The sequence below is a fragment of the Nesoenas mayeri genome (assembly GCF_963082525.1).
Source record: "Nesoenas mayeri genome assembly, chromosome: 27".
Classification (NCBI taxonomy): domain Eukaryota; kingdom Metazoa; phylum Chordata; class Aves; order Columbiformes; family Columbidae; genus Nesoenas; species Nesoenas mayeri.
The window spans coordinates 3,284,525-3,561,047 of record NC_137555.1 but is presented as its reverse complement, the minus strand read 5'-3'; the positions used below and the strand labels follow the sequence as shown (position 1 = coordinate 3,561,047).

The window sequence follows — 276,523 nt, the reverse complement described above, 5'->3', positions numbered from 1 at the left end:
CGGCTGCTGATGTTGGTACGTCTTGTGTTTTCCTCTAAAAAAGGGGATGAGTGACTGTTATCTTGATTTAGTTGGGAGTTCTTGATGCTGGAGGAAGCTTTTTGGGGACGCCAGTCCACGTTTGCCCCTGAATTTGCTGTGACTCCTTTGGCCACCTTTGTTATTGTGCTGGGATGGGGTTAATAAACATGGTTCATGGGTGTGTTGTGTTGTTTGGGTCCTTTAAGCCAAGACCAAGTCTTGTAATTTGGATTTCCTGCCTTGCTTGGGCCACATAAAGCACAGATGGGGCTCTGGTTTGTTTTTTTCCTCAACTGCCCAAGGTGCAAAATATAGTTCTGGAGAAAATAAGCTATGAGGGGTAATAAATGGTTTAATTTTCTCTTGGATTCTGTGCTGCTGGAGCTGCCTTTGGAGCTGAGATTTTTAGACTAACATCCCCTTCTTACTGTGTCAAGACGGACCACAGGACATGTGGTTGCATCTTCATTGTAGGACACTCTGGTTGGGTTTCTTTGAGGGTCTCTGCTTTCAAATAGTCTTTCCCGGGTTGTTGGACCAATACTAAAGGTCCTTAGACCCGACTTGCAGGACTTGGGAAGGTCTCTCCAGCTTGGAAGGTGCCTGTTGTTACACAAAATGCACAATCCTTGGTGTATACCTATCAGAAATGAAACTGGGCAGCTTAAATCCGCACGGATTGAGGGAGTTACTCTCCTGTTGTGTACATGTGTTGCTCTGATGCAGGGGTTTTTGTTACTGTGCAGGAATCAGCAGTGAAACCATCCTCAGACCGGCTTCTATCACTGAAGAGGAGCTGCTGGATTTGATCAGCAGGCTCAATAATGATGCCAATGTGGATGGCCTGTTAGTGCAGCTTCCTCTGCCCGGTGAGTAGCCACATTTCCATCCATTTCATTTTGAAATAAAGCTTTTCATGGTTTTTGGGTGGCAGGAGGAGGGGCAGCAGGACAGGGTGACACAGAGGGTGACACCTTGACGTGATACAGCACAAAGGAGTTGGTGCAGCTGCCTAGACGAGTTCAGTTGAGGGGCACAAAAATCTATTCTTGTGTAGGGAGTATCAGCTTTCAGAGCCAGAGGCCTGAACTTGGTTGTGCCTAAAAATACCCTCTTGGCATTATTGACGCTCCTGTCCCAAAGTGGTTTCAGTTCCCTTCTCTGGGGAGCTGTTGGCCTTGAACTTGCGGGAAGTCTTGAGGAGCTTCAGGCTTCCAAACTACTTGAAAGGAGGTTGTAGTGAGGGGGTTTGGTCTCTGCTGCCAAGGAACAAGTGCCAAGATGAAGGGAAAGGGCCTCAAGTTGCGCCAGGGGAGGTTGAGGTTGGATGTGGGGAACAATTTCTTCCCCAAAGGGCTGTGGGGCATTGGAACAGGCTGCCCAGGGCAGTGCTGGAGTCACCATCCCTGGAGGGTTGGACAGATGGACACGAGGTTCTCAGGACAGGGGACAGTGCCAGGGGTGGGGGAACAGTTGGACTCAATGATCTTCGAAGGTCCCTTCCAACCAAAATGATTCTCTGATTCTAACTCTGAAGGGGCAGGTCAAGGCTTAGAGTGCAAAGCGCGTTTTCCGTCCAATCCCGGGGCTTAAAGCTTTTTGTTCTCTCCCAGAACACATTGACGAGCGCAAGATTTGCAACGCCGTGAGTCCGGACAAAGACGTCGACGGCTTTCACGTGATAAATGTGGGGCGCATGTGCCTTGACCAGTACTCCATGCTGCCCGCGACGCCGTGGGGCGTGTGGGAGATCATCAAAAGAACCGGTGAGCTGCCGCTGCCGCACTATTTGTATTTTGTGTGGTGTAACTCCAGCTTATGCGCCTTTTAAGACTCTGCCTTGTCCTCCGCAGGCATCCCGACGCTGGGGAAGAACGTGGTGGTGGCCGGGAGGTCCAAGAACGTGGGCATGCCCATCGCCATGCTGCTGCACACCGATGGCAGGCACGAGCGCCCCGGAGGTACGAGTTGGGTGGCCCTAGCGGGATGGAGCCCCCAGCTTGTCACATTGTCCCCTTCAGGCTCCTAAACGGGTCCCAAGAGCGCCTGAGGGACTCTGGCCCATCAAAGCTGAGGAGATAACTCTGCACATAGTCCTATAACATTTTTGGAGCCTTGTTTAGTGAGTCTTCGTCCTTTTTTATACCAGCTCCCTCCCTCAGATTTGGGCTGTTCCCTGGGGTTTGTCATCAGGCTCACATTAATTTAGCATATTTGGTGGTTATAATAAATACTACATGAATAATTCATGATAGGGTGCTACAATAAATTGCTGACACTTTAAGCTGTTTCTTTTTAATAGTTTTGTTAGTATTTATTGCAAAATCATCCATTAGAATGAATAGAGTTTGTCATGTTGTAGCATTGACTTAATTTCCATCAAGACTGAAACGTAACTGGGAGTGCTGTTAATCTGAGTAGCACTGGAGATTTGAGACCGTTGAGATCTGGCATTCATTGTTTTCTTTAACTTCTCTGCAGCATAAAATTGGATTTTGAGTCTGAAAATTGCTATTCCCTTTTAGGTAGCGTTTAGGCAGAGAGAGCTCTCATTTGAGAGCTGCTCATGAGCAAGAAATCTTACATACCATTGGTGCTTGTATCTCTGAATTTTTAGGCAGCATCCAGGTTCCACTGTATTTTGGAACTCTATTTAAAAGCTGCCACATTCAAATTGTTCCCAAGAAACACGCAGGAGGCTTTGAAGGCGAAGACTTGAAGTGGCTGCGTTTGGCTAGTACAGGTGAATTAAAGCTCTGTGTAACCGCTCCCGCAGGCGACGCCACCGTCACCATATCCCACCGCTACACTCCCAAGGAGCAGCTGAAGCAACACACGATTCGCGCCGATATTGTGGTGGCCGCAGCAGGTGAGACAATTGGTGCTGAGCACCTTGAAGCAGCTCTGGCAGCGCAGGAGAGTCCAGGGTTGTTTGAACAGTTAATCTCGTGATTAAGCCCAGGAGCCACATACTTGATCTTCTAGCAGAGCTGTTTTTGTAGCTCTGCCTTTGAAGTGTAAAATACCATCTGGCAGGAGGGCTTGGGATTGCCCTGAGCACCTGGGCAGATGAGAACAGCTACAGGCAGGCTCCATGTACAGACAGTTCTGTATTGATGTGGGGAGGAGAAAAAAAATAGCAAAATAACATTTGCTTACCTAGAGACACCCAAAATCCTGTGGGACAGCTGCAGGGCCAAGGAATCCCTTGGGGGTATGTTCTTTTCCAGGCTTGGAGGAGTTGAGCTGATTTTTGGGGTGTTTGTTTGGCAGCAGAAGCCAAGTGTGAGCCTGGGGGAAGGGAGGAGAGAAAATGAGGTGAGATCTGGCAGAACCAGACAAACACCCCACCCTGAAAGAGCATCACAAGCTGCTGCTCCCCCCGCTCACGCTGGGGGTTTCACAGCCTCGGGGAAGCTGCTTCCCCCTGACTTAGCGCAGGTGCAAAAAGTGTTGCTGAAACTGTGTGAAAACTAACCACAGCGCCAGACTTTAAAAGCCAAGCTTAATGTTTCAGCTTGGAGGGGATGCTCTGGTCCCAGCTCCTCTGCCAGATCTCTTTGTGGGGGTGGATTCCAGCTCTTGACACTGTTATTGGTAAAACAGCTCAAATTGCTGAGCTGAACATGAAGAAGCAGCGCTGGGTTGTGCAGCAAGGGGGAGATTGGTGTTTATGAGGTGGAAACATCATGTGGAGGGGGGAGCAGGGGCTGCTGGCACCACCGTGAGCGTGTGGTTCTTGTTTCTCATCGCAGGGATCCCCAACCTGATCACAGCCGACATGATCAAAGAAGGAGCTGCCGTTATCGACGTGGGGATAACGAGGGTGCAGGATCCTGTCACTTCCCAGTTGCGGCTGGTCGGGGACGTGGATTTTGAAGGTAGGGAGAGACTTTGTCTGGTTCCTTCAGGATTAAACATCTTGTGTGCTGAGAAAGGGAGAAGAAATTGCTCATTTGTGGGACTGAGTAGATGCAGAGCCCAAAGCTTGTGGTGTGCTTGGTGTATCCAACATTTTACCATGTGCATAGCTGCAGCCTTCCTGAAATATAGAATAATTTCATTTGGAAAAGACCTTTAAGATAAAGTCCAACCATAAACCTAACACTGCCAGTCCCCCACTAAACCATGCCCATATATATACATATATACAGACGTGTATATATACATCTGTACCATGCACATAAAGGCTCTTCAGACCCCACACTTTTCTTGGCACTGGGAGTTTTGTCCCAGAAAGGCGAACACTGCAAGGCAGGGGGGACTCACCTGAGTGCTTTGGGCACTTTGCATCTATTGCAATTTATCCCTCGCATTCCTACTTTTAAATAAAAACACGCAGAACTTGCCTTCTGGCCTTGCTGTTCACCACTCGATGGCAATGCTGCTGGATGGGCTGTTGTGATGGGCTGTGCACCTCTGGGGAACCACACTGGAAACACCTCCTGCGAGAGGGTGAATGGTCAAACTGTTAGTACTTGATTGTGGCTGCCCTCAAGAGTATGGGTGAAACCCACATCTGGCCTTGGATTGGTATTTCTGTGCTCTCTTAGACCATTTCTGTGCCCTAAATCCAGCTATTAGAACATTTCTGTCCTCTTAGTCCAGCTATTTGACCATTTCTGTGCTGTATTAGACCATTTGTGTGCTCTAAATCTAGCTATTAAATAACTTCTGTGCTCTAAATCCAGCTCATAGACCATTTCTGTGCTCTATATCCAGTTCTTAGACCACTTCCATGCCCTAAATCCAGCTCTATTAGACCATTTCTGTGCTCTATTAGACCATTTCTGTGCTCTATTAGACCATTTCTGTGCTCTAAATCCATCTCCTAGCCATTGCTTTTCACTTTCCCCCCAGCTTGGCCTCAGTTCCCTTGCTCAGCTGCTGGGACAGACAGACTACAATGGGCTCTGTCCTGCTAATGGGTGAAATCATCCCCATTGAGCAGCTCCTCTTCCTCAGCTGGCAACGGTGAAGGGATTTTAAACACCACCAGCCTGGTTACAGCTCCAGATGGAGCATTTGCTGCTCTTGCCACACGTTAAGCTCTGGTTTTCCTCCTGGCAGGGGTGAAGAAGAAAGCCAGCTACATCACACCGGTCCCGGGGGGCGTGGGGCCCATGACGGTGGCCATGCTGATGAAGAACACCATCATCGCCGCCAAGAAGCTGCTCAAACCCGAAGAGCTGCAAGCATTAACCGCTTAAACGGGGGGGGACTCTTCTCTAGCACTGAGTTCAACATTCCAAAACCGACTCCCAAACAGGCCGATAGAAAATGCAATATTTTTATTTATTCAAGTGGAATTTCCTAGCCAGAGGTCAGAGATATTTATTGGAAGCTCAAGTGGATAAACAGAGGTGTGAGCAGTTACACTCCTGGCCTACTCCTGCTAGTAAAACTGTTATATGTTTAAGCCAATTCTTGGGTGTGCGGCTCCCTGGGTGCTGTTAGCAACCCCATGGGAGTTCAAGTGCTGCTCAAGCAACAACCTCCTGGCTTCTGTTCCCACAACCTGCCCAGGTTTGATTTGTGCTGCAGTCTTCTACTCAACGCTGGATGTTTAGTTGGAGTTAAGCTCTTCTGTAGCAGTTCATACTTGAACAAAGCCATACATCTGTCCTCAGCCTGGCTGTGGCAGATCTGTTGTAACATATTATTCTAGTGTGCAGCTAATTTCTTTTTTTTTGCTATTTGGAGGATGATTTTTATTAAAAAGCCTTTTTTTTTCCTAACCAAAGAACAACAGCGTCTGGGCTGTTGGTGTTGATATGGGGCACGTTGGAGATTTCCTGGACTGTTCTGATAAGTGTGTGAGTACTAGTGAATAATCAAGTATGAGAAGGAGAAAAACAATCCTGCTTGTGTCCTAGAGTTATTTCTAAGCAAGTTTTTGTTCTTATTGCAGAAAAAGAGCTGTAGTTTATTAAAGCGCTTGTGCTGTGAGCTCCTTTTTGTCTGCAAAGAGCAGGGTTAGGTCTGGCTTTTCCCCTGAGTTCAGCTAAGCTACAACTGTCTCCCCAACTCAGCCTAGAAGGAACTGCTTCAGCTTCTTGACTCTATTTCCCACCTCCACCCCATCACAGCACAAACTTAGAGCTTGCAAATTAATGCATTAGAGGACTATTAATTATCTATTGAACATTAATCTTACCTGGGGTTGCGATGCCTTGGGCAGGATGGAAAAACCTCCACGCAGTGTTGGTTGTGTGAGGTGAGTCCTGGACTCCTTCATAATTCCCTGAAAAAACTGATCCCACCTTTTCTGGGAGCACTAAAAGGTGGTTGTGACACTCAAGGGCTGGTGCTGGAGGCACTAACCCCACATTTGTGCTCATAAAAACACTAAAGTGGGAAGAAAAGCTGAGGTTCAAGTGCACCAGAAACACACTAAGAGCTGAGACTCGTTGAAACCAGGTTTATTGGGTTGTTTCACCGATAAATACAAAATGGCTCGAGTGGGACTGGAATGGAGGTGGCAAATCTGAGATGCTCCACTGTTTGCAGATAGAAAAAGTATAAACCATGGGTGAACCTTGGACAAATTGAGTCAAAATGAGCTAAAGTGGATTCAGCTCCACTCGAGGAAACATCTACCAGAGTCCACAAAGCCTTTCTGGGGCAGGGGGGGTAGAGCTGATGTACCAGATCAAGCTAATTAACCTGTTTGATTAAAATCAGCAGCCTACCTGGACCACGCTGCAGCTACCGCAGAGGAGATCAGTACAAAATGCTACTAAACAGACACGACGCATTCAAGTTCTTAATGTTAACGTCAAGCTACGTGGCTCACGCTTGGGAGTAATACTGTTATTTAGCTCGCCACGTTTCCCCAGGAGCTGTACTTGAACCAGAAGAAAAAATAATTGCTATAAATAGGAAAAACCGCCTTCAAGTCTTTGTCGGACTCAACTATTTACAGAGAACTGGGGTCTGTCCCACGCGAAGGTTCAGACCGGTTGCAATATTGAACTGGTGTCCTGGAAAGCCCCGTGTGGTTGGTATAAATATCAGGGAGGGGAAGGGTTGGGGCTCTGTGAGGCTTGAAATAAAGAAAAATAAAATGATGCATCTAGCAAAAATGAGTCAAAGAAATAGATTTGAGAGGGTTGCTCCAGAGCAGCAGATCTGGGTCCCTCATGTGTCACCGTGGGCTCAGACCAGCATCCTTTTGCCAACACAAAGGCTGATGCACCATGCCCTTCACAAACCAAAGCTCCCTGAGAGCCGTGCTGTGCTTTTAGGGACCGGGAACACGCATCTTGTTCCACCTGAGCCACACAAACCTCCTCCTCACCCCAAAAATCCCCCCTCAGATCCATCCCCCCAGTGCGGTCCCCATCAGCCCAAACCCACTTCAACTTCTCCAGCCCAGCAGTGGCTCCGAGGCCAAAATCGCCAATTCTACCTTTTCAGCCCCGTTTTGCCCGGCAGAAAAGGGAGAAAATTCAACAAGTTGTGATGCTAAAAACTACCGGAGCAACAGCCCCCTGGGGCCACTGGTCTCCTCTGTTTCACATAGAAAAATAAGCTCAATTTATCTTTATATATATATATGAATATTTCAATATCTATATATATATATAAAGGGCGGGGGAAGGCTGCGCGGGACTATAGCGTGGTCTCACTGCCCATGTCCCGAGGGGGTTTGTCGGTGTCGGTGTCCTCGTAGTCCGACTCCATCTCTATCTTCACCTGGGGCACGGCGCAGATGGGGCTTCGGGAGTAGTTAAATGCGGGAGACGACGGGCACGAAATCTTCAGGTGAAGCGTAATACTGAGGAGGAGGAGGAGAGAGGGGAGTGAGCATCCAAACCTGGGTACCCGCATCCCAAAACCACCCCAGCAAAGGGCTCTGGATGATGCTACCGCCGGTAAAAATTCATAAAACCATGATATTTTGCATTTATTATGGACAAACTGCAGAATTAGCGGCTGCAGGTGGGGAATAATCCCAAGTTTTCAGGATTTACATAGACAACTCATCCTAAAATTTTTGGGGCTATCAACCCTCTCGGGGTATGTTGTCCCCGCAAAAGCCAGGACCAGCAAACAAAAGCACCCAAAATGCTGCGAAAATATACGGAAAGAATTCAGAAGTGTCCGAGGATGGTGGCAAAGGGTTCAAGGGAGTGATGCTCAGCTGGGAGCGTTGGTTTGTGACCCCGAAAATATGTCCCCGGGAAGGGGGAGTGTGGGCAGGGGGGAACCCGTTCGGTGCCGTTTACCTGCGATCCAGGTCTGAACCGTTCGGGGAGGAATCAGAACGCAAAGCTCCAGGTGGAGGACCTCTTTCCTGGGGGGACACGCAGGTGAGGAAGGAGCCTCCCCAAAAATCACCCACCCCCATTCCAACCTGCTACTGGGTCCAGCATCCTCCGGCCGGCGGGAGGAGGAGAAAAGCTCCCGCAAAACGCTGATTTTGGGGGTGATTAGAGCACGGAATCAACAAATTATGGCGTTAAAACCTGCTGGCAGCGCGATGCGACCTGGTGCCGAGCTGAAGTAAACTCACCCTGATTTATTCTGCTTTTCTATACATTTTGGTCAGGGCTGGTTTGGCACCAGCTCGTGTATGGTGCTTTGGATGGAAGGTTGAGCCAAATTGACACATCTCTTTGCGGCAGGGATAAAAAGCTCTGCACCCCTTACTTTTAGATGTGAAAAATCCTCTTATATATAGATATCTTTTAAAAATCAGCATCAGCTCAAGGGGGAGAGCCAAGAGCATCCTGGCTTCCCAGCCACCTGGAAAATGAATTTATTAGCAGCGCCGAGCGTGCTGCGTCCTTGAGAGATGCTTTAAATGTGGCAAATCCTCTGTGCTTCGGCAGGAGGGATCCGGGCTGCGGTTCTGAGCGGGGTTAGTGCCATCGCGGGGGGGTTAAGGAAGCAGGAGGGAATGCGAGAGGGGGGTCCTGGGCTCTTTACTTACGGCTGAGGCAATGGGGACCCCCGTTTTGGGGCTGCGTTGGCAGGGGCTCCATGGGGATCTTAATGACTGAGGGAGGTGGGAACTGGGGGAAGAAAGCGGGGAAATTCGGTGAAGGCGGCACCTCTGAAAACACCCGCAGCACCCAAAGGGACCCAAAACCTCCAGAGGTGGGTGTAAGAGGAGGAGGCTTTGCCTTCCTCTTCTCAACCCAGGGAAGGGTCTGCAGCCCTGATGTTTAATGATGCTTTGCCATCGCACGATGGGTGCTGTACCCTCCGCCGGGGGGATTTTGGCTTTTTTCCCTAAGGAATTCTGGTTTTGCCACAATTTTCCAGCTTTCAGGACACTCAGCGCATCCCCCAGAACCTCCGGCCAGCCCCTCAGTGTCACTTAAAGCCCCTTTATCAGCCTGTCCTATGTATGCAGTCAAACACCTCCAGGAATACAAAATCTTCATCCCAAACCCACCGACCTGGAGGTTTCGGTGGGAATTTCCCTCCCCGGTGGGTCTGGGATGTCCCCATCATCCCCACCCACCCCACACCCACCTCCTCGTCGCTGCTGCTGCCTCCTTTGTTGCCTTTTTTCTTCTTTTTCTTGTCATCCTCTTTCTTCTTCTCCTTCTCGGGGATGATGTTGTCAATCCAAGCCAGGTCGTGTTGGGAGAAGACAAAATCCAGGAGCCGCCTCACCAGAATCAGGGCTAAAATCTACGAGCGGGGAGACGCAAAAGTGGGATCTGCAAGAGCATCTCTCACCTCAAAACCTGGGGACCACCACGGGACCAAGCCAAAATGTCTTTAATTCCCAAAAATATCTAAACCAGGTTGGAATATCAGCCCGCGGGATGGATGGACTCACCATGACGGGGAAGATGATGGCGGCCACGGTGGATTTGAGGATCCAGAGCACGGCCAGGCAGATGATCTGCACCAGCGTGAAGAGGTGGATGCGGCGCAGCGGCACGTGCCGGAGGAAGACGTAGTCAGGTTGGTGCTTGGCTGGCATGAGGAAGAGTTTGCAGCGCTCCCAGAACTGCGGGGGGATGAAGGCCGGGGGTTAAATCGCGGCTCAGCCCCCAGGCTGCATTGATAAACCCTCTTTTAGTCCCCAAAATGGGGAATTTGGGGCTTTTTAAATGTTTCTCAGAGGGTTTGGAATAGCTGCTGGAAATATTGGATGCCTGCAAATTTTGGGGTGAAAATCCCCCTTTTGCCCTGGCGTAGGACCCCGTCACGGCCATTAAGGAGGAAGAGGAGGAGGAAGAGGAGCATGTACCTGGATGCCATTCAGCGACGCGACGCCCATGTACAGAAAGACACCGTACAGCACTGGCATGGGGATGTACTGCGGACACGGAAAGAACACAGCGCTTACCCTGAGGAAGGCAGCAGCTTCGAGGACCAAGATTTGGGGGAAAATCCAGCTTTTTCTTTGCAGATCCCCCAAACATCCACAGGATGGAAAAAGGAGAATGTTTTACCTTCAGGATGGGGGCCAGGAAGACGGAAATCCCCGTCAGCACGAAGACGATGATTCCTGTCACTCTTTGCTCCCTGCAATGGCGAGAGAAATGGGATAAGGCTGCGCTGGCCAAACACGCCACTGCTCCCGGATTCCGAGGACGAGCATGGCTGAGCCTTCCTCACCTGACCCCCAAGAACTGGGGCTGCTCCCCTGGGGCGCTGGTCTCCGTCTCCATCTTGAGGCTGTCGATGTGGGCGATGGAGATGACGGTGGCTGCCACGTACCAGGGCAGCCCCATGAAGGAGCAGACGGCCATGAGGATGCCCACCCAGAAGAGGTCCAGGTGGTAGCCCGCGGCTTTCTGCAACACAGCGCCCGGCAGGGGCGGGGGGACACGGCTCGTGAAGCTCTTGTGTTCGCCCCAGAGCTCTGCAAGGTGGGGATTCCCCTCCTGGTGTACCCCACGGTGCATCCTGCATCGCCACGGTGCACCCTGCATGGCCCTGATGCACCCCACGTTGCTACGCGGCACCCCACATTGCTATGGTGCACCCTAGATCACCCTGATGCATCGCACATTGCAATGGTGCACCCTAGATCACCCTGATGCATTGCACATTGCAATGGTGCACCCTGCATCACTACAGTGCACCCCACATCGCTATACTGCACCCCACATTGCTACACTGCACCCCGCATTGCTATGGTGCACCCTGCATCGCCCTGATGCACCCCACATTGCTGTGGTGCGCCCTATATCACCCTGATGCACCACACATTGTTATGGTGCACTCTGTATCACTATGGTGCACCCCACATTGTTATGGTGCACCCTGTATCACCCTGATGCACCCCACATTGCTATGGTGCACCCCACATCACCCTAAAGCACCCCACATTGCTATGGTGCAACCTGTATCACCGTGGTGCACCCCACATTGCTATAGTGCACCCGGCATCACTCTGAAGCGCCCTATACCACTGTGCTGCACCCCATATTGTTATGGCACACTCTGCATCACCCTGATGCACCCCACATTGCCATGGTGCCCCCTACATCACCCTGAAGCACCCTGCATAGCCAGGGTGCACCCCACATTGCCATGCTGCACCCCACACTTATACGGTGCACCCCGCACCCCCACAGTGCCCTGCATCACTCTGATACACCCCTCATTGCTGCGGTGCAGCCCATATTGCACTGATGCACCTCACGTTGCCATAGGGCACTCTGCATCACCCTGATGCACCTCACATTGCTATGGTGAACCCCACATCACCCTGATGCACCCCACATTGCACCCTGCATCACCCCACATCATTCCGAAGCACCCCATATTGTGCGAATGCACCCCACGTCACCATGGTGCACCCCACATTGCACCCTGCATCACTCTACATCATTCTGAAGCACCCCACAATGCCGCGCTGCACCCCACATCACCCTGGTGCACCCCACATCCCACACTGTGCACCCCCCACATCACCCCACCGCACCACCCTCCCTACAGCACTGGGTGATTTTAACACCCCAAAGACTTTGTCACCCCAAAATTACACCGAGTGGGGGACAATCCCAGCTCACCCGTAGCTTGTGCTCCTTCCTGTTGACGATGACGGCCGTGATCTGCTGGTCCATGAAGATGAGGATGGTGACGAGGAGGGCGGGCAGGGCGCTCGCCAGGTAAACCCACCATGGGTTCTTCCCAAAGGGAAACACGAACCACCCTCGGTCCACGCGGGTGGGCTGGGGGGGAAAAAGGGTTTGGATATGGGTCAGAGAGGGGGGAAAAAAGCCAAAAAGTGACATTCCCAAGCCCCAAGTCACCCTTGAACCCTCTGAGCATCATCCTGTATCCCATATCCATCCCCGAATCCCATTGGTACCCAAACCACCCTCAGAATCCACATTATCCTTGGATGCTCATTGGGACTCCCCACATTCCCCCTGGATGGGGGGAAGACAAATTTTTGGCAGGAATTTTATTGCCTTTATTTTTTACCTTAAAATCAGTAGGCACTTGGAGCTTTGGGGTGTTGAGTCCAAAAAGCACATCCAGCCCCACAAACATTAGTATGGACATAAAGATAGAGAAATCGCTAATAAGTTTACGCAGCTGCCAGGAGCAAGAGAGAAAAGAAAGAGAAAAAAAGAACGAAATAAAAGGAAAACAAAAAAGGAAGAAAAGTCACAGAATTAGAATAGTCCCCCAGAAAAGACAAAGTAGATTTTAAGAAGAACACTGCAAGAGCTGCGATTTTCCCCCAAAAAAACCGAAGAGGAGCTGTAAAGAGAAGAGATGGAGATGTGAGGGGTCCCCCCCGGTGCATCCGAACCTTGATGATGCTGGGGATGTGCAGTTTGGGGGTGTCCAGTCCGAAACAGGCGTCCACGGCGCAGAACAGGAGGATGGAGAAGACATTGGAAAAATCAGCAATGAAAGCCCTGACCTGGAGGCAAGACGAGGAAATGGGGGCGGAAGGGGTAATTAATGGGATGGAGAGGTTAATTAATGGGACGCAGAGGTTTGTTCCCGCTTCGGAATCATTCCCTGGGGATTTCCAGCTTGTGGATAACATGGGTATCACCCCAAAAATGTAGAGTTTTGACCCCATTTGCATCGCGAGGTGATGGGTTATTCAACATGCAAGAGGCTAAACCAGCGGCTAAAAGTTTGGGGAGGATTCTCCTCATTTCTCCCAATGCCCTAGAAATACAGATTTATTTTCCTGAAGCTCTTTGCACCCAGAAAAAAAAACAACAAGTCCCATTTTTCCTACTTTTTGGAAAAGAAAAGGGTAAAACCGGCGCTTTTCTTACCTTAGTAGGGAAATAGCGGCTGAATTTGAACTTTTTCAGGGTCAAGGTCATGGAGTAGGTCCCGAAGAAGAGGATGAAGGACATAAGGGCCAGGTCGGGCACGAATTTACAGGACTTCCCCACTAAGCTGCCGCCGTATTTGAGACATTCCTTCTTACTCAGCTGAGTCCAGTCCAGAGCTGTGAGGTTAATAGTATTGTACTGGGGAGAAAACCCCAAAAAAGAGCAAAATTAGGATTTTAAGCAATTGCGTTGTGCAAAGATGGGGTATTTCCTAGCACAACCAAGCAAAATTAGCATTTGGTGCAATCGCAGCATGCAAATATAGGGGTATTTCTTGGCCAAAATAAGCCAAATTTGAATGTTAAGGAATTGCAGCATGCAAGGAAAAAAGGGTATTTCCTGGCCAAATAAAGCAAAATGAGTATTTTAAGGAATTGCAGGGTGCAAGGAAAAGGGTATTTCCTGGTAAAAAAAGGCTAAATTAATACTGCAGTGTGCAGGGAAAGCGGTATTTCCTGGCTAAAACCAGCAAAATTCATATTTTAAGGAATTGCAGCGTGCAAAAACAAGGGTATTTTGCCAGAGCCGCTGCCTCCGGAAGCCCCATAACCACAGAAAAACCCTGGAACTGCTGTTAATTTGGGCAAAAAGTGGGGATATAGGGATGAGTGAAGCCACTTACCAGAGAAACATTAGTGGTGTTGGGCGCCACCGGAGCTGAAGCATCGAACAAGGTCGCGTTGGCTGCGGAAAAGGAGGTTGTTATTGAGGTTTTTGGCTCATCCGGAGCTTTCGGTAGTTAAAATCAGGTGGGTTTTACCCACAGAGACCAGGGCTCAGCCCGCGGAGCGGGATTTGGGGAGAAAACCTGCAATTTCTAACCCCGCAGCGACTTCTCCCTGATTAATCCCACGCGCCGGTGGAGAACGCGGCTTTTCCTTCGGCGGCTTCTCCCTGTGGGGCTGGGGGGGTTGGAGGTTTAGGAACATCCCAGCTCGGAAAATTTAGAGGGTTTTCCTTGGGAAGCCGGTCGAGCATCCCGACACCCGCGGCTTAAAACCACGGGGGGAAAAGACTGGAAAAAAGCAGCTTGTTATTTTTGGAAAGGCAGCACCCGATCGTCGCCAATTTGCTTTGTTTTTTGGCTTGTTTTGGTATTTAATAAATGATTTTAAGGGTGCTTTTACGTCTCACTGCAAAAATCAAATAAATGCTTTCTAGCCCCCGGCACCTTCTCCTCCGGCGCAAAAAGCGGCTCCGCGCGGCTCTTCGGGTGACGCAGCTTCGGGAGCACCCATGGGTGCCCCTAAATAGGGTCTGGGGGCTCTGCCCCCCCCTCTGCTCCATCCTCTTCGTGCGCCGAGTGGGAATTTCGGCCGCCCCATCCCCGGCGCTGAGGATTAATGCAGGAGAAGCGATCGCTGGGTTAGAAGCAGAGACCAAAACGGGGCTCCGGGAAACAGCGCTGGCAAACGCAGCATTAAAAACATCATTATAATTATTATTATCTTATTTTTCCTCCATAATTTTTCCAGAAACCAGCCTTATTTGTGATTTCTATGACTTAAAGGGTAACATACCACTGGTGGTATTTTAAGAGAAGACCCCTAAGGGCTCTACTTAAACCCTTTTAGCAGAAAGAATGGAAAATAAAATACATGGAAAAAAAAAGAACAACAAAACCCTCACGGGGGAAGAGTATCAAATATTAAAATAGTTTTTTAATATTTAGAAGGCGATACTCACTTGAGATTGTAATCAGCCCAAATTGATGTGTGCAGCAGAGACAAATATGGGACAAATCAGTTATAATAATCAAAAATCAGAACTAATTAAAAATATATTAAAAAAAAAAAGGATGTAGGGGGGAATAAACATAATTTCTCAATATCTAGAGGAATGGAAAATCCAACGCGGACACTTTGGGTGCCCAGGACAGTGAGGGATGGGGCTGGGTTGCCAAGAGGCTTTGTAAGGTTTTTGGGGTGCAAACGTCTCTTGGCCGCCCGGGGTTTGCTCAGAATAGGGACCTGGAAAAAGGGGACGCGTCCCTCAAGGCCAAAGGCTTTGCCTTTAGGTCACTCGGCGGGTGGTTGATACGGAGAAATCAAGGAAAAATACAAAATTAAACTCAATAAATGCAATTTCCATCGCGGCAGCTCAGGTCTCTTCTTGCAACGAAGGGGATACGTTGCGTGGCGGGTCGTGGATGCTTTTATTTCTGGGGAGAACTTCACCATCTTCACCATCACAGCTCTCTGCCCCCTCTGTCTGCAGCTGATACTCTTCAAAATTGAGACTTTTTAAATAAATTCAGCTCATCTGAGAGCAGGCGGTCGTTGGCATTAAACCCAAACTGAAGTTCTTCACTCCCGTCCAGGTGGACACGGGTGCACCTGAGCTGCATGATTCTGGACCAAGGATCATCTGGTGCATTCATCCAAGAGCAAAACCAGAGGAGTCATCAAAAGACCGTCTGCTCAGAGCCTGAAGGCCTCTCCTTTGTGAAAAGGAGTGAAAAAAGAGAAGAAAAAAACAGTCCAAGGAGGCTTGGACACCAACCAGGACATCCCAGGGTGTCCCCGACACCAGGGAAGAAAAAAACCCTCTGGTGTATTTTCTGGAGAATAAATTTCCACCAGCAACAGGCTGGAATTAATGATCTAAAATGTCTTTTTTTTTCTTCATATTTCCTTTGTTTTCCATCCATCTGGCTGCTCCAGGCTGCTTGAGGCTCTTGGCACCGTTCATCATGTCCCGACGAGCTCATCCATAGGGGACAAGGCTGCACTTCTCACCCAAAAACCACCCTTGGAGGAGGACGAGGTCTCTCCACCCTACGCTGCCTCCTTCCATGTCCTTGGCCAAAGATCCAGGGGGATTTATCCGGATCAGGACCCCCCAAATCCCCTTCATCATCCCCATCCGGCTCCGAAAAGATGCGTACTCACCTGGGTCGGGAGCGATGCACTCGCACTTGTACATGGTCACATAGTCCGGCTTGAAATCCGAATTGATGGGGTAGTACTTAAAGGCTCCGATCATCTTCTTGATGGCGTCGTAGATGAAGATGAAGCTGATGAGGGTGGAGAAGCCTTCCTCCGTGAAGCGGGTGATGTATTTTATAATGAAGCTGGCGTCGGTGGCCACCAGGATAAGGCACTGTAGGGCAGAGTGCAAGCCGATCCAGAGGCGGAACTCCATGTAGTCAATGCCATTGCCTCTGAAAGTGGAGACAAGGTGAGAGCGGCCTCGTGAGAGCACATCGTGGGCTGGAGAACAGCCCAGAAGAGTATCACAGAATCACATAATGTCAGGGGTTGGAAGAGACCTGGAAAGCTCATGCAGTGCAATCCCCCCATGGAGCAGGAACACCCAGATGAGGTTACACAGGAAGGTGTCCAGGCGGGTTGGAATGTCTGCACAGAAGGAGACTCCACAACCCCCCTGGGCAGCCTGGGCCAGGCTCTGCCACCCTCACCAGGAACAAGTTTCTTCTCAAATTTAAGTGGAACCTTTTGTGTTCCAGTTTGCACCCATTACCCCTTGTCCTATCACTGGCCGTCACCGAGAAGAGCCTGGCTCCATCCTCCTGACACTCCCCCTTTAGATATTTGTAAACATGGATAAGGTCACCCCTTGGTCTCCTCCAGGCTCAAGAGGCCCAGGTCCCTCAACCTTTCTTCACACGGGAGATGCTCCACTCCCTTCAGCATCTTTGTTACCCTGCGATGAGTTCTGGTACCCCCAGGGAGTAATTTTGTTTGGAAAAGACCTTTAAGGTCGAGTCCACCCGTTCCCCCACCCCTGGCACTGCCCCATGTCCTGAGAACCTCATGTCCGTCTGTCCAGCCCTCCAGGGATGGTGACTCCAGCACTGCCCTGGGCAGCCTGTTCCAATGCCCCACAGCCCTTTGGGGAAGAAATCATTCCTAAATCCGACCTCAACCTCCCCTGGCGCAACTTGGGGCCAGTTCCCCTCCTCGTGTTCTAGGTCTCTCAGCTGCTCCCATCGCACTTGTGCTCCAGCCCCTTCCCTTCTCTCCCGTACATCACCCAGCACCTACTTGCTGAAGTCGAAGAGCAGCTTCTCGAAGATGAGGATGGGGCCGGTGCTGCTGAGGATGATGAGCGGTTGCCCAGCGAAGAGGCAGAACATGGAGCCGGCCATGGCCGTGCCCAGGAAGCTCTCCATGACGCCCTGGGGATGGATCCAACCCAGCGTTATGGTGACACATCCCCACGGACACCCCGGATAGAATCACAGACTCATTTAGGTTGGAAAAGACCTTTAAAATCATCACGTCACACTGTAAACCTAATTCTGCCAAAATGGAAAGTTTCCCAGCATGATTAAATTTGTTGTCAGTTTGAGCTATTTTTCTCTTTTCATATTTGCTAAGAGACTAAAATAGTCACAGAAATAGTTTTTGTTTCTGTTTGTTTTAATATGAGGATTCTAAAACGTGTACGGAAATAAACTAATGAAAAATTCTTCTTTGAAAATGTAGTTGGCTATAAAATACTTGAACTAAAAATGACTGATTATGTCATTTTAATAATAAATTGTATTCCTTCTATAGAAATTAATCAGGTAGCTTATAGCAATTTTGCCTCTGCTTGGACCAGTAAAGGATGGTTGGGACAACGTCCCCTTGCTCCTGGCGCTTCCACTGTGGTGGGTTTTCCCATCCTACAAGTGTTCCAGGACTGCCAGTCCCATCTAGCAATTAATTTCTGTCCCCAGCGCTAAAGCTGGGCATGGCAAAGGGGTGTAAAATCCGTCCCATCCCTGCTTGCTGTCCCCAAGGACTCCACCTGGTAGTTGTCCGTAGCGTCCCCAAGCAAGCCCCCAAAGGTGATGGCGTTGGTGATGCAGCCCAGGTAGATGAAGAGGATGGCGGAGATGGACTGGATATGAAAAGCTTCATAGAAATCGCTGGGGAACCAGGGCAGCTTCCTCTTGATATCCAAATAGAGGCCACCGCAAAACCTGGGGACACACCACAAAAGGACCAGATAGAACCAGAGAAAGTTGGAAAAGCCCCTCGAGCCCAACCATAACCCACTCCTGGAACTGCCCCATGTCTTGAGAACCTCATGTCCGTCTGTCCAACCCTGCAGGGATGGTGACTCCAGCACTGCCCTGGGCAGCCTGTTCCAATGCCCCACAGCCCTTTGGGGAAAAAATTGTTCCCAGATCCAACCTCAACCTCCCCTGGCGCAACTTTTTGATTTGCTACCTTATGTCTTTCTGCCCTACCCCCGACTTATGTATTATTTGTTTTTAGGATAAAATTATTTGGTTTCAGGACCAGATACATGGGCCTTCCACCAAAACAGACACAGTGCCTGCGCCCAAAAGGATTTCACCCCCCTGAGCCCCAGGAGATCATGGGTGAACCAGCAGGAGATGCCAATGGGTGCTGAAGTCTCTTGGGTGGTGGGGTGTTTGCTCACCTGCCGGTCCACGCGAGTTCTTCCCCAATTTCATGAACTTCGGGCATCTCTCCATCCTCGCTGCCGCCTCCACCGCCCCCGGCACCTGCCCCACCGGCCGTGCCGTTCATCTGCCCGATCTCGTTCAACGAGAAAACCGATTTTCTGTGGGAAAAACACCGGCGTTGGCCACGGCATCTGCCTCAGCGAGCCTGTCCTGAGGCAGGGACCACGACCAAAGCCGTGGTGCAGCTTTCCACCTGCGCGAGAGCTTGGGTTTGGGGAGAATTTGGAAAGATCAAGAGCTGGATTTGCTAAACCCAGGGTGGTAATGCAGGTGTGGCAGAGTGGAAATGGCTCTGAGCTGGTTTCGGGGGAAAAACTGTGGAAGAAGCAGCATTTCTGGAAGATCTGCAGATTCTTTCTAAGGATGAAGAGCAGCAAAGCTGCTGTCCTGCTCCAGCACCTCCAAACCTGCCCCATGGCTCTCACCCACCTCTTCTCAGCCGAGGGCACTTTTTTGGGTGGTTCGATCCTAATGTTGGGGTCCCACTCGCCGGGCGGCAGGACAATGACTTCATCCAGGAACTCGTCGATGCCAGCGATCAGGTCTTCTCTGTCCCGGGCTTTGTAGGCAACGTCGCTGAAGAGCTGGAAGGAGAAGAGGTGTCAGCCAGGGAGCACACATGTGTCCTGTGTCATTATGGGATTTTCAGGCTCATTCGGTTGGGTGATGGGATGAAAATGGCTTCTTTTTTTCCCCCTCAGCTCTGAGCAAAGGGGTTCCCAGCATGGGTTGCGTCTGGGATCTACTCACATCATCCACCATGAGGGTTGCGATGGCTCTGCCGATCTCGTTGTAGGATTTGGCTTTTCCCGCGGGACCGAGGAGAATAAAGAGGAACCTGGGAAGGGAAAGACGCCGTGTCAGCATCCTCTGACCACCGGAATTCGTGTCCTGAGAGCGCTCGGTGCTTCGGGCCCCAAGGAATCGTGCTCACCTGGTGGGGACGGGCACCTCCGTCACCCCTCCCAGCATCGTCGCCTGGAGGAGCCGCACGAAAGCCACAAAGGGCTTCTCCAGGAATTCCACTTCTCCCACCAGCACGTTGGAGGCCTCTGCATCCTTGGGGATCTTCTTGATGAACTTGTTCTTCAGCTGTTGGAAAGACCAGGGTGGGGAAGGGAGTGGTTGCTGAAATTTGGCTTTTCCGCCTCTTTTACACACCCTGAATGCAGCCACAGCCTCAAACTCTTAATCTCTGGTGGTCTCAGGACTCCCAGAGGTAGGGATTCGAGAGCCATATTCAAGAATAAACCAGCAAGAATTTGTAAAGCTGAATGTCTTTGTTATTCAAACCCAGCATTAAGAACAAGATTGATTTGAAATCACACACTCAGGGCTCCCTAATACAATGTGCAACCGGGCAGTCTGCAAAAGGTGCTTTGCTGCACTGGGGTCTACGCAAGGAAAACCCCCATGAGCCAAAAAATAGGGATCCTGGAGCAAGCCAGGGAGTGTTTCTGCAATTCCCCCCAGACCCTCTATAATGCAAAAACACCACTCGGTGCTGTGCACAGGGGATGTTTTTGTGGCCCTTTTTTCCCCCCAATCTCATCCTCGGAGCAGCAATAAATAATGGAAGTAGGAGACCTCGGTTCATAGATTTATTCCCCGGGTCTCTTCTCCCCTGCAGCTCTTTCATTATTAGTCTGCAAGGGTTCAATACCGACCCGAGCAGGGTGTTATTATAATCTATACAACAGCATGAGGGGAGGCATGTGAGCCGGGCAGCGAGCTCTCCCCTTTCTAATCTTTTAAACCCAAATGGAAAAAAAGAAAGAAAAAATAATAATAAATCAACTCCTCCAATGCAGCTTGGACTAAGCAAGAGCAGGAGTTAATGGTGACCACTAAGCTTCAAGTAACACTTAAAAAGTCCCTTTGTAGTGGGTCTAATAGGGTGATTAAACCTAAATGCTTTGCATATTTTGGGATTAACCCTCCGCACCCCACCGCTGGAGGCTGATATTTGGGGTTCGTTAGCGTGGAGTTGATTTGCTTTATTGCGGCTCTGATTGAGGAAGGTGTCCTGGAGTATCGGGGCGTCCCTGTCACCTGAATTTCCATCCTTCGCTTCCCCCTAAATTCCATCACAGCACGTCAGCCCAGCAAGGACGTCCCTGGGGAAAGCCAATTTCTTATTCCGTACGAACCCACGATGTGTTTAATTTTCCCTCAGGTTTATGCTGAAATCATGGTACGAAGGGATGGAGGAACAAAACCTGCCTCTTTTTACAGAACCTGCCTCTATTTACAGGCTATTTTCTCAAGACTTGTATTCATGTTTGCAGACCCAGTCAAGCAAGGGCTCTTTTAGGATCCCTGCACTCCTACGAGCATCTTTCTAAAGATTTTAAGGAATATTTTCCTCCCCTCTATGGATCACAACCACATCAGCACTCTTGCAGGTCTGAAATTCTGCGTTCAGCTTGCAAACACAGGTATTATTTCTGGGACAGCTTCCTCATGAGTTAGCGGGGATCGATACATGTATTAATCTCCCTAATTAAGAATTTGCGCAGCTATTGATCACGCAGCCCCCGTCCCATCGTGTCGCAGATTCTCCTCACAGCATCGTGCCCATGTTTTCGGGGGCAATTACCTGGTCCGTGCTTGGAGTGTCCGAGATGTCGTTCATGCTCCGACTCTGCGCGTGACCTGACGGAGATAAGAGAGAGAAGGTGAGAAATCCACCCCGAATTTCAGCCCCGCGCAAAAGGAAAGGACTTCAGCGCAAAGAAATAAGAATTATTTCTTCTCACAAACAAGATGAAAAGCCAAAATTATGATGTTTTTCTGATGACTGTCACGCTGAGGTTACACAAACCACATCTCATCGACGGCTGTGGTGTGTGGGGGACTACGGTGGGTTCGTGGATTCCCTGACAGAGGGCATGGGAACAGAAATTAGCCTTGAAGATATTAAAGCCTACCCGTGAGAAAGATGGGAGTAAAGGAGTATCTGGAGATATTAAGGTGTACCCGTGAGAGAGAAGGGAGTAGAAGAGTAACATTGATGACAGCAAAATTAGCCAATGAGATGTTACTGCTGTAACTTGCAACCAATAGTGAAAAGATACATGAATTGGTAAAACTGTATAAAAATGCACTTGTGGCAATAAATGACATCTACTACTTTCATCCTGGAAGAACTTGGTCTATGTCATTTGTCGGTCTCAACCATGACAGCAGTGGGACCCATTGTGATTGCGATCACCTGCTCTCACTGCAATTTGGTTTTTTATTGTTTTTCCCTGATTTTAGGAGAGTTTTGGCCTATCGCCATCCCCGGCTTACGCAGGCGGCCGTAGCTGGCGCTCTGGCGCATCCGCAGGTCCTCGGTGGAGCGGTGGAAGGCGGCGCCGGCGGCCGGGCTCCGGACAGGGCTGCGCGCTGAGGGGAAATAAAGCATTAAAAGAGATGCAGGTACCCAGGGAACCTTTGAGTGATGCTGATGGCGAGATGCCGGGCTGAAAATCCACTACCCGCACACCCGTTTTTCATCTCAGATGTTTAAGCTGAATTACTTCGCCAGCAAGATTCCCCTTTTCCCCCAGGTGTTTTCTGTATTAAGCATCTCAAAAAAACTCCTGAATTCCCAAAACTGTGTTTTCCTTGGGGGAAAAAAACCCCATCTGGATCAGTTTTGTTGAGCTGCTCTGCAGCCACAGCATCTATGCCCTTTTTTTGTTATTAAACCTACTAAAAATAATGATGCAATTCCCACTGGGCATGTCCCTATTTTCAGTGTGCTGATGGTATTTATTCCAACATCATGGAGTTGCCATTGGAATAAGAAACGTGAGGGACCCTTTTGCTCCTGCCAGTGACTTTCTTGTCCTCGATGTCCCTATTTGCATATTCAAAGTGATGCCATCGTGTCAGCAAGGAAACAGAAACACGAAAGATGTCCCTATTTTCCACATCTACCAGGACTAACCGCAATGTTTCCAAATTGTCCTTTTTTGAGAGCTTCTGGGCAGAAATTAGCTCAAATATCGAGTTCACTGATACGGATGGTGGCTGCTTTGAAACATGGGGATGCCCATGGGGTGGGAATATTGCTCATTGATGGGCTCTCCCGTGTGCATTTGGAGCTTGGGCACTGCTGTTCTGGCTACCCGAGGAGCAGCCGAAGGCTGGCAAATCTCAGGCTCCACCAAATGACCTCCATTTAAAGCTAAGTAAATAATCTAGTGTGAAAACAAACAAATCCCCTTTTATAATGGCTCAAAAATAGGCAGGTTCAACCACGGAGCAGACTGGATTTGTCTGTGGGCTGCTCTGCCAGGAAACCCCTTGGCCAAGAGACTGCTGGTGTCCCTCACACAACCTTCTTGTCCATCGCGAATGGTTTGGGTTGAAGGGACCTTCAAAGATAATCTAGGCCATGAGTAGGGACATCTTCATCCAGCTCAGAGCCTGCTAAAAGCCCGTCCCCATCTTTCTTACTGGCCTCTTTTAAGTACTGAAATATAAAATGACTGTGTCCATCTCAGGAGGCATCTCCTTGGCTTCCAGCTCCCAATGACCCCTCACCCTTAAAGCCACCAGTGGCAGAAGCTTTTAGGATCTTTCTCAACGCAGTAAAAAACCCCAAATGGTTGAGTTTCCCCATTTCCTTCTCCTCAGACTTTCCTCCCCACAGGCTTGTTCACCAAAACTCACGGACGCAACCAGGCGCAGGTTGGACCCCAAGGACTCACTCGTGTTGGAGGAGACGGACTTGCCGATGTCAGCCAAGGACCGGTGGATTGGCTTCTTGGTTTGGTGCCGGTGCTTCCTGAGGAGCACGTAGCTTATCTTGTCCCGCAGCTCTGGCTTGAGCAGCCCGTCCTCAATCTGCTTCTCAATAACATCATCTGCAAGCACCCAACAAGAAAGACGCATGAGTTGTCCCACCACAAACCCAAAGAACTCAAGACAACATTTATTGAACTGAATCGATGGTTCTCAACTCCTGATTTTGTTTATTTCCATGCAAGTTGGTTTTTATTTGCACGCAGCAAGGAAATGTATTGAAATCAGTTCCCAGCACATGGGGAAAAATCCACCTGAAACCACCGATACCCACTCATACCTATGATTTGGGGCAAAGAGTAGCCGTCTAAGTCCAGGAGCACCGTTCCCGTCTGTAGACACGTCCGCAGCTCAAACAGGCTGTGCAAGGACAACGTGGACACATGGGGCTTGCTCCACCTCTCCCCACCTTCCTCCACCTTCTCTTCAAACTTGATCCACCTGCAAGGAGAACGGCAGCCGTGGGGACGGGCACGGAGAACGAGAAAAGGGCTTTTCCTGCGGTGTTTCCCTTCTGCAACATGAATTAATTCATCCTGCAAAGTTTTGGTTTGTTATTGAGGACGGGAATGGAGAAATCAAGGAATATCATTAGGCAAAGTTGCAAAACATCTCGGCTCCACCACGGAACTCAACCCTGAAGATTTTTACCATCTTCAAACGGCTCCTGTGAGATTTGGGAGGTTTGAACTTGCATTAACCAGGACCCACATGGGCCAACCGTTCACGCAGGAAAGCAAAAAATCAGGGCGTTGCAAACATAATTTTAATGCCTCAGGTTTCAACCTGGTTGCTTCACTCCCCTGGTGGGAGATGAGCGGGTTCGTGAGCCCTTGGAAATCAGCTCTTCCTCCTCCGTTCCTTAATTGTACAAACCAAAGACTTGAGAGCGAATGAACGGGGCCCAGCAGCTCTCGCCCAGACGTCCATTTGGGGCAGAAAGCTGCTTTTCCTTTGCTCCGTGGATTAGCCCTCGCAGGGCTTAACCTCGCAACTTTTAACTGGTACAACTGGGATTTGGGCACAGACGGAAAGGACGTAGGAGGTTTTTGGAAACAGCTGATGGCTCCCAAATGCTGTAGGAGAAGAGTGGGGAGAACACAGGATTGTATGTGCATTAAAACGCTACTGCAAAGAGAAAACCCCGTGTGTTCCTATTCAAAAAATGGTCTGTGCTTGGGACAAAACCCCAGAGCATCCAAAAAATACATTTGCCCCTTGTGCGCATCACTCCAAAGCTCCCCAACCTGATATTTTTGCAGAAACCCCTTCTCCATCCTTTCAAACATCGCTTTTATTGGGAGGCAATTCAAGCTTCCCGCCGTAGCGCCCATTCAGCCCCGGTGGTGCTCACCCAAAGCCGATTAGGTCTCTTTTCCTTTCTTTTTACCCCATTTTCCTGCCGAAAGTGGGTTATTAACATGCACACGGGTGAGCGTGCAGGACTCGGGGTGTGTTGCCAGCGTCCCGTGATGCTTTGGCCACAGCTGCAGCAAAACCCCGTCTCCCCGCTGCGATCGGCTTCTTTATCTCCATGTATTTCCATTTATTGGGGATTTAGGCACAGGTAATGCTGCTCCCAGCAAGAGCAGCGGCTCAAGCAAGAGTGGAAATCCGGGACTTGTGAAATCTCCATCCTCCCGGGGGGAATTTAGAAACCTCCATCTCAAGCCCTCCCTGGTGAAAATTCCAATGCAAATGGTGATTTTTTGACTTCCAAGCCTTTTTGGGAGTGGTAAATACATGCAAAATGGGTGGGGGAATAAAGAATTTTAGCAAAAGCATCTCTGCATTTGAGCAGGGCTGGGAGCCAGGAGGATGCTCCACGGTTTTCCAAATTTTGGGTGATGCCAAAAATCAGCCCAAGAGATGGGACGGTACCATCAGCAGCCCCGATTCCCTCCCCAAATCCCCCAAACCTTACACAGCTGAGGGTAGGAAGAGAAAATTCCACTTGGATTTGGGATTTTTCACCTTGGATAAACTCCTATTTCAATAAAGCGAACGCCACTTGCGACTCCTCTAATAGTTCTTATCAAAGATATAGTGGGTGGGGTATTATTCTTATTCTTATTCTTATTCTTATTCTTATTCTTATTCTTATTCTTATTCTTATTCTTATCCTTATTCTTATCCTTATTTCTTATTTCTCACTCTTTATTCTTATTCTTATTCTTATTCTTTATTCTTTATCCTTTATTCTTTATTCTTTACTCTTACTCTTGTTGCTTGAGGGGCAGGACTTTTGGCCTTGACAGCAAAAGCGTGGAGGTAAAACGACCTGGAAAAAATGTTCTTTATGTCACCTATTCTCATTTCCCAGCTCTTGGCTCTAATTCTCCAGTTTCCCAGCATGTTACCCCAATTTCTTCACCCTCCCAGCACTTCCTGAAGGGTTTTGCTCTCACGCTGCAAAAGCGAAAAGATGGGAAAAGATAAATTTACCTCCGTTCCTTCTCTTGCAGAAACAAAACACCCCCAAAACCTCATTTTTTCTGCATTTCCTTAATTCAGACGCGGCTTTCTTAATCCCATTAAAAGCGACGCTCATTCCCTGACCCTGTTTCACTCAGGGCGGGGGTTTACACGACACATTTTCACATTTTTACAGAATCACAGAACGTCAGGGGTTGGAAGGGACCTGGAAAGCTCATCCAGTGCAATCCCCCCATGGAGCAGGAACACCCAGATGAGGTTACACAGGAAGGTGTCCAGGCGGGTTGGAATGTCTGCACAGAAGGAGACTCCACAACCCCCCTGGGCAGCCTGGGCCAGGCTCTGACACCCTCACCCCAAACAAGTTTCTTCTCATATTTAAGTGGAACCTCTTGTGTTCCAGTTTGCACCCATTCCCCCTTGTCCTATCACTGGTTGTCACCGAGAAGAGCCTGGCTCCATCCTCCTGACACTGCCCCTTTAGATATCTGTAAACATTAATGAGTCCCCCCTCAGTGTCCTCTTGTCCAGCTCCAGAGCCCCAGCTCCCTCAGCCTTTCCTCACCCGGGAGATGCTCCACTCCCTTCAGCATCTTTGTTGCTCTGCGCTGGACTCTCTGCAGCAGTTCCCTGTCCTGCTGGAACTGAGGGGCCACAACTGGACACAAGATTCCAGGTGTGGTCTCCCCAGGGCAGAGCAGAGGGGCAGGAGAACCTCTCTGACCTACTGACCACCCCCTTCTAACCCACCCCAGGATGCCCAAAGCATCAACCCAAAGCATCTCCCCGATGCTCACCTGGCTGATTCTTTCCACTCCATCTCGTCGCCATCGTGCTGCAGCGTGTCCATCTCGGTGAACAACGTGGGGTTGGGAGGCTCATCGTCTTCTCCCAAGATGTAGCGGAGACGTTCGGCGGCCGGTGACACTGTTGGGAGGGGGAAAAGTAGAGATTTACCATTGGCTGGAGATGAGATGATCCCAATTCATTTCTATATGGAAAGCGTCCAGTGCTGAAAGAGGGATTTGGAGGGCTATTTAGGATCTTGGGGTTAAAAAAGGAGGTTTTGAGGAAAATGTTTAAGGTGATAGACATTAAAGGGTGGGGAAAACCTAATTAATCTTGTCCCAAAATCTCCATGCAGAGAGATATTGGTGGAAAGGTGCATTGCAGGAGGAGGGGAATATAGAGGAAATTAAGGATCACAGTCACTCCTATATATAAAATAGTCAAATTTCCCTCCCAGCAGCAGCGTGTGCCCCATTTCCATGGGGTTTCCCCCATTTTTCCCTACTACAGAGCCTGGTTTTGCCAGGTTGGAGCCGCCTGCCATCAGTAACCAAATCCTCACTGACTCCAGTATTGGGATGTGCGGGCACCCACAGACATTTTGCTGCTGCAACCCTGAAGGCAACGTGTATCATTCGAGGGGAATAATACACATTTACCATTTCTGCAAGAAAAAAAAGCAGTTTCTTGGCTGCGAAGATCCCTCCTGCTCCTTATGGTGTGACACAAAACCTGCCCACAAATTCCTGACCGATGCAAAAGGGGTTTTTCATCTTCGGTGCATTCCCCGCGACCACGGGAGGGTGACAGGTCTGCCCTCTCCTCTCAAAATAAGAAAAACAGGCTGGATTTGCTCTTAACCCTCTCATTCTTGGTGTGTTTTTCTAGCAAATCCTCATGATTTTGGTTGCAGGGAGGGATCAAACACCCAAGTATGAACTTGGATGTGGCAAAGATGGGGCTGCGCCCCGGATATTCAAACCAGAGGTTAAAATCAGCCCCGTGTCTCCATGGAAATGGTGTATTTTTAATCAATTTTTATTAAATTTAAGAATTTCTTAATGAAATCACGGGTCTTAGACCCTCACTTAATACAATTAATCCAGCCCAGAACATGTCTTAGAATCCTCCCGCACTCAAACCTGGCAATAAGAAAGTTGGGTAATACAGGACCCCAAAAAGCAGGTGATTAAATCTGTGTGTGAGAAATGAGAAAAATAACAAGAATATTGCCCTGTCCCCCCCACAAAGCAGCCAAAACCCAAGTCCTGAAAGAATAGGACGTCCCTTGCGCTCTAGGCTGAGCCTGCTTAACCGCTTAAGCCCTTTAAGCCCCAGCGCCAGGACTAAAGCGCCGTTGTCAAGTCCTCCTTCCACTTCCATAAGCTTCGTTATTATGATTATTAATATTCCTGTTAATTTTGGAGCTGGGCTACGTGCCTGGAAGGCTTCAGGCTCTTGAAGCTTAAGTGCTGTTCGCGTAAGAGGGGATGAAATGGGTGAGAAACCGGGAACCCGCCTCCACTCTCACGCTTTGCTCCACAGCCTCAAACTTAAAATGCCTAAAAACCCCCAAATTCACACTAAATGCAACGAGCCAGACGGCAGCAAAGGGAGTTTGCTGGAAATACCCCTCTTGGGTAGGACTTTCAGATGGATTTATAAAAAAAGGGGGATTTGTAATTTTGCAGGAGGGGTTTGCAAATCCTCAACTCAATCGTTGTTGCTCCCAACACTCAGTGATGTTTTTTGGTCCTGAAGATTTGATCAAGCACCTAAATTAACCCCAGGAAGCAGCAGGTACTCGCTTGAGAGGATTTAGCGTATAGCGGCGCCCAGGGTTTGGCACCTCCGGGGAACAGAAGAGTAAAACTGCAACGACACTGGCCAAAAACCACAAAGCCACCCTAAAATTAGCACCTATTTCTTGCAAGACAGGTGCCCCGAGTGGGTTTGTAGCTCCCTGAGGCAGGTTTTATGCTGAGAAAACACTCCTGGGCTGCGATTCCTGCTTTACAGCCACCGAACCTCCGCTGGGATTTCAGCCACGGTGGATCCGAATGGAGCGTAAACGCTACTGATAATATAGGATGATTTTACATACACAAAAACTTACATTTCTGTGGGTAATCGGACAGGACAGACCGGTTACACTGAGTTAAACCTCCTTTAATTCGAGGTGCACGGAGCCCGTTGCACCGCAGCTTTGATCCAGCAGTAAAACCTCGCCTAGAGATGCTCTTCCAAACTGCAAATCCCGCTCTGGCTTTAGATGCAATAAAAAAGGGGTCGGGGGAACGCGACGCTGCTTGGGTTTGCAGACTAAATCTTATTTAAGGCTCCAGCACATTAACCATCCACTGTCAGGGCCCTCTAGACATCAACAGCCTTTTCTGGGGGTTTTGGGGGTCAGGAAGGTCCCTTCCCCCCCAAAAAAAAGAGGAGATGGGGTGTACATCCCATAGGATTAGATGCTCCACTCCTGTTCAATAAACCCCCAGGTTTGCGAGACATTTCTCCTCCCAAAAATCCTATTTTCTGCCTCCCCGCTGCTGGGGAGCAGCAGAAGCTGATACAATCTCCCCTGTCCCCTTTATATTTTTGGGGTGAGTTTTAAAGCTCAGTGCCCTAAGCTCAGCCCAAGTTGTTTTTGCAAAGCAAAAGCAAAGCTGCAAAAAAATGGAGCCTTTTTTACCCACACCACAGACACCAAAGAGCGATGGAAATAATAACCTACCTGGAATAATTTCCATATTGTCCCCCATTTCTTCCCGGCTAAACCAAACCTTCGCTGCGCGGTAGAAAAAAAATCAACTCCCAAACTTCCTTTCTTTATCCACTCAGGCTTGTTAAACTCCCCAGGCTTAAGGAGCAGATTATAGGGAATATAAAGCACTTTCCTCTCCCTCGGGCTCTCATGACGGGAAGTTACCAAATCAAACGGGCCGCGTGGCGAGAGGTGAGCGTTTGGTGGCAGCGGGACGGAGCGAGAAAGGGGAGGGAAGGAGACGTGGGAGGACGGAAATCCAAGATTTAGGTTTATTTGGGGGTGAATTTCTCTTTCCCACTTGGCGTGAGGTGGGAAAAACCCCACCAAGTCATGGCGGAGAGGTTTGTTTGGGGAAAAACACCCACATGATGGAGTTTTCCTGGGGGAATGCGGAGTTTGGAATGGTTTTCCTGCATCAAATGACTTTGTCACATCAAAACCAGCGCAGTGTTACATTGTGGTGGTATTTACTGCAGAAAGGGGGGGGACAAGGTCCCACTCGCGCCACCACCAAAGGTACAAATGAGCTGCAAGCGAAGCCACCGCAAATAAAAACCTTCCCATGTTATAAAATAAAAGGAAAACCTTCCCCTCCATAGGGAAAAGCAAAGCAGAGCACCTGAGCTCTGCTGAGCCGCGACGTGGCAGCTCGACAGAAAACCGGATAATTTCTATAGGGGGAGTGAAGAAAAACCAAACAAACGCAAACCCTAAGAGATCGACAGCTGCTTTGCTGTGCAAAATGTTAATCCCCGCTAAGGAGATTTAACGAGACTGGGCAAAGCCTCGGGCAAAAGCCTCTGGGGAACAAGGTGTGATGCCCAGGGGTGTCTGCACCCTCGGGACCCCGCGGTACCTGGATTTGCTCGGTCGCCACCTCCCGAGGGCAAGGACATAATAAAAGAAATATTATAAATTAAAGAACAATCTCTTTTTAGCTCACCCATCACCTCGTCACCCTCAAATCCCACTTCGCACCCTGTGTCCAGCTCTCAGAGATGTCCACAGGGACAAATAAACCTGGGAAGCATCGGGAAAAGCCAAACGCAAACACCAGACCAAGCAATGCGGCTAAGCACATATGAGGCGATATAAGCCTGGCTTAAATGCCACAAAACTCCTCCCAGGACTCACTGGTCCTGCTGGCGTTGTCGTTGCCGCTCTCGTAGCAGCCGTGGCCGCCGTCGTCGGTGTCGGAGCGATCGTGGCGCTCGTAGTGCCGCTCGCTCTCGCTCGCCCGGTCCCGGCTGGACGCCGATCTTCGCCGACGCCGTTTCCGCCGGTAGCCCCGCGGCACCGGCACCCCAATGTAGATGGAGTGATAATCTAGAGGAGGGAGAAAAAACACTTTAGAGAGCAGATCTGGGTGTTTTTTGAAAAAAAATAAAAGCCAGGGAGATATTTGACTTATAGAATCATTGGAAGAGACCCTCAGGATCATTGAGTCCAACCATAACCCAACTCTAGGACTAACCCAAGTCCCTGAGAACCTTGTCTGAACACATTTTAAACCCCTCCAGGGATGGTGACTCCACCACTGCCCTGGGCAGCCTGTTCCAGTGCCCCACAGCCCTTTCCATGCTGAGCTTTTTCCTAATGTCCAATCCCATCAGGCTTAAAATACCCACAAGAGCACTTTGCATGTTTTACGCGGGATGTGCCGAGCCGAGCGCCCGGATACCCGACGCATCAGGCGACGCCTTTGGGGCATCCCCAAGGTTTCACTCACCTTCCTCATCGTCGTATCTCCTCCTGGAGCTGCTGAGCCCCCTCTCGCTCATCCCATCCTCATCCTCCAGCATGGTCCTGCCGCTCGCAGAGAGCTGGGCCAAAAGAGAGAGATTTTAAAGGGTGTTGGGGATGCAAACGGGCTCTTCACACACCCGCCGGGTGCTCCTCGCTATGAAAATCCATCACGCGTGGCCCTGGTGAAGGCACAAGGTATTTCCCAGGTGGGTGAGGACACAGTGGGAGTCGGGACATTCCCTGCGGATGCTCTGGGGACCCGGGCGAGCTCTTGGTTCACAAAATCTGGATAAATTTCACCCAGGTTACATCTCCGCTCTCCTATTCCTGCTGCTCAAAGGAAGGCGTAAGCGAAGCGTGAGAGATTATTACACAGGTTTGCTGATACAATTACAGACATAAGCTCAGTTAACAGAGGTTGCTCACTGGCAACAAACACCTGTTTAATTTTCAGGTGTGACCTACAGAGATAAAAGGGGTTTTGCAGACACACAGTTCATTTTCCCCCATCTCCTAAGCACAGATTTTCCACCCTACATACGCGACCGCTTCTAGGTACCTTCCTTCCAACCAGATGTTTTATTCCCCATAGGAGTTTCGTTGGATTTTGCCACGGATGCTAATTAATCGCTTAATTATCTGACCTCCAGTGATTGCCTTTCACACTTGACTTGGACAGGGGAACGGTTACTATTCGTGGCAGCCCGGTCGATGCTGCCCAAAGTCACTTTGAGAGCGGCGGCAGAGCCACCCTCGCCATGTCCACAGCAATATCCTCCCATTTTCCATCTATTTTAGGGAAAAAAAATCTCAATTCAAGCCAAATAAGTTAAAAATCTAAAGCTAACGGGGTATGAACACTCCAGGGCGGCTCTGCTTGTTTTGCCCAATTATTGACCCATTTTCCCCCAAGGCCAAGAGCATTTTTAGCCCAATAGCTCCAGCCTTAACCCTGTTGCTATTTGAAGAAAACTCTTGATTTAACCAATTTGGGATATTTTGTTTTGCCCACGTTAACCCAACACTTTTTACCCAGGTGCAAGAACCAATTTATTTTAGGGATAAACACCTCTGGATGGACAACAATGCCCTAAACCTGGGATAACAACAGTCACAAGCTTCCTGAAAATAACATCCTGGGGCTAATTCTGAGGATTTTAGGAAGCTGATGCTGGCAGGAAAAGCAGCAAAATGCCCAGCCAGCTGCAAAAATAACTCTTTTTGCCCTAAAAACAACCCGGTACCTTCACAAACCTCCCCAAAAGATTTCCCCACGAGCTTCAGTGCTGGGTTGGGGTCCCCAGGTGATGGATGGGGATACAAAACCCTCCAGCTGGGTCTATGTTGGGAAGAAATGTGACTTTTTTTGGCAATCTAGTGAGATTGCCTGAATAAACCCATCTAATAAATCCACTAATAAATGAAAGGTCCAGATTGATGGCGTCTGATTTATGAGAGTCGTATAGCCTGGGATTTTTTTCCTCTAATTTTTTTTATATAAAGCTTTTTCTCCCCAAAAATCCTCGCACGCAAACGCAAGCACGACGCAGACTAGAGCGGTTTGAAAGCACGACCGCAAGCACGCTAGAAATAAGGGGAGGAAAAGAAAAGCGTCGTTATCTTTGCCAATTAAACCCCACCAGCTCTCAGTTCCGCTATTTTACCGTTAATAAACTCACCTCGAGCTCCCCAAATAACGCTCAGGAACTGGAGGATGAGGCTACGGAGTAAAATCACGGGTGCCGGTGGGTGCGGAAGCCTTGAGATAAAGCTGCTCTCGCCACCATCGTATCGACGCCTAATGCCAAACGCTCCGTAGCTCCCAGGTTCAAATGTATTTTGGGCGACGCCAATTGACTTTGGGAGCAGAAAAGCATCACGGGATGCAATGAAACCTCCGGAGGGGACGGGATGTTCTCGGCAGCGCAGATCTGGTCTTGCGCAGTGACGGTTTCTGGATATCGGACCATCGGAAAATTCAAGTTGTGCGTCCCCAACTTGTGGGGTTGTGTTTTCTGGGGGGTTTTTTGAAGCATTTTTGGCTCGATCACGAGCGGTTTGGGAGGGAAACCACATTGATTTTTTTCCTTTGTGCAATATTATCTACATCTGATCATAAGGGATGGAAGAGAATTCTTTAGGGAGGCGCAGAGAAGCATCACCACGGGCAAAAAGGCTCCTAAAACCCCTGGTGACAATGGGATCAACCCCTGGGCCACCAAGCAGTTTGGGGGCGGATTTTGATGAGAGTTGCACACCTAATTATTTTAAAACGTCCACGTTTTCACTTGTAAGATGTCGAACATTTATCAATTTGATTTCCCAACGAGGAAGCTCCCGAGGTGTCGGCTCCTATTTAACGCCTGGCTTGCTCATCTGCGCTCAGCCTTTTAAAACAGGGGTATCGATAAATCCGCATCAAAGCGGCGCCCGGCACTTCGTCACAGCTGGTGTCATCGTTAAGAAAAATAATAACAAGGGCTGGGAAATCAAACTTTGCGCTTTGAGGTCATCGGGGATCGGGGCTTCTCGGTGGCGTGATCCGGAGCCTCAGCAGAAACAAAGCAGAACCTGCTTGATGCTTTGTCCCTATTCCATTTTCTTCCCGGTTTTATTAAATATGCTCATCCGTGTGTAGCAGGGTCAGGTCTAGAGTGAGGCAGCGATGCAAAATTTAGGGTGAATTAGGGAATATTATTGGCATCCCTTTTATTTCAAGTTACAAGCTACATTTATAAGCTTTTGCAAAGCACGCTTAGGATTTCACGCCCTTGCTTAAATCTACGTTTCCCGTTTTCCAGGCATTTGCAGACCCAATTTCCATGTGTCCTGGTTTTGTTATAAAACAAGTTTCTCTGGTAGTGAATTTGCCTGTTAGCTAAAGCTTCATATTAGCTGCATTTTCCTGGAGAACCAGATACATGTTTTGGTAACATAGCAATGGAATGAGAAGTTATTGATAAGCATGGATGGACATCTGGCGAGAGGGGCAACGAGAAACAGGTGACCAAGAAACCGACCAACTGTGTATAACATCCCATTCATGTGATACTTCATATAAAAGTGGGAGATCATGAAGATCTCGTCCCTTTTCGCTTCTCCTTTTCCTTTTTTCCCTTTTCCTTATGGCGACATTAGGAGAGGACCTTGCGAGTCGTCCCTGTGAACTGAGGCCTAGAGAGTAACTGAATCCAGCTCCGGTTGGCTGCAGAGTCCAGTCCAGGACTTTGGGTGCCGGTTCTGCAGTTGCTGAGACTTTCAAGATTGGTTTTGTATATTTTGTATTATTTTCTCTATTCTTATTAGTAGCATTAGTAAAACAGCTTCTCTCTGTCCTTCTTTCCCTCCCAATCGCCTCTTCTTAGTGGGAAGGGAGGAGAGGGAGGGGTAAAAGGGGGAGAGGAGGTTAACAATACATCTGCCAGGGTTTTATTGTCACCCCGCAATCTAAACCCTCGACACCATGGAAATAAGGGAGCTGAGTGCTCAATGTGATGCATGAATTGAGTTTGCCCCATCTCACATCACTCACCGTCTGTCAAAAACCAGAATTAATCCACAAAAATCCTGCATCCGACCCATTCCGCGGTGCAGTATCAGCCAGGAAAATGGTATAAAGGTGTTGGCGGCTCCTGTAATAAAGAGAAATAAAAAGAAAAATGAAGTTTCTTTCTCCAAATACGTGGAAATACAAAGAGGTTGAATTTATGGGCTTTGGTTTCTTAAAGTTTTACTAAACATCTCCTAGGGAAGAAAAGCAAAATCCATTAAGCCCATGAGCTGCCTTGTTATTCTATAAATAATTGTGCTCACCCCATTTCCCTGCACGTTTTACATTCTCCACTTGCAAAAAACAACCCCAAACCCACAACCCAATTTTGGCCAAAAAAAGTTCAATAACTCAACTCTTGTGTTTCACAGCTTTATTTTCAATGTGATTTCTGGAATAAAGAAGGTTCAAAAAGAGTTTTTTCAGGCCTGTGTTGCGGATTGCTTCTTGTTTAGTTAAAATATAAAGCTTGGGAATAGTCAGAAGAGGGAGACAGAGCCCAGCAGTCGCACACCAGCACTCACCCGCCTTCCCTTGCTTGGGCATCCGAATAAATGAACCAAAAAACCTTCATTAATAAAAAGTGCCACTAATAAACCCAGCGTTTCCTTGGCCGAGCTGTGCTGCAGACACATCGCTCTGTTGAAAAATAGATTTTTGGGGTTTTTTTTCTTTGCATTTCGCTTTTGAGACGATTCCTCTTGTTTGATGGATGCAGCGATTACAGCCGCCCTGGGGCACCCGCAGGATTTGGGTACATTTGGACAGAAAACAGGTCCCTGATCTACGCACTCGTCTCTGCGTTTGATTTACGGCTGCTGGGGGAGGCTTTGCCATCGGTATTTTATTGTTCAGGCAGCCCAGGGAGCTCTGCAGAAGGTTTCACTGTTGTTTTTTGGGGTTTTTTGAGAAAAACACATTAATATTTTTGCAATTCATCTTGCTTGAGGTTTCCCTGTGAGCCCGTTTCCCAATGCGGCTCGATTTATTGGTTGGATGCAACACACACTGGTTATTTAATTGATACATCCTGAGCGATGCGGGAGGGAATCGCTGCTTTGATCACCCCGTTGTAGTGCTAAAAATTAAGAATTATAAAGGGTCATTCCTTACGTGGTCATTAGAGATCGGTGTCCAGCAGAGGGGGGTTATCACCATCCCAGAGGCAGCGCGTTGCCAAAATAAACCCATCTTCTCTTCTAAAATCGCCGAGTTCTCCTTTTCCTTGCCTGAGGATAAAAACTGAAGCCACAGGTCACAGGGAAGAGCTGGAAAACTTCAGATATTGGGTTTTCCTTGTCCAAACAACCATCTTGCTGCAGGTTGTGCCTCCCTGGGGATTTTAACCCTGGAAAAGTTCTTTGGAAAAGCTCTGCAGAGCAATCTGCTCCGGTTTTTGCCTTTAGTTGTGATTTTCTGGGGGCTGGGCACATTTGGGGATCTACCATAAAATGACAATTTTTCAGGAGATCGGGCTAAATATAATTATAAAGATACCTCAAAGCGCAATGACAATGGTGCTACTTCCCTCCCCATGGTCTGACTGGCACGCAGCAAGCAGAAGCAACTTTGCAAAACACAACATAATTCACATTTATTCCGTAAAAAAACCCAAACTAAGAAGATGTACAAACACTTCAAAATGTCAAAATAGCACAAAAGAGCCCAGGGAGCTCATGTGCCCGCACAGTACGTTGTATTTTTCCTAACCCTTCCAGTGTCACTTTGCAGTTTCCCCCAAAGTACCTCCTGACCCTGAGAAGATAAATCATGTTATTTCCATGTTCGACGCCCTAAGAGATTCGCTCCAAGCTGCTTTTCGGTCCTTCTCACACTTTGCTGCGGTGGGCGGTCCCTTCCTCTTCATCCTCCTCATCGTCGGCGCTGACGGGGACGTAACCCCCTTCCCTGGGCAGGCACCAGCACCAGCCCGCGCCGCTCAGGTCCAGCGCCCCAAAACTCAAATCCCGCGTCTCCAGGATCCTGAAGTCGACGGCGTCCAGCTTGGCGTAGATCTCATTGAGCTTCTGCCAATACAGCCAAGCCATCACGAGGCCGATCGCCTGCAAAATAACGATTAAAAGCGTTATTGGTCACGTCATCCCGTCCCCAAGGGCTTTTCACAGCTGTGAGCTCAACTTCCAAATGTGGCTCCGAGAAAAGAGAGCGAGAATCAGTAAAAATTTGCCAAAGCAACAGGCTCGTTGCTAAACTCACTAATGCTCACGTCCGTCTGGTGATTTGTCACATCAGCCCGGACAGCGAGACGTGGATTAGTTGGGCATCACCACGAGCATCGTGAAGAGAGAGGCGGAGATCTGGGCTCTGCTAAAATTAGGGTATTGCTGCAAGCGCGGTGCCACGCGGGTTATCGCCCATCGCCCTGCTGCCCGTCGGGGAATTAAAAATAAGCTTTAAATCTTCAGCAGAACTAAAAAAAAAGGCATTTTCACCAGCAAAAGATGTCAAGCGCGTTGCTTTGATTTCAGCTGACGTCTCCTTCGCGGCGGCTACAACGATGAGGTGATAAAGGCATCGTCAGGAGCTACTCACAGACCAGGCGCTGATGAGGGATGTGGTGGCAATCAGAGCACTGGTGACAATCAGGGCGTTGGGATGATGATAATCAGAGCATTGGGACGGCGACAATCAGAACACTTTCAGCACAAGCTACATATTTTGTACTAACCCTTTACCCAGCTTGACTCTGATCCTTAAAAGTCAGGTTTATAAGCCCCAGATGCTTCGGGATATTGTGGCGTTGGCACCGGGATACAAACCGCAGCTTTATGGATATTTTCAATGCATGAGAGGGGATGGAGAAGGATGAGAGCATCTTGAGCCTTGGGGCTTTTCCTATCATTTCTGAGGCTCATAGTTAATGTTTTTTTTCTGTATATTCTTTCCTTGCAACAAAAAGTCAATAACTAACTCAGCTGCACCTGTACCATCCATCAGCTGGAACCTCCCGTGCTGTTGCGGCACATTGGTTTTAAAGCTGAAAAATACTATTAATCATTTCTCTAGGTCCTAATCGATCCATTAAGCGAAAGATATATGGGGGTAAGAGCAAAGGGTTGTAATGCACCTTAAATTAGGGACTATTTTATCCCAGAGTGGAAAGTGTTTGCTCAGCAGAGGCTGCAGGAAACAGAGGCAAAAACTCCATAGGGAAAAAGCAAATCAGATAAATTTGCTGAAAGCAAACGGGCAAACACAAATATCACCGGGTTTGTTAATTTGCTTTTTGGAGTTGAAGAAAGTCGCTGCCATCCCCACGAGCAGCCTGTGCCTCACACAGAACCTGCCCCAAACCAGCTTGATATTTATATTTCCTTCTCAAATTAACCCAGAGGTGGGTCCTGAGGGGACCCCCCAGATCAACAAGGCAGAAGGAGCAGAAAATCACGTCCCAACATGGAGAACCCTTCCCTGAACTCCTCAGTTGGGGCTTGTTCCCATCCCACCTTCCCGATTTCACCCACCGATCTGCAAAGAGCATCCCGCTCATTTGGTGTTCCAGCTAATTACTGATAATCGGACTAATCACCTAAAGAACAAATGAGGGAGCAGCGTGGTTACGGCCACTGGGGCTTTCCTGTTCGCGGGAATTACAGAAATGCTGGATTCGCGTCGTTAGGGAAAGATGACTATGGATGCTGAAAGAAAAATCAAGTTCTGGAAACATCTCAGCATCTCCTTTTGTTATAAAATGACCCAAAAATCAGGTTGTCTGACAGCCCCGGTAACTTCGGCGTCTGTATCTGCCCTCAGAATATTCCCTGCTGTGCTGCGGATCATTGAAGCATCTCAGCGGGCAGCTCCTTCCCCAGCACTTGGAAAACTATTTCATTCTGTATACGGAGACGCATTCATCTCTGATTCAACCTGCGCGAGACATGTTCGCTCCCTGAGAATGTGCACGATGCCAAAATAAGACTCAGTTGTGTTCGGCGGAGATGCAAAAAATAACAAAATCAAAGATTTTTTCACGGAAATGCCAAAGAATCACACAATCACAGAATGTCGGGGGTTGGAAGGGACCTGGAAAGCTCATCCAGTGCAATCCCCCCATGGAGCAGGAACACCCAGATGAGGTTACACAGGAAGGTGTCCAGGCAGGTTGGAATGTCTGCACAGAAGGAGACTCCACAACCCCCCTGGGCAGCCTGGGCCAGGCTCTGACACCCTCACCCCAAACAAGTTTCTTCTCAAATTTAAGTGGAACCTCCTGTGTTCCAGTTTGCACCCATTACCCCTTGTCCTATCACTGGTTGTCACCGAGAAGAGCCTGGCTCCATCCTCCTGACACTCCCCCTTTAGATATCTGTAACCATGAATGAGTCCCCCCTCAGTGTCCTCTTGTCCAGCTCCAGAGCCCCAGCTCCCTCAGCCTTTCCTCACCCGGGAGATGCTCCACTCCCTGCAGCATCTTTGTTGCCCTGCGCTGGACTCTCTGCAGCAGTTCCCTGTCCTGCTGGAACTGAGGGGCCACAGCTGGCCACAAGATTCCAGGTGTGGTCTCCCCAGGGCAGAGCAGAGGGGCAGGAGAACCTCTCTGACCTACTGACCACCCCCTTCTAACCCACCCCAGGTACCATTGGCTTCCTGGCCACAAGGGCCCAGTGCTGGCTCATGGCCAGTGGGGTCCTGCTTTCTTACCCCAAACCTGCCCCCTCTTTGGTCCCCAAAAGCTGGGATGCAGGAGGACAAGTGTGGTGGGATGATGCTGCGAGACGCCTCTGTCTTTCCATGAACATCAGAGTGTCCCCCCGATGCCCATCTCGATAAGAAGATTGTGCTAATCCATATTCAAGAGCAAAGCCTTGAAGTATTTAAAAGTTTTTAAATACTATTTAAACGCATGTCAAGCTTTAGCATTATTTGCTTCTATCAGGATGTCATCACTGGGCAGATTAAAATCCCGCTGGCTGAAAGGACCAAGAGCACCAAAGCCTTTGAAATGACAATTTTTCAGGTAATCTTGCTATTTTTTCCTCCCTAAATCAAAGGGGAATTCAGAACAGATTTGTGTTTACAATCAAGGGAATGCAAATAGATCTAATTCTGCAAAACCAGCTGGGTTCAGGGACATCGTCCCTCCTGCTCCTCATAATGCAGCATCCGCGTTAAATTGGGAATTTCTCGAATGGAATAAAATTACCCTGAGTCCTTCGCTCTCCTCTGAGTTATGAACCACCTTCCATTCCAGCTCGCCTCGAAATTTCCTCTTTCACTTAATGAAAACAGAACAAGCTGTCAGGAATATAGATGCATTCAATATCTGCAGCACCAAGGGCACCATGTTTTCCCGAAGAAAAGAGGCTCCTAACGCGATTGCTGATTTTACTGCAGCGTGATATGAAGGAAGGCGTTATTGCAGAGGAGCATGTTCACAAAACGTAACAAACCGGAGGCAAAATATACTTAAAAGCTGCTTTTCTCCCTGCTTTCCACCCCCTCGTGATGGTATCACCGGCGAGCAAGGGGGGAACTGCTTAGGAGTTACTACTTGTGCCCATTTAAAGTTAGAAAATTGCCTTTATTCTTATTTCTGGCTGGTGTTGAGGGTTCCGTTCTGCTGCTTTCTGAGCTGTTTGCCGTGGGATTGAACTGCACAGGGTTTACACGGGGGTATGAGATCATCCCGTAGCCATTTTTACAGCATGCAAGAGCAGTTGTGTGCAGCAAATAAATCCTTTGAGTACCGAGGGAATCGATAAAGCATCCAAGGGAAATCACAATACGTTTTTATCTATCCATATAAAGATATTTTTGCAATGATAGCAAAACAGCAATTGGACTATTTGGGTTGCATTTTGCTTTGCTACTGTAATTTGGTGGCCCCCAAAGCCCTGCAGATGATATTATTTGGGAATCAGCATGCAACGTTGCACCAGGAAAGAGATAACCTGTTGCTTTGTTGTTTTTTTAAAGCAGAATATCTAAATGTACAGCAAAATAAAAAGTGTCTGCTGCCATTTCCCACCTCTCCAGCTCCTCCCAGTAGCAGCTCGAAATAAACTGGTATTTTGCACTGAAGACCAACTGCAGCTCCAGAGCTTGATCTCCAGCTCTCCCTGGAAAAGCCCGGCTTAATCACAGAATCCCAGGATGTCAGGGGTTGGAAGGGACCTGGAAAGCTCATCCAGTGCAATCCCCCCATGGAGCAGGAACACCCAGATGAGGTTACACAGGAAGGTGTCCAGGTAGGTTGGAATGTCTGCACAGAAGGAGACTCCACAACCCCCCTGGGCAGCCTGGGCCAGGCTCTGCCACCCTCACCAGGAACAGGTTTCTTCTCAAATTTAAGTGGAACCTCCTGTGTTCCAGTTTGCACCCATTGCCCCTTGTCCTGTCACTGGTTGTCACCAGAAGAGCCTGGCTCCATCCTCCTGACACTCCCCCTTTAGATATCTGTAAACATGAATGAGTCCCCCCTCAGTCTCCTCTTGTCCAGCTCCAGAGCCCCAGCTCCCTCAGCCTTTCCTCACCCGGGAGATGCTCCACTCCCTTCAGCATCTTTGTTGCCCTGCGCTGGACTCTCTGCAGCAGTTCCCTGTCCTGCTGGAACTGAGGGGCCACAACTGGACACAAGATTCCAGGTGTGGTCTCCCCAGGGCAGAGCAGAGGGGCAGGAGAACCTCTCTGACCTACTGACCACCCCCTTCTAACCCACCCCAGGTCCCATTGGCTTCCTGGCCACAAGGGCACAGTGCTGGATCATGGATTAAGTCAGGCCCAAACCTACCACATTTAGGGTAAAGAGCTTCTACGTCTTCATTTTCAGACCAGGGATGTCTGTGAGAACCAGCCACGAATTCTCCCCATCAACCCACTCAAGCACCTACAGAAAATATATGTCTATCAGACAGAAAATAAAATATCAGCACTCCACAGCAAAAACTCGCGGGGATTTCACCTCAGACTCCCAGGGGCTGCACGATGCTTTTGAGCCACCCGGGAGGACAAGGAAATAAAACCCATTAATCACTCACAGCTTTTCAAACCATCACTTTATCAAATATTTCATCTGTTTTTCTCCCGTCCCTACCCCAGCAAAACCACGCGGGGACACGCGATCAGGCAAAGGCAATCTGATTAGTTTTTGGTTTAAGCCCCAATTATAAATGCTCATTCAATCCTAGAAGGCTCCCAGGGGTGTCTACAAGTCCCTGCTACTGGAAGCCCCTTGAGTTTTCTCTATATAAAAGCTCAAAAAGCAAATTAAACCCTCACTTAGTTAGTTCCTGAACCTGCGATTCCTTCTAGCCAATTTAGAACAGTGACACTAATTAGAGCCGGGTGCTGCGTCGTTATTAAGCTACAGGTGTTGGCCGTATATTTAATATGGGAATTTGGGCCTCTTTAATGCAACTAATGGTTATTTCCTTCTCTTCTAGCACTTGAGGAAGTTAAATACATACAATATATAAAAATATATCCAAGTATTTGGGGCTGCGCTCCAATTTCTGTGGTTCTGGTGCAGCGTAGAACCTTCTGCCAGACACAAACCATCTATTTCTGTCTCTCACGGAGCTGCTGTAACCTTTATTCCGAGGCCTTTTAGTGCTCAGCTCCATCCTTACCAAGCCCGGCTTTGCTCACTGTCTTGTAGCAGCTCCGCTTGTTTTTTTGCATTTAATGCTTTTGCATTAGGAACAGATCTCACCGGGGCTGATCTGGCGGAGATTTAATTGCAATATCCTCGTTGCTTGTTGATTGACGGCTCGTCTGGCAAAAGGAAACACGCTCGGAGTCAGGAATATTTTTGGAAGCAAAGAATTAAAGGGCTCAAATGTTCATTTTCACATGATTATATAAGAAAAAGGTCTGGGAAAAGCGATTTTCCCTTAGAGATGTGTCTATGCATGTGTGGATGTGACCGGCGGCTCGGTTTGGGGCCTTAGAGAGCACACAAAAGGAGCTCAGCTCCTTAAGTCGCATTTTCCTGGGCAAACAAACCTGCAACGCTCCGTTGGGTTTTTGCTTAAACAAAGGCAAAAATTGCAAGATGGAAAATAGCAACGAAACGATGCTCGAGAGCCTTCGCGGGGAACCATCAGCCCAACGAGGGTCTTGTGCAAGCAAAACTTTCTGCAAATAAAACCCCTTCTTGCAAAAGTCCCGTGCGCCCGGTTCCAAAGGCCTCTGCCCATTTGCGTGGCTGTAAAGTTGGATTCTGCTCAACGCAAGAGCTGAATCATTTCAAGCTTTCCCTGAGCTAATCAAGTAAAAGGCAAGTATTTAACTTTTATTGGCTTTTCTTGCCATAAATTGATATTTATAGAGCAGTCTCGGAGAGGTCGTGGACTGTAGATGGAAAAACCTTTTATTCTTTTCTACTACATTAAGTGCACGTCGGCTGCTGGAGAATAAACCACCTTCCAGCCCCTGGAGCAACGCGGGTATTAAAAAGGGAACAAAACACAAATTAATCTTGCAAGGAAAAGGGAAACTTTGGCAACACGAAGCTTTTTATGCAAGGAAACGTTTAACGCGACTGTCAGCGATAGATGAAAATGCCAACCCGCAAAATGCACCTTGCGCGTCTAATGTCGCGGGTTTGAGGATTGAAATAGTTGATTTTCGGGATTTATACTCTTAGGAGGGAACATCGACGTCTACAATGATGCCGTGTTACTTCAGCTGCTCCCAATGTAGAGCTTTGGAGATGAAATATTCATGTGAAATGGAGGCAGCAATAATTTACCGCAGAGCTGACAGATACTAACCCTTGAGAGTGACCTTTCCAAGACTTTTTTTCCTTTTAAATTGGACTTGTGCCGATTTCTGCTTCTTTAGGATGGAGACAAAGGGCTTGAAGAGCTTTTTTAGTACTTGTTTCTACCTGATTACAGCGGCTACACCTTCACTTTGCTCAAGAGGACAAAATCCCATTGGAAAATGGGATGAAATCCCATCTGCAAGGACACAGAGACGGAGAAATCGGAGATATTTTCCCTGAAGTCAATACAAAAGTTGCTGTGTGGGCACGGCAAAGGGGAAAGAGCAACACTTGAGGTTATTTGGCTTATTTTAACTATAAAACCATGATGTAACTCCTCGGATAATCTTCCTAGAGGCAGAGAAGGGAGGGATGCAGCCCGTATAAAACAAATTGATGTGCTTTGCTGCGCCTGCTGAAAGATCTGGGGTTGCTCCATAATTAAACACAACCGGTACGAGGCCACGACGTGAATTTGCCATTGAGTGCCAGCAACTAAATTAAAACGTCTTCTCGAGAGTGATAGGAAATGCATCACAGCTTGGCCTCGGTCGGCAGCTTGGCTGAGGAGAAGGGCGAGGAGATGGAATTATTACCGGAGAATGAAACATACGGGGGAAAAAAGAGAATTAAAAGGTACTCTGCAAAGGCAGGAAAATAATTGAGTCGGCGCGTTTACGCTTTGCTCTGAATGAAGTAAAGACAAATGAACACAATTGCTTCCCCGCTCCTAAAATGGCATTATGATTATTTTTTTTCCCCATTGCTTGATGGCTTATTGAAAAAAAAAGGCAGAGACGTTAATGATTTAAGAGCAACTGTAAAATGATAAGCTCCCTCTGCCTCGCACCGGTGGGGAAGGAGGTTGGTTGCCACGTGGGGATGTACCTGGGCAGGATTCTTCCCTGTCTCTTCACTTGTTAAATCAGTTTGAGACCCACCAGGATGCAGCGGATTTAGAGCTTTCCCCAAACGTGATCAGACAGACGACTGTAGACGTGAGGACGCAAAGCTGAGCAGCCCGTCCTGCGTGATGGCCAGACAAAATTTGATGGTTTCTCACATCTGAGCATGATGGAAAGAGAGAAATAATCAGCCGCTCACTGCAAACGCTGTAAAACAGCCCAAACTTTTGTTGCGTCCTTGTCTCTGCACTAGAGAGCCGGTTGCTCACCCCAGATCCAAGCACAAATAGAATCAGAGAATCATTTGGTTGGAAAAGCCCCTCCAGATCATCAAGTCCAACCATAACTCACCCCTGTCCCTGCCCCATGTCCTGAGAACCTCATGTCCGTCTGTCCAACCCTCCAGGGATGGTGACTCCAGCACTGCCCTGGGCAGCCTGTTCCAATGCCCCACAGCCCTTTGGGGAAGAAATTGTTCCCCACATCCAACCTCAACCTCCCCTGGTGCAACTTGAGGCCGTTTCCTCTGCTCCTGGGGAGCAGAGCCCGACTGCCCCTGCAGAGAGCAATAATAGAATCATAAATAATAGAACAATCTCAGGCACTTGGATGACAAACACCAGCTGAGCTCAAATCCTGACCTTTGAGCCCCCGAGCTGCTCATCATCATATCCAAGGCTGAAGTTTGATCCTAAGGAAAAACAAACAACACATTGAGGAAAACTGGGCAAAACCCAAAGCTGGACTCAGGACACAGACCACGGTCCCAACCTTCTCCCCAGAACCCTTCAAGTTTCCAACCGAGGTGGTTTGCAGCTCCAAGGAGAAGAACAAGTGCAGGACATGACAAATTGGGCCTAAGACGGGACAGGTTAATATGTTCACTCTTCCTAAAATTCAAAGAATTATCACCTCCCCATGTCAACAGTGCCAACTCTTTTCCCTTGGCTCAGCAATTGAGGGACAATATTCTCACTCATTCTGCTGGCAGATGCTGGGGACGAAGCTGTTTCTGGGCTGACAGCTCCTGGCAACGCAGACGGCCATTTAGAACCTAATTCCCTCCCAAACTTGCCAGAATCAAAACCGATTTATATTTAAAACCTGGAAAGCGTGAGCAGATGGGAAGAATGAGCTTCTTCATCTGAAGAGCGTTAACGGCACGCCGGAAAAATCACAATGCTCAAAAGCACTTGATATTCATCAAGGCTCAGCAACCCTCCTCGCCAGCACTGGTTTTGCTCCTCGTCCTTCCCAGCTAAGAGCATCACGTTGGGTTAATGGGTAACGCAACAGGCAGCTCCCGTAATGGGCTCTCGACACCCTGCGAGGCAGATGGAAGCGGTTGTGTCTCTTACGGCACCTTCTCACCCCTCTTTTGTGCCTGTTCCTGGTGGGAACACAGCAGAAAGGCTTTGGAAAAGCATCACAAACTGCTCCCCCGTTTTGGTTTTACATTTGGACCATCTGAGAGCTCAAAAGGAAAGTCCAGCCTTTGAAAAACCAGCTCAATGCACCACATATTACCCCAGCAGCTTCTGCTTTATTTGGCCACTATTTTCCCTTTCACTGCAAGCGGAAACACATCAAAAAATACATATAATTTCACTCCCGTTTAGATAAAACCCCATATCTGGAAAGCATCAGCACATGCCTCCAGCAGCAAACCCAGTGTTAGACCAAATGAGATAAAAAGAAGGCTCCTGTTTGCGAGTCTCAAAAGGAATTAAAAAACCCAATCAAATCAATCGTAAATCTCCGAAGTTTTGTGAAAAATGATGCTGGAAAGCTCTAAGGGAGATATTCAGCTCCAGTGCTGACTGTGTTGCAAAGGGGCAGCCCCAGCTGCAACCCAAAATTTCTCTCCGTATCGAGCATCTGTGATGGAGACTTTAATTACTTGTGCCAGAACATCACTTGGATCCTCAGGCATCATCAATTGGAAATGGATTTTATGAGGCAGAGCAAATCCTGCTAAGTTTAAGATTATGGTAGGTTTTTTTTAGTTAATATTTATGCTCTATTTGAAGAGAGCTGTAAAAACAAATATAAAAGGATTCGCCATGCTAACGCATGCATGACTTGCTTTTAGACGCTATTACTTGATCAATAATTAGATTTCAGGAGCGAGTTACGAGCCAGCCAGCACCACAGTCATAAACTTAATTCTGCTACGGAAACGCTCTGACTTTTCCGACGCAAGACACAGATCTCTAAGTGCAAATGGAAGGGGAAAACCATTAAAAATGAATTATTTTCCTCCTCCAGCGCAGCGAGAGATGCTGAGAGGGATCCGCCACGTACCTGTGGAAGCAGCAGGGAGCAAACGATGCCCAGAGTGGCCTCGAAGTTGTCTTTGAGCCACAGCCCCACGGCGTGGATGCAGCCACGCACGTGGATCACATCGAGCAGCTCCAGGCGCTGGAACAGAGCGGAGAGAAGTGTCACAGTTTTCATTGACATATTGGGTTTTTGGGGGAGATGTTATTTCTTGCGTTCGCACCTCCTTGCAAGTGGAGTTGCAAGAGAAGTGTTTGGGAATTGATTTGTTGGATTGGAGCTTTCCCTGGGTTTTTTAGCCAAGAAAACGTCGCTGGGAGCTACGGGCCATATGCACAGAGATACTGCGGCTCGGCTGCGACACAGCCCCGCGGTCACCCCCAAAAGCCTCAAAGCACCTTCTGTCCCACCCACGAGCCTCAAAACACAGCTCAGGACCAGAATTTCCTGGGTGTGATCTAGAAAAGCCACATCAAAGCCTGCAGGGACCACCCAGACTTGTCACAACACACTGAGATGCCAGCAAAAAGCAATACAAATGAATTTATATCCAGCTGCAGTAACAGCTGGCCTTGAGAGGGAAGAGTTTATCTGCAGATAACATGTTCATTTGAGGGGGTTTGGGGAAGGAGAAGCAAAATCTTGTGCGTACGAAGGAAACAGCCGACGTTACCTCTTTGTTGAGCGTCCGGTATCCACATAGGGTGTTAATGACCCCTCCAGTGACCTGCGGACAGAGAATTGGCAAATAGACTTAACTCAGAGGAAGCCGAAGGGTTTAAGGTGTAAGAAATAAGAATAAAAAGGAAAGAAAGAAAAGAGCCCACCCGGACATCTTGATTCAAACCTCACTTTGCTACCGCAGGCTCCTTTTTGCCCAAACGCGATGCTGAAACCACGCATGTCAGCAAAATATTGTGGTTTTTCAATTACTTTTTAAAAGAACCTTTTCTCTTTGGTTTATGCTGTTTCAGAGGACGCTCAGGTGCCCCCAAGGCTTTTGCAGTGATTTGAGCCAGGACCAGTTTCATGTCCTGTGAGCATCGAGCAAAACGTTCCCTTGATTTGCTCCTCATTTCATTCCATCCACCTTTTTTACACCTTTAGTCATGTCCCTGCTTGATAATACGCGGAATCAAATGTATTGGGCTCTCCAGAAATCAAGGGGGAATCTCCTCAAAGTATCCCAGCCCTTTGGGGAGAAACATGAGGATTTTAGACATTCCCAAAGCGTAGATCTTTGCTAACCAACAAAAACGTTTCAAGAGCTACTGCTAATGAGAGAAATTCAGGCCGAACGTTGTTATTCAGGACTTTTATAAAATAAAATAAACCAAAATCTAATTCCTTTGCTTCTGTCAGGATGGAATGCAGTACATTTTGGGTTATAAAACTGATTATTGCTCATCTTCCCCCAAAAAAAGCAAAGCCAGAGAGTAATGCCGGCACATCCTGGGAACTTTGCACCTCTTGGGATTGATCTTCTGATGGGTTTTTTGGGGTTTTTTGCCTTGTTTTATGGATCAAACAGCAGCTTCCACAACACCGTGTATTTCTAAAGGGGCCTTGTGCCCATAAAGTAATAACGTGCTGAAATGATGACGCTCTCAGAAAGATGTTTTTGATGAGCAGTAAAAGCTCCTGGCCAACAAAACAAAAACATCTTGTGCTTCGGAGGCACAGAGATGAAAAAGCGAGATGTTCACATTTAGGTGTCAATTATACTTTCCTGCAAGAAATGTGAAGCTCCAACCAGACTCCAGCATAAAGCTGCAGCTTGTTCCTCCTGTAATTGGCAGGGAAATTATTTCGGCGATACCCGACCAAGAGCTGCTGTACCTACCATGTTACTCACAGCGCTGCCGAAAATCCCATCGCTTCAAGACACTGTTTATGAACCGGACATTGTTAAGGAGATTAATTAGTCCCTGCGCATGTGAAACGTGGACATCGGCAGCAAAACACGTGTTGGCGTTGCTGAGATTTCAGCGAAATGGGAAATATTCAGTGTAACAGGAATTTGCAGCGTTCTTATGGTAAATGTTGTCACCTACAGCGGTGTAAAGGAAACTACATGACCAAGGATCTGTCTATTTGGTTTATGTTTTAAAATAAACCATTTTTCTTGTTAGCTTTCAGTTGTCCTTGCTTTTCAGACTTGCTTTTGTGAATATCGCTGGTGAAACACCATCATTTTCTATAGGGCTCATCGTTGGAATGCGTCTGACGGCACAAATTCATCACCATTCATTGCATTAAATAACCAAGAGTTTCTTGGTTGTCTCCAGTCATGTCCATCTGTTTGAATAATTCCCTTGTATTTGGGACAAGTGTGGAAGACAGAAAAGTTGAGGTTTTAGCCTTGATCAACTTTTGTCAAAGTCAAAGAAAAGAAGGTCAGAACTGAATTGAAATTTCTAACAGAAAACCAGAAGCCTTTATTCTTCCAGAATGCATTTTGATGCCTTCGGGGATCACAAAAGAGCCATTTAAAACCCACCGAGGGCACTTTTTATCCAACTAGCTGCTTTTTCTCCCCCAAAATCAGTGCCGAAAGCCAGCGGTGACACTTCACAAGCAGTTCGGAGCCGCTGTGGCTGCCCAGGAGGAAGCACAAGTGTCTTAAAAACATTTAGAAAAGCACCTAGAGATAAGAATCCAACCTCACACCCTCACGCTGGTGCATATTTGCCCATATTCCTTCTTCCTGGGGAGATTTTAAGGTCTATGACCTCGGAGATGAGACTCTTGAAACTATCCTAGGCATTTTTGGGGGACGTACGCTCTCATTAACACAACTCAGCCTGCCCTGGAAGATGGAACATAAAGTTCTTGGAGGCTTTTTTAACAGAAAAAGTCTTTTAGGTGTTTTTAATGACAAGTTGAAAACATCTTGCAACCAACCTCCTAATCCACGTTTCACGCTCCTTCCTTCAGCCAAGCTCGCTCCTATCGGCATCTTTTATTCTTTCCACAATATTACAGTTTCAAATGATATCTTCCAGCGTTTCTCTACCTAAATCTCAAAGGGTTTCTAAGAGAAAATGATGCTTCGCTCTCCTTCTTTCATCCACGGAGCCACAAGAAGAACACAAGAAGGGTTTCTTGCCAGTATTATAACTGATTGATATAATAAAAAGGTTATTAAGGGCAGAGAGACCATCGTGTTCACCTCTACCCAATGCAGAAATGCTCACACATGTGCCCGGGCAATCCCTGGTTGTTCCTCCAGCCGCACAGCCAACGCAAGATCTTCTATTCAGCCCTCGAGTAACGTATTTTGGTGGAAAAAGGGTTTTCGGTGGGACCTGCATGTCGCTAAGACCCAACCAGCTATGTCCAGAGCATCACACACAGGTACCTTCTTCATCCTGAGGTACTTTCCCACCTTCTCAGTCCACAAGGAAAACCCCCACGACAACTTGGCAATATCAGCAAATAGCTACAAACAGAGACGTGCTGGAGCTTGCACTAAATGCAGTTACAAGGGGTTTGCTCTTTTGTTTAAACTAAATTTGTATTAGTTTGTTTTATGTCGCAGGCAGCAGCACCCTCCCAAGGGAACTGGCTCTCCTAATCCGTTTCATGTACTATCAATATCACATCAGGATGATTTCTTAAGCAAAAGGGTCATGCCGTGCCAAAAATCACGTCTCTGAAGAACAAGGCTACATCTATTTACCTCATTACTGCTCTCCGCAAGAACGGGTTTCATTTCTCAGGGAGATTTAGATGCGTTTGGTGAGGTCTCACATCCCATAAAACCGCACTGGCTGTCACAACCATATTCGTGGGCTTTAACTCTTGAAAAGAATGTCAAGGATTTACTGTGGACTTTCCCTCTTGTCCTTCACTAGAGCATCCTCCAGATCCAGCTCTATGCAAAAAGTTGCCTTATTTCTTACCTTATTATATTAATCATCTGTGATTCTTGTATCTCCAGTACCGCCTGATGCACTTTTGTTTGCCAAATCGTCACCCAAAACCATGGGGAGTGTAAAAATACTAGAAAAAGCTCTTGACTCTCTCCAGCACATCCTCACTCATAACACAAGAGGACAACACATGAATTTCTAATTCCATCTTCAGGAGCTTTAAGATTCTTAATCAACACCCTGATTAGAGATGACAATTATTTTTGCGGCTGATTTGCAAGTCAGACTTCCATGATAATATAAAACACTGCAGATTTCCCTCTTTTTCCATTAAAAATCCACCAGCAATACCAGACTGATGAGGCCACACTGATGCTCTGGACCCCAAGGAGGTTTTGCTCCCAGGATTATGCTTAACAAACCCTTTTTAGCAGCGTTTACAGCATTTTTGGTGCAGCAACCAGGGATATTTGGGCTTTTTTTTCCCCTACCTTGGCCCAGCTTGTGGTGTTTTATCCACAGTGTGTGTCAGGTTGATTGAGATGAGGTGGATAGTTGTATTAAACAAGACAGTGTCAGAGTGCTTAGCTCAGTCTCAGCAGAATATTTCACATGTTAGGTGGAAAAACAGGAATTTGGCAGCTCTAACAACTCCTTGTCATGATACAAACATAATTAATAGCGCAGAGCTTTGGTATTTATTCAACGTTAAAAATACTAAACTATAGCGTAGCCCGTATATATGTGTATATATTCCCCCTCAGTTCAGGAAAGAGATTGAAGTGCTGGAGCGGGTCCAGAGAAGAGCAACAAGACTGGGGAAGGGACTGGAACACAAGCCCTATGGGGAGAGGCTGAGGGAGCTGGGCTTGTTTAGTCTGGAGAAGAGGAGGCTCAGAGCTGAGCTCAGCACTCTCTAGAACTACCTGAAGGGCAGTTCTGGCCAGGTGGGGATTGGGCTCTTCTCCCAGGCATCAGCAATAGGACAAGGGGCCATGGGCTTCAACTCTGCCAGGGGAAATTTAGGCTGGAGATTAGAAAGCAATTCTGTGCAGAGAGAGTGGTCAGGCATTGGAATGGCTGCCCAGGGAGGTGCTGGACTCAGTGGCCCTGGAGGTTTTTAAACTGAAATTGGACATGGCACTTAGTGCCATGATCTAGTAAACGGACTGGAGTTGGACCAAGGGTTGGACTTGATGATCTCTGAGGTCTTTTCCAACCCAGTCAATTCTGTGATTCTCTATGTATATATATTAGTTTCCTTAGTGTCTCACTTTGCAGGATGGCGACGCAGCATCCAAGAAACCCTATAGCGCAGAAATACGCAATAATAACCACGCACAAGAGGAGGTTTTGCTGAAATATTGAGTGAAATAAAGGCACTTTTTGTGGTTTGCTTGCCTTACCTTCCTGACGCAGCAGGTGTAGGGCACCCCGCACGCCAGCGGCCCGCTGCCGTTGCACCAGTGGTACTGGTTCACCGCCCAGTCCCGGTATTCATCGCCACCACAGCAAGAAAACTGCAAAAAGAAGCAGCAAAGACAATGAGATGAGCAGCTGAACCAACCTCGACACGTCCAGCTCCCCTCCAGCCTTGTCCTGAATCTCTTTAAAACACCAGCGCCGAGAACCCCGATTATTTTCTGCTTTCCACGACCCTAAAGAGAAGCTGAAGACACCACGTTAAAAAAGAAAAACAGGTGTTTAACCCCGTTTCGCCCCATTTTCGAGGCATGCGGCAGCAATGGATGCGCGCACATGTGTATCGGAGGCATCATTGCTTTCACGAGCCCGGGGAAGATGAGGCTCATTCAGGCTGCATTGATTTAATTACAGGTGATTAATCCATCCCGTTTGCAAGAGGCGGCTCTTCCTGCACCTCAAATTAATGTATTTCTTGGCTCTTGGTTCATCGGTGCCGTTCGACAAGATGCTAATAAGGCAGTGCAGTCTAAGAGGGATTTTTCTTCCCGTCAAGTTAAATTAGAGATCAAATGCTACAGCTACAAAGGAGAAAAAAACCTGCTTTTTTTCCCCCTTCTTTTCGCACAATGGGAAGAAAAAAATGTGTAATGAAAGTCATTTTCTGTTCTCAGCAGAACAAAAGTGGGCTTATTATATACCGACTCATCCCTTCTCTTGGTAAACAAGATTGAATCTTTATGTTTTTCACCCAGAAAGAAAAGCCCAAAGTGGGCAGGGGTGTTTGTGCTTGGGAAGACATAAAAAACCAGCTTTTCCCCTTTTTTTTAAGCACCGCACCTTCGAGAGGTGGTTTTGGGGAGAGGTTTAACCCCATGAGCATCTCTCACAGGTTTACAACCCACAGATTTACAACTATTTGCTAACTTCCTACCTTGAATTCCTCTATTGCTTTTAATCCTACCCCAGCAGTGAGGGGGAGCAAAAGTTGCCCAGAAATAGGAGAAAACCAGCCAAAGGGGTGTTGGTTGTTGCTACCGACTGGATATTCTCATGCTGCAAAGAAGTTTTCCATTTGCTTTTACAACCGTGCAAGAATTGGTACAAAATCCTTATAATGAGGGTTACTCACTGCCGGGAAGCCTCACTGGAGTGTTCTCTGCGGTTTAGCTCAAACTAATGTTGTGTCTGGACTTATTTCTCATAAGCTGAGACAGATTTCAGTGTAGGTTTTAATTTCACACGGGCTCCCAGGGCTCAGAGAAACATAACAAGCAGAAATACCAAAGAGAGCCCATGGAAAGAGGTCATATCCAAAGAGCTCTTGGTGTTGAGAACCGTCACCTGCAAGATGTGGGCTCATTACAGCTAAAACCATCGCCCCCGAAGCGACACGGTGCTGAAAACTGCCTTTCATCTTCGCCAAGAAGAAAGGAGAAGGTTTGCAAGCAAACCAAGCTCCCTCCCAGCCTTCCTTTGAGTTTGGAGCTACTCGGGTTTGAGCAGGAACCGCAGCTCTTTGAAATTCAAATCCTCCGCTTGGCAAAGCGGGTTGAACTTTCCTCTTCCACCTGCGCTCAGCAAATCATTAAAATAGATCCAGCGACTCAGTGGCTTGGGGCAAATCTGGGTTTTTCAGTCCTCGGTGGCTCCGGCCTCGTGTCCTGCAAAGGGCAGGAGTTCAGCAAAGCTGAGCAATAAAAACATATAAGTATTATTTTCTTTAGGGCAATTTCCTTCCATTTCTACTTGCTCACAGGCAGCCAGAGCAAATAGGTGTTGACAGGTAAAACCACGTAATTTGCACCCCTAGGTAATGTAAAATATGACACTTCGGACCGTAATTACTTGCTATTTTTACTGCGTGATCCTGGTTTAAGGGCGTGAAGGCAGTTGGCTGCAGTTTAAAGCAGGACTTGAGAAAGGGTTTAAGCAAAATTCAAATCCTAAGGGGCGTAGTGTGGTTTGGTCTGACCTAAATAAGCCACGTACCAGTTAGACGAGGTTTTTGATGGGGAAAATGGCAAGAAAAACCACTAATGATGACAGGCTGCTCTGAGCTTGTGCTTTATCAAAAACAAAGCAGGTCTGAGTGCAATCCATCCCAAGTTCTCATCATTCCAAAGTGAATCAGGCTGCTCAGGTCTCCAAAAAACCCAATTTCCCTTCTCTCCAAAGCTCCTGCACTCAAGACAAAGCGACTCTGCATTTCCAGTGCTGCCTTTGCTGCTGTTCTTGGTTTGGAAATTGGACGCGACTATAAAATCTCAGACCAATGAGCTGCATGTTCTTACAAAGCTTGAGATCAAATGTGCAGATGTTAAAGACTTGACAACGCTATAAATGGCCACAATTTCTTTTAGTACAGCGAGAAACTTTGAGATTATCATCTCCCCCTGAAAACTTTTAATAAGAAGCCAAGTGAAGAAGTAGACAGGGAAAAATGTCCTAAAAACAGGGTGAGATTATATGATAAGCCCCTGATCTTTGCTTGTTTGCAGATAGAGAAACATTTCCCGCAAATACATCTGATTTTCTGGAGATTTGTGGTTGTGATTGTGACCTCCTCGTTGGGGATGGATCCAGCATCCATTTATCATTCACACACACAGGTCTGAATTACAGCGTTGTCTTAGAGAGGTTGGGGTAAAACATCCTGATCTTTCTCAGAATCCGTCGTGTGTTGAGACCTTGCGAGGGCTCCCGGGCTTATTAATGCGCTCAGCTTAGTAACGATGACTCCAAGAGTCAAAACCAGGTATTTAAGCCAAGAAAGGGGAGCGTGGAGGGCACCACCGGCCTTAAATTCCAGCTACATCAAAGAAGGAGCTTCAGAGTCTCCTTTTCTTCAAAGGGAGAGATAAGATTCATGTATTTATGACGCTCCAATCCATGATGAAAAGAGAAACGAGGCTGAGGTGAGAACATTCAAAGTTCATCGGAGAGCAGCTCTGCTCTCCAAAAACAACCCAGATGTGAAATCACTGCGATTTCTCTCCTAAACCTCAAGTTTTGGGTTTTTTTTTCCACTTTTTAATTCAACAAATGCTTCGAGCCAATTACAATAACACAAATAACAGATAAACCAAAGAACCTCACTCAAAACACGAACAAACCTCCATCCCCCAAGCTCCCAGGAATGACTTCTCACCACTGCTGGAAAACCAAATGATAGATTAGAACCAAACAAGCTTTTCCAGACCAGCCACACACTTAATGATGTGGAAAATAACTTCAAATCCCCACTTTATTTGGCTTTTCCATGTACTTAGGGGGCGCATTGTTGCTTTGCTGAAGGGCAGAGGGACAAAGGGAAACTCATCTCGCCAGGGCTCAATGGCAGGAATTAGGAGAGTGTTTTAATTTAATTTAATATTTAGCACCTTAAACAAGCTATGTGGTGTATAATATACAAAGCAGTGTATCAAAAATTTGGTTAAAAAAGTTGCGAGGACGGTTTTATCGACCTGCAGGTTGGTTCAAGGACAGAGGACGGATCCTGCCAAGCCCTGGCAGGCTCTGAGCGTTAGATACGGCACAAAATATTCAACCACGCACCTAAAATAATTAAAGCAGGTTATGCCAAGGCTCATATTGGACTGGACGTAGCTCTTGCCAGTCCCAGGAGCAGCTTATCTACAATTTTCCTGTCGAGTTAAGGGCTTGGCCATCGACTGATGACACCTCAAGTGAAGGGACTTACCTAAGGGTCTTTGCAGCCCTGAAGAAGCTTTAACATGTTATTTTATTTCACCTGTGCAGGTTGGGGTAGTTATCAAAAGGTTTCCAGGCTTTAGGCACCTGTTTCCCATCAAGACTGGGAAATATAAATATTTCACGCCATGGTTTGGAGCAGAAAATGCGATTTGCAGAAAAACTCACGGCAAATTCCTGCTTGGAGAGCAGCACAACGCGAAACTGAGCAAAACGAGCAGGGCAAAGCAAGAAACATCGGGATATTCAAGATAGATCAAGAAAGGCATCCTAGGGATGGGGATAAACTCTGAAAATATGGGGAAAAGTAAAGCTGTTGTTTCAATGAGGCACAACGTTGTTCCCCAATACCACCACCCCCCCAAAACCGAACCTTTTCTTGTACAAAATCCAAGATGTTCTTGAAGTCCAGGTCATCGTAATAGTGTCTGATGCCCTCTTGGATGTTGGAGTGGAAAACGGCATTCATCTGGGGATGGGAAAAAAGATAAATCAGAGCTTCGACATGGAAAAGGCACCAGGAAAATATCGCAAAACATGAAGATTTTGTCATAGTGTTACCAGCTGTTACAAGAGTAAGAATCTAACCCGCATACCGGCACAAACCTATTTCTTAGGGCAAAATTCATTACTTTTGAGCTCCCAGCTGTTTCTTGCACGTACAAGCAGACTCATGCACCTTTAGCCACCCAATTTTTCCCACATGCTGTGCATTAAATTTAATTATTAGTATGACTTCTTCAAAAGCTCCCTCCAGCTCTCCAATATCGTGATTTTAACCCCTGGCAGGGGGGTTTCTGCTGCATTAGGAGGTGAAATATTCTGTGTTGCCAATACTGCGTGATTTATCAGCGGGATGAACCACAAACTGGAGCTGAGACCTCATCAGAGCCCCCAGTCACTCCTAATCCCAACAAATCACCCGGCAATTCCATCCTGACCCAAAAAGGGGACGGAGCGGCCCGGCTGGGGCTGCTCCCTCAGCTGTATCTCTGAGGACACTTTGACACTTTGCATTAAACACTAATTGAATTGAAAATGTATTTTACAGGCGCCTGGGAAGGTTATTAAGCGAGCGGAGGCTCAAAATGTCCTATGCAGAGCACGGCGCGGGTTTGCAGCTTCACTCCTGACAAACTGCCAGGGAGAAATATTAATGAAGGAAAAAGGAACTTTTTTCTGAGTTAGAAGCAGGGGGAAGGGGGGAAGAAAATGTTATTTTTCATAGTTCGCTCTGACATGAAAATTAGAGGTTGGGTAAACGGGGAGAAGAACGCGAAAGAAAGAGAAATGAAGGCGCGTCAGAGCGGCAAACAAAGGCTGCACCAGCGAGGGGGGTTGGAAAACCTCAAGGAATCGCTCGCGTGGAAGTTTATTTGAACGTTCATTCCCAGTTTGCCCAGCGCTAAGACCAACATGATGGGCAGCACTTGAATTTGACCCTTTTCTGCTTGTTTTCCCCCAGATCTTGTTGCCACCTGAGAAGATGCCGGCCTGGAGGCAGCCACTGGAGTTAAATCCTGATTTTAAGGGGGGAGATAAATGTCGTGGTGTTAAATCATTACATTCTGGTTATGAGACCTCTCCACTCCCTTCCCTTCAAAGACGCCAAACCCGTTATCTCTGATAACCTCCAAAAATCCATTTGCATATCAATAGAGCCTATTCTAATATTCAGTAGCTTCGAGGCCACTAAATTCGTTCCTCCTTCTTGCTTATTTAATACAAAATCCAATTAAATATGTTTTTAGCAAGTTTCATAAACAACCATTGTTCAAAATGCAGATTTGTGCCTCCAAACAATTTCAGGTCAAGTGGATTCACTGCTTGTCGGATCTCTCTTTTCTTTCTCCCTCATTGTTTGATTTTTAATTAGGTTTTGATGTCGCCCATTAAATTGAAATAAAGGGACAATTTAGGCATTAATGGTTTCTACTCATCTCCACGGTGCACTGTGTTTTTTGGAGATCGGAGGGTTTCGGAGATGGATGGAGTTGGTTGCAGCATCCAAAAGATGGTTTTGAGGCTCACCAAGCACATAACCCCAACCCCAACCTGGTTTTTGGGCTCACTGAACACATATCCCCAACCTCAACCTGGTTTTGGGGCTCACTGAGCACAGAACTCCAACCTCAACCTGTTTATGGGGCTCACCAAGCACATAATTCCAACCCCAACCTGTTTTGAGGTTCACTGAGCACACAACTCCAACCCAAACCTGATTTTAGGCCTCACTGAACATAGAACTCCAACCTGGTTTTGGGGCTCACCGAGCACAAAACTCCTACTTCAACCTGTTTATGGGGCTCACCGAGCACAAAACTCCAACCCAAACCTGATTTCGGGCCTCACTGAACATAGAACTCCAACCCCAACCTGTTTTCGGGGCTCACCGAGCACAAAACTCCAACCCCAAGGGGTCTGAAATGATCTCGCTGTTTTGCGTAGAGGGGAATCGATTTTTCGAAGGCGTAAGCAGGTATTTCAGACGCTGTTCTCCTGCCTTGTGCATTCATCAAGCCAGCAGAGATTGAGATTAGCTATTTAATCGTTTGATCGATCGCAAGGGTAAGATTAAATTGGAAACGGCAGGTTTCTTCAGCAGGGGAGGGAGGCCAGAAAGCACATTGTTGGCAGCATTTACCATCTCACCGGCTCAGCTATAACTCAAACCTGCCCTTGCAAATGCAAGCCAGCAGTTAACGTAATTGAGGCAAGGAGTTTAATGAGTCCTCAAGAATCAAAAGAAAAATACAATACAGCATGGTTTTGGCTGAGATTCTGCACGGGGAGATGCAGCAGGAGCTCTGGGGGGTGCTGGAGATCTGTCGTGGCTTTAGAGCATGATGGGCAGCACCAAAAGAGCAAGAACAATGAAAATCTGCTGTTTTCTGGCCTTATGCTAAGAGATACTTGCGGAGTTTTGTCCCCGATGACACGCGGGGCTGTGGTTTGTCCCCACGTGGCATCCAAAGGCTCCTGGTTGCACCCACCTTGTTTTCAAAGATGATTTCGATGAATATCAGCAGCAGCTCCGTGAGGAAGATCACCAGAAGGACCCAGAAGAACTGAAAAGAGAAAGGAAAGGATTAACTCCTGCTCCAAATCGGGCTGTGTCACCTGTCAATGAGGGAGACCTGGAAACCTGGAGCTGCTTTCAAACACTGAGAAATGAAATAATTCCATTCTGAGCTCCTCACGGAGCTGCAAACCTCTTCCAAAGGTCTCAGCCCTAAAAGCAAAAGCAGTTTGGTCCCTTGCAGAAAGGAAGGAAAGATGGATTGGAAAGAGAAACCAGATGCAATCTGGCAAAATTCTGCATGGGGAAAGAGGTTAAAAGGATGCAGGGGGTGCAAACGTTATCCCTGGGTGGGTACGGGTGTTCAGTATCTCTCTGCAATGGGCACTTGGTTGAACATTGACGTTTCCAAGCTGAGCGTCCAACGGAGGATCATCCATCCCCCAGAGTACAGACAAGAACTCACGTCTATGCCAGAATCGACTGTGGCAACAAATTTAGGCTGGAAATCCAAGTCCTGAGGGAGCAAATGACTTAAACAAGAAGCTTTGATGCTCTTGCAGGCAAAACCCATTGCTCTCCTGATGCTTTGGTCGCCAAGACGTCCCATCGGGCATCACGTCCAACGTTGCAGAGGATGGAGAGCAAAGCTCAGCTCAGCTCACATGTCCCCAAAGCTCCATCCATCAGCGACTTGGGAGATTCACCAGCAAAAGGAAGGTGGAAAATTACCATGGTAACCAGCTAAAAATCCAAAAGCATGTTAAAAAAAACGGGGGAGAGAGAGAATTTACGACTGCGATATTCCCTTGGACCATGGGTTTAGTAGAGCAGCCTGTTTGCAAAGGCAGGTAGCGCTGGGACCTGCATGCCCAGAAATTATTTCCCCCCCAAAAAAAGCACCGTTGCAGCAAAAACACCATTCATGCCCCAAAGTGTTGGGGTTTTTAGTCACCCACCAATTACCTTTGCACTGGGGTTCTTCGTTAAGAACCTGGTACGTGGTCCTGCTGGAGAAGCAGCGTCGTGCTCAACACCAGCTAAATCAGCTCAGAATGGGCTGGGTATAATTAGGCAGGGAATCCCATAATTAAGAAATACAATTAACGAAGCACCTGTTATCTGGTAGGCAGAGATGATCCGCAAAACGCTGCATGCATTTAAGCTGATAGAAAACAGGGCTGCTTTGGGAGAAGCCCAAGGAGGAGCAGTGTGAGGTTTTACAAAGCCAGGCCTAGACCTTGCAACGCTGCGGCGAAAAAGAGAAATTCAATTGTGGAAAGATTTTTGTTATTCAGCCTTAGTTAAAACCCAAGGATGTAAAAAATAAGCGTTTTGTTTGCTGTTTGCTGGGGAAAAGTACGATTTTTTTGTCAATTGTGCTGTGAGCAGAGAGAAAAGAGCGTGACCTGAGCCCAAGCGGGGACCAGCGCTGTGGTTGTGCACCAAAAAAAACCACCTAAAAATCAGCATGATGCTTCTTGCCAAATCAATGAGGCTCCTCTGAAAGCACCAACCCTGCAGCTCTTCCCAGAAACTGAGGATTTTACCCCAAAAGACTCACCGTGCAGGTTGCCGGGTGGATTTTCTGCTTTTCCTGACCATTACGCATCACGCATCAATTTTATCCACCACTCCATTTCCTTCTTTCTGGCTTAATTTGTGCCGTATGGCTTGTCGAGATCTAACAGACAAGGATTATGCGATACAACCCAGCTTGCTCCTTGCTTATTGAAATCAAGGTTGATATTTAATATCCAGGTTTGATATCAGATTTATAAACGAAGGCGGGTGCATCGTGCAAAGACCACGGGATGTTCATCATATGTGGTTGTTAGAGAAATAACTGAATGCGGCTTGAAATGAGGGTCACAGGTAGCAAAATGCACCGTTTCCAAGAGAACAAGCCCAAAAATGAGCTGAGTCCATGGGCTTTATTAATGAGGGGAAAAAGCCAGAATTAATTAGGAAGAAAGACACAGCAGGTGCTGATTGCAACTCCTTGCAGGAGGGAAACTCCAACTCAGCCCAGCTCCCCCGGACGCTGTATAATATGTAACATAACCTTAAAAAAAACCACAATTTCCCTTACAATTTATAGAGGATTTGCAAGAAAAGCAACTGCAAACCTGGGTCTCCAGCGCAGGTCGTGCAAGTGTATAGTTTGAGCAAAAAGCAGCTTTTCTTCCCCCAAATAAGGGCCGAATGGAGCAGGAAAACCCTCACCGGCTGCACGGGCACAGCAGAAAGTGGCAATTCTTGTTTTGTGTTCACTTGGATTGTTGTAATGCACGTTTAGGGGTGAAACTGCTGGCAATACTCCCGATCGTCCCTTTTAACTAATGGATTGCAGCCTGTTTGCCAGAGCATTCTGCATTCACACAAATAACCCCCCAATATTTTCTTTTCATCCATTTCTACAGCTCCAGTGAAGCAGCCGAATCAGCTTCATTGAAGCCAATGCAGACAAAGGGTTTGGACCTACGAATATAAAAGCTGCGACTTGTCATCAATCTGAATTTCCCTGCTCCCAAGGTGAAAAGAAACTCGTGTGATTTAATTTCTGCCCTTAAAAGGATGAATTCCCCCCATTTTGCACATGCGGGAGTTCATAGGTACCCGGGTCTTGCTGTATCTTTGTGCATCTGGAGCGGGAACTGCTCATTCCCTCTTGATAAATGGGAACAGATTGAACATACGATCAAAACATCTTTTACTTGACATGGGAAACCACTAAATCACCCGCCTGCTGCACTTCACGTGAGCACAGGAACACTAAGCCGGTCGCTTTTGTCCTCTAATTGAAACTTTTCGGTAACGCTTCTAAAAGAACCGTTTCTTCCTAACGCCACGTTGGAGGTTCCTCCCACGCCCAGTGGCCTTTTCTAAGGGTTTGATTTGCTCCTGAAAGTGAAAACTCAAAGAATTGTTTATTCCCACTTACAAACAGCTTTTGTAGTTGCTTTGAAGCAATAAAAACACCCCAACAAAATGTGTCAGGAATGTTTCCTACGCAGATTAAACGAGGACAACAAAGCCCAGATGAAGAGGCTTTGCAGAGCATCTTCTCCTTGAGTGATAACCCAGGATGCTGTTTTATTCATACAAATAGTGCTATTTTATTCATGCAAATAATGCTGTTTAATTTTAGGGGGCACACAACACAGCCCCCTGCTCATCCACCCAACATGGGGCTCGTAACGACCCCTCTTTGGGTTACTCGCCTGCATTTGCCAAGACTTAAATCAAAATACACGTCTCCTTTCTGCTTCAGGAACTAAATAACCAAAAACTCTGGTTTTAATCCCCAAAAAAGCCAGAAAAACCCCCAAAACCAAAGAAACAGGAGCCCTGGGCACACGGCGTAGTCCATTTCCCCAACCCAGATACTGGTGCTGCCACCACCATGTCCCACAGATCCCGACCAAATTTGCTCCCCAGAGTCATCAAAACCCCATTTTTTGCCTATTTTTGACTTTTATAGCCTGCGGTTGGGTGCATTTTTGGCTGTTATTAACCCTTCTGTGGCTACAGCCCCACTACCCTCCACTCCCAGCTCAAGACGAGGACAGATGCTGCAGCTAAAACAGGCTCATGTTCCCCAAAACCCCCCCAAAATGAAGTTTTTATGCACAGGGATGGATGTCGCCTCTTAATCCCACCCCCCATCTATTTCCATGAGTGACGGCTCCCTTCAAATCTGATTTATTTCAGAATTTGAGGGCCCAACAATCCCATTTCACCTCTTTTCAAAGATCTCGGTACCTGCTGCTTTCCCCTCAATCAGGAAAATTATTCCAGCGGCGCAATGGGCTCAATCCTTTAACGAGTGATTCATTGGAAACTCCTAACGCAGATTAAACCACTTGGATGATCTTAAGATCATGTCAGGCTTTGCAAAATCCTCTCCTGAGCTTTACTCAGGGGCTCATCAGCTTCTCTTCATCGTGCATCAACGTTGAGAGACGCTGGGGAATCAAAATGTAGCATGAGATACAACTTTTATCTATCAAAACTTCACATTAAGAAGGTAAATCACTCCAGAGATGATTTTTGGAAGGATTTTGTAGCATCAGCCCTTTCTTGGGTTTTCCAGAAGCTGTGAAGCTCCATTAATTCAGAGCAAGGGGGGTTGTTATTATTGCAACAATTAATTTAGTGATGATATTAAAAAATAAAGGGGTGAGGACCAAGAAATGCAACATGCCCGGAGTTTGCTGGCGACGCTCAACGTTTAAGGCTCGGAAAGAACAAAACATGCTTTTTCTTACTCACAAAACCTTCCCAAACTGCTCCTGGAAAGAGAGTGAATGGGGACGCCATGAGAAATTACACATGGAAGTGCCAATAATTAGCGTGGTAAGAAAAATGTCATTAATTCCCCAGGGCTCCAGCCCCATTTTCTCCATCAAAGCCAAACCTGGGCTGAGCAAAACTGTTTAAAGGCCATTGCGGTGATTAAAACCTCAGCCAAGAGGTGAACAACTCTTAACGGAGGAGATCAGACACAATTCCTACATTGTCTCTTATTATAAAATAATCATAATTAAAAAGGGTCGGAACGCACAGATTTAAAGGAGAACAAATGAGATGTGGAGGGCTGGGTAAAATGTGCCCCATGAGGTTTTTTCTCACTGTGTTTTGGGGGGATTTGGGTGTTGGGGGGATTTTGCATTTATCCACCTCCCCCCTGTGCGGCTAAACAGAAAAAACCCCAGAAAATGGCATTTTTGCAATCAGAGAGTGCTATATAATCAGCAGGCTTAGGAAGAAACAATTAAATATATGCAGATCGCTGAGTAAAACTCTGCAGGAAGGAGTTGCTTCCATCTTATTTTTAATCTTCTATTTGTGTGCTAATTTACTTTTTGGAGAGTTAAAGTGGCGCCATCGAAACCTGTTGATATTGGAATATTCAGCGTGAATTTACCCCAAGATCCTCCAGCCGCCGCGGTTGCCACGTTCAGGGGGTCACATTCAGCTTTTCCCGAGCCCTTAGGTTTGGAAATTTGCTTCTTTGCTGCAAATATCCAAGGTATTATTTCATTTTGCTGATCTGGATACCCCGTGCAAATCCTCTGCTCTCACCCAAGTGCTTTTGAAACACCACAAAACCACAATGAATTCACCCAAATCAAATATCCAAGTGGTTTAAGCGCCCACTAAGCATCAACTGTTTCAAACTATTTCACCCAATTGTTCCGAACGCAGAAGAAAAATAAGGAGAAGGTGCTACTTATAGGTTTTTTCACCTTAAAACTGATTTTAAGTGGGTAATAAACTAGCGCTGGGGATGTGGCACAGGGGTGGTTTATGTAATTGAGGTTTTCGGCGTAATTTTTGCCCTTTTCTCCACACAATGGCAAAATAAAACCCAGCTGCTTGGACCAGTTCAGCCCTCCAAGTGCTCCTTCTTCTGATTGCTTTTATTCTGGGTCCCCAAGCTTCAAATCACTGGAATCGTTGATTCTCTCCGAGAGGGGAGTTTATCTTCCCAATTCTCCATCGGCACAATAGCTCAGTGATTGCCAACCCATTTCCCCACCGTTCCCCTCTTCAAACCTGATATAGCTGCGATTTTCCAGCGTTTCAGTGCTCGATTGTCATGGGCAATCAGGGGCTGGAGAGGGAGGGGGAGGTTTAATTTAAGCCCGGCTCAGGGAGTTGCGTTGCGGGTCGAGCTTGAGCGTAAAAGAGCAAATAAAATCAATGGTAAAGGTGGTGGTGGTCGCAGGAGTTTGCTTTGCACGCCTTGCTGGTGCTATTTGGAAATAGATATAGATATGTAGAATATAGATATAAATATACATTTCTATATTTAGAAGTATTTTTATGTATATTTATATTGATTATATATATTTATATATATGTACATAAAAACAACCTGCAAAAGGCCAAAAGAGCTCCAGCAACAGCTGATCTCTCACTGTCACAACCCAAATTGGTGACAAATTTTGGCAGGAAAGGAAGAGCCTAAAACACCAAATAGAAAACTGGGAAAGTCGGATTTCTTGGTGCACCCAGTCCCTTATTTCTCTTCCATTCTGCATCAAATCAAACCGACTCTATCAAAACCAGCTCTGAAAATTCAGGGATTTACTGACTTTTTGGAAGGTGAAACATCCATGGGATGAACACGCGGGTCCCAAACCCCCAGGCAGGGGATGTTTAGGAAGATATGACACATTTTGAGCAAAAACAGCTCTAAAAGAGCCACAAAGTGGAGCCAGTTTGGGTAGATTCAACCGCAAAACCCGGCTGCTTGTCCCACTGCATTTCCAGATCCTAAACCAAACCATCCCAGCTCCTCCAGCCTCTAACCCAGCAATAAATATTGATTTTTATCATCTATTCACTAAATTACCCCTAAAAGCAAAGCCAAGACATCTCCATCAAACTATCCACAGTTCTTCAAGCTTTGCAAATGTCAATGGCGACAGAAGAAACTCTCAACCCATCTATGAACTACAAGTCTCAGTAACACCAATTACATCCGCCAGCAGCTAAAATCCCCAGGTTTTACCTGAAATTTGTCTAATAAACTCAATAATTGCAAGCAGGCATTGCGTTTATTGAATAAACTTTGCTCGGGTTATTAGAGAGGTCGTTAAAGACTCAATAATCTGGTTTACGCTCAGTAAGAGTCATGTGGTTGTGCACGACAATCACAGGTAACGACCAGAGAGAATAAGACTGAGAAGGAAAAGATTAAAACCCGAATTTGTGGTACCTTGCAGGGGGGATATTGGAATAATACGTCATATAGGAGGTGGGTGGTTTTCCTAAGAGAAATGTTGATTTTTCTCCAGGGGGTTAAAGAAAATAAAAACCCATCTGTTCAGCACTAAGTGACGGAGATAAATGAGGATTTAAGAAGCACCTACATCCACCGCATCTCAAGGAAAAACAAAACAAAGGTATCTAACGCCAAGCGCTGCCTGATGAATTATTGTAGGGATCGAAATGTTTTCTCTTAAACAGGGAGGAATTGATTGCCTGCTCTCCAGATTAATAAGCCATATTTTGAGATGAAAAGACAAGTCAGTTTTTGTTAGGGATTTGAATTTCAGGGTGTTTGTGCTCATTGTTAACTTGGGATCCCTGAAAATGCGTGTGCAGGTGTTGGAGCAGCTGCAGCACATCTGCACGCATTGATTTGCCATCAATATATGAATTTTTGGGGCTCACTGATCCCTCCTCTGTGGTCCCTGCGCCACCAAATTCTCCCTCAAGGTGAATGAAGCACAAAACCCACTAAAGCAAAACATATTTTCAAGAGTTTTCCCAGGAAAATTCAGCAGAAAACAGGCGTGAAACAACTTCTACAACCAAAAGTAACCCCTACTGTCCCACATCCCAAGGGGCTTCTACACCAGAGAGGACATCCCGCTGTGAAATTCCCCTAAAATTCCTTACAAGTGTCCACTTTGGGGTGATGGGTTGAAATTCTAATGCGTTTCACAGCCAATTCCAACATAAAACCAACAGAGAATTCACAATATGGCCCCGAGCCAGAGGTGGATGCACAAAGCCAGCTCGTGGTTCAGGCTCTTCGGGATGCTCTTTAAATCCATTTATTCATCTTCTAGGAGCTTGCAACGCTGCTAAAAAAATCCTATAAAGAAAATATCTGACAAGAAAAGGCAACATTATGGTTTTTGCCTCCACGCAGACCACAAACACCTTCTGTATTTGTGCAAACATCTTTACTTATCTCGGCGTTTCCAAACGGTCGCACTCTCCTCCTCGTGCTGTTCCCCATCAAGGTGAATATATCTATGGGGGGAACAGTGTTTCAGGTCGAAAACTGGGAATTGGGCCGGATCCACTATTAGAAAGCAGATAATTAATGCGGTATAAGTCAATTGTGCTGCTCAGCCAACAAAAGGCGGGTGATGAGCCTCAAGTAACCCTAAAAACCAATGTATTTCGACGCACAAGACGAACATCCCATTCTTATATCCTACCCAAAAAGGGATGCAAGTGTTATCGACCGGCTTTATTTATTCCCCGTGGCAGGCGTGAAGCTGTTTGCATCCACGGGGAGGAAAAGCCGACACAAACAAGCAGGATTATTTCTTTGTCTCAGCCGTGCCTGTTGTAGAATTGATTCGTCCGACAACCTGTGAAATGCAGTTAATGAGCTTGGGTTCCTGTCGCCCCGGGTTGCTTCACCGATGAGATTTTCTATCCTCTGATGTGTCAATTTTCCACTTCTGAATTCAGTCTGAGTTGCGGAAGCGGCGTATTAACTGTGATTCACGAGTATTAGCACAGAAAGAAAAATATTAGCAGAAATTTGAAGTATTTATCCTTCTTTGGAATAAGCCTTGATCGAATTAACACAATAGTAAATAGTTTGAAAAGCGGAGAAATTATAGAAATGAAATATCCTCCACAAGCAACATCACTATGGTTTTGGCAGGAAATATTTTCTAGGCTTAGATGGTAAAGAAATATGATGCTTTGATGGACAGGAAAAGAGGGTTGTATGTTTGAGGTATAACCGAGTCCAGGTGAATGCGCACTGGTTGAATTAGGCATCCAAAGAGCAAGAAAAAAGCCTGTTGATAGGCAATTAATTAAAAGATAATTTTTAAGCTATTTCAACACCACAAATATCACTTGGAGGGGACGTTTCTGGCCACTCAGGGAGAGCATCCTCCAAAGGGCTGGGGTGCGGGGGCAGCTCTCGAATGGAGCTCAGCTTCGACCCCAGCAACGCTTGAAAGTGCAACGCAAACACCCACCAGACGTATGGAAAAGCCACTAAAATTGCATCTGCAGAAGCAAAGACAATATTGGTTTTCTGATCTGGGCTCCCCTCTGGATTAATCGGAAATGCAAACGCTGAGCAATTTTTAAAAGCAATACTGTGATTTTTTAAAAGCACTAGCTACCCGGAGTGTTTGATTTTAATAAACCCATCAACCTGAAGCAGCGGGAGAGGAAGGCGCTATGCAAACCGTTGGCATGCGAGGCACGTGCGTGTCGCCGGGGAGGCTCCGCGGACCAGCGCGGATTATTCATCCGAAAGCATCTTCTTCACCGACGGAGCATCAGACGCAGCCGAAAAGCTGACAGAGCCGTCATGGAGCTCGTTGATTGACATTTGCCCTGGCTGAGCAGGATGGAAGAGCTTTGTCCCCATCTGAATGCAGGGAATGGCTCAAAATTGAGCTTATCCAACCTTGCAGCCTCCTGCTGGAGGCCGAGCTGTCACCCCAGAGCAGGGCAATGAGCAACGAACCCAAAAAACCCCTGGAAAGCAGATTAGGAGAGAAAAGCTTTGCCCTCATGTCCAGGATCTTGGCCACTTTGCACTTCAAAGGTAAATTTTCCCTCTAAGAACCCCCTTGCAAAAGGAAATGATGTTCTTTTCTATTGGCATTGCCAGGGCTAAAATGAACTTAACTGTGGAGACTTTGCTCCACAAGAGGTGGGAACTCAGCCCCAAAAATACCTCCCGTGTAAGCCTTGGTGGTGACTTGTTAAGATGCATTAATTTTGCCCCCTGACGTCACCGAGATCCATAGAACCATAGAAACATTTCAGTTGGAAGAGATCCTTAGGATCATCGAGTCCAACCATAACCCAACTCTAGCACTAACCCACGTCCCTGAGAACCTCATGTCCGTCTGTCCAACCCTCCAGGGCTGGTGACTCCAGCACTGCCCTGGGCAGCCTGTTCCAATGCCCCACAGCCCTTTGGGGAAGAAATTGTTCCTAAATCCAACCTCAACCTCCCCTGGCGCAACTTGAGGCCGTTTCCTCTGCTCCTGGCGCTTGTTCCTGGGGAGCAGAGCCCGACCCCCCTGGCTCCAAGCTCCTTTCAGGCAGTTCAGAGATCAGAAGGTCTCCCCTCAGCTCCTGTTCTCCAGCTGAACCCCCAGGTCCCTCAGCCGCTCCCATCACACTTGTGCTCCAGCCCCTCACCAGCTCCGTTCCCTTCTCTCAACTCGCTCCAGCACCTCAAGGGCTTTCATGAGGTGATCCCGCCACCCCTGGTGCCGCCATTTTGAGCCCTGAGGTGATTTTGGTGCTGCCATTTTGAGCCCTGAGCTGAGGGGCCCAGAACTGCCCCCAGGATTCGAGGTTTCTCCTCCCCAGGTCCCAGCACAGGGACGGTCGTTGCCCTGGGCCTGCTGGCCACACAGCGCTGGTACCAGCCAGGATGCTGGTGGCCTCTTGGCCACCTGGGCACACGCTGGCTCATGTTCAGCCGCTGTCACCAACACCCCCAGGGCCTTTTCCAGCCGCTCTTCCCCAGCTGCAGCGTTCATGGGGTTGTTGTGACCCAAGAGTAGGACCCGGCACTTGGCCTGTTGAACCTCAGACAATTGGCCTCGGCCCATCGATTCAGCCGGGCCAGATCCCTCTGTGGAGCCGCCTGCCCTCAGCAGATCAACACTCCACCCAACCCAGTGTCACCTGTGAAATTACTGAGGGTGCACTTGATCCCCTTGTCCAGACTGTTGATAAAGAGATTAAACAGAACCGGCCCCAATACTGAGCCCTGGGGACACCACTCATGTCCGGCCGCCAATTGGATTTGGCTCCGTTCACCACAACTCTTTGTGTCCAGCCCTCCATTCATCACAGATACACCAAACCACGAGCTGTAGCTTCTCCAGGAGAGCGCTGCGAGATACGGTGTCAAAGGCTTTACTGAAGTCCACACAACATCCACAGCCTTTCATTCATCTACAAAAGTTGGGTCACCTTGTCATAGAAGGAGATCAGGTGGCATCCCGAGGGCTGTCCGGAGAGCGCGGTCCCGGCCTTACCGTCTTGAGCAGCGTGCGGTTGTCCCTGAGGCTCCCCACCATGCCCACGAAGGAGACGCCGAACATGGTGAAACCCAGCAGGAGGAGGATGATGGCCGGGGCGAGGAAGATCCCTTCCAAGGTTTTGTGCTTTTGCCTCTCTGCTTCGGCGTAAATCCCCACGCACAGGATCACGAGGCCGAGGATCTGCAAGGGAAGCGCGAGACGGGATTAGGACGCCAACAGGGAGAAAAGCTGAGGTGCCGAGGGAGAGGTGGAGATGGAAATGTCTCAAATAGCCGCGGAAAACCCACCTAAACGGCGCCATCAGCGCTCAGCACGTCCCCTTTGCTCAAGGTTGAGTGAGAGATGGATAATTGCAAGGATCGGTGTAGCTGAACAGCTTTAAGCCAGGTTTTACTAGGCTTTTGTACTTTCACCCCTGTCTCTATCTTTACGTTCCACCTGGATGCTCAGCTTGGTCCTTGCTGTGGGTTTGACAGACCCAGAGGCCGATTGTCATTGACACCAGGACCCCCTGAGACAGCGCGATCCCCAAAATTGCTCATTTCACCCCAACATTTTTATACTGAGCTCAAGCACCGACTTGCACCCAAACCTCGCTCACTCTCCCTTTGCACACCAGCACCAACAATTAAAAACCAAACTAACAGCACCGTTATGAAGCGTTTTTGATCCCTGGATGAAAAGCACCATAAAGAAAAGCACCAGATTATTTATGACAACGTTTCCCCGCTGTCCCCCCTTCCAATGAAACAGCTCTAATTAAACAAGAGAGCCTAACAATGCCGGGATAAAGCCAGGCTTCAAAAAGCACCTTTTGCTCCTGGCCACAGATACCCGCACTCTAAACGCCAACATCTCCAAAAAAGATGAAAACCTCATTTTTTGGGCTCCTTGTCCATTACTTTCTCCTTTCCAAAAAGCTTCATTGTTCCTAATGAGTTTGTTGTGCTCATTCATGCCGACAATTAGAATGTCCCAAGCTGGAAAGGACCCACAAGGATCATCAAGTCCAAATTCAATCCTTATTTTCTTGCTTTTTTGGGAGGTGATTTCTTCCTTCGCTTTTTTGGGAGTTGAATTTTTCTCTCCTATTCCACTGGGCGCTATTTCTGGTGCATTTTAGTAGTTCGTTAACGTCCATCAATCACTGTCCACTTCCAGGCTCCATCTCATCTATCAAAGAACTGAAATCTCTCTGAAAATGAAATTGAGACTCGTGATGTTTTACAGACGTTTTAGTTATTTGAAACTAAACAGGCCTGTTTCTGATAACGGACTTTTAATCACGGTTTCATTTTTCGACTCTATTTTAAGCGTCAGGCTGGTGGGTTGGGATTTGGTTTGACTTCATGTTTATCTCTCAGGTGGTGTCCCGGGAAATACACTTGGATGTGAAGGCGGGGGGTAGATATTAACGCACATCACGCTAATCCTTGCAGCCTGCCAATCAGAACCACTTTCTTAATTAATTAATCCATCTGAGATACGAGAGAGGGAAGAGGAAAGTGCACGGAATGAACCTGGGAGAAACACCAAGAAGAGTTTTCAGGATGGACACGTGCGTTGCTTAAAAAGAGCTTTTATATGGCTGAAAGCATCAGCGAAACAGCAACCCAAGCCACGCCACGCAGCTTTTTTGGGGCTTCACGGCTTAGAAAAAGCCGCGTGTTTTGCTCAAGTGACTCAAATTAGTCCTTGGGATTAACAAGTCAACACTGAGCTGATCCCACCTGAATTTCTTGGCTCTCTCCTTGTTTAGTTCTAGTTGAAAAGGTCACCCGGCCCATTGCAAGCTGCTTTGCTACAGGTTGGTGCTGCAGGTGGGGCCTGGTGGCTAAAAAGCACCTTTTGATTGAAAAAAATAATAGAAAAGAGTTGTTGCTACTCAGCTTAAAGCATAAAAAAGCATCTTGCAAAGCAACACGCACCTTGTGGAAGGGATTTACTGGCACATCTCCCACATTGCGAAGGAAACTCGCTGGGATATAAGGAGTTTTGGAAGGACGAGCAGGGAGCGATGCTGCTGCAGGAAGGGATCTGGATGGAAAAGAGCCAGGGAGAAAGAGCAGAATTCCCTGAAAAGCGGCGTTTTTGTGAGAAAAATGATGGATTTGGAGCAAACCAAAGTATGTGTCAGGACCTGTGCAGCACCCAGCAAAACCGCAAGGCAAATAAATGTTTATTTCATCAAAAACCTGATTGTCCTGTCCCCCTTCAGCCGCAGACGAGCACTGAACGCTGTAGGAAAAGTTTGCGTCACCCTTCGCCAAGTCTGGCTGCTCCAGGTTCCATCACCGGGTTTCTCTGGGAGTTGTTTGTGCCGTAAGAATTCAATCAACATGGATATTTTCAATTCCTGGCATCACAACCCTTTTCTACCACCCACACTCGAGGACGTGGTAAAGCACATAATGAAGTTTGCTGGTAAATCATCTGTAGTTATGTATTAATTGCCCCGTGATCACCATAATACAGTGAACACCAGGACAGAGAGCAGCCGGTAATTACAGCTGCTCTGCAATGTGTTTAAGAGAAAAATGTGCACTTACCCTCTAAAGAGATGATCATTATCTCGTTTCTATATGATAATAACATGCGATCAAAGCGTCACCACAGGGAAAACCAAAGGGGTGGCTGTGACTCCACCAGACCCTGCGCCGAAGGCGTCCGGCATCAATTCTCCTTCAATAAGCTGGGAAGAAATCGCCTTTGGGTTTTAATTTTTGATTTTAATGCATCTTGGAGTTTGTAGGAGCTGAGTGGGCAGTGGATAGAGGGTAATGAGCAGCCATTGGGATGTCCAACCACTGTTTCCATCCCAAAAACAACCCCTGTGACTCGCTCTCCTCCCTCCGATACTCCTGGACAGATAAAATCATAAAGCTGAATTTCTCAGTTGCTCTGATCGACCCTTCCCCACCTTTGCAGCCCATTTCTAAAGCTGTTTCACTTCAACTTCGTATCGTCTTACAACAGAGATGCTGGTTTTCCTCTGCAGAAATTCCTCAATCTAATGGAAAGAAAGAGCTGGGAGGGAGTTGGGGACCTGGGATGGGGAAGAGCTAAAGGTGGAAATCACTAATCATAATATTATTTAGAGACCTGGAGGTCAAGAAGTGTGATGAAAGGCACTTATTGAACGGAAATTAATACAATGCATAGTTGTGGCAATGCTGGCAGGGTTTTTGGGGTACCAAATGGGTGGTTTGTGTCTCTGATGCTCATCGTCGCTTCTCCATCCTTGCATGGTTTAGTTTTGGCACAGAAGCAGCTACGATAGGAGACGTGCACGCTCCTACCAGCGCTAAAAAGAGACATGCACAGTCCTACCCTGTCCTAAAAATCCCATTTAACACCGAAGAGACGCCACATTCTGCTCGGCCAAGAACCAAAAGACCAAAGGAAAGAGGTTCCACGAACCCACGGGGACGTTCACCCAAATTCAGGCATGGCAGATACGGCTCGTTACGGGTTGAATGGCGTTAATTAGATGAGCCAAAGCGAGGCTTGAATTCCTCCTAGAACACCAAAAAGTCACAATGACAGTGGCTTCAAACCATGACAGTCACATTTATGTGAGTCTGGGAGGAGCAGAGTGAACGGGGCATCACCGCATCCTCCATCCAAGATCCATCTGCCTTCATATGAGCAGACAGGGCACCCCTGTTCCTCCTCAGGAGGTTTTATTGTAACGTGCAGGTGAGAAATCTCAATATAAAAAGTCCTGAATGCTCTTAATGATTCAAAGAATCACAGGATTAATTCATTCCATTACAGGAAAGGATCTAGAAGCACCAGATCCAGTTTTCTGCCGGCTGGGACAACTAAAAGCCCACGATCCATCTCACCCCAAACATCCTCAATCCTTCACGGTCAACCAACTCACGTTGTATTCCACCCAATTTTCACCCATGGGCTTAAATTTTCGAAGCCTTCACGCAACGCAAGAAGTTCCTAAACAATCATTTTTCTTTTAATCGAGCGTGTTTGGCAAAACGAGGCCCCGGTCACGTCTGCTTAACGAGGCTTTGAACGGTTCGGCAGCCCCGGTGAATTAATACGGCGACAAGTGCAAATGAGCCAGAAGTAGGTCAGCCCCGCGGCCTCTTAAAGGCGTCGGGGAAACCTCGAAACAAGCAAAACTCGGCTCTTTAGAGAAATCAAAACCACCTGGACGGGTTTTCCCAAAGATTAACTTTGTGAATAAAAACATCACGCTGTCCTTACCCAAAAAACTCAAACTGCAGCCACAAATGGGGTAAGAAATGCAGAGATTTTGGTCTCGCTGGTCACCCCACTCGGGATCCTGTCACAAGAAAACCAGTAAGATATTCAACAAAAAGACCCTTTTTTCTTATTCTTATTCGTGCCCTGGGGCAGGCACAAGTCATTTGGCACAGTGAGACAACGGGTTTCACCGCTGCCCTCCCAATGAGCTCATTCATTTGTAAAACAAAATAAATAAGGAAATAAAAAGTGTTTTCAAGCGCTGCTTGTTACCCTGTTTATCATTCACAGCCTGCCTGGGAACCCAAGCAGATAGTTCTGCAATTACACCGGCACAATGAGATCCACATACCGATACGCACGCCCCGCACACGGGGCAGAGAGGATTATTCAAACCTCAAAATGAAATATCTGTAAATACGGACTGGATTATGCATGACGAACCCCAGGAAGATGCTAAATTCGTATCTTGAGGATGCACAGACCCTAAAGGAACAGAGAATTTCTTGCTCCCCTGCTCCAACACGTGCTCCAGGTACTGGGGAAGCTTCGCACTGACCGATGGTTCGAAACTGCTTGAAAACAAGTTGTATTTTTGACTTTTAATATAAGCAATGTGGCTGAAATACCCACCACTCCGTGTCTGCTTTCATGCCTTGTCCTTATTGAATGATGTAAAGACAATGGACAAGATGAGCAAGGGGGAATCCGGCCTGTAACATCACCCCATGGATGCTTGCACGGTGAAAATGTGAAATTTCAACATTTATGCTCCAAATACCTCAAAACACGACTCGTTGGCACAAGAGATTTGCGAGAGAAGCTCTGGGGAAGGGTAACCACAGGGGGGTGGCTCTTAAATCCACCAAAAACACCGTTTCCCCTAAAATTACCCCCTTTTGGAGCCGGTTAACACCAAGCACAGGGGTTACGCAGCACGGGGGTTTTAACACAAGGATTTGACGCTTTGGGAGGGGAAATCTGGACATTGAAAAGGAAAATGCAGCCCCCAGGGGTGAGGGGAAGCAGCAGGAAGGACGGAAAAGCGAGCGGAGCACCTACCGAGAAGAGGGTGGCGTAGGTGGACAGAGCGAATTTGATGCTGTAGTAGTAAAGGTGGGAATTTCGGCACTCAGAGCCTTGAGGCATCGTTGTCGCTCCGGCCGGGGAGGCGAAAAAGCATCGACATGCACACAGAGAAGCCTTGAACTTGAACTGTTCGCTCCAGCTTCCGCCTGGCAGGAGCAGAGAGCAGCCAGAGGGAAGCGGCGGCGGCGCCGTTAACCCTTTCTTGAGCTCAACGCTTGGTTTTGCTCTAAAAATCACGCCCAAAAATCAGCGCGCAGTTGGACCTCTAGCAAATTTTTAACAGCAAATGCGTTGTAATCGGGATCTCCCACCCTCGCTGGTGTGCTGAACGAGTTCATCGCAATCCTGTAGCCGTCCCAGGAGCTCCACGGCAGCAAAGGGTGAAGCGGCAGCTGCAAATCCAGCAGAAGTGCCCCCCGAGTAGTTGCTTGGAGAACGACGTCCAGATTTACCTGTTGTAACTTGCTACTGTGTGTAAAACCTTCCTTTGGACACCACCTTCAGCTGCCCAGCGCCTGCAGGAATAGAAGGAAAGAGAAATTATTAGAGCCGGGCTCGGTGGGGTTTAACGCTTCAAAGTAAAGGTGTGGGGAGGAGGAAACCGGCACCGGGAGAGCAAATGGCTCTGGGAAGTGTTGGTGTGGCTGTACAAAAGTAATATTAGAGAGTGGAAAAGTGGGGTTTAATAAAATGGACAATAAGAGGAGCTTGGGAAAGATGGTGTCTGAAGATGCAGAGAAGCGTCCAGCAAAGGGGAGCACCTAGAATAAGGAGCACCCAGCAAAAGGGGAGCACCCAGCAAAAGGGGAGCACCCAGCAAAAGGGGAGCACCCTGAAAAAAGAGAGCACCCTGAAAAAAGAGAGCACCCTGAAAAGGGGGAGCCCCCAGAAAAAGGGAGCTCCCAGAAAAAGGGGAGCACCCAGAAAAAAGGGGAGCACCCAGAAAAAAGGGGGAGAACCTAGAAAAAGGGGAGCACGCAAAAAAAGGGGAGCACCAGCAAAAGGGGAGCCCCAGCAATGAGGAGCACCCAGCAATGGGGAGCACCCATTAAAGGGGAGCCCCCAGACAAAAGGCAGCACCTAGCAATGGGGAGCACCCCTTAAAGGGGAGCATCCATTAAAGGGGAGCACCCATTAAAGGGGAGCCCCAGCAAAGGGGAGCACCCAGTAATGTGGAGCCCCAGTAAAGGGGAGCACCCAGGAAAAAGGCAGCACCCAGCAATGAGGAGCATCCATTAAAGGGGAGCATCCAGCAAACAGAAGCACCCAGCAATGGAGAACACCCAGTAATGGGGAGCCTCAGTAAAGGGGAGCATCTGGCAAAAAGGAGCACCCAGAAAAAAGGCAGCACCCAGCAATGGGGAGCACCCAGTAATGTGAAGCCCCAGTAAAGGGGAGCACCCGGCAAAAAGGAGCACCCAGAAAAAGGGAAAACCCAGCAATAGGGAGTACCCAGCAATGGGCAGCACCCAGAAAAAGGGGGAGCACCCATCACTTCTGCAGCTTGAGCCGCTGCAGACCGCAGCACCACATGTGAACTGGGCGTTATTTCCATTCCCCTTCAAACTCCCCTAATTCAGACACATTTGCAAAAGCAGCAGCAGGTCCTGCACCACAAATTCCCTGTTTTCCCCATGACACCCAAACCCCTTCACTACAAGTCCAGAAGTTTTCAATATTACTTTTCTCTTTTTCCAAAATGAATAAAATCTAATCGGTGCTTTCTGTTCTGCAAAAGAGACGATAAAGAATAAACGTCCTTCTGGCGGCGCAAACGCACACGGACGCTTTGCTGTTTGCATCTCGGAGACGAACAGACAGGAGCTGCCCTTAAATCACCCATTTATTTTTCCTGCCATCTCCCTAATGGATAAATAACACCGGACACGAGGGATAATCGGGCATCGCTTTTAAAAAGCTTAACGATGAATTGAATAAGTTTTGCAGTGCGAATTTAAATTTGAATTTTTCTCTATTTAACGATGCTCTCAGAGCGATGGGAACAACGTGGGGTTGATTCCTGAATATATTTCCCCCTCTGGCAATGCTGGTGGAGCTGGGGGAAGGTCGTAGAGTCATTTTGCACGTGGGGAACGAACCAGCCCTTAATTAGGGTTTTAATCATTAACGTGACCCCGGTTCTGGCAGCATCATGCGTAGACAATCATTAACCGCAGGAAGAAATGACTCAGGCAGTGTTTCATGCTCGGGACCAACAGGGTCGTTCAAATCACTCAATATCACCCAGCAGTCAAAATTTGGGGGGTTGCAGCCAAAATTTGGGGGTTTGCAGTCAAAATTTGGGGGTTGGCAGTCAAATTTTAGGAGTTCACAGCCAAAATTTGGGGGTTTGCAGTCAAAATTTGGGGGTTCGCAGCCAAATTTTAGGAGTTCGCAGCCAAAATTTGGGGGTTTGCAGTCAAAATTTGGAGGTTCACAGCCAAAATTTGGGGGTTTGCAGCCAAAATTTGGGGGTTTGCAGCCAAAATTTGGGGCATTGCAGGCAAATTTTAGGAGTTTGCAGCCAAAGTTTGGGAGTTCACAGCCAAAATTTGGGGCTTTGCAGCCATTTAAGGGGGTGATGCTGCTGCCGGAGGGGGATTTTCCACCTGCAGAGCACCATCAGGATGGGGATCCCCTTCCCAGCCCACAAATCACCCCAAGCTTTACAGGCAGAAAGTTTCCTGTGATAATCTAATACAATCCAATCCCAAAGCTGCAGGAAAACACGTTAAACCCTCTGAGGGAGCGAGCGCCTCAATAAAGATGTGACTTATTCCCCCGAGTGGGCAAGTAAATTAATTAGCGTTCCTGTAATAACAAAGCTCTGCCTTAGTTGATCCCTCTACCCCAAAATCTCCTGGGTTTGGCTCTTTTCTAAGCACTTGAGGCCCTGAAGCAGGAAACACAGGAATGCACTGAGTGCAGGTTAACAGCCAGCTCCAATTTCTCTACAGTAAATGCATATTATTTTTAATAATCCCTTGGTTGCTTCCTTAGATGTGTCAGTCACACCACAAGATATTTTCAGGCTGAGCAGGAAGAAATTTGGACTGTTGAGCTTATCGCTAGAAATAGTCGGAATCCCTTCAATGTCACCTTCCTGCACTGGCTCCACGGAGGGAAAAACCCCCCAAATTGCACTAATTTGCTATTTTTAAACTATTTTTGCAGCGTGGACAAGTGTAATTGGGCTGTTTGCTGGCAGCAGGTTCCCAATGCAGAGTGAGGAGGAGAGAAGCGTTCAGTCCCCATTCCACTTCCATTGGGTGTGCAGAGAGTCTGTGCCGGAAAATAGCGCAGGAGCAATGAAATCAGGCAAAACCCAATAAAAATAAAGCACTATCGATCCTATTGACAACAGGATTCAGGACAAGCCCTGAATCTTCCACACTTGTCGGATCGGGAGCACGTGGGGCTGCAAGACTCTTAAGCTTTACTCCTTCCCTTAACACTCAAATATCACCCAGATTGGAATTTCAGCCTCTAAATATTCAACTTTAAGATGTTTAATATTAATCTTTAAGATTTTTTTTTCCTCTTACACCCCAAAACACTTGCAGCAGCTGCTTTAGCAGCAGTTTCACTGCTCTGCTGAGCGATGCTCACTTGATGGACATAAATACAGACCCAGAGCAGCTGGGGAAATACGGACTAAATAACTTGCAGATAAAGCTTTGGAAATATTGACTATCCCAGGCAGAAATGCTGAACAGGAAACAAGTCGCTCAAGCAGCCTTTGCACCATTATCCCCCAGTGCAACCCAATACAAATCCATAGCATCCACACCAAGAGCTGTCTCCTCTATATGGGCTCTTTAATAATAATTTTAAAAGGTTTTATAAATCCCTGATTGTTGCACAAGCCAAGAGACATCAAATCCTGACAAACCTCTGGAAAGTGTGTGTTTAGTCATATTGCCCAATAATAAATCCCCTATTAGAAGAAAAGTGGGTTCTAGATAGAAAAAAAATACCACTTAGCGTTAAATAGCGGTTTATCTGGTGGGTAATACCAACAAAGGGTGAGTATTAATTGCCATTAATGACCAGCTGGATGAAAACTGCAGCTACTCAGATTAATTAGAGCTGCAAGTCATCTTCGTTAGCGCTAAATGAACCTCGCTGGAGAAAAAACAGGCGCTGAGTTCTGTAGTGTGTGTGTGTACAAGACATCTGGCATGACAAAAACCTCTTTTTTCCACCAAAAAAATAAGAATTAGCAGTAATTTTAGCATCCCTACCTAATCCTGAATGGGTGCTGGATCAGGTGGTCCAGCAGTTGTTTCCTTTACGATGATAGTGTAGAGTCTTGCATCTGGGCAGGAACAACCCCAGGGTCCAGTGTAAGTTGGGGAATGACCTATTAGAGAGCAGCGCAGGGGAAAGGGACCTGGGGGTCCTGGGGACAGCAGGGTGACCATGAGCCAGCACTGGGCCCTTGTGGCCAGGAAGCCAATGGGACCTGGGGTGGGTTAGAAGGGGGTGGTGAGTAGGTCAGAGAGGTTCTCCTGCCCCTCTGCTCTGCCCTGGGGAGACCACACCTGGAATCTTGTGTCCAGTTGTGGCCCCTCAGTTCCAGCAGGACAGGGAACTGCTGCAGAGAGTCCAGCGCAGGGCAACAAAGATGCTGAAGGGAGTGGAGCATCTCCCGGGTGAGGAAAGGCTGAGGGAGCTGGGGCTCTGGAGCTGGACAAGAGGACACTGAGGGGGGACTCATTCATGGTTACAGATATCTAAAGGGGGAGTGTCAGGAGGATGGAGCCAGGCTCTTCTGGTGACAACCAGTGATAGGACAAGGGGTAATGGGTTCAAACTGGAACACAAAAGGTTCCACTTAAATTTGAGAAGAAACTTGTTCCTGGTGAGGGTGGCAGAGCCTGGCCCAGGCTGCCCAGGGGGGTTGTGGAGTCTCCTTCTGTGCAGACATTCCAACCCGCCTGGACACCTTCCTGTGTAACCTCATCTGGGTGTTCCTGCTCCATGGGGGGATTGGTCTGGATGATCTTTCGAGGTCCCTTCCAATCCCTGACACTCTATGATTCTGTGATATTTTGCCTTAAATATATTTTTCCCAGTGCTGGTCTCAGCTTGAACTTATCGCACAAATGATTCAACCGCTGCAGGAAAATCAGCAACCACAGGGAGGAACCCGATGAATAAAGAAGAACCGTCACAAACGGAGGAAATAAAGGCAGTTTTGGCCGAGGACAGAGCGGCTCCGCCAGCCCAAAACACCAGCGCAGCACCAAGGGATCCGAACATCAATGCAACATCCGCTATATGCGCTTCTTCAGAAGTCAAAATTTAAGTGAAAAGCATTAAAAAAATGACTGTGCGTTTAGAAATCAACCCCCTCACGATCTCCATCCTCTGGCTGTTGCCGCCTCCCCTTCCATCCTTACCCATTCCCACAGCCTTTCCTGAGGTCAAAACCACAGAAATAATAATTAAGCTCTTTTTTATTTCTTGCCTTCAGGAGCTTTATCCAACCTGACAGTTGTCGGAGCTGCTCATGATACAATTATCTAATCAAGAGGATGCAAAGCCCACGGTCGCATCGAGATGCTGGTAGGTACCTTTGCCATCACCCCATCCCAACACACAAGGGAATTTTTACCTTTTTTCCCCCAGAACGGCAAATTTGCAGCTAAAAGCCGTTTTTCTTCCATCCACAAGCTTCCAGCAAAGACACGGTGGCGTTTCTTGGACTCGTTACAACCCTAAAAAGAACGAGATGGGAAATTCAGACTCACTTCGAGGTGTCTCCACGAGCGGGATCTCCAAGGACGGCGTCTCGGCGCTGCTTCCCATTGGATGCAATCCAAGCACCTTCTCTTTGGAAAGCAAAGCACATGAAAGCACAACCCGCCCGGAAACAACAGCGCTCGTCTGACAACACCCAAAATCTGGCAATTTCTCAAACTCCCTTCGGAAATGCTTTTAAGGAGGGAATCCCAGGGTTTAGTTGCGCCGCTTGACTATTTATAACCAGTGGTTTTTTTTGGCAGAGCCAAAAAATAGAGTTGCGCTGCAGGAAAGCATAATGGAGCCAGGAGTTTTCTCTGGGAATTCAGGGCCAGCAGCGAACAAACCCTCTTCATTTACAGCCAAAACCTTTCTGCTCATCTCAAGTGATAGTTGCGATGCTCAAACCACGCGGTGCAAACGCTGGATTGCGAAGAGTCAAGCTGAAAACCACTCAGGGAAGATGTGCATGAAGCTGGAGATTTGCACAGAGCCCAGATACCAAAATCCACCCTCCAAATTATCCCTAAATTCCCCTTTCCAGGAGATGACGCATCCTCCTGACAGCTCCGCGCTGTTTCCCACCATCACAGCGATGATCCACATGAAGTACATCCCCTAACGAGCTTTTAATTACTTGGAAACACACTATCTTCTTGCAAACACACAAATCAACGCCTAAAAAACGCCATGAGGAGGAAAGAAGAGAGGCGACCCCAGCAAGATGTATTTGGGTTTCAATTGCTTGGAGCGATCATCTAATTTAGCCGACTTCATTTCATTTGCGCCCAGGCTGGAGAGCAGGGCTGTTTGCGTTACGGATAATCTCCGCTCTTCATTTCGAGCGCTTCTGGCAGCCGTCGCTGGGTCGAAATAAAGCTCTCATTTAATAAATAAAAGGCCGACGCTCAGAAACGCGCGCGGGGTTCTCACCGTAACGAAGAGTTATAGCGAGCGGAATGCGGCTGTTCTTTTGGGGGCCAAACCGGAGAGTTTTTCCTTCTGTCGATACTCGAGGCAGGAGTTTGTGAGATTAAAATGCTGTCACCGGAGGGGATGAGTTTGCACCACGTTCTGCTTCTGCACCCGTTCAGTTTTCCTCCTCGCGTCTTGCTCCTTCTCTGCCTCCGCGAGGGGTTAAAGAAGCTACTCAGCAACCTTTTCTTAAATATTAAGAACAGGTTTGCTAAAGCTGTAGTAATTCCCCCCCAAAATCCCACATATTGCCCACCCCAAAATGCTCTTGGTGTTTGGTACAGGGAAGATATCAATAAATCCCACCCAGCCTGGGGTTGCGTTGCCACAGCTCTCGCTGCCGATACCACAGGACCCGAGATCTCTTTTTAAGTACAAAAATAAAGACGTTTTCAGCTTCTCTTTGGTCTCCAGTGTTGCTGCAGGTTGTGGCTGGTGATGCTTTGAGCTTTTCAAAAGGACCTGACACCTTCCTATCAAAAAAGCCCTCAAGAGAATAAAATAAATAGATTAAAAGCTTGTGGGAAGCAGAGATTTAACAGCTTCCTTCACCTCCAGCGAGAGCATCTGAACCTTTGGGCTCCTGTATTTTGTGGCTTTGGTTGAGAGGCTGTTTGTAGGAATAAAGGGTTTATTTCCACACCCCCCCAAGCTGTTTACATGTTGTTAAATTCATCACAGGTCCCCAAATTCCCATCTCAAGCTGCCCATGACTTGCAAGGGCTGTGGTGGAAAAGATAAAGGGTTTGCAAAGAAGCTGGAAGAGTGGCCAGCAAATCAATAAAACTTATCATTTTTGATTCTTTCTTTAATTCAACCAAGTTTTTCCTACAAAGAAGCCAGCTAGTTTGCCCCAAAAATTTGCCCCAGCAGCCTGACGTACCCAAACAAACCCCGTTTTAAACGGATTTATTCCTTCGGGCAGCTCATGCTTTTCCTAATACCCAGCCCAGAACTGCTCATGTTAAGCGCAGCTTAATCACGTGCCAAACACAACTTATTGTGCTTTAAATCCCCAAAACGCTGCACGTTTGGCGCTTTGTTATAACCTCCAAAAAAGCTTTTCTCAGCAGGCAGCGGCAATAACAGCAAAATCTTCACAAATGTGCCAAAACCGCATGATCCTCAACCATTTTTCAACCCAAATCTCCCCCAGCCATAGATATCGGGCACTTAATTGGCTATTGGGTTAAACTTTGTGCTCTGGAAGCATTTCCTACTGGTTCTCGATGCAAAATAGTGAATAATCGGGTCACGGAGACAACGGGCAAATGTTATAGAGCATCAGGAGCGGATTTGTTCCCTCCAGCTACTCAGCGCTGGTTTATACCTTTAATTAAATAGCGGTGAACGTTGGGATGAGCTGCTTTCCTTTTTTTCCTTAATTAATTCATTCGCTGCACCTTCTGCCCTCAGAGCATCACCTCGATTCCCTCCTGGCTTCCCATCAGTGATTTGGAGGAGAAATAAAAAGACAGAAACCCCCACCATTTAATTTCCAGTAGCAAAATTCCACTTGATTTTCCTCCTCCAGACGCATTCCTGCCCTGTGGTGGCTCCTCACCTTTTCATATCGCCAATTCAAGCACCAATTCCTCTCTTCCCATCAGCTGCTGTCACGAATTATTCCCCTTTCTCTTTGGCGCCGTATCACGAGCGTTTTCCTCCTCAAAACCATCGCTCACCTCTCATTCAATTTGGTCAATGCATCCCCGGCTGCGCTTATACAACCTCAACCGAATTTCAGGCTGGATTTATTTACAGTCATCAGCATAAACTGCATTTTGGGAGGAGGAAAAGGAGGAACGACCGCAGCAAAAATGGATGAAGCGCTTCTTTTGGAAGCAGCCGGAGAGCAAGGTGTGGTTTAGCTCATGCTAAGCACTTTGGGCAACTTTTCTTGACAATTTATCCCCTCAAATGTCAGCTGGAGAGGAGTGTTTTCCAATCCACATGGCCCTTTTGCTACGAACTCACTCCAAATTCATCTCAGCACCTCCAGCCTCGGCATCTTGGCAATTAGAAGCTCTGTAACACAAACCCACCCCAAACTCTGGTTCTTCTCCAGCTCCAGCATCTCTTTTGAGGCTGTTTAGCCCTAATTTCAGGACGTTATCCTTCCCACACATCCTCAGATCCTCTATTGCCTCCAGTGTACCCAACAAATGTCCCTTTCCCCACCACTCACCATAAAAAACCCATTTTATCTCCTAGAAGATTGTTTCGCAGCAGCTTAAATTATTTCCACCATGAAACAACAGCAAGAAATCCCAACCAGGAGCTAGAGACAAAATACACACAGGCAACGGATCTGCAGAGGAAAAAGGGCTTTTTGCAGTTATTTTGGGGGTAGAATAGCAGCCAATTAAACCACACACTAAAAAAAAAGAGCCATTAAAACAAGAGTCAGTGGTTTGCATGTGAAAAAGCTGCGTATTCCTCAGCTAAAAGCATCTCTTGCTGCTTTTATTTGCACAGCTCATCTCTCCGGCCCCCGGGGTTACAAGGTTGACGTTTTGTATGGAAATAACCTTCTCTCTCGAGTCCTCTAGCGAAAGCTGATCTGAATCTCACTTAATATCGCATCCTTGCAAAGAGGATGAATTTAGAGCTTCTGGGAATTGAAAATAGTTTAATTAGCTACTGCTTGGTTTAGGACCCAGCTCATTAATTCAATGACAGCGAGCAGAGCGGATTTTACCGGAGGAGGCCATGGTTGGTAACCACGAATATCATGAAGACGGTATCACCGCTGTCTTTTTTTACACGGCGAGCAAGAACTGGAGCTGTGAGAAGCGTTTGCCAAACAAATTCCTCTGCAACCGTCACCTGGATGGAGTTTTGCCGGGGCTCACCAGCCCCAGGCACGAAGTGTTAATCAACTTTACGAACCCGCTGATAAATTCACCCCATTTCCAAGAGTTGTCAGAGCCACTTGTGAGCCACAAGACTCACGCAGGACTATTTTTATTTAGTGTTTGCAAGGGTTTGCAAACTCAACTGACTCTTCGTGCAACTCTATGGTGTTGGGCTTGGCGCTGTCAACACTTCCAGGGAGGAAATAAAAAGCCTTTTTCTCCCCAGTTTTCCTCTTGCTGGTCTCTGGTTGAGCCCTTTATCCTTATGACCTACCTCAAAGCCTGATAGGCAGGTTTCCTGCTGAGACGTGACACTTTGGGCTTCTCCAGAGCTGGACACCATCAATCACATCATCCTTCAGCCCATCCACGTCTCAGCGGGTCCTTCAAAACCCCTTCAGCTGTTCAGATGCGACACTTAATTCTGGAGCAAGAAGCTGGAGGAGAAACTGCTGCGTTGCAGTTGAAGGTGGAAACCTGGCATGGAAACCTGAGTGGAGGGGGAGAAATAGGTGAGAAAAACCAGTTTATAGCTCGTCCAGAGCACCCACGGTTCTCAGCTTTTAGATACAAACCAAAGAGCGACCAGAACCCAACACCGCGGGCAAGTATCTAAGAGGAAGATGAGCACGAAGAGCCCGGAGACAGCATGGTCAGAAGCACCAAGTCTGATTTGATTTACAACCCAAGAAGATCTCACCCATAACTACAGGTCATTTCCTAGCAAAACCAAATCCATATTTCAAGTGCGACAATGCACAAATGGAACAAACTCAAATCTAGCAGCTCCCAGATTTTTGGGGGGGAGAAAGAGGAGGAAACGCGTCTCCCCTGGGGTTCAAACACACCTCCGAGCCAGGTCTTTGTTTTACCACCATCCACCCCAGCGAGGTCGGGAGCGTTGCTAAGACACCTGCGTCAGGCTCCAGCGATTTTGGGCTGAAGACGTGTCAAAGAGCAGCAGGAGGCTCTGAAAAAGGAGGGAGAAATCAAGGAACAAGCTGTCAGGGAGAAATACAACCTGTCTGGAGGTGTCCGGCACTTGGGGCGATGCAAACGCCAACTCCGCTTCTCAGCTTCATGAGAAATCGCTCTATTTGGGGCAAAAGATGCTGGAGGACTCCAGCATGCTGAGGCTCCAACTCCTCCATCCCTCGAACCTGCAAAAAGGATGTTTTTGACCCTATTAACTGTTTTTTCCCCTTGAGCAGCATCACCAAGAGGCAAAGGACGACCCTTCCCTTCTGATGCTTCCGATTCCTCTGCAGTGCATCAGTGAGTGACAAAACCATCGTTTCCAGAGCGAATTGTCCCTCCTTCTTGCTCTTCTCGCAGGAGGTCACGGCTGCTCCAGGCTCATCCCCATCCCAACCTGTTTCTCTGAAAATAAGACAGGGGTTGATATCAAGTTTTACTCCCAAAGATGCGTTAGGGCTCATTTGCAGGAGATGTCTTATTTCTCCATGAGCAACAACCTACATTATTCTTGAACAAAAAAGCAACATCTCTTCAAATATAGTCTTGTCATCACATACTGTCACACCTGTCCTGCTGCATTCTATCACCAATTAATTTTACTTCTATACATGTACAGCTGCCTGGAGATTATTTAAATTGACTTTTTTAATGAATTGTAACCAGGGCTTATTTTTGGAGTAGGGCTTATATTTGGAGTATCCTCAAAAATCATACTTGTACTTATATTCAGGGTAGGACTTATTTTCAGGGAAACAGGGTAGTGATGACTGTTGGGCAGCTCAGCTTAACAAAATAAGCCAGGATTTGTAAGGCAGGGCAGGTAGCAGCTGTTCCTGGGTCCGGACTAAATGCTTTCAGCCCTAAATCCTGCCCCAAAGTGCTGAAGCACCAGCTCTGAAGTTCAAAGCGGAGAGGAAAAAGCTTTTGAACTTCCACAAAGGCTTTTGAAGAGCACAAAGAGGGATTTACTCACCCACGCATGCAGCCAAAGCGTTTGCTTAGGTTGGGCATGCCAAGCCTAAAATAATAGTTAAGCCTAGTTTCAGGTTTCTTCCACCTGATGTGGAGTATAAAGAAAGCAAGTGAGGGGATGGAGAGGAACGAACCCTGCAATGAACCCCCTGAGGCATCTTCCAAGGAGGTGGGAAGCGAAATTGAAAAAGAAATTGCAGCAGGAACCACTTTGGGCCAAGTCAAGTGTTGCTGGTGAGAACCTGTGTTTAAAGTAAGCCACAAAATTAACACAAGCTGGATTAAATGAGCAAATAGTTCGGTACAACCAGGTGAGGGCTGCTCAGCCCAGTCAGGGGTATTTCAGCATTCACAGCAGGTGCAGTTAATAAATCAAAGCCATCACTAAAAATTCAGGCTGGTTTCTTCAGGAACCTGCTACCAGCCCCTCCTGCATCAGCATTTTCCTTCTCCTGCTGATCTTAGTGTCACATACACCACAGCAGCAAACACAACCCCATATTTCACTTTGTTAGTGGGGGTTTGCCTTATTTTTTTGGTATAATCCCAGTTATTTTCCCCTCTCGCACTCCAAGCAGCTTGTTGCCACTTCAGGCATTGGTTTCATTCTAAGGCAGGATTTTGAAATCTTGTCCTATATCAACCTGCGGTAGATCTCACCACATCTCCCTAAATTCACAACTCTCTCTGCTGGTCGTTTTCCCACCGCCACATCTATTAAGGTTGGGATTTTGGTGGTTATAAAGTCTTTAGCATCATTCATGGGGTTTTGCACATCACTACCTACAGCCTTGGGGTTCCAGAGCTGCAAGAACCCCCCAGCTTATCTCCCATATAGCTCAGAGCTTCTGCAGTCACACAAGGACCCTACTGCAAAAGGGATAGTGTAATGCAAGAGTTTTTAGGCACCTTTAAAATCACATATAGGTTTAAATCCATCCTCAAGAGCTCCCTTCATCTAGGAAGCACCAAACGTCTGTAGCAGCGAACCGCAAACACGTGGCCCTGCCTTATTCACCGGTTTTGGAGTCGCATTGGTGATTGTCACCATGTCACAGCTCTTGGTGGGGCAGGAGGTGACTTCCAGAGCGCACAATCAACCAAAACATCCTCAAAAAGCTCATTTCTAAGGAAAATATTTAACATGTGCCTTCTGCAAGGTCAGTGAACTTTAAAAAGTGCTTTGAAGGGCTTTGTAAAGATTTAATACCAGCCCTAAATGGAGGATCTTCACCACTCAGCACCTCTGCAGGGAACTAAATTCCATCTCATGCTGCTCACCCACCTCCTGCTAAAAAAAAAAACCAACAACAAACCATAAATCAAACTTACATTTAGCAAAGACACCCCAGTTTGGAGCCACACAACATCCATCCCCCTGCTTTTGAGTCTCCAAAGCACAAGGACACGCAGCACAAAGCCACCTGGGAGCCGGATTTAATTAACAAACCACCCCAACCTGCCAAACACCAACCACCTGCAAAACACAACCCCAAAGGAAAGCTCAGATACGCTCAGTTGAGCCCCCAGGCTGCACTTGCACATGCTTGTGCAGCCCGGCTTGCAATAGGCAGCTTGTTTCTGGGCTTTTAGACTCGGTGATTTCCAAATTAACCACAAGGAGCAGCTTTGCCGCTGCTCGGTGCCCTGGAAAATGGTTTGTGTGGCTCCTTGCTGTCTCTTCTGCTTGATGGATATGCCAGGGCAGATGTTCACTTCTGGCTCCAGCTGTTTTAGGAAAAGACATTATTGCCTTGCTGGCTACAAGTGCCATACCCCAAATTTAAAGCAGAGCTTGATCCACCTGTGCTTATTTTACCCAAAAGCCACAAAACCAGCTCCCCCAGCAGCTCACCATTTGCTCCCCAAAGGGATACTTGTTGTTCAGGAGCTGTGGCGTTTTCAGGAGGTGACAAACCTCGTACCCATCACCAGCTTTGTGAAACAGGTTCCAACCCCTGGGCCAGGGTGGGTGGAGGAGCCGAAACCTCCAAAGCTGCAAAACCCCCATTTCTGACATTTCCCCGAAGGACACAGCCAGTTTTCCTCCCAGGCGACGGCGCTTGCCGTGTGTTTGATGTTACGCCGGCCCTGGGGGCTCTGCTGGGAAACCTCCAGCGTCAGAGGTTCCATCCTTCCGAAAATACAACAGGAAAAGGCTCTGGCTGGCAGTTCCAAAGCCTTTCTCTGTGCTCTGGGAGGGCTGAGGATGGATATGAAGGCATTTGAGCATCCTCAGGGAAAGGAAGGAGGGGGTTTGTTGGAATAATCCATGTGTTCACGCTCAGAATAGCGCTGGCATCTTCAGGAACCCGCAAGCATTAATTAGTTGTCAAAAGCTCACAATAATCTGGTTGCACCGAGCAATAAATACATCTGTTCTCCCTCATGCAGGTTGCTATACTAGGATTGATTTTTTTTTTTGCCTAGTTAAAAGAAAACGTCCCCTTTGGGTGAAATGTCCCCCAAACCAGCAACCTGAACGTGCTGATACACACACGCCCTTTCCAGAGCCTGCGTCGCTCCAGACATCGGCTGCATTTCAATTCCTTGCACGGCAGCAGCACAAGGGAAAAAAAGAATAGAAAGAAAAAAAGAAATGCAGACAGTTCTTTTCAACAGGAGCAAAGGCGTTGCCGCCTTTTTCCTAATGGGGAAACTGAGGCAGGAGGTGGGATGCGCCCTTTCTGCAGCATCCTTGGGGTGATGCTACCAGCTTGGGGCAATTTAGGGATGGAGGGAACAGGAAAGCGTTTGCTGAGGTGGGAAAGGGTTTGCTGGGGTGAGAAAGGGTTTACTGGGGTGAGAAGGGATTTACTGGGGTGGGAAAGGGTTTACTGGGGTGGGAAAGGGTTTGCTAGGGTAGGAAAGGGTTTGCTGGGGTGGGAAAGGGTTTATTAGGGTGGGAAAGATTTTGCTAGGGTAGGAAAGGGTTTACTGGGGTGGGAAGGGGTTTGCTAGGGTAGGAAAGGATTTACTGGAGTGGGAAAGGGTTTGCTAGGGTGGGAAAGGGTTTGCTAGGGTAGGAAAGGGTTTACTGGGGTGGGAAAGGGTTTGCTAGGGTGGGAAAGGGTTTACTGGGGTGGGAAAGGGTTTATTAGTGTAGGAAAAGGTTTGCTAGGGTGGGAAAGGGTTTATTGGGGTGGGAAAGGGTTTATTGGGGTGGGAAAGGGTTTATTGGGGTGGGAAAGGGTTTATTGGGGTAGGAAAGGGTTTATTGGGGTAGGAAAGGGTTTACTGGGGTGGGAAAGGGTTTGCTAGGGTAGGAAAGGGTTTGCTGGGTGGGAAAGGGTTTGCTGGGGGGACGCTGCTACCTGCCAGGGTGTTCCTTTGTGGTTCACTCTTTGCCAAATTTATCACAAAGCCCCAAACCAGCCTGGGGAAGAGGGAGGGAATTGGAAATGCCCCCATCAGGAGCTTCCCCCCGCTCGCCCATCCTTCCTCCTGCATTTTTAAGCAATGCTGCCATCGAGCGGTCCAGGGTAAGGGCAGAGCCCTCAGCCACCGGCCCCGACCCCTCAGCGCTCCCTGGTTAAAATATATCTCCCCCTTCACCCAACCCAGCTTTAAAAAGCTCAGTCTCACTCCAACAACTGACCTGGCGGTGGGGTTTAAAGATTTCCAGCCTCTGAGGGCCCAGCATCCTCCCTTGGTGATGTTCGGCTGCGCAATTCAAACCCAAATTTGTCCAGGTTTTCAGGGAGCTGCAGCTTTACCCCCATCTCCTCTGCCAATCATTTGGGAGGCTGCGATTTGGGAGCATCCTTCAGCAAAGCGGAGGGACACGCTCAGCTTTCCGAGGCGATTTTCCTCTTCGTTGCACTGGAATTGCGTTTCCCGATGGAAAAGCAGCTCCTCCTGGCAGGCAGCAACACAGTCGGTGTTTTTTTGCCCAATAAAAACACCAGAGGAGTAAGTTAAAATCACCCCTATCTGGTGGATATTATCAGCCTGGACTGTGGGAAGGTGCTAAATCTCTGTTTGCGGTTTAATTAGACTCCAACAGCTTATTCACGTGAGAAAAAGACTCTTTGCGGGGAAGGTTTCGCCAGCCTAACGGGACCTGCTTTACAATTATCAGCATGTTTTAAACTCGCAGTGATTTTTTAGAGCACGTTTAACCCCGGCGCTTCCCTTAAAGGATGCAAGCACGGCAAGGTTTGGAGGGCAAAGGGGTTGGAAAAGGGGTGAGGAGGTGTGAAAATGGGGGGTGCAGGGAAACCTGGGGGTTCCACAAGCTGAGAGGAGCGGGATGGGGACGGAGGGGACCGGGGGGCGGACAGAGGGAGGGGACCGGGGGGGACAAGGGGAGGTCTCTCCATGCCGGCTCTGCCCATCGCTCGCTGGCGCCGCCCGAGCCGCTCATAAAAGCCCCGATCGTGCCTCACCCGCCGCAGCCGGGACCGCGGCACCGGCTGCGCCGCGAACCCGCTGCGGTGCCGAGCCGGGGGGACCCGCACCCCGAACTGGCTGCGCCCCGAACCGGGAGGGACCCACATCTCGAACCGGCTGCGCCCCGAACCGGGAGGGACCTGCATCTCGAACCGGCTGCGCCCTGAACCGGGAGGGACCCGCACCCCGAACCAGCTGCACCCCGAACCTGGAGGGACCTGCACCCCCAACAGGCTGCACCCCAAAACGGGAGGGATCTACATCCCACATCCCATTCCAGCTCTGAACTGGGAGGCACCTGCATCCCGAACCGGGAAGAATCTGCATCCCTCTTTGGTTCTGAACTGGGAGGAATTCACATCCTGAAACGACTGCACCTTGAACTGGGAAGGACCTGCATCCCGAACCGGTTGTGAACTGGTAGGGACCTGTATCCCGAACTGGGAGGGACCTGCATCCTGTATCCTGCTCCAGTGCTGAATCGAGAGGGATCTGCATCCTGCTCCAGTCCCGAACTGGGCAGGACCTGCATCCCAAACTGGCTTGTACCCTGAATCGGGAGGAATCTGAACCCCAAACCAGCCGTGAATCCCAGTCCAGCTGTAGCTGAACCAGCTGTGCACCCCAGTCCAGCTGTGCCCAAACCAGGAGGGACCTGTGTCCTGAGCCAGCTGTGAATCCCAGTCCAGCTGTGCCCAAATCGGGGGGGACCTGCACCCTTAACCAGCTATGGACCCCAAACCGGCTGTCCCCTGAACTGGGAGATACCTGCATCCCGAACCAACTGTGCACCCCAGTCCACCTGTGCCCAAAATAGGAGGGATCCGTACCATGAACCAGCCATACACCCCAAAATGACCACACCCCAAACCAGAGGGGTCCTGCACTCCAAACTGGCTGCACCCTGAACCAGAAGAGACATACGACCCAAACCAGCTGTTCCCCAAACTGGGAGGCACCTACACCCAAAACCAGCCACGCACCCCAAAAAGGCTGCCCAGGCTGGCCCCGCACCCTGAACTAGCCGTGCACCCCAAACTGGGAGCCACCTGCACCCTAAACCAGTCAAACACCCCCAAAAAGGCTGCACTCTGAAGTAGGAGGGATCCACACCCCAAGCCTCTTGCACCCTGATCCTGCTGCACCCCAAACCAGCAGAACCTGCGCCCCAAAACACTGGTGTGCTGGGCCTGGCTGCGTCGTGGGGCGATGGAGAACGTTCCGCCGCTGGAAGCGGAGCTGGAGCAGCAGTGGTTGCTCAACACCTCCCTCAACGAGTCCTTCTCGAACCAGTTCGTGCAGCCGCCGTGGCAGGTTGCCCTGTGGGCCGTTGCCTATGCCCTCATCGTGGTGGTGTCGGTGGTGGGGAACGTGGTGGTGATGTGGATCATCCTGGCTCACAAAAGGATGCGAACCGTCACTAACTACTTCTTGGTGAACCTGGCGTTTGCCGAAGCCTCCATGTCGGCTTTCAACACGGTGGTGAACTTCACCTACGCTGTCCACAACGAGTGGTACTATGGGCTGCTCTACTGCAAGTTTCACAACTTCTTCCCCATCGCCGCTGTCTTCGCCAGCATCTACTCCATGACAGCCATCGCCCTGGACAGGTGAGCTCTGAGCATCCAATCCCAAACCCTCCCTGGTACTTGGGGGCTGCGCTCAGCTCCATCTGCTCTCTGGTTATGGGAGAATGTTGCAATTAAAATAAAACTCATTTTGGTAAAAGCGGGGTAGAAAGAATCCCTCTCCCCTCCTTGCTTGCAGGTGGTTTGGGGAATGGTTTGTCTGCTCTGTAAAGGAGCTCAAGAAAACACTTTGTAACCCCCGTGTGCATCGGTAGTGTGTGCTGGGTGTGCGGCGTCACCATCCTCTCCCTTCCTTTCCCAACCTCCTTGTGGAAAACTTAGCACAAAATGGCATCATCTCATGCCGTAAAATACGTGCTTGCATTGGACGCACCTCCGCTGTGCTGCAGGATCGTTTCTTGTTGCTTGATCTGGGTTGGAAAGCATCTAAGGAGCCTTGGAGAGAAGGTTGGGCTTGGGGAAAACATCTCTCCTTGGCGGGTGGATGTTGTTCTGTGTCACCGTTCTCCCCCAAGCAAACCCACCTTGATTTTATCAGGCCCTTGGGAGAGCTGGGTGCCAGGAATTTCTCTTATTTAGCTGCAGCCAGCACAGCTTAGTTCCTTTTTATTGCCTGGTAGAACAAGATCCCACTTGCCTTTTGCCACGATCCAAAGTTCGGCCAGCGCTTGGTGCGATGGCACAGGGGACACTGCCCATGTCACCGCAGAGATGAGCCACAAAACATCCACGCACCCATCACCTCCACTGCGCAGCTCCCTCTTCTCTCCCCTCCAAGAAATCTTTTACTCCATGGCATTTTCACACTAGCGCCGGAGATAATCAAGGCTCTCGAGCCGCTTTGCAATTCCCCCTCGAGTAGCAGCGTTTGGAGCGCAACAGATTTTCCAGCGTAACATATTTCTCTAGCTCTGCAACACCTTTTTTTGGTCCTTTTTCCCAAGGAATAAAAGACATTTTGGCTGGGGATACACGTGCTGGGGGGGGGGAAGATTTGCATTGCCGTATGCCGGCACATTTGGAGCCGATGTCAAAGCGCCGCACAAACTGGCAGAGATATTTCCCTGTGAGAAATTATAGCGTTGTCACAACTCAGGCGCTGACAGCTCAGGAAACAGAGCCAGAAAGGGAGGATGCTCTGCCTTAAAAACAAGCTCAGGTTCTCGGTTCGCTCTGGAGCGGTTACAAGACCCTCTGCCCAAAATAAACCAGACATAGGCAACTTTTCATATCAGAGATAAGAAAAGAATTAAGGCAATAATAAATAAAAACAGGAATAGTACCAGCGTGGCTCTGTTCCTACCCCAGGAATGTCTTAAAGATGTTTGGGATCAGCCGGCAAAGCCTCTTTCAGGTTCTGATGATTTTGTTTTAGAGATGACTTTATTTTAACAGTTCGGGTTTTAGCCTTCACTCCACACCCTGGAATAACCACAAAAGCAAAGCTGGAACAGCCTGTGTAAAACAGGCAGCAAAGGGAGCCCAAGGCTGAATTTTAGGGGAGAAATTGGCATTTTCAGCTTTCTTCTTGCATCTGCAAACCCCATGACAGAGGTTTGGTTTTCCCATGGCTGCAAAACCTGTGTGTGCTCAAGAAATACCCCAAAAAAGCTGCAGCCTTGGTGTGCAAACACCTGCTGCATTTCTTAACCCCAAATTCCCAGCAAATTGGGAAATGGGGAAGGTGAAGGCAGCAAAGTCCATTCTATGCCACCTCAGGCGAGCAGCATGCAACATTATCTACAACATCCCTTGTTTTCCTGTGCCCCAGACCTGACAATAGGGACTTAAATACACAAAATGCAGGAACTTGTTCCAGGAACCTAAAAGGGAAGAATTTGTTCTGGCAAAGCAGCAAAATCCATGTGAGGACAAGCAAATACCTGAATTAGGAGCAGCAGAGCCAGGTAGGCTCAGGAAAATGAGTTATTCACAGGAAGGATGTATCTGAAATTAAACGCGACTGCAGAGCTGATTTTCATCAAAAAGCAGAAAAGCAGAATAGATTGTGCCTCGTGTTCGCAAACTGTATTAAACCATCTATCGGAGAGGTTGGATTCGGGGGCTCGGAGGAGCCTCATTCTGCAGATCACTCCCCTAAATCAATCCCGCTTTGTTCTCTACAAGCAATTTCCAGAACATCCTCGATGGAGGGTACGAAAGTGCCTTGGAAAGACCCGGCACAGCCATAAAAAGAGGCGTTGAGAGAAGTGGGGCCGTGGGTTTGATTCCCCCAGTGGCTTTTTTTGCAGGAGTCACTGTGGGTTTGTGCAAGAAGGAAAAAGCTTTTGCTTGAGCGCTCTTGCACCGGGATCTACTTTACCCTGGGCATAAGCAGTGAAGAAATAAGTTAATCCTATAAGGACTGTTATTCCAAAGCTGACAACAATAGCAGGAAATTCAGGAGTCCAGGCTGGCAGCTGGTACAGTCTGTGCAGGAAAAGCCGCGATGCTGCTGCTCAGCATCCTGCAAAAGTGGGGCCCAAATGGGTCGCTTTGGTGCTATAAAACTCACCATATCCACTGTTTTGGGGTATATGGGTGCCAGAGCATATCATATATCCCCTTCTGGCTTCAAACTCTCCTTGCGAATTAAATCACTTGATAGAGAGACAGAAAATCCTGGTTTTTTCCCAGTCTTCCAGGAAAAGTGAGAGCCCGGCAGTGCCCATGGTGAGTTTGAGCTAATTTGCAGCCACACTTAAAGAAAATGTTTTAAAAAGCCAAAATTCTGGACATCACTATGTTGCAATATCTACAACACATGGGATGGAGCATCGTTAGTTAAACTGTTGATGTTTTCTCACCCCTTGGGACCTGGATTAATTTCTGAGCATTGTCAGCAAAGATCTGATGGGGGAATGAGTTCGTGATGATGAATGATCAGGAACGCAGCCAAAGGTGAAGATCCTGGATTACTTGCAGAATCAGATCTCAAAATTCCAGTGAGCTAAGCCGAAAACACCACAGACAGAAAAAATTATGGTGAGAAGGGTGAGAGTCCTGTCACAAGACAAACTGTGCAGACTTGGGTTATTTAACACAAAGTGATTCCACTTTTTCTGCAAAGTGTCCTGCGCATTAAAACAGCTATAAAAATGACATATAGTGGCACTGACCTGCAGCTCCTACACCAATTCGCTGGGTTTACACATTAAAATACCCCCTCTCCGACCTCCACCAACGCAGGGCTGCGCAATCAAACCTTTATATCCCTTATATTCCCCTTTTTGATTTCCAAATGAGTTGGCAAATTATATGAGGTGTCTCAAGATTCATCAATTTGCCAGCAGGAGCTGCAGAAAACCCATCCAATCCGCCAACTTCCATTCACCACCGTGGCTCCGAAAATTGCGAAGCTGCAGCCGAGACCTGGTAATATCTCCCCAAGCCCATATTATTTGCAGCGGAAAAACTGGCTCAGAAAATTATTTACTGCTTGCAAGCTTGAACTCCCAGGTTGGACGAAACAGCTGAATATCAGGAATATATTCAGCAGCTCAGCGACCTCAGGCCTTCCCCAAGAGGTGATTACTGCAATAAGAAACCCTCCAGAGAGGACAAATTACAGCAGCACACAGACAGATTAATTAGTCATTTACACCCTAATATAGCACTAGGGTTGGGGTTTTTTTTTAAATCTTGACTTAACGGACTTCTGAGGTTTGCAGAGCAGGACTTTGCGCCCGGCAATGTGTAATCGTGGGGTGGAATTTGGAAGAGGAAAGAGCAAGAGGGAAGGGAAAAGAATCTGAGTTTAGAGCCAGCTTTTTGCATTCCTGAAAAATTCAGCATTGCCAAATAACAAAAAACCCTCCAAAGGTGCTGGATCCGCAGCACAGAGCTGGCTCAGAACATCCATTTCCCAGTTTGGGGGTGGCCAAGGGAACACCGTGGTGAGGCCTCGCTCATCAAGGCTGGTTTATGCCCCAGCTCCCAGCAATAGTCTCTGATCTGATGGGGATCACCCAGAATTAATCCCCTCCAATACCTACTAGATATTAACTCAGGCTGTCAAAAAATAAATTACATCTTTGCCCACACTTTTGGGGTGATTGTGGTGCTGACCTGCAGGCTGGGTGCTGGCACAAGCCATGAGAGGAGCATGAGGGCCTCTGGTGAGATATTCGCTTTATCCCGTAATTTTCTTAATTTATTCCTTCATTTCTTCTTAATTCCTTAACAGTCCAGCGGGAACCACTCATGTGCCAGGTCTCATGGGTCACCAGCCCTGTATTTAATGTTATTTTGTTTTCCAGCTACAAACCAGTGCCAGGACTAACTGGTTGATAAGGTCATATAGATGATGCCTCAAATAACACCCGCAGAGTCTTGCAGCGGCGCTGGGTTGTGCTTTGGGTTCTCCTCTCCCATCCCACCCCGGCGCTGCGGTTTTATCCCATTTCACCTGCATTTGGGCTTTTAAAACCCAGCGTGCCATGGTGTTTGCCATTCAGGGGAGTTTGCAAAGCTGTCGGCGCAACTCAGGTCGCTGTTCGGTGACGGTGACACGTCCCTTTCGATCACCATCAAGGGAAGTAGCACCCTGCTTTCAAAAAGAGAGATGCTGGTGAGAAACCTGCAGCCTTCTGCTTGACAAAGACACTTCACCAGGCGTTGAGCATCACTCGGGTCTCGCTGTACGTCCCGCAGGTTGGATGGGTGCTGGGGTTTATATCAAAGTGATAAATAGAAGGATGTTGCTGCTCGCAGCGGCTTCGTCCCCCACGTTATTTTGAGCACACGGGGCTCTCAACCATCGCTCAGATATGAGGGATTTGGGACCGGCATGATGAGGCCAAGCGTTGCTTTGCAAACCTGCTCGAGTGACGGTATTTTTGCACCCACATGGCTGCGATGTAGAAAGCAAAAAGGCAGGTTTTTCTCTGTGAAGAAGCTTTTTGGTTTTTACATAGGAAGGACCCAGAGCGGTGCTGGAGGTATCTGACCCACCTCAATCCGGCATCTGCTCCCATTTGGTTGCAAATTCCCCCAGGGCTGACTCTGCGCTCCCTGCTCAGGATGGGTAATTGTGCAAAATACCAAACGGCACCAATTCTGCAGCCTCTTTCTTACTCATCTCTTATCTATCACATCCTTATTACTTAATGAAGCAGATATGGAAACCCTGGCATGAAAAAAGCTTCATAAATTTTTGCTATTGTATTAATCTCATCTCCATGAGGGTGGAAACAATTGGGTAATGTTAGTGAGCCAGGCAGACTCCAGATCTCCAGACACAATTAATAAATGGCTCCGCTGCCTCAAATGCAATATCTATTTAATAACCGATAGGCTCGGAGCTACCCTGCTACAACATTGTACTTAAATACTATTGCATCGTCATGGTAACACCCCCCCAAACCGCAATAAAATATTAAAACAACAGCAAACGTCATCAAATGGCGCCTGGTGGAAAGTTGAGTGTTTTAGCGCCTAGATCATTAAATATGGGGGATTTAAAACATTAAACATGGTGGGAAAGGTGCAAAGAAAATGCAGCTGCAAGGACACAGGGTCTCTCCTGAGTTTGCAAACCGTAATGGTTTGTGCTTAAATGTGGCACTGCCATCGCTTTAGAGAGAAACTGCACGTAATTTTACTTCGAGGAACAGTATCATTAGGTCTGCGCAACTAAACACCTTCTGCGGGCAAATGGCCCTGTGAACAAAACCTTTCCCTAACGCAGGAAATCCGCTTGTAAATCGGCAACCCAGAGCCAATTCCCTATGAAAAATGAGGACTTGAGGCCCCGCGGTGGTTTGTCACCTGCTGCAGGATGCTCAGGCTCCTCTTCCTCACATCCCAGCAAACCCCAACAGCCTATTTTATCACAGATGGGGAAAACCACTACAAAACAAACAAACAACCTAATAGGACACAGAGAGGCACTTTGCAAGGAGAAATATGAGCTAATAAACTCATTAATAATAAACTCATTCGGTTATTTTCCCTGAGAAGCAAAGTCATGATTGACACATCGTTTTTCTTGCCTGATAAGACGTGATTGATGGAGGTTTTGCTGCTGCACCGAGCGCTGCCTTGCCTGGAGATCAAACCTACGTGGAGGGGAGAAAACAACCCAGGGGGTGCTTTTCTGCTTTGCATTCGGTTGTTCGGAATGAAGATTTTATTTTAGGGGAAACAAAACGCCACCATAGAAACACACCATGGGGAGTGGTTGGCTTAAAGATGAGCAGAATTGCAAGAAAACAAACTGGCTTTTGGGGACATGTGGTCTGGATGGAAAAAAAGACCTAAAAATTCAAAGACAGGAATATACACAAACCTATTGGGTAGAGAAACATGGGAAGTCTGATCAGTCTGCAATGAAAAGAGAATTATTTGAGAAAAATAAGGCAGCCACAACACCATATTCTCTGCTCTCCCCCCTCTCTCTGGTTTGATTTTGCATCAAACGTTCTTGCCAAGCAGAGGAAAAAAGGAAAAGAAAAAATAAAGGAAGCAGTTATTAAAATGTTACGACGATTTTCTGCTTAGCGATACAATTATTATATCATTATACAATATTTTAATTTGAAATAATGGTCTAATTATTTTCAGGATGTTTGTACATTTCCATCTATCTCCAGGTTTTCCTATGGTCTCTAATATCAGCTCAGACCCTTTTCATGACATTTTTTCTCTTCCCCATCCAAGCCCCTGTCTGGGAGAACTGTTAATATTCCCCTTTTTAACCTGACTTCTGGTTGAACTCAGAGCACCCCCAAATATTTCAGAGGTCGCTCAGGACCTACAGTTTGAAAAATGCTGCCAAAAAATAGGATTTGGGCACAGTTTTCCTTAAAGTGCCACTAGTTTGTTCCCTCCTGACCCCCTCCTTGCAACACCAGCACGGTCGGACGGATTTTCCCGTCTCTTTCCTTCCACGAAACGGAGTCGCAAACAAGTCGATGGTGGTTGGAAAGGCCTCTAGGTGACGTGCTTGGGGTTTAGTTCATCGTTACAACCATCATTTGGATGTTTTATCAACCACAATGGCTTCTATTGACGCAAAGTGCTTCACAGCGATGAGGAAATGCTTCAAAATGCAGCAGCAGAAATAAAGATGGAGATGCAAAAGCATTTCTGGTTCTTGCAACCAAGCGCTGGCTTTGCTTTCTCAGCCTCAGATGTTTCTCCAAGTGAATATTTCACCAGAAACAACCCAACTTTGGTGGAAATCCCTCACTTTCCACCCATTGAATGGTTGAGCTTGAACCATCAGGTTGAGCACCAGCAGCAAACTTGGGCACATTGCCTTTTTGCTGCTTGGGAGCAAAAACCCAGGGAAACCTGCTCGGAACCCCATAGTAAAACCCACCTGAACCTCATCCAGCTCTGCAAACAAGGGGCTGAGCCAACACCAGGCATTAGAGGATGAGGAAGAAGAAGGAGACAAGTCCTTGCAGGGTCCCATGAAGCCAATCACAAGCACAATGATGAAGAAATTAAAAATACTGATGCAGAAAGCATGAGACCTTGATGCACCCCCAGCACCGAAATCCATTGCCTTGGTTCTTTCTAACCAGCTTCAAGTACCAAATAGATTTAAGGGATAATTATCAGGTGGATTAGGGGGATTTTCAGCTGCAAAATTGAGAAGGTTTGGTGCCCAGGGGCAGAGGAAGAGATGACAGCAGTAAATCCCACGTATTATATTTATATATTAATCCCTATGTCTTTGTCCCCGCTATTGGTCACTCAAAAATGCAACACAGGCAGTATTTGCTGTCCAGGAAAAAATTAAAAGCAAAAACTGTCCATTCTCTGAAAGGACAAGGGATGAAGGGAGAAATCGAGGAGGCTGCAAAGGCCTCGGGCAACAACACACAGAGCGATGCGATGTTTCTCCTCTTCCCGAAGCTTGACGCGGAGCAGAGGGGAAATAAGATAAAACAATCGGTGACGTACTCACTTAATCCTTACAGCGCTGCTGGCTGCTGCCAGCTCTGCAAAACCAGATTTGCAGAGGGATAAATTCAATCGGCCTCATCGCCGCGGGAGCTTTCCTTGCGCATGACGAGTGATGTTCGGGGAAAAGAGCCCCGGAGCGGTGCAGATATCGGTGATATCACAGGTCACCCATCCCACGCTGGTGCAAAACTCTTCCTTTTGGTTCTCCCATAACACTGATCTACCAGAGAGAGGTGATTTTATAGAAGGTGCTGCTAAACAGGGCTGGATTTGTACAAGTCATTTTCTGCAGTTGTTGGTTGCATTAGTGAAGCTGTTTTTCAGCTATGAGAGTCTCAAGCAAGATTAAAATAAAGTAAATTCAAGTTACACGCTGCAAGAGAATTAGAGTATCAGCTGGGGAATCCTACAGAAAGGGATTATTTGATGCTGTTTGCTTGTGTGGACTAACTAGTCTATAGAGAAAAGAAGCATCAGCTCCAGATTCTTGAGAAGTTATTTCAGATAGAGCAGAGGCGTCAAACTCATTTTCACCGGGGGCCACATCAACCTCGTGGACTCGTGACATTCATACAGTCCTAAAATTACATCAGACCCATGTGGTGAAAAATCAGTTTGACACCCCTGAGATAAAATAACTCTTAATTTCAGTTACACTAATTCCCACTATGGGGGAAAAACTCCTCAGTGAATTGAAACGCTATGAAGACTTTATAAAATCGCTTCCTTCCTACCTGCTATTCTGCAGCAAAATTGCTGTCCTTTGTTCCTGTAGACACCTCAAATACCTTTAAAACCTGTTAGATAAGTATTTAAGATATAAATTGCTACATGCTACTGTATTAGCTTTGTAAAACCTTGATTCTATATCACTTTTGTTCAGGCTTCAAAGGGCTAAATAAGAATACGTGATTGGGGCCTAACATCGTTGAAGTTACTTTATTGAATACTCAAAGTTTGTGATTTCTATTAATAATCCACCTTCTTCTTGTATCTATTGTGTGCAATTAAATTAAATATTGTGTGCGATTAAATAAAAAGTAACTGGTCAGAGCACAAATCTGTATTTTCTGCTTAATCTCTTTTTGGAAGCATCTCGCTCTTTTATATTGAGATGCTGCATTAAAAGGGTGTCAAAAGTACAACCCCCGTGCGATGGAGACCTAAAAAAGGCCCAAAAGCTGCAACATCAGGACTTTCCAGCCTTAATTTCTCCTCTTCTCACCTCGCAGGTACATGGCGATCATCCACCCGTTGCAACCCCGGCTCTCGGCCACCGCCACCAAGGTTGTCATCGGTGTCATCTGGGTCCTGGCGTTCCTGCTGGCGTCCCCTCAGGGTTACTACTCGGTGACGGAGGAGCTGCCGGGCCGGCTGGTGTGTCTGGTGGAGTGGCCGGAGCACAGTGAGAACGTGTACGGAAAAACGTGAGTTCGGCTCTTTCAGCAGTGGGGACAATCACCGGATAGAAGGAAGAAATACATATATATAAAAAAAGGGAGCAGGGAAGGATGTGAACGGCTCAAAGCTCCTTGGGATGGGGAAATCCTCCTCCCCTAGTAAGGGTCAGTGTTACAGACTCAACGGTAAATAAAAATCTCCATCAGTATCATCTTGGGGCACATTAAGGTTAATTTAGGTGAGTTTAGTGCTGTTTGTGGCCCAAACGTCGCCCCACACTGTGCTCCCTACACTTCTTGGATGCTCATCTTGGAGCAAAACTCATGTAAAAACAGCTAAGATGCAATATTTTGGCCATGCGAATTGCCCCCAGGGTTTTATTTTTACACATGGGTTTTTGCAGCACCTTTCCTGCAACTCATACCTCTAACGGCTTCCAGGGACAAGAGTTATTCCTGTAAGAGGTAAATAGGGTTTTACTGGGGATATCTTGGCCAGGTAATAACAGAAAAACAAACAGTTTAGGATTTACCAAGTCCAAAAGCCCTAAAATTCACTTGACTGCTTAAAAACCAAGCTACAAAAAGAGGTTCTGTGGCATCAGCTCAGGCTGGGAGGGCTCAGCAGGAATCTCTTTCCTTCTCGTTAAGGTGCCGGCTAATTAAATCTGGCATTTCCAAAGGGTCCGGGCAACCCCGCTGGTCTGCCAGCCCAGCCATCCTCTGCTTTTTAAAGTCCATAAGTCATGCAGTGAGTTAAAGGTCATGAGTTAAAGGAAAAAAGAGGGAAAAATAAAAACGAAAAGGCATTTGTGATCTCCAGTCCTGTGGAGCAATGAATTAGCGCTGTGAAACGGTGCCGGAGCCAAAGCGGGGGACACACACGCACAAAAAGAGGTTTAAAACCAACCTGAGCTTGGCCAAAGTCTCTCTGCAAGAAAAACGAGATGAGTTTGCTGGACGGTATCATTTATCTTCTTATTTATTTGCATTGCAAAACAAAGATAGTAAGAACCAAGCTGGGGCTGGCTCAGCTGATCTCCAGAGGTGTTTTCCAACCTTAATTATTCTGGGTCACCGTGATAAACACAACCAGCATGACAAAATCCCACTGGCTTAGTGCATGCAGACGGGACAGTGATGATTTAAAGCCTGAGCATCTGCAGACAGATGAAGGCAGGAAAGCAGATATTAAACAGAAGGTTTTACGCAGCCAAACCCCAAATATTTGGCGTGGATTGAAAATAACTTGCAGCTCAGCAGCATCTCTCTAAAGCACATGAAACCCCTTGCACAGCGCAGAGCCTGAGATGTTACTTTACTGCCTCAAAATAACTTGGCAGGGACAGGTGTTTGAGCCGCTGTCAAACACCCTCCCTTGCACACGTGGCCTTGGGGTTATTTAAGAAAACTGGCCTGTTTGTAATGCCATGATGAAAAATAATAGGTTTTTTGGTTCATAGTGAAAATAGGGGATTTCTGCCAAAGTCAGGGAGTCCTTTCTCTCGGTAAATGGAATCTCTGGGAGATATCGGCCCATGGCGAGCATCTGAGCTTTGCAAAGCCAAAGAGATGGCAGCCCCAGTGTCACTGCCCATCACTCCTACAGGCTCCTCCACCCTCTACGAGACCCTAAACCCCACACTAAAGAGCTTTAAATTACAAACCCCAGGTTTCTCTACATGCTCTGATCCTGCAGTTCTCATGGATGGTTTCACACAGAGACAGGTTTTCAGTGCTCAGGGTCCAAGAAAAATGTCACGGGGCTCTTTGGAAATCCCTGTCCTTACCATGCCCAGGCGGCTCTGAAAATATGGGTCTGTGGTGGTTAAGTTATTGAACAGCCTCTCCAGGGCATCACTGCATCTCTCTCAGCTGTTTGCAGCTGGTTTAAGACCCTGCATTACATGGGAACCACAACGAAACCTTCATCAGGGAGCCACAGAGACGCCTCTTTAATTAGCAAAATAGAAAACAGCCCTACAAAATCCAGTTCAAATGCTATTAGCGCTGGGTGAAGAGGAGGCCAAATGAGATTGTGGGTCCAGAAGGAGGAGGAGATGGCGTGGCAGTGCGGGGCTGACCCTGTCGTTACGTTTTAGAGAGATTATTCAATCAAAGCACCCAGGAGGATGAGCAAATTCAAGAGCAGAGGGCGGCCAAGGGCCTGAACCGCCTTGAACAGATGCAGGACCTTGCACTCGAGCTGGGCACACACCCCAAAACCACAGGCAAAGACCCTAAAACTGTCGGGAGAGAATTAGCTCCGGATCCGGTGGCTTTACAAAGCAGCACCATGCAAGGCAGCGGCATTTCTGTTCCACTATCGCTCATCTTTCTGCAGGGGAAAGGTTTTTTTTACAAACAATGACCAGTAGGAAGGATCCTGCAAGGTCAAACAGTCCATCCCCATCCTGTTTGTTAGAAACAACATTATTTTTTCCCCTTTTAAACCAACTCCTATTTAACATAAATCATCTACTGAATGCACCGCAATCTCAGCAGCTATTACAACCTACTGACTTAATAAAACAGCCTCAAGCCTGAGCTAACAATTCCATCCAGACCCTTTCATTCCATCTTGGACTTATTTATACTTGTTATAAACAGACGCAAAGATCGTGGAAAACTGACCCAGATGCTGAATTCACTGAAAAGTTGTAATAAACCTTCACGGCAAAGGTTTAGACTGCAGTTTTTGGTTACGCCTTGTGCCACCTGAGCCCAGCTTAACTGCTGGTGGACCAGGATTTATGGAAACCGCATCCAAGACCCAGCGTTTGCCTCACAGGCAAAGCCTTTATTTCTTCAGCTTAATGCTCCCATCCTTTATATGTCAAAAACCCCACATTTTTCTCCTGCGGGGCTGCCAGACATAAGGTGTGATAAGAGGAAATATTTAGCTCCAGGATGATTTGGGGTGTAAATGGAGTAGAAGTGAGAGTAGAGCCACTTCAGGTCCTTGCCTTATGAAGGTAACAAAAATTCTTCACTGGTCTCTATCTCCCATCCCTGGAAGATGCCGGGGTGCCAAACACTGCAGCAGAGCCTTGGAAAAGACTGGGGTGAAAACGGGGAGTCCTGCCCAGCCTGAGCTCTGCAGGAATTGTGCCAAATTCACTTTGTCCTGGGAAGCACTTGGCATTCTAGCTCAAGCTTCTACCAAATCAGTAGAGGACACATTCAACAACCATCATTTTTTTCCAGGTATCACTTCTGCATGACCATCCTGATCTACTTCTTGCCGCTCCTGGTGATTGGATGTGCCTACACCGTAGTTGGCATCACCCTTTGGGCGAGCGAGATACCAGGTGACTCCTCTGACCGCTACCATGAGCAGGTCTCGGCCAAGCGGAAGGTAAGGAGTTCAGAGCATCATTCACACCCAACCCCAACTAACCACAGCCAAAAAAAACCACCTCGTTGAGGGGTAGAAACATGTCAGGACTTCTTGTGTGGTCATTGCTAATGGAGCAGAGTGTCCTCTATGAACATGCATGGTTTACACGAGGTGTTGACCAACTGTGATCGCTGCAGCCAAGGCTATCACTGACTGAGATATTAAAAAGCTGGTTTTCTTGGTTTGTGAGCAGCCAAGTCCACCCCTGCCTCATTCCTGGTTAGAACACCTATTTGTACAAGGAAGCCATCGTCTATGCATTCCCAAAATTTGATGGATGACACGTGGGCTGTATTGTTCTTCCAGCAAATGTCTGGGTAGTTGAAGTCATCTAGCAGAACTAGGTTCTAGGGACCCAAAGCTTGCTTAAGTGACTCAAATATCGCTTTGTCAGCCTTACTGCATTGGTTTGGAGATCAGTAGCAGACACCTACTGTAGAATTTCCCTTGGATCTAGACCCAGACACATTCTATAGGGCTTCCACAATCACTGTAGTTGGCTTCTATACATTCCAGATTCTCCTTAACATAAAGCACAACTCCTCCTCCTCTTCCCTGCCTGTCCTTACAAAACAGTTTATAACCATTTGCGATCCATGCGAGTTGTCCCACCATGTTTCAGTTATTCGTATGATATCATAACTTTCTGACTGTGCACAGAGCTCCAGTTCCTCCTGTTTGTGCCCCAGGCTGCGTGCACTGGTACACACACTTCGGGTGGTTGGTCTTCTGCTTTTCCTCTTGGGAGGCAGCTAAGGAACATTTGTCACCGCTCTGGTTGGCCTGGCTTATTCCCCAGTTGGTTGCAATGTCATGAGCGCTACTACTTTGATCCTTGCCCTCTGAGTCCTTCAGTTTAAAGCTCACCTCACCAAGACAGCCAGCCTGCTGCCTAAGATTCCCTTGCCTCTTCATGGTTGGAAAGGTCTCCAAGGCAGAAAGAGGTGGCCCCTTGTGAGATGTCCAACGGGTAGTTCTGCTTCCTCTCTCTTCTCCTCGCAGGTGGTGAAGATGATGATCATCGTGGTGTGCACATTCGCGCTGTGCTGGCTGCCCTACCACATCTACTTCACCCTGCAGTATTTCAACCCCGAGTGGTACCTGCAGAAGTTCATCCAGCAGGTCTACCTGGCCGTCATGTGGTTGGCCATGAGCTCCACCATGTACAACCCCATCATCTACTGCTGCCTCAATGACAGGTGGGGGGGCAGGTGACGCTCGGGAGCATCTTGGTGCAACATGGAGGGGAAGAGGGGAGAGATACAGATGGAGGAGAGTAGGGATGGAGAGTTTTTCCAGGATGATTCTGTCCCACCTTCTGCCAGGAGCTGCTTCCTGCAGATGCAGGGACAACACAATAAAATAAGTCTTTCCTAAAGCCTCTGTGGGTTTGAGGGCAGGCATCAAACAGTCCCAACTCCTCATTAGGATTTATCAGCTTTCTTTTCCTCTCCTTAGTGAAAAATACTGATTTTGTTGTTGCTTAGCAGCATCTTAGCTCTGTCTTCCCCCTTCTAGCAAGGTCCTTTTGCCACCTCCACGTCCCTCACTTCTGCCTTTCCCCTTCTCTTCCTTCCATCCCCACCCAGGTTTCGTGTGGGGTTCAAACACGCGTTTCGATGGTGCCCGTTCATCAGTGCCGGTGAGTACGAGGGCCTGGAAATGAAGTCGGCCAGATACCTGCAGACACAGAGCAGCATGTACAAGGTCAGCCGGATCGAGACCACCGTGTCCTCAGCGGTCGGCGCAGCCGAAGAAGAGCTGGAGGAGAGCAGTAAGGCCAAGCGTCTCTCTGTGGACATGACCTCCAACGGTTCCTCCCGCAGCGACTCCAAAACGGTCTCCGAAAGCTTCAGCTTCTACTCCAACACACTCACCTAAGCTCTGTCGACTGCTCACGAAGGTGCCACCATCCTCAGAAAGCTCCAGCGCTCATCCACTCAGTCTCATCACTCCAGTTTGTGATGTGCTGGCTTTTTTCCGTGCTGTTTTACCATCTCTCGCTGTGCCGCTCGCTCACCATCCTTGGGATTAGTTTCATGTGCTCCACAGTGGCTCGTGTCCCAACACAAGTGAGGTTTGGTTGGTCTCTGCCATGCTCACTGCCTGTTCAGCCCAGGATACGATGCAAAACTGGGACAGAGTTGCATTTCTCTCCTTAACTGTGAATACAACATTGGCAGGCGCTTCCCTGCTCTCTGCAAGGATCTCCCAGTCCATCCCACCTCCCAGGAAAATGAACCAGTCTTGCACTTCCCTCCTCCCACCTTTAATTCCATTTTACCTGTCGCTCTTGGTTGAACATCCAGAGGGATATCCAGTTCAAAAAAATCCAGAAAAATCGATGTTTTCAGCTTCAGGAGCTTCACCAGCCACTCAACACTTCAATTTCTGCCCAGTCCCAACTCATCCCCAGCATCCCAGCATCTCCGCACAATGGTTTTCTTGCTGCTGCTCCACAACCCAGCTCACCTAAAACCAGGATTTCTGAACTGAGCCAGACTTCGGTTGCCATTAATCAACCATCCATGGCAAAAGCGATCACTGTGATTTCCTAAACTGCCCAAGGTGATGTCTCTGCAATAGGTTTTGGAAGCCTGCGGAGGTCTGGAAAAGAGAATGACTGCACTGAAATGTTTTTCACAACCTGGAGATGTCTGGAGCTGTGCAGACAGGATTCCGTCAGAAAAAGTTCTGCTAGATTGCAAAGTTTGAAGGGAAAAAAGAATTTTGCAGACATTTTGAACTCAGAGGAAGGGTTGAAATTATTCACTTCCACTTTCTGGATTTTGTTTTAATCAGGGAAACTTTTTTCTTTTCAAACCTGCTGCCTTTTGCATAAAACATCACGTTTATTATATGTACATGGATATATCTACTATTTTTGTCCTGTTACAGTGGATAATATTCACTGGAGCTGTTCATCCCAAGGGCTTCGTTGGTCAGCAAATGTATGAACATACACTCAGAGGAGTGTAAATAAAATAAGAAGAGGGGAAACCTGGCTTGTTGGGAACAAACCTACAAGTTGGGGGGCACTTTGGGGGTGGTTTATCAATTGTTCCTTGCTGCTGGTCCCTTCTCTTCCCTTCTGGTGTAGAAATCAGACTCCTAAAATGGATTCACTGCAAGATACAAACGCTGGAGGGTTGCATGACAAGATTTACATAGAGCAAGGAAACAGCTCATTTTTTTAAAAGCAGCCAAACATCAGACCCTGCTGAGCACAAAACAGTTTCTGCAAATAAAACAGAGATGACTTTTGGAGCTTTTTGACTATTCAGCCTCCAAACTAGCTCTTGGAAGATCCAGAATACACTATTTTTTTCCTGCTTAAGCTTCCACTTCTCATCATTTTTGTTGCCTTAAGACATTTTCTCCCTTGGAAAAGGGGGAACACAACGAGCCTGCCTGGGGATTTGGGTTTGTACAAAATCACCAGCTCCAGGTGGCAATGGAAGGAATGGGCGATATCAAAGGGTTTATTTAACCCAAGGGTTGGACTAAGAAACTTGTCCCAACGACTCCGCAGGAGCTGTGCTGCCAATACACAAGAAGGTGCTACAAACCAGAGCCAAATTGATTCACTCCGAGCTGCCAAACCAAATTCAACATTAAAATGAAACTCCATGTCTCAAAATGGTCTAGAAAGCTGAATAAGGCAAGAAAAGATCTGCTCCACACACCCCACGCACAAGAGTTTGTGTCAGGTTGTGAGTCTAACAGAAGTCAGCATTAAGAAAATAAATATGTCTATGTGTGTGTATATATATATATAACCATGCTGCCTTTTTGTCCTCCGTGTTTTATGCCCTAAGGACATTGCGATTGTGAGACATGCAGAGAAAGTACAACTGTCTTCTTGCAAGCAATCATAGAATCATTTCAGTTGGAACAGACCCTCAGGATCACAGAGTCCAATGCTCAGATTGAACCATGGGATAAGCCCCAGGGCGTGCGCGGAGACCTCGATTCAAACCGACAATTTACAGCCTGAAATGTTTCTTGTGCATCTCATAGAGAGCCCTCTCCTGAAATAAAGTGAGGAAAATTCCCACCTGTTACAAATAGTAACAACCACAGCTGATGGGAACATGTCAAAGGATCATTGAACAGATGGAGACTGATGCAGAAAAACCAAAATATTCTGTGTAAACGGGCACAACACACCCAAACCTGCGTTTTCCTTCCCCTAATCCAAGTGACAAGTTATTTTATCACTGGAAGCTGGAACAGGGATGAGGCTTTTTCACATTTAAGATCTAGGCCAACCCCCAAGATGGGATGTTTGAGTCAGGTCCGTGTCCACCCACGACACGCATCGGGCAACACGAGCTGATGTCACCCCCCTAGGGACACACTGTGCATGCAAAACCCACAGAGAAGGTTTTCTTTTGAAGACTGAAAAGCCCCAAAACATGACATCCCTTACACAGCTTGGGGCTGGGACGTCTAACGAGGTGCTGAGTCCCATCTCCGCACTATTTCTAGTTCCCAGCTGTAAGACTGAGGTTTTTTCTGGTTTGTTAAGCCTGTTTGCAGACCTCTGCTTAGAAATTCAATTGCAAAGCGGGACGGTTTCTTTGTCTCTTTCCTGGCTCTCTGAAAAGCAAAAAATAGCATGTGGAGAGAATCCCTCGGCAGGTCCACACACATTCCTTCACTCAGATATTAATAACTCCCACCATCATTAAGGGAACTGCCTAAGCCTAATTACAACACACTCTAAGCCCAAATCATGAAGGGAGCTCGGAAACCCAAATCCCAGCCTGAAGCCACCTCAAAAAAAAACCCCAAAACAACAACAAAAAAACCCCAGAAGGCCAAGCAAAATTCTGCTTGCCAGAAAAACGAGGCAGCTTTGCAGATGTGGAAGTCAAAAGCAAAGCAGCCGGTACCAATTCCTACTGTCTGTAGTGCCTGGAACGGGATTGCTGACAGACACACAAAAGGCCGCCCGCCTGCTGCTTATCTTTATTGTTATTTTTATCTTGCTGCCCCAGCCAAGCGCACCAACGAGTATAGACGCAGAGTATCCGCTATTTACCGCATATTTCTGACAGGTTTTTATTTTTAGCTTTGCTGTGTCCCAGCCAGAACCGTCCTGCAGGATCACACAACCAAAGTGCCCAGCCCAAAAACTCCAAGTTAAAATAATAATTAAAAAAACCCACACAAACATCTCTCAGGCTTCAGGTATCTGTTAATAATCTACAGAACGCACCATCCTGCCTCAAAAAACCTGTCTCCAGCTGAATCATTAATCCAGCGGTTATAATGCAAAGTTTAACACACAAATAGGCTCTTTTTCCATGGCGTGTCTACCCAAAATACCATCTCTGCTGGCAACTAAACCGCACCCAGCAGTCAAACGCAGCAGTCACAGTATCTCAGAGAAGGGACGGTGAGTCCCAAGAGCAGCTGAGAGACGAATCTCGGGTGTCTCTGCCCTCAAACTTTCCATCCCAGACAAAAAGGCTCCAGATTCTGTGCAACACGATACAGTAGGGGCCATAAGTCTGGGTTTGGTATTCGGTGCGTGGGGCAGCTGGTGGGAGCTTTGTTCTTCCCATAGTAGCATGTCTGCAGAGGAAAAAAGTCCAACCCTCATCCCCCAAAATGGTCTCTCTGATTGACAGGTTTGTCTAAACGGATTTTCGGAAATAAATGTTTCTTTTGTGAGATCAGGCTGCAACTGGTTCATCACGAGAGGCGGCAACTGGTGGCTTGGTGAGGGTGGGAAAAGCAGTGAAAGGTGGCAAAGCTGAGGTGAAAAGAGGGATGAAAAGCAGTTGGTGGGTTTTAGGGGGACCTTTGGTGTGAGGGGTGTGCTCTGCAGTTTCACTATGACAGCAAAGAAAAGGACAATCCTCAAAATTTAGCCATCCGCATGTCACTGATTCCACAGCATGGGAAAGGCTCAAATCGCAAGACTTACCAGCCGCTTGTTTTCCAAGGCATCACCACCCTGTTAGGAGAGAAAACAGGAATATAAGGAGCAACCAACCATGTGTCACCACCCAGAGCAAAGCCCCCAACCCAGCCAGCCCTTGCAATCAGCTCCAGCCGGTTATAATTTGCAGTTTTTAATTAGAGGAGCACTGCTGAGGCACAGCTGATTGGCACCACTGCCAAAGGCCCTGTCCCATGTGTCTATTAAGCCCTTGTAATTTATTTTCATGGGTTATTTTATCATGCAAAAGGGAGGGAGGAATAAACAGCGTCACGCACTGTGCTGTGCTACATGCATCTGCTCCCAGCCCCGCTTCCCAAGAGCGGATCCCACCTTACAGCAGGATTCAGCACACCAAATCCAAACCAGAGCTCATTTTATTTATCAGCATCACTGTATCACCTTTCCCAGAAGGGTTTTTACCTGTTCCTAAAAGCACCCGCACACACACACTACATAAAAGTCATCAGAATGTGCTTTTTGGTTATAAAAAAATACTTGTGTCTTTTTCTAGCGGCTCTCAGCCATCGCGGCAAGTTTTGCAGACTTCAATGAATCCATCAATCTGATTATCTGCTACAGCAAAGACACAAGTTCAACTTCATTAACATTTATGGATTCCACGGTGTTTTGCATAAATGTTTGCTTAATACACAAGTCAAAAATATCCCCAGAAAATGAAAATTAAAGGTAGTTAATTGCTTGCAGCTATGCACCAGTGTGTAAACCGGGGTTTCCATAGCACCAAATGGTCTGGTAGATCCTTCAGACAAAGTTAGAGCTTAAAGAGAAACAACTTGAGTTTAAAACATAGGGAGTACAGTGGATTCTTCAGGTTCTTATTGGACTTTACAAGCTTGCCACTTCAATTTCTGGGCAGATTGCTGCAGATTTTGGTTTCCCAGCTGTGAACGGGGTGGAGAATTCGAGACACTTGACCATGGCCTGGTTGTTTAGACAAGCAATTAGTTTTTGTTACTGAACTAAACAAATCAGGCAGGAGCTAATGAAAGATCTGAGAAACTGCAGCAGCAATTCAAAAATCAACGCAATTCGATTGCAAGCGTGAAATGAGGATTAAGTGCAGTTTTCATTTTCTTGGTACCAAAAGGACTTTATTTCACATCGACGAGACACAAATACCTGAGGAAAGGGAGCGGGTGAGAGCGATGATGGCTTAAAAAAACCCCAAAAATACCCTGGTTACAGAAGACGAAGGTGTCAAGAAGAAATACAAGCCCTTCCTGCAGCCACAGTCATTCTGAAGAGCAACATTTCAGTCTGAGAAGAGCATTACCATGCAAAGCACCTCTAAAAACATTCTTCTTGTTATTGCCAAGCAGATTGCACCGTCCAGGTTGATTAATAAGGTTTAGGGGAGGTAATGAGAGCAATTTGCAACAGAGGTGAAAGGAGAAAGAGGGAAAAGGAGGGTTTTTCCAAACCACTCCACTTTCTGCTGAGATATTGCAAGAGCAGATAATATCTGTACTGAGGGATGCGGAGTTGATTATTACAAGCTGTTTGCTGTCCAAAAGCTTCTCTGATGCATGGCATAATCAAACGGCTGCGAATTTGCATTTAAATTGAGGAATTTTAGAAGCCACAAGCCAAAGAGGAACAGGCCTCTTTGGGTGACACTTGTGGCATCTCACAGTGGAAGATAAAAATTGTGTGCGACTTCAAACCACCCCCAAAGCCTGTCCTAAGTCTCTGAGAGACGTGATTGATATCCACGGCCGAACCGCGCCGCTAGGTGGGTTTGTGTTGAGATTTTTGTCTTTTTTTCAGCATTACAAACCTCTCCCCAAAACCCCCACAGCGTTCAACACCTGGATAGAAGCGGCAGGCACAACCCACAGTGGGATTTGATCAGCAGCACAAAATAAAGACATAAAACCAAGGAAAGAAGCACACTGGGCACATCTCCAGGGACTTGTGAGTCACTGGAGGGATGGAGCCAATGTCCTCCAGAGCAGCTCTGCTCTGAGATGCTCGCTCAGGATCTGGCAACAAAATCCTCCCTGTGAGGACTTGGCCGTGCTCTGTGCAAGCAGGGAAGCATGGGGATGCAAGTGCTCCTGCTCTGCAAACTGTCACCCTTTCCCCCCAGCACAGGGCACCCTCAAAGGCTTTAGCACCTCCAAAAACAACCATCTGGTTGGCATAAGGACTCAGGGTCCCACCGATTTCCCCCAGGATTGGGGGAATCACCGAGTTTGCCGTCAGAGATCCAGGTCCTATGTCCCCACTGTTAGCTCTGCCACCAGCCTCTCATTCACAAGCACCAACCTAGTTTAAAATAATCATTTCAAACTGCTAAAAGGCCTAAATTACACAATAAATTCAGCTGCATTAACAAGCCACTGACACAGCCAGACCATCCAGCATCTCTGCAGCAGGTTCCTGCAGTCAGAAATGATTGCCGGTGTAATTCTCGGGGGCTGGTGGTTGCGTCCAAACCAGCCTGCCCATTTTTCTTCCTTTCGCTTGTAAGGGAAAGTTGCCAAGAACAACATGAGCCAGTCGTGTGGCCACAGCCCAAAGCTGGGAAGAGGCACAGTCTCATCTTGCTGCTGCCGGGCCCAGCAGCTCAAGAGGATTTACAGCTCATCACACCCCTCATCTGCTTTCAAGCCCACAGCCTTATCCCAATCGCTCCATCGGGACCTTGAGGACTTTTCAAGCTGGAAGTGCCAGCCGCAGTGTGACTGTGCTACTGATGGCTGACACATCACTGTGTTTGAGGAGTTATTTTTATATTTGAGTTTGCAGCCATTACTGGGGTTGTGAAATCCCAGATTTTATAGCACCGGTGCTTCAGCTGGTGATAAAACACAAAAAATGAGAGCACAAAAGGTCCGACAGTCACTGCTTACCGCAGTGCCTACAAAGGGGGACATCCTGAGCTCTGAAGCCCCGAGGGATAGTCCTTTGCACACTGGCCTTCACCGGCGCCAGCACTCAGAGACGCACTCTCTAAAGGGATAAAAAGATCGAAACTATTTTAGTGCAGCCTTCGTTACAGCCCTTTCAGACGTAGTGCTGAGCCAGGGCACAGGAAGGCTGCACAGCAAACCCGCCTTCCTAGTAAGACCTTTGAGAAATCAAACCATTTACCTCTGCCGAGGTTTCAACCCCTTCTTCATGCCCCGAGGTATGAGCACGACCAGAAGTAGCTCTGCAACAATAACAAGGCTGAAAGCAGACAGCACACTCAAAAGGGCACGTCAGACTGCGAGGCTGACCCTGGGGTGAGCGTCTGCAAAAATAATCTGCACTACAAACCAAAAGCAAGCGCCTTCCTGGTCACTGTCAGCAGCTGAACTGGTATTAAATTGCCTTTTGTTACTGAGATGAGCTACAGTTGTTTGCATAAGAATAGCACCAGTGGGTTAATAAACGCTCCTGTGGCATCTGCCCCAGCACACGGAAATTACCAGATAATCTTTAGTTTATAGAGGGGTTCAACAAGAAGAGACGCTGTTTGTGTGGCATCCACAGCCCCAGCCACTATAGCAGGGTCCCCAGACACCTGCATGCACACGGAAGCACCCCAAACCCACACAGAAATCAAACTTCAGCAGCCCCATCACCACGGGTGGGCACCCACTGAGTTAAGCCAAGATCTGATGCTCGCAAGGGGGGCAGAGGTCCTGGCAACCCCAGAAGGCTACAAGTTCCACGCTACCCGGCTCTATTTTTAAGCCTCGCAGCCAGGGAAGATCCTTGTTGCTATGCTACCCGTGTTGTGGGTCCAGAGATATCAGCACATCCCACCTCGGGACCTGCCGAGCAGCTCAGCAGTTCCACAGACGCAACCAACAAGGTTTCAAGTCCATCACAACAGCTGCAGCAGTCAAACCGCTTCCCCCCCTTCCTACTCTTTTTTTCCTAAATGTCCCACCCCCCTCTAGCACTAGGAGACACCCCCCCCCCGTTGTGTTTGGCACCCCAAAATTCCCCACAGCCCCAGCATAGTGGAAAAGTACCAGCAGCAGTTGCTGCCTGGTGGGCGGAGAGCCTGATTTCCCTCTTAAATTATTTTTCTCAGCTCCCAAAGCAAACCTTAAATGAGCCTCCAGCATTCCCTCCAAGAGCAGGAGAATCCTCCAGTGAACACCCACCAGCAGGTCTGAGTTGTAAATCAAGTTTCCCAAAGTCCTGCCAGTGATTAATTAGTCCTGGAGCTGATCAACAGGGAGCAGCCATTCCTAAAAGTTCCTGTCACAGAGTGATACATTCTCTTAATTTCCAGTTAAATGCAGAGCGCAAATATTTCTGTCCACACCGGCATCACTAATGGCTGGGAATAATCAAATACTCCACACATTCCTATTGCCACGGCAGGAGTAATTTATTTGGACATTAAAAACCTTCATAGCTCCTTCAGCCTTTCATTTTGGATGTATAGCTGGAGATAATGATTTACAACAGCCATTAAAAGCTTAGTATAAGGCTTTTGCTCACAAGAATACACATCACCAAGCATAAGCTGGGTTTTACAGCTTTAGTCTGGCACAACCAGAGCAGATGAGGGAAGAGACCATACCCCAAGTTATTTGGGGAAAAAAGGAGCAAAATGACAAACCCCACACAAGTCTTGTGGCTTTTAGAAGCACCCTGGGCCTCTGGGGTGCTTGAGCTGCACTTAAGAGCAGAAACCAGTCTCCAGTTTCTTTTTTTTGCCATTTTTGGGGTGGCTGGAGTCAGAATGCAGAGGATGGCACAGCAATCTCTTGGCTGCTCTGCACGGGGAGCAGGCAGGACTCTGCCAGGGCTGCCTCAGCAGAGAACACGGCATCTTTCCAATTGAGGAATGCAGTTCAGATCAAACCACATATTATATTTTCCTCCTGCCCCATCCAGTGGTTGAGGCTGGAAAAGCAATTTGCAGTCGGGAAGAACTCAAGATATCAAACTGCAGCAATGTTGCAGCCCCCAGTACCTAAATCCCACAAGAATTATTTGGGCAACTGCTGCTTCACCCCCATCAGGGCAATGACGGCTAGGAAATACTGGCTGGAAAAGCTTCTCAACCAGGTAGTAGCACTACAAAAAAAGCTGCTCTTCCCTTCAGCTTTATTTTCCCCATCACTCAGCCTTGCCAGAAGCACATAGCTCAGCCCAAACTACTGTCCCTACTAAAGCAAAGAGTTATCTCCTCTGCCTGTAGCCCAGGCACCGTAATCAGGACTCCTCGAATCAGACACACCAGAACACAGCACTGCTGGGAAAATAGAAATTTGAGGAGAAACAGCTTTCCCCAGCAAACCTTCCCTGCTAGAAACCAAAGCCATACAGATAAGTGGCCACATCTGCTAAGGACCAGGGAAACGGGTAAAAAGATCAGATGAAAATATGAGGGAACCTTCTTGTTTTCATGGGGTGCTGCACACAAAAACAGGCTGCCCTGGGGCAGAGCAAGGGCAGAGAAGATTGCTTTTAGGATGCATTATTGGCTTCCCCACTGACCCATCTCTGCCTCCAGCACCACAGGGAAGGCAAAGAGCTGCAACCTGCTCCTACAGAGCACCTTCCTGGGAGTATCATTGAATCATTCCAGATGGAAAAGACCTTTAAGACCACTGAGTCCAAGCATTCCCACACCCCTGGCACTGCCCCATGTCCTGAGAACCTCATGTCCGTCTGTCCAGCTCTCCAGGGATGGTGACTCCAGCACTGCCCTGGGCAGCCTGTTCCAATGCCCCACAGCCCTTTGGAGAAATGCGGCTGTACTGGGTGGGATGGAGGGATCCAGGGCTGGAGGGACTAGGGATAACACCTGATCCTGAGACTAAACACCAAGAATCCTCCACCACCCCTCTGATGTACCAAAAAACCCACAGAGTGGCTTCTGAACACACCGAGGGTTCAGATAACACACCAAGAAACACCTGAAGGGCCACAGGGCGCATAGAAACGAACACAGAGAGCTCTGGGGAAGAACAAACAGTGTATAGAGGGGTTGGGGGAGCACCTGGAGCACCCTGGGGCCCTGCAGAGACAAGTGAAGGGCCAGGCACACGGCCCTGAGGGTACTTCCACACAGACACGGCCTCCGTTTGGGGGGGGAATCACAAGGACCCACAGACGGCGGAGAGCGGCTGAGGGGGGCGGGCAGTACCTCAGCGGGACAGCTCTGGCGGCTCTTCCTCCTCCGAGGCGGGCTTTGCCCGCGGTTAACCGCTGCAATAGTAGCCCGGGCACCCCCGGCGGTGCGTACCGCCCCTCAGGACGCAACCCTGAGGCACCGAGGGGAGAAAGCGGCCGGTCCCTGACAGGAACCGCGGGCAGAACAACCGCCCGCCCCGGGCCGACTGAGGGGACTCACCCCGCCCACTGCCGCGGCCGTTACGCATCGACGCATGCGCGCTGCTAGGGCGCGCGGCGATTCAAATGCGACGGGACGGGAAGGGGGAGGCGGAGTTCCGCGCGTCCCATTGGTCGCCGGGCGGCCGAGCCGCGCGGTGATTGGTGGATAAGGGAGGAGTGGGCGGGGCTGTGGCGCGCCCTGTGGGAGGTGAGGGATAGGCCCGCTCGCCGCCGTCGGGATGAGCGTCAGGACACCCCAGTGGGTCCCGGCCGCGTCCCCCGCCCCGCGGGCACTCGGCACCCCCGTGCTGGCAGACTGCCCCGGGAACGATGATGAACGGGAGAGGCTGCAGCGCCGGCGCTCTAAGGCCGCCGATCTGCGGCTCGGCAGCATCGACTCGCCTCAGGCTGTCGCGTCACCACTCACCAGGTACGGGTGGGCCCGGTGTGAGGGACTGTGAGGGATTATGGGGGATCCTGAGGGATTATGTGGGATCCTGAGGGACTATGAGGGGATGTGAAGGACTCTGTGGGATTATGAGGGATCCTGAGTGACTGTGAGGGGTTGTGAGGAGCTATGAGGGGATGTGGGGGATTGTGAGGGATTCTAAGGGGTTATGAGGGATCTTGAGGGACTATGAGGGATCACAAAGGGTTGTGATGGGGTACACAGTGGAGGAGGGTCCCCAAAGCAGCGTGTCCCTCCCAGGCAGGCGGAGGCATGGCAGCCGGCCCTCCCCCAGTGGACCAATACCCAGATCTCGGACCACTACAGCACCTGCCTCAAGCTCTCCACTGAGAACGTGAGTGGGGACAAACGTGGGGAGGGCTCCTGATCCTGGCCCCGCACACACTACTTACCCCAGCTGTGGTTGTAAGGCTGTGAGGGATTTTAAACTCCTTGAGCCATGGATACATGGTTGTTCTTCCTCTAAGCCCCCTGATCCAAGCCATGGCCAGATCTGGATTTCTGTTGCTGCCTTCCCAGTGGTAACAAAATAGTATGTGTCAGGAGCCGTATCATAGAGTCAGAGAATGGTTTGGGTTGAAGGGACATTCCCATCTCCCCCAGTGCCCCCCCTGCCATGAGCAGGGACATCTTCAGCAGCTCAGGTTGCTCAGAGCCCTGTCCAGCCTGGCCTGGGATGTCTCCAGAGATGGTTCATCCACCACTTCTCTGGCCAACCTGGGCCAGGCTCTCACCACCCTCAGAGGCAACATTTTTTTATATCCAGCCTGAATCTCTCCTTCTTTAAAACCAATCACCCCTTGTCCTATTGCAACAGGCCTCACTCAAAAGTTTGTCCCCATCTTTCTTATCAACCCCTTTTAAGTCCAGAAAGGTGCAATAAGGTCTCCCCAGAGCTTCTCTTCTCCAGGCTGAACACCCCAACTCTCTGAGCCTGTCCTCATAACAGAGGTGTATCCCCTAGGTCCTGTAAATATCCCTGTGGGATGAGGGTTCACACAGTTTTGACAGGTGTCATTTGCCAGAGGATCGGTTCTGACCTGTGTTTCATTTCAGAAAATCACCACGAAGAACGCCTTTGGCTTACACCTGATAGACTATATTAATCAAATCCTCAAACAAAGGAATGCTGAAGTGACCAATTTCAAGGTGAGTCTTTTACCTACCTGGTCACGTTGGTGCTTTGTTTCCAACTGGCATTTATCCTGAGGTTTTGTCAACAACAAACTTCAAATAATGCTGAAGGTAACTAAAAATATCTGGTAGAGGCATCACAGCCACTTTTTGCAGAAGCTTAGTGTTGAATCCCTTTGTACCACAGAAATTAAAGGCTGAATACTTTCAGTTATGGCCTTTCCAAAGAGCTTGTCTAAAAATAAGAATTGTGAGGCTTCTGAGGTAAATACTGGATGTTGTAACTAGTAACAAAACAAGGCTGGAAAAGAAAGGAAGAGAATGTGGCAAACTCAATGTGCTAAATTTGATCTTGGAGGGATCAGAATAAGAACTTGCCAGGGCAAAGACTCACTTTAATAGTTCACTGATGCGGGGAGGGAAAACTGGATTCTTAGATGAAAAAACATGTGAACATGGCCTCACAGTGGTTGATGAAACTGAGGAAGGGATGGGAATCAGTGCACAGGTTTTCAGTGAGGGGTCCTTCACCTTCTGGGGGGGTCTGCAATCAACTCTTCCACTTGACCTGTTTTGACTTTGTAATTTAGGAAAATAGTATAATACCAAGAGGAGGAACCCAAAAGGCAGCATGAAGGAAAGAGGCTCTTGGCAGATGCAAGTCTGCACTTTTCTGCTTCTCTAGTTGTTCACAATTTTGCTGGTAACACAGAGCATTCAAAAGTACAGTCTGCAGCTTGTCTTCTGCATTTGTGTCTTGTAGATGACACTTTTTACCTTTATAACTAAAAATGGTACCTTTTGTCGCTCCTGGCAGATGGCGGCTGGCACACTCGATGCCAGTGCGAAGATTTATGCCATGCGCGTGGACTGTGTCCACACAGACACCTACAAAGTGCTTGGAGGCTTGGGCAAGGACTCGGCCCCTACACAAAACACGGACAGCCCAGAGGAAGGTGTGCTAATTATTTATGTTCTGTTAAGCTGTTCTTCTACCTGCATGTAAGAGAAATGTTAGTGTACTTACATAGCAGTGGTGAATTTCAAAGCATTTTGTACATCTAGGAGGGTACCACTAACTTCATTTTTCAAGAGCTGGTGTGTGAGCCAACACAGGCAGGTCGCAGGAACAACCGCAAACCACAGATGCAGCACAAAGAGCAAATTTATTTTCATTGCCTCGCTAACCAGGGGATCTCTGAAAGAAAAGCACCAAAGCTTCCTGGGTAGAGGTCACACAAGCAGAGACACAGGCGCTGTTTAGTTCAGTCCTTGTTTAAAAGAACCACAAACCTCATTTTACCTGTATATTAGGGATTCACATGGGCACAGTTTAACGCACTGCTTTGATCTTCACCTAAAAGAATTTCAAGGAAGCTTGATAAGGCGCCTTTAAGACTTTCACAGGCTTGTCATCTAAACACAGAAGTTCTACTTGTGAAGCACACAAGACTAAGCAACTATTAGTGTGATATATGTGTTTTTCTACACCCCAGCTGCAGTCGCTCAAGTGTATTTTCAGTTCTTCTCCCTTATTCCCACACAGCTGGGAAATCCCAGATTACTTTGCCCGAGTCCTTGAGATCTAAGAACCTGAATCTGTTGCTCAGTCCTGTATTTGATTATTTCACCTGTCAGATTTGAAGGCAAACCAAAGGTGGCCTAAACTGAAGTATTAAGCATGAAGTGCCTCATGCTTTGCTGTCCTTTGCTTTGAAACACAAATGTGCTGCTAAGATAAAATAGAATGGATTAAAAAAAATGCAGCATCCAGCCAATGAAACATTGGTGGTTTATGCTAATAGATAACTGGGTAACTTCATGCCCACTGGGTTTCTTTTGTCATTTTGGTACCAAAAAAATTGAGCTACCCCTCCATACAGTATTCTAGGAAGTTTTCTAAGTGTAACTTGTTCTTCTTTTCCTTTTAGAGCACAGTCTGGCTCCTGAGGCTGTCAAGAAAGTGCAGACAAAGAAAAAACACTCATTCAAAACCATCGAGCAGAACTTGAATAACATCAATGTGTCAGAAGCCAATCGCAGATGTGAGGTGGGTGGAGGGGGGGCTGCTGTACCAGCTGCGTTCTGGTGGAGGAAAAGAAACATCGCCTCCTCTTTCTCATTTCTATTGTTTTCTTTATTGCACGTTCCTCTCTTGGGCTCTAACATTGACACGCACGTCTGTGAATTCTGCTATTGTAGCAAGATCGTTCCTAGTCACATATATTTGTTGTGAGGAAGCTGCAAGAGGCCTCTCCTCACTGAAAAAGATGCATGGGTTGTTTTCCCTTCGGATCTGTACTTGAAAATTTCCCACAGAGACCTGCTTCACCTCCTCCATCTACTCCATTCCTTGATTCTCCACTTGCTTCCTTATCTGTAGGTTGATCCCATGTTCCAGAAAACAGCCGCATCGTTTGATGAATGCAGCACAGCCGGCATTTTCCTCACGGGGCTGCGCACCCAAGGCTGCCACAGCAAGCTCCTCTTTGACTTACACATCGTCCCTCTCCCTTCTTCAGAAACGCCCACGCTGCCAAACTCTGATCCTGTGAATGTGACAGATTTAAAGCGTAAGTGCTGATAATCACTAAGCAAAGGGACCCATGCAGGCCTTTTGAACCTTTTCATCTCCCAAGTGTGCTCATTTTCGTCTCAGCCAGCTTTACCTGTGCTTTTGTTCACTGCTTGACTACCACTGCTCTGATCCTGATCAAGCTGAGACTTGTTGCTGGGAAAACAAGACCTTTGTAGGTTTTAGATCACTCTGTGTAGCTTAACCTCTGGGAGATACATCACACAGCAAATACGTGATCTGAGCTGTGCAGTAGTTGAGATTAGAGTGCTCCAGGTCAATGACTGACCTTCTGAGAGCATTTTGAGTCTGTGCCTCCTACCAGACCCTGCTGCTCTGACACGATTCCCAGCGTTATGCCCACCCTTGAGTTAGGGCAGCAACTGAACTCTTCCTTTCTGCAGAGAAATGAGCCCGACTGCTTTTGCAGCGAGCCCTGCACTGCCCTACGTGCAAGAAGGGCTGCCTACCTATGTGGCTTTAAGAATGATTTAATCCCTGGCACTTGTTTTAAGTGCTGGTTACTTAATCCTGTATCTAATATCTCTCCCTTGCTCTCCCTTACTTTAGCCCTGCTAGCACGGTGCGTTGAAAAACTCCCCATCTGCTCTTCGCTGGCTGGTTTCCAGTTTACAAAATGGGATGCTGAAACCCACGATGAGGTACGTTGAGTAGCTCTGTGCCAGGTGAGATATTTGAGCCGGATTCTGTGCTCACCTCCAAAGCAATCTCAAAGATATGCCAGGCTTTGGGCCATTGATACCCTGCAATTTCTTTTCCTGAGCGCTTTCTTCTCCTGCAGTCCGTGTCAGCCCTGTTGGATAAATTTAAGAAGAGCGACCTAGCATTCGATATAAATGCGGAGGTAGACAGCGATGTGGAAGACTGTGCTGCCCCACTGCCAGATGACGACTTCAGTTGCGACTCGCCCAGGAGCACAGGAGCAGACAAGGCTGGGGAATTCACAGGAAAACTCGCCTCCTTTGGAACAGTCTGCAACAGCAAGATGTAAGTAGTCACTGAAAATCGGTAGCTGGGCTTCGGTAGCAAGCGACAACTGGCAGCTCTCTGGGCAATCTTTAATTTGCTGTGTATATGTTTCCCATCTGGCTATAGCTGAATTTCTGCTCAAGTTTCAGGAATGTGTTACAGTAACATCTCTGCCCCCCAAGAGAAGCTTTTTGTGTCATCACATTTCCCCAAAATGAGCTTGTCTGCTTGCTCCACTGCCCAGTTTCCAGCCAAAGGATTTGCCTTTGGTAAATCCACCTCTGTTTTGGGCAGACTTCACACAAACAACACCCCCCGTACCATTCGCTGATTAAAAAGCAGGAGTCCTGGGATGATTTCACTGAGCAACGTGTGCTCTTTCCAGAACCGATGTGGTTTCTCTGGGAGATGGAGACATCCAGACCATGTGCCATCATCTCTCCATGAAACCGGGGGAATATTCGTACTTCAGCCCTCGAACTCTCTCCATGTGGGCTGGCCCAGAGCACTGGCGTTTCAAACCTCGACACAGACGTATGTATTTAGAGACGGCAGCTTGTATGCTACTGCCAGGTCCTGCTTACCTTTGGGGATGGGTGGCAACTGAGTCACAAAATAGGGACAGAGAGCAAGACAAGCCCATGTGGTTCTTTTCTAGCCCAATGAAAGCAGGACTGAGTTCCGACACCACGAAGGCTCTCGGTCACTTGTCGATCCTCTATTTTTTGGGTTTGTTTATGATGCTCAGAGCTGAGGGTGTCTCTCAATGCAGCAATAGGTGACACTAACACAGCTCTTCCTATCGTTTCCCACTTTCTGTGTAAAAACTGCAGATTAAGTTACACTTTCTGCTTCTATACAAAGCTACAGATCCCTTTAAACAGGAAACTGAGAACACCACCAATTGCTTTCCCATAACAAAAGGCAAAGTCCTTGTAGGTGACTTCTCTGTGTGGAGCAGATGCTCAAGTTGGGAGCGAGCTCGTTGTCCTTACCTGTCACCAAGCCCTGACAGTTTCCTTCCTTCCTGCAGCAGATGCTGACTCTGAAAAAGAGACCAAGAAAAGGAGTGCAAAGACAGCATTTGAAATAAACTTCGATGAGGATATTGACTTTGATGCGCATTTTCGTAGGACCAAGGTACATTTGGAGTTTCTGCTGCTTCCTGCTCTCTTTTGCTGTATCAGTCTGACTTGGAACTGTTGTTGGCAAATGGCTTATCTTATACTCCATGAAACCAGGTCTGTAAGCCCAGTTTTTTGGTGCAGAGCCTTCTGACTCCAGGTTGCGTTAAAAGTAAACAGTTTTGCCAACCTTGGGGTGGAGAATCAGGCTGGATTCTTCCTGGCTTGTGCCCTGACAGCCCAAAAGATGCTGCGGGTCCTGGGATGCTGTGCAGAAACCACCGGCTGCACTGACTGGACCGGTGTGGGTTTCCTCTTTGGAGACATCTCAGAACTTGTCCCCTTTCAGACAAAAATCTGTGTTCAAACCACTTATTTGCACATTAATCTTTCGAGTAGTGGATAGCTCGTGGGTAACGGCATTTCTTACCTTTCCCAGGCAGCGGTAACTCTTGCCAAATCCATTTTGGAAGGCCAGAATGTGAGGAGCACCACACTTCCCCCAGACTTTAACTATGACCCCAGCAACATGGTCCAGCTGTTCCTCAAACCTTCTGTTAAGGTAAGAAGGAGGAGGAAGAGCAGGCTGGGGATGGATGAAGGAACAAGGGGAGGCATTTAGTGTTGTTTTCCTTTCCTCACCCCTGGTTTTGTCTCCGTAGGTCTGCAGGACGTCTAAGCCGAACAACTTGACGGATTATGAAGAAGAGATCGGCGAGTACGATTACAACAACCCCAACGACACCTCCAATTTCTGCCCTGCGTTGCAGGTAACAGGAACAAGATTTCTTTCTATTGCCTGCATTTAATTGGAATAATTTAGGAAGAATCCATGTCCAGAATTAATTACTAGGGAGAAAGAACTGGCGCTGCAGATTACGACAAAGCTGTAGGAGCCTCTGCTCTGTCCCCTCACTAACGATACCAGCTAAGCTCTCTGCCTTTGATGTTTGCCAGCCAGTTTGCTGCAGAAACTCCATTCCAGCCTTTTCCATATCCCTGTGTCCTAAAACAGGACTAAATGCCATCGCAGTCATCTCTGCACAGTGAGATTTACTCCCAGTTGTTTCAGGTTCTTGTTGAAGCACGTTTCTTATAAAGCTTCAACTTTCCACCAGGCCAGAGCTGCCTTCCGTGTGTTTGTGACAAGTCTCAGCAGGAGAGCCCTTGTCTCTTATCTTTCTATGTGGAACAGTCTTCTGATATCCTGCGCTCTAGATCTCCCTTGGGTTTAGCCTTAGTCCAGCCTAAGAGGCTAAGTAAGAACTTGTTCCATTGGGAAGCTGGGCAGGTATCACCACCCCGCTGTGCTCTTGTTATCTCAGTGTGGGACATCTCTGGCCTCTCAAAAATGTCTCTGAGTGGCTTCACTGCTGGATCTCTTTTCCATCAGGCTGCAGACAGCGATGATGATCATGACCTCGTTGAATTCGTGGGCCAGGACGGGGTGTTCAACCTCACCGCCCACCTGGAGGGTCGAGAGACTGAGTTCAACAGGGTTGGCGATATCGACATCACGACGTACGGAGAGCTGAACCTCGTTGCTGAGCCGCAGAAGGTGAGGACACGTATTGTCACCAAGCTGCTCGCTGGGCAGGTCTGGAGCAAAACTTCAACACCTCAGGTGGTTCTGAGTCCTGAGACAGCAGTTTCCCTGGTGCAGGATCTCCTGGGTTTGCTGCTGGACACTTTATTCCCAGATGAACCCTTGTGTAAGAGGAAGGAATTAAAAATCAAAGGTTTAGCAGTCAGAGCTCACCATTATTCCCCAAGAGAACCATATTTGATTGTTCCTGTGGTTCTGATCGAAGATAATTCTGCTTCTGCTCGGTTACTCTCAGCTAAGCCTGGGCTCCTTTTCCTTAGGTCAATAAGATAGTGATTCCCTATGCAAAGACAGCCAAGAAAATGGACGTGAAGAGGTTGAAAACAGAGACGTGGAACCTCTTGACAGATGCACAGAAGACAGAAACAGTGACAGAGGTGAGTGCAGGGGAGCCAGATACCTCAATAGGCCTGAGATTAAGAGAACCCCCTGCAGGAAACCACGTTTAACTCCTGCAGAGATGGTCTTGGGCAGGTTTAGCAGCAATTCCTCTCTGGAAGTCTTGGTTTTTCTCTGAGTACTGGAGAGCAAAATCAGCCTCAGCAGTGTCTGTGTTTTTGCTAAACAGAAAGGAGATGCAGGGGAAGAGGAGACATCGGTGGTAGTGGGTGAGAAGACACTCAGCGGCCTCTCAAAGGATCTGCTTCACAGGTAGAGAGCCCCAAAAAAGAGGTTGGACTGAAGATGGGGACATTCCAGCTGAGCTGGGGGGCAAAAAAGAATAAATCTCTTCTCTTGCTCTCTGGGTTTGTGTGGGGGAGCTACAGCTTGTGTTCAGCTTGGCGAATGCTTTGCTAGTGGGAAGGGAGATGTAGAGAAAACCAGGTCCCTGAGGGAGAGCTGATCTGTGGGGACACGCTCCGTCCGTCGGGCTGCGGTAACCCCCTCCCATCTCTTGCGCAGGCTGCCGCTGGTGATGGCCAAAAACCTCTCTGTCCCCTTGGCCTTCCTCTGCCTCCTGCATTTGGCGAACGAGAAGGTGAGCACAGCGCATGGGGGAAATACACGGTGGGAGGCACTGGGTACAGGGCTGTTTTCTTCCAGGGAACACAAATCAGGCTGGTGCGCTGGGAACAGCAGCCTGGGGTTAAGCGCTCGCAGCATTTCCAGCCTAACTGCTGTCTGTCCTTCCTTGTCCGTGAGTCTGGCAGCAGAGGGGTGAGCGCTTCGTTGCTCGGTGTCGTTCTAAGTGCTGCGAGTGTTTCAGACTCCAAAGCAACAGCCGATGGGACAGTGACAGACAGGGCTGGGGTTGTTCTGAACCTTCATCATGTGGTTTTGTTGGGTTTTGTTGTTTGGTTGGTTGGGGTTTTGGGTTTATTTGTTTTTTGTGCCAGTTCGGTTTGGTTGAACTTACCTTTCCTTTTCTATTCCCAGAATCTGCAGCTGAAGAACACAGAGGACTTGTCTGATGTCCTGGTGAAACAAGGCAACTGAGCCAGTGCAGAGCAGCGCTTGGCTTCCCAGCTGACGGCCGCTCACTCCCGATTCTCATCAGTGGCAGCTTCATCTCCTCCCAGCACCGTTGCTGAGAAATCCCACCGGCCCCTGCACCTCTGGGAGACTTTTAAATCAAGGTGGTCCTACATAAACACAGCTGAACGGTTGCAGCTCTGCCATGTTCGATCCATCAGCTCTTTGCTGGGTCTGGAGATCCTCCGTATCACTGTGAACCGCCAGTGCCTGGGAGCAAAAGGCTCCTCAGTCTGTCTGACTCATTCCCAGTCCATGAACTGACTGTTACTTGTCTCTCCAGTTCCTCGTGTAGTCTTATTCTTTCCCTGAAATGATTTGGCTTTGTATACTGAGATTAAAGATAATAAAGTGCAAATTAGAGATAATAAATACTTCGGAGTTGGGACGTTGAGACAGAATAATAGAATCATTTTGGCTGGAAAAGACCTTTAAAATCAAGTCCATCCATAACCCAGCCCCGGCACTGCCCCATGTCCTGAGAACCTCATCCAACCTCAACCTCCCTTGGTGCAACTTGAGGCCGTTTCCTCTGCTCCTGGTGCTTGTTCCTGGGGAGCAGAGCCTGACCCCCCCTGGCTCCAAGCTCCTTTCAGGCAGTTGCAGAAGAAGAAAGTCTCCCCTCAGCTCCTGTTCTGTCTGAGGTGATGAGGTAGGACACCAGTGTTCCCAATGCAGCTCCAGCAGGGACTGAAGCGCTTGAGCTGAGCTCTGCTCTGCTGGAGCTGCTGGGCCACGGTGGTGGCTCAAGGCCCCCTGGGAGGCTGGTTCAGACCATTAGGATTAATTAGTGCCCTCGGGGCGCTGATGAGTTTGGTGAGAACAGCTCTGGGCAAGGTGGTGGGGCCTGGACCCGGCTCCAGTACTGGCTCCAGGCTGTCACCTTGTCCCCAAGGTGGGGCCCAAGCTGGGCAAAGGATGCAAAATGAGAGTTTTAAAGGTAAATAATCACAAACAGGGACTTAATTAACAAAGAAAGGATGTATTTCCTCGAGTTGCCATTCAGCTGAGGGGAGCTCCGTGCAGGAAGCTCCAGCAACCCCTCTGCATCCTCAGCTTTGAGACCGGTGGGGTGACACCCCCAAGGGTCCTCAGGGCTGGCAGGTCCTGCTTCACTCCACCCCTCCGGCACAGCGAGGGGTTTCGGACCCCCACACCACCCCCCGAGATCCGCATCATGTCCTGCCCGGCATCTCAGCATCCCCAGGGCAGCTGGTCATTGTGTCACCCTCAAGATCCTTCCATCCCACCTCCCAGCAGAGCCGTGGGACTGTCCCCAGGCAGCTGCCTGTCCCTTGTCCCCAGTCACCCCAGCGTGGTGTCAGGACGGGAGGTGGAAGAAGCGGCTGATCCTGTTTCTGCTGCGGGCGCCAGGCAGCCCTTCCCGCTGCTGCACCAACAGTGAGTTCCCCAGCTCCTCCTCCAGCATCTGGAGGAGAAAAGCATCGTGTCCCATGTCACAGGGGCTTGTTCCCCTCCATCGTGTCCTGTGAGATGGGCAGAGATGGGGGAGACTTTCTCACCTCCTTGCGTGCAGCCAGGCGTTGCTTCCACTGGCTGAGCTCCATGGCGTGCTCCTGCTCCAGCCGCCCCAGCTGCCTCCTCTCCTGCTCGGCCAAGAGGTTCATCTTCTCACTCTGGGACAGAAATGGGAAGGAAACAGAGAATCGTTTGGGTTGGAAAAGACCTTTCAGATCATTACCCCTGCCCCAGCACTGCCCCATTGTCCTGAGAACCTCATGTCCGTCTGTCCAGCCCTCCAGGGATGGTGACTCCAGCACTGCCCTGGGCAGCCTGTTCCAATGCCCCACAGCCCTTTGGGGAAGAAATTGTTCCCCACATCCAACCTCAACCTCCCCTGGCGCAACTTGAGGTCGTTTCCTCTGGGTCCTATTCTGGTTCCCTCAGCCGCTCCCATCACACTTGTGCTCCAGCCCCTTCCCCAGCTCCATTCCCTTCTCTCAACTCGCTCCAGCACCTCAAGGGCTTTCTTGGCATGAGAAGTGTTTGAGGAGGGGTCACAGGGGTGTGGAAACCCCTGGGGGGACAGTTTTGCAGCCATCCCTGTACCTGCATCTGCTCCAGCTCTGCCAGGCTCTCAGCCTGTTGCTGCTGCAGCTCCTGCATCTGCTGCATCTGCTGCTCCTGCTGCTGCTGCACCGCCTCTCGCTGCCGTCGCTCCTCGTGCTGCAGGAACTACGGTGGGGACAGCCCGTGTCACCCTCCCCTGCCCCAAAACCCAGAGCTTGCGGCATTTCGGGGACTTTGGGGAAGACAGGTCCTTGTACCTGCTTAGCCCTCTGCTTGGCCCCGCTGGCCTCCTGGCTCTTCAGGTTCTCCTTGAAGAGGGCCAGATGGGTTTTGGCATCGCAGCGTTGGCTTTTCAGCAGCTGGGCCCGCTCCTGCGCATGCTGGCTCCTCAGATCCTCCAGCAGCAACTGGTGGAAGCGCTTCATCCTCTCCATCTCCTGGGACAGGGGCAGGAGGGTGAGCCAGGACCCTACAGAGCCGGGGAACATCACCACCGGTTCCCATCTCACCTTCTCGTGGCGCTTGCGGAGCTGCTGCCGCTGCAGCGCGTGCTGCTCCTTCATCTGCTGCCCGAAGAGCTGGTACTTCTCCTGGAGGTGCCCCTGCTCCATGCTCCACACCACCGACTCACGGGCTGCCGGGCAAGACCGCAGTAGTGTCACCACCTCCCAAAACCCCCAACCCAGACCACGCTGCTCCCCTCCATCCTCCTCCTCCCAGCCCTCTGCACCTCTCCTGAGGCTGTGGATCTTGCTGCTGCACTCCCAGTCGATGGACATCATCTTCTTCTTGTGCTCCTGGACAACCCTCTGCAGGGCTGCGTTGAGTTCCTCCTGCTGCTGCTGCAGGAACCGCTGCTCCTGCGGTGAGCAATGGGGGGACTTCATCCCAAAAAACAACCAAGATGGTCCCCAAGCTCCTGGTGGCACCGGCGCTGCCCCAGCCCTCACCTCTCTCCCATTGCCCTTCAGCTCTTGCATCCTCCTCCCACTGTCCTTCTCCTGGAGCAACTTGAGGCGCTTGGCCTCATCCTGCAGCCTCGCCGTGTACTCCAGCTCCTGACGTTCCCTCAGCTGCCGGTAGCGCCGCTCCAAGCTCTCCACCTCCCGGTCGTAGAACTCCTTCTTGCTCTGCCACACAGGTATGGTTAACAGGGCTGCAGGGACTACAAGTGGCCACCAAAGCCACCAAACCCACCCAGACCCAGCATCTCAGTGGGACTCCAGCACCCCCTTGATCGCACATCGCTGTCCCGTGGTAACAGGGGACAATGTGCTGGTTACCATCATCTCCTGCTCGATGTGACGGAACATCAGCTCCCGCTGCTGGTGGAACTTCTGCTCCAGCTGGCTCTGGGCTCGCTGCTCCTCCTTCTGCAGCACCCGCAGCGCACGCAGCTCCTGGCGCCTGAGGGTTCGGGGAATCATAAAATCAGAGAATCAATTGGGTTGGAAAAGACACTTAGAGTAATTGAGTCCACCCATAACCCACCCTGGCACTGCCCCATGTCCTGAGAACCTCATGTCCGTCTGTCCAACCCTCCAGGGATGGTGACTCCAGCGCTGCCCTGGGCAGCCTGTTCCAATGCCCCACAGCCCTTTGGGGAAGAGATTGTTCCCCACATCCAACCTCAACCTCCCCTGGCACAACTTGAGGCCGTTTCCTCTGCTCCTGGCGCTTGTTCCTGGGGAGCAGAGCCCGACCCCCCTGGCTCCAAGCTCCTTTCAGGCAGTTCAGAGATCAGAAGGTCTCTCCTCAGCTCCTGTTCTCCAGCTGAACCCCCCAGGTCTCCAGCACCTTCTCCCCTTTGCCCCTGGTCCTCCTCAGCCAGAAATGGGTGGGAGAAGCCCAGTGGCCCCCCCAACACCATCACCACTCACCGAGCCGATCGCACCATCTCGTCCCTCGCCCCAGCCTTGCCGACGGTGCCGGCGGTTGTCACGCTCACCTCCTCCCCGTCCACCACAAACCTCCGCGTTTTCTTCACCGTCCTTTGGAGCGACGCAGGTTCCTGTGACCGGGAACAAACCGTTTGAGCTCAGATGGCCCAAAACGACCTAAACCCAACATGGGAGCCCATGCAATGGGGGAGCAGCTTCACATGGCCACGTCACCTGTGAACTTCTCACCTTCTGGGCTTCTCCAGCTGAGGGAAGAGGTTGTGCTGCTGCAGGAAAGGGGTTTGGACCTTCTACCTCTGCAGGGTTTTCCCCAGGGGACCGCTCCTCTCCTTGCTTTGCCGTGATGGATGGACCTGGTGTAGTCCCTACATCCCATGCTGCCCGCGCCTGGGAAGACATGCGGACAAGGCCACCAAAGTTCATGGTCTTTGTGGCCTTTGGATGTCCACCAAAGGTCTCCTGGGGCTCTGGTGCTGCTCCGTGACCATTCAAGCCACCCATCCCCTCTCCAGGTTCATCTCTTGGTGGTTCTTCAGGAGCTGGAGCAACCTGCACCCCATCTTCTCCAAGCTCTCCATTTCCAGCTCGTCCTTCCCAGCCATCCTCAGGAGCAGCCCTTGGCTGGTTGTCTCTGGGGCTGTTTTCCTCTTTCTCCCCCATTTCTTCTCCAACAAACCCTGCGATCTCCATGAAGGATGAATCCTCTGCTGGATTTTGGGCCTCCTCACTCACAGGTCCTTCTCCTGCAGGTTCTGCCTCTGGTTCCTCTCCATCCAACATTGGTTCTTCCAGGCTGGCTCCATCTTCCACTGGTTTACAGTCTCCAATCAAACACCCATTTACAACATCCCCTTCCAGTTTAACTTCTGCTAGCACCAGGGCTTCCTCAGGAGAAGTTTCCACCTCAGTTTCAACATCATCTTCATCTTCCTCGTCATTCCTCCCCACCTCCTGCTCAACCAGGTCCAGGACCTCAGCAATGGGCTCACACATGATGGAGTTTCTCTCCCCTTTGTTCCTCTCTCCATCCAGGGGCTCCTGCCATCCCTTGAGCACATCCAACCTCACCGCTACCTCCTCCATCACACTGGGCATCAGTGACCCCTCACCCACTGGCACCCTCTGCTCCATCATCTCAGTCTCTCCAGCACCCTCAGGTCCCACAGGTGCCCTCCCTGCTCCATCACCATCTTCCTCAAGGCCATCTCCATCTCCAGAGCCAACCTCAACCCTCAGGTCTAGCAATGACCGAGGAACCCGCTGCTGATGCTCTGTCAGCGACCTGAAGCTCTGGGTTTTGGTCCCCAAGGTCCACAGGTCCAGGGCTGCCACCAGCTGCCCCACGGCCAAGTCCCTGGTCACAGGTGTGGACAGGGCCAGTGAGCATAAAGTAGAGTCTCTGCTTGACTCAGTGTTGTCATCGCTTTTGGGGATCAAACCAGGGCTCAGTGGGACTGTAAGATGTCCCTCCATGGATGCTTTGGTCACCAGTGATGGGTTGGGATGTTGGCTTTTCTCCTGTGACTCCACCTTGGGTCCAACCTGGTCTGCCTTGGGTCCAACCTGCTCAACCTTCATTTCTTGCACTTCAGCAAGGTCTCCTGCCCTCTGTGGCCCCAAGGGGAGCTCGGTCACATCACAGGAGGTCCCCAGAAGGCTGGTCTCCTCCTCTTGACACCCTTGAACTTCTTCTGTTTCTGCTGGGGCTGATGTCCCTTGAGGAACATCCAGCTCCACGATCTCCAAGCCTCTCGGCTCTGCCTCACGCTGCTCCTTGGCTGGTTCTTGGGGCTTCAACTCCCCAAATAACGATCTGCGCCGCAGCAGCTTCAAGAACTCGGACGGACGCTTCACAGGGACCCTCATGGAGCCCACGGGCCCGGGCAAGGACTTTCTCATTTGCTTCAAGAAATCGGATGCTCTTTTGCTCCTGGGCTCTGCCACCACTTGGACATCAGATGGGACATCCAGCTCCTCAAGGACTCTCCCCACGGCATCTGGGGGCTGAAGATCCATGTGACCCCCTGGAGTTGGGGGGCAGGAGGACTCTCCATGCTCCTGCCTAGGCTGTGGGGTAGACAACATGGGAAGAGGTGAAGCTCAACGAGCTTATGGAAAGAGTTGGAGGGATCTTACACCCCAGCCAACCTCTCCTCACGCACCAAGGCCACCGGACCTTCCTCCTCATCCTCCTCCTCCAGCACATCAGCCCGGGCTTCAGCCACCAGCTCCCGGAGCGGCCGCTTGTCGGAGATGCCCACGACGAAGGGATGCTGGGTGGGAGGGATGGGGGTGAGCAGGGATGGCACGAGGGTGGTCCCACCACCCTTGGGCAGGTGACAATGGGTGCGACCCACCTGCAGGAGCTGGCTGGCCGACCACCGCGCCTCAGGGCTCTTCTCCAAGGATTTCCTCAGGAAGTCCTTGAAGTCCTCAGACCTGTGGGATGGTCCTTGTGAGCACACGGCGCCCGAAGCTCCTTGTCACCACCAGTGTGGACCCCACAGAGGTTGGGGTGATGCTAGGGACACCCAGACTCTGCTAGCACCTTGGCAGGAGGTCCCCACCATGGTTCTGCCCACCAGGGTCATCTTCTGGGCGCAAAGGTGGTGTGATGGGAACCTCATGGTGTCGCCTCCAGAGCTGGGCTTGGAGGAATCATGACTTAGGGTCCAAAAAGCCATCCTAGCTGCCCAGACATGGCTTCAAGCAGGAGCTGCCACATGGGACAACTTCTCCACCAACATCAGCTTTGGGATGATGTCTCCATGGGGACTCACCATCTCTTGGGGTGGCGCAGGGTGGGTGGTTGGGACTTGGCGATCCTCAGCAGCACCCGGAGGGGGTTCAGCTCATGGTAGGGGGGCTCCATCTCTGCCATCTCGATCAGTGTGATGCCCAGTGACCAGATGTCAGCTTTGTAGCCGTAGGGGTTCTCCTTGGACGTCTCGCACTGCACCACCTCCGGGGCCATCCTGTGCAGGGGGAGAGAATAACAGGACCACCCTGCCCTGGGCTGGGGGCTGCTGGTATGTCCCCATGAAACCAAACCCGGGTGCCACCCCCTCCAGAGACAACCCTATGTGGAAAAGAGCTGAGATTTGACCTCAGCTCTTCCAAAGCTGCCTCAGGAGGAGTTTGTACCCATCAGCACCCCATGTGTCATAGAATCACAGAAGCATTTTGGTTGGAAAAGTCCCTCAAGCTCATTGAGTCCAACTGTTACCCCCACCCCAGCACTGCCCCATGTCCTGAGAACCTCATGTCCGTCTGTCCGACCCTCCAGGGATGGTGACTCCAGCACTGCCCTGGGCAGCCTGTTCCAATGCCCCACAGCCCTTTGGGGAAGAAATTGTTCCCCACATCCAACCTCAACCTCCCCTGGCGCAACTTGAGGCCAGTTCCTCTTGTTCCTTGGGAGAAGAACCCAACGCTCATGCTACTGAGAAGCCCACCCTGGAGCTGGTGTTGGCTGGAGGAGGAAGGATCTGAATCCTTGAGATGCTCCTGGTGTTGAGGAGCCGGTTCGGAGCATCCGCAGGTGGAGCAGGACACCTGGGCTCCCCCAGCCCCCCAAAATCCCAGCACCCCCAGGGATTCCCGCCCCACACCTACCAGTACGGGGTACCAATGAAGGACACGCGGCGCTGGACCGTGCTGGAGTTTTTGGCCGAGACACCAAAATCAGCTGCAGAGTGGAAAGCGGCAGTTGAAGAGGATCCATGGAGGGGGTCAGAGCATCCCTGGGGTGTCACCCCAAGACTCACCCAGCTTGACGTCCCCATCCAGGGTGAGGAGGACGTTGCCGGCCTTGACGTCCCTGTGGATGATCCTGCGGCCATGCAGGTACTGCAGCGCCAGCAGCAGCTGCTTGCAAACCACCTGGATCTGCTCCTCCGTCAGCCCCTTCTCCAGCTCTGCCGGCAGCGCAAACGAACCCCGACCGCTAACGATGCTCCCGCCCCAGCACCCCAACCCATCCTCCCTCCTGGAGATGCCAGGATTCCTTTCCACGCTGTGAAATTTGGCAATCTCACCCCAAACCAGCGCAAAAAAAACCCCATTTATTTACCCAAAATTGCTGCATCCACGGCCCCTCCGGGACAAAACTCCACCAAGATCTGCAGGGAGATGTTTCCCACCCTGCTCTACAAACGTGTCGCCTCCAACCTGAGTCCCCCCCAGCCCCGAGATGCTGGTGGGACCCCAGTTTATGTCCAGGAAGTGGGGGGACCAGCACCCCCCAGCTCACCCAGAGCCGCCCGTCCCAGTAGAGCGCATCCAGCAGCTTGGTGATGTTGGGGTGGTCGCAACAAGCCAAGATCTCGATCTCCACCACATAATCCTCCAGCTCCTCCTCGCTGGGGGTGTTGATCACCTTGGCGGCCGCCAGCACCCCCGTCACCTTGTTCTGCGCCTGGGGGAGACATTTCGAGGGGCAAATCAGGGGGTACAAAAGGAGCATCCCAACAGTTTTTGGTGAGGAGGAAGCTTGGACCTGCCGCATCCCTCCTTGGGTGCTTGGTGCCACCGAGCCAAATGCCAAGGACAGACATGGGGACACCACTGTCACCAGGATGTGTGGCCAATGTGGTGGCCCCAGTGTGGCTGTGCCACCCGGTGCGTGTGTCCCAGGGCATCCCAAAACTCCCCATCAAGCTCCATCCTCCCATGGATGCGATACAGCCCTATAGGGGCTCAGTTACACCCCCCAAAGGACAATTTGGGGGTTCCACAGAGAAACGCCATCCAGTGAGTGATGCTGAGGCATCTGGTTGCCCCCAAAAAGGCCGGAGAGGGGCGAGGTGACGGTTTGGCCAGGACAAACCAAGCAGGACAGGGACCAGGACCACCAGGGCCACCGGCCCCGGAAGGCGGCTGCTGCCGCGGGGTGACAAACAGTGAATTGGGGTTTCCTGTCGTGCTCTGTGTCGCGGTTTCGGAGAAAAACATCCCCGGCTCAACCCCCGCGCTCCAACCGAGGGGCCAAAACCCGCCAACAAACGGGGTGTCCCCAGAGCCGCTGCTTGTCCCCATGTCAATGGTTGGAGATGGGCTGAGCCACCACTATGTGAGACCCCCACCATCCTCTGCGGGAAATTTGGGGCTGTTTAGAAGCTTTTTAGCTTTTTACATGACAGAAGCAAAACTAAACAAGTATAATAAAACATCTGCAAAACCCTCGGGGCACCGGCAGCATTTTGGGGTGTTTTCCTACCTTAAAGACCTTCCCGAAGGCGCCGTCCCCCAACTCGCCCAGCACCAGCCAGGTCTCCTCAGGGTCGACGTCCCTCTTGACGTGCTCGTACCACCTCGGCGGCCGCTTCTTCTTCTCCGACAAACCGAAGAGCCGCCGCAGAAAAGCCATGGGGCCACCTCCATGCGGGGCAAAAGGGGGCGGCCGGGGCTGAGCTCCTTCCCCCAGCGCCCTCGCAGCCTTCGCGGCTCTTCCTCCTCCTCCTCGCGGGCAGGAAGGGGCCGAGCGCCGCAGGATGTGCCGCGAGGTGGAGGTGCCGATGAGAAAATAGAATCACAGGATCGTTTTGCTTGGGGAAGACCCTCAAGATCATCGAGTCCACCCATAACCCACCCCCAGCACTGCCCCATGTCCTGAGAACCTCATGTCCGTCTGTCCGACCCTCCAGGGATGGTGACTCCAGCACTGTCCTGGGTTCCAACACCTGACAGCCCTTTGGGGACAAAATTAAGCCAAATTTCCAACCTCAACATCCCCTGGAGCAGCTCGACACCAATTCTTCTCATCCTAAAAGATGTTTCGCTCCTTGTCGCACCCTTGGGTGTCTCCAGGTGGGTTTGTGGTCACCTAAACATGCCACCCACACCCCTGCCAGAGCCCCAGGTGGGGTCTATATGGTCCCTGGGTCTATAAATGACCCCTATATAGTCCTTTATGGTGATGGATGTTTCTATAGGTGCCCAACCTATGAATTTCCACCCCACTATGCCCCCCACATCCAGCAGAAACAGACCCTATGGCTGACCTGAGTTTAAATAGGTCCCATAGGTGCTTGACACCCAGGTGGAGGTCACTAAGCCTCATTAGTGCCTCATTAATTAATTTTCCCCTGGAAAAAGCCTCATGGTCAGGCTGGTGTTCAGCTGTGTCACCCCCTGTGTTGTGGGGGTGTGAGATGTTGACACCCCGGTTTGCAGCCCGTTTGGATGGGGTATTTCAGAGCCCTGTATCCATCAGGTTCAAGAGCTCACCAGTTGGTAACTGGGTTTCAACTGGGGCCATGATGGGAATGTAGTAACAATTTTCGGTGCTCCAAACTATCGTCACTGTTACGGCAGCCAGGCTGCAATTATGCAAACAGAAAATACTCTAAAATCGTCCTTTTTTAACCACTTGTCTCAGCCCAGACTGATTCCCATAAAGAGATTTTAAACCAGTATTGCCACAAACCATATGTTGACCTAAAGAAAATGGGAAGAGCAACAGTCACCCCCAAAGCATCAGGAAATATTTAACATTCCAACTTGTTTTCATACGGACCAAAAAACATGCTAAAAAATTGAATATATTTAACTTTCCATTTGGTTATCGCTTTATTCAGCAGCAAACAATCATCGACACTTAAAAAGCCATTTTTATAAGTACCAAGGCCTTAGTTCTGCAACTGTTTTGTTTTCATAGAATGCTGTTTAATTGCATTGGGTTTTTTTGGGGTGCCATCAATGGGGGGCACCCAAACCGCCCCCCAGCACCTAAAAACATCCATCCTTGGTTACTCTGCTAAATCAAGGGGGGTTTAACCTCCTAAATAATAACCCCCCCATGCCGGTGTGTGCGCAGCATCTCTCAGCACACATGAGGCTGTTTTCATAGCGATCACACCGCTTAATCACGGGGTAATTAAATCCAGGGAGTTATTTTACAGCTTCATATTCATAATTTACAGACCAGAGCTGCGTCTTTGTACCTTTGAACCCAAAGAAGGAGGGTGCTGGCGATCCCCAAAACCCCAAATTCCCAACCCCCCCTGAGATAACGAACCCTCTTGCCGCAGTTTGTGCCCAAAGGGGGTGTCGGTGATGCTGGTGCCACTCATCCAGATTTGGCTCCGTCTTTACTTCTTTTCCTTTTCCATCATCTTCTTTTCCTTTTTCATCATCTTCTTTTCCTTTTCCATCATCTTCTTTTCCTTTTCCACCATCTTCTTTTCCTTTTCCATCATCTTCTTTACCTTTTCCATCATCTTCTTTACCTTTTCCATCATCTTCTTTTCCTTTTCCATCTTCTTTTCCTTTTTCATCTTCTTTTCCTTCTCATTTTTAGCAGAACCTGGTGCTTGGTTTTGCACCCTGGCTGAGCCCTGATACCTTTCATTGCACCGATGGCCACCGTCACCCCACCGACATCTTCCCCTTTCCCCCCAGCATCTCTTACATGAGATTAAATAATAACCCCCCCGTGCTGGGGAGAAGCTTCTCCTGCTGGAAAAAAGCCCTGAAATTCAATATATTTCCATCCAGAGCTGATGGTGAGTCCCTCAGCTACCGTGTGAAAGGGGAAACTGAGGCAGGACTCAGTTACCTCCCCCCCCAGCTTCAGACCCCCCCATTCTGCTCAAATAGAAACCAGAGTCAGGAATAGAAACCCAAGTGGTTGGGGGTTTTTTTGTTAGTTTCTTTTGCTGTTTTCATTAAATCATGTTATTATTAAGTTAAAGGCGGGTGCGTTCCTGGAATTAAAGGGTTAATGTCACCCCCTTTTCTAGCCCTGGGAGGGGGGACAGGAGCCAGATGTCCCCGCAATGTCCCCGCGCTGCTCCTGTCTCTGATTGTTGGCCAAAAATGACTCAATGGGGGATTTTTCTCTTGTTTTGGGGAGGCTCTTTCTTAAGGGGGGAGACTCTCAGGGGGCACCCATGGGTGCTCTCCAAGAGCGCCAATCCAGCCCCAACTGTCCCCCACTTATGGGTGGCCTTGGTCCCATGGGACTGGATGCTTAATGTGGGGACAATGGACAGTGTCCCCAGAAAGTGGTACCCAAGCGATGCTGGTGGCTCTGTCCCCATTTTGGGGGTGACCCCCAGCCCAGGGGACACTGGTCACTCTGTCCCAATTTTTGGGGTGATCCCCATCCCAGGAGACACCAGTGGCTCTGTCCCCATTTTGAGGGTGATGCCCAGTGGCTCTGTCCCCGGTTTGGGGGTGATGCCAGCCTAGGGTCACTGGTGGCTCCATCCCCATTTTTGGGGTGATCCCATCTCAGGGGACACTGGTCACTCTGTCCCTATTTTGGGGGTGATCCCATCCCAGGGGACACCGGTGGCTCTGTCCCCATTTTGGGGGTGATGTCTAGTGACTTTGTCCCTATTTTGGGGTGATCCCATCCCAGGGGACACCGGTGGCTCTGTCCCCATTTTGGGGGTGATGTCTAGTGACTCTGTCCCCATTTTGGGGGGGATATCTAGTGACTGTCCCCGTTTTGGGGGTGATCCCAGCCTAGGAGACATCAGTCATTCTGTCTCCATTTTGGGGTGATCCCATCCCATCCCAGGGGACACTGGTGGCTCTGTCCCCGTTTTGGGGTGATCCCATCCCAGGGGACACCGGTGGCTCCATCCCTCTTTGCTTTTCCTAGCAAAACCACCCTCTCAATGGAACCAGGATCACACCCCATGAGCATCACGGCCACCACAACCCACCCATGTCCCCAAACCCCCTGGGGACCAAGCGTCACCGTGGCCACATCCTCACCCAGGGGCTCAGGCTGGAAAGTCCGGCACAGTCATCCAGCACGGGGCTGAACCCCGAAAAGCGCGTCCGTTCCGGTAACGAACGAGTCAATGGTACCCGCAGACTCGCTCACACTCACACACGCACTTCCCAGAGTGGGGATGACTCATCCCCCCCCCCAGCCCGTCATCCCCCCGGTACCGTGACACCAGCAAAGCCTCGTCCTCCCATGAGCCGCCCGCCCGTCACCTCGGAGCCGGTGAGTACCGGGGGGTCCCTTGCGGGGGTCGTGTCACCCACCATGAGCCACGTGTCACCCCCTCTTTGCCACCCCCCCCATCCTGCCGAGCCGAGACCGGCCAAACTCAGCACATACCACGGCTGCAACGAACACACCGGGCGGTGGGAACCCCCAAAAGCGGGGAGAAAATTGGGGACCTACATCAATGGTGAACACCCCAAGCCTTCATCCCACCCCTCCCCGGTGCTGGGGGGTCCGTGCGCCCGGCGCTGGGTGATGTAAGGGGTTTATTTTCGCCGGGGAAGCGATGACTTCAACCCATTACTCACCCTCCGTCATGGCTTTGGCGCCGCTCCCGCGCTATTCCCGGCCCCGCGCTCCGGCCGCCGGCAGCACCGCGACGCCCATCGCCAGGAATTTGGGCCTAAACATCCCGATTTTGGCTTAATGGGGCAACTCCGTTAATGAGAACGAGCCCCGAAGAGGCACCGCGGGTCTGCGGTTGGTGGGAAGTTGCGGTGAGTGGGATGAGTTTGTCCGGTCTCAGCCCCTCCAGCCCGGCTTTCGCGCCACTAAAGCACCGTTAATTATTATTACAATAAACATGTAATTACAGCCCTGCTGTCACATTCAGCCACCCGAATTACCGGCACAAAGCTCCCTTGCTGCTGGGTTTAATGCGAGACAGGTTGAGTTGTTTAGTCCTGAATCAACCGCTTTTCACCCCAAAAGCCCCTGTTATCCCCGTTCCCCCCCCTCCGCTGGGTTTCCTGTATTTTCGTAGCGATACCAGAAAGGGAGGAAATCACGTCAGCGTCTTCGCTGTGCCGGGAACCAAACCCGAAATCACGGCTGGGGCACATGGGGGTGTGGACACGCGTGTTCTTCACATGTACGGGAGGGGTGAGGGACCTGGGGGTTCAGCTGGAGAACAGGAGCTGAGGGGAGACCTTCTGATCTCTGAACTGCCTGAAAGGAGCTTGGAGCCAGGGGGGTCGGGCTCTGCTCCCCAGGAACAAGCGCCAGGAGCAGAGGAAACGGCCTCAAGTTGCGCCAGGGGAGGTTGAGGTTGGATGTGGGGAACAATTTCTTCCCCAAAGGGCTGTGAGGCATTGGAACAGGCTGCCCAGGGCAGTGCTGGAGTCACCATCCCTGGAGGGTTGGACAGACGTGAACAAACGTGACCACGCGTGGACACGCGTGGACACGCGTGGACACGCGTGGACACACATGGACTACAACTCCCATTATCCCCTTATTATAGGGGGCGGGCAGCTCCGTTGTCCAATAAGCGCAGGAGGCGTGTCCGCGCCGCCCAATCACCGCTTCGGGGCGTGGCCACCACCCCACCGCCCGTCACATGGCGCGGCGGCCGCGGGTGAGCGGGACCGAGATTCTTTGGCTGGGGGGGGTGGAATTAGGGAATTGGGGTCCCCACCACCCCTTGCATCAGTTTCCACGTCTTGACACGGCTTGTTTTGCAAGGTTTTGCACTCAAAGTGGGCGGGGGGGCGGGAAAAGGGAGAATTTGGGGTGGCAAGGGGGGGGTGAACCCTAAATTTGCTTCTAAATTTGGGGGGGGGGGGCACCCAGGGAAGAGCTTTAGGCCACGGTGTCGCCCGCCAGGCACCGAAATCGGCCGAACGGCCGATTTCGGTGCCTGGCGGGCGACACCGTGGCCCAATTAATAATTGGGGGGGGGGGGCAACAATTTGGGGTGTCTCACACCCCCCTTTTTATCTTTTAACCTTGCAGGACCCCTCTTAAAATGAAAGACGACAACTCCCCCCCTATGGAGGACCCCCAAGAACCCCCCAGCGCCACCAAACCAGCTGTAAGTGCATTTAGGGGGACACTGAACCCCCATATTTTAATGGGGGGGGGGTGTGAACATTTATTTACCCATCTATGAAAGCAAAAAAAAGAGGAAGAAAAGGGTGAATTTCCCAGCATTGGGGAGGGGGGGGAAATACCCCAAATAGGGTATTTATGTAGAGAGAAGCTTTTAATTGATCTAATTAATATTTTTAGCTCAATGGAAAGCGGGGGGATGTTTTGTGGTGCTTATTCCCCCCCCGCGGCTTTTTTGCTTTATAAAAAGCCTCGAAATAGTTGAGCCGTGAAACAACCGCGTAAAAGAGAAAAGAATAGAAAGAATGTAGGGAAAATACAATAATAATATAATAATATAATAATAATAAAGCACTCGGGAGCCGAGCAGCTGCTTTGCCCAAAAATAGCAACAAGTTTTATAACTCCGGAAAATGTAGAACAAACAAACGAGAAGCGTTTTTAGGTGAGAAAGGCGGCGCAGCGGGGGGGGGATGAATTTCTGCTTTCCTGGAAGCCGTTTCCTCGCCTTCTCGCCCCGTTTCTGGCGCTTTGACCAACTTGGCCGGCGGCCCAGGGCTCCGCTAATGAAGCGGCGGCTCGTTAAGCGGCGCTGGGTTGCGATTGCAGCCCTGGTGTCTGTTGTGCCTCAGTTTCCCTTTGGGCTCCTCTTGGTGATGATGGGGTGTCAGGTCTGTCCACTGTGCCTCAGTTTCCCTTTGGGCTCCTCTTGGTGATGGGGTGTCAGGTCTGTCCACTGTGCCTCAGTTTCCCCTCAGGCTGTGCCTCAGTTTCCCCTGGGGCTCCTCTTGGTGATAATGGGGTGTCAGGTCCACCCACTGTGCCTCAGTTTCCCTTTGGGCTCCTCTTGGTGATGGGGTGTCCGGTCCACCCACTGTGCCTCAGTTTCCCCTGGGGGTCCACTTGGTGATAATGGGGTGTCAGGTCCACCCACTGTGCCTCAGTTTCCCTTTGGGCTCCTCTTGGTGATAATGGGGTGTCAGGTCCACCCACTGTGCCTCAGTTTCCCCTGTGGATCCTCTTGGTGATGGGGTGTCAGGTCTGTCCACTGTGCCTCAGTTTCCCTTTGGGGTCCTCTTGGTGATAATGGGGTGTCAGGTCTGTCCACTGTGCCTCAGTTTCCCCTGTAGCTCCTCTTGGTGATGATGGGGTGCCATGTCCTTCTGCTGTGCCTCAGTTTCCCCTTGGGCTCCTCTTGGTGATAATGGGGTGTCAGGTCTGTCCACTGTGCCTCAGTATCCCCTTGGGTTGTGCCTCAGTTTCCCCTGGGGCTCCTCTTGGTGATAATGGGGTGTCAGGTCTGTCCACTGTGCCTCAGTTTCCCCTGGGGCTCCTCTTGGTGATGATGGGGTGTCAGGTCCATCCACTGTGCCTCAGTTTCCCCTAGAGTTATGCCTCAGTTTCCCCTTGGGCTCCTCTTGGTGATGATGGGGTGTCAGGTCTGTCTACTGTGCCTCAGTTTCCCCTGGGATTCCTCTTGGTGATGATGGGGTGTTGAGCCCATCTGTTGTGCCTCAGTTTCCCCCGGGGCTCTTTTTGGTGATGATGGGGTGCCATGTCCTTCTGCTGTGCCTCAGTTTCCCTTTGGGCTCCTCTTGTTAAGGGGGTGTCAGGTCCATCTGCTCTGCCTCAGTTTCCCCCGGGTCTCTTTTTGGTGATGATGGGGTGTCAGGTCCATCTGCTGTGCCTCAGTTTCCCCTCGGGCTCCTCTCTTGCAGGACGATGGTTCCGAGCCGGACAAACCAGTGGCAGAAAACCCCCCCGGGGGTGAGAAAGAGGAGGAGGAAGCCTTCCTCGTCAGCCTCTACAAATTCATGAAGGAGCGACACACGCCCATCGAGAGGATCCCCCACCTCGGCTTCAAGCAGAGTACGTGGCACCCCCTCAAGGGACGCGGTGACACCCGTGTCCCCCCAGCCCCGTGTCCCCCAGACCCCGTGTCCCCCAGACCCCTATGTCCCCCTGACCCTCAGCATCTCTCTTCCCAGTAAATCTTTGGAAGATCTACAAGGCCGTGGAGAAATTAGGAGACTACGAGCTGGTAAGCGATGTCCCCTGGTGTCCCCTGGGTGTCCCCTGGGTGTCCCTGAGTCCCCGGGGGTCTCACCCCGTCCCCCGCAGGTGACGGGCCGCCGGCTCTGGAAGAACGTGTACGACGAGCTGGGCGGCAGCCGCGGCAGCACCAGCGCGGCCACCTGCACCCGCCGGCACTACGAGAGGTAGGGACGAGCCGGGGGTGCCGCTCCGTGCCTCAGTTTCCCTTCCCGGCACCGGTTCTCACCGTCCCCCCCATTGTCCCCTCACCTCAGGCTGCTCCTCCCGTACGTGCGGCATCTCAAGGGGGAGGAGGACAAACCTCTGCCCCCCAGCAAGCCCCGCAAGCAGTACAAGGTCTCCAAAGAGACGAGGAAGAAGAGCAGGAGGAGCAAGAAGGAGAAGGGCCGGGAGCAGGTGTGTGACCCCGCTGTCCCCCCTCTGCTTCGGGAGACCCCCCATGTATGTCTCCACCCATTGGGGTGGCCGGGGCAGAGCAAGGAGGGACCGACAAGGAGATTTGGGGGCTGGAAGATATGGGGAGGGGACCCATGAGGATGCAACACCCACCCCCCGACTCACCTTTTTGCAGGCGCCTCCGGAGAAGGTGACACCAGAGGTGACAGAGGACACAAGGGACACCCTGGAGCAAGGAGGGTGCTCCAGCCCGGCGCCTCTCACCCCAAGCCCCTCGGAGGGCGCTCCTGGCCCCAGCAGGACCCACAGCGAATCCTACAAGCGCCTTTTCTCCAGTTTCTACTCCAAAGGCGCCCACCCCATCATGTCACCGCTGGCCAAGAAGAAGCTGCTGGCGCAGGTCAGCGAGGCCGAGTCCCTGCACTGTCACAAACGTCACTGTCCCGAGCCCCCCCGGAGGAGCCCGGAGCCACCGGCAGCTCCAGATCCAGCTCCGAGCGCCGGGAGCGACGTGGGACCCATCACCGGCACGTCCCTGCGCGCCGAGGACCGGGATCCGGCGCCCACCGTGGTCACCGGCTGCTTCCACGCCTGCCGCAGCGAGGGGCTGCAGCCCGGCACCCGCCACCCCCTCTGGGGACACTTCTCCAGCTTGAGGGATTTTTTGGAGCCGCCTTCCACATTCTCGTTGCCATCCGAGGAGCCAGAGCAGCCCCAAGACCTGCGGAGCAAAGGGGGGCGGTCATGGAGCGGGGAGAACCGGCCAGCGGCCACTGTCACCGGCTGCTGGGTGGCACCTGGTGCCGGTTTTGTCCCCACGGCGCCCAGGGGCAAGCGGGGCCGGGAGGAGGAGACGGCGTTCGGCCCCGGGGGGAAGCTCCGCGCCATCTCCCCCTTGGTGGCGGAGGCTGATGGCAGCGACACAGGCGCTGGCTCGCCCAGGGTGGCCAAACCCAAGGCGGTGGTAGCTAGCCCTGGCTACGCCACGGTGCTGCCGCAAGCCCCGGACGGTTACAAGGGAGCGATGCTGCATTTCCCAGCCAGCTTCGGGAACCCCCTGGAGCACCTCAAAACGCACGGCGTGCCGGCGGCACCGTCCCTCTCCATCAGCCCCTTTGTCATCCCCGCTTTCCCCAGCCCGTTGGTGGCCACCGCGGAGCTGTGCCGGCCGCTGGCGACCGGCCCCGGGCGCTACCCGGTGTCCTATGAGAGCTCGTTGCGGCACCGGCTCTACTCAACCTGGCACAACCAACCCGCCTACAGCTCCCCGGCTTTTCACCGCCACACCAAGCTGTAGGTTCCGTCGCACCCCGGGTCGTTCCCTGCGCAGCCGGTGGGGACGCAGCGGTGGCCGAGCCACAGAGCATGTGCCGGAGCCGCTCACCGCTGCGGGGGACTGAGAGGTGACAGTCTGGACTGTGTCGTTTTTACTCTTTGAGCTGTTTGTATCCAACATTGTTACGCCAGTGACTTAACTACCGATATCACAAGGTTAATATATATATATTTTTTATATATATATATATATATACACACACACATAAAAAAATAGGAGCAAAGCGAGTTGTGGAGGTTTCTATTCTGAAGTGCCTGGAGCACCCAATCACCCCAGAACCTGTTTGGAAAGCGTGTAGGGTAATTTTGGTTGGAAAAGCCCCTCGAGCTCATTGAGACCAAGCATTCCCCCACCCCTGGCATTGCCCCACATCCTGAGAACCTCATGTCCGTCTGTCCAGCCCTCCAGGGCTGGTGACTCCAGCACTGCCCTGGGCAGCCTGTTCCGATGCCCCACAGCCCTTTGGGGAAGAAATTGTTCCCCACATCCAACCTCAACCTCCCCTGGTGCAACTTGAGGCCGTTTCCTCTGCTCCTGGCGCTTGTTCCTTGGGAAATCATCCCTTGACAACAGCTGCGCTGCAACTGCTTTTGGAAGGGATGCGTGCAATGAAAGTTGGTAAAGAATGACAAAGTTTTATTAAACAGCAACAAAACCAGAAAAACACGCCCTGGTTCGCTCCAGCCCCACACGGGGCTGCTCCTCTCCCACCCCACAGCCGAGCTCCGTCTCCCCAAAGCAAAGGGGGTCCCGGGGGGTCCCTACGGCTTCTGGCCCAGCGCGGTTCCCGCCGCGGCGATGACGGAGGAGCCACCCAGCGCTATGAGCGCGGTGCCGGCTCCCCCCGGCAGCACCGCCTGCGGCAGCAAGTGTCTGCTGGCCAGAGCTTCTCTGCTGTGGCCGCCGCTCCCCTCGTCCCCCGCGGGCAGGACCCTCCCCAGCGGCTCCGCCGTCCCCAGAGCGTGGCCGAGGGCCGGGACGCTCTTGCTCAGGCTGAGCTTGTCCCCAATGTGTCCCAGGGGCCCGTCGCCCTTCACCGTGGCCAACGCAGAGGTCAGGATGACGGTTTTGGAAGTGGTTTGAAGGACAGGTCCCACCTTGGAGTGCAGCAGGCTGCTGGCAGCGCTGGCCAAGGTGACGGCGCCGGTGGGAGAGCAGGAGGAGGAGGAGGAGGAAGGCTGGATGGCCGGCAGTTTGAGCGGGACCTCGCCCATCGCAGACTTGGTGAGCGCAGACAGCTTGGCGTCCGACATGACGTAGAGCGTCTTCATGGGGCTGCTGGCGGTCACTGCGGGGAAGGGGACAGCGTGGTTGGTGACATGGGGACACGCTGGCCACCCCAGGGTAGCAGCTGTCCCATTGCACTGACCCTGCGGAGCAGGACCCCAAAACAAACCCTGTCCCGTCCTGGGTAAGGAAAACACAACAGCCAAACTCAGGCAGCGTCAGCACCGCTCAGAGCCCCCGCTCTTCATTCCGGGGCTGGTCTCCTACCACAAAAAGTCCCCTCCTGGTGGGACAAGACGTGATAGATCTGCCTGAGCCAAGCGTGCTGCATCTTATAGAATCACAGGATCGTTTTGGTTGGGAAAGACCATCAAGTGCACCCATAACCCACCCCCGGCACTGCCCCATGTCCTGAGAACCTCATGTCCGTTTGTCCAACCCTCCGGGGATGGTGACTCCAGCACTGCCCTGGGCAGCCTGTTCCAATGCTCCACAGCCCTTTGGAGAAGAAATTGTTCCCACATCCAACCTCAACCTCCCCTGGCGCAACCTGAGGCCGTTTCCTCTGCTCCTGGCGCTTGTTCCTGGGGAGCAGAGCCCGACTCCCCTGGCTCCAAGCTCCTTTCGGGCAGTTCAGAGATCAGAAGGTCTCCCCTCAGCTCCTGTTCTCCAGCTGAACCCCCAGGTCCCTCAGCCGCTCCATCACACTTGTGCTCCAGCCCCTCACCAGATTCTTTATCTCACCCCATGCAACCTGCCCCAACCGCACCGAGCTCACGTTGCTCTCTGGGCCCGGCTCAAGCTCCTGCTCATCTCCAGCATCTCCAGCTCCATCCCACCAGCAGCGCTGGGGATGCTCAGATCCTCATTGTACTAAAAATCTCGAGGTTTTGTGAAATGAAGAGCTCTAAGGTTGTATCGCAGTGGTTACCCCATCCGAGTCAGCCTGCAGCAGCCACAGCCCAGAGAGCACCAAGAGGGAGAGGGAATTCACTGAGGTCTCAGCGCTGGGTTCAGATGCGCTCACGGGATGGGACGAAGCCTGGAAACGCACAGGTGGATCAAACAACTCTGGCCAGAGACACCCCAAGCGGGAGCAGCACAGGTCGCCCAACGCTGCAACCTGCTCCATCCCTGGGACGCATCGTGTCCCGCCACACAGGGACATCAAAGCACTCATCGGGGTGACATCGCACCACCAGTGCAGCACGGATCTCTCCGACACGAACAGCCGCGAGCTGACAACCGAGCGTCCAACCACCGACCCCATCCCGGGGATCGGGGAGGATGGAAGGGCAGCGACGCGGAGACACCTTGATGCTGTTAATACACCGGTAACGACCACTCCACCAAAACAAAATGCTGGAAAATGATTTCTGCTGACCCCCCAGCTCATCCTGCTGCTCCGGCGCAAACCCCCACGGGATGCAAAGCCGAACCGAACCTCCTATAACAAATAACAGAAGGAACGAGAACAAACACACAGCGGATGACTTCAACCAAAGCTTGTGCGCCTCCTGGGCGAGTCCTGGGGGGGGAAACGCAGATTTCGAGGGTCTGCAATGACGGGTTGGCTGGGTTTAGTGCCTGCGAGGAAACCTGACGGTGCGAGAAGACACAGACGCTGCGGAGCTGCTTTGTTTGATTTTTGGGAAACCGGGACAGCCCCACTGATCTTCATCCCCACAGTGTGGCCAAGGGCCAGCTCCCTGCGCACCACGGTGCTTGCCTGGAAATCGGCTGGATTGAGAGCAATAAAACCACCGGCTCGACGGGCAGCGGGCTGTTGGGTACCGGAGCCTTTGGGGATGCAATGGAGCACATCACTGCTTTATGTTTTTAAATAAAACTGGCTGGGTAGTCTCTGCAATATTTGTTTAGCTGTAATTGGATGGGTTTGTGCTCCCCAGGGTAAAGAAAATAAACGTGGGCAGCGTGCTTGGAGAACATCAGGGGACACTAAATATGAAGTGCAGATAATCCCGGGTTTGGGCTCGAGTTTAACACATCAGCTGCGCGGAGCCGAAACTCCTCGCGCAAAGAAACCACGGGGGATCAAAAATAAAAGATGGGCTTAAAAATAAGCAGGATTGAGGCAGCCGTTCCCCGGAGTGACCGCGCAGATGTCACCGGCAGCTCCGGTCCCCGCGCCCGCCACCGCCGTGCGCCTCACCTAAGGGTGCTGCGGCGGTCGGACGCGCCGGGGGGTCGGCGGGAGCCGTCTCTGCGCCGGCATGGGCTCTGCCGAGATCCGTCGGAGCCGGGGCCGGCAGGTTCCCAACCGCACCGTCCGGAGCCTGGAAGGGTTAAAGTAACGGAGAGCTGCTGGAAACGGAGCCGCGCTGGCGCTCGCCTGGAGAAAAAATCACAGCGCCTCTCCCTGCTGCTCCAAACCTCGCTGAGCGCTGGTCAGTACCAAAAACACAGGGAGAAAATCCGCAGAGATCTGTATTTTAAAGCGCGAGGGTGTTGAGAGCGGCACGACTCGTCGGCTTTTTTGTGGAGGGACGGGGATGGCGCCGTCCCCATCTGCGGCCGTCGGGAAAATCCGTTCCGCTCGTTTCCTCCGCAACAATAATGAAACGACAGCCCAGAGCTCAAGGGTGATTTGTACATCGTGCAAACCTGCTTGCAAGAGCGAGACAATAGTACCAGTAGCACCAATGAAAGCCCAGTGTAAACTGGGACACTCGTCCTCCGCGGCAGACGAGCTGCCCTTGTGCTTAACCAAGACGTACAAGCCCTTCTAATCAGAACCAGCTGGTTACACGGCACCAGTGTCCAACACTGGGAAAACTGGGGAGCTGGGATGTGTACCCTAAGGCAGAGTTTGGGTTGGGATGGGGTTAATTTTCTCCCCAGTAGCTGGTTTAGTGCTGAAAATGGGATTTGGAACGAGAATCATGTTGCTAATAGGCTGATGGTTTGGTCATTACCGAGCGATGTTTGTACCAAGTTGAGGACTTTCCAGCTGGGGGTGCACGAGGAGGACTGAGTGATTTTAAATGTCTTTTCCACCAAAATAACTCTGTGATTAACTGGCCCAAACTGGCCCAAGGGGTATTTCATTGAATATATAAACTGGGGGAACTGGTTGGTGAACACCCAACTGCTCAGGAACTGGCTGGGTATTGGTCGACAGGTGATTAATTGCACTGTGCATCACTGCTTTTATATATTCTTTATTTTTGTTATTATTTTTAGTATTATTATTTTCCCTTCCTATTCTATTAAACTCTCTGTGTCATAACCCATGAAGTTTACCCCTTTCTTTCCCTGATTCTCCGCCCATCCCCATGGGAAGCGAAGGGTAGCGCATGGTGCTGAGCTGCCCACCGGGTTAAACCACACCAGGATGGCAGCACCAAAATACCTGGAAATTCACCCATTTCAGGGCTTCTTCTAATGGATCTGGGGCAGCTTCACTTGCCTGCGCTCTGTCCAGGGATGTGAAATTGCGGAGAGGTCATCGCGCTCGCCCAGGAGCGCTTGGTCCTGGTTTCAACTGGGACAGAGTTAGTTTTCCTCGCTGTAGCTGCTGCGGTGCCGTGTTTTTGATTTGGAATGAGAATGATGTTGATAATACAGCGATGTTTTGGGTGTTGCTAAGGCAGGCGAGGACTTCTCAGCTTCTCAGCTGCGCCAGGTGCACAAGGAGCTGGGAGGGGATGCAGCTGACCGCAAGTGACCAAAGGGATATTCCAGACCATGATGTCATGCTCCATATATATGTTATGTATATATGTATGTTTTCCTGGAATGACTGAACACCTCCCTCCAACGGGAAGCAGTTAATCAATACTTCACTTACTAAATTGCCTTTATCTCGACCCATAACTACTGTCACTTTTGCGATTCTCTACCCTTCCCATTTTGGGGGAGTGAGCGAGTGGCTGCGTGGGGCTGAGGTTAAACCACGACAGCCTCACAGCCCTGACTGACGTAATTCATGCCCCAAAGCAACTTTTCCAGCTATAAACCAGACACCCACCTCTTCGGTCCCACTTCTGAGCCAATTTACTCCCTTTCCTTAAGTCTGAGCTCCTCTACCTGCTTTTCCACACCTTGCGCAGCAATTTGATGTTGCTCCGTTAACTATAATTAATATTTAAGCCCTCTGGGAGTGTAAAGGGTTAAGCTTTAGGAAAATAAAGGTGTTTACTTGTGGCTTGCTGGCTCTGGGCTGGAGTCGGAGATGGATCCTCACCCAAAGCAACTTTCAAACCACCGTGGAGCAGTTTATTGAAAAGAGAAGCGGAAACTTGCTTGTATTTTCACTTTAAAGCCACTCAAACACTCTTGCTGCTTCTCGCTCCGCTATTCACAGAAAGTATTTGCAAAGTCCCCAGGGAGATTCCTCAAGTTTTCCGCCTCCTGTTTAATGCCGGCGAGGGGAGGAAAAGAGTTACCCACTCAAATTGCATCTGCTACAGGCATTGCTCCAACCCCCAGAGTTTATGCAACAAATAAATTACATTAAATTACAGTACACAGACGCTGCGTGGGTTTCACGCTTCCCTACAGGCCCAGCAGAACCATCAGCCGGAATTTCAAAGGGAACCCGACCAACAGCAGTTCCGGCTGCTGCTGAAAACACGCGAGTTTAAGCCCTAAGAGCATTATCCCCAAAGCCTTTTGTCATTTTGCTCGTTTACAGGAAGGTTAGATTACGTAATCCGAGGTACACACGAGCTGACGTCGCGGGCTATAATTAGTTACAAAAACACGCGGCTCACTCCGTTTCCTGTAAAAACACAGCTTTCGGTTTGCTTTTGAAGCAACTCTCGAAGCCACGCAATTAAGCCCGACCTTGAAGACAAAAGCTCAGCGTTATGGGTCAAAGTCACAGCTCCATCGCCTTAAAAATAATAAACAGATTCATTAATTCCAGCGTGGAGCTGCAAAAAGTTTCATTACACTGCGGAATTATTGTTCTGCTGCAGGTTTAGGGACCTTTGGAGGTAACGAGGGACGCAAAGGGAAGCACGTGAGTTCTGCTGGTTTATTAAACAGCTTTTGAAGAGCACAAAAACTGACTCCAAGAATTTCAGAGTTACAAAGCTACTCACCCGCTGCATAGGTGGGATCTGCACTGTGTTTTTAAGCTCTACCTAAGCCGGCCTTAAGCTCGGCTCTGCCAATGCTTACGGGCTCTGTTGTAGAGTCAAGTGACTGCAAGAAACACAGATAAGTCACGGGAGGAAGGACGTGGGTGTTCTCAAATCTGAGCTTCAACCAGCAGCAAACCACGACTGCGTGGAAACTATCGGCAACAGGGAAGCTCTAAGGCGTAAATTAAGGGTTTAGCGATCCTGCTGTTCATCCTTAACCAACTTAATCATCCAAAGGCCTCACCTTTAGGAGAATGTATCCCTAAATATATCTCAGGGCTTCACACCACATCAAACAGCCTCTGCAGAGAGCAGCAAGGGGCAGAAGTGTGTTTCCTACCTCCACAATGCTACTCAAAACTTGAGCCAGCCCAGCAACAGGAACTAAACCCCAGAGCTTCATCTGCTACGGAGAGATTTCTCTGCCTCTCCTGAGCCAGCTCACCTGGCCGGGGCCTGCGGTAGTGCTATCGAAAGTAGGAAAATTAGGTGCAAGAGGAAAAGAAAACACAAACCCTGCCAATCTGGAGTGATTTCAGCGCCAGTTTGTTAATCCCCATTGGGATCTGGAGTTTGATCCCCACTGGATGCTCCACGCTCATCCAACTGCCCAAGCTGCAGTGTTTGTAATTATGGGAGCCTGTTGACTTGTTCTTTGAACTATTTTCTCCCTGAAAATGCCTCGAATCACTGCAGCCAGCACCTGTTGGACAGTTGTACCGCTCAGCACATGCTCGAGCAACCAGCTGCCTTTTTCCTGCCTCCTTCATCCCCAGGAAGACGAGCACAGGCACCTACATCCAGGAAAACATCTACAGGAGAGATGTGAGTGTCATACAGCTCAGAGCTGGGACCACAGGGAAGCCACCTGAGCTTGGGTCACCCTTGCTGATGACACATCGCAGCCACCGCTGACCAGCCAACCTTGCCACCCTCATGTTTATTAATCCAGCTCAAAATCGACAGCGGTTTAGGACAGAGCCCAAGGATACACCTGCAGTAAATTCACCCCTGCCTCCAGGGCACGGGGCTGAGAGGTCGATGTTACAGTACCCAAACACACTACGTTCACAACAAAATAAACCCTTTTCCACTTGGATCTCATCCCTTCAACCCAACGGCAGCAAGACTAATGCAGGAAGGCAGCCAGGATCCGCGAGACAGCACCTGGCACGTGTTGAGAGTCCAAATATAAGAGTTTTTCCTACTGTCAGTGATCCACCTCCAAAAGGAGACCTGTATCGAACAGATATGAGCTCAGAGCACACGCTCAGCCCTTCGTAAAATTGGTTTGAACAGCACGGCAGTCAGAAAGAGCAGAGGCAGACACTCCTCCCACCAAATCCTGTTACTGCCAAGAAATGCCGGAGCTTCAGGAACAACTCCCATGCTGGTATCAGCTTTCCAAGCTGAGCCAGAGGTTCCCTTGGTGCGGTACTGGTGTGAGATCGAGTAGAACCCACCCTGACACTAACAGACACAAAGATGACCCGGGTCGTCTTAACCAGCACAAAGCAACAAAGCTCATCACACCCAAGACATGACCAAGAACGCTTTTCCTACGACAGCTATATCCGCAATAGTTGGAAAAAGCTCAGAGGAGCAGCAGTGGATACTTTTTCTATAGAGATGATGCCAAAAATTACCTGCGGTGCCTGCGTCTGCATCGGCTGTTCCTCCGGCTGGGGCTGGACGGTCCCCATGGCCGCCTGGCTCAGTGTGGTGACACGGCTGGGCTGCCCACGCAGCGTCACAGTGATGGTCGTCGGGGCCTTCAAGCCTAGAAAACACACGAGCGAGACATCCCTGAGACACGAGGGCTGCGGAGGTCGCACTCACCAACCGGGAGCTGCACCAGAAGCCTCTTCCTGTTAAAGGAGGGTGCTCAGAAATCGGCTGCCCATAGCTACAGCTCAAACAGCAAAGGATTGGGAAGAGCAGCTGGAAACCTGCTCAGTGGAAAAGGACCTGAGGGTGTTGGTGACAGCGGCTGAACATGAGCCAGCGTGTGCCCAGGTGGCCAAGAGGCCACCAGCATCCTGGCTGGTACCAGCACTGTGTGGCCAGCAGGCCCAGGGCAGCGACTGTCCCTGTGCTGGGACCTGGGGAGGAAAAACCTTGAATCCTGGGGGTAGTTCTGGGCCCCTCACACCAAGAAAGATCTTGAGGTGCTGGAGCGAGTGGAGAGAAGGGAACGGAGCTGGTGAGGGGCTGGAGCACAAGGGTGATGGGAGCGGCTGAGGGACCTGGGGGGTTCAGCTGGAGAACAGGAGCTGAGGGGAGACCTTCTGATCTCTGAACTGCCTGAAAGGAGCTTGGAGCCAGGGGGGTCGGGCTCTGCTCCCCAGGAACAAGCGCCAGGAGCAGAGGAAACGGCCTCAAGTTGCGCCAGGGGAGGTTGAGGTTGGATTTAGGAACAATTTCTTCCCCAAAGGGCTGTGGGGCATTGGAACAGGCTGCCCAGGGCAGTGCTGGAGTCACCATCCCCGGAGGGTTGGACAGACAGACATGAGGTTCTCAGGACATGAGGCAGTGCCAGGGGTGGGTTATGGGTGGACTTGATGATCTTGAGTGTCTTTTCCAACCAAAATGATTCTATAAGCTTTGGAAACACTGTTTTTGGGGTGCTCCAGGAACCTGGATCACATTCCTGTCCCCCTCGTCGCTCACCTGCCGCCTGGTTGGAGATCTGGGCCAGGCCAGGCAGACTGCTGGCCAGCTTGGCCAGTCCCCCGTTCGTCAGCAGCTGGTGAATGGCCGTGGGCTTCCCGCTGGCCGAGGCTCCCAGAGACAAAGAGGTGGCAACTGGGATGGTGCGGACAATCGTGCCGGTGCCCGTGGTGATGGCGCTCAGGGTCTGGATGGGCGTGGGCGTCTTCACAGCTGAGGTCTGGAAGGAGAAGCAGAAGCACTAAGTAACTGGAGGGAAAGGGGATGCCGGGATGGCACAGCCCATTCCTCCCACAGAAAATAGAGGTTTTTAGAAATCAGAGCTTCCATAGTTCATTCTGGTGGCCACAAACAGGCCTAAAGGGAAGCAAATTTGTTGCTTCCAGTCTGCACATAATTCATTTCAACTTGAAAGCGCAACAGGGAGAAACTGTGACTCTCTTTCTAACAAAGCCACCAGTTCTGAATGAAGGCGCCTCAAACCGAAGGGATGGGAAGTGTTTCCTGGGAGAACACAGAACAAGGAGGAGAAAGATTGCTGATGCTCCCAGTCCATTCTCCAACTCCCATTTTCCAGGTGGCCACCTGGAACCAGCTTCCCACAGCCCTGTTTCCCAGACCTCAGCCCACCCACGAGAACCTTTAGCCCCTTTAGCCGCATCGTTTCAGCTGCATTTCACACCCGACATCCCCCGTCTCCTCCGCGTTACCTGCACGGGCGACCCGGCCGCAGCCGCGCCAGCCGGAAGGGCCGAGGACTTGGTCCCGATGTCCTGCAGGCTGAAGCTCAGCCCTTGCAGGAGGCTGCTGGCAGATGCCGCTCCTAAAAAAAGGAAAGAATAAAGAAATCAGGCTTGGAGAAATCACCAGTATGAAATTCCACTGGTGGGGGTGTCTGTAAAACTGGGCTTTTTCAAAGAGCAGCCTCCCCGCAGCCTGGGGATCCTCCCAGCTCCTCTGCACACACAGTGCAACATTTCACTGCTGCAGCCACAAACAGGGTTTGCTGCGAAACCCAGGAGGCGAGAGGTCGGCGTTGGTGTCTCAAGGCATCATTATATAGAAACGACATCATTAACAGATCACCTACTGCATCTTCAACCTCATTTGACCGCATCCCACTGGGTCTTTGCGACAGCAAACGCCGCCTGGGCCAAACCCAGAGCAGGGAATGCAAGAAAAAGGATCAACCAAGTGATTTTGGAGCTTTTACGCGCACAAGAGGGCCGTGGAGAGTGGCGGGGGTACCTTGGAGGGCGCTGGCCGGCTGGGCCTGCACACAGTGGGTGCCGCTGGCCACCAGCCTGCTCTGCAGGGCATGGAAGGCGCCGGGCGTCGTGCTGCTGGGGACGGCGGCAGACGGAGCGGGACTCGAGGAGGAGGTTTCTGCGGCCGAACTCAGCCTGAAAAAGCAAACGGGAGACTCCAGTTAGCAATAAACCGCACAGGGCAAGGTGAGGTGGTTTTGATAACAGGCTGTCGATTGCACTCCTGGAAAACGGGATGATGGAAGATAGGATGAGCTACGAAAATCCAAAGCAAGATGTTCCCCCATTCCCACCGCAGCGGGTAGAACAGGGAGCACCGTCCAGTTTTCGGCTGGGACGGAGTTAATTTCCTTCCTAGTAGCTGATGTTTTGGGTTTGGAATGAGAATTGTGGTGATAATAGGCTGATGTTTTGGTTGTTGCTAGGTGATGTTTGTACCAAGTCAAGGAGTTTTCAGGGAGGGGGCACAGCCAGGACACCGGGCCAAACCGGGTAAAAGGATATTCCAGACCATATGTTGTCACGCTCGGTATTTTGGGGGAAAAAAAGCAAGTGTGGGGATATTTGGAGTGATGATGTTTCTCTTCCCAAGTCACTGTTTTCCTGGCTATGAACACCCACCTGCGACGCAAAGGATGGAATTAATTCCTTTTTTGCTTTGCTTGTGTGTGGCTTTTGCTTTACCTACTAATCCCTCCTTATCTCAACCCACAAGTTTTCTCACTTTTGCAATTCTCTCCCCCATCTCAACAGGGGTGAGTGAGTGAGTGGCTACGTGGGGCTCAGCTGCCAGCCGGGGTTAAACCACGACTGGCTTCTATGGCAAAATCCACATTATATCCAAATTGGAAGTGATCTTATTAGCTGTGCGCACCTATCTAGGTAGCAATCCACCTTTCAGTGACACACTCCCCATTTAAAACCTCATTTCTATTGGAGAACAGCTCTTCTTCCTCTCCCCTTCCAGATCACAGTTTGCTTCTCCAAAGCTTAGTTTGAATTAAAAGGGAAAACAGCCACGTGAGATATCTACACCAGATTCATTCTTCAACAGAAAACCCAACTTTATGAAATATGGAGGCTTCTTTGCCCTATTTTTAGACAGAAAAATGCTTGACTGTTCAAAGGAAAGAAGGGAAGGATTAGACACAACGCTGAACTTCTAGCAAAGACACCACACTCATCAAAAGACAGAGATAAACCAACTGAAATTTGGGAAACCATCTAGAAATACAGCCCGACAGCCACAACACCTTTTACTTGTGCCCATTTCAGCCATTCTCAGACTCACCTGCTGGTTGGCAAATCGTTCTCAGGAGCCTAAAAGTCTCCTGTGCTTCAAAGAATTACAGTCATGAGCAAGATACCAGAAAGCTGCACAGGTGGAAATCACCCTGTTGTGGTGCAGCCTGCCAAAAAACCCTAAGATTTCATAAATCAAGCAAAATCGCACTCACTTGGGGGTGGCGAGCAGCCCCGACAGCTCCTTCGCGCCCGATACGGACTGGCTCACGGCCATGGGGACCGGCTTTCCAGCGACAACTGCAAAAGAAAGAAGACATCTCACTGTTTCTCCTCCTGTAGCATTCCCCCTCTCTCTCGTACGACCACCACGCTGCTTGTAAAGCATCTTCGGAAGGAAAATCCCGCTGCGGCCATAAAAACACAGGGCAGAATTGAGAATAAAAACCAGAAAGTTGCCGTTGTGGAAGGGTTCGGACACACAGGATTGAAGGAATCAGCTTAAAATCAACCTGTTAGCAGTGAAATCTCAGCCCCTTGTCACCAAACGCACATTTCTCTCCACTAGTCCCCTTCTGGTCCATCACAGATCAGTCGCCTCAAGCAATTATTATATTTTAGATCCGGCTGGTCGCTACGGATCAATTTTATCAGCGTTTTCTAGAGACATTTTACAAAATACACATGGATGCGAGGAGCGAAAATATTGGTTTATTGCGGCGTTTTGGGATACAAGTGGGTTTGTCTCGTGCGTTCCTCCTGCTCACACCCGGTACAAGGGAGTTCTTGGATTGGTTCGTGTTTGCTTCTGCAATTCATTTCCTTTCTGTGAAAAGAAGTAGAGTTTGCAAAATTAAAAATAAAAACATTTTGGAAAGTAGAGAACGTCAAAGCTGCCAGAAGATAAACCTTAAAAAAGAAGTGTATTTATTAGTTCATTTTCGCAGTTCAAAACAACTGTTAAATTAACCGAGAGATGCTTCCAAAGGAGAATAATTATTTCTGAGCTTTGAAAACCTCAGATTTCCCACCAGAATGGAGACGTTGACCTTTCAGTCCTGCACTGAATGGAGCAAACACTAATTACAAGTGACTGCTTTTACATTTCTAGGGCTCTGCTCTTGCAAATGCCAGCAGTGGTGACAACGCAACATCCTTCAGGTACAAGGGTGACAGCAGCCAAAGCTTCTGGCCTCCTTGCAGAGGGTCAAGGGGATGGAGACGGCGCACATCACCTCTTTTTGGGCCACAGGAACATCCGCAACACTCGTTTTCCCATCCGCAGAGTGGGGAGAGGAGCTGGAGTTTATTTATACGTGTATTAAGTGTGTATTGTGTGAGGCTTCAGCCCCGAAGGGTAAAATCAAAGCGGGGCGCTCGGCCGATTCGTGACGTCTGAACAGACCAAAGTCTTCCACAACTTCATTGTCGACCCCAAAGCAGGAGCATGTTCCAGGTGAGAGCTTTGTGCAGCAGAACCGGAGGTGCACACAACCTACTCCTGCATCCCGGCACCTCGGCGGAAGGCGGAACAGTCAAAATCGGCCTCGCGGTCTGTTGCTCGGAGTGCACGATCCCAACTGCTGCGGAAAACAGAGGCTCCTGCCAAGCTCCGACGTGTTGTCAGCCCAAGTCGCACCTTGAGCCTCCGTCTGCTTTCTGCAGCTAACTCCTCCAAAAATCGTTTAAAAATAATCAAAATAATAAAAATCACAGCTCCCTCCCCATGCCCCAGAGTGGGTCTGGGCTCAGCCACCACCCCGGTTTTGTTACGGGTTAAAAAGCAGCTACGCAATCGCAACTCACTTTCGGCCTGGGTGGTGAGGGCTGCTCCGGTCCCCACGCCCGCGGCGTCTCCGTGAGAGACAATGGTCACCTTGATTTTGGCTCGTTTGGAGGGTTTGGTGCACTGGGTCGGGCTGGGGGTCTGCTGCCTCTTCAGCTGCGCACGCACCTCATCTTTCTCAGCCCCGTCCGAGTGCTCTGAGGAGACTGGAACTAGGGGACACAGAAGGAGCTTTTTTGAAAACCCCGGCTCCCTCGGGGTTGGTGCTGCTCCGAGGTGCGGAGGGGACACGCATGCCCATGCACAGCTCACAGCTCCCTCCATGCCAGTCTTGCCCATGCACCAGGGACCCACGCTCCTCCTTTTTGCCATCCACGTGCCCTACGCTGCCGTCTTAAAGTCAGGACTGAGCTTAAACTACTCACACACCAAGCGAAGAAAACCAGATGTTTACAGTGATACCACATCTCCACTTTTCATCTCAACGATCAATCCTGGCATCAGACCTCTCCGGTATTCCTAATTTCCAGCTGAGGGTGCAGACTCGCAGCCGGTGCGGGATTAAAGCTCGGCTCACCTGCTCCTCCAACGCACCGGTAAAGGTGTTTGCACGGCTGTTGTTTGGCACGTCACAGCGGCTCTCCGTGCGCTAGACGGGAGTGCAGGGGTTTTAGAGGCGTCGAATGAAGCAGCCGAGAGCACAGAAGCTGCTGCAGCAAAGCCAAGCCCCCGCGCACCCCACGCTTCTGGGTTCTAGGGGAGAAAAACCACGAGCTGAAATTCCTCTTCTGCGCCAACAGCTCATTTTGCTGCCGCGTCCTTGACCCGCCACATCTGTTTGGTCCTGCCTAAAGCACAAGGTTGTTGGGGCAAGCTGAAAAAGCACAGAGGAGCCGTGACAAGTGGCCCAGGAACAAGACACAGTCAGGAGCTGCCGCAGCCGTTCTCTGCTCCTCCCCAACACCGGTATAGGGTTATCCAGCCCCAGTTGGAAACGCTGGGGGACTGGGTTGAAACGAGGGTGCAGATCTGCCTCCCGCCACCACCTGCAACAAGGGGAAAAGCCTTTTGCCCAAAGCTACAGAACCAACAAGAGCTTCTGAGGGAGATAACTCCTGCTTTGCAGATGCTCCAGGGCATCTACACTATGTATTCAACAGCCTAGAGGCCAAGATGTTATATAAAATCGATATAAAGATGTATTTGTGTGTATATATATGTATTTATATGCTCTCTGAGCTGCAGCTACAAGACAAAACCGCAGCCACATCCCTAAATGTCAGAAGGCGTTCCAGGGCTGCTCTGGTCCCCAAGACAAGTGACAATCTCACCGTCCCATGGCTCAAGCGTATTAATTTGTGACACTCGTGCAACGCTCCCGCGCTCCCACCCCCCTGCAAACATGAGCGGTCTGAGTCACCGTCCAGAGGGACCTCACCAGGCGTGCACAGACTGTGGGCACCAAAGCCATCCCCCCAAAAAAGTGTCCCCAGCCAAGCAGGACAGCGAAACGGCACATGCACAGGCAGCGGCGGTAGGTGCCCCTCAAAGCATCGACGAGCGGTGACCCAACGTCCCCCCGTGTCCCCACCGCAGGTCCCCTGGGGGCAAGGGCAGTGTGTTGGGGAGGAGCACCCCGCTCCCAAAAAACCAGCAATTGCTCCCCAAAAAAACAGCAAACGCTCCCAAAACACACCCTCCAGCTTCCTACCTCGCTGCTCAGATGGCTGAGCCAACGCGGTAATGAGGTCTTAATTAATTGGATTGTATGGAAAGGCAGCCCGGGGTGGTGGCAGCCTCTCCACATCTCCCTCTGGTTTGTCCTCCCAGGTGGGAGGACTCGGGATGGGCACAGGGCTCCGTGTGTGACCTCAGCGCACAGGGGAAGGCACAAAACAAGGCTCGAGAAATAAATAAACCTTGAAACGAGGCTCAAGAACGAAATAAACCTTTAAACCAACCAGCTCGGGCCAATACGTGCCTCAGGAGTTTGTCACTACGGTTGTGTATGTGTATTTTTGGACAATATCTCGTGTGTGTTCAGGGCAAGCAGGAAGAACATCTTAGGAGGCAGAACATAGCAAAATACAGCAACTTCTCTGCATCCAGCACTCGCCTCATTGAGTTAAAAGCACCGGCATTCATGTGCTGCACAGGGGGTTTTCACCCACATCAGTGCTCTCAGCACCCTGGGGTCACCCGATTGGAGAAGGGACACCGACAGCTCGCGTGACAACACCGCAGCCTGGGATTTCAACCTCTCTTCCTCCCCTGGTCGCAGCTCCACGCAGTCACTGCCACTTGAGATGCCAAAACGCATCGTTAGATCCACTGCGGATCTCGCCCCTCAATCCCTAAAGCTCAGAGCGCCGCACACACCGAGACACGAGAGACCAGAAGACTAAGAAATGCTCACCCCCAAGTGTCTGCTGGCCCAGACATCATCCCTGTCCCGCCGTGTCACCATCTGTCCCAAATCTCCCTCACCTCTCTGCTCTTCCCCAACTCTCTCCAGCCAAAAAGCGCTGCTCCACGTGTCTCCATCTGCCCCAAGTTGCTTGGCAGCCCCTTGTTCCTGCTCCCACCAACAGCTCCTTGGCTGCTCCATGTATTTGGGACACTCAAGCAAAACACACGTCCCCTTCTCAGCCCCAGCGCAGGAAAGGGTTAAACTCTTCATCACAAAAAGTCACCGTATTGTCTGCAAAGTTTTAGTCCCTCAGAGCAAACCTGCTGCCAGACAACGCAGCTCGAAGCGCAGTTATTTACCCACCGGGGCAAGGAAAGAGCTCAGGAAAAGTTAATGCTCTCGGCTCGCAAGTTTTAGCTTCAAATACAGCAATGAGAAAGCAAAAAACCAAAAAGCAGAGGGACCAGGGGACACGTTGGGTCACATCCCCAAACCAATGCAAGGGAAGAGGAAGACGGTGAAAGGAGGCAGAGACAGAGAGAAGGAGGGAGATGGAGAGAGAGACAGCGAGAAGTGAGGAGATACTCACCAAAGAGACATGAAGAGGTGCCAGGAGGAAGAGCTTTCCTCACCAGCATGTTTTGTTTCAGAAAAGCAGCGAACTGAGCTGAAATGAATCAGAGAGAATTACAGTATCACAGCCTGGCTCTGGGGACAGGGAGCTCCAGGGACGTCACCGCGACCCACGGACAAAGACCGCGGAGCAGGGAGATCCGGACACGACTCATCCAGCCACGGGGCACACGGAGACACAGTGATGTCCTCTCCATGGCACGTGTGACACTACAACACGCATCACCCCCGATTTCCCGGACAGCACGAGCCCTCTCCATCCCCATAGGCATCGGGAAAAGATCTGGGTTTGACTGCGAGAGGCACGGCCACAGTTTGACCGAGCACACGCACCAAAAAGCTTTGAGACATCAGCCAGCACGGCCCTGAACGGCAACGGCCACAAATTTGGCCAGAAGCCACGATGGAGCTGCGGTCCAGACAAAAACACGGCGGCCACGACACTCCCCACGCCACAGACCCTCCTCCTGCCTTCTAGAAACATCCTCCCTCAGCTACAACAACACAGGAATAGGTTTTAGTCCATGGTTTGAGAAATCAAGGGAGATGCAAACTTCAGCTTCCTTCTGGAGCCTACCGTGGACTTAAAGCAGGACTTAGGAGGGTGACACTGGTACACAAGACAACAATGAGCCCGTTTGGGTCTGTCTGGAGCAAAGAAAAGATTGAGAACTATCGCCTGGGTATATGCCAGGGGGATCATCACCAATAAAACCACTACCTGCATTCACAATCAGACTGAGGCTGCGCTGTAAGGTTTGTAATCAGCACCCAACAGAACAAAAAAAACCAAACCCCATAAAACACAATTCCGGCTGCTTTCTTATTCAGAGCACGTTTTCCACTGGTGTTTGACGGAAGATGACTTGGTAATTACCCAAACCCCACTGTTTTAGTCCCGATTCAATATCCCAAATCATCCTTAGTCTCCCTCCCAAGCAGCCTTCAAGGACAGGAGACATAAGTCAAGGGGGTCACACTTGAAAAAGAATCAGAGGACGGCTCTGTGGTGATTTGTTCAGCCAGAGCAAGTGAAAACACACCCCACTTTGACCAGAAAGCTGCAAAAAACCCCTATTTTTAACCTAATTTCAACCCTCCACAGGCTGCTGCCTTGGGATGACAAGACGGGGAACGGAGCTGTAGAGAAAGCTGCCACAGGGAGCTTGGAATTCAAGACAGGACTCAGAAGACAAACACCTAAACAGATAAGAACCAAAAAAAAATGGCTGCTGAGAGGGAAGAGGGTGGGAAAGGTCCAGGGCGTTACCTTGTGCCTGTTTGTGTGTCAGGACTGTGTCCGCCCTCTGCACCTGCCGCTTGAGCAGCTGCGTGGTGCCCATGGGGCTGGGCTTCTGGCCGGAGGACACTGCAGCCATTTTCGTCTTGGGGCTCGACGTGGGGCTGCTGGAGACGCTGGATAAGTCCTGCTCAAAGAGAGGGAACAGATCTTACCCCAAGAGGCAGGTGGAACCCTGAGTGCAGCAGCAGACAGGCAATAAAGCGTACATAGACTCACAGAGTCATTTTGGTTGGAAAAGATCTTTAAGATCATGGAGTCCACCCATAACCCAGCCCTGGCACTGCCCCATGTCCTGAGAACCTCATGTCCGTCTGTCCAACCCTCCAGGGATGGTGACTCCAGCACTGCCCTGGGCAGCCTGTTCCAATGCCCCACAGCCCTTTGGGGAAGAAATTGTTCCCACATCCAACCTCAACCTCCCCTGGCGCAACTTGAGGCCGTTTCCTCTGCTCCTGGCGCTTGTTCCTGGGGAGCAGAGCCCGACCCCCCTGGCTCCAAGCTCCTTTCAGGCAGTTCAGAGATCAGAAGGTCTCCCCTCAGCTCCTGTTCTCCAGCTGAACCCCCAGGTCCCTCAGCTGCTCCCCAGACTTGTTCTCCATTTCTGTCCATCTATTTCTGAAAGTCCGTTTGCTTCCCCACAAGCCATTAGTCCCTCACTACCCTCTCACCTTCTTCCAACACCAACCACATCTCTCACTACACATCTCAGCATTACAAAAGCATCTTCTCACACACCCTCACCCTTCCCCAACCCAAATTATCCCCCCACCTCAGATCCTGAGGGTGAAGCGGGCACTTTAGCTGCCGGCGAGGTGGGTCTGCTGGTTCTTTCGGGCAAGTCGAACGACAGATCCCTCCGGGTCGAGTCGCGCGGCTTCTTCTTCTTCTCCGCATCCAGGTCACGGGGATCGGAGCCCGAGTGGCTCTCTGCTCGGGTGAGGACTCCGGTCAAGAAATCAGCTATTTCATCCTAGGAAGGGTGAAACAAATAGGTAATTAAGTGGTGTGGAGGTGTCTAAACAACTCATCTTCACGGCTTGAAATGAAAAAAAGGACATATTCCCAAAGGGGCAAATAGTAAGGCTCTCTATGTTTAATATGCTGCAAAAAGAAACTCAAAAATGTTACAGAGAGATCTTGCTGATCCACTAAAGCTCATAATCCACTGATTTCTGACAAGCAGGGGAGAAACACGATGGTTTCTCCAATGTTCCCAAAAGTACCACTTGCATCCCCAGGTAGATGCACTGGAGAACTCAGAAAATGCTCTTTATTCACGGTGCAGTACCAGCAAGCTCACGTCTCTCCTCCCAAAAGGAGACTTCAAAATCTCCCTCATGAGATTGATCACCTTCAATCCAACCATTCCTGTCACCAAGATGTCTCAGAAGACTTTTTAATAAGTCTGAGGTATAAAAGGAAGATTTCTGCGGTTACCTGGATGCACCTGTCCACCATACTCTGGGTCAGGCCTTCTGTCTTCTTTTTGGCTTTGCTTATCCTATTAAAAAAGAAAAACAAAACCAGACGTAAGCCAACGTGCAGTTGGTTTTCCACCTTCCCACTCACAAGCTCATTCTGTAAAACGATTTCTGCGGCTACCAAATGTATAGCAGGAGAAAAAGCTCCGAAATTTACTGAAACCTTAAGAGCTTCTTGCTTCCTGCAAGGTTCTTCCAGCCTCCCTCACCCCAATTCTGTGCATGGCTTTCAATAATCTACGATTCCAGGGCCAGAAGGGGCATGAAGAAGCAAATACTTGCTCTAGTGTCGCACCACACTGGGAGAAACGATGCAGATTTATCACCGAAAAATCAACCCTCTATCCAACATACTCCATTTTGACTGACAAAGTTGACCTTGGAGCGTTTTTATGCAGTTCCCGTCTAGTTTCAGTATCAAATTTGGGGGTTATTTTTGCAAGTGGCACGCTCAGATCTTGCCCGGTGTTTCTGGGAAGCAAGTGTGGATCTCGCAGCCCGTTACCTGAGGTTGTCGTCTGCTCCTCCCACCACCACCATGCTGTTATCCGCTCGGATTTTCTCCCGGAAATCTTCCATGGCTTCGATGTTGCACTGGAGGGAATTCTGACCGATTACAAACAGGACGGGGGTCTTCATCTCCAGGAGGGGGTCATCAACATCCTGAAAAAGCACAAGGAACTGTAATTTGGAAGGACTTACCAAGGATGTAGAGTCTTTGGAGCCAAACATCTGTTTTAATCAGATGAGGATTTCCAAAAAGGCAAAGCAGGTGCCACAGGGGCAGAAAATACTTTGTGTGCAAGCCCAGTACGTGCCAACTGCATCGGGAAAGGACAGAAATATAAACTGTGCAGTTCGTTTCAACATCTAATGAGAAAGACTGAAAAAGCTGCTCAAGTGCATCATGCTGTTATTCATTAAGAGCCGAGACAGCTGCACTCCCCCTCGAAAACCCTATTTCACTGCTTTTTCCTCCTTCCAAGCTTTCACTGCACAAACCCAGACTATGGCTGAAGAAACACTGACAGTGAAGCTTCCTGGGGTGAGCCCTGCATGGAATTTACATCCTGGAGAAAACTCCGCTCGAGCGCCGCACTGAGCTCCAGCAAATGCCTTTTACGCCGATTTCCACCACACTCTGAATTAGCCACTTAATTAGCACAATTGTAATCATTCCCAACGCAGTCACACTCATAAAGAAGCAATTTGGGCTTCATCTACATCAACCCAAGTTGTCACCTCTGGTGCCAAGTGATACGGTGAATAGGTGACGCCAGGAACGAGCTGCAAAAGTGTCAGAGCAGAGAGGAGCAAATGCAGGACGTGGCATCAAGAATCCAACTGCCCTGTCTGCCAGGCACACATCCTCCAAATAAAAACCTCAAAAAAATCTTCCAATTATCACTAGATTTCCAAGCCAAATTTGATTTAAAAACCTAGGGAGGTTTTTTAAGCAGCACAGTTCTTTAAATGGTTCCGTGTCCCTTTGGTCCTTACCCCTCGGGGGCCATCGACGGTGAGCAGGGGGAATCCAAGGCACACAACTGCGGTGACGTACTCCAGCACCGAAACCTGGGTGGGAAAGCAACAATCAGCATCCAAGTGCATCGAGGGTGCAAAAGCTGCTCTGCCAGGCACAGAAATATGGGGTGTGACTTCAATCATTCAGCCCCTCAGGACAAGAAAGCCCTTGAGGTGCTGGAGCGAGGTCAGAGAAGGGAACGGAGCTGGGGAAGGGACTGGAGCACAAGTGTGATGGGAGCGGCTAAGGGAACCAGAATAGGAAGAGAAAAGGGCCTCAAGTTACGCCAGGGGAGGCTGAGGTTGGAAATTTGGGATAATTTCTTCCCCAAAGGGCTGTGGGGCATTGGAACAGGCTGCCCAGGGCAGTGCTGGAGTCACCATCCCTGGAGGGGTTGGACACGCATCAATATGAGGTTCTCAGGACATGGGGCAGTGCCGGGGTGGGGGAATGGGCAGACTCAATCTTAAAGGGCTTTTCCAACCAAAACAATTCTCTGATTCTACACCAAGTTCTGAAACAATCAAGAGAAAGCGGGCAGAATGCTTGGATCACAAAAGCAATACATGATATATACACTCAAAACTGACTTACGTGACAGGCCACCAAGGCACCCGTGTTCCATCCGATCAGGATGATCGGCTTGTGGGAGAAGTGGCTGTGAATCTACAGGAGAAAAACCAAAAAACACACAGATGGAGAAGAGGGACAGACAAAGGGACGACGCACTGGGGTGGCACAGGCGAGTGGTTTGAAGGGAGCTGCACAGACTCCCTGATACGCTTGTGGGTCTTTCTTACCTCAGCCACTTTGCTCCTCACCGCCCCGATCATGTGTTCCAGACACTGCAACACCCCCACCCCGCTGCCGTTGTTCAGCAGGTGGGTGGCGATGGGAATCACCTGCCATTTGAAAGGAAAGATCGATAAAGAATCCGTCACTGGGGACAACAGGTCCTGACAATGATGCGTATGGACTGGAACACAGTTTTTACATGAACTTGTGCTTCCCAACACCTTCTTTCCCCTGGGATTTACTCCTAGCTACTAAAACCAAGAGGAAATAGAGAATTCCCCACAGAAACAACCTCACGCAGCGTATCTAACACATTGGGACTGTACGAGCAGTTCCATAGCCAGGCAGAGGATAAGGTGACCTCTCTCCCCCAACACCTTCCTATGAGAAGACTTAATCCTCAATAACAGCAACAATACAATCTAAACTGCTGAAAACTGATGCTTTTGTCAACAAGAGATCCCAAATGCATCAGATTTGGGCAACTTCATCCCCTGTGCAGCATCTCAAATGCTAAACACTGCAGGTGACGGATGCCAGCCCCTGCTTTCTGCAGAATCACGTGTTTTCATACATCAACGGCTTATAAAAACAAGCTCAGCAGCTCTTCCATCCTTTCAAATCCAACCATACGAACCTTTCCCAAGCAGGAAAGCTGCGACTGCCAGAATCGGTGTCGTCGAGACGTGGGGAACATGGAGTTGGAGGGTCCGGAGGAAGCGATCAGGATGAGGGGGGAACCGGGCAATTTGCTCTATGAAGTTCAATAAAAAGACATGTAAAAGGACAGCAACTTCCCTGCCCAAAACCTCGCTGCTCAAAGCAGGAGGGATCCTACTCATTATTGATCACATTTTCCCCAGCCAAAGCTACCCCAGAATAATTCAGGGGGAAAAATATGTCCAACAGAAGGAACCTCCCTCACTGAGCAAGTCTAAAACAACACAGAGAGCCCAGGAAGCAAGACAGAGATGGAAAGAAGACGACGGCAGGATGGGAAGAATAAAACTGATGCGAGACCAGCTCCTGGCTCCCTACAAGAGGTACTTACTGGTTTATTATGGGACAGGACCCCCACTGCTGGGTCCCACGGCCTCTTCAGCAGCAGCGACAGAGCCTCGGCGCCCGCCGCCCCCGTCTTGGCCGTAGAGGAGAGCAGCATCCTGTCGATCAGCGTGGGGATCTGGAAACAGAGGCCAGAACGGGCTGAGAAAACACACACAGCCACTCCAGAGAAAAACTCCATCAGTTCCCTTTAACGAGCTTTATAATGAGAGAACATTTTAAGCGACAGCAAATTAATTCGCTGCTTTTATCACCTTTCCTTTCAGCGTTTGCAGAGCATCCAGGTAAGCAGCCAGCACCGGCAAACTGAGGGTTTCCACCAACGTCGTGTGAAGCCACTGGATCAGTTTGGTGTCCCAGTTGACGCTCGCCAGAGCTTGGCGGACCCTCCGAGCGCATTTATCCACCGCTATCCTCCTCAGGACGGGCTCGTTGCAAGCCTAAAAAGCAGGAAATTTAAAATAAATATGATTATGGGAGTAATCAAGTGTGTCACGGGCATCCCAAGCCACAGGCAAGTATCAGTTTGGGCAGCCCAAAGACCAAAACCCTCACAGGGAGGACAAAACCTTGCATCAAAGAAGCACAGAGTTCCTTTTTCTTAAGGCTACACAAACCTAGAAGCCAGGACTTTCATCTTAACTGAACCAGACTTTGCTAGGAAGGGCTGATAAAAACCACCCAGGCAGCAACTCTGCTGGGAAGTGAAACAGGGAGTGAAAGAGCTTACCCCTTCGTTAGCCAAACGAGCCAGGCGGTCAGACTGCAGCGCCTTGTGAATCTTATTAAACAGCTTGTTCTGCGCCATCGTCCAGCCCGTCCTGGTGGGAAAAGCCAAGAGGAAACATCAGTCGCTGTCACAAACACATTCAGGTCCTGCGAGCTGCTGCCCATTCCCAGGGCGGCCGCAGTGACTGCAGCCTCAAAAATCAACTTATGGTTACAGACAAAGCAAGTTTGGCTACCGAGGAATTAAGTTAGAGGACAGTTCAATAAAAAACACCAGGTTGTAAGTGTCACCAGAGTGTGTCGGTGAATTTCCAAGCATCAGAAAAGCAAGAGTAACAACAGAAGAAATAAACAAGGCCAAAATAATCACTCGTTTAGCACAGGTTATCGCTACATTTCTTGAACTGTCCAGAAAAACAAATTCCATTCCTTATAACCTCGAGATTATGAACTGGTTTAACTCAATTCCAAGGAGGGGTTTTAATTTACACAGGTCCTCATTTCTAATTTTTGACGTTGGATATTCGCTGAATTGAGGATGTGCGTGTAATTTACCAACTCGCTGTCGCAACCTCTTCTGAACACAAAAGCTGCACACAAAGAGGAAAGATTCAACAGCCCATCCAGCCTCTACCATCACACCCAGCGAGGAATTTGAACACTAAAATCCATTTGTTCTGAACATTATTCAGTTCAGGAACGTCACTGTGTCTCGAACCACAGTAAAAATAAACCCACACCATGCAATGATGGCTATTTAGCGCCCAAATTTCTCGTCTCTGGCCTCCCCGCGCTACCTGTTGACGTGTTCCTCCCAGTCGTCGGGTGGCGGGGGAGCGTCGGCGTCCGTGCGGGCGAACATCACGTGCCGCTCGCACTCATTCATCACGCTGCGCGCCTTCTGGTTGTCGTACAGCGGCACGGGCGTGGGCGTCACCGTCTCCACGTCGATGGGGACATCGGCTTCGCTGTCGGGGGAATGGCGGGTTAGGGAATCGCGCAGCGTGGGCTCTGCTGGGCGTTAAAATTAAAAGTCCACCAAGCGACACGACCGAGGGTTTTGTTATTACCGCTCTCGGCCTAAGGCCCTGAGCTGTGAACCTGAGCGCAGCCCCCACATCAGCCCCACAGGACCCCCACAGACCCCTCAGAACCCCTCCCAGACGGCACATAACCCCCCCCATAAGACCTCCTGTCCTGTTCCTCAGGCCCCGTCCCAAATCTACATAATCCCCCCAGACCCACAGGACCCCCTCCTGTCCCACACTCTCCCCTCAGAGGCCCCTCAGAATCCCCCCCACCCCATTCCACAGGCCCCCCAGGACACTCCACAGCTCCACATAAGCCCCATAGGCCCATCAGCCCCATAGGATCCCCCCTCCCCACCCATCAAGACCCCCTTCAGCCCCACATAAATCCTCCAACAGGCCCCACAAGAACCCCCACTGCTCCACAGGCCCCTCAAAACCACCCCTGCCCCACATCACCCCCACAGGCCCCTTCCCAGCCCCACAGAAAGCCCCTAACAGGCCCCACAGCCCCACAAGACACCTCCCCACTGCTCTACAGACCCCTCAAGACCCCCTAGCCCCATATAAGCCCCACAGAGAGGACGAATCCCCTATTCCACAGGCCCCTTCCCAGCCCCACGTAAAGCCCCCAACAGACCCCACATTACATCCCTTTGTTCCATAGGCCCCATAAGCCCCTTCCCAGCCCCATGTGAATCCCTCCACAGACCCATAGGCCCTCTCCTTGCTCCCCAGGCCCATAGGACCTCCCCCACCCCCACGACCCCCCATAGGACCCCCTCTGGTCCTCAGGTCCCTTCCCAGCCCCATGTAAATATCCCCCACAGGCCCATAGGACGCGCCCTCCTCCTCAGGCCCACAGGACCCCCCTATCAGGCCCACAGGACCCCCTCTGGTCCTCAGGTCCCTTCCCAGCCCCATGTAAATACCCCCCACCGGCCCATAGGACGCGCCCTCCTCCCCAGGCCCACAAGACCCCCCTATCAGGCCCACAGGATCCCCCCTGTTCCATAGGTCCCTTCCCAGCCCCATGTAAATACCCTCCACAGGCCCATAGGACCCCCCATCCCCACAACCCCCCATAGGATCCCCCCCCTGCTCCACAGGCCTCACAAGCCCCTTCCCAGCCCCATGTAAATAACCGCCACAGGCCCCCTCCCTGCTCCCCAGACCCATAGGACCCCCTCATCCCCACAACCCCCCATAGGATCCCCCCCTGCTCCACAGGCCCCACAAACCCCTTTCCAGCCCCATGTAAATAACCCCCACAGACCCACAGGCCCCCTCCCTGCTCCCCAGGCCCACAGGAACCCCCAGTCCCCAAAGGACCCCCATCCCCACAGGCCCCCTCCCTGCTCCCCAGGCCCATAGGACCCCCCCATCCCCACAACCCCCCATAGGATCCCCCCTTGCTCCACAGGCCCCACAAACCCCTTCTCAGCCCCATGTAAATAACCCCCACAGGCCCCCTCCCCGCTCCCCAGGCCCACAGGAACCCCCAGTCCCCACAACCCTCCCCCCAACAGGCCCACAGAACCCGCCCTGTTCCACAGGCCCCTTCCCAGCGCCATGTAAATCCCCTCACAGACTCACAGACCCCCTCCCTGCTCCCCAGCCCCACAGGACGCCCCCAGCCCCACCGGACCCCATCCCCACAGGCCCCCTCCCCGCTCACAGGGCGGGCCCGGGCTGCTGCCGCCGCGGGGTCAGGAACAGCAGGCGGGCGGGCCGGGCGGCGCTGGCGTCGGGGTGAGCGCTCCAGGGCTTGGCGTAGCTGTGGTCCAGGCACACCAGGTCCAGCTCCCGCTCGTGGGCCGACAGCTGCAGGAGCAGGGACGTGCCCATCCTGCGCGCCGACCACTGCAGCTCCCGGTCGCGATCGCGGTCGCGATGGTCGCGATCCCCCCCCCCGCGCTGCGACATGGCCCTAGCGCCGCCCGCCGCGCCTGCGCCGGACACGCCCCCTCCGCGCATGCGCGGCGGGCTGGGGGGAGGGAAAACGCGGAGGGTGGATTCTGAGGGGTGGAGCGAGGCGGGGCCAAAGCGCGGAGGGAGGAGTTTGGAGCGGAGTGTGTGGGCGGGGACACGGGAGATCCCAGGGTCACACAGAACAGGGACTGGAAGGGACCTGGAAAGCTCATCCAGTGCAATCCCCCCATGGAGCAGGAACACCCAGATGAGGTTACACAGGAAGGTGTCCAGGCGGGTTGGAATGTCTGCACAGAAGGAGACTCCACAACCCCCCTGGGCAGCCTGGGCCAGGCTCTGACACCCTCACTCCCAACAAGTTTCTTCTCATATTTAAGTGAAACCTCCTGTGTTCCAGTTTGCACCCATTACCCCTTGTCCTATCACTGGTTGTCACCAGAAGAGCCTGGCTCCATCCTCCTGACACTCCCCCTTTAGATATCTGTAACCATGAATGAGTCCCCCCTCAGTGTCTTCTTGTCCAGCTCCAGAGCCCCAGCTCCCTCAGCCTTTCCTCACCCGGGAGATGAGGGTGGGGCTGGGGGGACATGGGGACAGGCGGATGTGGGGACTCGGTGCTATAGGGGTACAGTGGCATGTGGACATGGAGACACACAGACATTGGGATATATGGGCATGGGGACATGGGGATGCAGTGACACAAGGACATGGGGACGCAGGGACACACAAATGTGGACGAAGCGACACGAGGACATGGGGACATAGGGACGCAAGGACGCGGGGGCATGGGGATATAGAGATGCACAGACATGGGGATATATGGACATGGGGACATGGGGACGCGGTGACATAAGGACATGGGGACAACCGGGACATAGAGATGCACAGACATGGGGATATATGGACATGAGGACATGGGGATGTGGTGATATGAGGACATGGGGACATGGGGATGTGGGGATACACGGACATGGGGACATAGAGATGCAGACATAGGGATATATGGACATGAGGACATGGGGATGCGGTGATGCAAGGACATGGGGACATGGGGATGTGGGGATACACGGACATGGGGACATAGAGATGCACAGACATGGGGATATATGGACATGGGAACACAGAGACACACGGACTTGAGTATGTGGGGACATGGGGACAGGCAGATATAGAGACTCTGTGTTATAGGGGCACATGGACCTAGGGATGTGGAGATGGACAGATATGGGGATATATGGACAGGGGGACATGGGGATGCAGTGACACAAGGACACGGGGACACATGGACGTGCGGATGTGGTGATGTGGGGACATGGGAACAGACAGATATGGGAGTATAGTGTGATGGGGACACATGGACACGGTGACGTGGGGACAACAGACATGGAGTTGCAGTGACATGGGGACAGGTGAATATGCAGACATAGGGACAGAGTGACTTGGGGGCACAGTGACGTGGACACAGGGACATGGGGACACAAGGACACACAGACATGGGGATGCAGTGATGGGGGGACGTGGGGATACATGGGCTTGGGGACGAGTGATGTGGGGGCATGGGGGCATGCAGACCTGGGGACATGGTAACATAGGGACATGGGGACACATGGTCAGGGGACACGCAGACATTGAGACAAACAGGTATGGGCACACAGAGATGTGGGGACACAGGGACATGGGTACCCAGTGACAGAGTGACACCTCCCAAGCCAAGCCAACAGCAGTGTCCCTGCCCTGTGCCCCCACAGTGCCATTCTGGAACCCTTCCCGGTGCCAGGGTGACAGCGCCTGAGTGACGCGGTGGCACAGGGTTGTGGCCATGCTGCGGCTCCTGGTGGCCAGTGCCCGCATCCCCGAGGCCACCGGCGCTGGGCCCGGCGTGCACGTGTCTGCCCGCTTCCGAGGTACCGCTGGGGACCGGGGGGACACCGCAGTCACCGTCCACGTGCGTGGGGGCAGTGCCAGTCATCCCCCTGCACCACCATGTCCCCACCCTGCCGTGCCACCACCCTCCGTCCCGTCCCCATCAGGTGTCCCCAGGAGCACCCGGGTGTTGCCGGAGGAGCGCAGCCCCACCTGGAACGAGGTGACGTGACCTCGGAGTGGCCCACGGTGGCATGGGGACACTCGTGTCACCCCACTGACCCCTTGTCACCACCAGACGCTGGCATGGCCACTGGGCACGTGTCCCCTGCGCCCCACGGACACCCTGACCCTGCGCCTGCGGCACTGGGGACAGCCAGTGCCCCAGGGGTGAGTAGCACCGTGGTGGGGGGTCTGTCCCCAGTGTCACCACCCTCACCATGTCCCCTTGTCCCTGCAGAGTCCTGGGTGCCGCCACAGTGTCACTGGAGCAGTTGGTGGCCAACCCGGGGCTGCCGCTGTCCCTCAGCCACATGCCACTGCTGGACCCTCAGGGACAGCCCACGGGGGTGAGCACCCCCCTGCAACGCAACAGCACCCTTGGGTGTCACTGGGCACAGCCTGAGGTGTCACCTGTCCCTTCGCAGTGCACCCTCACCCTCCGCTGCTCCTACACCCCCCACGGCACACCTGGGGACGTTGCGGTCCCCTTGCAAGGACAGGTGCCACCACGGGCAGCATCACCGGGGACATCCCAGCGCCACAACAAGCCACCGGCGAAGGGGAAAGAGGATTTCCAGGTATGGCACCCATGGGTGCGGTATCACCCAGGGGTGACGTCCCATCCGTGGTGGCCACCGTGTCACCGCCTGTCCCACAGGTGCGGGTGAGGGTCATCGAGGGCCACCAGCTCCAGGGCAACGACATCAAGCCGGTGGTGACAGTTCTCATCGGCCAGAAGCGCTTCAGGACCAGGATCCAGACAGGGAACAACCCCTACTACAACGAGGTGACACCGGGGAGGGGGCACGGGGACCCACCGGTGTCCCCTCACCCCACCCTCACCTCCTTTTGCCCATTTCTAGGTGTTTTGGCAAAATTTCCGCCGGACGCCTGCGCGGCTGGCAGCCGAGCTCATTGTCTTCCAGGTCGGGGGATTCGGTGGCACTGATGGGGACGGGGACAGCGGGGTGGCCGCTGACGCTGTGTCCCACGCTTGTCACAGGTGCTGGACTCCCGGGCCAGCCGTGCCAAAGCCATCATCGGCGTCTTCCAGGTGGGGACAGTGACTCGAGGACGCGGCGTCACAGCGCGGCTCGGCCACCCTCACCCCCTTTGCCCCCCGCAGCTGGACATCGGCACCATCTACCACGCCCCGGGTAGGCGAGAGGCTCGGGGTGACACTGCGGTGACACCACGGTGACATTGGGTGACGACGGGGTGACCCCTGGTGCCAGGACGCAGCTTGAGCTGGAAGTGGCTGAGCCTGCAGCACCCCCAGCACCCCGAAACCGGCTCCTGTGGGTACCTGCGCGTCAGCCTGGCCGTGCTCCGTGCCGGTGAGACGGCACCGGTGAGACCCCCACACACCTCTCCAGCACCCCAAAAACTATATGGGGGGGTCCCCCATTTTTATACAACCCCCCCAAGGAGGAGAAGGCACCGGCGGGGGACGAGGACGTGGAAGCCAACCTGCTGCGGCCATCGCCGTGTGTCGCCACACTGCAACTGCGTGTCTACCGCGCCGAGGACCTGCCGCAGGGTGGGACACCCCAAAACCTCCCCTTTTATTATTTTAGGGTGGGGGTAGATTTAGGGGACCCCCCCACTCACTTCTTGCCATCCCTGTTGCAGCGGAGCCACCTCGGTTACCAGTCGGCGGCAAGAGGGGCTTCGTAGCGGCGGCGGTGAGGGTGCGATTTGCCGGCAGGACGGTGGGTGCCGGGTAGATTATGGGGTGGGGGGCTCACATTTTGGGGTGGGGGGGTCATATTTTGGGGTGTCAAGGGGGAGCGCTCACAGCTCTGCCCATCGCAGCTCTGCACCCGGGTGATGCCCCCCGATGCCAACCCGGCGTGGAACGAGGTTTTCTTCTTCCCCCTGCGGGTGAGGTGCCCCCCAAAAATCCCACACCCCTTCCCCAAGGTGGGCGCACCCCCAAAATGTGGGGGGCACCCTCATTTCAACACCCCCTCTTTTCGTTCGCCTCTCCGCAGCTGCCCCCCATCTGCGATGAGATTCAGCTGGCCATCCTCAGCGGGTACATGGGGACCCCCCAAAAACGTTTTGGGAGGTTTTTGGGGACACCTCTATTTTTGGGGACCCCCCTATTTTTGGGGGAGACCCCCCTCCTTTCCATACCCCCCTAGGTCCCGCAGCAGCAAAGTCCTGGGCACCGCCACCCTCCGCCTCTCCCAAATCTCCTCTGCTGGTGCTGAGCTGGAGGGTGAGCAGGGGCCACCCTTGGGTGCGGGGGTCCCCAGCACCCAGACCCCCAACACCCACTGAACCCCCTTTTTCACCCACAGAGGGGACCCCCGGGTTCTTACCCTGCTTCGGACCCAGTTTCCTCCCCTTCTACGGTCCCCGCTCGGATCCTGCCAGGACACCCAGCACCGTGAGTGGGTGACAGAGGGGACAGCACCCATTTTTTCAGTGGGGACACCCCAAATCACCCCCCCACCCTTATGTCACAGGACACCGGGGTGGCTTATCGTGGCCGGGTGCTACTGGAGCTCAGCACCCACATGGGGACACCAGACGGGCGCCAGCGTGGTGCCATCGCCCCTGAGGACGTCACCCAGGTGCAGGTGACACAGCGCGATGCCACCCCCGTCATCTTTAATTCTTATTTCTAAGTACAACCCGGGAGTATCTTTTTGTCACAGCGTCACTTGCCCCGATGTCGCCGCTTCGGGCTCTGCGGCGTCTTTTATTCGGCCACCATGGTGCCACCCGGCCCCGAGCTCCTGCGCTTCGAGCTCAGCCTGGGCCACTATGGGGACACCAGCGATGTCACCTGCAAGCCCACAGCCTCCGTCACCCCGTACTGTTGTCCCCTCTTTGATGGTGAGTGGGATGTTGGGATGGGGACACAGTGGGTGACACCGCGCAGTGTCCCATGGGATGTTCTGGGTGCAGGGAACCGCTACCACTACTTGCCGTGGTACGGTGACAAGCCGGTGGCAGCTGTCACCTCGTCCTGGGAGGACGCCGGTGACCGATGGGACACCCTGAACCTCCTGCGGAGCTTGTGCCGGCGGCTGGTGAGCACCCATGGGTGACAGCAGGGTGGAGGTGACACCCCCCTGGTTGGGTTGGGACAGCTGGGGGGCTTTATTTTGCAGGGGGACAACGTGGCGGAGCTGAGGGACGCGCATGGGGACACCAGAGGGGACATCGGCAGGAGGATGCTGCGCCAGCTGGTGCAGGACTGCAGGTGGCAATGGGGGATTTTGGGGGGGAATGGGGGATTTTGGGGGAAAATGGGACAGTTGAGGTGAAATGGGGAATTTGGGGGGAACAAATGAGGAATTTGGGGGGTGGGAATGGGACAATTAGGGGGAACAAATGGGGAATTTGGAGGGATATGGGACAATTGGGGGCAATGGGGGATTTAGAGGGAAATGGGACAATTGGGGGCAATAGGGAATTTGGGGGGTGGGAATGGGACAATTGAGGGGAACAAACGGGGGATTTGGAGGGATATGTGACAATTGGGGGCAATGGGGAATTTGGGGGGGTGGGAATGGGACAATTGGGGGGAACAAATGGGGAATTTGGAGGGATATGGGACAATTGGGGGCAATGGGGAATTTGGGGGGTGAGAATGGGACAATTAGGGGGAACAAATGGGGAATTTGGAGGGATATGGGACAATTGGGGGCAATGGGGGATTTAGAGGGAAATGGGACAATTAGGGGCAATGGGGAATTTGGGGGGTGAAATGGGGAATTTGGGGGAAATGGGATAATTGGGGGAAATGGTTTTTTTGGGGGGGAATTGGGGATTTGAGGGGGAGAAATGGGGAATTTTTGGGGGGGAAATGGGACTTTTTGGGGGAATAGGGAATTTGTGGGGGGAAAAGGTGCATTTCTAGGGGGGAAAGAGGCATTTTGGGGGGAGAAATGGGGCTTTTTGGGGAGATAATGTGACATTTTGGGTGGAAAACTGAGCATTTTTTTTTTGAAAACGTAGCATTTTGGGTGAGAAACGGGGCATTTTGGAGGTGAAACAGGACATTTTGGGGCAGATAAATGCGGCGTTTTGTGGGGAAAGTGTGGCATTTGGGGGAGAAATGGGGCGGTTTTTGGGGAAATGGGGCATTTTTTGGGGAAAAGGGGCATTTTGGAGGGGAGATGGGGAAATCTGGGGGGAAAACAGAGCATTTTTTTTGGGAAAACGTAGCATTTTGGGTGAGAAACGGGGCATTTTGGAGGTGAAACAGGGCATTTTGGGGCAGATAAATGTGGCGTTTTTGGGGGAAAATGTGGCATTTTGGGGGAGCAAAGGGGCATTTTGGGGGGAAATAGGGCATTTTTTTGGGGAAAAGGGGCATTTTGGAGGGGAAATGGGGAAATCTGGGGGGAAAACAGAGCATTTTTTTGGGAAAATGTAGCATTTTGGGTGAGAAATGTGGCATTTTGGAGGGGAAACAGGGCATTTTGGGGTAGATAAATGCGGCGTTTTGTGGGGAAATTGTGGCATTCTGGGGGAGAAATGGGGCATTTTTTGGGGAAATGGGGCATTTTTTTGGGAAAAGGGGCATTTTGGAGGGGAAATGGGGGAATTTTGGGGGGTAAACAGGGTATTTTGGGGGGAAAACGTGGCGTTTTGTGGGGGTTGTTTGCAGGCAGGCGCTGGCGCGGCTGGCGGAGCAGCCGACCCCCACGGCGCTGGACGCCCACCTGCGCACCACGCGGCTGCACCTGCTGCGGCACATGGTGGCAACCGCGGCCGAGCCCCCGCGGGCCGGCTGGGACACCCTGCTGGACACGGCCCAGGGCTGGCTGAGCAGGGTGACAGCGCTGGCCGTGGAGGTGGGACATCCCTGGGACAAGTTACGTGGGGGACAGCACTCTGATTTGTGGCTGGGATGGGGTGACATGGGGGATATTGTGTGATGAGTTGTGGCTGGTCTCAGCACAATGAGGATGGGGTGACATGGGGGACATCGCTGTGATGAGTTGAGACCAGGATGGGGTAACATGGGGGACATTGCTGTGATGAGTTGTGGCCAGTCTCAGCCCGCTGGGAAGGAATGATATGGGGGACATAGTGTGACAAGTTGTGGCTGAGATGGGGTGAAATGAGGGACATCACTGATGAGTTGTTATCAGTCTCAGCCTGCTGGGAAGGGATGATATGGGGGACATAGTGTGACAAGTTGTGGTTGTGATGGGGTGACATGGGGGACATCGCTGGGATGAGTTTTGGCTGGGATGGGGTTACATCGGGGACATCACTGTGATAAGTTGTGGCTGGTCTTGGCCCAATGGGAAGGGATGATATGGGGGACATAGTGTGACAAGTTGTGTCTGGGATGGGGTGAAATGGGGGACATCACTGATGAGTTGTGATCGGTCTCAGCCTGCTGGGAAGGGGTCATATGGGGGACATTATGTGACAAGTTGTGGCCATGATGGGGTGACATGGGGGACATCACTGGGATGAGTTGTGGCTGGGATGGGGTTACATCGGGGACATCACTGTGATGAGTTGTGGCTGGTCTTGGCCCAATGGGAAGGGATGATATGGAGGACATAGTGTGACAAGTTGTGGCTGGGATGGGGTGACATGGGGTACATCGCTGTGATGAGTTGTTATCAGTCTCAGCCTGCCGGGAAGGGGTGATATGGGGGACATCGTGTGATGAGTTGTGGCCGGTCTCAGCTCAATCAGGATGGGGATACATAGGGGACATCGCTGCAATGAGTTGTGACCGGGATGGAGTAACATGGGGGACATCACTGTGATGAGTTGTGGCTGGTCTCAGCCCACTGGGAAGGGATGATATGGGGGACATAGTGTGACAAGTTGTGTCTGGGATGGGGTGAAATGGGGGACATCACTGATGAGTTGTGATCGGTCTCAGCCTGCTGGGAAGGGGTCATATGGGGGACATTATGTGACAAGTTGTGGCCGTGATGGGGTGACATGGGGGACATTGCTGGGATGAGTTGTGACCGGGATGGGGTTACATCGGGAACATCACTGTGATGAGTTGTGGCTGGTCTTGGCCCAATGGGAAGGGATGATATGGGGGACATAGTGTGACAAGTTGTGTCTGGGATGGGGTGACATGGGGTACATCGCTGTGATGAGTTGTGATCAGTCTCAGCCTGCTGGGATGGGGTGATATGGGGGACATTGTGTGACAAGTTGTGGACATGATGGGGTGACATGGGGGACATCACTGGGATGAGCTGTGGCTGGGATGTGATTACATGGGGGACATCCCTGGGATGAGTTGTGGCCAGTCTCAGCCCAACCAGGGTGGGGATACATGTGGGACATCCCTGGGATGAGTATGGCTGGGATTGGGTGACATGGGGGACATTGCTGGGATGAGTTGTGGCTGGGATGGGGTGACACGGGGGACACAGCTGGGATGAGTTGTGGCTGGGATGGGGTTACATCGGGGGCATCACTGTGATGAGTTGTGGCCGGTCTCAGCCCAACCAGGATGGGGATACATGGGGGACATTGCTGGGATTAGTTGTGGCTGGGATGGGGTGACATGGGGGACACAGCTGGGATGAGCTGTGGCCGGTCTCAGCCTGCCGGTCTCTCTCTCTCTCCCCACAGCCGCAGGCTGGTGTCCCTGATGTGCTGCTGTGGCTGCTGCGGGGGGACAGACGCGTGGCCTGTGCCCGTGTCCCCGCGACCGACATCATGTTCTCGCCGAGCGGCCCCGGCGCCTGCGGGAGGTTCTGCGGCCGCATCCAGACCCTCTTCCTGGTGGTGGGCACCCCATGTCCCCTCCCTGTCACCTCATTGTCCCCTCCATGTCCTTCCACATCCCTTTCACATCTCCTCATATCTCCTCCATATCCCATCCATGTCCCCTTTGTTTCCCCCCATATCCCCTCCATGTCCACTCTATATCTCCATGTCCCCTCTATGTCCCCTTTGTGACCCCTTATGTCTCCTCCATGTCCCCTCCAGATCTCTGTGTCCTCTACATGTCCCCTTTGTGTCCTCTCCACATCTCCACATGCCCTCTGTGTCCCCTCCATGTCCCCTAGACCTTCTCCTTATCTCCCCCATGTCCCCCCAATGTTCCCTCCATGTCACCTTTGTGTGTTCCCATGTCCCCCCCACATCTCCTCCATGACCCCTCTGTGTCCCTCCTAGACCTTTTCCACGTCTGCTCCATGTCCCCTTTGTGTCCCCTCTACATTTCCCTCACATCCCCTCCATGTCCCCTTTGTGTCCCCTCCATCTGCCTTCTGTGTCCCCTTTTATGTCTCTCCTAGACCTTCTCCATATCTGCTCCATGTCCCCTCCATGTCCCCCTTGTGTCCTCTCCACATCCCCTCTGTGTCCTTCTCTGTGTCCCCCCTAGACCTTCTCCACATCTCCGCCATGTCCCCTCTCTGTCCCCGCTGTGTCCCCACCACGCAGGGCTCCAGTGACATCCATGCCCAGCTCCGGCTCCGGCTCTGGCTGGGACGCGTGGCCAACAGCGATAACCTGTCCCGGCACCTCGAGGGGACCTTGCACGTCTATGCCGAGACGGTGCGCCCTTGGCCTGGGGGGTGACACCACCTCACAGTGTCCCCAAACCCCCCTCACCCCCCCGTGTCCCCTCCCAGTATGAAAACCAGACCAAGCTGCTGGGCAAGTGGGGTCCCCGGGGGCTGCTGGGGTGCCCCTGCTTCTCGGACAGCGCCGGCAAAGCGGGGCTCCCCCGCCACCGCATCCGTCCCCCCCGCGGCTGGCGCTGGGACGGGCCCTGGACCGTGGAGCCGCAGCGGCGGTGAGTCCCCCAGCACGGGTGGTGACACCCCGGGGGACGTCGGGGAGGGTGACACCGGTATTTTTGTCCCCAAGGCTGCTGCTGGACGCGGAGACCAACGTGGGCGAGGTGCTGGAGGAGGTGTACGAGAACGAGAGCCGCCAGCGCGGTGGCGAGTGGGGACCTGCCGCCGTGACCAACACTGACATCGTGAGCGGGCGGTGGCACTGGGGACACCGGCGGTGGGGTGACACAAGCACAGTGGGGCTCAGCGCTCACCTGCTTTTGCAGAGCGGCGCGGCGGTGCCACCCAAGGAAGAGGTGGCGTGTCCCCAAGGTTGGCACATCGCCCATGACTGGCACGTGGATGTGACGGGGAACGTGGACGAGGCGGGTGAGTGGGTGTCCCCACGCTGGGGTGAGTGGGTGGTGGAGGTGATGGTGACAAGAACAAGCGGGTGCCGCAGGGTGGGAGTACGGGACGAGCGCGGGTGCCGGCGCTGTCCCCCCGGCGTGGCACGCCACCGAGAAGACGTACCACACGCTGCGGCGCCGGCGCTGGCTGCGCACCCGCCGCAGGGATCCCAGCACGCAGGGACCCGAGCAGGACGTGGAGACCTTCCTACGGCTGGTCGGGACAGCGGGGACAGGGACGGGGCAGCGAGGAGGGGACATCAGCGCGGGCGTTGCAGGGATGGGGTGGCAGGGATGGGGACATCACGGTTGGGGTGGCAGGGACAGATGTGGCAAGGATGGAGTGGCAGGGATGGGAGTGGCATGACTGGGGTGATGGGGGTGGCAGAGATGGGGACATCAGGTATGGGGGTGACAGCGATGACAAGGATGGGGTGGCAGGGATGAGAACAATAGGATGGGGACGGCAGGGATGGGAACACCAGGGATGAAGGTGACAGGTAACAAGGATGGGGTGGCAGGGATGGAGTTGCAGGGACAGGGGTGACAAGGATGGGGTGGAAGGGATGGGAGTGACAGGATGGGGACAGCAGGGATGAACACATCAGGGATGGGGGTGGCATGACTGGGGTGACAGGGATGGGAGTGGCAGGGATGGGAGCGACAAGATACGGGTGACACAGATGGGGTGGCAGGGACAGTGGTGGGAGTGCCCTGGTCCATCCCCATGTGCCACCCCGTGCTGACCCCTGTGTCCCCACAGCACAGCCCCGAGGCGGCGGGGACCGAGGCCTGGGAATACGGGTCCCTCTGGGGCTCCCGCTTCCACCTGCAGCCGCGGCTGGGTGACGTGTGCCGGCGGCGCTGCTGGCACCGCGCCATGGTGCCGAGCCAGCCCGGGGCCAGGGCGGCCCTGTTCCTGCTGGAGGGGACCCCGGTGCGAGAGAACGAGGGGAACTGGGGCTGGGGATGGAGGGTGGGGTGCGGGGAGGGATGGGGGACAGAGGGATGGAGGGACAGAGGGACAGAGACTCTGCTCCCCAGGAACAAGCGCCAGGAGCAGAGGAAATGGCCTCAAGTTGCACCAGGGGAGGTTGAGGTTGGATGTGGGAACAATTTCTTCCCCAAAGGGCTGTGGGGCATTGGAACAGGCTGCCCAGGGCAGTGCTGGAGTCACCATCCCTGGAGGGCTGGACAGACGGACATGAGGTTCTCAGGACATGGGGCAGTGGCAGGGGTGGGGGAACGGGTGGACTCAATGAGCTCGAGGGGCTTTTCCAACCAAAATGATTCTGTGGGGGGACGGAGGGACGGATGGAGGGACAGAGAGATGCAGGGAAGGAGGGATGGAGAAATGGATGGATGGGTGGATGGATGGATGGATGGATGGATGGATGGATGAAGGGACAGAGGGATGAGGAGATGGATGTAGTGACGTGGAGACAGAGCGATGCTGGGGCAGTAGGACATGGCACGACAGCAGGACGCAGGGCCGGGGGACAGCAGGGCCAAGGGGACACCTCCCCACAACCTGCAGAGCAAAGAGGATGTGGCCGAGGACGACGAGACGCCCGCGGCCGAGTGTCCAGCGCGGGGCTCATCCCGGACCAGCCCCAAGCAGCCCATGCCCCTCATCCTCTGCACCTTCCAGCGTGAGCCCCGGGGACACGGCGGGGGGACACAGTGACAACCCAGCGGGGTCCCAGCCCCCCCGTCACCTCTTGTCACCCCCTGTCCCTCCCGCAGGACCCAACTTCTTCCAGCTGCGCTGCTACATCTTCCAGGCGCTGGAGCTGGCACCCCGTGCCACCAAAGCCACCGCAGGTGGAACAGCCCCCAAAAAGACCCCCAGACCCCCACCCCGGTGGGGAGCCTGAGGTGCTGAGAGTGTCCTTGTCCCCCAGACCCCGTCGCCCACGTCTCCTTCGTGCACGTCAGCCAGAGCACCCGGGTGCTGCCCGGCACCCTGGACCCGCTCTGGGACCAGACGCTGCTTTTCCAGCGGGTGCTGTTGTATGGGAACCCCCAGGGGGTCCAGGACGAGCCCCCCATGGTGGTGGTGGAGGTTTTCGACCAGGACGGAGGGGTATGGCACCCATGGTGGGGGGGAACCATGGGTGGGGGCAGCACCCATACCCAAGCAATGTGTTGCAGGGTGCTGGTGCTTTCCTGGGGAGGAGTGTGTGCGCCCCACAAGTTTGGCTGGACGTGGGGCAGCGGAAGCCCCCCCGGCTGCAGCGGTACCCACTGCGGGGGTCCGGGGGGTCGGACGGGGAGCTGCTGGTGGCCTTTGAGCTGCTGCACGACACCCAGGTGAGGGGCTGGGGGGGGACAGGGGGCACAGGGGATGATAGCCCATCTTCATCATCATCACCATCATCATCCTTGGCAGGATGGGGCCCTGGCACAAGTGACCCCCCCGCCATGGAGGGAGGGGGTTTTCAGTGTCCCCCAGGGCATCCGGCCACTCCTGCGGCTGGTGGCACTGGAGGTGAGACCGCAGTGGGGACAGGGACAGGGATGAAGAAGGGGATGGGATGGGGACAAGGACAGGGAGAGGGATGAGGACAGGAGTGGCTGGGAGCAAGGACGTGGACTGGAACAGGGATAAAGACAAGAGGGACAAGGTTGGGATGGGGAAAGGGATGGGACAGGGATGAAGGTGGGATGAGGACAAGGTCCCAGATGGAGAATGGAGGGGAACAGGCTGGGGACAGGGACAGTGATGAAGGTCCTGGGGAAGGGATGGGGACTGTACAGGGATGGGGAAAAGGATGAAACCAGGCTGGGGATGAGCTCAGGGATGGAGACAGGCCAGGGACAAGGAAAGGGATGACGATGGGGACAGACCCAAAGGGACAAACCCAAGATGAGGACGGGATGGAGCTGGAGATGGGGACAGGGATGGGGACAGTGACAGCCACCCCCAGCATCCCCCGGGTGCGCAGCCCACCCGCGGTGACCCCAGTGCACCCGGGGGGTGACAGCCACCGGTGTCCCCCAGGTGCTGGCGTGGGGGCTGCGGGGGCTGCGGGGCGGCGTGCGGGCGCCCAGCCTGGAGCTGCAGTGCGGGGGGCAGACCCTGCGGACCCCCCCCATCCTCAACCTGCCCACCAACCCCAACTTCCCCATCAACGCCTTCCTGCTGCCGCTGGTGAGGACGGGACGGGGGGCACCCCACCCATGGGTGCTGGCACCCTGGGGTGATGACTTGGCTCCCCTCCCGCCCCAGAATTTACCGGCAGAGGAGGAATATGTGCCCCCCATCTGGCTGCGGGTACTGGACACGCGAGAGTTTGGGTACCGGCCCGTGGTGGGACAGGCCTGCGTGCGGGGGTTGGGCCGGTATTACTGGCCACCCCCTGGGCAGGGAAAGCCTCCCCCTGGCCCCACAACCCCCTCATCTGGCTCTGGTAATGGCTCTGCCCAGCCCTGGTACCTGCTGCCCAGCCGTGTCACATCCCTGGCACCCCCTGTCCCATCCCTCTCCCACCTCTGGTACCTCCTGCCCCAACCCTGGTACCTCCTGCCCCAACCCTGGTACCTCCTGCCCCAACCCTGGCACCTCCTGTCCACCCCTGTCCCATCTCTGGTACCTCCTGCCCCAACCCTGGTACCTCCTGCCCCAACCCTGGCACCTCCTGTCCACTCCTGTCCCATCTCTGGTACCTCCTGCCCCAACCCTGGCACCTCCTGCCCCAACCCTGGTACCTCCTGTCCATCCCTGTCCCGTCTCTGGTACCTCCTGCCCCAACCCTGGTACCTCCTGCCCCATCCCTGGCACCTCCTGTCCATCCCTGTCCCACCTCTGGTACCTCCTGCCCCAACCCTGGTACCTCCTGTCCACCCCTGTCCCATCTCTGGTACCTCCTGCCCCAACCCTGGTACCTCCTGTCCACCCCTGTCCCATCTCTGGTACCTCCTGTCCCACCTCTGGTACCTCCTGCCCCAACCCTGGTACCTCCTGCCCCAACCCTGGCACCTCCTGTCCATCCCTGTCCCACCTCTGGTACCTCCTGCCCCAACCCTGGTACCTCCTGTCCACCCCTGTCCCATCTCTGGTACCTCCTGCCCCAACCCTGGTACCTCCTGCCCCAACCCTGGCACCTCCTGTCCATCCCTGTCCCACCTCTGGTACCTCCTGCCCCAACCCTGGTACCTCCTGTCCACCCCTGTCCCATCTCTGGTACCTCCTGCCCCAACCCTGGTACCTCCTGTCCACCCCTGTCCCATCTCTGGTACCTCCTGTCCCACCTCTGGTACCTCCTGCCCCAACCCTGGTACCTCCTGTCCACCCCTGTCCCATCTCTGGTACCTCCTGCCCCAACCCTGGTACCTCCTGCCCCAACCCTGGTACCTCCTGCTCCAACCCTGGCACCTCCTGTCCACCCCTGTCCCATCTCTGGTACCTCCTGCCCCAACCCTGGTACCTCCTGCCCCAACCCTGGCACCTCCTGTCCACTCCTGTCCCATCTCTGGTACCTCCTGCCCCAACCCTGGTACCTCCTGCCCCAACCCTGGTACCTCCTGTCCACCCCTGTCCCATCTCTGGTACCTCCTGCCCCAACCCTGGTACCTCCTGCCCCAACCCTGGTACCTCCTGCTCCAACCCTGGCACCTCCTGTCCACCCCTGTCCCATCTCTGGTACCTCCTGCCCCAACCCTGGTACCTCCTGCCCCAACCCTGGCACCTCCTGTCCACCCCTGTCCCACCTCTGGTACCTCCTGCCCCAACCCTGGCACCTCCTGCCCCAACCCTGGTACCTCCTGTCCATCCCTGTCCCGTCTCTGGTACCTCCTGCCCCAACCCTGGTACCTCCTGCCCCATCCCTGGCACCTCCTGTCCATCCCTGTCCCACCTCTGATACCTCCTGCCCCAACCCTGGTACCTCATGCCCCAACCCTGGCACCTCCTGTCCATCCCTGTCCCACCTCTGGTACCTCCTGCCCCAACCCTGGTACCTCCTGTCCACCCCTGTCCCATCTCTGGTACCTCCTGCCCCAACCCTGGTACCTCCTGTCCACCCCTGTCCCATCTCTGGTACCTCCTGTCCCACCTCTGGTACCTCCTGCCCCAACCCTGGTACCTCCTGCCCCAACCCTGGCACCTCCTGTCCACCCCTGTCCCATCTCTGATACCTCCTGCCCCAACCCTGGTACCTCCTGCCCCAACCCTGGCACCTCCTGTCCACTCCTATCCCATCTCTGGTACCTCCTGCCCCAACCCTGGTACCTCCTGCCCCAACCCTGGCACCTCCTGTCCATCCCTGTCCCACCTCTGGTACCTCCTGCCCCAACCCTGGTACCTCCTGTCCACCCCTGTCCCATCTCTGGTACCTCCTGCCCCAACCCTGGTACCTCCTGTCCACTCCTGTCCCATCTCTGGTACCTCCTGTCCCACCTCTGGTACCTCCTGCCCCAACCCTGGTACCTCCTGCCCCAACCCTGGCACCTCCTGTCCACCCCTGTCCCATCTCTGATACCTCCTGCCCCAACCCTGGTACCTCCTGCCCCAACCCTGGCACCTCCTGTCCACTCCTATCCCATCTCTGGTACCTCCTGCCCCAACCCTGGTACCTCCTGCCCCAACCCTGGCACCTCCTGTCCATCCCTGTCCCATCTCTGGTACCTCCTGCCCCAACCCTGGTACCTCCTGCCCCAACCCTGGCACCTCCTGTCCATCCCTGTCCCACCTCTGGTACCTCCTGCCCCAACCCTGGTACCTCCTGCCCCAACCCTGGCACCTCCTGTCCATCCCTGTCCCACCTCTGATACCTCCTGTCCCACCTCTGGTACCTCCTGCCCCAACCCTGGTACCTCCTGCCCCAACTCTGGTACCTCCTGTCCATCCCTGTCTCGTCTCTGGTACCTCCTGCCCCAACCCTGGTACCTCCTGTCCATCCCTTTCCCGTCTCTGGTACCTCCTGCCCCATCCCTGGTACCTCCTGTCCATCCCTGTCCCACCTCTGGTACCTCCTGCCCCATCCCTGGCACCTCCTGTCCATCCCTGACCCATCCCTGGCACCTCCTGCCCATCTCTGTTGCTTCTTGCCCCAACTCTGCCCATCCCTGGCACCCCTTGTCCATTTCTGGCACCCCCTGTCCCATCTCTGGTACCTCCTGCCCCATCCTTGGCACCTGCTGCCCATCCCTGTCCTATCCCTGACCCATCTCTGGTACCTCCTGCCCCATCCCTGGTACCTCCTGTCCATCCATGGTACCCCCTGTCCATTCCTGCCCCATCCCTGGCACCTCCTGCCCCATCCCTGGTACCTCCTGTCCATCCATGGTACCCCCTGTCCATTCCTGCCCCATCCCTGGCACCTCCTGCCCCATCCCTGGTACCTCCTGTCCATCCCTGGCACCCCCTGTCCATTCCTGCCCCATCCATGTACCCCCTGCCCATCCCTGCCCCCTCCAGGATGGTTTACGTGCCCTCTCCCCCGCAGCCGCTCTCTGGGGCAGGATACGTCAGGTGAGTCCCTCAGCACCCCACACCCCCTCAGCACCGCTGGGGTCCCCAGCCCAGTGCCTCAGTTTCCCCGAGCTGTCCCCTTTGTCCCTGCAGATGCTGCCCAGGATCGCTGCCGAGGGGGCTGGGGACAAGGTGGGCACAGCAACAGCGTCACCGGGGTCACCGGGAGCCACCTGTCCCCACCTCACCCTGCTCCCCACCAGGCTGCAGAGGAGGGGGAAGAGGAAGATGAGGATGAGGACGACTGGTGGAGCAAATTCTATGCGGCCATGGGGGACAAGGAGAAGAGGAGGACAGGCAGGGACAGACTGAAGGTCTGGGGACAGGGGACAGGGATGGGGACAAGCTCAGGGGTGGGACAGGGATGGAGATGGGGACAAGAATGAAACAAAATTGGTGCAGGGATGGTTGGGGACGAGGACACAGGAGGGGAGAGGGATTAAGGTGGGATAGGGATCAGGTCAGGGATGGGGATTGAGAGGGGACAGGAATGGGGACAGGGATGAAAATGGGCTGGGGACAAGGTCAGGGATGGAGACTGAGAGAGGAACAGGGACAGGGATGAAGAGGGGATGGGATGAGGACAGGGATGAAGGTGGGATGGGGACAGGGATGAGGATGAGACAGGGATGGGGATGAAGATGGGATGAGGACAGGGATGAAGATGCGATGGGGACAGGGATGAAGGTGAAATGGGGACATGGATGAAGATGGGATGGGGACAAGGCTGAAGAAGGGCAGAGGGACATGATGGGGAGAAGCACCAAGATGGGGTTGGGGACAGGGACAAAGGGCCACGGGGCCAAGGGCAGAACCCACTCCCCAGATCTACAGCTGCGAGCTGGAGGCGCTGCCCGAATTCGAGGGGCTGCAGGATTTCTGCCAGACCTTCCCCCTCTACGGGCCGGGGGGTCACCCCGCGGGGGGGGACGACCCCGTGGGTGAGTTCAAGGTGGGTGACACCCCCGAGGGGACACCCCAGCGCTGGGGGCGGACAGCCGGGGGTGCACGGCCGGGCGGCTCTCGCAGGGGCTTTTCCGCATCTACCCCCTGCCCGAGGACCCCGCCGCGTCCCCCCCGCCTCGACATTTCCAGCAGCTGCCCCCCAGCAAACCCCAAAAGTGCCTGGTGAGGGTCTACGTGGTCCGGGCCTTCGACCTGCCCCCCAAGGACAGAAACAGGCTGGTAAGGTCAGCCATGGGTGCTGGACAGGGTGACCCATCCCCCCTGCCGCATGTCACCCTGAGTGTCCCCCCCCGCTGGCAGTGTGACCCCTACGTGCGCGTCTCATTGGGGAAGAAGAAGCTGGGCCAGCGAGACCAGTACGTGCCCAACACGCTGGAGCCCGTTTTTGGCAGGTACGGCCAGGGCGGGTGGCCCGGTGGCATTGTCACCCATGGGTGGCACTGGGGAGGGGGGGGCCCATTCCCCATGTCAGCATGTCCCTGTGCCACCACGTCCCTGTGCCACTGGAACCCTGTGCCACCAGGTCCTCATGCCACCAGATGCCACACCAGCAGGTCCCCATGTCACCAAGTGCCTACACTATCAGCTCCCTATTCCCTGCACCAGAAGGTTCCTGAGCCTCCGTGTCCCCAATTCCTCTGCCACCATGTCCACTTGCCACCACATCTCCATACCCTGTGCTGCAGGTCCCTTGTGCCACCATGTCCCCACTCCCCATGTCACCAGATGCCCCATTCCCAACATCTGCAGGTCCCTGTGCCACCACATCCCCATTCCCCACACTAGTGGGTTCCCATGCCACCATGTCCTCGTGCCACCATGTCCTCGTGCCACCAAGTCCCCATGCCCACATGTCCCCACTCCCTGTGCCAGCGGGTGCCACCAGCGTGTCCCCGGGGCTGATGACACTCGCTGCCAGGCTGTTTGAGGTGACAGGGACCATCCCACTGGAGAAGGACCTGCGGGTGACACTGCTGGACTATGACGTGGTGCCACCGGACCAGGAGATTGGCACGACCACCATCGACCTGGAGAACCGCCTGCTGTCCCGCTACCGCGCCAACTGCGGGCTGGCGGCTCGCTACCGCACGTGGGTGTCACCAGGGCGGGGGACACTGTGGGGGCTTGGGGACATCAGGGTGCACAGGCCTGAGCACAGGAGCAGGCGTTGGAGTGGGCACGGGGTGGTGGGGACAGGGTGAGGGGGACAGGATGGGGACAGGATGGGGACAATGGGATGGGCACAGGGTGATGGGGACAAGATGGGAACAAGGATGGGGACAGAGAGATGGAGATGAGGGGGCTATAAGAGGGCTGGGACAGGGAGATGATGACAGCGACATGGGGACAGGATGGGCACAGGGATGGGGACATGGACACGGGCACAGAGAGATGGGGACGGGGGTACCTATGGGTGGGGATGGGGACAGAGACATGGAGACAGGGACATGGGGACAGGAGGGACACGGGGATGAGGACAGGGAGATGGAGACAGAGTGGGGACAGGGATGGGGACAGGAACATGGCCACAGAGAGATGGGGACGGGGGGGCACATGAGGGTGGGGACAGAGACCTGGGGACAAGAGAGAGCACAAGGAGATGAGGATGAGGTTGGCACGGGGATGAAGACCTGGTTATCGGTTTGGTACATGCAAGGGGCACAGGGGTGTGACAGACAGGGAGGGGACACCCAGGAGTGTCCCCAGCCCACCCACTGTCCCCACAGCACCGGCCCCGGGTGCTGGAGGGACCAACTCCCCCCCAGCCGCATCCTGGAGCATTTCGCCCACACCCGGGGGCTCCCGGCACCCGAGTTCAGCGCCGAGGGCACCACCGTCACCTTTGGGGACCAAACCGTCCTGCTCAGCCAGTTTGGTGGGTGGGGGTTCGGGTGGGGACATGGAGGGGCCCGATCCTGTCCCCTGGTGTGATGGCTGAGCCTTGCAGAGAGCGCACCCCCCGTGCACCAGCACCAAGGGCCCCCCCGTGAGCGCCTGGCCCTGCACATTCTCCGCCGTTGTCACCTTGTCCCCGAGCACCTGGAGACCCGCACCCTCTACAACAGCACCCAGCCTCAGATGGAACAGGTGGGGACGGGGACAGAGTGATGGGGACCTTGGGGTGATGGGGACACGGTCAGGGAGGGACCCCAGGGTGATGGGGACCTTGGGATATAGGGGGATGCCAGAGGACAATTGGGGATCTTGGGGTGACAGGGACCTTGGGGTGGTAGAGACCTTGAGATATAAGGGGATGCTGGGGACAATAGGGACCTTGGGGTGACATTGGCCTTGGGAATGGGTGATGGGGACCCCAAGGCAATAGGGACCTTGGGGTATAAGAGGATGCCAGGGGACAATGGGGACCTTGGGGTGACAGGGACCCTGGGGTGATGGGGACCTTGAGGTATAAGGGGATGCTGGGGACAATAGGGACCTTGGGGTATAAGGGGATGCCAGGGGACAACAGGGACCTTGGGGTGACATTGACCCTGGGGATAGGTGATGGGGACCCCAGGGTGACAAGGACCCCAGGGCAGGGAGGGATGCTGGGGGTAGAGGAAGAGATGGGGACCCCAGGGGTGATGGGGACACTCAGGGACAGGGGTGACAGCCCCACCCCCCCACGCAGGGCAAGGTGCAGATGTGGGTCGATGTCTTCCCCACCACCCTGGGGAGCCCCGGCCCCCCTGTCGACATCACCCCCCCCAAACCCCAGAGGTGAGCGCCCAGCTGGGCCCCGCGGGTGGGACGGGGACATCCCAGGGTGGCGAAGGTGACACATCCTTGTGTCCCTGTGAGGTACGAGCTGCGCTGCGTGGTCTGGAACACGCGGGACGTCGACATGGGGGACGTCAACCTGACCGGGCAGCAGATGAGTGACATCTACGTCATGGGGTGAGCCGAGGCCACCGCTATGTGTCCCCCACAAGGCGGAGGTGACAGCAGCCCTTGGGACAGGGTGACAGCAGCGTCCCCTCCCACAGGTGGCTGGACGGGCTGGAGGAGCAGCGGCAGAGGACAGACATCCATTACCGCTCGCTGCAGGGGGACGGGGCCTTCAACTGGCGTTTCGTCTTCTCCTTCCAGTGCCTGGCAGCCGAGGAGCTCTGCATCCTGCCCCACAAGGCGAGGGACACCGCGGGGTGCGGGTGTCAGGGTGGGGGGGACACAGGGGACAAAGGTGACACCCCCATTTTACCCCCAGGAGCATTTCTGGAGCCTGGACCCCACAGTGCAAAAGGTGCCCCCCAAGCTCATCCTCCAAGTGTGGGACAATGACAAGTTTTCGGCTGATGATTTTTTGGGTGAGACGCCGTCTCCCTGCCCTGTGTCCCCGCAGCAGCGTGGGGGACACCCACAGGTGACACCTACAAGGGACAGGGAGCACCCAGAGGTGACACAGAGCACCCATGGGTGACACCCTGCCTCGGCTTATCCCCGCAGGCGTCCTGGAGCTGGAGCTCTCCCGGCTGCCGCAGCCGGCCCGGCAACCCCAGAACTGCACCCCAAATCCGCAGGGGACCCCCCAAAGCCCCTGGCCCTGGCGGGGGACACGGGTCCCGTCTCATTTCTCCCTTTTCCGGCAAAAACGGGCCAGGGGGTGGTGGCCGTGCATGGTGCAGGACGGCAACAAGCAGCGCCTCTCGGTAAGGTGGCACTGGGACAGTTGGGGACAGCGGTGACGAGGTGGGGGGGACAGATCCTGCACCCCATTCCCACCCATCACCCCAAAAAAGGGCAAGCTGGAGCTGAGCCTGGAGCTGCTGACGGCAAAGGAGGCGGAAGAGCGGCCGGCGGGGAGAGGCCGCGATGAACCCAACATGTACCCCAAGCTCCAGCCGCCCATGTGAGTCCCCGCGGTGCTTGGGGGGTGACAGGAGGGGTGACACGGGGTGTCTGAGCCGGGTGTCACCTGCAGGCGGCCGGAGTGGTCGTTCCTGTGGCTGCAGGCGCCACTGCGCACCCTTCGCTACGGGCTCTGGCGGCAGCACCGTGGGCGCATCAGCCTGGTGCTGGCGCTGCTGCTGCTCCTCGTGCTGCTCCTCACCTTCATCTACTCCACGCCGGTGAGTGCTGGGGAGCACAGGCCCCCCCAAATCCCTCATCAGCACCTATGAGTCCCCCCCGAGCCTCCCTCTGTGCCTCCTCACAGGGATATTTGGCCATGAAGCTGGTGAACCCGCTGGAGAGCTGGCGCTTCGGCGGGGGATCGCGTCACGCAGCCGCTCGCCCCTCGGTGTCACCTCTAATAAAGTCACATCTGTAACGGTCGAAGCGTCACCCGCAGCAATCTGGGCTCATGGAGGGGACTGATAAAGGACTTGGGTGGTTTTGGGGAGCCCCACGGTGCTGGGACATGGCCCCTGACTCGCTGCAGTGTCAAAATGCTGCGTCCAGGGGGCCAGGCTCTGCTCCCCAGGAACAAGCGCCAGGAGCAGAGGAAACGGCCTCAAGTTGCGCCAGGGGAGGTTGAGGTTGGATTTAGGAACAATTCCTTCCCCAAAGGGCTGTGGGGCATTGGAACAGGCTGCCCAGGGCAGTGCTGGAGTCACCATCCCTGGAGGGTTGGACAGACAGACATGAGGCTCTCAGGACATGGAGCAGTGCCAGGGGTGGGTTATGGTTTGACTCAATTCTAAAGGTCTTTTCCAACCAAAATGAGTATGTGATTCAACAATTCAGGGGACCAGGCGGTGACAAGGGGCACAGCCGTGTCACACACACACACCAACGTTTATTCCAGGACACCAGTTACAGCTCCACGCGGAGGTGTGCGCCTGTTGCTCCTGGTTATCAGGCAAAAATAGAGGCAAAACACCAGAAAAAAAACCAACTCCTCTGCCACAACCACAATTGGGCACTTCAAGAAAAAGCTCCCACTGACCTGGTGACAACATCCTGCCAAAAACACCACCAGCCACGTGTGTCCCCATCCTGGGTAGCACTGGGGATCCCTCCCGGGTGCGAGCGTCCAGGAAAGCAGCGATGGAGGGTCCTGCCAACGATGGAGCGGCACATTTGCCATTTTAATGTCCCCAAAGCCACTAAGGCTCCCCCTGGGACAAAGTGACCTAAGATCTCCCCCTCCTGGGGTCCCTCTGTGCCGTGGGGTCCCCAGGGGTGAGAGAAACACCGAGAAATCATTGACCAAAGCAGTCCCTGAGGTAGGAATCAACTCCGACTCCCCGAAAGGCAGCAAGAGCTCTGGTTTTGCCGGGGAATTGTCCCTGTGGCCCCCCAACAAGGCTCAGCTCTTCACGGAGACCCTGGGATGCGGTGAGCACCGAGGGGAAAATGCTGCCAAAAGCCAGGAGGTGACACACAAATAGCAGCAGAGACGGGGAGAGGGGCCGAGCCCCCAGACACAGCAGCAAACGAGAATTACAACCGGGGAACTCGGCATCACACCCCAAAACGAGGAGGGGGCTGCAGCGAAAAACACCAAATCTCGGCAATTAGAGTTGCTGCGAGGGATTCACAGTACAGAGAAAAGCTGCCAGGTCTCCTGCATGATGGAAAACGGTGGGAACGGGATGAAGAGCTTGGAAAATCCCTCCTGGAAAGGCAATTTTTCAAGACGAGGGTCCTGGTGACGCTGCGAGGGGGGATGGAGGAGCCTGGTGAGGAACACAGGCGCTCGTTGGCGTCTCTCAGCCAGGATTTCACAGCTGAGGTGGTAAATTCTGCCCGGCAGGTCCGTCCCCGTGGTGCTGGGGACCCCCCACTCCTACTGGGAGCTCCAGAGCCCAGTAAGAAGCGGCAGCCGTCCCCACTGGGGGATTTTGGGGGGACACGAGTGTCCCTACCATGAGGGTGGGTCCATCTGGCCAGTCCGGGATGGGTGAGAGGTGGGATGTGGCTACCAAGGCCCAGCCACAGGCCACCACGTGGGGTTCCTGACTCAATAGAAGTGTTTCCGACTCTGCTCCTGCCACTTGTTGTAGACGATGACTCCGATGACGATGGCAAAAACGATGGCGACGAGGGAGAAGAAGACGATTAGGAAGAGAGCCAGGCCGCTCATGGGCTCCAGCGGCGCCTCCACTGGGAAAGAAAAGCCAGCCTGTAAACCCAGCACCCCAAAATCCAGCTGCGATTTGGTTTAACCACCCCACACAAACCCCCCTTTAGGCTCACGCCGCCCCAGGGTTTGGCTTCCCAAAGCTTTTTGTGCAGGGCTTAAGTTGTGAGACTTCAAATCACATAAGAATTGTAAAATTTGGGTTGGAAGAGATCGACGAAGCTCATCTGGGCCATGAGCAGGGACGTCTTCACCAGCTCAGGTTGCTCAGAGCCCCGTCCAGCCTGGCCTGGGATGTCTCCAGGGATGGGGCATCCACCACCTCTCTGGGTGACATGGGACAGGGTTTTATCACCCTGACACGTCTCAGGTTGGGAAATGACACAGTCGAGGTTCAAACCTCCAGCAGAGCAGCACAGCCCATTTTGGTCACGGCACGGGGGGAGATTCAGGCTGGACATGAGGAATAAGGTTCTTTTACAAGCTGGCAGCTCCTACTCACTTCCCGGCAGCTTTAGGTTGTCCACGACGGGCAGATAAACCTCCCTGTCCCGCTTCTCCTCCTCTGGCGTCCGCTCCACCGTCAGCTGGTAAAGCTTCAGCGAAATGATGTCGTGGTTGTCTGCAAGCAGAGGAGAAACGTGGCCTGAGGTGGCAGCGATAAATACGACTCTGACTGGGGGATTCGAGCACCGTGGGGTGGGTTTTTTACTCCCAAAGGGGAAAAACTCACCTCCAAAGGACAGAATCTATGCCCCAGCGCAGGGCCCTCTGCCAGCATGAACCATTAAGCTACTTAAACTAAAATGCACCCACCCAGAGCGGGAAATCATCTGACTCGAAACCAAGACGAGAGAGAAAAGGAACTTTTGTTGGAGGCAACAATGGGCCCAGACACGGGCCATCAATGCGCTTTTGTAGAGGCACAACTCGATTCGGGCTTAAAACCTGCCAAAAGTGGCACAGCGGGGTGGGATTAGGCCTCGTGGGACGTCGAGCAGCGCTGGGAGGGACACGTTACGCTTTAGCTCTCTGAAAAACCACATTTATGTCGGTCCATGTTGTCCCAGCATTTCCAGGAACATGGGGCTGGTCCCTCCTTTGATAAAAGGTGGGTGATGGCTCTTGGGCTATGAAATCCAGAGCAAAATACACCCGAGAATTTTGCAGAGTCGGGAAGCAGAAATGAGCACCCTGGCTTGGCTGTGACGCCTGCAGCATTTGCAATGACAGTTCTTTCCAGTGCTGCCCTCAGGGCTGACCCAGGCACCTCAGCTTGCAACAGGAGAATATAAGAGATTGTTTTTCAGTGCTCATTGTGTTTTTCCTCCTCCCAAGGCACATTTTTTGGAGACAGACCCTCCAGTTGAGCTGGTGCAGCCGTGTTGTTGAGAGAGGGTGGTGGAGGTTGGGTCAGGGAGATCAAGGGATGTGCTGCCTAAAAGTGATGGGGGAGCAATGTGCCCAGGCTGCACTTTTGGCTTCTCAGGAGATAAAAACAAGGCTCCCACTCACAGCTCAAGGGTGTTTAAAGCATGGAGAGGTCCTCAGGTGCTTCTGGAGCCCCAGCAGGCATCAAGCTGCACCTCCAGATGCTCAAAAATTGAATCATGGAATGATTTTGGTTGGAAAAGACCTTATAAATCGAGTCCAACTGTTACTGCAAGCCATGTCCCTGAGAACCTCATCTCTCTTCAACCCCTCCAGAGATGGTGACTCCAGCACTGCCCTGGGCAGCCTGTTCCAATGCCCCACAGCCCTTTGGGGAAGAAATTATCCCAAATTTCCAACCTCAACCTCCCCTGGCGCAACTTGAGGCCATTTCCTCTGCTCCTGGCGCTTGTTCCTGGGGAGCAGAGCCCGACCCCCCTGGCTCCAAGCTCCTTTCAGGCAGTTCAGAGATCAGAAGGTCTCCCCTCAGCTCCTGTTCTCCAGCTGAACCCCCCAGGTCCCTCAGCCGCTCCCCATTCATTTGCACAAGAAACACTTGGGAAACAAGCCCAGGGACACTGAGGTGATACCTGACAGGTCTCCAGTGACAGAAGAAGTCCCGAAGTAGTAGCCACGGGGCAAGCGCACGCCCGGCACATCGATGCAGTCTCTCCACTCGTGCTTCCCGTCGATATCGATCAAAACCTGTAGTAAAAGCAGCTTATTCAGCCCCAGCCGCAGCCACGCCACCCACCCTGCCGGGCAGGACTCACCGTCAGCCTCCTCTTCACATAGCGGATCACCAGGAAGGTGTCGTGGTTGAGGTTGCGCACCATGGCTGTGCAGCCCCCCAGCTCTGTCGGGCGCCCGTCCCGGTCGTGATCGTAGGTGAGGGAACCGTTGTTCACCATGGCTGAGATGTAGGGGAAGACGCGCTGCGAGGGGGGAAAAAAATGGGGGTGAGTTTCTCCTCTCGTCCCACCAGACACTGCGTGGCTCTATCGTGAACCCGGCGCATCTCAAGATCCTACAGACCCCAAATTCTTTTGCCCCCCTAAAATCTGCCTCAAGAAGAAAACAGCACGGTCCTGCTTCATCCCCCAGATACCTGGGCTGGAGGAGCGACTGTCTGTGCAGCCTCCTCCGGTTTGCACAGGGATTTTTGGGGTTTACACTGGGATTTCTGAGTGCACACTGGGGTTCTCTGAGCGCACACTGGGGTTTTTCTCAGCTCACACTGGGATTGTCTCAGCGCACAGTGGGATTTCTGGACCTCACACTGGGATTTCCAAGCTCATGCTGGGATTTCTGGAGAGCACACTGGAATTTCTGGAGCTGGGAGGAGGGAATTCCTCACCTGTGAGCTGAGGCGAAACCCAACAGCTCATGCGCGGGAAGGCAAGCAAGACCAAGTACCTGGTTTCCCGGGCTGTACCTCCTCTTCTGAGCCTGCCAGTCCGGGGTTATCGCAAAGCAAGAGAGAGCACAGAAGCGAAACGGTCACAGACCAGAGTTTAGTATTAACCTACAACTGGGAAACTTCCTCCCTGGAGAGCTCGGCATGTTAGCAGAGACGAAAGCAGAGCGGGGTTTAGGTGTTAGGTGCCAAAATCCAGTAAAATAGTGCTGGAAGACCACATCAAGCTTTGCCACATTTGGCATTTCTCCTTGTCATGCAGCATTTTGGTGACACTTGGGCCACAACTGCTCCCCAGGGACCCACAACTAACCCGTCCCTCTTCCCTTGAGAACAAGATGCTTCTTTTTGTCCTTTTACAGGCAAAGAAAAGCAGCTGTGAACCCTCAGCAAGCAGCTGATCAGCGTTTCTCCATCTCTTCCCTTCCTTGATGGTCAGCTACTGATTCTTTTTTTCAAATAAAACCCGTTGCGCGGCCCTTTGCCCCACAAAAGCAGAGCTAATCCCCCAGGAAGGTGGTGCCAGGCAGCTCGGAAAGGTTTTTACAAGCACAAAGTCCACCCCTGCGCCTTGGGGCTGCTCTGGGTGTTGGAACAAGAGCTGGTAGTTTACTCAGGGTTTGCTGTGCAGCAAGGCCGGGGCACATCCCAACCGCGCCTTTTTGTCCCTTTCCCCAGAGGCAAAGGGGATCCTGTGGGTCAGTGGGGTTAGCACCAAGATTTTGGGGTAAAATGGCCTATTTTTTAGGGGGAAGCTCAAATTAAGAATGGGGCCAGCTTTGGTTTGGAGTGATGAAAGTAATTCCAGCATCGGGGCACGAAGGGCGCAGTTTTAGCTGTCTCTGCACTTGCTTCTGCACAGAAACAAACACCAATAAACCCCAAATGACCAAGAGACGCGTCAGGGACACAAAGATCATTAAACAGGCACCTTTCAGGGAGGCAAAGTGCAGCCACAGTTGAGCCTCTGGCTGATGAGCTGCCACAAACAGCCCTGTGGTTTGGGCAGGCATCTCGGGTACCACTCTACTCAAGGTTTACAAAGACGATACTCATGGTAGAGCTTCACCTCGATCACTACTCACTGGCAGCCTCCAGAAAGAGCAAGAGCTCATGACACCAACGTGGTGCCACTGGTTAGTTTGCTCCTGCCCTGAAAGCTTTTTCTCTGAGTAAATTAGATTGGAAATTTGGGATAATTTCTTCCCCAAAGGGCTGTGGGGCATTGGAACAGGCTGCCCAGGGCAGTGCTGGAGTCAGAATCTCTGGAGGGGTTGGACAGACAGGGATGAGGTTCTCAGGACATGGGGCAGTGCCAGGGGTGGGTTATGGTTGGACCCCACGATCCTGAGCGTCTCTTCCAACCAAAGCAATTCTCTGATCCTGTTTTATGATTCCAGACCTGACCACAAAACCACCCAGCAGCTTTTCACGTCTCTGAACAGTTATTAAAACCAACTACGCAGAGCACGCTGGGGAAAGGCAGCGGAGACGAAGCAGAGCCATATTTTGTGATTAAAGAGCTCACAAAAAGGCAGCACTGCAACAATGAAGAGCCATAGCCTCAGTGCTGCCTGTGCCGCACTCCGCGGGCAGCTGGTGAGCAGCACGGGCCTGTTTGTCCTTCCCAGCTCACCTCCTGCTGCTTCTCCTCGTTGGGGTAGGTGTCCACGAACACTCCCAGGCCCAGGAAGTTATCCTTGCTCCCAAAAACAGGTCCTAGAAGGAAGGAGAAGCTCTGAATAAGGGTGGCAAAGGGTTTGTTACCCAAGGATTTGTGTTGTTCTCTCATTGAGCTCACAGACCCTTCAGGCAGGGAGCAAGAGGGGCAGATTAAATCCTCTGTCCCAAGCTGGCTGGGATCGAGTTTCCTCCACTAAGTGTATTTTTAAGGAGCCAACTCCTTAGTGGAATGGCCAAAAGCTGCCCAGTGGAAAAAGGCCCTGGGGGTGCTGGTGACAGCGGCTGAACATGAGCCAGCATGTGCCCAGGTGGCCAAGAGCCCACTGGGGAGGCCAAACCTCGAATCCTGGGGGCAGTTTTGGGCCCCTCATGCCAAAAAAAGCCCTTGAGGTGCTGGAGCGGGTTGAGAGAAAGGAACAGAGCTGGGGAAGGGGTTGGAGCACAATTTTACCCGGCTGCATGCGATCCTTAGTGTACCAGATGGCAAAACCATCCCCATTCAGGTTTTTCTTGCCTTGCCCATGGATTTTAAAATGCACCTGCATCTCCCAGTCTCGGAGGTAACACGGCTGCAAGAGAAGGAGCGAGGATGTGAAATTAGGGTGTACCAGACCTGGCTGGCCTATATTTTGCGTGCGAGCTACAATAATTAATCCCAAAGGACATCATTAAGCCAAGGGAATTGGTCATTACTCAAAGCTATAAAAAGCCAAAGAGCCAACTCTGGTCTCACACTATTCCGAAGCAACAGCAACTCCAGCAAAATAACTCACATCCAGGAAAAGAAGAGTAAAAAGAGCCCGAGGAGCAGCGCCAGCTTCTTAATTGCTTATAAGCCAATTATTTCTTGAGCTACCAACAAATTCCCTGTGCTAATGGGCACGTAACGTGACGAGCTCGTAACAGATTCACTCACGTGATGTGAAGCCGGCCGGTGGCTTTGCTTGGAAGCCACAATGTTTTGTGGAAGCTCTAAATCCCAGCAATAAAAAAATAAAATTTAAAAAAGGAAAAAAATAAACAACCCTCAGTATTTTATAACAATAAAAATTGAGTATTACAGATCTCACAGGGCGTTTTCCAAACCACTGCAGATTGGGCTGGATCGTGGGGCACAAAAACCACATGGATTTCAACCCCAAATTAAAATTCAACAGGAATTATCAAGGTATTAACGAGAAGTTCATTGTCTGCCAGGCAAAAGGCTCATGAGGGGCAGCGAAACGCCATAACAGGGCACAGCACCGCGTCCAAGTGCTGCCTCACCGACCCTGCTCTGAGATGTGGTCATGGCAAAGGGGGCAATGGGAGCCCCAAGAGAAACCCCAAACTGCTCAATCTGGCCCCCCAGATTCACGCGGGGAGGACTCAGCAATCGCAGGAATCACCACACCAAAGGCTGGGGGCTGAAGTGCCCCCCAGCTCCACTCAACCCCCCTACAGCCCACCCCAATTCCCCCCCACCCAGCCTTGGCCCAGACTTTCCAACCTCCCCAGCCCAAACCCCCCCTGTGTCCACACAACCCCTCAAATCGCCCCAAACCCCCCAGAAACCCCTCATTCCTACTGGCCCAGAACCCCATACTCCCCCCCCATTTAGCCCAGAGCTGTCCAGTTGCCTCCTACCCTCCTTCCCCAGGATCTCAAACCTCCTTCCCCAGGCCCCCCAGTCCCGCCCAAACACCCACACCCCAAATTCTCTCACTCATGACCCCCCCAAGACCCCAGATCAGCCTCAACCCCTCCCAAACTCACCCAAACCCCCAAAACCCCTCAGACTCGCTGGCCTGGACCCCCACAATCCCCCCCATAACCCAAACCTCTCCAGTTACCCCATCACCCCATCCCCAAACCCCCTTCCCCAAGACCTCAGGCTCCCCTCAGCCCTGCACCCCAAAATCCCAGGCAGAACCCCCCAAACCCCCAGATCAGCCTCAAATCCCCCCAAATCACCCCAATCCCCCCAGGAACCCCTCACACCCACTGCCCAAGACCCCCACACTCCCCTCCTATTTGGCCCAGAGCTGCCCAATCACCTTCCCCCAAACCCCCTTCCCCAAGACCCCAAACCCCCTTCCCCAAGACCCCAAACCCCCTTCCCCAAGACCCCAAACTCCCCTCCCCAAGACCCCAAACTCCCCTCCCCAAGACCCCAAACTCCCCTCCCCAAGACCCCAAACTCCCCTCCCCAGTCCCACCTATACACCCACACCTCAAACTCTCAGATCTCAAACTCAGGACCCCCCAAACCCCCTAACACCCCAAACTTAACCCGAATTCCCCAAACCCTCCCAACTCGATTTAGACCTGCTCCTCCCCCCACGTCTCCACGTCTCCGACCCCCCCCCAAACGCCCTCCCGGTGTCCCCCCCGATGACCCCGGGCTCACCACTCGGTTCCACACGGCTCCCTGCTTGCTCTGCAGGTCGGGGGTGAGCCGGATGTACTGGGTCATGACCATAGCGTTGCCCTGCAGGTCCCACAGCCCCGAGCTGGCCGAGCCCACACCTACGGCCCACACACACCGGTCGGAACCGGGCCGCCGGTACCCAGCACCGGGCACCACCCGCCGCCCCTCTCCCGGCCCCACTCACCCTGGTAGGGCTTGGAGAGTGAGTGCTCCCGCTTGAGATGCTCCTCCGTCTGCTCGGCCCGCGGGCCGCCCAGCCCCATGGCCACGGCCAGCAGCGCCAGCCCGGCCCGCCACCGGCCCGCCGCCATCTTCCCTCCAACGCCTGCGCCAAGGCCCGCCCCGCCCATTGGCTGCCCGCCCGGCATGCCGCATTCCGGTTGGTAGCAGGGCCTTGTCTGTCAACTGAGAGGCGGGGAGAGCGCGGGGCGTAACGGGTAACGTAGTTCCAGCTGCTTTAAAGGGTCCGCGGCGATATGTGGAGCGCAACGGATCCGCTGCACACGGAGTCCTGACCCCGGGTCCTAGTGCCCCCCGCCAGGTCCTACTGCCTCCCCCATCGCTTCTGCAACCCTCCCCAGGTCCTAGTGCCCCCCCAGGTCCTAGTGCATCTCCCGTAGGTCTCACAGTCCCAAGAACGTAGTGTATCCCCCAGGTCCTAGTGTACTTCTCAGTTCCTAGTGCCCCCTCCCCCGACACTTCTGCGACCCTCCTCAGATCCTAGTGCCCCCCGCAGGTCCTACTGTATCTCTTAGTGTCCCGATATCCTAGTGGACGCCCCCCCCTGCCCGGTCCTGTTGTACTCCTCAGGTCCCAGTGCCCCCCTCCGCTTCTGCGACACTCCCCGGTTCCTAGTACCCCTCGATCCCTCACTCATCCACCTTCCACAGGCGACACCAAACCAACACCCTCACCAAACCGACACCCCGTGCACCCCTCGCCCCACCCGCGTCCCCTTGAGGCGACACCGCGTCCTCACCCCGCTAGCACTTGCGGTCCCCACTCCATCACCACCACGCTGACGCGGTCCCTTTAAGGCCGCGCGGCTCGCGGCGGGGCGCGGCGCGTGACGTCCCTCCCGTGCCCCGGGGCGGGGTGGGCGTGTCCCGCCCGGTGACGTCGCCGCGAGCGCGGCGGCCGCGAGACACCAACATGGCGCCGGGCGGCGGGAGGCGGCGCGGCGGCCCCGGCGGGGCCCGGGGGGGCGGCGGCATCGCGGGGGTCCCGGCGGCTGCTCCCCCGTTCCTGCCGCCGCTGCTGCTGCTGCTGGCGCTGCCCCGCGGGGCGGTCGCGGCGGGGGACACGGTGATCCTGGGGATGCGGCTGGAGGAGAGCTCGAAACCGGCGCCGGGGGCTCCGGCCCGCGGGCCCATCCGTGTGACCGAGGGGAGCGAGGTGCTGCTGCGCCTCTACGGGCTGGGCCTGGGGCCGCACACCGGGCAGCACGTCGCCTTCGCCGAGCTCCGGCCCGCCGCCAACGCTTCGGTTCCCAACGGCACCTGCCCCGAGCGCTCCCAGGACCTGCTGGTGCAAACGGGCCTGGCCGAGGCCCGCGACACCTCGGCCCTGCTGTGGGTGCACGTCCAGCCCCTGCGCAAGGACGAGCGCGCCAAGACCTACGTGCTGTGCTCCCAGCGCCGGCCCGGCCAGCCCTGGTTGCCCCACGAAGGCGACGACGGGACGCTGGTGGTGTTGGAGGAGAAGAAGTGGCTGCTGCCCCTTTGGCTGCAGGTGATTCTCATCATCGGGTTGCTGGCGCTGTCGGGGATATTCAGCGGGCTCAACCTGGGCCTCATGGCGCTGGATCCCATGGAGCTGCGCATCGTGCAGAACTGCGGCACCGACAAGGAGAAGCGCTACGCCCGCAAGATCGAGCCCATCCGCCGCAAGGGGAATTATCTGCTGTGTTCGCTGCTGCTGGGCAACGTGCTGGTCAACACCACCCTCACCATTTTCCTCGACGACCTCATCGGCTCTGGGATCGGCGCCGTCGTGGCTTCGACCATCGGCATCGTGATCTTCGGGGAGATCGTGCCCCAGGCGCTGTGCTCCCGCCACGGCCTGGCCGTGGGGGCCAACACCATTGTGATCACCAAATTTTTTATGATGGTGACGTTCCCCCTCTCTTACCCCATCAGCAAACTCCTCGACTGCATCCTGGGCCAGGAGATCGGCACTGTCTACAACCGGGAGAAGCTGGTGGAGATGCTGAAGGTGACGGAACCCTACAACGACCTGGTGAGGGAAGAGCTCAACATGATCCAGGGAGCCCTGGAGCTCCGCACCAAGACGGTGGAGGACGTGATGACACCGCTGGAGAACTGCTTCATGATAAAGAGCGACGCCATCCTGGACTTCAACACCATGTCGGAGATCATGGAGAGCGGCTACACCCGCATCCCTGTCTACGAGGAGGACCGCTCCAACATCATGGACATCCTCTACGTCAAGGACCTGGCTTTTGTCGACCCCGACGACTGCACCCCCCTCAAAACCATCACCAAGTTCTACAACCACCCCGTCCACGTTGTTTTCCATGACACTAAGCTAGACGCCATGCTGGAGGAGTTCAAAAAGGGTGAGGGGACATTCAGGGGGTGCTGCTTCTGCTTCCCTGGGTGCTGCTGCTTCCCTGGGCTCTGCTCCTTCTTTCCTGGGTGCTGCTTCTTCCCCGGGTGCTGTTTTCCCCCACTCCGAGGATGCCAGAAGCAAAACTCTGCAGAGTTTTTGCTCCCTGGGGCTGCCTGGTGTCCCCACAGTTCAAGCAATCGTGAGCAGGAGGGGACTGGGAAGCTGGGGACACGTTGTTGGGCACCAAACCGGGGCAGTTGCCCGTCCCTGGGGTTTGTAACGGGAGCACCTCGGTGTTACGGGCGGAGGAGTAATCAGCGCCAGCCTCCAGAAACACTTCAGGAGTGTTTATTTGCTTCTTGTTTTTAATTATTGGCCCCGGAGGCTGGTGAATTGCTGCTGCAAAATTGTTTGTCTCCCTGGTTTGGGTTTGGTTCCCTCCTCAGGGCCCGTCCCGGCTGCGGGGATTGTTGTGGAACTGCCCTGATTAGCAAAAAGCCTTCCTGGCAAGTGTTTTTCCTCCGGTTCGTCTCGCGCCGGTTCCGGAGCCGCCGCAGGAGCGCGCGGCCGCCCCCATTCCCAAAAAACGGAGCCATGTTGCTGCCGGGGTTATCCCGGCTGCTGGCACCGGCTTTCCCTCCAACGAAGCCTTATTAACGGATTTAAAGCGCGTTCGTTCCGGTTACAAAGCCGCCCACGGCCTGTGTAGTGATTTATTTATCACTGGGTCAGGCCAGGTGATTCCTGGGCTGGTTTTGGGGTCCCTCTCCGAACCCCGTTGTTGCGGATGTGGCAGAGCCATGAGGCTCTGCCCTCATCCCACCCATCGGGACCCGTGTCGGAAGCGGGAGACGCACCCAAAAAGAGGATAAAAAGGGGAAAAAATTAACAGGCTGCGCTTGTGATTGTATTAATTGCAGCACTTGACAGCTGGACTGATTCTCTGAGGTGTTGCAGACGCTGGCCTGGGGTGACAGCTCCCGTGGGGACACCCAGCGCCTTGTCCCGACTGTCCCCTTCTCTCAATGTGAAGCTTTGAGTGGGGAATGACCCCACAGGGAGCTCCCAGCCCCTCTGCTGAGCTTAGGGGGTTGCTCACGCCCCTTGTTTGGGGACTCTGGTGGCAGAGGGGGTCTCGGCGCGGTGTGGGAGGTGTCACTGCCATGGCAATGCCGCAGCAGCCACGCCGTGCCCTTTGCTCTGGCAGGTCAGGCTCCCCAGGGTGTGTTTGTTTTGCCGCCGGCCGCTCCCCACCAAGAGCAGCTTTGGCGGCTTGGCCTGCAGAGGAACCTCTGTCTGAGTCACCGGGTTGGTGAAGGAGCCACCGCGCCCCACCGAGGGGTCATACGGGGGCGTGAGGCATTTTCACAGTGATTTTAGGGGTGTTTTGTTTCTTTACATGTGGCCTTTCTGCTGCGGGGTTGTCTGAATGGTGTGGGCTTGGAGCTGGAGCACAAGTGTGATGGGAGCGGCTGAGGGACCTGGGGGTTCAGCTGGAGAACAGGAGCTGAGGGGAGACCTTCTGATCTCTGAACTGCCTGAAAGGAGCTTGGAGCCAGGGGGGTTGGGCTCTGCTCCCCAGGAACAAGCGCCAGGAGCAGAGGAAACGGCCTCAAGTTGCGCCAGGGGAGGTTGAGGTTGGATGTGGGGAACAATTTCTTCCCCAAAGGGCTGTGGGGCATTGGAACAGGCTGCCCAGGGCAGTGCTGGAGTCACCGTCCCTGGAGGGCTGGACAGACGGACATGAGGTTCTCAAGACATGGGGCAGTGCCAGGGGTGGGTTAACATTTGGACTCGATCATCTTGAGTGGCTCTTCCAACCAAAACAATTCAATGACATGGCACAGGCTGCTCCGGGGACACATCCCATCTCCTGTGACCACCCCCAAGCCAAACCCACACCCCATGGTGACAAGGAGATGCCAAGGAGATGCCGTGAGCCTCGCAGGCGCCACTGTCACCGTCCTAATGACTGTCATTACACTGGGAATTAGCTCCCAGCCCAGGGACTTGTTTAGATTTTCACTGGTTTATTGTTTCCTGCTTGGGGAGGGAACGGCCGGTGACACATCCTGGGATGCGGGAACCCACCATTGAGGCTGGGAGTGCCCTGGGGGTGTCTCTCTTCATGCGTCTGTGTGTCTGTCCGCAGGGAAGTCCCACCTGGCCATTGTGCAGAAGGTGAACAACGAGGGGGAGGGTGATCCCTTCTACGAGGTGCTGGGGCTGGTGACGCTGGAGGACGTCATCGAGGAGATCATCAAATCAGAGATCCTGGACGAATCAGATAAATTCAGTAAGTCTGAGGTTCGGCCCCTCTTCCCCCACCCATGGGTGTTGCTGGGGGTCCTGCTTGTCCCCACTGACACCCCGTTCCCCCCAGTCGACAACAGCCACCAGAACCGAGTGGGCAACCAGAAGAAGAAACGGGACTTCTCGGCCTTCAAGGACCCTGTCATTGAGAAGAAGGTCAAGATCTCCCCGCAGCTGCTGCTGGCCGCTCACCGCTTCCTCTCCACAGGTGAGTTTTTTGAGGGGGATGCCCCCCGACAGCTCTGGGCAGCCCTCGGTGCTGGGATGTGTCCCCCCAGGGCTGGAGCTGCCTTTGCTGGGGACCTGGAGCTGGTTTTGGGGACTTTCCGCCCCAGGGAGATGACAACGTGGCCCAGCACCACCCCGAGGGATGGGGAGGGGACACAGTTATCAAGAGGGACAAGGACAGCGACTCTGACCCCTTGGCCCTTCTCCGTTTCAGAGGTGACGCTCTTCACCCCAAACTTCATCTCGGAGAAGATCCTGTTGCGGCTCCTCAAATATTCTGATGTCATCCAGGAGCTGAAGTTCGACGAGGAGAACAAGAAATCCCCGCGGCACTTCCTCTACTGCAAGAACAAAGCGGCCGACTACTTCATTCTCATCCTGCAGGTACTGGGGTGCAGGGGGGTCCCTCGGCCGCAATGTGGGGGTCTCACCCAGCCCAACTCCACGGGATTGGGTTTTCACGCCATTTCTCCCTCGCAGGGCAAGGTGGAGGTGGAGGCCGGCAAGGAATGTATGAAGTTTGAAGCGGGAGCATTCTCCTACTATGGGGTGATGGCACTCGGCCCCAATCCTGTGTCTGGTAAGCACCCCCCAATCGCTGGGGTGGGCAGAGCCTCCCCCCACCCCAATTTAGAGCTGCTTGTGGGCACAGGAGATGCTGGAGGTTCTGAGGTCCTGCTGGTGCCTCCTGGGCGCTGTTTGACCGGTGCTTGTCCTAGAATAGAATTGCAGAATTGTTTTGGTTGGAAAAGCCCCTTGAGCTCGTAGAGTCTACCCGTAACCCCCACCCCTGGCACTGCCCCATGTCCTGAGAAACTCATGTCCGTCTGTCCAGCCCTCCAGGGATGGTGACTCCAGCACTGCCCTGGGCAGCCTGTTCCAATGCCCCACAGCCCTTTGGGGAAGAAATTGTTCCTAAATCCAACCTCAACCTCCCCTGGCGCAATTTGAGGCTGGTTCCTCTGGTCCTATTCCGGTTCCCATCACACTTGTGCCCCAGCCCCTTCCTCAGCTCTGTTGCCTTCTCTCAACTTGCTCCAGCACCTCAAGATCTGGCAGCAGGTTGATGCTCCATGCCTGAGGCTGAAACCCCAATTTGGGCTGAAAATTCCCATCTTGGGCTGAAGATTCCAATTTTGGGCTCTCTCCCATCACCACCAGGCCAGACACTGACCCTCACAGCTCAGCTCAGCATTGGGGTGTCACCAGCACCCAAACGATGGGCAGAGGCACCCGCCACCCCCCGTCCTTCACCCAGAGGCTTCCCTTGACCTTGACCTCTGTGTCTGTGCTGTGTTGTCCGTCTGTCTGTCCCCAGCCTAGCCCTGGCGCCCATCTACAAATCCAAGGTGATTATTTTCCTGGGTGACAGGTAAATAGCGCAGCTGCGTGACATGCCAAACCCCGCTGTCACTGCAGTGACCCCCCTAGAGTGGGTGTCCCCCCATTAATGCAGCACCGGGTGTTTTGACCCCCATGCTGGGCTGGCTACTCATCCTCTTGGTGTCACCTGGCCCTGCTTACAGTGACATTAGGGTCCTCCACACCCCGTAACCCCCCTATTTCTGCCACCAGATGGTGGTGGCTGTCCCCATGCTGGCAAGGAGGTGACACTCTCCCCGCTGCTGCATGTGGTTCCTGTGTCACCCCCGCTTTCCGAGCACGTCACTGTGTCCCTGTAACCCCCACCGTGTCCCCAACCCCACAGAGGGCCATTGATCACCGGTTCAAGGAGCCACAGGGTCCCCGGGCTGTCCCGTGTCCCTGGAGCAGGGGGCTGGTGGCTCCATGGCCGTCCTCGGTGGCATTTTGGGAGCAAATCTTGGGGACGGCAGCGCTTGGCCCCAGCGCTGGGGTAGACGCGTGTCCCCTCGCTCCCTGTCACTGCTGGTGTCACTGGGGGCTCAGCAGAGCTACCAGGGCTCATCCCCTCATGGCGCAAGACCCTCCTTGGGGTTGAGTGTCCCCGATGTGACTAACTGTCCCTCCTGTCCCCGCAGAGACCCGCTCCCCATCCCACGTCAGCAGCCTGAACCGCTCGGCCTCCCTCAGCTACCACGAACGCTCCGATTCCGTCTCGTCCCCCGCCAGCGGCAGCAACAACCAGCTCAACGCTGGGACCGGTGCCCAGTATGTGGCCGATTTCAGCGTCCGTGCCCTCACCGACCTCCAGTTCGTCAAGGTGAGGGGGACGGGGACATCACACGGGGACGGGGACATCACCGGTAGGGCCTGTCACCGCTCCTCACCCCCCATTATTATTTTTCCCCGGCACAGATCACACGGCATGAATACCAGAACGGCCTGATGGCCTCTCGCATGGACAGTTGTCCCCAATCCCCCGACAGCAACGCCCCCAAACCAGACACCCCCGGTTTACCGGAGAAACCGGAACCTTCCGCCACCGCCGACGAGACCACCAGCCTCCTGAACGAGAGGAACTGCCTGGGCCGCCGGAGCAACCACAGCCCCCTGGAAAACTCCATCTGACCCCGGCCCCGCCGGCGCACGCCGGGACTGGACATCGCCTGCCCCCTTGATTATTTTGGGACCCTTTTCCCCCGGTAAGGAACCACCTCGGCGTCTCCTCGGTGTCACCGGAGAAGCCCCCGGTTGAGCCGGAGGGAGGTGTGATAGGAAAAACAGAGCCGGGATTTGCTGCTGCTTTTTTTTTTTCTTTCCTCCAGACTTGGCTTATTATTGTTTTTTTAATTAATTTAAACGGATGACCGGTGGAGACGGCGCAATTTCTCTGCCGGCCGCCCCCGCCGCCGGCGCCCGTTCAGCTCAGGGAGCTTCAGGCCTCGGACGCCGCTTCGAGAGCGGGGTGGCTGCGCCGTGGCCCCCCCTGGGACGGGCATCCCGGCCCCCTCAACGGTGTTTTTGGGGTGTGACGGTGACGTCTCGTCCTTCTCCTGGTGCGTGGGGGTGATGCCGTGGCCCCTCCCCGTGCCCGCTCCCCTTTCCCGCTGGCCCGGGGCACCGGGGGACGTGGCAGGTCTGAGGCCACGGGGATGGGCTTGGTGGCTCCGCGGTGGCTCCGGTGCAAAACGGTGGCTGAGAGGACACCCCCTGTTATCCTGGGAGGTCCCTAATCCGTCACCGTCGGTGTCATGGAGGACGGCAGGGATGGCCCCCCCACCCCAACGGTTCCGGTGCCTTCCCCCCCAGCACCGGTTGGGGCGTCTCAGGGTACCGGGAGGGGGGGATTGGTGACAGGGGGGGCGCAGGATCCGGCTTTTTGGGGTGACACAAAGCTAGTGACCAAAGTTGTACAGGCAGGAAGGGGCCAGCGCCATGTGTGTCCCCCCCAGCACAGGGGGACCCCAAAATCCCCCGGTGACCCCCTTGGGACAGGATGTGGGACCCCCGGTGAGCACCAGATGGATCCCCCTGGTCCCCAGAGCTTCATAGGAGGGGGTGGGAGAGACCCCCCCCCGCCTCAAAAAAAAAAGCACAAGTTCCCTGGGTGAACTCTGTAAGTTATTGGGAGAAGGTTAATTATTTTTATTAATCATGTGTCGACGATCAGGTCCTGGATCCTTCCGCGGGGAGATACTAGAGATAATAATAATAATAATAATGAATTATAATAATAAACCGAGACAAAAAAAAATCCCTTTTTTTATTAAATCTTCCTCTATGCAACCCCCACCCTGGGAATTCCTATTTATTTTTAGCATCAGGTTTGATTTGTATATTTGGGGGACGCCGGGCTCGGAGGGGGTGAGGGGGCCGGGTCTCCCCCCCCGGTTATGACCCCCAACCCCCTCCTCCTGCCGCCCCGCCTCGGTTGTGAAACCGACTGTGGAATTTTATTCGTTGGGTTTTAGGGGTTTTTTGCCAGTTGGGTAATAAAAATTCTATATCTGTACGTGGGTCTGCTCCATGTTTCGCGGCGGGTGGGTGCGGGGAACCGCGGAGGGTGCGTCTCGGCCACCGGCGCCGCTGTGCGACGCGGCTCCTTTAAATCCGTTCCCGATGTTGTTTACAGCGCGGCGGTGAGGCCCCGCCCCATGAGGTGTTAGCGGGTGGCGATTGGCTGCACTGCGTGAGGTGGGCCTGCCGGCGATTGGCCGCTAGGAGGAGCGTCGGCGGAGCGGCCGGCGATTGGCTGCGGGGCGGAGCGGCCGCCTAGAGGCGGGGCCACAGGGGGCGCAGCGGCCGCTGATTGGCTCCGCGGGAGGAAGGCGGGCGGGGCGCTGCGCTGCCGCCAGCGTCCCCTCAGTCGCCGCATCCTCCTCCGGTGACACCGGGGCGGCACCGGGGGCCTTGTCAGTGTGGATCCTCCGAGTCCTACCGGCACGTCTGTGGTGCTTCCAGGACGGGCTGAGGGGCAGCGGTGCCTGTACCGGTGCCGCTCGGGCTCCCTCCCGCCGGGCCCGGGCTGCGCGCCCTCTGTGGAGACGGAGATGGGGAAGGACGAAAATGGAACCTTCAGATACCACAGGTGAGAGCGGCCGGTAGCGCCGGACCCGCTCGGCCGATCTGTGGGGCTCAAAGGGAGATTCCCCCTGTGCTGGGCACTGGGGAGGCCGAACCGCGGATCCTGGGGGCAGTTTTGGGCCCCTCACACCAAGCAAGAGCCTGAGGTGCTGGAGCGAGTGGAAAGAAGGGAACGGAGCTGGTGAGGGGCTGGAGCACAAGTGTGATGGAGCGGCTGAGGGACCTGGGGGTTCAGCTGGAGAACAGGAGCTGAGGGGAGACCTTCTGATCTCTGAACTGCCTGAAAGGAGCTTGGAGCCAGGGGGGTCGGGCTCTGCTCCCCAGGAACAAGCGCCAGGAGCAGAGGAAACGGCCTCAAGTTGCGCCAGGGGAGGTTGAGGTTGGATGGGGGAACAATTTCTTCCCCAAAGGGCTGTGGGGCATTGGAACAGGCTGCCCAGGGCAGTGCTGGAGTCACCATCCCTGGAGGGCTGGACAGACGGACATGAGGTTCTCAGGACATGGGGCAGTGCCGGGGTGGGTTATGGTTGGACTCCATGATCTTAAAGATCTTTTCCAACCAAAATGATTCTGTGATTCTCTTTGGCAGGTTCCACCCATCCCCAACGTCTGCCTGGTGCCGCAGCTGCTCCTCACACTCCCCCAACTACTTTATCTTGGTGCCCTCATGGCCTCCAGGACCCCAAATCCAGTCGATTTGCCCAACACCATTGAACTGAAAATCATCCCCAGCAGCCAACTGCCTTCCTGAGCCACCACAACACCGCACCAGGTAGGGAGCCAGCTTGGCAGCGCAATGGCAACGGCTGCCCCAGTAGCCGTGCCCAACTGGGAAGCGCTGGGGGTTCTGTGGTGCTGGTGGAACTACCTGCATCTGCGGTTCCTCTCGGCAGCGAGCAGCGGATCCTGGGCCATCATACAGCCACTAATTCAGGGTGTCCCCTGCGCAGCTCCCTCCTCCCCACATGTACGTTGTGCATCTCTCTCTCATGCATCTTGCCACATTGCCCCATCTCAGGGTCTGATCGCCATCCCGGGCACCATGAACTCAGCCCTGCTATTTCCTCTGCCACAGGTGTCACCAAACCAACCCACTGGGACAGGCTGAAACCCTTTTGCCTACTCCTCGGTGTCCCCAGCTGCTTGCCGGGGTGGGAGCGGAAATTTGGCTCCCTCATTGTGACACTCCCCACCAGGACGGGTTGAACCCGGCGCAGGGGACAGAGAGGCAGAGACGCCGTTGGGTGCCAGGGGCTGTGTTTATCCATTGCAGATGTTGTCCATGGCACTGGGTGTCCCCGTCAGGTGTCCAGCAGGTCCCGCACCGCTGGGGTGGCCACGTCGCGGGGACACCGGCCCTTGGTGTCGCGGATGCCAGTCAGCGCCGGGCTGTGCTGCAGGAGCAGGGCACAGAGCTCCCGGTGGCCTTGCTCAGCGGCCTGTGGGTGACACATCTGTCATTGCCGGGGTGTGCAAATGCTGGCGCAAGGCCCAGGGGGGACATCCCGGCTGTGCCACCCACCTTGTGCAGGCTGGTGCGGCCGTCCCCATCGGTGGCCAGTGGGTCGGCGCCGTGGGCTAGCAACAGCTGGGCGATGGGCAGGTGGCCACAGTAGCTGGCGCGGTGCAAGGGGGTGGCACCACCTGGCGTGCGGGCATCACAGCGGGCACCGCGCTGCAGCAGCAGCCGGCAGACGCCCAGGTGGCCATTGCGGCTGGCGTAGTGCTGGGGGGTGACAAGGGGACACGGGTGTGGGTGGGGGGGGACACACAGGCACGGGGTCTGTCTGTCTGTCCCCTCTCCGTGCCCATGTACCAGTGCTGTGTACCCGGCCAGGTCGGGCTGGCTGGGCTCTCCCCGCCGCTCCAGCAGCTCCAGCACCCGGGGCTCGTCCCCGTCCCGCGCCGCCGCCCAGATCCCTACGGGCACCGGGAACGGGGAGGGAGGGAGGGTGGTGGTCAGGCAGGACCGGACCCGCAGCCCTGCCCGTACCCCAGCCCTTGGCGTCCCCCCAGCCCCCCAGCCCTGCTCCCGGGTTCCTCCCGACCCCGCTCGAAGTCCATCTCGGGCAGGCTCTGGTGGACGCTGGGCACCGCCAACCGCGACGGGCAGCAGGGAGCGGGCGGAGAACGGCGACCGGCCGCCATCGCCCCAGCCAGGAATGGACGAAGGGAGCCGGAAAGGGCCGAAGGGAGCCGAGGGGAGCCGGGAAGGGCCGAAGGGAGCCGAGAGAAGCCGGAAAGGGCCGAAGAGAGCCGAGGGGAGCCGGGAAGGGCCGAAGGGAGCCGAGAGAAGCCGGGAAGAGCCGAAGGGAGCCGAAGCGCCCCACGCCCCGAGCGCTAGGGTGCATGCGCGCTCTGGACCCCGCCAGGGGGCGCCCCCACCCCCCCCAAAACCAGCTATGTGGGGTCCCTGGGCTAGCCCCCAACTATGGGGACCCAGGGGTCACCCTCCTGCCATGGAGTGCCTAGAGATCACCTGTCACACTTATGGGGGGCTCAGGCATCCCCACCCCACAGCTGTGGGGTACCCGAGCCTCAGCCCTCCCACTATGGTGGGGGGGCAGCGCTCACCCCCTCTCCGGGGGCTCAGGGCCCCCCCGGCCCCGCTTCCCACGGCCCGGGCAGCTCCTGGCCCCGCTCCCAGGCTCCACCACCGGGACCCCGGGTGCTGCTTCCGCCCAGCTTCCCAGCAGGGCCTCCCCGAGGACCACCTCCCCCCCAGCGCCCCACACTGACCCCCGGCATCCGGGGGGGGGGGCACGGGAATGGGGCCAGGCCTCAGCAGCCTCAGGCCCCGAGGGGGGCTGCCAGGCCACCCCCGCCCTGGGAATGGCGCCGCGATGCCCTTTTATAGCCCCAAGCGCGGCCTTTTTCCATGAGCTCAGCGGCCGGGGGGGGCCCAGCACCCACCCCGCACCCCCCCATCCAGTACCGGACACAGCCCCTGCGGGCTTCACTTTTCATTTTGTTGTCTGTTTTTTTTTCTGTTTTACTCCTTTTTATTATTAATATAAAAATACTCATGTATTTACAGCAAATAAATATATTTTGGTAACAAATAAATTACACTGGGGGGGGGTTATACAAAAGGGGTGGCGTGCAGGGAGGTGGCAGGCGGGTGGGGGGTATTTACAGCTGGGACTGAGGGAGGTACAAAGTCCCACGGGGCTTGGGGGGGCTCCCCGGGGGGGGGCGACGGGGGTGTTAGAAAAGTTCTCAGGAAGAAAAACCCGATCGGTTCTTAAATCATCCCAAAAAAACATCCTGTGGTCACTGCCCGGGACGGGGGGCTCAGTGGTCCCCAAGGCCGGTGGCCGTCCCCGAGGTTGGTCCCTTGCCCGAGACACGGTACCGAAGGCGGATGCAGTGACCGAGAGCAGCTGCGGTGCCCAAGCCGGGTGCCGGCGCCCCCAAAATGCGTGACGCGGTGCTGGTGCCACGGCCCCAAGGCGGGTGCCGTGGTGGCAGTCCCCAAAACGGGTACCGGCGCTGGGGTGGCAGTCCTGTCCCCAAAACGGGTGGCCAGCGCTGGCATCCCCGCAACGGTTGCCGGCACCTGTGCCACAGCAGCCCCAAGCCAGGTGCTGGTGCTGAGGCGGGTGTCCCCGCAGTGAGTGCCGGTGCCCTGAGGTAGGTACGGCGGGGAAAACCACTGGCCGGCGGCTCAGACCGACGACTCCTCCGGGTTGGAGTCAGGCAGAGGCTGGCGCTGCTGCAGCTTCCGCCGCAGCTCCTCGGCCAAATCGGCGCATGGTGGGCGCTCCTCGGCGCCCAGCGCCAGGCGGATGTAGCCGTTGGAGGAGGAACCGCGCAGGGGACCCAGGTGGATGCGGGTGGGCGAGTGGAGGGGCTGCCCAGGGATGGCGGTGGGTGGCGAGGAGGCGCCAGGGGGGCCGCCATTGCGGCAGGCAGCGTGACCCGGCACAATTTTGAGTGAACCGTCCGAGTAGTAGTAGCTGGCTGGGTCCCAGAGCTTCTCATCCGAGTCGGAGGCGGCGCTGGGGACGAAGCGAGGGCTGGGGGGCTCCTTGGGCAGCTCGATGGGGTACACCAGGGTGCTCTCGATGGCTTTGGCGCCTTTGCCGAGCTCTTCCCGCAACCGCCGCCAAAGCGAGAACACCACCAGCACCAGCACCAGGCACAGCGCGCCCAGGCAAACTGCCACCACCCACACCAGCCCCAGGCTCTCCAGCGGCGCACGCGTCTCCAGTGGCACCCCGGCGCCGGCCAACACCACCACTCGGTACACCTCACCACCCAAGCGGGCGCCCTGCTCCTCCGAGAAGCAACGGTACGTGCCGCTGTGCTGCGCCCCAGCTCCTGGCACCACCAGTGCCCGCAGCCGCGAGTCGCGCAGCACCAATGCCTGCTCGGCTGCCAGCGCCCGGCCCTCGAAGGTCCACAGCGCCTGCGCCAGGTTGGAGCCCAACCGGCATGTCAGCACCAGGTCGGTGCCGGCCACCACCGTCACGTTTTTGGGAGTGATGGGCCCTGTGAGAGAGGAGGCGCAAAGTTTGGAGGAGGCTCACGTGCACCCCCCAGCTCCACGCGGTGTTTTGGGGGAGGGTCTCACCTTGCTTGGCCGCCTGCGGCAGGGTGCAGGCGCGCGTATCCGAGCTCAGCACGTCCTGGACCAGGTGGGACCTGCGGGAGGAGGTGACAGAGGTAAAGGGGGGACCTCGCACCACATTGGGGTGTCCCTCCCTCCCTGGGGAACCCCCCGTACCCGTTGAGGCCGTCGATGCGGACGCAGAGGCTGGCGTTGCGGCTCCAGGCGCAGTACGGATCCCGTGCCAGCACGCAATCTGTGCACGACTGGTAGCGGCCACAATCGGCCAGCGGCAACTGGGCCAACTGGAAACGAGAGCCGGCGAAGAGCAGCTTCTGCAAGGGCGGGAGAAGGGGTGAGGTGACAACCAGGTGACACGGTGACACCCCAACCGCCCCGTGGCACCGCTCACCTTCCGTCCAGCCAGCACCAGGCTCTCCACGGGCTGCGCCGGCTCAAAAACCTGCAGCTCTTCAACCAGATGGACACGAGCACCCAGGTTCAGCGCCTTGTGCACCCAACCGTCACCTGCGGGTCATGGCGGGCGGTGAGGGACATCCCCACACCAGGAACCCTCCGGTGTCCCCTCCCCGGTGTCCCCCGGTACCTGTGCCGATGAAGAGCACCTCGTAGACAGTGCCGTCCAGCCCGGTGACCCGGTCGACCACCAGCTGGGTGAAGTTGGCGTCCTTCTTGAGGAGAAGCGGGTGGCCGCGGTGCGGCAGGACGGGCTCGTCCATCAGCGGGTGCTTCTTGGCGAAGTTGAGGGTGTTGTCGGGCAGTTCAAGAGAGCTGGCGAAGCCGTTCTGGCGGTGCCAGTCGGTGATGCACTGGGGACAAGGGACGCCGTGAGGTGCACGGCCACATCCCCCACCTTCTTGTCCCCTCCCAACCCCCGTGTTGTCACTCACTGCGCCGGGACGGGGACTTGGCACCTCATCCGAGTACCGGCCCCACTTCTGCGCCTGCTCCCGGTATTCCTTGTAGGGCCCCTCGAACGCCTTCTTCACCTCCAGGATGTGGTACTGGCAAATAGCCGAAACATCCACATCCCCCCTGCGAGGGACAGCGTGTGTTTGGAAGAGCTACCGGTGACAGGGAACCCCGGCACTGCCACATCTCCCTGCGCACTCACCAGCGGGCCTGAAACACCCCAAAAAACGTAGTGTCCTGCCAACTGTCCCCCGGGAGAGTGAAGACAGCCTGGAGGCGGTTGAAGTGGAGCTGCTGCTCGGGCGCTGCGCACACCAGCCGAGCCTTCAGGAACGTCGTCCACTTCTTCTGCAGCGTGCGGGCGCCACCAACGTCCCCCTGCGCACCCAACGGCATCAAGACAGGGCCACCACGCTCACCGGTGGAGCCAAGTCACGCTGGGACAGTGTCCCTGGCGCGGGTTGTCCCCTTGCCGTACCTTGCAGACGCGTGCCACGCGGGCCACCACCTGCTCGGCGTAGCAGTCGTACTCCACCGCCCGCTCGCTGAAGAAGAAGTAAACCTTGTCGTCGTCGCCGGTGCTGCTGGCCGCGCTCTCCTGCACGTAAGCCGAAGCCACAAAGTGGGGCTCTGCAGACATGGGGGGCAGAAAGGGGATGGTAACGCCGTGCCGTGGTTTGGTCGTCCCTGCGCCGTGTCCCCTTTTGTCCCCTCCACCATACCGTTCAGCCAGGAGGTGAGATATTCTGTCTTCATGGAGTAGTGGGGGCCCAGGTTGCGGAGGATGACAGGCTCCGTGCCCAAAAAGTTGTTGAAGGTGGCCGAGTAGAGCTCCCCATCTGGCAAGAGAGGGGTTAGGGAGGGGGTGGGGGGCACAGCGGGCACCCTCCAACCCCAGCAGGTGCCCAGCAGTGCCACCTACCCACAATGAGGCCGGTGTGTCCCTTGGTGGGGTCATAGGGACACTTGCCCTTCCCGTCCTCAAATGCCACCGGGTCCAGGGTGAAGCCAGAGAGATCCTGGGGGACACAGGAGTGGGTGGGGGTCCAGATACCCTCCCTGCTTCACGTCCCCCCTGTGCCCAAAACAGCCCCAGGGACAGGGACAGCCCTGGAGCACCCTCTTGGGGACAGGGACACCCTCGGGTGATGTTCCTGAGGACAAGGACACCCCTGGAGCACGCTCTTGGTGACAAGGACACCCTTGGACCACCCTCCCAGGGACAGGGACACACCTGGATGACACTCCTGGGCACAGGGACACCCCCCAAGATGACCCTTCTGGGCCACAAACAGCCCTGGATGACTCATTATGGGGACAGTGACACCCCTAAATGATGCTCCCAGGAACAGGGACACCCCCCAAAGGCCCCCCCTGCCCCCCCCAGGCAGAGGGACACTCCTGGGACAAGGACACCCCCCCAGGTGACCGCAGCAGGCACAGGAACACCCCTAACAACCCTCCAAGGGGACAGGGACACCCCCAGACCACCCTGATGGCATCAAGGCCACCCCTGCACCCGGAGATTCCTCTGAAGGGGGACAGGGACACCCCTGAGGCCATGGGATGGCTGCCCTGGACCTCACCCCCAGGGACAGGGTGGGGGTGACAGGTTTTGGGGCCCCCCCAGTGGGTGGGACACTCACAATGTAGGTGCACTTGGGCTGGAAGGCGTAGGTGCCGCAGGCGTAGAGGTGGGAGCTGTTGTAGCTCTGCAGGAAGCGCACATAGTTGAAACAGTCGGTCTGGGGGGGGGAAAACAATCCATTAAGGGGGTGACAGTGAGTGGGGGGGGCACACCGGGGTGTCCCCAACACCCCTGTCCCCAACCTGGTTGTTCTTGCCCTTCTGGATGCACTCAGCTTTCTTATCCACGGGGGCTTCCCAGGAGATCTGGGGACATAAAAAGAGTCAGTGGGATAGAAATACCCCCGCACCCCAAAAATATAACCCCCCTCACCCCAAATATCCCCCCCCGGGGAACTCACCGCCGCCTTGAGCTCCACGGTGCCGGTGGCCACAGCGAACACGGCCTCGCGGGCGCCCACGTAGAGCAGCCCCTCGGCCTCATCCAGCGTCAGCGTCAGGTAGTGCGAGACCCCCCCCCGCGAGAAGCGCTTGGCCGCGTCCTTCAGCTCTGCAGGGTTTGAGGAGGGGGGGGACATGGGGACATCAGGGCAAGGCCACCACTGGCACCCCTCTTGTCCCCCCCCGCCCCAGGCACTGCCGGAAGCCCCCCGGCCCCGGACAAAGGGCTCTTTGTCACCGGAGCAGGCGGTGGCGGTGCCGGGCGAACACAGTGGCCTTTGGCGAGACCCCGTGTCCCTCCCCCGGCCGCCCCCAGGCCCTGCAGAAAGGCCTCATTGACCGGGAGGCGCCAGGGCCCCCGGGCAGGGATGGGGATGCGGGGCTGGCACGGCATGGGGACAGCATGGGGACAGCACGGGGACGTGGGGTGCTGGCACAGCAAAGGAATGGGGAGCGCGGGCATGCGGGTGGCACAGGGGGCGCGGGATGGGGACGGTGGCACAGCGAAGGGTGGGGGACATGGGGATGCTGGTGTGGCACAGGGATAGGGGACATGGGGCACTGCCACTGCACAGGGACAGTGAACGGGGCAAAGGGATGGGGACACAGGGCATGGCAAAGGGACAGGGATGCCGGTGCTGGCACGGCACGGGGACAGAGCACATGGCACAGATGGGGACACAGGGTGCTGGCACGGCAAAGAGGTGGCATCTCAGGGTGCTGGCGTGGCAAGAAATGGGGACAGGGGACATGCAGAGGATTGGGGACAGGGAGCAATGGCAGGGCATGGGGACATGGCACAGGGCTGGAACACAGGGTGATGGCACAGCACAGGGTGAGGTGACACGGCACAGGGTTGGGGACAGGGAGCAATGGCAGGACATGGAGACATGGCACAGGGCTGGGAACACAGGGTGATGGCACAGCACGGGGACGGGGGACACAGCGCAGGGTTGATGGCAGGGCATGGGGACATGGCACAGGGCTGGGGACAGGGGGCAATGGCAGGACATAGGGACATGGCACAGGGTTAGGGACCCTGGGCACAGGCATAGCATAGGGGACGCAGGGCTGTGTCCCTGCGTGTCCCCCCTCTGTTCCCACAGACCCCAGTTTTGGGGCCACCAACCCAGGGGGGTCCCCACTATGCTGACAAGCTCAGGGCAGGGAGGGGACAGAAGCTGCCCGAGGTGGGGACAACTATAGCCAGCGCCATGTCACCCCAGTGTCAGCGAGGGACGGGAGCCACACACCCACCCCACTGTGCCTCAGTTTCCCCAAGCTGCTCCCCTCTCCCTGGGGGGGGACACACTCAGTACTCACCGGCGTAGGTGACAGTTTTTCGGGGCACGGCGCTCCATGAGGACTCCGGGGGAGTGGCGGCGGTGGCAAGGGCCAGCAGCAAGGCGAGGGCCAGCAGCCGCTGGGGGACCATGGTGCCGGGGAGGGGGAGGACACACGCGGCCTGGGGGGGGGACAGGGACACGCCCGGCCCCTGTTAGGGTTACAGAGCCGGCGTCACGCGGGCGGCGCGGGGACAAGGCGGGCATTGAGGGCTGGGTGTCACGAGGCCGGGGTCACCCCACGCAGCGGGGGGGGCCACACATGGGCCCCCCCTCACCGTGGTCCCTCCTCCAGTGGTGACGAGTGCCGGGGGGGTCTATAGAGGAGGAAACGGGCCCTTCCGCTTCCCACCCCACCCAGCGGCCCCACCTCACCCACCTCCTGCCCCGGGACCCCCCGGCACTGCCCGCTGGCCGGGGGGTGTCCCTGCTGTGTCCCCCCCCCGGGCTGGGCAGGATGCGGCCGGGAATTGTTCTGCGCTGCCCGGCGGGAAGCAGGAAGCTGGGGGGGTTCGGGGGGGCCCTGCGCCAGGCGAGGAAGGATTTCCGGGAGGGTGGGGGGCCGGGAATAGGCCCCCCCGCCCCAGGCGTGGGAATGGGGGACGCCCCGGTTGGGCTGCTCAGGTTGGGGGGATTGCAGGAAGGGGGGCTGGCGGTGCCACGGGCATGGCCGGGGTGCCAGGGACACAGCTGGGGTGTCACGGTCATGGCCGGGGTGCCACGGGCACAACCGGTTGCCATGGGCACAGCTGGGGTGCCATGGTCATGGCCAGGGTGCCATGGGCACAGTCAGGGTGCCATGGGCACAACCAGGTGCCACAGGCACAGCCAGGATGTCACAGGCACAGCTGGGGTGCCACAGGGATAGTCGAGGTGCCACAGTCATGGCCATGGTGCCCTGGGCACAGCCAGGGTGCCATGGGCACAGCCGGCGTGCCACGGTCATGGCCATGGTGCCATGGGCACAACTGGGTGCCATGGGCACAGCCAGAGTGCCACAGGCAAAGCCGAGGTGCCACAGGAATGACCAGGGTGCCACAGGGACAGTCGGGGTGCCACCGTCATGGTCAGAGTGTCCTGGGCACAGTCAGGGTGCCATGGACAAAGCTGGGGTGCCACAGGCACGGTCAGGGTGCCACAGGCACGGTCAGGGTGCCATGGACAAAGCTGTGGTGCTACAGGCACGGTCAGGGTGCCACAGGCACAACCAGGGTGCCATGGACAAAGCTGGGGTGCCACAGGCACAGTCAGGGTGCCACCGGCACAACCAGGGTGCCACGGGCACAATCGGGGTGCAACAGGCATGGCCAGGGTGCCACAGGCACAGCTGGGGTGCCAAAATCTGGGACAGCATGTCCCAGGCACCATCAGGGTCCCCAGGGCACGGCCGGGGCGCCACGGGCAGGACGGGGTCCCGGGGGTCCCCGGTTTCGGTGCTGGACGCCGGGGGGTCCCACGGGGGGCCCGGGTGCCACGGTGCCACCCCGAGGAGGGGGTCCCCACGACGCTGCCATCCCGGGGGTGTCCCCGCGGCGATGCCATCCCGGAGTGTCCCGGCCTCACGGCGACACGCGGGACGAGCCCACGGCGTTGGGGGGGGAGTCGGTGTACCAACGGATCGGGGCGGGGGGGTGGTCCCCGTTACCGGAGCGGGGTTCCAGCCCCCACAGCAGCGCGATCAGGCGGCGATACCGCCCGGGGTGCCGGTCCCGATCGCCGGTACCGGGAGGAACAAAGCGCCTCCCCCTCCTCCCCCCGCCCCCGCGGCTCCGCCACAACAATACCGGGGCGGGGCGGGGGGGGCCGGGGCGGGCCCGGCGGGGGCCGGGGGTCCCGCACTCACCTCGGGGCGCGGCGGCGGCGGCGCGGGGGGGGGCGGCCCGGCCGGGGCGGCGGGAGCGGCGGGAGGCGGCGGTCGGGGCGGCGGTGGGTGCGCGGCGCGCGGCTCCGCGAGGCCCCGCCCAGCCCTGACGTCACGGCCGCCCCGGCGGGAGGGGGCTCGGGTGGGATCGGAACAGATCGGCTGGGATCGGATCGGATTGGCTTAACCCGGACCCGCTCGGCCCCGGCTCGGCTCAACCCGGTTCGTTTAAGGCTCAGCTCCGTTTGGCTCAGCCCAGTTTGGTTCATCTTAACCAGGCTTGGTTCAGCCTGGTTTGGCTCGGCCCAGTTTGGCTCAACCAGGCTTGGCTCAGCCCAGCCCAGTTCAGCTCAGGGCAGCTTGGTTTAAACCAGATCAGCTCATCCCAGCTTGGCTCAACCTGGCACAACTCAGCCCAGTTTGGTTCAAGGAGGCTCAGCTCAGTCCAGTTCAGCTCAGCCTAGTTTGGTATAACCCAGTTCAGCTCAGCCCATCTTGGTGCAGCCAGGCTTGGTCCAGCCCAGTTCAGGGCAGCTTGGCCCAGTCCGACCCCATCCACCTTGGTCTGACCAAACTCAGCCCAACCCACCTAGGCTCAGCGTAGCGGGTGCGGGAACCATGGCACTCTTTTGGGGTGCTAATGGCCACCGACACTGCCCCCAAAAACACACAGGCGCAGGAGGATCTACAGGTGTTTATTGGGTTCAGGGGGTACCCTGGGGCACCGGAGGGTGCCCGGGACCCCCCAGGACAGCGGGTGGGGACAGGGTCAGGGACCCCCGCCCTGTGCCAGCATCTCCTGCCACTTGACGTAAAGGAGAATGGCCAAGCCCTTGAGCTGGGTGCGAAAGAGGAGCTGGGTGCTCTCACGCAGCCCCCTCCCGAAAAGCTGGTCCAGCCTGGCACAGAGCAGCTCCAGGTGACCCTGTGGGGACAGGCGGGGGAGTCAGGGACACAGGGGAACCCCCGGGTCACCCCCAGGGCCCGGCGCTCACCCGCTGCTTGGCCGGCGGCTGCTCAGTGCTCACCACGTTGCTGGCGAGGAGGAGGAGGCTGTAACTCAGGTAACAAGCCTGAGGGGAGAGCAGACACGGGGGGGTCACCAAAAGGGACATGGGGGACACGTGGGGTGCTTCACAGCACCCATTTCCCGGCGAGGGGAGCACCCACCTCCCAGTCAGGGTCCGCCGGCTCCTCCAGACCCCTGGAGAGCATGAGGCTTCGCAGGGCATCTGGTCGTGCCAGCACCAGGAACCGGCACAGCACCTGCAGCTGCGGGGACAGCGGGTGTCAGGGTACCCTGGGGTGGGTGACAAAACCCCAGGACGGTCCTACCTGGGTGCACCCACCTCTGCGTGCGCCTCGGGGGGCGGCACCACGCCTGGTGGCTCCCCCAGCAGCTGGGCCATGGCGTGAAGGCTCAGGTGCCGGCGAAGCTCCCTGGAGAGAGGGAGGGAAAAGCGTGAGGGAGGGTCCAGCGTGTCCCCAATGTGCCCGTCCCCACCTCTGTGCCCATCACCGCCATCCCCCGGTGCCCTCTGGACACCTGCGGCGGTGCCAGCAGCCGGATCCTGCCCGCTTTGTGCCTGTGCAACCGGCTGGAATAAAAGAATTAAGAGGCAGACGCATCGCAGCCCGCCCAGCCCTGGCACAGCGCCTGGTGGCATGTGGGTGGCAGGGGACACCGCTGCTGGCTCTGCCGTACCTGTCCCTGCCCGTGATATCCGGCAGCAGCCGCATGAGCGCAACCAGGTTGTGGTGGTGGCGAGAAAGCTGGCACAGGTCCCGGCAGAGCGCGGGCAGCTGGGGAGAGAGTGGGACACTGAGGCAGCGACCTTGGGGAGGGGTGACAGGGTGGGCAGGGGATGAGGGGACACCCTTTGTCCCCCCATACCTGCTGGTGCCAGTCGCAGATGCCCTGGAGCAGGTAGTGCAGGAGGACCTGCACCTCGGGCAGCGGCTGGAAGCGCAGCGCCCGGTCCAGGCCCAGGAAGGACAGGAGGGTGACGAGGGACAGGCGGGCACCGTCGGGGTAGTGACACGGCTGAGTGACCACGCACAGCGCCAGGAACTGCGGGGGGAAGGTGACGTGTGACCCCAAAGCCCACAGGGACAGGCTGGCATGGGCCGAGCTGGCATCAGCGCCGTGTGCCCAATTAGCAGGGCAGAGATAACGAAGTGGCGGTGTCACCTTGCAGATGGCACTGAGCTGTGTCACCAGGGCCGGTGTGTCGGTGGCATCGGGGCTTGCTGGTCTCAGGGAGCAGGATGGCTCCAGGTTCCTGTGGGGACAAAAGGGAGGTGGCAGGGGGGTGACAGGGTGGGCAGCACCGCCTTTGCCATGGTGGGGACACCCATGGGGACACAGCCACCCCCTGCCCACTGTGGTCACCTCCTGTCCATGGGGTGCAGCTCGGGGGGCAGGATGGGGGTCAGGTCAGCACCGAGCCAGGTGAATGCTTCACTGATCTCCTGCATCGTGGGGCACCAGCGCTCGCCTGTAGGCAAGGGGACAGTGACAACGGGCAGGGGTTTGGGGACATCCCTCCACTGTGGCAGCCACCCGCCACACTCACCCTTGGTGCTCAGCCAGATATCCCACAGCGCCTGGGCAGCGTTGGTGGTGTGGGGGCAGAGCGTCATCAGCTGCCAGAATAAAGAAGGTGACAAATAAAGAGGTGACAGGGTGGCAGGGGAGGAGGGGACACCAGGCAGTGACAGTGGCCTCACCTGGAAGAGCCAGCGCAGGACGGGCGGCGGGCAGGTGGGCAGGCAGTTGTACAGCAGGCTCAAGCACCCATTGCGGACAAACGCCACCTGCCAGGCGGGCGATTCGCTGTGGGGGGCACAAGGGGGGTGAGTGGGACTCTGCCTGTGTCCCCTGTCCCCCCCGTCACCCCAAAATGTCCCACCAGAAGAAAAGCGCCTCCAGGTTGTTCCGTGACTCCAGCCCACGCGTGTCCAGCAGGGGCAGCAGCACCGGGCGGGCGCAGAAAACGGGTTCCCCAGGGTGCACCGTGGGGATGAACCGCGGCTTCACGGCGAAACGGGCCAGGATGTCCCTGCAGGGGTGGGACAGCGGCGTCGGGTGGGGAGGGGACACCGCGGGGACCCCCGAATTCCAGTCCCCGTGCCGTTACCGGTGCTCCTCGGACAGCTCGGTGTCCTCGTCCAGGGACTCCGGGGAACTGGTGTCATCTGCACGCTGCTGCACCAGCGCGGCCGCCTGGTCCTGCTCCCTGCCACAGGGGGGTCAGCACAGGGTGGGGACACCCTGGGGTGCCCCCCGTGTCTTTAGGGTGCTCATCTTTACCTCTGCTCCTGGACTGGCGAATCCAGGCTGTTGACGAGCGGATCTGGCCATGGGGACATCACCTAAGCAAGGTGACAAGTTGGTGGGTGCCACAACGCCCAGTGACACTGGGATGTCCCCAGGGACCTCCCCTTGGGTAGGGACTGACCTGCTGGTGTCTGGGGGGGCTTGGGGACGTGTGCCCCGCCAGCAGCATGTCCCTCAGTGGGATCAGCTCCTCGTCGTCCTCGCTGTCCGTGAGGGACACCCTGTCCCTCATCGTGCCCAGCGAGTTTCCCCACGAGCTCCTGCTGCCCATGGCATGCTGCTCTTGGTCACTGTCACCCCCCGGGGACCCTGCAGCCACCTCCGGCAGCATCGGGATGTCCCCGGAGCTCTCTGATGTCACCGGGGACGGTGGGGAGCTGGTCACATCCTGCCGGTGGGGCTGGGGCTGAGCGGGGCTGGGTGACCGCCGGGCTCTGCTCACCCGCTTCTTGGTGCCAGGAGACTTCTTGGGGCGCCAGGGGGCTGTGGGGACAGCACAGGGGTCACCACAGACCCCTTGGGGAACAGGGAGAGCTGTGGGGACAATGTGGGGGTGACAAGGGCCCTCCTTGGGGTGCCAGGGGACTGTGGGGACAGCACAGAGGTGACCAGGGGTCCCCCTGGGGCACAGGGGTGGCTGTGGGGACTGTGTGAGGGTGACCAGGGTCCCCCTTAGGTCATGGGGAGGGCCATGGGGACAATGTGCGGGTGACAAGGGTCCTCCCAGGGTTCCCATTGGGGCACAAGGGAAGTCCACGTGGACAATATGGGGGTGACTAGGGTCTGCATTCAGGCACAAGGGCCACAGGGACAACATGGGGGTGACCAGGGTCCCTGTTGTGACACAAGGAAGGGCTGTGGGGCAATGTGGGGGGGACCATGGCCTATGTTGGGGCACAAGGAAAGTCCATGGGGACAATGTGGAAGTGACCAGTGACCTCCAGGGTCCTATTTGGGGCACAGGGACGGTGACAAGGACAATGTGAGGGTCACTAGATTCTGCATTGGGGCACAAGGGCCATGGGGACAACATGGGGGTGACCAGGGTCCCTGTTGTGACACAAGGAAGGGCTGTGGGGCAATGTGGGGGGGACCATGGCCTATGTTGGGGCACAAGGAAAGTCCATGGGGACAATGTGGAAGTGACCAGTGACCTCCAGGGTCCTATTTGGTGCACAGGGAGGGTGACAAGGACAATGTGAGGGTCACCAGAGTCTGCACTGGGGCACAAGGGCCATGGGGACAACATGGGGGTGACCAAGGTCCCTGTTGCAACACAAGGAAGGGCCACGGGACAATGTTGGGGTGACCAAGGGCCCACTTGGCGCATGGGAAGAGCCATGGGGAGGTGCCCAGGGCCCCCACTGGGGCACACAGAAGGGCCCTGGGGCCAATGTGGGGGTGCCCAAGGTCCCCTCGGGACACTGTGCGGCCACCAACGGGGTCACCGCTCCCCTCACGCCCATCCCCGGGCAGGCCCGCGCTCACCTCGCACCCCTCCCGCTCCCCGCGGGCGGCAGGAGCCCCGGGGCGGGCTGTGCGCGGGCGCGGGGCTCGGGGGCCACGGCTCCAGCAGGCCGGGGGGCGGCCCAGCCACGGGGCGGCCCACACGGAGGTTCTTTTGGGCGCGGAGCTGCTGGTAGCGCTGGAGGCTGTCCTGGAAGCTGAAGCTGAAGAGGCCCGAGCGGGGGATGCGAGCGGAGGAGAGGGGGATCTGGTACCAGCGCAGCCCCTCGGGGTGCGGGGCCATGGCAGCGCCGGCTCCTCAGGAGACGCCGCGGACCGCCGGCCGAGCGCCCGCCATGCGGAAAGGGGCGGGGCTGCGAGGAAAAGGCGGGGCTTACGCGGCGGAGAGCCAATAGGAGGTGAGCGAGCCCGGAGAGGTGACTCCTCCTCCCGCCGCGGCGCTTTCGAAGCCTCAACTGTCAACGGCTCAACCGGCCAATCGGAGCGCGCGAAGGCGGTTGAGCCAATCGCGGGCGTTTCTTAGCGCGGGGAGGCGCTACCAGCCAATCAGAACGGGAGGAGGGGTGGAGCCTCGCCACCTCCCCCTCCCGCAGCGGTGCATGCTGGGAGCTGTAGTCTGTGTGAGCCGCGGGGCACGCTGGGAGTTGTAGTCTGAGCGCGGCAATCCCGGTGCGCGGGGCCTGCACGGAAGCGCTTCTGACCGGGCCGGAAGTTCCGGTCGCGGCCTGGCCCGGTGCGCGGCGGCGCGGCCTCCGTCCCGGTGCTGCCATGGCGGACGTGACCGCGCGGAGCCTGCAGTACGAGTACAAGGCGGTGAGTGCGGCCTTCCCGGCCTCCCCGGCCCCTCAAACCCCCCCCGGGCCCGGGTCCCCCCGCCTGAGCGGCCTGTTTGAGGCGTCCCGGTGTAACGGCGCTTTACCGGGGGGGGGAGCGGGTTTTAAGGGTCAAAATCCTCATTGAAGGGTTTTTCGGGCCTTTTTCCCCCCATCAAGCGGGACGTGCCGGAACCGGAGCGGCTTAAACTCTAAACACGCGCCCGGTGTGTGTGGGGGGCATTAAATAACCTCTCAGTTCATTAAAATGCAAATTTAATTGTGTGTCGAGCAACGCGGAGCGTGTTGGGTTAAAGGGATTGGGGGGGGGGTGGTCCCCAAATCAACTCCACATTGGGAGCAAAGGCCCCAAATCAGCCCTGCGACAGGAGCCACAGTCCCAAAACAGACCCGCGGTGGGACCCAGAGCCCCAAATCAGCCCCGTGATGGGACCCAGAGCCCCAAATCAGCCTCAGGGGAGCACCCACGGACCCAACTCTGCCCCACAGTGGGACCTGTGGCCCCAAATCAGCCCCACAGTGGGGCCCATAGCCTTAAATCAGCCCGGTGGGGGGACCCAGGACCCCAAATCAGCCCCACAGCGAGACCCACAGCCCCAAATCGGCCCCAAATCAGCCCCACAGTGAGACCCGTAGCCCTAAATCATCCCCACTGTGGGATCCTGGGCCACAAATCAGCCTCATGGTGGGACCCACGGACCCAAATCTGCCCCACAGTGAGACCCACAGCCCCAAATCTGCCCCACAGCGGGACCTGTGGCCCTGAATCATCCCCACAGCAGGACCCACAGCCCTAAATCAGCCCCATGATGGGACCCACAGCCCTAAATCAGCCCCATGATGGGACCCACAGCCCTAAATCAACCTCATGGAGGGACCCACGCACCTGAATCAGCCCCACAGTGGGACCCAGGACCCAAATCAGCCCCTTCTCTCCCCTCTCCCAGAACTCCAACCTCGTCCTCCAAGCCGACCGCTCGCTGATCGACCGGACGCGGCGCGATGAGCCCACCGGGGAGGTCCTGTCGCTGGTGGGGAAGCTGGAGGGGACGCGCATGGGGGACAAGGCGCAGAGAACCAAACCCCAGATGCAGGAGGAGCGACGAGCCAAGTGAGTGCGAGACGTGGATTTCCACAAAAAAACACTCCAGGGATCTAATCTTTCATTCTTGTCTTTGAATAGCGCGGCTTTGATTTGTTTTAGGGCTATAAATGGGGTAGAATTTGATGTTTTGGGGAGTATTTTGTAGTGGAAAATGTTTTGGTGCAGAGATGCAGGTTAAATCTGCCAGTGGGAAGATGCAGAGAAGTCACTTTCTCCATGTTAAGAAACTAAAATATAAGGGAAAAAATGAAAAATACGTATTTTACTCCTTTCTTTCTTAAATAAAAGTGACTAGCAGTAGCTTTCCTCCCGTCCCCTCTCCGCAGGAGACGCAAGCGTGACGAGGACAGACACGACATCAACAAGATGAAGGGTTACACGCTGCTCTCTGAGGGCATCGACGAGATGGTGGGGATCATCTACAAACCCAAAACCAAGGAGACCCGCGAGACCTACGAGGTGTTGCTGAGCTTCATTCAGGCAGCTCTAGGGGACCAGGTGAGGACAGGGACACTGGGAGAGGGTTCAGAGTCTGGAAGATCCGTCTCTTGGAGGTTTTAATTGTTAGTTGGTTATTTGTTGTGCGATGGCGGCTCAATATGAGTCAACGTGTGCCCAGGTGGCCAAGAGGCCACCGGCGTCCTGGCTTGTGTCACCACCAGTGTGGCCAGGGGGACCAGGGTGGTGACTGAACCGCATGTTGGGCACTGGGGAGGCCAAACTGTGGATCCTGGGGGCAGTTTTGGGCTCCTCAGCTCATGCTCAAAATGGCGGCACCAAAATCACCTCAGGGCTCAAAATGGCGGCACCAAAATCACCTCAAAACACAAAATGGTGGCCAGAGGGGTGGCAGGATCACCTCATGAAAGCCCTTGAGGTGCTGGAGCGAGTGGAGAGAAGGGAACGGAGCTGGTGAGGGGCTGGAGCACAAGTGTGATGGAGCGGCTGAGGGACCTGGGGGTTCAGCTGGAGAACAGGAGCTGAGGGGAGACCTTCTGATCTCTGAACTGCCCGAAAGGAGCTTGGAGCCAGGGGGGTCGGGCTCTGCTCCCCAGGAACAAGCGCCAGGAGCAGAGGAAACGGCCTCAAGTTGCCCAGGGGAGGCTGAGGTTGGATGTGGGGAACAATTTGTTCCCCAAAGGGCTGTGGGGCATTGGAACAGGCTGCCCAGGGCAGTGCTGGAGTCACCATCCCTGGAAGGCTGGACAGACGGACATGAGGTTCTCAGGACATGGGGCGCGTTAACAGCCTGACTCGATCTTCAAGGTCTTTTCCAACCTAAATAATTCTCTTCTTCTCTGTTATTCCTCCCGCAGCCGCGCGACATCCTCTGCGGAGCGGCCGACGAGGTGCTGGCGGTGCTCAAGAACGAGAAGCTGCGCGACAAGGAGCGGCGCAAAGAGATTGATCTGCTGCTGGGACAGACCGACGACACCCGCTACCACGTGCTGGTCAACCTGGGCAAGAAAATCACGGATTACGGCGGAGACAAAGAAATCCAGAACATGGGTAAGGGAACGTTTTGTCGCGGGCTGCGGCATCAGGGACAGGACGGGCGTAAATTCGGGTTATTTTTTGTGAAATCCAGCGCTGCCCAGGGCCACGTTTACACACAGAGAAGCCAGAAAAACATTTGGAGAGTTTTCAAGCCCCAAACCCCCGTTTCTTTTCATCTTTTTGGATGCGCGGAGGTGTGGGCGGGCGCGTGGATCTGTCGACTTTCCATGTGGCGTCCAGATTTCCTGATTAATTAATTGCCCTTTTCTTTTGCAGATGACAACATCGATGAGACCTATGGGGTGAACGTCCAATTTGAGTCCGATGAGGAGGTACGAGCCCTGCGATATTTCTGCCGGAAAGGAGAAGCTGGATTATTTTAGCTCCTATTTCCTGGCTTGGGGAGGATTTGTTGCTTATCTTGTTAATCCCAGGCTTAACGTGAGTCAGTAGGGTGGAAAGCAGATGGTGATATTTCGATCTCGTGGGGGAAACTTGACATATTGGGAGGAAAAGAGACATTCAGATATGCTGGTTTTGCAGAAGCGCTCCGTGGGATTGTGTTATGTTGTGTTGTGAGAGAACGATAAGAGGGAGAAATATGAGATTGTTGCAGCCGCTGGCAAAATCTCTCTGTAAAGAGTGAAAATAATCTCATCATGTGGCGCTTTACCTTGACAACAGCGTCGTTTTCCTGTGAAAAACCCAAACCTGGCTGTTTCCCCTTAAGAACAAGCTGTCAGATTATTCATTTCCGTCGAGGAAAAGCTTCTCTTTGATGTTTCCAAAAGCCGCTCACTGGAATTTTGCTCTCAACAGGAAGGTGATGAGGACATTTACGGTGAAGTGCGTGACGAGGCGTCCGATGACGACATGGAGGGGGACGAAGCCGTCGTCCGCTGCACCCTCTCGGCCAACGTGAGTCACCTGGGAACGCGCCAAAACATTTTTGGAGTGGTTTGAAGGAGAACCGTGGATCCCAAGGGTCTGTAGGTGCAGTTTGGGCGTGGAGTGGAGCCTTGAAGTTGTCTGCAAGGCCAAAATTAATATTAGTATAATTAACAGCTGTGGCAGCTGCATGGTTGCATCTGTGGGCTTGAGAGAGGCCCCAAACACTCGCTCCACACCACAAACCTCGTCCGCCTGCTTTCTCGCAGGAAAATAACATTTTGATGGGATTTTTCCTCTAGCTTGTGGCCTCGGGTGAGCTGATGAGTTCCAAGAAGAAGGATCTGCACCCTCGCGACATCGACGCCTTTTGGCTGCAGCGGCAGCTCAGCCGCTTCTACGACGACGCCATCGTTTCACAGAAGAAGGCGGATGAAGTGCTGGAGATCCTCAAGGTCGGTGGCCGCCTTGCAATACCCATCTGAAAACCAGGAGTTTAAATCCCAAACAACTTGTTACTTTTGTTTTTTCAAGTTTAACTGCTAAACACAATCGCAGATACACTGTATTAGAGCCAATAAGATGGCTCTAGTTTTGATTTGCAGAGAATTCCTCTGAGGGGAAGGCGGTTGGGTTTATGTTGACGTTTGCCGCGACATCACCCTAAGTTGGGTCTGTTTTCCTGTTAATTTTGGTGCTGATGCTTGTGATGTGCTGGGGAAGAAAGGGAATCACTGAGGGTGGGATTTTAACCCGAATCGGTGCCTGGTTTTGCACGTAGCTGCGATTTAGCTCCACTGAGCTCAGTTCTGCACGGAGCGGGGGTTCCTGTCCCATAGGACGCGGGTTTAACGGGTCTTTCCTCGTTTCTCCTCCTCCCAGACGGCGAGTGACGACCGTGAATGTGAGAACCAGCTTGTTCTGCTCCTGGGCTTCAACACCTTCGACTTCATTAAAGTTCTACGGCAGCACCGCATGATGAGTGAGTGACGTTCACTTTTAATCCTCCCGCCTTGTTTCTTCGCCGTTCTGATGCGATTCTAACGCAGCCCCGGGCTTTTTAACTGTAATCAGTGCTGCTTTGTGATGCTTCGGTCCCTTTTTTTTGCTTCGATCAACCCTAACTGCATCTGTTATCTTTTAATTTCGTTTTCTCAGTCCTGTACTGCACTTTGCTGGCCAGCGCACAGAGCGAGGCAGAAAAAGAAAGGATAATGGGGAAGATGGAAGCGGATCCCGAGCTTTCTAAGTTCTTATATCAGCTGCACGAGACGGAGAAGGAGGATTTGATCCGGGTAAGTTGGGACGGCAGGAGAAATCGCCGGATTCCTTTGCTCTTCGTGAGAGAGGAGCCGCTGACTCAGCTGGGATCGCGAAACCCTGGGAAACGTCGCTGACATTCAGCTGAGATGGCGATTTATTCGCCACTTCTTATTTTTCGAGTCTCTCCGCTGTCTGCTTTTCCAGGAAAACACCAATAGCTGCAAGTTTTATGGTTTTTCGCCGCGGTTAAGTGTTTTGTAACAGCGCTGGGTCACCTCCGGGCCTCCTCGATGTCACGCTCAGTGCAATAAATCACTTTGGTCACCTCCAACCAGCGCCTGATTTCTGGGGTTGGAACGTGACACTTGAGAGATTTATTGGCCTTTGGGTGACAGCAGTTCCCTGCCTGATCTGGGAGTTGTTTTTTTGAGGGGATAACACCATATCCCTGCTTTTTTGCTAGAAAAAACACGTTTACATTGATGTGAAGGGCCAGTTTGGTGTGTCTGTGTTTGAGGAGCGCTGCTGGCTGGGTTTTGCCGGGGCGCTGCACGTTTGTGCGTCTTCACGCCCCGTTTCCTTCCCTCTACTCTCTTGGAAAGCAGATTTACATCCTGGCCATGGGGACACTGATTTCTAGTCCCCAAAAATATTGTTTCTGGTTACGTGAATGCCCATGTTTGACAGAAATTGCGGCTTGCAGCTCTCTGGCTGTGCGGAGTTGCTGGTGTTTGATGGGAGAGCCCGACTGTCCATGCAGGAGGTTCAGCAGCTCCTCCCCAGTGCTGAATTTCCCTCTCTCATCTCTTATCTCTCATCTCTTCACAGGAGGAGCGTTCTCGGCGGGAGCGTGTCCGTCAGTCCCGCATGGACACGGACTTGGAGACCATGGATCTGGACCAAGGAGGGGAGGTAACGCTCTTTGAAATTGTCCGTTCCTAATTCCTCTTACAAGCAGCGCAAATAGAGAACGTGAGGCGACACGGGTAGGAAAATGTCGATAATAACCCCCTGGTGCGTTTGCCAGTTGGATGCGATCGCTTTTCCTTCAATCCCAGGGTGAAAACAGCAGGAAAACGTTCTCTAATTCTTCACCTTTGCTGTTTCCAGGCGCTGGCTCCTCGACAGGTGCTGGATTTGGAGGATCTGGTCTTTGCCCAGGGGAGTCACTTCATGGCCAACAAGCGCTGCCAGCTCCCCGATGGCTCCTTCCGCCGCCAGCGCAAGGGCTACGAGGAGGTTCACGTGCCGGCGCTGAAACCAAAGCCCTTTGGCTCCGAAGAGGTCGGTGACCTGATTGTGTCCCCTGTCCCCCTGTGCTGGGCAATGCTGAGGCCAAACCTCAAATCCTGGGGGCAGTTTTGGGCCCCTCACGCCAAGAAAGAGCTTGAGGTGCTGGAGCGAGTTCAGCAAAGGAAAAATTAGGAGAACATCCAGGAAACTGGATGAGGCTCTGAGCAACCAAGATGTCCCTGCTCATGGCCTAGATGAGCTTTGAAGGTCCCTGCAACCCAAACTCATTTTTTAATTGCTTGATGTATTGCTAATATCATGACAGACACTTCCCGCATTGATGTGGCTCTGACACCCTCTCAGACTTCAGGCAGAACCCTTATTTTAAGCAGAAAGATTTCGCGTGGCTGAAACGGGTTCCTGATTTCTGGTTCCTTGCTTCTGGGTTGTGTATCTTGGGCGGGTGGTTTGTGTCTCAGGGTTTCCCTGCCCCCTTCAGCCGCTTTGCTGAGCCCTGGGCTCTGTTTTTCCTCCCTCTTTGCTGTGTGGGCCGCAGTTCTGGCTGATGTCTGGTGAGAAATCGCTTCTTTTGATCAGCGCAGGCAGCGGAAATGTGGTCGGAGCTGCCCCATCATGTGGACATGGTGGGGATTTGCTTTTCAGATGGTGTAGCCAACTGAGACTTGTGCTAATTAGAGCACACGAGCTTCGTTTGATCTTTCCCAACCTGCTCCACGATCCCTGGGCACGAGGCTTTTTTTTCCTGCCCATCTGGAGACAACATGACCCTTGTTCTCCCCAGGGCGTCTCTGAGGTCTCACATATGCCCTGCAGCCTGCGAGGTACTGAAACAAAGGCACCAAACTTGATATTTCCCATTTTTTGTTGTTGTTTTTATTTTCAGCAATTGGTTTCTGTGGAAAAATTACCCAAATACGCCCAGGCTGGATTTGAGGGGTTTAAAACACTGAATCGTATTCAGAGCAAACTCTACCGCGCGGCGCTGGAGTCAGATGAGAACCTGCTGCTGTGCGCTCCCACGGTAAGGAGCCTGAAATTTGGGGAGTTCTAGAAGGATTATGTTTTGTGGGGGGCACAGATTTGACAGGACCGATTCTGCTCGTGTCCTAGGGCGCTGGGAAGACCAATGTGGCGCTCATGTGCATGTTGCGAGAAATCGGGAAGCACATTAATATCGACGGAACCATCAACGTGGACGAGTTCAAGATTATCTACATCGCGCCCATGAGGTCGCTGGTGCAGGAGATGGTTGGCAGCTTTGGGAAGGTGAGGAGAGGGATGGTCCTGGTCCTGCTTGAGCTGGAGGTTGGGGAAGATGAGATTTATTGTGGTGATTTCCTAATGTGACGCTTGTAGAAGGATTGAAGCTTTGGGAGAGGATGAGTTTGGCTTGTGCCATTCGTTTCTTACTGAGCTCTGAGTGTGTCGATATCGGCTTTGAGTGTCAGCGTGGGCTGTGAAATCAGAGAATCAGAATAGTTTTGGTTGGAAAACACCTTGAAGATTGAGTCCAACCATAACCCACCCCTGGCACTGCCCCATGTCCTGAGAACCTCATGTCCGTCTGTCCAACCCTCCAGGGATGGTGACTCCAGCACTGCCCTGGGCAGCCTGTCCCAATGCCCCACAGCCCTTTGGGGAAGAAATTATCCCAAATTTCCACCCTCAACCTCCCCTGGCGCAACTTGAGGCCGTTTCCTCTCGTCCTATTCTGATTCCCTCAGCCTCTCCCATCACACTTGTGCTCCAGCCCCTTCCCCAGCTCCGTTCCCTTCTGTCAACTCCCTCCAGCACCTCAATTCACGCATTTCTTCAAGCTCTATAGCCAGATGAGCGTAAAACTCTCTCTGAGCATCTCAGGGCTGCGCTGCTCTAACACTACCCCAGAAAACACCCATTTTACCCAATTTTAATCACCCTTGGATTTCCTCTTAGCGCCTGGCGAGTTATGGCATCAACGTGGCCGAACTGACGGGGGATCACCAGCTGTGCAAGGAGGAGATCAGCGCTACCCAGATCATCGTCTGCACCCCAGAGAAGTGGGACATCATCACCCGCAAGGGAGGAGAACGTACCTACACCCAGCTGGTGCGGCTGGTCATCCTGGTGAGCGACCTGCAAAGTCCCGGCACCGAGGACGGGGACGATGACGGGAGCTTTGTCGTTTGTTTTTGCGGTTTCTGAATGTGTGTTAACGGATGACGATGTGTCTGGTGCTTGGTTGTGGAGAGACTCTGGCTGGGATGAGTGTCCTTCAGTCCACGCAAGCACGTTTGCTGATCAATTAAACCAAAAAGGGGTGAATCGAGTGGGTTTGCAGTGGGGATAACTCTTGTTTTTTCTCTTTAGGATGAGATTCACCTCCTGCATGACGACCGAGGCCCCGTCCTGGAGTCTTTGGTGGCCAGAGCCATCCGCAACATCGAGATGACGCAGGAGGACGTGAGGCTGGTCGGTTTGAGCGCCACCCTCCCCAACTACGAGGACGTGGCCACGTTCCTGAGGGTGGACCCGGCCAAGGGCCTGTTCTATTTCGATAACAGGTACTGTGAAAAGCTGCGAGAGATTTTGGATGATCAGCTGATGGGGAGCGGTTGTTTTGTGGGAAATGCGTCTGTCAGATGGTGCTGGGGGCTCACTGGAGCTTCATCCTGCTCTCAACACGCATTTATTTGCTCTTAGATGTGACAATAAATGCATATTTAGGACTAAAGCGGTTAAATACAGCCTCAAAATGCATACCAGGGGTCCGGCGTGGTTGTATTTGAAGGAAGGTGCTTTAGAGAAGGGGGAGAAACGCTTCTGTATTTGGTAACTGCATGGGGTGTTTGAAAGAAGCCTAAAACGGGATTATGGTTGTTCCTGGAACACCTATTTTGTTCCCTGAATTCGTGCAGATCGCAGGAAATAGAAATTGAGGTTACTGACCCCTCATGTTTAGTCGAAGCAGAACAGGAGACCTCAAATCTCTGACTAAATTGAGGCGCAAACGACATTTATCATGTTTGGTGGCGTAAAACGCAGGCTGCCTTTTGATGGGACCTTTGTATCGGCGTTTCTGTGTTCTTCTGGTTTATTTACTTGGTTTTTTCCTCACAGCTTCCGCCCGGTGCCCCTGGAGCAGACCTATGTGGGCATCACCGAGAAGAAAGCGATCAAACGCTTCCAGATCATGAATGAGATTGTTTATGAGAAGATTATGGAGCACGCAGGGAAGAACCAGGTTTGATACTTAGTTTAATTGTTCCTCACACGCTTAATCCCGGTTCGTGTCTCTTGCTGGAGAGATTCTTTGGAGCTGCAGTGGAGAAGAGGGTGGGTTTGGGTTGGCGATGCTGAAGAGAGGAAGAAGTGCTGGTTTTCTCTCTGATTAATAAACGATCTGTCCTTTTGGAAGGAGAGAGGGACCTGGGGGGTTCAGCTGGAGAACAGGAGCTGAGGAGAGACCTTCTGATCTCTGAACTGCCTGAAAGGAGCTTGGAGCCAGGGGGGTCGGGCTCTGCTCCCCAGGAACAAGCGCCAGGAGCAGAGGAAACGGCCTCAAGTTGCACCAGGGGAGGTTGAGGTTGGATGTGGGAACAATTTCTTCCCCAAAGGGCTGTGGGGCATTGGAACAGGCTGCCCAGGGCAGTGCTGGAGTCACCATCCCTGGAGGGCTGGACAGACGGACATGAGTTTCTCAGGACATGGGGCGGTGCCAGTGGTGGGTTATGGTTTGACTCAATCTTCAAGGTCTTTTCCGACCACAACGACTCTGTGATATCTCTGATTCCTCTCTCAGTGATGTCTCAATCTGTTTTTTACCAGGTGCTGGTGTTTGTTCACTCCAGGAAGGAAACCGGCAAGACCGCCCGGGCCATCAGGGACATGTGCCTGGAGAAAGACACCCTGGGGCTGTTCCTGCGGGAGGGCTCGGCCTCCACCGAGGTCCTGCGCACCGAAGCCGAGCAGTGCAAGGTACTTATTCCACCACAGCAACAGCACCAGCGCAGCTGCAAAGATTCCGCCGCTTCAGTGCAGTTTTGCAGCTTTTCCTCTAGAATATGCACTACCTTCTTGTTACTTCTTTTCCCTCTGATGTTACTGGGGTAGAAAACCCAGAGCTGGTTGTGTTTCTGCTGCAGAACCTGGAGCTGAAGGACCTTCTCCCTTACGGCTTCGCCATCCACCACGCCGGGATGACACGTGTGGACCGGACGCTGGTGGAGGATCTGTTTGCTGACAAGCATATTCAGGTGAGCCACGCTTCCCAGGAGGGGCTGGGTATTTATTTGGGGTTGTTACTTCACAAAACACACACTTGAGCCATTTTTTCCGAGTTCCAAAATCGAGAGGATTGAGCGTAGCCAACCCCCATCCCGCTCAGCTGAAGCTGGTGCTTGAGTTTTATGTAAAAGATAGAAACAAAAAGCGTGTGGCTGGGAGGAGAGAGGGCAAAACCTTCTCTCCTAGGCCTGGCTTTGTGTTTTAAGCTAGAGGCCTGTCCCAGAGCAGACTGTCTCCTCCACACTTGTCACTTTGGCAAAACCCCATTCACAAAGTATCCTGGCAATTAAAAATGTAATTATAAAAGTATTTTCTGAGGGTCATGCAGTGAGCTGGGGAATTTGGGCCAAGATCTTGCCCTTCATCCAATTTTCCAGTGCTGGGTTGTGGAGGCAGTTACAGTTCTCAGTCTTTGTCCCTTTTCTGCACGTCTCTAATGTCAGGACCAGCATTTTAGACCTGTTTTTTTCCCTAGGAAGCAGCTTTGACAGCTGTTTTACTCCCACAGGTGCTGGTTTCCACAGCCACGCTGGCCTGGGGCGTCAACCTCCCCGCTCACACCGTCATCATCAAGGGGACGCAGGTTTACAGCCCCGAGAAGGGACGCTGGACCGAGCTGGGCGCTCTGGACATTCTGCAGGTGAAGTTCTGGGGACGCAGATGCTGCCGGGACACAGGGCGGGATGTCTCCTTTCCACCGAGCCACTTTTGAGATCTCATTTTGTATTTTCTCAGCACAGTCGCTCCCTGTTTTCTGCTGTCAAACTGTGAGAGTAGAGAAGCAGATCAGTAGAAGGACAAATAATTCCTCTCTCAGTATCTTGCCCAGACACATCTGAGATATTTATGTGTCTCCTCCCAGCTAGAACTAAAACAACCTGAGCGATCCGGCAAAAACCCCCCAGGACACAATAGCAAAGAGAAATTGCCAAAACTTGTATGTTTTGCTGACCTCACCTTCTTGTTTTCAGATGCTGGGGCGTGCTGGGAGGCCACAGTACGACACCAAAGGAGAGGGCATCCTCATCACATCCCATGGCGAGCTGCAGTATTACCTGTCCCTGCTCAACCAGCAGCTCCCCATCGAAAGCCAGATGGTGTCCAAGCTCCCGGATATGCTGAATGCCGAGACGGTGCTCGGCAACGTCCAGAACGCAAAGGTGAGTCCAAGTCTTTGCTTTCCATGCCCTTCGTTGCACACCAGGAGCTGGTGGGAGTTGCAGGGGCTGCAGGATGATCCCTATTGGGGAAAGACGCCGTTGTCATACAGGAGCAAAGAAACTTGCAATGTTTGGTCCCTGGGGAGCAAATTTTTAAGAGATTTGGAAAGGTTGCAAGAACTACCAGGCTGTAGGACTGGCTGGTGGGAAGATGCTTCTGTAACTCAGAGCAGATCAAGTTCTCCACGTGGAGAAGGACACTGGGGAACACTCTGCATGTGGAGAGTGGGTTTTAATTCCTTAACATTTTGCTGGTACTGGAGAAGAGTCGTGTGTGTCTCTGGTTTAATGTGACCTCGCTCTCTGAACTGCCTGAAAGGAGGTTGGAGCTGGGGGGGTCGGGCTCTGCTCCCCAGGAACAAGCGCCAGAAGCAGAGGAAACGGCCTCAAGTTGCACCAGGGGAGGTTGAGGTTGAAAATTTGGGATAATTTCTTCCCCAAAGGGCTGTGGGGCATTGGGACAGGCTGCCCAGGGCAGTGGTGGAATCACCATCCCTGGAGGGTTGGACAGACGTGGAGATGAGGGACATGGATGACGGAACAGGTGGACTCGATGATTTTCAAGCTGTTTTCCAACCAAAATGATTCTGTGTCCTGTGTGAGCTCTGGGAGCACTGGGCTCTGCCCCCAAGCATCGTTCCTGCTCACCCTGAGCCGCGTTCGTCAGCTCTGACCCGCGTTGGTGTTTCCTCAGGACGCGGTGAACTGGCTGGGCTACACCTACCTGTACATCCGCATGCTGCGCTCCCCCACGCTCTACGGCATCTCCCACGACGATCTCAAGGGGGATCCGCTGCTGGACCAGCGCCGCCTGGACCTGGTTCACACCGCGGCGCTCATGCTGGACAAGAACAACTTGGTGAAGTACGACAAGAAGACGGGGAATTTCCAGGTGAGACCTGGGGAAGGTGCTGTGACCCGCAGAGCTGGACGGGAGCAGCACTGGCTGAGAGAAGGGATGCAAGAAGCATCTTACTTATTAAATACACATCCCAGAGCATGTTTTGTCGTTCAGACCTGTCGTTGAGCACGTCTGTGGTCCCAGGGAGCTGTTTGCTGGCGTAAAACCCGACCCTCAGCCTGTCGATGTTGTTTGCTGCTGCCTCCTGAGCAAATTCACATTCTTGTTGCTCCGGAGGCAGCGGGATTAGAAAGGGGAGGCTGGGATGGATGGGATTGTATGCCAGATAAAGCAGCTTTCCTGGGTGATTTGTAGCCTGAGAGTTGTTTATTTTGCTGGAGGCGTCTCCCCGGCCGCAGCCTCGTTCCTCTACAGCATCTCCCATCTGTGCTACAAACAGTCGGGTGTTTTTCTGCCGCCTCACCCTGTTCCATTGTCCCTGTGGCAGGTGACAGAGCTGGGCCGCATCGCCAGCCACTACTACATCACCAACGACACCGTGCAAACCTACAACCAGCTCCTGAAACCCACCCTGAGCGAAATCGAGCTGTTCCGCGTCTTCTCGCTCTCCTCGGAGTTCAGGAACATCACCGTGAGGGAGGTGCGGAGCCAAAACCCATCCCCAGTGATGCTGTGGGGGGAGAATGGACCCTTCTCATCTCTCCGGCTTTGCTTTTTTTTCGCAGGAGGAAAAGCTCGAGCTTCAAAAATTGCTGGAGCGCGTTCCTATCCCGGTGAAGGAGAGCATCGAGGAGCCCAGCGCCAAGGTGAGCGCTGCTTGTCCCTTCGATGGGACTTTTCTGCCTGTTTTGAGGGGAACAGTCAGGATAAACACCACTTTTGGGGGAGATTTCTCTTCTCTTCCCTCTGCGGGACATTCTGGGCTGTGTCAAAGATGCTCAAATAGCTGCAGATGCAGTGCAGGACAATCAGACCCCTTGATGGCATCTGTCCTACCTCAGAGCCCCCCGGCATTGCGTGTGGTGCGGAAGGCGCTGAGAATCTCTTCTCCTTCCCCAGATCAACGTGCTCCTCCAGGCTTTCATCTCCCAGCTGAAGCTGGAAGGCTTCGCTCTCATGGCCGACATGGTGTACGTCACCCAGGTGAGCAAGGAAACACGGCGGGGGCTTCGCTCTTTCCCCTCGGGTGCGCGCAGTCTTGGTCTCGGACAACTATTTGTACCTCGAAAATCGAGTTTGTGGCCAGAAATGACTTTGAAAATCACTTAAGCCGTGAGGTCTAAGCTCTGTCAGAGTGGGAATTAGATCTTCATTGCAGTCTCTAATTTGTAATCAAAAAGATTCAGCACTACAGAGCTACAGTATAGTTTTTATTCTGCCACAAAGGCCAAGTTCTCAAGGCTGGGAATCAAGTAATTGCTCCACCCATCGGCGTTTGGGGTGAAGGACCTTTAGTTCAATAAAGAGCAATTATAAAAAGGATGGGGAAGGACTTTTACCAGGGCTTGGAGTGATAGCACAAAGTGTAATGGTTTTAAACTGAACAAGAGGAAGATTTAGGTTCGATATAAGGAAGAATTGTTTACAATGAGGGTGGTGAGACACTGCCCAGAGGAGCTGTGGATGGAAGCGCTTAAATCCCTGTTGGACGGGACTCTGAGCAACCTGATGCGCATGAAGATATCCCCGCTCATGCCAGGGGTTGCAGTGCATCTTTACAAGTTCCCTTCCCACCCAAACTATTTTATTCTCATGTGGGTGGGCAGGAAAATGGGCGGAAAAGAAGGCAGAGTTGGATGTGACGCTGTTCTCTGTCCCGCAGTCCGCAGGGCGGCTGATGCGCGCTATCTTTGAGATCGTCCTCAACCGCGGCTGGGCCCAGCTCACTGACAAGACCCTCAACCTCTGCAAGATGATCGACAAACGCATGTGAGTGAGAGCTGGGAGTTAATTTCTGACCAGAGGAGACGCTTCGGCGAGCTCTGTAGGGATGGGGAAGGAGAAAACGCGCCTGTTGGGGTGGAAAGGAGCTGCCGAGGGCTGGTTTTTGACAGCGGGAGGAGCCTCGGTGCTCTGGAGGCTCCATCTGTTGTTTCTCGGGTTGTGTGACGCCGCGGTGTCCTGGCAGGTGGCAGTCCATGTGTCCCCTGCGCCAGTTCAAGAAGCTGCCTGAAGAAGTGGTGAAGAAAATTGAGAAGAAGAATTTCCCCTTTGAGCGACTCTACGACTTGAACCATAATGAAATAGGTACGGAAATGCAGACAAGCAGGACGGGAGGAGGTGTCTGTCTCTTTGTTCTCCTCTGCTGTGTTTTCATCCAGAAATTGGGGGGTTTTGCTAGTTGGAGGCTTTTTCCTGACACCCTCCAGCTGCTTGGATCACCGATAATAATTACTGTTTGTTTTGGGAGATGTTGGTCATCCCATTATCCATCTGTCCTGACAGCAGCACCTCTCTATTGCAGGGGAACTGATCCGAATGCCCAAAATGGGCAAAACGATCCACAAATACGTTCACCTGTTCCCAAAACTGGAGCTCTCGGTCCACTTGCAGCCTATTACCCGCTCCACCCTGAAAGTCGAGCTCACCATCACCCCCGACTTCCAATGGGATGAAAAGGTGAGCGGAATGGTGAAATATCACCAGGATAAACGCGGGAGAAGAGCAATTTGGGGTGGGATTGCTGTGGGAGACACAGAAAGGGGAGATCTGGACTCACACGGGGGTAACGGCCACCCTGGCGCAGGTTCACGGTTCGTCCGAAGCTTTCTGGATCCTGGTGGAGGACGTGGACAGCGAGGTGATCCTGCACCACGAGTATTTCCTGCTGAAAGCCAAGTACGCGCAGGACGAGCACCTCGTCACCTTCTTCGTGCCCGTGTTCGAGCCGCTGCCCCCGCAGTATTTCATCCGGGTGGTCTCCGACCGCTGGCTTTGTAAGTCTCATGTCTCCCACTGGGAGAGCTCAGGGATTAAACTCTTTTAAGTGCTTTTGGAGATTAAAATGGGGGGTTTTTTATGTGTGTCTGCCAGCCTGCGAGACCCAGCTGCCCGTTTCATTCCGCCACCTGATCCTCCCGGAGAAATACCCTCCTCCCACCGAGCTGCTGGACCTGCAGCCGCTGCCCGTCTCGGCTCTGCGGAACAGCGCCTTTGAGAGCCTCTACCAGGACAAGTTCCCTTTCTTCAACCCCATCCAGACCCAGGGTGGGTATCGCCTCCCCTAAACCACCACCCTTTTGGTGTTTGCCTTTGATTTTTGGGGTCTGTTCACTTCATGTGAGGAGCTTCTGTAGCTAATATTATATCCCCTCTACTCCCCTGAACCTTAGAGGTTTGACGGCTCGAAATATTCCCCCGCAGGCCAGAGTATCTTTGATATTCTATTGCACGCTAGAGCCTGTTTTGCTCAGTGAATCCCACCCTAAAACTCTTAAATAGCCTTTTCTGTAGCTGCTCCTTGTGTGAGCTCAGTCCGGGCTGGGATTTTCCTGCCTGTTTCTAAAGCTTTGCCAGAAATGCATGGAGATTTTGCTCAAACTTCTGCATTGTCCCTCTGTCCCCAGTGTTTAACACCGTTTACAACAGTGACGACAACGTCTTTGTGGGTGCCCCCACGGGAAGCGGAAAGACCATTTGTGCCGAATTCGCCATCCTGAGGATGTTGCTCCAGAACTCAGAGGGACGCTGCGTGTACATCACCCCCATGGAGGCCCTGGCAGAGCAGGTGGGCCCGGAATCTTGCGCAGAACTGGAGCTTAAGCCCGGCTTAAATTTGCTTCCTCATCCCCGTTTCATTGTTCCTCATCCCTTCTTTGCTGTCGAATCCCTTAGGATGAATCCAGAGTCTTGATTAATTGTGGTCCCTCTGAGGGAGCGAGAAGACACGGTCTCGCTGCCACCCCACTGATTTTATTGTGTGTCTGGCAGGATTTGTTCTTAATTTGAGGTTGACAACAGCATTGTTGTATTTTCACCAGGTCTTCTTGGACTGGTATGAAAAATTCCAGGAGCGTCTCAATAAGAAAGTGGTTTTGCTGACGGGGGAGACCAGCACCGACCTGAAGCTGCTGGGCAAAGGCAACATCATCATCAGCACCCCTGAGAAATGGGACATCCTCTCGCGACGCTGGAAACAGCGCAAGAACGTCCAGAATGTCAACCTCTTCATCGTGGATGAAGTGCATCTCATTGGGGGAGAAAATGGGGTGAGTTATTCTTCGGGAAGCTCCGACGGGCGATGGCGCTGGGGCTGGAGTGGCCGGAGAGCTCCGTGTTCTCTCCTGTTCCTGCTCTGACCTGTTTTCTCCATCGTGCAGCCGGTGCTGGAGGTCATCTGCTCCCGCATGCGCTACATCTCCTCCCAAATCGAGCGGCCCATCCGCATCGTGGCCCTGAGCTCGTCCCTGTCCAACGCCAAGGACGTGGCTCACTGGCTGGGCTGCAGCGCCACCTCCACCTTCAACTTCCACCCCAACGTCCGCCCCGTGCCCCTGGAGCTGCACATCCAGGTAAAAATTTGGGGTAAAATCATCTCCTTGCCCTCCCGCCCGCTCTCCACACCCCAGTGGAGTCGCCATCCCTGGAGAGGTTGAACAAATGACGTTCTCAGGGACATGGGGCAGTGCCAGGGGAATACTTGGACTCGATTTTTGAGGGGGTTTTCCATTCAAAAAGATCCTACAATTACTGAAGAGTAATTGTAGAATTCTACAGTTATTGAAGAGTAAGGCTTAACTGCTAAATTATATCTTTAATAGTGAGTAAGGGGGATGTGAGGGCGGGAGATACAGAAAAATCTGCTTAATCTTCCTATATCTGACTTTACATCGCTACTGAAGCTGTTAAGTTAAAATTTCAGCACCAGAGAGGTTTAATGGCTTATCTGTTCAGTCTGATAAGGCGAATGCTGACAGTCCTGGTGTCACTGATCACGTTAAAGGTTAATAGTTGCACTACCTGCTCCTACAAGGATAAATATAACATAAACGCAGCATAAATACAATCTGAAATCTGAAAATGAAATCCCTGACAGCTGCTGAATGCAGCACAAATACAATCCAAACTATGAAAATTAAATCCCTGCCAGCTGGAAATCAGTGTTCTTACAATAAAAACTATATAGGAATAAATGTCAAACGCTTCTCCAATACTGCATTTACACCTTTTTTTTTGTGACACGAATTGTTTTCACTGCGTGTGCTTTAGAGAAGCCTCTGATTCTTCCCTCACAGGGCTTCAACATCAGCCACACGCAGACTCGCCTGCTCTCCATGGCCAAGCCTGTCTACCACGCCATCATGAAGCATTCACCCAAGAAACCCGTCATCGTTTTCGTCCCGTCCCGCAAGCAGACGCGCCTCACGGCCATCAACATCCTCACCACGTGCGCCTCGGACGTCCAGAGACAAAGGTAACGGCAGGGACATGTTTTTTGTCCGTTTTGCCTGGCTGAGGGACATCTAGTGATGGAAGACCATCCCTTGGATGTCACATCAAAGCGGGACTGGTGTAGGCAAACTCTTTCCCTCTCCGGCAGGTTCCTGCACTGCGCGGAGAAGGATCTGGTGCCATACCTGGACAAGCTGAACGACAACACGCTGAAGGAGACGCTGGTGAACGGCGTGGGCTACCTGCACGAGGGGCTGACCCCCATGGAGCGGCGAGTGGTGGAGCAGCTCTTCAGCTCCGGTCAGTTCGGTGGCGCAAGAACACACCAGATCTACCCGTAAACCCTTTTTCCTGGCGCTTGCGTGAGCTTCGTGTCGCTTCTCTGCCTCCATAAATCAGCGATCTTCACCTTCCCCATCTCTCCTGGGCCTCTCTTTTTGCTGAGACCCCAAATCTTTCTCCCCCACCCCGATTTCCGCCGGCTGACTCCTCTCCCTGTGCCCCTCGCAGGTGCGGTTCAGGTGATGGTGGCGTCGCGCAGCCTCTGCTGGGGGATGAACATCGCCGCTCACCTCGTCATCATCATGGACACGCAGTACTACAACGGCAAGATCCACGCGTGAGTGCGGTGACGCCGCGGGGACACGACGTCCTGATCCCCACGGGCTTCGTCCCCGTCTGGGAATGGCGGGAGGGCGGCTGTGGTTCCCCCGCAGCTTCGTTAACGCTCTGTCCGTGTCGCAGGTACGTGGATTACCCCATCTACGACGTCCTGCAGATGGTGGGTCACGCCAATCGCCCGCTGCAGGACGACGAGGGCCGTTGTGTCATTATGTGCCAGGGATCCAAGAAGGTGGGCGACAAGCAGGGTGCTTTTTTATCCTTGAAAATGTCTTATCTCCTGCTTGGCGCATGGATTTTTTCTCCCATGGTGATTTATAACCCTCACTCCAAGCCCTTCTCCAAGATTTTGGATTTATTGTCCTTTTCTGTAGGATTTCTTCAAGAAATTCCTCTATGAGCCCCTGCCTGTGGAGTCGCACTTGGACCACTGCATGCACGATCACTTCAATGCCGAGATCGTCACCAAGACCATCGAAAACAAGCAGGACGCTGTGGATTATCTCACCTGGACCTTCCTCTATCGCAGGATGACGCAGAATCCCAACTACTACAACCTGCAAGGTGAGCGGGGAGGATCTGCGCGGGCTGGAGGATGTTTGGGACCCTCTGTCTCTGTGTTCTGCTGTTTCAAGAGCAATTTTTCTCCGTTTTGGGGAATTTCTGAGCCCTGTTCCGACCTGTCCCGCAGGCGTGTCCCACAGGCACCTCTCGGATCATCTCTCCGAGCTGGTGGAACAGACCCTGAGCGACCTGGAGCAATCCAAGTGCATCAGCATCGAGGATGAGATGGACGTGGCTCCCCTGAACCTGGGCATGATCGCTGCCTACTACTACATCAACTACACCACCATCGGTAAGGGATGGGGACTCCTCGCTGTCCCCTCCCTGTGTCACCTCAAAGGGAGATCTTATTGTGGCCTTTCCAGACTTAAAAGAGGTTGATAAGAAAGATGGGGACGGACTTTTGAGCGGGGCCTGTTGCAATGGGACGAGAGGTGATGGTTTTAAACTAAAGCAGGGGAGATTTAGGCTAGATACAAGAAATTGTGGTGAGACCCTGGCCCATGTCACCCAGAGGTGGATGAACCATCCCTGGAGACATCCCAGGCCAGGCTGGATGGGGCTCTGAGCAACCTGAGCTGGTGAAGATGTCCCTGCTCATGGCCTCGATGAGTTTAAAAGGTCCTTTCCAACCTCAATTTTGAGATTCTTGCGCCACGAGGTTTAATGCCACCTGCTTTTCCCTCTCTGCCTTTCCCCAGAGCTCTTCAGCATGTCCCTCAACGCCAAAACCAAAGTGCGAGGGCTGATTGAAATCATCTCCAACGCCGCTGAGTACGAGAACATCCCCATCCGGCACCACGAGGACAATTTGCTGCGGCAGGTGAGTGTCACCACATCACATCTGGATTCCTGTGGGGTCGGGAGAAGGATCCCGTCTGTTTTTGTACTGATGGCTTTATTGATTCTCCCCGCAGTTGGCCCAAAAGGTTCCCCACAAGCTGACCAACCCCAAATTCAACGATCCCCATGTCAAGACCAACCTCCTGCTTCAGGCTCACCTGTCGCGCATGCAGCTGAGCGCTGAGCTGCAGTCGGACACCGAGGAGATCCTCAGCAAGGTACAAGGGGACAGAGGGGAAAGGGACCTGGGGGTCCTGGGGACAGCAGGGTGACCATGAGCCAGCACTGGGCCCTTGTGGCCAGGAAGCCAATGGGACCTGGGGTGGGTTAGAAGGGGGTGGTCAGTAGGTCAGAGAGGTTCTCCTGCCCCTCTGCTCTGCCCTGGGGAGACCACACCTGGAATCTTGTGTCCAGTTGTGGCCCCTCAGTTCCAGCAGGACAGGGAACTGCTGCAGAGAGTCCAGCGCAGGGCAACAAAGATGCTGAAGGGAGTGGAGCATCTCCCGGGTGAGGAAAGGCTGAGGGAGCTGGGGCTCTGGAGCTGGACAAGAGGACACTGAGGGGGGACTCATTCATGGTTACAGATATCTAAAGGGGGAGTGTCAGGAGGATGGAGCCAGGCTCTTCTCGGTGGCAACCAGTGATAGGACAAGGGGTAATGGGTTCAAACTGGAACACAAAAGGTTCCACTTAAATTTGAGAAGAAACTTGTTCCTGGTGAGGGTGGCAGAGCCTGGCCCAGGCTGCCCAGGGGGGTTGTGAAGTCTCCTTGTGTGCAGACATTCCAACCCGCCTGGACACCTTCCTGTGTAACCTCATCTGGGTGTTCCTGCTCCATGGGGGGATTGCACTGGATGAGCTTTCCAGGTCCCTTCCAATCCTTCACATTCTGGGATTCTGTGTGATTGTGTGAAGGGGACTTTCCCGCGTCCCTGTGTTCTGTCACCTCCTGAGCTGTCCCCGTCCCTCCCACACAGGCCATCCGGCTCATCCAGGCCTGCGTGGACGTGTTGTCCAGCAACGGGTGGCTCAGCCCCGCGCTGGCCGCCATGGAGCTGGCGCAGATGGTGACACAGGCCATGTGGTCCAAGGATTCCTACCTCAAGCAGCTGCCGCACTTCACCTCCGAGCACATCAAACGCTGCACGGACAAGGTAAAATATGGAGTGGGGGGAAGCACTATGGTCCTGCCCTCACCCATTGAGGAGCCCCCAGGGCTGAAATGACATGAATCAGCGAATCATTTTGGGGTGGAAAAGCCCCTTGAGCTCATCAAGTCCAACCTCGCCCTATCCCAACCCCTTGACAAGACTCATCATAGACAAAGATACGAGTTTTCCCTAAAGATTGAACCCAGAACCCTCCTGCAGAACCAGCTCTGCCTCTGAGTCAACACAAAAACCTTTAATACGATTTGTTTGCTACATGTTGAGTCCTAAAAAGTCAAAGACTAAATCATGAGAACACGAGTGGCATTTCAGGCAACAAAAATGAGGGTTGGAGGGTGACAACAAAGACATTTCCTACCTGGATGAAGCAATCGCTGCTTTGCAAAGGGAGTTTTGGAGCATTTAATGGAAAACAGGAGATTTTCCTTTGAAAATTGTAGCCATCTTGCGTGAAAAATGAAGGGAATGGATTTAAATGGTGGGAATGGATAAATTAAGATAAATGAGCAAAGGGAGGTGGCCTTGATTTCACTCTGAGATGGTAGATGACCAACGAGGTCGTGGTGTCCTTGTATTTTCATCAAGAAAACAGTATCTTAACAGTCATTTACCATCCTGGAGTGACATTAAGACACCACCTGGTATCTTCAGCTCTGCAGTTGTCCAAAATACTTGCTGTTCTGGACAAATACTTGCTAAAATTTAATGCTACCTGATATAAAATGTTACCCTCTCTGGGGCAGCTGTCTGGGTGATGTTGTAGGTCCCTTCCAACTGAAATCGTCTCTTCTCTTCCTCCTTCTCCCTCTCTTCTCTTTCTCTTATCCTTCTCCTCTTCTTTCTCTTTTTTCCTCTCGCTTTTCTCTCCTCTTTTCTCTCTTCTTCTCTTCTCTTCCTCTTCTCTTTTCTCTCTTTTCTCTCTTCTCTTTTCTCTCTTTTCTCTCTTCTCTTCTCTTTTCTCTCTTCTCTTTTCTCTCTTCTCTTCTCTTTTCTCTCTTCTCTTCTCTTTTCTCTCTTCTCTTCTCTTTTCTCTCTTCTCTTCTCTTTTCTCTCTTCTCTTTTCTCTCTTCTCTTCTCTTTTCTCTCTTCTCTTCTCTTTTCTCTCTTCTCTTCTCTTCTCTTCTCTTCTCTTCTCTTCTCTTTTCTCTCTTCTCTTCTCTTTTCTCTCTTCTCTTCTCTTTTCTCTCTTCTCTTCTCTTTTCTCTCTTCTCTTCTCTTTTCTCTCTTCTCTTCTCTTTTCTCTCTTCTCTTCTCTTTTCTCTCTTCTCTTCTCTTTTCTCTCTTCTCTTCTCTTTTCTCTCTTCTCTTTTCTCTCTTCTCTTTTCTCTCTTCTCTTTTCTCTCTTCTCTTTTCTCTCTTCTCTTTTCTCTCTTCTCTTCTCTCTTCTTTTCTCTCTTCTCTTCTCTTCTCTTCTCTTCTCTTCTCTTCTCTTCTCTTCTCTTCTCTTCTCTTCTCTTCTCTTCTCTTCTTCTCTCTTCTCTCTCTTCTCTTCTCTTTGCTCTTTGCTTTTCTCGTTTTTCTCACATTTGTTTCTCTCTTTTATCTCTTCTAACTTTCCTCTCCCTCTTTTTTCCCTCTTTTCTCCCTTTTCCCTTTTTTTTCTCTTTTCTCCTTCTCCTCCTTGTTCTCCTCCTCTTCCTCTTCCTTCTCTTCTCTCCTCTCTTGTCTCTTTGTCCCTTCTCCCTTCTCTCTTGTCTCTTCTCCCTTCTCCTCTTCTCCCTGGCAGGGGGTGGAGAGCGTCTTCGACATCATGGAGATGGAGGACGAGGACCGCAACGCCCTCCTCCAGCTCTCGGACGCCCAGATCGCCGACGTCGCTCGGTTCTGTAACCGCTACCCCAACATCGAGCTCTCCTACGAGGTGGTGGACAAGGACAGCATCCGCAGGTGGGGACAGCGCGGTCCCCTGGGCACTGTCCTGTCACTGGGGGGGGGACATGGGGATGCTCTGACCCTCTGTTTTGGTGGTTTTGGCGCAGCGGTGGGCCCGTGGTGGTGCTGGTGCAGCTGGAGCGCGAGGAGGAGGTCACCGGACCCGTCATCGCTCCCCTGTTCCCCCAGGTATGTGACGGTTGACACCAGGGTGACAAAAGTGTCACAGGGTGGTTATCTTGCTGTCCCCAGCCTGTTAACTCCTTATCTCTCCATCAGAAACGTGAGGAGGGTTGGTGGGTGGTGATCGGCGACTCCAAATCCAACAGCCTCATCTCCATCAAGCGCCTGACGCTGCAGCAGAAAGCCAAGGTGAGCGGGAGGGGATGTGGGGACACTGCGGGGGACACAGATGGGCACCTGCTGTCCCCTTGGCCACCCCAACCCCGTCTCTCCCTCTCCCCTTCAGGTGAAGCTGGATTTTGTGGCCCCGGCCACGGGGACACACAACTACACCCTGTATTTCATGAGCGACGCCTACATGGGCTGCGACCAGGAGTACAAGTTCAGTGTCGACGTGAAGGAGGCGGAAAGCGACAGCGAGTCCGACTGACGAGCGTCTCCCCGAATTTCAGCCACCGAACCCCAGCCCTGGTAGCACTTGTGTCACCTCCGTGTCGCTTCTCTGTATTTTCCTTTTTTTTACCCTTTTTTTTAAGGTGTTGACGCTTTGTACAGTGTTTTTTTTTAGACGGGAATTGCACGTGGAATAAATCGTGAGACCCATTTTGCTCCTGAGTCTGGGGGTGGGAAATTGGGGACAAAACAGGCGCAAATACCTCCGCTTTGACCCCCCAACTCACCGAGGAGCTCCGTGCCTCAAAAAAAGTTCATTAGCAGAATTAATTAAGGTGGGTTTGGCTCAGTAGCCGTTTCTAGGAGCGCAGGAGTGGCGCTAAACGCTTCCTGCGAGGCACAAAAAGGGTTTGTCCCCCTTTGTGGGGAGCACCCACACCACATTCTGTACACCCCAAAAGGAAAAGACGGGGGTTTTAGGCAGGGTAACACAAATTTATTGAGCGTGGGGCAGAAGGAGCTGAGAGCAAGTCCTGCCATGTCCCCAGAGCCACCTGGGTCCTGCTGCACCCCTAGGGGTGCCAGAAAGTCCAACCCATGGCGAGGAGGAGGAGGTGAGAAGGTTGGATTGAAAGCCCTCAGCAGATTTCGGGGCGCTGGTACTTCCAGAAGGCGATCTCGCCGTCATCGCTGCACGACGCCAGCAGCCCCGGCTCCTTGGGGTTCCAGGCGACGCAGTTGACGTCCTGCGAGTGCGCGCGGGGCACGTGGGCGGCCAGCGCGAAGGTGGGCTGGTGCGGGTCGGAGGACGCGCTCTCCTCGAACACGCGGATGGCGTCGTCCCCGCAGGCCGTGGCCAGAGCCCCGGTGAGGTGGCACCTGGAGGGGACACGGCGCTGGGGTGACCCGCGCCGAGAAAACGGAGCTGGGGGAGTCGGATGACAGTTGGGGACACTCACCAGGACACGTCGTAGATGGTTCTGGAGTGGTAACCGGACAGGGTGCAGACGCATTTCCAGGTGGGGTCGTTGCCGCTGCAGCTCACACCTGGATGAGAGAATAACTTGGGGTTCCTGCCCGCGCTTCCCCAGCGGGTTAGAGAATCGTTTTGGGTGGAAAAGAGCTTGAAAATCATCAAGTCCAACCATTAACACAACCCATGTCCCTGAGAACCTCATGTCCGTCTGTCCAACCCTCCGGGGATGGTGACTCCAGCACTGCCTTGGGCAGCCTGTTCCAATGCCCCACAGCCCTTTGGGGAAGAAATTGTTCCCACGTCCAACCTCAACCTCCCCTGGCGCAACTTGAGGCCGTTTCCTCTGCTCCTGGCGCTTGTTCCTGGGGAGCAGAGCCCGACCCCCCTGGCTCCAAGCTCCTTTCAGGCAGTTCAGAGATCAGAAGGTCTCCTCTCAGCTCCTGTTCTCCAGCTGAACCCCCAGTTCCCTCAGCCGCTCCATCACACTTGTGCTCCAGCCCCTCACCAGCTCCGTTCCCTTCTCTCCACTCGCTCCAGCACCTTCTTAGCATGAGGAGCCCAAAACTGCCCCCAGGATTTCCAGTTTGGCTCCCCAGTGGGACGGTCACCACCCTGGTTCCCCTGCCCACACTCAGCAGCCGTTCCGCACCCCGTGGCTCGCAGGACGGGCCACCAGCCCCACCTTCCTCGTTGCCCGGCTCGTAGCGGCGCCAGATGCGCACGGTTTTGTCGTCGCTGCAGGACGCCAGGCGCTCGCCGCTGCGGTCGAAGGCCACGCTCCACACCGTGGACTCGTGTCCCTCCAGCGTGGCGCAGCACACCCAGTCGTCCTCCTCCTCCTGGTACAGCTTCACCGTGTCGTCGTAGCTGGCCGAGGCCAGGAGCTGCGGGGACACGGGTGTCACCCGTGGGCTGAGGTGGGTGGGGCTGGAATAGGGTTTGGGGTGGAAATTGGGGTGAAACGCCCTCGTTTTTACCTCCTGGTTGGGGTGCCAGACCACGTGCTTGACGTCCTGCGTGTGGGAGTTGAGGACGCTGACGCACTCGTACTCCTCCTCCTCATCCACTGCGGGGACAGAACACTCGCAGTGAGGACAGGGGAGGCTGTGCGGGGGGACACAGCCCCCGGTGCCCCCCCCAGCCCCCCCAGCGCTCCCCTCACCTTCCCAGACCCAGACGCTCTTGTCGCGGCTGCAGGTGGCGAGCAGGGTGCCCGAGGGCGCCCAGGCCACCGACTTCACCTCGTTCTCGTGTCCCTCCAGTGTGGTGACGCACTGCAGGGGACAGCAGCGGGTGTACACGGTGTATTGGGGCGCGGGGGGGGTGTTTTTTGGGGGGGGTCTCACCTCAAACCCATCCTCTTGCCTCTTCCAGATGCAGGTGGTGGCGTCGAAGCTGGCGGAGGCCAGGAAGGAGCCGCAGGGCGACCAGGCCACCCTGCGCACCGTGCGCTGGTGCCCCTCGCCCAGCACCGCCCGGCACGACCAGCCCGTGCCTGGGGACGACCGGGACACTGGGAGACGGGGTCCGCCCCAAGCCACGCCCCCTGCCTCAAGCCACGCCCTCCCCTCCAAACCACGCCCCCACCAAACCACACCCCTGCTCCAAACCACGCCCCTTCCCCGACGCCCCGCCTCCTGCAAGCGGCCCCTCCCACACTGAGCCCCGGGTCCGCCCCCTCCCCATGACTCCGCCCCTCCTTATTATACTTAGCAGCCTTTCTAGCTCCGCCCCCTCATCGCAGCCCCGCCCCCTCACTGCAGCCCCGCCCACACTGTCCCCTGATCCCGCCCCAATCCAGCCCCGCCCCCTGCTTCAAGCTACGCCCTCGTCGTCAGACCACGCCCCTGCCAATAAACCACGCCCCTTTCCCGACGCCCCGCCTCCTGCAAGCGGCCCCTCCCACACTGAGCCCCGCCCCGGGTCCGCCCCCTCGCCATGACTCCGCCCCTCCTTATTAGCCTTAGCAGCCCTTCTAGCCCCGCCCCCTCATCGCAGCCCCGCCCCCTCACCGCAGCCCCGCCCCCTCACCGCAGCCCCGCCCACATAGCCCCCTGACCCCGCCCCAATCCAGCCCCTCCCTGCTCCTCTAGCCACGCCCCCTCGAGGCAGCCCCGCCTCACTGCCCCACTAGCCCCGCCCCTTTTCTCAGCCCCTATCGCCTATCTGACCACGCCCCCTCACACAGACACTCCCCTTTAGCCCTGCCACTCACCAAGCCCCTCCTTCTTTTCCACCGGTAGCCCCGCCCCCTCATCGCCTTCCTCCCCTATTGGGTCTCTGACCCCGCCCCCTCCCCACGGACACCTTTAGCCCCGCCCCCACCGATCCCTCACCGCCCCTTGGCCCCGCCCCTCGCCCCCCCCCGCTCACCTTCCCGCCCCCACAGCCGGATCAGCCGGTCCCCTCCGCACGACGCCAACAGCCCCCCGCCGGGGCTCCACGCCAGGAACCAGCACCGCGAATCGGGGTGTCCGGGGACCCTCCCCAGCAGCTCCAGCGCCTCCTTCATGCCGCCCCTCGCCGCCACGCACGCTGACGTCAGCGCGCCGGAAGCGGAAGCGGGGTTGCCGAGGCCCGAGGCGGAGCCGGAGTGGCGGAGCCGGGGCCGCGATGTTCACCCCGGGCGGGCCGGGGCTGCCGGGCGGGCGGCGGCGGAGGGCGGCGGGCAGCGGGCTGCCCAAGCAGCCGGAGCGGAGCCTGGCCTCGGCGCTGCCCGGCGCGCTGTCCATCACGGCGCTGTGCACGGCGCTGGCCGAGCCCGCCTGGCTCCGCATCCACGGCGGCACCTGCGCCCGACAGGAGCTGGGAGTCGCCGACGTGCTGGGCTACGTGGATCCCGAGCTGCTCCGAGGTGAGGACGGGGTCCCCAGAACCCCCATCCCGCTTCCCCCGGGCACAAACACCCTCCCCATAAACCCCAGGATGTGAGGGGTGGAAGGGCCCTGGAAAGCTCATCCAGTGCAGTCCCCCCATGGAGCAGGAACACCCAGATGAGGTTACACAGGAAGGTGTCCAGGCGGGTTGGAATGTCTGCACAGAAGGAGACTCCACAACCCCCCTGGGCAGCCTGGGCCAGGCTCTGCCACCCTCACCAGGAACAAGTTTCTTCTCAAATTTAAGTGGAACCTCTTGTGTTCCAGTTTGAACCCATTGCCCCTTGTCCTATCACTGGTTGTCACCAGAAGAGCCTGGCTCCATCCTCCTGACACTCCCCCTTTAGATATCTGGAAACATGAATGAGTCCCCCCTCAGTGTCCTCTTGTCCAGCTCCAGAGCCCCAGCTCCCTCAGCCTTTCCTCACCCGGGAGATGCTCCACTCCCTTCAGCATCTTTGTTGCCCTGCGCTGGACTCTCTGCAGCAGTTCCCTGTCCTGCTGGAACTGAGGGGCCACAGCTGGACACAAGATTCCAGGTGTGGTCTCCCCAGGGCAGAGCAGAGGGGCAGGAGAACCTCTCTGACCTACTCAACCTCAATAATAAAGATTTATTCCTTCCCCATACCACCCAAATGAGGCGGTTTCCCTCCATTTTACCACTGTAACTCCCCAGGGTTCGGTGTGTTACATAAATTCAGCGGCAAATGTCAGTGATAAATGGGGGGTGTGCGGTGACTGGCGGCCAAACAAGACTCACTCCCCACCCTGGCAAATGAATCGGTCAATACGAAGGAAATAAAGCACAAAAACATCATTCCCAACTTATTTTATAAGCCAAGAGGTGTCTGCGTCCCCATGATGAGATTTGTGCGTTGTCGAGGGGGTTTAGAGAATCATAGAAACGTTTTGGGTAGAAAAGACCTTTAAAGTCATAGAGTCCACCCATAACCCACCCCCAGCACTGCCCCATGTCCTGAGAACCTCATGTCCGTCTGTCCAACCCTCCAGGGATGGTGACTCCAGCACTGCCCTGGGCAGCCTATTCCAATGCCCCACAGCCCTTTGGGGAAGAAATTACCCCAAATTTCCAACCTCAACCTCTCCCTGGCTCCCACCTCCATCACAGACTCATCCAAGCGCCTGAGACTCATTTCCAGCCTGTATCTTTATTAATCCCTTTTAATATGAAATTAATTTAACCGCGGGGGTGGCTTTAAACCTCCTTTAGCCCCCAGTTCCAGTTCTGGATGTGCACACAAATCTAGGTGGGGTGACACAGGATCTCCCTCACCTTGACCTCACATCGCCGGCAGGATATGTCATTAAATAAAAGCCTTTTAATTAACCCCCTCGGCTTCACTTTAAATAAGGAACTCACGCAACCTGCTTTGTTATTTTGCTTTTTTAACTTTAATTCCCCCAGCGATAATGGTTTATAAAGTGAAATACACGCCCGGTCCAACCGCTGGGGTGTAATTGACGCCACTTTCGCTGTCTGGTGAGCGATTTGGGGTGGAAAACAGGCTCGAAATCCGCTTGTCTCCCTCTCCTCGCAGATTATTGCATGAACCCGCAGACGGTTCTGCTGCTCCGCGTCATCGCCGCCTTCTGCTTCCTGGGCATCATCTGCAGCCTCTCGGCCTTTCTGCTCGACGTCTTCGGCCCCAAACACCCGGCACTCAAGATCACCCGGCGTTACGCGTTCGCCCACATCCTCACAGGTAATTCCTGCAGGAACAGCGATTCCACCCCCCCGGCTCCTTTATTTTCATCCCCAGTGGAAAAAAATACATCCCCCAAAGGCTTCTTTGCAACCTTTTAGTTCAGAGTTGTGGCGCAGAAGCCTCGTGTGGCTTAACCGAGAGTTAAATCTTGCGGGGAAGAGGTCAAGGACGAGCGTTAAGCGCCTATTAACAGGTTTGAGTTTTTAAAAGAGCTCCCGTAGCGCCTGTCTGGGGGATAAGGTCACCTTTGCGGCTCACGAGGAGCTTTCAAATCCTTTATCCTGGGCTGAATTAACGTGCGAGCGGCTCAGGGAAAGTTCTCAGCCTGTTTGTGTAAAAACCCCCACCCAAACCACTCGGCTTCACTTGTTTCCCCCTCAGTGTCTGTTTGATGAATTAACCATGAAATGAACACCCCGATTTATTATTTCCCGGCGTTCTTAGCCTCTCTCCGGCTCTTTTCCGCAGTCCTGCAATGCGCCACCGTCATCGGCTTCTGCTACTGGGCCTCGGAGCTGATCCTGGCCCAGCAGCAACAGCACAAAAAGTACCACGGCTCCCAGGTTTACGTCACCTTCGCCGTCAGCTTCTACCTGGTGGCGGGGGCCGGGGGGGCGTCCATCCTCGCCACGGCCGCCAACCTCTTGCGCCATTACCCCACCGAGGAGGAGGAGCAAGCGCTGGAGCTCCTGTCCGAGATGGAGGAGAACGAACCGTACCCGGCCGAGTACGAAGTCATCAACCAATTCCAACCACCGCCAGCTTACACCCCCTGACGGCGCCGCCTTCGCCGCGTCCTCCCCCCGCCAAACTTCACCTTCTCGCCGCCCCCTTCGTGTTTCAGATCCTTCTCGCGCAGAGGAAAGAACCGTTTGGGTCGGATGAGCGATGGTTTCTCCCTGTCCTTTAATTTTAGCGACACTGCGGTGTGATTTTGAGCCCCAGGTGGAATTAACGATGGCGGAGGCGCCCGCTGAGGATTTTCACCGGTTTTATCTCGTCCCCGCCGCAAAGGAGGGGGAAATGGCGCTAGAATCGCTCAGCGGACTCAATCCCTCCTCCGAGGTGTAAAACACACCTGAAAACAGGCGTCACGCACGCGCGTGTGTATATATTTATATATATATATGTATAGGGGAAGCGCTGGCGAGGGGGGAACGGCCCTTTCCAGCGTCTGGACAGACACAGAACCAACCCCCCTACCGCTCCACGTGTCCCTTTTTTTCTGACCACACGAGCGTTTTGAGCATTTTGCACTTTATTTCAGCCTCGGGGGTTTGGGGGTGAGGACGGTGACACTTTCGGGGCCGTCACCGCTATAAAACCCCCTTTGTGAGCGGCTGACATGACATCCCAAAGCTCTTTGGACACCGGCGCTGGTTTTGGGGGCAGCTCCAACCCCTCACCGAGCAAATTTTGGGGGGTTTTTAGCCAAGATACGACCAGACTTCAGCTCTGGGAAATCAGCGTCTGTGCCTGCGGTTTTATGCAAGTTCCCCATCCCCGCGCCGACCGATTCTTCTGCTTTTTGCTCCCACTTTTGATCTTCATGTTTTTCTGTCCTGCGCTTGGTTTTCTTACCACAAACCCCACAAGAAGACGGACACGGCGGAGCAAACGCTTCCCCAGATGGTACCGCAGAGACGATCCGAATCATCCAGACCCCAACCAGGTTTTTTTTGGCTTTTTAAAGCAAAATTAATATGTAATAAAGAAACACGGATGCATCAACCTGAGCACCGCAGCACCAAAAACCTCAACGCCGAATCTGCGAAGGTTTAGAGGAGGAGTTTTAGGACAGAAAAAACGCTCGTCGTACGTTCTTGACCATCCCCTTAATGCTTTTATTCCCTATTTTCTTCCCACCGGCTGTTTTGCCCGGTTTGTCCCCCTGTTTTGCGCCCCCCGCGGCAGCACTGGCTATGCAAGAGCTTCGGCCGCTCGCCGGCGCTCAGACCAGGGCACTAAATGGGAAACAATCAACGCGGGGAGGACACGGTGAGACTGGGAGGGGGAAAATCAACCCTGAAAAACCTTGAGGAGGAAAATCAGCCCTTGAAAATACTCCAGGAGGAAAATCAGCCCGTTAAAAAAACCTTCAAAGGGGAAAATCAGCTCCTGAAAATACTTGAGGAGGAAAATCAACCCCTGAAAACCCTGGAGGAGTGAAATCAGCCCTGGAAAAACCTTGAGGAGGGAAATCAGAATCACAGAATGTGAAGGATTAGAAGGGCCCTGGAAAGCTCATCCAGTGCAATCCCCCCATGGAGCAGGAACACCCAGATGAGGTTACACAGGAAGGTGTCCAGGCGGGTTGGAATGTCTGCACAGAAGGAGACTCCACAACCCCCTGGGCAGCCTGGGCCAGGCTCTGCCACCCTCACCCCCAACAAGTTTCTTCTCAAATTTAAGTGGAACCTCTTTGTGTTCCAGTTTGAACCCATTGCCCCTTGTCCTGTCACTGGTTGTCACCAGAAGAGCCTGGCTCCATCCTCCTGACACTGCCCCTTTAGATATCTGTAACCATGAATGAGTCCCCCCTCAGTGTCCTCTTGTCCAGCTCCAGAGCCCCAGCTCCCTCAGCCTTTCCTCACCCGGGAGATGCTCCACTCCCTTCAGCATCTTTGTTGCCCTGCACTGGACTCTCTGCAGCAGTTCCCTGTGCTGCTGGAACTGAGGGGCCACAGCTGGACACAAGATTCCAGGTGTGGTCTCCCCAGGGCAGAGCAGAGGGGCTGGAGAACCTCTCTGACCTACTGACCACCCCCTTCTAACCCACCCCAGGTCCCATTGGCTTCCTGGCCACAAGGGCCCAGTGCTGGCTCATGGTCACCCTGCTGTCCCCAGGACCCCCAGGTCCCTTTCCCCTACGCTGCTCTCTAATAGGTCATTCCCCAACTTACACTGGAACCTGGGGTTGTTCCTGCCCAGATTCAAGACTCTACACTTGCCCTTGTTCTATTTCATTAGTATTTTCCCTGAAAATACTCAAGGAGGAAAATGAACTCTTGAAAAACCTTTGAGGAGGAAAGTCAGCCCCTGAAGCTCCGTGAGGGTTGGGTGGGTGGGTGCGGGGCGTGGGGGAAGCTGGCAGCGTGTTTTTTGGGGGGTTTCCTGTTTTCTGGGGGTTTTCCCAGCCCCGACACGGCTCCTTTTCCTCCTCATCCACTTCCACGTCCCCGGCAAAACCCACGTCCCGCCGGCTCTTCCCCGGCGGCAGAAACTTTGGGGTTTCCTCGCTGGGGACTTATATGCAAGGGGGGGCTGGAGTGTAAATATTCTGTGCATAAACACACTGTATTTCTGTAAAAAAAAATACCCAAAAGAGGCAAATTCATGTCGTTTCCCTGCCCTGGATGGAATCCGGACAGGGTGTGGGGTGCTGTGGGTTTTGGGGCTCCCCCCGGCCCTTCTGTGGGGAAATAAAGGGGGTGCAAAGAGCCATGTGTGGGGGATTGAGCTTTGTTCTGGGGAATGGGGGTGTCCCCTCCTTGTGCTGTGACCCTATGAGCAGCCCTGCACCCCAGTAACCAGCCCTGCACCCCAGTAACCAACCCTGCACCCCAGTAACCAGCTCTGCTCCCCAATAAACAGCCATGCACCCCAATAACCAACCCTGCACCCCAGTAACCAACCCTGCACCCCAATAACCAGCTCTGCTCCCCAATAACCAGCCATGCACCCCAATAACCAACCCTGCATCCCAATAACCAGTTCTGCTCCCCAATAACCAGCCATGCACCCCAGTTACCAGCCGTGCACCCCAATAACCAGCCATGCACCCCAGTAACCAGCCATGCACCCCAATAACCAACCCTGCATCTCAATAACCAACCCTGCATCCCAATAACCAGCTCTGCACCCCAATAACCAGCTCTGCATCCCCGTAAACATCACTGCACCCCCGTAACCAACCCTGCACCCCAATAAATGTCTCTGTACCCCAATAACTCCCTGCAGCCCAATACCCCCTGCCCCAAATAACCCCCTGCACCTCAGCACCCCCCCTGCACCCCAATAACCCCCTGTCCATACACCCTGTCCCCCAATAACCCCCCACCCACAGCCCCTGCACCCCTCTAACCCCTCTATCCTCCATAACTCCCTGTGCCCCCCAATAACCCCTGCCCCCCAATACCCCTCTGCACCCCAATAACCCCCCCTGCCCACACATCCTGTCCCTCAATAACCCCCTGCCTGCATCCCCTGCACCCCCGTAGCCCACTGCCCCCCAGTAACCCCTCTGTATCCCAATAAACCCCCTGCCCACGCACCCTCTCCCCCAATAACCCCCCACCCTCACCCCCTGCACCCCTATAACCCCTCTGTCTCCCATAGCCCCCCATGGCCCCCAATAACCCTCTGCCCCCTAATACCCCCCTGCACCCCAATAACCCCCCCGTCCTCACCCCCTGAACCCCCATAGCCCCCCTGCACCCCTCTGTCCCATATAGCCCCCCGTGGCTCCCAATAGCCCCCCTGCACCCCCATAATCCCTCTGTCCCCGATAACCCCCTGCCCCCCAATACTCCTCTGCACCCCAATAACCCCCCCTACCCACACACCCTGTCCCCCAATAACCGCCGCCCGCACCCCTGTAACCCCTCTGTCCTCCATAACACCCTCGTGCCCCCAATAACCCCCCTGTGCCCCCCAATAACCGCCCTGCACCCCAATATCGGGCCCCGCCCGCACTCCAAGCTCCGCAAGTGGGGGCGTGGCCCTGCCAAGCCCCGCCCCTCGCTCCAAGCCCCGCCCCCTCTCTCCCCGCGCCCCTCGCGCCCTTGCTCTCCCCTCCCCGCGTCCCCCAGCGCACAAGGGGGCGGGCCTTTCCCCGCCTTCACCCAATCACCGCGCGGGGCAGGGGAGCCACCACCCAATCGGCAGGCGGCGCGGCGCGGTGACGCAAGCACCGTGCGACGCGGGGCGGCCCGCGGAGGGAGCGGCGGCATGTTGCAGCCGCGGCGGCCGCTCGTCGGGCTCGTCTCCCGCTGCGCCCGCACCGCCCGCCTGGGCCCCCGCCCGCCCGGGCCCGCCGAGCCCGGCGGACAAGCGGGGGGAGGCGCGGGGCGGCGGGGCCTGCTGGGCCTGCTGGCGCGGCAGTGCAGCTGCCTGACGGGGCAGCGGGCGCGGCAGGCCCGGCGGGGCTGGTGCCGCGGGGGCGGCGGGAGCGGCGGGGACGGGGCGGCGGAGCGGGCGAGGCGCAGCGGAGGCGGCGGCGGCGGGGGGTGGTGGTGGTGGCGGGGGCTGCTCCGAGGCCGCCCCGCCTTCGCCGCTACCGGCCGCCTCATGGCGACTCTGGCCGGTGTCTTCGTCTGGGACGGGCAGCGGATCGAGGAGGAGGAGCTGCAGCGGTGGGTGCAGCCGCGGGGCCCCCGACACCCCCATGGGAACCCCCCAAATCCTCCGCGGCCCGGGGTACTCGGCGCTTCGGGTCCCGAACTCCCCGCCCCCTCCGTTCCTTAGGGCCTGGGGGGCCCCCGAACCCTCAGGGGTGATCCCCGAACCCTCAGGGGTGATCCCCAAACCCTCAGGGGTAGCCCCCAAATCCTAAGGGGTCCCCTCCCTTTACCAGGTGCAATTGGGCTTGGAGTGCCCCCATCAAACCCTTGGGAGGTGCTTTTCCCCCCGCCAAGTCCACCATTGATGGGGGTGCACCCCAGTTTTCTAAAGCTCCCAAACACTATGGGGTGCCTCTCAAATCCTCAGGGGTACCCCCCATGTTCTATGGGGTTCCCTCTCTTAGCAGGTGCATCGGGACTTGGGGTGCCCCCACCAAGCGTTTGGGAGATGCTCTTCCCCCCCGCCCCTCAACTCCACCATCATTTCGGGTGCACTCCAATTTTATAAAGCTCCCAAATCCTCGGGGTGCCCCTCAAATCCTCAGGGGCCTTCCCCCCCCCTTACCAGGTGCATTGGGACTTGCGGTGCCCCCCCAAAACCCTTGGGAGATACCCTCCCCCCTTCAAGCCCACCATCGCTAGGGGTGCACCCCACTTTTCTAAAGCGCCCAAATCGTTGGGGTTGCCCCCCAAATTTTTCTAGGGTGAGAGAGCCCACCCCAAATCTTTCCAGGTCTGGGGGTGTCACCATCTGTTTGTTCTGTGCTGTGTGTTGATGTAGGGGTGAAGCCCAAGTCCCCCCCAGCAGGGTGCCCCCCAAATCCTCAGGGTTCTCCCCCCCTTACCAGGTGCATTGGGACTTGGGGTGCCCCCACCAAGCCCTTGGGAGGTGCTCCTTCCTCCATCACTATGGGTGCACCCCAGTTTTGTAAAGCTCCCAAATCCCTGGTGTGCCCCCCCAAATTTTTGAGGGGTGGGGGAGTCCCCCCAAACCTCTCCAGGTCTGGGGATGTCACCATCTGTGTGTTCTGTGCTATGTGTTGATGTGGGGGTGCACCTCGAGTCCCCCCCGACAGGGTGCCCCCCAAATCCTCTCTAAATCACTGACCTCTTGGGGTGTCCCCCTGCCCTTTTTGGGGGGTGCACCCCTGCAAATTGGGCCCCCCCTGCACCCCCAGTTCTCTGCTTGGTGCCCCCCACCCCCCTTGGGATTTAGGGGTGCACCTTCCACCCCCCAATCCCCACTTACCCCAGGGGTGCAGCACAAAGGGGTGTCCAGTCCCCCCCCCCCCAATACTGAGTGTCCCATTCGTGCTGCTGCACCTGGTGGGGGACACACGGAACCCCCCAAATCTGGCTACAAAAAGTCCCTCTGACCATCCCGGTTGCTGTTTGGAGCGCGTGGCGTCGTTAAGGTGTAATTATCCCGTGTGGGGTGTGATGAGGCGGGAGAGGGTAATTAAAACCTTAATGAAGAGCTCGGGGTGCGATGGGGCAGCGCTGGGTTCCCCCCTTTTAAATTCTGCTGCGTCGTCCGGACCGTCCTGTGGGCATTAAGTACCCAGTATTTATTTAAGTAGCTTATTTGAGGCTTAATTAAATCTTGGAGCTAACGAGAAACACCCCAACCTGTGACACATTCCAACATTTTACGGAGATCCCGACTTCACCTTTACACCAAATCCCGGTTTTATTCCCAAACATCGTGCGATAAACCCGGCCTGAGGTTTTCCAGTGCGCTCAGCAAGGCTGGGCTTAGGCTTGGGATTAAAAGCAGAGTTCAAGGTTACTCACCTCAATTTAAGGACTTCTTAAGCCCAACCTTCCTCCAGTGCCCTTTTCCAGAGCTCCCTGTGATTAACCCTCTTTATTCTTTAATTTCTCCTTATTCCTTTAATCACTCGCTGCCTGTTGGGCTCCGGTTTAGTTGCAGGAGCAATAAACTCCTCCCAGGTTTAAAATAACTCGTTGCGTCTGTATCGTCTTTCTCTTCCCCTCCCAACTCTCCTTCTGCTCCCTCCGCTTCTAATTTAACTTATTTCCTTGATCAAACCAAAATCCCTGTTCTGGCTTTGCCATTCCCACCTTTATTTTTATAGATTTTAATGGGTTTGGGGGTAAAAAACACCCGCAGCTGGTGTCCCCTATGGTGATGTCCCAGCTGTCGAAACACCGACACAAACCTAAATATTAACCTAAATATAACCTAAATATAACCTAAATATTAAAGAAATATTATCCTAAATATTAACAAAGCAGTTTAAACGCAATAAAAACCAATTTGTAGCGGTTAAAAATTCACGCCAAGTGTAAATAGAATAATTGTGATCGCTGGTTTTGTCCTAACAGGGAAACGCAAAGAAATAAAACAAGAAAGAAATAAAATAATTAAGGATAAAATAAGTAATAAAATTTCTGTGCAAAGAAGTGAAAAATCAAGAGTTTCTGGGCGTTATTTTGGTTCAGTTTTCTGGGTAATACAGAATAAAGCTCGAGACAGACGTGCGGCAGCTGTTAAGACACGTAGAAATGTATTTATCCTGTTGTAAATTAGTCCCACGAAGCGTTGGGAGCGACGTTAATTCAGCCAGACCAGTGAGACCTGCCCCGCAGGTTCCCAATCCGTGCTTTAATTCCACCTGGCGCTAATTACTTTAATCTAATTAGTGTCTCCAGGTTGGTGCGATCCGCCTTCCGTGGGGTTGGGGGCTCCAGATGTGGAAAAACCAGCTGTTCTGCTCCGATGTTATTTATTATATTAATTTGTGGTGCGGTTTATCCGCTTTTATCACTTCCCAGGAACAAGCCCTTTTGTGTTTCCCCTGTAAAACAGCACAAACCCCTTAGAATTTAAGAATAAAAAGGCAATTACGGTGGATTTTTGCTGCTCTTTCCCCACTAAAATCCCTCAGGGTGACGCCTGGGGAGGTTTTACCCATTTCAGGTGAATCCATCTGTTGTATAAACAACCCGACGAGGCTTCGGTTGTTAATTATTGTGTGTTTTCTCCCTCCTCGCAGGTCGGCGCAGGAGATAAAATACATGGAGAACATGTTGGGGCCGCGGATGGAGCCCAAACGGGAGCGTGAGCCCGGGGAACAGCCCTGGGAGATGATCATGGACAAAAAGCACTTTAAACTCTGGCGCCGGCCCATTGGGGGCACCCATTTGTACCAGTACCGAGGTAACGGGACCCCCCGAACCCCCTTTTGCACTGGGATTTATCCAAAATGTTTTAAAAAGTGGGATTTGTCGCGCTTTGTTTCGCTCTCCGCACATTCCACCCCCATTTATAACATCAAGGGGGGTCCCATTTAGCACATCAAGGGGGGTCCCATTTAGCACATCAAGGGGGTCCCATTTAGCACATCAAGGGGGGTCCCAGCACTACCGCCCACCTTAAAAACACATTTTAGTTTCAATTTTGTGGCGCTGAGGTTGAAATTAACCCGGGATTAACAACTATCACTTTCCCGCAGTGTTCGGGTCATACACGGACGTGACTCCCCGGCAGTTCTTCAACGTACAGGTGAGCGCGGTTGCAAATAAAACGCACCCCCTGCTGGGGAAATAATTAATAGATTCATCTTAATACAAGTTCTGCGATGGAAAGCCCGGCGTGGTATAGAGCACAAGCAGGGATTTGGGATTTTATGCTTGTTTCTGATAGAAATAAAGGAGCGACGTGCGCGGGATGTGTGTTTCTGGTCCTCCCATCGCTCCTGCGCTTCCTCTCTGCTGCCTTTTAAATCATATTTAATAATTCCCCGCGGGTTAAATGACACAGATGAGAAAGCCAAGGGCTGGTTAATGCCGCCGTTGGGCTTTTGCCATAATGCCGCTTGTCTTTAGCATCTTTCCTCCTTTTCTTTCGCCAGCTGGACACTGAATACAGAAAAAAATGGGACTCGCTGGTCATCAAATTAGACGTAATCGAGCGAGACGTGGCCACAGGATCCGAAGTGATTCACTGGGTCACTCATTTCCCGGTGAGTTTCTCCTTTTTATCCCTTTCTGGTGATTCTCAGCTGGTCGATGCTTTTATTTGTTGATTTTTTAATCTCTTTTTGTCCAGTATCCGATGTATTCGCGCGACTACGTCTACGTGCGCCGGTACAGCGTGGACAAGGAGAACAACCTGATGGTGCTGGTCTCACGGTGGGTTGTTTTTCCAACTGTTTCTCATCTCTAAACCAAACTTGAGTGCTGGTTTGAAACTCCACGAGCTTTTAAACACCCCGCTCAAAACCTCAGGGATCTGCTTCAAAAATAGAGTGTTTTTTGGGGTGAAAAACTTGGGTTTTTTGTACCTGACTCCAAAATATCAGTGGATACTCTATGTGGCTCATCTCCTGCTTTTCTCATTCTCCCCAGGGCTGTGGAGCATCCGAGCGTCCCTGAGGACCCCGAGTACGTTCGGGTCAGGACCTACGAGTCCCAAATGGTCATTCGGCCCCACAAAACCTTCGACGAGGTGCGTTTTTGGGGGGAAAAGCTGGAAAACAGGGTGGAAAACTTGTTAGGAGGGGGGAACTGCACCTTTTCTGGCTGTTGTCCGGAGCGCTAAGCCGGGGTGAATAGCGCAGAGGGTCAAAAGGGATGAGTTATTGTCCCAAAATGAGGGAGAAAAGGGACGAGTTATTGTCCCAAAACAAGGGACAAAAGGGATGAATTATTGTCCCAAAAGGGACGAGTTATTGTCCCAAAATGAGAAGCAAAAATGATGAGTTATTGTCCTAAAATGAGGGACAAAAGGGATGAGTTATTGTCCCAAAATGAGGGACAAAAGGGACGAGTTGTTGTCCCAAAACGAAGGATGAATTATTGTCCCAAAACGAGGGACAAAAGGGACGAGTTATTGTCCTAAAATGAGGGACAAAAAGGATGAGTTATTGTCCCAAAATGAGGGAAATGTGTCTCTGGAAGGATTTTAAGCTTAATTCCAGCAGTTTGAGACTCTTTCTGGTGCTCTTGGAGAGACAAATGTGTCGGATCAAAGCACCAAACTCATTTTAAAAAGCCTTTGACACAAGTGACCTGGGAAGGGATTTTAGGAGAGGATGCGAAGCCTGATGGAGTTTTTCTCCCACTTCAACCTCTTGTTTCCTCCTTTTCCAGAACGGTTTTGATTATTTGCTGACCTACAGCGACAACCCCCAGACCGTGTTCCCCCGGTACTGCGTCAGCTGGATGGTGTCGAGCGGTGAGTTGGGGTGAAATTTGGGGGGGATTCAGGCTCTTCTCTCAGAATCCCAGAATGTCAGGGGTTGGAAGGGACCTGGAAAGCTCACCCAGTGCAATCCCCCCATGGAGCAGGAACACCCAGATGAGGTTACACAGGAAGGTGTCCAGGCGGGTTGGAATGTCTGCACAGAAGGAGACTCCACAACCCCCTGGGCAGCCTGGGCCAGGCTCTGCCACCCTCACCAGGAACAAGTTTCTTCTCAAATTTAAGTGGAACCTCTTGTGTTCCAGTTTATACCCATTACCCCTTGTCCTGTCACTGGTTGTCACCCAGAAGAGCCTGGCTCCATCCTCCCGACACTCCCCTTTAGATATCTGTAACCATGAATGAGTCCCCCCTCAGTGTCCTCTTGTCCAGCTCCAGAGCCCCAGCTCCCTCAGCCTTTCCTCACCCGGGAGATGCTCCACTCCCTTCAGCATCTTTGTTGCCCTGCGCTGGACTCTCTGCAGCAGTTCCCTGTCCTGCTGGAACTGAGGGGCCACAGCTGGACACAAGATTCCAGGTGTGGTCTCCCCAGGGCAGAGCAGAGGGGCAGGAGAACCTCTCTGACCTACTGACCACCCCCTTCTAACCCACCCCAGGTCCCATTGGCTTCCTGGCCACAAGGGCCCAGTGCTGGCTCATGGTCACCCTGCTGTCCCCAGGACCCCCAGGTCCCTTTCCCCTATGCTGCTCTCTAATAGGTCATTCCCCAACTTACACTGGAACCTGGGCTTGTTCCTGCCCAGATTCAAGACTCTACACTTGCCCTTGTTCTATTTCATTAAATGTTTCCCTGCCCAGCTCTCCAGCAGGTTCCTTGTGTTTTTTTTCTAATAAAATGAGCTTTTTTTTCCCTATTTCAGAGCAGCGCTGGGTCTGAAAAAGGGTTAAAATACATTCGCTCACCACACTCGACCTTTATTTCTCGCACCGCCCCGTGTTGCCAACCACAAAAACCGCTTTTCTTCCGCTTCGCGCTCTTAAATGCGTCTAAAAAGGCGCAGGAGCCGCCTCCGTGTGCTAAACGCTCGTTTTTTAAGAGTAAAATTCTAATATAAAATTCTAATTGGGAGAAATGCGACTGTGCAGAGCTGGTGAGAATTTAAAATGTTAAACGTTGAAAATATTAAGTATTTTAAATTAAAGTGTTAAATATTAGAAGCCCCTTAATGGCTGCAGGATTCCCCCCCCGCCTTGAATAAAGTGAAGCTGAGTTATTAGGAGAAAATTGGGAGAGAGGAAAGATATTGGGCAAGAAAATCAGGAGGGGACACAAAATGAGGGAGGGAAAGAGAAATTAGGAGGGGAAATGAAAATTAGGAGGGGAAATGAAAATTAGGAGGGGAAATGAAAATTAGGAGGGGGAAAAAATCAGGGAGGGAAAGCAAAATCAGGAGGGAAAAGAAAGATGAGTAGGAGAAGGAGAAATTAGGGAGGAAAATGGAGCGAGGGGAGCGGGGCTGGGGAAGGACCAGGCTGGGATGTTGTCACCCCAGCCCGGTGGCACTTTGTGGGTCACTGTCCCTCACCCCATCCCGCTCTCCCCACCCCAGGAATGCCGGATTTCCTGGAAAAACTACACACGGCGGCTCTGAAAGCCAAAAAACTGGAGCTGGAGGTGCGGGACTACATGGCGACGCGGCCTGCGGACAGCGAGGGCAAGGCCGGCATGGCGGCCCCCGAGCACAAGGCCGACGGCTCCTGCGGCTCTGCCCAGCTGGAATTCGCCTGACCGGACCCCCCCGGGATGACGGGGAGCTCAGCACTGGTGAGGGACCCCCCAAAATGTCACACCGACGGAGCCGCCGTCGGATTCTCCCCCTTCCTCGCTTGTCCCCAAATCTCCAGGGCCTACGTGAGGACGGGGGGGTCGTGTCCCCCCAGCTCCGCCCTGTGTGTTCGTGGGCCGATGAAAAGTGTCGTGTCGTCGCTAAATATTTCCCAAACGGGGGAAAAAATACTCTAAACAACATAATTTATGGCCTCCCCCCCCCATATCCTATTCTGAACCCCGATTATTTTTGGCTCGGCGCTGCACTGGATGAGGATCCTCCACAGAACTGTCTTGGGGTGTTCTATGGTATTTTACCCCCAAAAGTGTTGTTTTTTCCACCAAAAAGACCCTTCTGCCCTTCCAGGGGGTTGGTATTACCAAGGTGAGGCCATGAACTGGTGAAACTGGGGGAAAAATGCTATTTTTGGGGTGGTTTTTAGCTGCTGGTTGTGTAGGGGATGGTGGGGAGGACCTTTGTGCCGGTGACAACCGGGGTCACCGTGACCCCCCGGGGCCGATCCCGATGGGTTGTGGCACAAAGTGGGGTCGGGAAAAGCAAAATACTTAAATAAATCATCTCTCGTAGCCACAGCCCTGGATCCTAATTAATTTCCCTCGTTAATGAAACTTGATGGACTCAGGTTTGTCCCCCCTGCAGCAGCGATAATGGGAACCCGCCCCCAACCCTCTTTAACCCCCCCCTTCAAATACATTTATCATAAATATTAAAGCTAAATATTAATCCCCACCTCAGAATAAATTTATCATTAAAAAATCTAAATATTAATCCCCACCTCAGAATAAATTTACCATAAAAAATCCTAAATATTAAATCCCACCTTAAAATAAATGTTAAGCCTAAATATTAATCCCCTCACTTAAATTTAGCCTAAAAATTCTAAATATTCAGTCCCACCTTAAAATAAATGTTAAATCTAAATATTAATCCCCTCCCTTAGAATAAATTTATATATAAATGTCAAATCCAAATGTTAATCCCCACCTTAGAATAAATTCCTCATAAGAAATCTAAGTTTTAATCCCCACCTTAGAATAAATTCCTCGTTAAAAATCTAAATATTAATCCCCACCTTCAAATAAATTCCTCACTAAAAATCTAAATACTAATCCCATCTTAGACTAAATATATCATGAATATTAAAATCTAAATATTAATTCCCCCCTTAGAATAAACGTGTCATCAATTTCTCACCACGCCCCATCAGCAGCCCCAATTAGCGCCGTTAATTAGCCCTGTAATGAGGAAGAGCTCCAGGAATGGGACCCATATGCCCCACGTCATGAATGTTTTGGGGTGTTTCCCCATGATTTTGGGGTTTTTGATGCTCTGACTCCGCATCGTGTCCCTTTGGCTGAGGACAGGGCCAAAAAAAGAAGGCGTTGGGTCATTTTGGGTGTTCCAGGGGCCGTGGGGGTGCACACCCCAGGGTGGGGGGGTCACCTTATAGGTGACACCGTTGGATATCATCTATACTATCACCTCCCAGTGTTGCCAACCCCCCCTTATGGCATTTGGGGACACGGGGGTGGAAGCGGTGACACATACACCTTTATTGCACTACGCAGAGCAGCAGGGAGGGGGTGCAGCGCGACGCTTTTGGGGGGGCCAACGGGGGGCTGTGACCCCCCTATCCCTTGTTTTTGGGGGGGGGCTGTGACCCCCCCCATGCTTTCTATTTAGTGGGGGGATGCTGTGACCCCCCCATCCCTTTTATTTTTTTACGGGGGGTCTCCCTGAGTTTCCCCATCCTAAATCGCAGCCCCCCCGGGGTTGGCTCAATGCTGGTGGTGCCCGAAGGAACCTCGTACCGGGGTGAATTGAGGGGTGTGTGTCCCCCCATCCTCAGTGTCCCCCCCCATCTGTCACAGCAGGTTCTTGTTGCGTTTGGGGACGATCTTCCTGACGGTGCGGCGCTCGGAGATGTTCCTCTTGACGCGGACAGTGGGGGCCTGGGGGGGCTCGGGGGCCAGCGAGGGGCTGGAATGGGCCTTGGTGAGGGTGGGGGGTTCCGGGGGGGTCAGCGCCGGCCCTGCCCGCGACTCCCAGCGCTCCAGGTCCTGGGCGCCCGCGCTCAGCCACGTCTCCAGCACCTGCACGTAGGTCTCGTAGCGGCGGCGCTAGAAGGGGAGGATGAGGATGGAGATGAGGAACCACCACGGGGACATCCCCGTGTCCCTGGTGTCCCCATGTCCCGTAGCATTCGCATTTCTGGCATGGGGGAAGGATGAAGCACCACCATGGGGACACCCCCATATCCTTGGTGTCCCCATGTCCCATAGAAGCATCTCTGCCATGGAGAAGGTAAGAATGGAGATGAGCCACCAACATGGGGACATCCCTTTGTCTCTGGTGTCCCCATGTCCTGTAGTATCCGCATTTCTGGCATGGGGGAAAGATGAAGCATGGGGACATCCCCATATCCTTGGTGTCCCCATGTCCCATAGCAGCATCTCTGCCATGGGGAAGGTAAGAATAGAGATGAGCCACCAACATGGGGACATCCCTGTGTCCCTGGTGTCCCCGTGTCCCATAGCATTCACATCTCTGCCATGGGGGAAGGATGGAGATGAGGCACCACCATGGGGACATCATCGTGTCCCTGGTGTCCCCATGTCCTTGGTGTCCGCCATGTCCCTGGTGTCTTTAATGTCCCCTGTGACCCATAGTGGTGTCTCTGCCATGGGGAAGGTAAGGATGAAGATGGGCCACCACCACTGGGACATCCCCATGTCCCTGGTGTCCCTAATGTCCCATAGCAGCATCTCTGCCATGGGGAAAGGTAACGATGGAGATGAGCCACCACCATGGTGATGTCCCCATGTCCCTTGTGTCCCATAACAGCATCTCTGCCATGGCGAGGATAAGGCTGGAGATGAGCCAGCTCTGTGGGGATGTCCCCATGTCCCTGGTGTCCCTAATGTCCCATAGCACTGTCTCTGCCATGGGGAAGATAAGGATGGAGATGAGCCACGACCACAGTGATGTCCCCATGTCCCTTGTGTCCCATAACAGCATCTCTGCCATGGCGAGGATAAGGCTGGCGATGAGCCACCACCATGGGGACATCTCCATGTCCCCGATGCCTCGTAACAACACTAATTAGCAGTTAACGAGCCACACCTCGTAGAGCAGGTAGTCCCTGCGCAGCCGATGCTCGTCCAGCGCCCGGCCCCGCTTTTCGGGGAGGTTCCGCTGGTGCTCGTGGAGCTCCTGGGCCACCTGCTCCATCCACTCCTCATGGCAGCGCTGCTGCTCCTCCTGCCACGGGAGAACAGTTGGGTGGGTGCTGGGGACACCCACGGGTGCCTTCCCCCCGCAAAACAAACCCCGTGGGGCTCACCGGGGGGCAGCGGCTGGGGGCGGCGGGCAGGATGGGGCGCACGAAGCGGCGCTGGGACCCGACGGCGGCGGGGAAGGGGGGCGAGGAGAAGAGGGCGGCCACTAAATTGATGCGCGAGATCCAGGAGAACATTTCGTCCGGCGTCCTGAATGGGGATGGATGAGGTCACGGGTGACGTCATCGCCCTCGCGGTGACGTCATTGTCCCTCTTTTTTGGGGGGTACTCACGGGGCTTGGAAGAGGAAGACGCGCCAGTCGGCCGTCTGCAGGCGGAAGACGTTGGGGCGCTTGGTGTATTTGCTGGCGCGTTCGGCCAGGGCGTGGTGAACCCCCAAAGGTTCTTCAGCCTCGGGTGCCCCCTCTTCCTCCTCCTCCTCCTCCTCCTGGGGGGCTGGGGAGGCTCCCGCCCGGGGGGGACCCCCCGTTCGCCCCCCAGGTTTGAGTAAATAGAGGACGGTCCCTTTGAGAACGGCGTGGAAGGCTTTCCAGCCTCGTCTGCCCCACGGCGCTATGGGGGGGAGAGAAGTTAGGGAGGCAGGATTGAACCCCCCCAAAGCTGGTACCCCCCCCTCCAGCTCCAACAGACCCCAGCGTTGCACCCCAGTTAGCCCTAAACCACCCCAAATCCCCCTCCTTGAACCCCCCAGCACCCCCAGTTGGCCCCCAAACCACCACAAATCTGGACTCCCTAAAACTTGCCCCCAAACCACCCCAAACTTGTCCCCCTGAACCCTAAAGCACCCCAAATATCCCCCCTGTACCCAAAAAAAAGGCAAACCAGCCCCCAAATCACCCCAGAGATGGACCCCCCCCCAAAACCTCCAATCTGCTACCAAACCACCCCAAATCTGCCCCTCCAGACCCTAAAACACCCCAAGTCCCACCCCAGAGCCCTCAAACCATCCCAAGCCCCCCAAAAATCTGCCCCCCATCCCAATCTGCCCCTCTGGACCCTATATCACCCCAAATCTGCCCCACCCCAACCCTATAGACCCCAAATTCCCCCCTTGGATCCCAAAGAGCCCAAATCTGCCCCTTATAGCCTCTAAACCACCTCAAATCTGCCCCCCCAGACCCCAAAACACCCCAAATTCCCCTCCTAGATCCCAAAAGAGCCAAAATCTGCCCCCTATAGACTCTAAACCACCCCAAATCTGGCTCCCAGAATACCCCAAATCTGCCCCCCAACCCTAGAGACCCCAAATTGCCACCCCCAGATCCCAAACGAGCCTAAAACCCCCAAATCTGTCCCCCCCCCAGACCGAAAACACCCCAGGTCCCCCCAGATTTGCCCCTTCAGACCCCAAAACACCCCAAATCTGCCCCACCCCAACCCTATAGACCCCAAATTCCCCGTTTGGATCCCAAAAGAGCCAAAATCTGCCCCTTATAGACTCTAAACCACCCCAAATCTGTCCCCCCCAGACCCCAAAACACCCCAAATTCCCCTCCTAGATCCCAAAAGAGCCAAAATCTGCTCCCCATGGACCCTAAATCCCCCAAATCTGTCCCCTTCCCAGACTCCAAAACACCCCAAATTTCCCCCTCCAGACCCCAAAACACCCCATATTTCCCACCCCAGACACAAAATCTGCCTCAAAACACCCCACATCTGCCTCTCTGGACCTTATACCCCCCCCAAATTTCCCCCTTGGACCCCCCCAACTCACTTTTCTTGCCGTCGGTCTCCGCCAGCACCTTCCTGGCCAACCAGCCCCTGCGGTAGGTGAGCGCCCCGGCCCCCCCCGGCAGCTCCACCAAGGGGTTGCTCTTCTTACGGCCGGGGGGGGCCGGGCTGCCCCCCCTGCCTTCCTCCTCCTCCTCCTCCTCATCCCTACGGGGTGCTCAGCATCACCGGGTGACCCCCCCACCCCAAATTATCCCCCCCTTTTAACCCCGTACTCACGCTGCCCACGCCAGCTTCTCGTTGCGGATGGAGCTGTATAGAGCCTGGTGGGGGGTGGATAATGGGATTTGGGGGGGAAAATGGGATTTGGCAGGGGGGGAAAAGGGTTTGGGGGGGTTCTAGACGAGATCTGGTGGATCTAAAGTGTGCCCCCCACAATGCTATAGACCCCAAATCTGAATGCCCCTGGATCAAAACCACCCCAAATCTGCCCCCCTCCCAACCCTATAGACCCCCAATACCCCCCCCAGATCCCCAAAGAGCCTAAATCTGCTCCCATAGGGGGTGCCCCCCCCCTGTTTTTCAACCTCAACTCCCCCCCAAAATACCTTCAGCTGCTCCCTGGGGAAATCCTGCCCATCCATCATCCCGCTGAGGTTGGCGATGAATTCGGCGCTGGTCATGGCCCGGCCGAGGCGCTGGGGGGGGGGAAATCTATAAGTGCCCCCCCCTTTATTTTGTTTTGCACTCCAAAAATGCAAGGGGTGGGTTTTTAGGGTTGGAAACCCCGTGTTTCTTCCCCACTCACCTGCCCGTGGAGGTCGGTGTTGAGCAGCATGATGGCACAAGTCAGGGTGTGCGCGGCGTCTGTGGGGGGGCCAGGGGGGTTAATTGGGGTGTACCCCCCCCAAAGTGAGGGCACCCACCACCCTGAACCCCAATGGAGGTGCCCCACAGCGATGGGTGGTGAGTGGGGAAACTGAGGTGGGGGGAAGGAAGGAAGGCGGGGGGGTCTGGGGTGGTCCGGGGGGGTTAATTGGGGTGCACCCCCCCCCAAAGTGAGGGCACCCACCACCCTGAACCCCAATGGGGGTGCCCCACAGCGATGGGTGATGAGTGGGGAAACAGGCACAGCATAGGGTGGGGGGATAGGAAGGAAGGCGGGGGGGGGGGTCTGGGGTGGTCCAGGGGGGTTAATTGGGGTGTGTCCCCCCCAAAATGAGGGCACCCACCACCCTGAACCCCAATGGGGGTGCCCTACAGTGATGGGTGGGGAAACTGAGGCACAGCATGGGGTGGGGGGAAGGAAGGTGGAGGGGGGTCTGAGGTGCATGGGGTGGGTTTGGGGGTTCATAATGGGGTTTGGGGGTTCATAGGGGGGTCTGAGGGTGCTGCCCCCCCCACTCGCTCACCGGGGGAGGGGAAGGCGTCGGGGTTGCAGCGATGGAAGCGCCGGGAGAAGTGGCTGAGGATGCGCTCGCGTTCCTGCGTCTCCCCCGTCAGCACCAGCGCCTGCAGGAACGACCTGGGGGGACCCTAAAATATTGACCCTACCCCCCTTTCCAGACCCCCCCCCCCCACTTTAGAGTCCACTCCTCCCAACCCTAAATCTCCTCCTGTCTAGAGACTGGTGGATCAAAAGTGTGCCCCCCACAATGCTATAGACCCCAAATCTGAATGCCCCTGGATCAAAAACACCCCAAATCTGCCCCCCCCCAACCCTATAAACCCCTAATATCCCCCTTGATCCCAAAAAAGCCTAAATCTGCTCCCATAGACTGTAAAGCACCCCAAATCTGCTCCCCCCAACCCTATAGACCCCCAATACCCCCCATAGATCCCAAAAGAGCCTAAATCTGCTCCCATAGACTGTAAAGCACCCCAAATCTGGTCCCCTCAACCCTATAGACCCCCAATAACTCCCGTAGATCCTAAAAGAGCCTAAATCTGCTCCCATAGACTGTAAAGCACCCCAAATCTGCCCCCCCAACCCTATAGACCCCAAATTTCCCCCCTCAGATCCCAAAAGAGCCTAAATCTGCTCCCATAGACTGTAAAGCACCCCAAATCTGCCCCCCCCAACCCTATAGACCCAAAATTTCCCCCCCCAGATCCCCAAAAGAGCCTAAATCTGCTCCCCATGGACTCTAAACCACCCCAAATCTGCACCCCTCCA

The 276,523-nt window shown here is 53.1% G+C and overlaps 17 protein-coding genes across 32 annotated transcripts in view; 9 read left to right on the top strand and 8 right to left on the bottom strand.

The window, feature by feature from the left end:
- Nucleotides 1-7,013, top strand: part of MTHFD2 (methylenetetrahydrofolate dehydrogenase (NADP+ dependent) 2, methenyltetrahydrofolate cyclohydrolase) — a 9,689-nt gene extending 2,676 nt beyond the window's left edge. The window contains exons 2-8 of the mRNA XM_080360294.1: nucleotides 1-15; nucleotides 768-890; nucleotides 1,635-1,787; nucleotides 1,875-1,982; nucleotides 2,798-2,890; nucleotides 3,777-3,902; nucleotides 5,092-7,013. The exon at nucleotides 1-15 is cut by the window's left edge and continues 170 nt beyond it. Coding sequence (XP_080216420.1) covers nucleotides 1-15; nucleotides 768-890; nucleotides 1,635-1,787; nucleotides 1,875-1,982; nucleotides 2,798-2,890; nucleotides 3,777-3,902; nucleotides 5,092-5,231 — 758 coding nt within the window. The 3' untranslated portion in view covers nucleotides 5,232-7,013. The remainder of the gene's footprint in view (nucleotides 16-767; nucleotides 891-1,634; nucleotides 1,788-1,874; nucleotides 1,983-2,797; nucleotides 2,891-3,776; nucleotides 3,903-5,091) is intronic.
- A 508-nt stretch (nucleotides 7,014-7,521) lies between these two features.
- SLC4A5 (solute carrier family 4 member 5) lies at nucleotides 7,522-26,854 on the bottom strand. Its single transcript, XM_080360232.1, has 23 exons — nucleotides 26,787-26,854; nucleotides 23,834-23,994; nucleotides 23,460-23,615; nucleotides 22,051-22,146; nucleotides 21,356-21,411; nucleotides 19,691-19,848; nucleotides 19,507-19,594; nucleotides 19,186-19,340; nucleotides 18,711-18,854; nucleotides 18,069-18,243; nucleotides 17,318-17,451; nucleotides 16,202-16,473; nucleotides 13,933-13,994; nucleotides 13,248-13,448; nucleotides 12,764-12,877; nucleotides 12,012-12,173; nucleotides 10,609-10,787; nucleotides 10,443-10,515; nucleotides 10,238-10,306; nucleotides 9,821-9,994; nucleotides 9,508-9,669; nucleotides 8,253-8,320; nucleotides 7,522-7,801 (listed from the first exon to the last, which is right to left on the bottom strand). Exons 1-23 carry the CDS (start codon nucleotides 26,837-26,839, stop codon nucleotides 7,636-7,638), a joined length of 3,078 nt encoding a protein of 1,025 aa, XP_080216358.1. The 5' UTR covers nucleotides 26,840-26,854; the 3' UTR covers nucleotides 7,522-7,635.
- A 3,796-nt stretch (nucleotides 26,855-30,650) lies between these two features.
- On the bottom strand, nucleotides 30,651-74,956 carry LOC308050252 (tetraspanin-15-like; the record flags this gene model as incomplete). Its single annotated transcript, XM_080360270.1, has 11 exons — nucleotides 30,651-30,874; nucleotides 31,278-31,371; nucleotides 35,872-35,922; nucleotides 36,680-36,907; nucleotides 46,782-46,898; nucleotides 47,431-47,484; nucleotides 52,039-52,152; nucleotides 56,142-56,237; nucleotides 58,762-58,836; nucleotides 69,575-69,760; nucleotides 74,870-74,956. The coding sequence occupies 11 exons, from the start codon at nucleotides 74,954-74,956 to the stop codon at nucleotides 30,651-30,653; spliced, it is 1,326 nt and encodes a 441-aa protein (XP_080216396.1).
- A 17,072-nt stretch (nucleotides 74,957-92,028) lies between these two features.
- Nucleotides 92,029-107,006, top strand: TACR1 (tachykinin receptor 1; the record flags this gene model as incomplete). The annotated part of the gene is made up of 5 exons (XM_080360109.1): nucleotides 92,029-92,429; nucleotides 101,558-101,752; nucleotides 104,933-105,083; nucleotides 106,128-106,324; nucleotides 106,715-107,006. The coding sequence occupies 5 exons, from the start codon at nucleotides 92,029-92,031 to the stop codon at nucleotides 107,004-107,006; spliced, it is 1,236 nt and encodes a 411-aa protein (XP_080216235.1).
- Nucleotides 107,007-117,632: 10,626 nt separating this feature from the next.
- Nucleotides 117,633-127,065, top strand: NCAPH (non-SMC condensin I complex subunit H; the record flags this gene model as incomplete). The annotated part of the gene is made up of 17 exons (XM_080360269.1): nucleotides 117,633-117,823; nucleotides 118,103-118,196; nucleotides 118,919-119,011; nucleotides 119,814-119,952; nucleotides 120,928-121,046; nucleotides 121,380-121,569; nucleotides 122,142-122,233; nucleotides 122,374-122,579; nucleotides 122,947-123,095; nucleotides 123,595-123,701; nucleotides 124,125-124,247; nucleotides 124,348-124,455; nucleotides 125,079-125,243; nucleotides 125,552-125,668; nucleotides 125,860-125,942; nucleotides 126,195-126,270; nucleotides 126,669-127,065. 17 exons carry the CDS (start codon nucleotides 117,633-117,635, stop codon nucleotides 126,726-126,728), a joined length of 2,112 nt encoding a protein of 703 aa, XP_080216395.1. The 3' UTR covers nucleotides 126,729-127,065.
- Nucleotides 127,066-128,085: 1,020 nt separating this feature from the next.
- LOC308050324 (STE20-like serine/threonine-protein kinase) lies at nucleotides 128,086-136,064 on the bottom strand (the record flags this gene model as incomplete). Its single annotated transcript, XM_080360377.1, has 18 exons — nucleotides 128,086-128,193; nucleotides 128,288-128,401; nucleotides 128,835-128,960; nucleotides 129,053-129,232; nucleotides 129,305-129,429; nucleotides 129,526-129,655; nucleotides 129,746-129,925; nucleotides 130,079-130,202; nucleotides 130,676-130,806; nucleotides 130,910-132,763; nucleotides 132,859-132,969; nucleotides 133,054-133,135; nucleotides 133,477-133,671; nucleotides 134,312-134,384; nucleotides 134,464-134,613; nucleotides 134,769-134,817; nucleotides 134,949-135,113; nucleotides 135,915-136,064. 18 exons carry the CDS (start codon nucleotides 136,062-136,064, stop codon nucleotides 128,086-128,088), a joined length of 4,047 nt encoding a protein of 1,348 aa, XP_080216503.1.
- Nucleotides 136,065-143,266: 7,202 nt separating this feature from the next.
- Nucleotides 143,267-145,242, top strand: ARID5A (AT-rich interaction domain 5A; the record flags this gene model as incomplete). Its single annotated transcript, XM_080360349.1, has 5 exons — nucleotides 143,267-143,363; nucleotides 143,483-143,535; nucleotides 143,616-143,713; nucleotides 143,804-143,960; nucleotides 144,121-145,242. Exons 1-5 carry the CDS (start codon nucleotides 143,309-143,311, stop codon nucleotides 145,240-145,242), a joined length of 1,485 nt encoding a protein of 494 aa, XP_080216475.1. The 5' UTR covers nucleotides 143,267-143,308.
- A 706-nt stretch (nucleotides 145,243-145,948) lies between these two features.
- KANSL3 (KAT8 regulatory NSL complex subunit 3) lies at nucleotides 145,949-171,501 on the bottom strand. Of its 8 annotated transcripts, none has more exons than XM_080360334.1 (21): nucleotides 171,233-171,501; nucleotides 169,324-169,494; nucleotides 168,528-168,618; nucleotides 168,052-168,237; nucleotides 167,784-167,915; nucleotides 167,370-167,486; nucleotides 166,738-166,839; nucleotides 166,532-166,603; nucleotides 165,913-165,987; nucleotides 164,918-165,075; nucleotides 164,369-164,432; nucleotides 163,701-163,901; nucleotides 162,899-163,055; nucleotides 158,606-158,797; nucleotides 157,015-157,099; nucleotides 155,538-155,692; nucleotides 155,000-155,112; nucleotides 154,290-154,509; nucleotides 153,266-153,399; nucleotides 148,682-148,805; nucleotides 145,949-146,569 (listed from the first exon to the last, which is right to left on the bottom strand). In XM_080360334.1, the coding sequence occupies exons 1-21, from the start codon at nucleotides 171,478-171,480 to the stop codon at nucleotides 146,043-146,045; spliced, it is 3,324 nt and encodes a 1,107-aa protein (XP_080216460.1). In that variant the 5' UTR covers nucleotides 171,481-171,501; the 3' UTR covers nucleotides 145,949-146,042. The 8 variants fall into 8 exon arrangements, 6 of the variants coding, with proteins under 6 accessions (XP_080216460.1, XP_080216461.1, XP_080216465.1 ...); XR_013923391.1 differs by lacking the exons at nucleotides 145,949-146,569; nucleotides 148,682-148,805 and adding exons at nucleotides 149,066-149,133; nucleotides 149,882-150,283; XR_013923392.1 differs by lacking the exons at nucleotides 145,949-146,569; nucleotides 148,682-148,805 and adding exons at nucleotides 150,228-150,283; nucleotides 150,671-150,882.
- Nucleotides 171,502-173,305: 1,804 nt separating this feature from the next.
- Nucleotides 173,306-193,434, top strand: FER1L5 (fer-1 like family member 5; the record flags this gene model as incomplete). The annotated part of the gene is made up of 48 exons (XM_080360268.1): nucleotides 173,306-173,390; nucleotides 173,517-173,572; nucleotides 173,648-173,739; nucleotides 173,810-173,918; nucleotides 174,230-174,358; nucleotides 174,435-174,497; nucleotides 174,575-174,728; nucleotides 174,807-174,922; nucleotides 175,000-175,111; nucleotides 175,204-175,283; nucleotides 175,387-175,455; nucleotides 175,566-175,609; nucleotides 175,719-175,795; nucleotides 175,878-175,966; nucleotides 176,046-176,159; nucleotides 176,238-176,418; nucleotides 176,491-176,615; nucleotides 176,697-176,788; nucleotides 178,202-178,388; nucleotides 180,157-180,312; nucleotides 180,976-181,089; nucleotides 181,167-181,330; nucleotides 181,405-181,519; nucleotides 181,601-181,703; nucleotides 181,777-181,940; nucleotides 182,487-182,699; nucleotides 183,261-183,375; nucleotides 183,470-183,547; nucleotides 183,628-183,809; nucleotides 183,878-184,036; nucleotides 184,728-184,877; nucleotides 184,956-185,068; nucleotides 188,173-188,198; nucleotides 188,292-188,512; nucleotides 189,025-189,150; nucleotides 189,228-189,383; nucleotides 189,465-189,556; nucleotides 190,051-190,254; nucleotides 190,931-191,040; nucleotides 191,113-191,252; nucleotides 191,797-191,885; nucleotides 191,967-192,062; nucleotides 192,152-192,293; nucleotides 192,373-192,472; nucleotides 192,612-192,814; nucleotides 192,905-193,014; nucleotides 193,087-193,234; nucleotides 193,321-193,434. 48 exons carry the CDS (start codon nucleotides 173,306-173,308, stop codon nucleotides 193,432-193,434), a joined length of 5,877 nt encoding a protein of 1,958 aa, XP_080216394.1.
- A 480-nt stretch (nucleotides 193,435-193,914) lies between these two features.
- LMAN2L (lectin, mannose binding 2 like) lies at nucleotides 193,915-203,124 on the bottom strand. Of its 6 annotated transcripts, XM_080360299.1 has the most exons (10): nucleotides 202,315-202,538; nucleotides 202,110-202,228; nucleotides 200,637-200,692; nucleotides 200,172-200,289; nucleotides 199,674-199,756; nucleotides 198,037-198,069; nucleotides 197,394-197,555; nucleotides 197,211-197,325; nucleotides 195,692-195,811; nucleotides 193,915-195,212 (listed from the first exon to the last, which is right to left on the bottom strand). In XM_080360299.1, the coding sequence occupies exons 1-10, from the start codon at nucleotides 202,503-202,505 to the stop codon at nucleotides 195,070-195,072; spliced, it is 1,140 nt and encodes a 379-aa protein (XP_080216425.1). In that variant the 5' UTR covers nucleotides 202,506-202,538; the 3' UTR covers nucleotides 193,915-195,069. The 6 variants fall into 6 exon arrangements, with proteins under 6 accessions (XP_080216425.1, XP_080216429.1, XP_080216426.1 ...); XM_080360303.1 differs by lacking the exons at nucleotides 200,637-200,692; nucleotides 202,315-202,538 and adding an exon at nucleotides 203,077-203,124; XM_080360300.1 differs by lacking the exon at nucleotides 198,037-198,069.
- A 151-nt stretch (nucleotides 203,125-203,275) lies between these two features.
- CNNM4 (cyclin and CBS domain divalent metal cation transport mediator 4) lies at nucleotides 203,276-211,296 on the top strand. Of its 3 annotated transcripts, XR_013923361.1 has the most exons (8): nucleotides 203,276-204,708; nucleotides 206,854-206,997; nucleotides 207,085-207,222; nucleotides 207,457-207,626; nucleotides 207,723-207,822; nucleotides 209,243-209,424; nucleotides 209,520-210,160; nucleotides 211,237-211,296. XR_013923361.1 is itself a non-coding variant. In XM_080360091.1 (7 exons), exons 1-7 carry the CDS (start codon nucleotides 203,283-203,285, stop codon nucleotides 209,730-209,732), a joined length of 2,373 nt encoding a protein of 790 aa, XP_080216217.1. In that variant the 5' UTR covers nucleotides 203,276-203,282; the 3' UTR covers nucleotides 209,733-211,178. The 3 variants fall into 3 exon arrangements, 2 of the variants coding, with proteins under 2 accessions (XP_080216217.1, XP_080216218.1); XM_080360091.1 differs by lacking the exon at nucleotides 211,237-211,296 and having other exon boundaries at nucleotides 209,520-211,178; XM_080360092.1 differs by lacking the exons at nucleotides 209,520-210,160; nucleotides 211,237-211,296 and adding an exon at nucleotides 208,561-208,614 and having other exon boundaries at nucleotides 209,243-209,301.
- Nucleotides 211,297-212,966: 1,670 nt separating this feature from the next.
- Nucleotides 212,967-213,978, bottom strand: ANKRD39 (ankyrin repeat domain 39). 2 transcript variants are annotated; one of them, XM_080360094.1, is made up of 4 exons: nucleotides 213,737-213,978; nucleotides 213,505-213,608; nucleotides 213,211-213,414; nucleotides 212,967-213,127 (listed from the first exon to the last, which is right to left on the bottom strand). In XM_080360094.1, the coding sequence occupies exons 1-4, from the start codon at nucleotides 213,834-213,836 to the stop codon at nucleotides 212,990-212,992; spliced, it is 546 nt and encodes a 181-aa protein (XP_080216220.1). In that variant the 5' UTR covers nucleotides 213,837-213,978; the 3' UTR covers nucleotides 212,967-212,989. The 2 variants fall into 2 exon arrangements, with proteins under 2 accessions (XP_080216220.1, XP_080216219.1); XM_080360093.1 differs by having other exon boundaries at nucleotides 212,967-213,414.
- Nucleotides 213,979-215,355: 1,377 nt separating this feature from the next.
- On the bottom strand, nucleotides 215,356-220,636 carry SEMA4C (semaphorin 4C; the record flags this gene model as incomplete). Its single annotated transcript, XM_080360231.1, has 14 exons — nucleotides 215,356-216,182; nucleotides 216,265-216,335; nucleotides 216,418-216,575; nucleotides 216,653-216,768; nucleotides 216,848-217,070; nucleotides 217,152-217,296; nucleotides 217,376-217,551; nucleotides 217,652-217,803; nucleotides 217,896-218,012; nucleotides 218,096-218,192; nucleotides 218,820-218,918; nucleotides 219,004-219,066; nucleotides 219,162-219,310; nucleotides 220,525-220,636. The coding sequence occupies 14 exons, from the start codon at nucleotides 220,634-220,636 to the stop codon at nucleotides 215,356-215,358; spliced, it is 2,505 nt and encodes an 834-aa protein (XP_080216357.1).
- A 7,241-nt stretch (nucleotides 220,637-227,877) lies between these two features.
- SNRNP200 (small nuclear ribonucleoprotein U5 subunit 200) lies at nucleotides 227,878-251,646 on the top strand. Its single transcript, XM_080360368.1, has 45 exons — nucleotides 227,878-228,025; nucleotides 228,993-229,156; nucleotides 229,477-229,648; nucleotides 230,467-230,659; nucleotides 230,924-230,979; nucleotides 231,467-231,565; nucleotides 231,838-231,990; nucleotides 232,418-232,517; nucleotides 232,694-232,830; nucleotides 233,627-233,710; nucleotides 233,909-234,082; nucleotides 234,936-235,073; nucleotides 235,163-235,318; nucleotides 235,988-236,158; nucleotides 236,402-236,595; nucleotides 237,152-237,275; nucleotides 237,860-238,009; nucleotides 238,177-238,287; nucleotides 238,827-238,958; nucleotides 239,290-239,478; nucleotides 240,233-240,430; nucleotides 240,888-241,040; nucleotides 241,126-241,206; nucleotides 241,460-241,543; nucleotides 242,223-242,329; nucleotides 242,529-242,647; nucleotides 242,865-243,019; nucleotides 243,147-243,336; nucleotides 243,434-243,607; nucleotides 243,967-244,127; nucleotides 244,381-244,608; nucleotides 244,720-244,911; nucleotides 245,635-245,813; nucleotides 245,940-246,091; nucleotides 246,302-246,410; nucleotides 246,536-246,644; nucleotides 246,787-246,976; nucleotides 247,104-247,268; nucleotides 247,678-247,799; nucleotides 247,894-248,037; nucleotides 248,797-248,973; nucleotides 250,715-250,875; nucleotides 250,968-251,049; nucleotides 251,140-251,232; nucleotides 251,330-251,646. The coding sequence occupies exons 1-45, from the start codon at nucleotides 227,981-227,983 to the stop codon at nucleotides 251,471-251,473; spliced, it is 6,411 nt and encodes a 2,136-aa protein (XP_080216494.1). The 5' UTR covers nucleotides 227,878-227,980; the 3' UTR covers nucleotides 251,474-251,646.
- Nucleotides 251,647-251,761: 115 nt separating this feature from the next.
- CIAO1 (cytosolic iron-sulfur assembly component 1) lies at nucleotides 251,762-254,951 on the bottom strand. The gene is made up of 7 exons (XM_080360369.1): nucleotides 254,786-254,951; nucleotides 253,759-253,907; nucleotides 253,575-253,686; nucleotides 253,390-253,478; nucleotides 253,095-253,296; nucleotides 252,396-252,483; nucleotides 251,762-252,315 (listed from the first exon to the last, which is right to left on the bottom strand). The coding sequence occupies exons 1-7, from the start codon at nucleotides 254,922-254,924 to the stop codon at nucleotides 252,075-252,077; spliced, it is 1,020 nt and encodes a 339-aa protein (XP_080216495.1). The 5' UTR covers nucleotides 254,925-254,951; the 3' UTR covers nucleotides 251,762-252,074.
- A 41-nt stretch (nucleotides 254,952-254,992) lies between these two features.
- TMEM127 (transmembrane protein 127) lies at nucleotides 254,993-260,049 on the top strand. The gene is made up of 3 exons (XM_080360370.1): nucleotides 254,993-255,266; nucleotides 256,848-257,012; nucleotides 257,484-260,049. The coding sequence occupies exons 1-3, from the start codon at nucleotides 255,026-255,028 to the stop codon at nucleotides 257,789-257,791; spliced, it is 714 nt and encodes a 237-aa protein (XP_080216496.1). The 5' UTR covers nucleotides 254,993-255,025; the 3' UTR covers nucleotides 257,792-260,049.
- Nucleotides 260,050-261,965: 1,916 nt separating this feature from the next.
- On the top strand, nucleotides 261,966-269,809 carry STARD7 (StAR related lipid transfer domain containing 7; the record flags this gene model as incomplete). The annotated part of the gene is made up of 8 exons (XM_080360106.1): nucleotides 261,966-262,369; nucleotides 265,378-265,541; nucleotides 265,837-265,886; nucleotides 266,236-266,346; nucleotides 266,433-266,515; nucleotides 266,732-266,831; nucleotides 267,476-267,560; nucleotides 269,138-269,809. 8 exons carry the CDS (start codon nucleotides 261,966-261,968, stop codon nucleotides 269,314-269,316), a joined length of 1,176 nt encoding a protein of 391 aa, XP_080216232.1. The 3' UTR covers nucleotides 269,317-269,809.
- Between the last annotated feature and the right edge of the window lie 6,714 nt (nucleotides 269,810-276,523).

Coding starts and splice junctions, on each gene's coding strand:
- CNNM4 (XM_080360091.1), top strand. CDS start 203,283: ATGGCGCCGGGCGGCGGGAGGCGGCGCGGCGGCCCCGGCGGGGCCCGG. Junction 207,223..207,456: donor TCACCGCTTCCTCTCCACAG/GTGAGTTTTTTG, acceptor TCTCCGTTTCAG/AGGTGACGCTCTTCACCCCA. Junction 207,823..209,242: donor CGGCCCCAATCCTGTGTCTG/GTAAGCACCCCC, acceptor CTGTCCCCGCAG/AGACCCGCTCCCCATCCCAC.
- KANSL3 (XM_080360334.1), bottom strand. CDS start 171,480: ATGTCGCAGCGCGGGGGGGGGGATCGCGACCATCGCGACCGCGATCGC. Junction 167,487..167,783: donor TCCTGTCCCATAATAAACCA/GTAAGTACCTCT, acceptor TGAACTTCATAG/AGCAAATTGCCCGGTTCCCC. Junction 165,988..166,531: donor GTGCCTTGGTGGCCTGTCAC/GTAAGTCAGTTT, acceptor TTTCCCACCCAG/GTTTCGGTGCTGGAGTACGT.
- CIAO1 (XM_080360369.1), bottom strand. CDS start 254,924: ATGAAGGAGGCGCTGGAGCTGCTGGGGAGGGTCCCCGGACACCCCGAT. Junction 253,908..254,785: donor CCGGCTGTGGGGGCGGGAAG/GTGAGCGGGGGG, acceptor GGTCGTCCCCAG/GCACGGGCTGGTCGTGCCGG. Junction 253,687..253,758: donor GGCAAGAGGATGGGTTTGAG/GTGAGACCCCCC, acceptor TGTCCCCTGCAG/TGCGTCACCACACTGGAGGG.
- TMEM127 (XM_080360370.1), top strand. CDS start 255,026: ATGTTCACCCCGGGCGGGCCGGGGCTGCCGGGCGGGCGGCGGCGGAGG. Junction 255,267..256,847: donor GGATCCCGAGCTGCTCCGAG/GTGAGGACGGGG, acceptor CTCTCCTCGCAG/ATTATTGCATGAACCCGCAG. Junction 257,013..257,483: donor GTTCGCCCACATCCTCACAG/GTAATTCCTGCA, acceptor TCTTTTCCGCAG/TCCTGCAATGCGCCACCGTC.
- SNRNP200 (XM_080360368.1), top strand. CDS start 227,981: ATGGCGGACGTGACCGCGCGGAGCCTGCAGTACGAGTACAAGGCG. Junction 243,608..243,966: donor CAACCCCATCCAGACCCAGG/GTGGGTATCGCC, acceptor CTCTGTCCCCAG/TGTTTAACACCGTTTACAAC. Junction 244,609..244,719: donor TCATTGGGGGAGAAAATGGG/GTGAGTTATTCT, acceptor TCCATCGTGCAG/CCGGTGCTGGAGGTCATCTG.
- SLC4A5 (XM_080360232.1), bottom strand. CDS start 26,839: ATGGACACGCTGCAGCACGATGGCGACGAGATGGAGTGGAAAGAATCA. Junction 17,452..18,068: donor ACGCTACGGACAACTACCAG/GTGGAGTCCTTG, acceptor ATCCATCCCCAG/GGCGTCATGGAGAGCTTCCT. Junction 13,995..16,201: donor GTGCATCGCTCCCGACCCAG/GTGAGTACGCAT, acceptor CCTTTTCCGCAG/CCAACGCGACCTTGTTCGAT.
- LMAN2L (XM_080360299.1), bottom strand. CDS start 202,505: ATGCGGCATGCCGGGCGGGCAGCCAATGGGCGGGGCGGGCCTTGGCGC. Junction 200,693..202,109: donor GAGCCGTGTGGAACCGAGTG/GTGAGCCCGGGG, acceptor GCTGGGATTTAG/AGCTTCCACAAAACATTGTG. Junction 197,556..198,036: donor GGTACAGCCCGGGAAACCAG/GTACTTGGTCTT, acceptor CCCCCCTCGCAG/CGCGTCTTCCCCTACATCTC.
- ANKRD39 (XM_080360093.1), bottom strand. CDS start 213,836: ATGGCGGCCGGTCGCCGTTCTCCGCCCGCTCCCTGCTGCCCGTCGCGG. Junction 213,609..213,736: donor CGAGATGGACTTCGAGCGGG/GTCGGGAGGAAC, acceptor CGGTGCCCGTAG/GGATCTGGGCGGCGGCGCGG. Junction 213,415..213,504: donor TGGCCGGGTACACAGCACTG/GTACATGGGCAC, acceptor GTCACCCCCCAG/CACTACGCCAGCCGCAATGG.